This window comes from Toxorhynchites rutilus, chromosome 1 (genome assembly GCF_029784135.1).
Source record: "Toxorhynchites rutilus septentrionalis strain SRP chromosome 1, ASM2978413v1, whole genome shotgun sequence".
Taxonomy (NCBI): Eukaryota; Metazoa; Arthropoda; class Insecta; order Diptera; family Culicidae; genus Toxorhynchites; species Toxorhynchites rutilus.
The window spans coordinates 5,659,360-5,898,604 of NC_073744.1; the positions used below are offsets into that span (position 1 = coordinate 5,659,360).

The 239,245-nt window shown below is 38.2% G+C and overlaps 6 protein-coding genes across 9 annotated transcripts; 3 read left to right on the top strand and 3 right to left on the bottom strand.

Annotated features, from left to right (window-relative positions):
• Positions 1–9,877: 9,877 nt before the first annotated feature.
• LOC129762150 (uncharacterized) lies at positions 9,878–207,865 on the top strand. Of its 3 annotated transcripts, XM_055760153.1 has the most exons (10): positions 9,878–10,247; positions 18,297–18,820; positions 70,969–71,003; positions 140,486–140,828; positions 189,797–190,225; positions 190,290–191,177; positions 199,874–200,077; positions 200,146–201,690; positions 205,491–206,018; positions 206,084–207,865. In XM_055760153.1, exons 4-10 carry the CDS (start codon positions 140,603–140,605, stop codon positions 207,127–207,129), a joined length of 4,866 nt encoding a protein of 1,621 aa, XP_055616128.1. In that variant the 5' UTR covers positions 9,878–10,247; positions 18,297–18,820; positions 70,969–71,003; positions 140,486–140,602; the 3' UTR covers positions 207,130–207,865. The 3 variants fall into 3 exon arrangements, with proteins under 3 accessions (XP_055616128.1, XP_055616127.1, XP_055616129.1); XM_055760152.1 differs by lacking the exon at positions 70,969–71,003; XM_055760154.1 differs by lacking the exons at positions 9,878–10,247; positions 18,297–18,820; positions 70,969–71,003; positions 140,486–140,828 and adding an exon at positions 169,152–169,377.
• Positions 149,487–150,408, top strand: LOC129762152 (uncharacterized). 2 transcript variants are annotated; one of them, XR_008740554.1, is made up of 2 exons: positions 149,487–149,935; positions 150,008–150,096. XR_008740554.1 is itself a non-coding variant. In XM_055760155.1 (2 exons), exons 1-2 carry the CDS (start codon positions 149,650–149,652, stop codon positions 150,244–150,246), a joined length of 534 nt encoding a protein of 177 aa, XP_055616130.1. In that variant the 5' UTR covers positions 149,487–149,649; the 3' UTR covers positions 150,247–150,408. The 2 variants fall into 2 exon arrangements, 1 of the variants encoding a protein (XP_055616130.1); XM_055760155.1 differs by having other exon boundaries at positions 149,487–149,944; positions 150,008–150,408.
• An 8,310-nt stretch (positions 207,866–216,175) lies between the features above and the next one.
• LOC129762459 (uncharacterized protein K02A2.6-like) lies at positions 216,176–217,759 on the bottom strand. Its single transcript, XM_055760726.1, has one exon. It carries the CDS (start codon positions 217,757–217,759, stop codon positions 216,176–216,178), a length of 1,584 nt encoding a protein of 527 aa, XP_055616701.1.
• Positions 217,760–217,939: 180 nt separating this feature from the next.
• LOC129762484 (uncharacterized protein K02A2.6-like) lies at positions 217,940–219,112 on the bottom strand. Its single transcript, XM_055760791.1, has one exon. It carries the CDS (start codon positions 219,110–219,112, stop codon positions 217,940–217,942), a length of 1,173 nt encoding a protein of 390 aa, XP_055616766.1.
• A 3,340-nt stretch (positions 219,113–222,452) lies between these two features.
• Positions 222,453–223,589, bottom strand: LOC129762493 (uncharacterized). The gene has a single exon (XM_055760801.1). It carries the CDS (start codon positions 223,587–223,589, stop codon positions 222,453–222,455), a length of 1,137 nt encoding a protein of 378 aa, XP_055616776.1.
• Positions 223,590–233,350: 9,761 nt separating this feature from the next.
• LOC129762034 (39S ribosomal protein L43, mitochondrial) lies at positions 233,351–234,059 on the top strand. Its single transcript, XM_055760002.1, has one exon. The coding sequence runs from the start codon at positions 233,414–233,416 to the stop codon at positions 233,966–233,968; it is 555 nt and encodes a 184-aa protein (XP_055615977.1). The 5' UTR covers positions 233,351–233,413; the 3' UTR covers positions 233,969–234,059.
• Positions 234,060–239,245: the final 5,186 nt, after the last annotated feature.

The window sequence follows — 239,245 nt, forward strand, 5'->3', positions numbered from 1 at the left end:
CCATTTATAATAATTTATCTGCATTGTTCGAAAAAAATTATAACATCTGTGCTTTTTAAGCATACTTAACATCTAAAATGACGTGACGAAAATTCCATAACAGAAAAAATTAGTACCTACTCCGACTCCTGCTAAAAAAATAAAATGATTCGGTACCAGGTTTTTCATTAGAGCGTTTAATTTACGAATTTCTTACTAAGGCGGAAAATTCTTCTTCTTTCCAACATCAACTTTCTAGGTGTTAGTTTTCCAAACTGAAGTGTTTTTGTTAGGTTGAACGGTTGAAACAGGAGCTTCTCCAGATTGATCACTTTATTCCACTGATTCTCGATTAGGGAGGTATTCATTATCCAGATCATTGATATAATTTCTATGTTCCACCAGTCCAGCTAATCGTGAGATATGTACTCTTTTGGCGAGTGGCCTGATCTTAAATTGCTTTTTCCCCTGCTCTTCTTTTAAGAATTGCATCCGTTTTTGGGGCTCTAGCAGCTATAATAATTTCCAAGTCCACTTTTTTTAGTATTTGCTTCTTCAATCACCATGCAACTCTCCCTCTCTCTTATCTATGATGCTTTGGCTTTGAAAATAAATTCCAAGTTTTCTTGCCACTTTCCCGTTAAAAACCATAAAAGCTGGTTGTGCCAAAAAAAATTAGCGGGATGCTGTTTTTGACGATCTTATCCACAATGCTCTTCTCGAGCATTTCGGCAGTCATGCTAACCGTTATCTTGTCGCTTATTAAAAAAGTAGAGAGCTGTGGTTGACCACAATACAAGCAAACGATTCGTACGTGGATAGGATAAGATCATGAAATAAAATTTTGTTTAATAAGCTAGATATTTTGATTTTATTGGGTCATTGACCTGGAAGTCCGAGTCGGAGTCGGTAAAATTTTTCCGTCTCCGACTCCGACTCCGACTCCGACTCCGACTCTGACTCCATAGCCCTGGTTATTGAAGCGGATCTTAGAAAGCTCAGATCGATTGCTGAAAATCATCATGCTGACGTTTTTCCGTCTTATCACATAATTCTTGAGACACGGGGCTCAAAATTAACTTCGGATGGAGCTAGCCCTGTTGGTGGATGTCGTTATACAGGGTTCAGGCTGCACAAATAACAGTAATACAGCGAGAAAGTTTTAAAAAAAAAACCCTGAAACGAAATCGTTAAACAGGTTCCGACCGGGGTTTGATTGAGCGGTTCTTCAGTAATTCTTACAGAACTGGTATCTGGCTGTGAGATAGATCTCATTAGGTTCAAGTCGTATGCATTGGATATGGCGAAAATAATCGAAACCAAGCATGGTTTTACCTGCCTGCCGTTTTAGTCTGTTTCACAAAATGGTGTCTATTCCGAGAGTCGCTCCACGACGTGACAGTCAATTTGCACACGTGTTTGTATTCTGAGAATCGGCGTAATTACAAAAATGCCAGGTGCAATAAACTCTTTTCATTTTTCGAGTCGCCCGACTCTTAGAATTGGGTGAGAATTGTCATATAACTCCGAAGGGAGTCACTTATATATATTGTCACTTATACCGACTTGACTCTCAGAATAACCTCCAATGTCATCACTAAAACTATCTATGGGGATATATTCCGAAGAAGCATTGGAGGCGCCCAATAAAAATATACGCTCACTCCGTCAATACAGGAGTCAAAAACCCTCCAGAATTGCACCAATGACGGACTTATTCAATAGGTTGATGTGGTTTTCTCCACAAACAGAGCAACTATACGGAAGAATCCCAAGGAATTTCCCGAATCAGTATTGAAAATTTTGAAATAATCTTTTGTTGATTTTAATATTAATTCAATCAGTAAATAGAAATAAATGACTCAGAAAATATTCCTCCTATTTCACTTTATATATATTTTAACGCTATTTAAATGCAATAAAACTGACCAAAATAACGGATTTAAAGTGATTTTTTGAACTAAACTATTGTCAACCCGTTATGGCCAGGAATCATAGGATCAACTTTTTAGAAGATACAATGTTTCTGAATGCATTACTGTGAAGTTTAATTTTCTGCATTTTGATTGTGTTCTGACCACTGTGCGCCCTAGCTGTGATATTATGAACTAAACTTAGGTTTCCCCCTTTTTGGCCAGGAATCATAAGACATTCTTTTTAGAAGACACCATGTTTCGAAAAAATATACCTGAGGAATTATCACTCTTACCTCGATTTGATTATTTTTTGACCAGTGTGCCCCCTAGCGGTTGAATTGTTAATTTAATTATTGTCATTGTCAGGCCAGCGATCATAGGATCAACTATGGATAACACTCAATGGGCCTGATTCTCGAATACACTTCACGGTGTAAACGAAATAAACGGCACGCCACTGAACTATGTTTTACGAGTTAGTGAAGTGTCGAAGATAATAATGAGTTTTCAGGCAGAATGAGCACTTTTCAAATGAAAATCATTAATGAAAATTAACTTCTTCGTATCAAACTGGTATTTAATGTGAGTGGAAAACTTTGTTTTCTTCATGTGGTATAATAATCTCATATAAAAATTTCATCTGAGTATAATTTGATATTGACAACGGTACGGTGTCGACATCTGGATACGAGTTACCACTATACTTATCATTATAATATCAAATTATCTTCAGATGAAATTTTTGTATGAGATTATTATATCACACGAAGAAAACAAAGTTTTCCACTCACATTGAATACCAGTTTGATACGAAGAAGTTAATTTTCATTAATGATTTTTTATTTGAGAAGTGCTCATTCTGTCTGAAAACTCATTATTATCTTCGACACTTCACTAACTCGTAAAACGTAGTTCAATGGCGTTCCGTTTATTTCGTTTTCACCGTGAAGTGTATTCGAGAATCAGGCCCAATGTTTCCAGAAAGCATTTCTGAGAAGATATGATTTTTTTTCCGTTTTGATTTTTCTCGACCACTGCGCGCCCTAGTGAGGATATTGTGAACTAAACCATTGTCTCCCCATGATGACCGGGAATCCTAAGATCAACTTTGCTGAAGACATCATGCTTCTAGGAGCCACCTCATAGGAGCTATTAATTTCCTCTCGATTTGAGGGCTTTCGGAGCAATGTGCCACTACACAAGCGAATTGGTTCGAATTTTCTGTTACCTTTCTGCGAAAGGTTCTGTGTAGTATAGTTTGACACATTTTTTTCATAGTGCTTTTACCACTTTACCTTTATTCAGTATCGGATTGTTTTTAATGTTATTTTTGTTTGTTTTCCTAAATAGCGGAAAAAAAACACAAATTCAGATGATTTTCTTGTGTACTAGAACAAGACAGTAAAGCAAAGAAAGCTTGTCACGACAACGTTTCGTTTTGTTCTTTGTTTTTAACATATTGAGCCCCGAATTGTTCTTGCCACGCTTCCCATTCAGCATGCATCAAGAGCTTTTGCAAAATAACAGTGTCGGTCCCCGCTTCCACAGATATTTACTGTATAAAAAAAAATTGACTGGGAAGGTATCGTAAAACATCCGAAAACAAACCATTTGTTTGATATTTCCTTTTTTTTGTAACTATCAGTCCAAGTGATCAACGTTTTTCTAACGAAAAGCTCAACGCCAGTCCCCTTGGACCGACACGTGTCTCACATTGACGTGAAATTATCAAATCGTCAAATGTATAATAAAAATTTCGAATAAAAATTTCAATACAGCTTGAACCGTATTCACTGAAACTAATGAAAATAACGATGTGAAAGAATATGCAGTATGCCAACAGGCGTAATCAGTGACTAGCGCTGCCTTTGTGACTTTATATGCCCTCATATGCCACTTTTGATTCCACTTTTGACGAAGAACTATGTCTTTCATTAAGGGTGCCAAATCAGGAAACAGGTCACGTTTTTATGAAATAAAGTTAACGTTGATAACTATTTTTGCCGCGACCGGATGTTGACGATTTACCTACCAAACGAATCGGAAATTCCCTAGGATTTGTTTGTTATGCTATATATTGCGATTCTCTGGTGTGTAAACGGTTTAAATGGAAACTGGAAGCATTTCCAGTTTCCCATACATTTGTTCTGCTCATTTATGAGCTGATTCTCATTCCTGACATTCTTCCGAAATGGAAGTAAAAGTGACGAACCAGCCAAAAGTGTCACTATAATATAGAAAGAAGAAGAAGGCAAACTTACAGTATCGTTCTAAATACGAAGCAATGAACATCGCTTGTTCTTCCTTGTTTTGCGTCATCACATGTCTTCGTTTCGGATTGAGCTGTGGACGCGACCAAATTACTTATTCGCATTGCAATCATTATATCTGACGCCATCCCATTAAGGTGCTGAACTACACAAAAGTGTGGGAAATCATCAAACTAGGCTATCATCGGCTCACCAAGGCAATAATTGTTCAGTAATTTTGTGTGTGATTTGGTTTCGCATGACAGTAGCAAAACTATCTCCACCAAGGATGAAGGCAAAGCTAATCGAGACCGGAAATATGACCAGAAAGGGCTTCTGTTGAGAAAAGCGCATATTTAGTTGCTTCAAGCCATCGATTTATAGCTTTGTGTGCGAACGTGAGTGCTTTTCTACCCGTATGTACAAATAGCACATCTTCGCTACGCTGAATCCCCATTTGTATCTGCTCCCGTGTGCGTTGGCCCTTTCGCGATGCAACAATCAACTAATATTTCGATGCTATGATGGACGATTGTTTGGTGGTGCAAATTGTGCAGTCGCGATAATGATCATAAACATAGATGGAGGTAGCTGAAGAGGAATATTTGCGCTAGGGTATGAATAACGGATCTTTGCTGAAGCAAATATTGAGACTTTTTCTTTTTTGTGTCTAATTGTTCAATTCTTCATACCCGATGACGTAGGTTATCCATAAGAAACCTAAGAAGGTCACCGGAAAAACCTATGTACTAAAGCAAACATCGCATACCTTCTGATTCTTCAAATTTTTCATACTAGAAGACGAAGAATCCATGAGAAACCTGAGAAGGTCTCTGGGAAACTTCTCTACAATAATGCTAACAATATATTTCGTGAACGCTCACGTCGCATACTTTCTAATTTTTGACATATTTTTATAGGCAATGACGGAGGATCCAAGAGAAACCTGAGAAGGTCAACTGGAAATACCACTGCACTAAAGCAAACATAGCATACTTTCTGATTCTTCGAATTTGCTTACTAGACACCGACAAATCAATGTGAAACTTGAGAAGGTCACCGGAAAACTCCTCTGTAATAAAAGCGAATCTGCAATATTCCTATAGTTTATAATTATGAAATATTTTTATAACCGACGATGAAGGGTCCACGAGAAACCTGAGAAGGTCACCGGGCATATTTCGTGGACGCTCAGGTCGCATACTTTCTAATTTTTATAATATTTTTATACCTAACAAAAGAAGTCCACTAAAACTTGGAAAGTGAAATAACTCTACGCCAAAGCAAACGTTGTTACTTTTTGAATTTTAGAATTTTTTATATCCGACGACGGAGGATCCATGAGAAACCTGAGAAGGTCACCAGGAAATACTTCCACAAAAACTATGGATGGGTCATACCTATGATATAACCGCAAGGTTGACGTAGGACTACAGTTGGCTGTGTTAGGAAAGATTGTGTCACATTTACCCGAAACCCACACACCCGAATGACAGTTACCCGAAAGACATTCACTCGAATTCCACTCACCCGAATGTAACAAATACCCGAAAGCGACAGATACCCGAATATAACATCTACCCGAATTGACACTTACCCGAATGCCACATCTACCCGAATTGACACTTACCCGAATGCGACAGTTTCCCTAATGTAACAATTACCCGAATGTAACATCTACCCAAAAGCGACACTTACCCAAAAGAAGGATAGATTCAAATAATACACAAATTTTACTATATTTGTATTTGTATTTGTATATTTAATTCTGATCAGTGTTATATAAAGATCATATTTGTCTTATACTTTCATTTCCATTCAAAAAGTATTTTTCGTGGGAAGTACAATTCGAGAAATACTGGCATTGAATAGAATCCTTTTCAAAATAATGAAAACAGAAAGAATGCAGTTTTATAACGTATTATTAAGTCCATAATAAAAAAAATTAAACTCATGATAAAAATTGCGCTGCGGTGGCAAATACGTAAGTACCATTTTTTCTTATCTATTCTTTTCACATTTTCAATGAAAAAATTTATGTTAAAGTTACCTGTTTAATTTTCGGAATATTTCATAACCCATGCTCATTTCTGAATGATCTCTTGGTCTTAAAGAGCAATATGGAAAGGAAAGAAGACAGCAGGTCAATTGTGCCTACACTAATTTCTGAAAATGACACAGCGTAGTCTTCAACATCTTTTTCGAATTCCCTCATTACAATTTCTCAATTTACTTCGTAACTTCCTAACAGCAGATTCGGCAAAACTCATAAACTGATTCATCGGAATTTTTCCTTCTTCATTCGGGTAAACATCCTATTCGGGTAAATGTCGCATTCGGGTAAACGTTGCATTCGGGTAAATGTGCATTCAGGTAAATGTCCATTCGGGTATATGTAGCATTCGGGTATTTGTTACATTCGGGTGAATGTCATTCGGGTATGCGTTACATTCGGGTAAATGTGCTTCGGGTAAACGTGTTTCGGGTGAATGGGACACAACCGTTGGGGAAACACATTCCGGTTTGCAAAAATGCAAGCGAGTACAAAAGTACTCGCAGCTTACATCTCATTTGCAATGACAATTTCCCACGCTCCATGGTTTTGAAATCCGTGTTAGGGAAACATTCCAATTTGCAAAAATGCAAACGAGTACAAAAGTACCCGCTGATTGCATCTTATTTGCAATGCCGATTTCCCCAGGCTCCATGGTTTTGAAGTTTGTGTTAGGGAAACATCCATTAATTCCAGCGATGGTACCTCAATCGTTGCGCAATCATAACTGAGTGGATTTCCGAGCGACACTCGCTATTATACCGATTGGTGTGATTTCAATAGCTGTTTTGAAAGAAATTTTAAGGCTATTGAAACGAATTTTTGGATCAAAAAGTGACAAGCATAGCACGCGTAGAATTTTTATCTTTCGAATGAAGTGTATATCATACCGTTTCGTTCAGTTGTTTTGGAGCTATTAACGCTCAAAATCTCGTTCTCCGGCGTAACGCTTTCATTTTCGAAACTTTGAACCTTGACCCCAGTATAGAAATGAAAGACCTAGTCCTACGTCAAAAACAGAAAGTGGGTTATATCTATGGTATAACCGCAATGGTGACGTAGGACTATCTTGATTCAGTGACCCTTTGTTTGAAGTTGAATCTGAATCCATTCTGAATGAATGAATAAATGAATATTTGGGGGACTTCGAAAACGAGAGCGTTACGTTGGAGGTACAAGGTTTTATGCATCCAATATTGGATACGAAAATATCCTACTGATGGGGAAGAATAATCTTCAAAAGCTATCCTGTTAATTGCGATTAATTGAAAAATCACAAAACCAAATGTATTTGGTCACAGTGGTACATGGATAGAAAACATTCAAATAAACTCTTTCACATGAATGTAATTTTAGATTATTTTCAGTAACGATTAGATATTTGCACATTTTCCTCGATACTGGAAGCCCACAAGTGGTTAATGCTAACTCGTAAACCATCTGTTAATAGCACTTGATTGAAACATATTTGGTCAGTGTTACATGGATAGAAAACATTCAAATAAACTCTTTCACATGAATGTATTTTTAAATTCCCAGAGGAACTGGCAGATTATTTTCCGGATCTTTCTCGATGCTGAATGGCATTCAAACGGAAAGAATTCCGCGCGTGTATGTGTGTGTGTGTGTAGCGGCTGCTTCGATGGTCACCTTCTCTTCCTGAAGGATCGGCTTCTCTGTGCTCCCTCACAGTTTCAAACAAAACTGCTTGCGTTTCAGGGCAGATCTCGATCCTTCGCCGTCCAGCATCCTCAGCAACGATGTTGTCTTGTCGATGTCCTCACGAAAAAAGAATGCGTCTCGCCACCAGAATATCGCTTAAGTATGCTTTTTGTGCGTGATTGAATCGAGAGAAGGCATGGTTTACGATGGCAATTTGGAAGGCAAACTAGAGGGGAATGAACTCTCTGAGCTCGGAAATTTCGGCGACTGAGCAATAATCGATTGCGGGCGCATACAATATTGGATACGGAAATATCCTACTGATGGGGAAGAATAATCTTCAGAAGCTATCCTGTTAATTGCGATTGATTGAAAAATCACAAAACCAAATGTATTTGGTCACAGTGTTACATGGATAGAAAACATTCAAATAAACTCTTTCACATGAATGTATTTTTAAATTCCCAGAGGAACTGGCAGATTATTTTCCGGATCTTTCTCGATGCTGAATGGCATCCAAACGGAAAGAATTCCGCGCGTGTATGTGTGTGTATGTGTAGCGGCTGCTTCGAGATCTTCCCGGGGACCCGTTTGTGGCATCACTCTCCTCCTGGTGGATTCATGTCTGGCCTAAGGTGCACAAACAGGCTCTTGGTGACACCGTTCATCCGCGCTTTCATGATAAACGAAGACCTTCACCACAACAGCGACAACATGCTCCAATCGCTGTTTAATTAGAACTGAGTGGATTTCCGAGCGGCGCTCGCTTATATACCGATTGGTGATTTCAATAGCCTGTTTTGAAAGCAATTTTAAGACTATTGAAACAAGTTTTTGGTTCAAAATGTAACAAGTGTAGAACGCGTAGACATTTTATCTTTCGAATGAAGTGTTTATCATACCATTTCGTTCAGTTGCTTAGGAGCTATCAACGCTCAAAATCTCGGTCTCCGGCGTAACGCTTTCGTTTTCGAAACTTTGATTTTACACCCCGGTATAGAAATGAAAGACGTAGTCCTACGTCAAAACGGCAATTGGATCGACGATGCACTCCGTCATTCATTGCACTTGGCAATCTTTATCGCCTTAACAGACAGAATTTATTTCGTTTATTTAGTCACCAAGAAAGTAAATGTCGTTCTAGAATTTCGTATGTGATTGGGTTTCACTTGCCAATAGCAAAACTTTCTCCACCAAGGATAACAGCTGCGCTTATTTCGAGAATGAGAGAGAGTAATGCAACTTTTTTGAGGCCAGTAACAGAAGCGTTTCTTTTGAGAATAGCGCAAATTGATGAGTTGTGTTTATATTCTTAGCCGCTTCATGCCACCAATGTATGTCTCTGTATGCATGCTATGCTGAACGCTTGTTTGGTGCTGGTTGGTTTTCGCTGTACGACTTGAACAAAATAACAGTGTACGTCAACAATGTGGTCGTGTCTTGGACACAACTCCCCATAATTTTTTTAAGAGTCGAAAACCGCAAGAATTCCATTCATAAACAAACTATGATAAAAGTTCGTATTAGCACCACTCCATCATCATCAGACGAGATCGCACACATCCTGTTGTGTGTGCAGCGAGCTCTCAAAATATGCTAAAATTCCCAAACGCCTTAAGCGGACAAAGAAAAGCAAAAATAATAAACCGATGCAAAACATGCACCAGTAGATATTACGCACGGCTCGCCCATTGTAGTCACGCATCGAGCCGACGACGGCAACGAGCTGTTTGATGCACCACCACCACCACCCCATCCCGTCCACCTCAACCACCCATCCCAACTTCAGCACGAAAGCCCGGACAGTATGCATGTAACGGCATCGGCAGACTACCGTCGGATCGCGCTCGGCGAAAGCGAAGAGCCGAGAGAGAGAGAGAGAGAGAGAGAGAGAGAGAGAGAGAGAGAGAGCATAGATGAGCTTTCGGCGCTCGTCGCTACACGCGGATGTTGTGCTGTGGTGTTATTATTGGTAGCAGCTGGCGCTGTGTGTGACATAGTAGGCTCCCCAAGTTCGTCGCTTCAATCAGTTGATACTGGGACGTGGTGCGAGCAACATTGGTTCGGTTTTCGGTCGACCAAGTGGACGACCAAACAACACACACGATTACACGATACGAACCGTAAGAAACTCTCGGTGAGGGTAAAAAAAATCAACCGAAAGCAAAATAAATAAACATAAAAAAACAGTGAGGATAATTTTCGAGTGCGATCGAGTGAAACTTTGCGCGGACGACTGTTCAAAGTCTTGGCGCGATTGTGGATTGTGGCGGTGGTGTTTGGAACCGCACGGAGTGGAGTGCAAGCGAAAACATAGGTGAAAGTTGCCAAGAGAAGAGTGGCCGTTGGGTCCGGCTATCGACTCGCACAGGAAGAAATTTGTGGAAAGTAAGTGCGAAATGAATGAGATGGAGCGAAAGGGTTTTTTTGGGGTTATTTTATTTGCCGTTTGCCGATTTCTGTGTGCGTGTGGAAGAGGATATGAGGAAAAATGGTTGTCATGCTGGGTGGAGGCCAAGGGAACGGTTTCCTGTTGAATATCTGTGAAAAGTGACAGAAGGTGGATATCGATTGCGCAGAAGACTCAAACGGAAAGGATACGTTTTGTGAGAATATAAAATATGCGAACGCATGGAAGTGTTAGAAGCGATTGAACAAAATAAAGTGATGGTGAAAAGGCAACTTTAAAAATGCATGCTTGTTTGGAAAGTTAAGCTAAAGTTGGAAGAAACAAGACAACAAGAGCAGAGCAGCAGTGAGAGTTGCCTGTCGTGTTTTGTGGTGACTAAAAACTCAGAAACCGACAGCTTTGTGGCAACGGAATGTTTGATGCTAATGATGTTTTTTTTATCTGCATGCTACTGCTGCTGGACACACCGAATGGATTGGGACGGCATAACTAATGTGAACTGTTTTTGCGATGCTAGTTCTGCACATGATATATTGCATGTGGTTTGTGGAATATGAAAATCAACTAATCCGATTAACTATTTCGAAACAAGCTCTTTGTGTGTCTGTTGAAATTTGCCTCGACAATGTATCATTCTAGAATTATACACATGGAGTTAATTAATTCATATAACGTGGTGGGACTCGTTAAGATGGGTACTTTGAAAACTATGAGATAAGTATGTCTAACGTAGATATTGCTTTGAAATTTATTGCAAGGAAGTTTGATCGACTTGCGAAGAGAATAAAATCGAAAATATTGGTTATGTTTGACTCAAAGACTCACAACTCACAAAAACAGCTGATCTAAATGTAGTTCAATTTCGCTTGAATCCGGAATCACCGCTTATTCCATTCAAAGCTTCAGCCACTTAATATCTGGAATCATTTTCTATTTTATAGCAGTGCCTCTAGCGGTCGCTTCTGTAATGTTTTGACATCTGTTTGTTTTGAAAGCGTTTCCTACGATCCGTATTACAGTAACGTCTCGATTATATCACTGAGCGTATTTACACGACTCGTTTTCATCACTCTCGAATTTAACACTGAAAATGTTTCGTTTTTATCACGTTTTTTTTCCGAAAAATGTGAAATTATATGAAAAGTTCAATCTGCTGTTAAATTATTGAACAAAAAATTAAATTTAAGCACAAAAAAATATTTTTGAGCATTCATGCCGCCTATCGTGATTATAATAATGGAAAAAAATCTTGCTGTTGGGTTTGTAGCGTATACAACATATTTCTTTGAAAGCTTGAAAGCATATTATTTTCATAAGCTCAGAATAAAAAACCATGAATAATTCTGAGCGACTTTCTCTCCGATTGCGTGAAATGAGATTCACGACCTATGCCGTTTCCCAGTTTAAGCCGCGGAAGAAACAGTCGTAAAGTATATTATCTAATCAATTGTTGAAATTCTTTTTCGAGATAATCGGTAATACAGTCAACTTTATCCAAGGGACCATCGAGTTAGGGAGGTATCGAGATACAGAACATTTTTTCATATTTTTTTTATGCCACAAATTGCAAATATATGATGTTAGGGTAAGTGTCCCAATATTAGGGCTTAAAAATATGACCCAATTAGGAATAAACCAATTATGGTACATGGGGTTTACTATAATTGGTACCATTGCGTATACAGGATATTACTATAATTGATTTGTTTTTGTGCATTAGTACATTTACCCTATATGTACTAATGCGCATGTACTATTATACATTCTTTTCTCAAATTTTAATATAAATTTAAAATACATAGGATGTTTGTTTAGTAGGCCAATTTTATTGTAAAATGGAATTGGAAATGGAAAAGGAACTAGGTTAACAAAGAAAATATTAATTATGTATGTAATTCAAACTAAATTGAAACGATCACGCAGGAACTGTTCATTCGCAAAGAAATGTTCAAATAGTTTCACGGGAACATTTTCAGTTGATTGCAATATTTCAGACATATTCTTTATGTTCGATTTAACGTTCGAAGGTGTAATTTCAAAACAATCAGCTGAAACTTCCTGAACCTCCTCTAACTCCATAGGACTACTATTTTCAACGTTTTTTTCAGCTTCTTCAACACTTTCCAGTATATCGGTATCAGTCATTAGATCACAGCAAATCACGTTTTGATCCATTTCGCAATATTCATCAAATGACGATGAACAATCGAATGGTACTGCACTGTCGACAGCAGCAAACTCACGACGCATTAATTCTGCCAGCGGAATATCATCATCATCATTTATGGAAAATCCGGCTTTCCTGAAGCAATTTTGAACAGTCTCAGATTTAACCTTGTTTATCCAAGAGCGTGAAAGTAATTCAATTGCATCCAATACCGATATATCTGAAGGGTCCTAGAGTATATTTGAATACAGTATGAGTGCTGAATAACATGAATGTAAAAAGGAAAAAAATACCGTTGTATCCTCCATTTCTAGCAGTCTTCGTTTTACTAATTCATGGCGATAGTAATGTTTCAGGTTCTTGATTATGCCCAAGTCCAGCGGCTGAACTACTGAAGTAGAGTTTGGTGGAAAAAACTGCAAATTTATCGATTTAAGCTTTGGTTGGAGAGATTTTGGGTGCGCTGTACAATTATCAACGAACATGACCACCTTTGAGGAGAAAGAGATATAAGTATGATACATTCCCATTACACATAATTCCCGAATCAATACCTTTCATCAAGTTGCATAATCCATTTCTCAAAAAGAATAGAGGTCATCCAGGCCTTGGTGTTACTCTCGTATATCACTGGTAATGATTTCTTCTTTTTGAAACACCGTGGGTTTTTACTCTTTCCAATGACCAGCAATGGTAGTTTATCGCTTCCGTCCATGTTGGTTGCACACATGACTGTCAGACGTTGTTTCGAATATTTTCCTCCGTGGCAAGTTTCTGATCGAAATGCAAATGTTTTGTCTGGCAAACATTTGTAGAAAAGTCCTGTTTCGCCTGCATTGTAGATTACGTGCATCATACTCGGCGATTATACTGGGTAGGGTTTGCGAAATCCAGTTGTCCGTTACACTGAGATCTACACTGGCACTCTCGCCACATAGCTTCCGAAATGTCATCTTTTGCCGTTTTAAAAATTTACTTAGCCATCCAGAACTTCCTCTAAAATTGGGAATTCCCAGTTTCTGGGCAAATTCGCAAGCCTTCTCCCGAAGAATAGAACCTGAGAGAGGTAAATTATTCTCTCTGGCTTGATTGACAAAAATTTCCATTGACCGTTCCAGCTTCTCGTTCCCAACCAACCTTATACGCTTTTTGTCCACATTAAATTTTCCCATCCGATGCCATTTTTCCTTTTGCTTGAATAGTGTTGACACCGTACTTTGTGCAATACTGAAATCTTTTGCAACTTCAGACACCTTTCGCCCATACTTTTCGACCTGCTCGATGATGCTCAAACGTTGCGCTATGGTTAGCGTTTTAATCGTTCGCTTGAAAGGTTTTCCCTGGTTTTCCATACTTGAAAAAAAAATCCTTGATAATACGAACACTTCGTCTTCACTTTCAAGAGCAATTGAAATGACAGCTAGAAACGCACAAAAACAAGTACGCGAAAATCAATCGAGTTAGCGAGGTAAAAATCCATGGAAAAATGAAACAAAGCCCATCGAGTAAGAGAGGCATCGAGTAAGGGAGGTATCGAATTAGGGAGAGAAGAATGCATGTAAAATCAAAGGTGCCATGAAATCCATCGAGTTAGGGAAAATATCGAGTTACAGAACATCGAGTAAGGGAGAGTTGACTGTACTTTTTTTTACTTTTTTTTAATAGATTTATTCTTGTGTAGTGATAACTAAGCAATATAAACTAATGAAAAAAAAAACAAATCAAAAATTGCTAACAATTCGGTATACACCGTACGACAATCACAAGAATGCTAAAGGAGCAGGACTAATTTGTGAAACTGTCTGGACTGATGGACTGATTAAAGATTGTCCGGTGCCAACAGAATGAGGAATCATGGACTAATTCAAAATATTAAAGTAATATATCGAGAAAAATTAGAAATGTCAATCATGCTAAATTCAGAAATACTGGGCAAGGCACTGAAAAAAAGTAACATTGAAATATATAGCTATTTGAATATTGACAGCACGTCAACCACAGTCACCTCGAAGAAGGATTGATATTTCATACACATCTTTTCGACAGCTAAATTACCGGAATAGTGAAAAGGATGAAGATGCCGATGTTGAGAAAAATGAAGATAAAGAAAAAATTTATAGGAGGTTGTGTTCAAGGCACGACCGCTTTGTTGACGTAGAACTACGCTGTAGTTTAATTCGAGTCGTTTGTTTAAAACTGTGGATATTATTTTAAAATGCTACGAATGTTTTGAAATAACCATTCTACCAATTTGGTCGCCCTGAAATGTTTTTTTTTTATTGTAGAATCATTTGACGATAATTGTTTGATGATTCATCCTTGTGCTCGCCGAACAATACATGCTCGAGATAAGCGCAGCTGTCATCCTTAGTGGAGAAAGTTTCGTTACTGGCAAGCGAAACCAAACCACATACAGAATTCCAGAACGACATTACCTTTCTTGGTGACTAAATAAGCGAAATAAACTCTATCTGCTCGCGAATAAATTAATGACTTATTATAACTTATTGAATAAGTTGGTATTCCCCAAATAATTTTTTGGTGCACAACCTTAACACTTGCTTCACCATAGCGTCAGTTCAATACATTGATGCAATGTCAAAGGCACCAACGAAGCCTTTATGATGACAGAAAACAAACAATGTTAACTGCTTGGCAAAAGGCTGAATAGTTGCATCAGCAGGGTGTAAAGATTCATTACTAATACCCTAGCGTAAATAATTCCCTTCCGCTATCTCCCCTCCTTATTTATATTTATCATTACGGCTGCATAATCTGCACCACCAATGCACACGGGAGCAGATACAAATGGGGTTTCAGCTTAGCGAAGATGCACTATTTTTACGTACGGGTTATGAAGCATGTACTTACGCACAGAAATATCCATATATCGATGACTTGAAGCATATAAATATACACACGCTTGTCTCCGTTTTGCGATCTTCTCAACCTTGACCTTCTTGGTTTTAAAGAGGCTTTAAACTTTCCAGTTCATTCGCCTCTAAACGCGCTTAACAGAAGCCCTTTCTATTAATATATCCTGTCTAGATTAGCTTAGCTGTTATCCTTGGTGGAAAGAGTTTTGCTACCGCCATGCGAAACCAAATCACAGACAGAATTGCAAATCATGAGAATTAGTTCACAGTGAAAATAGTTATTAACGTTAAATTTATTTCATTAGAACGTGACCTGTTTTCTGATTTGGCACCCTTCCTAAAAGACGTAGTTCTACGTCAAAAGGATGGGTTATTGTCGAATCAATAGGCGTTATCGCAGCAAATGGTTATCAACATTTTGCCTAATCATAAAATGATATGCGTAGGAGTTCAGTGAGCAGAAGATATGAGGGCATATCCTACAATGCAACCTTGAATAACCGAACCGACTTGCATGAATCAACAACTTCTACTTTTTATACTATAGAGGCTTCAAACTTGAAAGTACATTCGCCTTTAGTGTCTGCACGATTTTTCCAGGTTCCTATGTTTAGTTGATCGTGTTAGGGGAACATATTCCAGTCTGCACAAAGATAAGCAAGTACAAAAGTACTCGCAGTTTGCATTTATTTGCAAAGCCGACTCCCCGAGACACCTTGGTTTAGAAGTCTCTGTTAGGGAAACACATTTCAGTCGGAACAAAAAGGTTCCCTACTTTCATGTATTTACAATGCCGATTTCCCAAAGGCTGCTTGGTTTTGAAGTCTATGTTGGGGAAACCGTTATTCGGGCCAATCAAAACGAGGCAGTATGGGCGTTTAGATAACGTTTAACATTTTACAGTTATTCGATTGTTTATCTAACGAAAAATAATATTTTATTGATTGCGATAGATGCGTAGAAATATTCCCTATCAATTGATGCAAACATCTTTCCGATTCAGTTAGATATGTTCGAGTTTAAAGCATTCGAAATCTTTCAGTTTTTCCTGCATGTTCTGTGTTTAGGTCTTCATTTTACCCTTCATATATTCCGGTTAGACGTCGTCCCACGTCAAATAAACATTTTCATCTTTTAGTTTCGAAATTGTAAAGCACTGCTGCCGATATTCTTCTTCCGGAATAAAGTCGTGGTTCGAATGACGAATCAGCCAAAAGTGTTCTGCTCGCTGTGGGGTGTGTTTTGAAAATTGAAGCCAGTAATGGCAAAAAAAAGGAAAGTGACTGTCCAAAATTGTCCAAAACGTACTTTTTATCGTGCATAAATCAGAAACCGATTTGTTTGTTTCGTGATGAAACTACTGCTGTCATGTAGGTTCAAATCTGAAAGTGTGAGTCGAAACATGCGTCCAAAATGGACATTGGTGATGCCACATCATGTAATGTTAAATTTTCTGAGTTAAGAAAAAGAATTGATTGTTTGAATGAAGGGCTATTGTTCATTTTTAAAAACAACCAAAAGTTTCAAAGCAGCTCATGCAGTATCATAGCATCATACAACAGGAGAATCTCTGCACCAAAAATATAGGATTCGAGAGTATCGTTCAAATCATCAATCAACTTTCACGCAAGGTAGAGTTTAAAAAAACTAGAGAGCCAGCTCAAGTTCAAGAATCCAATTGGCGTGACTACTCTCAGCAGAGAAATTTTAAGCGAAAAAAGAGGTGATATAAAGTAGCATGGTTAGATGTCCCTGCTTCACTTTTACCAAAAACATACTTGACACTGATTTTTTTGATAATAATATTATGCCAAAAATGTTACTGTCCAAATTTGACAGAACATCAAACATTAACTATTGATTCAAAACCAAACAAACACTCTAGATTTGATTGGTTACCGGTTAACTGGATTTGTTTGATTTTGGCTATCGAGATGTATTATTATCCGATATGGACACGAACCATTGAAACCGCTCACTGAAGCGGACAAAGGGGGTCATTGTGGCAGTTTCTAGGACATCCCCGGTCGATATCGAGTATCACAATCCCCGCCGCTGCACATAATAGCCATTCCTTTCCACTATCTATCGACGATTGGTCAATAAATATTTATGTATACCCACTGTAACCCTTGTCTTCGTATATTACTCCACTCCATGACCGGTTTTTTTTTCACATAATTCGAGCAAAGCAGCGAACCCATAAGCAGCTTACCGAACGCGTCGATTCGCCATCATCAGGGGTTTGCAATCAAATCATGATGTTCACCTAGATTTCATCGAGAAGTAGCAGCGGCAGCAGCACTCGTAGAGCTTCTACTTGGCATGGAAGATTACCGGTAATTGTCCAACCGCTCGTTGACCAAGTAAATTGTCCGCTGCTGATGAATAATCGCACAAACTTTCTCCATTTGTCTCCTTGTCTCTCGAGCAGCTACTCTGACCGATCCGCAGCAAGTGCCATTGTATTCCGCGGCGGACGCGGCTCTCCCATCGTTACGCTTGCCAATCTTTGCTGCAATGGCGGTAATCGCTTTTAATTCCATAAATTCGCAACCGCCAAGCAATTTTATCTCTACCAACATGAATGGGCGAAAAATGCAACCCGGGATAAAGGAAAGAAACGCCATCGCTCCGCGAGAAGCACCACTCCCTCCCATGACGGGGAAGGGTGGTGGCGCTGGCCCACTTTTAACGGTTCCCTTTTTTCCGAAGCGCAACGGGGCCCAAAGGGGGGAGAACTATCACTTTCAATTAACACAAAGCATAATCCCACACACACACACACACACGCGGAGTTACAAAGAGACCCGTTTGGCGGATCTCTGGATTTCCCTTTCGTTTCGTTCGGGTTCGTTCGCCCCGTCCACTCTAGGAGGAACCTGTTTCACATTACTTTATGTTTTGCTTTGCTGATTTTCTATTTTAATCTTTTCCTTCCCTCATTTTTCTCTCTATTTTCCCCTTCTTCTTTTTTCTTCCAGCAAATGCTAAGTGCAGAATCCGCCGACGATAAATGTGTGAATGACTCTGAGTGAGAGCCATCCTCGCAAAACAGCATCGCAGCTACAGTCGATTGGAATGCGATCCTAAGATACACGGAGCTGCTGGATGAAAAGTGAAACGCGCGAATAAACATCGCTAGAAAGAAAGAAAAAAATATGTGTGAATAATCGAAAGTGGGTGGAAAGAGAATTTTGCCAATGTTTTGCACACGCTGGTGTTAATCAAGTTGTTGCAGTTGATGGTGCTATTGTTATTGTCGATCAAGCGCGCATAAAACCGGAAACTGCTGTGTGAAAAGCTTAGCGTGGAAGAAGAAAGGGAAGAGAGAAGGAAGATAAATTATCGTTGCGCAAAGTAGTGAAGTGAAGTGGCGCTTGCCGCGAACGAAATCCGGTGTCAAACAGACGTGATAATTCGGAGAAAACTTTCTCCGCTACGGGCGGCGATTGATTCCAATCGTCAACCTTGGATTAGTTCACCATATTTCTTCCCTATTGACAAGGTAAGTGTTACTTTATGATGGATTTTTTTGCAATTGGCATCGGCTGAAATGAGCGAATAAAAGCATCTGTTCCAAAAGCTTTTTTAATGTTTGTATGTGTGGGAGCAGGCATTTCTTTCTTTTGACGTAGGACTACGTCTAACCGGAAGATATAGGGGGTGAAATGGAAATCTAGGCACTGAACAAGTAGGAAAAAATGCAAGATTTGGAACGCTTATAACTCGAGCATTTCTCAATAGATCGCAAAGGTTTTTGCATCAATTGATAGGAAATATATCTACGCATCTATCATAACGAATAACATTTCATTTTTCTTGAGATAAATAATTGAATAATTGTGAAATATCAAGCATTGTTAAAATGCACTATGTGCCCAATATTGATTGGTCCATTTTGTGCTCCTCAAATCGTACCGACCAAAACGGGCAACCAGAGCAGCAGCGAAATAGAATGAAGCACGATTGGAAAGGAAAAAGAAAAAAATGAACGAAACATTGGTCGCAGTCTCACACATGCGTAATTCTCGAGCCAGCCAGTCAGCTTAAAAATCCCCGCTCCGCTGCCGTAACGATCATTCTCATTCAAACCGTACACCACATCGGTTCGCATAACAACACATCAACAAACCAACCCAAGCAGCCATGTCTGGACATGGTAAAGGAGGAAAAGTGAAGGGAAAGGCAAAATCCCGCTCGAACCGTGTTGATCTGGAGTTCCCCGCAAGGGTAGCTAGGCCGAGCGCGTTAGTACCAGTGCACCAGTCCACCTAGCCGGCGTTATATAGTTTCGGCCGCCGAAGTGATCGAGTTAGCTGGCAAAGCTGCTCGCGACGATAAGAAAACCCGCATTCAGAACAGAACACATTCGGTTCGATGGACAACAAGACAACAGGCAGTTGCAGCGAGTGGCGAGTGGCAAACGCAATCGCAAAACGGCAGCTGGTAGCAGAAAAAAAAGTTTGTTCTGTATACAATCTGCTTTGGTGGCAAATCCAGAACAAGGCGGCATCGAGGGCGTTCGAAATGGTTTTTTTCAAAACCACGAGTATAAAAATTTTTCTAAATTGGAACCATTCCATAAAACAAGGCGCTTGTCACGGCCATTAAACCTTTCAAAAAAGAGTTTACGAAATACAGTTCAATGCTTTCTAAAATAATATCCAAAATAATAATAAAACACAAATTGATTTTTTCATAATTTGTTTGCCAGGATCTGATGAGTATGTGAATTTGGCAGTTGTTCTGAGCTTATTGATAGTTGGGGACTTTCCTGATTATTCAATTTTCACCAATTCTTAAATTGTTTCCAGATTGAAAGTACAGAAATTTACAATTAGTTCGACATTTAGCTAATTGGACGGACATGTAATGCGACATATTAGTCGACACTGTACCACTGTCATCGCAAATGTTCAATTACAGGTTAAAATCGCCTCCAATGCGACACTGAGTGGTGCTCCGGCACGTCGCATTGAATGTAATTTACTGTACAACATGTCACAAAGCTTGATGGAAAAAAAAATTCCAACTGTGAAAGCTGTGGCGAGTGGCAACAAATCGCTAAACAGGAAGGTTTAGCCGAACAAGATGGGGATATCGAGTGATAACAAAACAATAAACTCTTTAGATTGAAGATAATTTTGTGATCCTGAAAAGGACCCTTTTTAGCCTGCATGTGAATCCAACGAGCGAACAAATCGTAATGAATGTATTTTTCTTCTTCTTCTTCTTTGTTTTTAAGAGGCTTTAAACTTTGCAGTTCATTCGCCTCTAGATGTATTTTTTTGCCATCGTTGCCTTTTAACGCTCATTCGTTCGTCTCGTTGGACTCGCCCCTTTGGCTGAGTCTGCCGATTTGTCTCTATCCTGTGAGCGTGTACTGTTAGTGTATAAAACGCGCGGATCCCAAAAAAATATCTCATTTTCTTTCAAACCGTAAACCAGTGTGGTTGTACGGCATCGTTTAAAATCGCATCGCATCAACGGATTGGTGCCGGAGCACCAGTATACCTAATAGCGGTTATAGAATTTTGGCCGCCGGAGTGCTCGAGTTGGCTTGCAAAGCTGCTCACGACAATAAGAAAACCCGCCTGCAGAACAGAGCCCATTTGGTTCGGTGGCATTAACTAGTTTCAGCGAGTGGCAAACGCAATCGCAAAACGGCAGCAGGTAGAAGAAAGAAAAAGTTTGTTTATACAGACTGCTTTGGTGGCAAAACCAGCCACCGTAAAACACGGCGCTTTTCAGGGCCATTAAACCATTCAAAGATGAGTTATTAGAAGTTTTTCACAATACCAATGCATTATAAAGTGACATAATATGACATATAATTGGTGGTGGTTGGTGGTTGGGGTTTTTTAAATTGATCTTTCAGTTTTCACAAACCCATGTATGGTTTCCGAATTAAAAGTGGCTTTAAATTACAACACATTGTATGCAGGATGGCATTAACGAATTTTCTCGGTAGCAAGAACTGCTTTCTTTAGTTGATAACTGATGTTGAAAATTGACTGACGTTACATCTGCATTGCATAGAGAAATAACTAAGGAGCAACACGATGAGCTATGTATTTCCTGCTGCTCTGTTCTTATTTTAAAGGTCTTTAATCCGAATGTCATCCGTCCCTGTATTTACTGTTGGTTTTTCAGAACGCTTATAGCTTGTTTATTTCTCGACAGATCGTAGAGTTCGTCTCAGTTCAACCTCAGTTCTTTTTCATTTTTAATTACTTTGTTTGCGGAGACTACACATCTTACAATTCATTCGTCTCCGAAACCACAGCTTAAGGTACGGTAATGTGCTCAATAGTGAAATATATGATAGTGAACGAGCTGATGACCACCTGTGCATTCCCTATCACAGCCATCATTTTGATTGTACGATATGTGTATACGCCGAAAGATGCCCGACATTGAACATTTAATAAGTACAAAGCCTTCAGAAAAAAATCAAGAATCAAGTTTGTAAAAAAAAAACGCAAAAACACAACACCAAAGGTTCTTTTCAGAACCCCCAACATGTTCATAAAGAGTAAACAGTAAACTAATCCATTTTTCAGGTAGATAGGTAGGAATTCACGTAGGAGAAGAAAATAGAACAATATATTTAAAATATATATTTAGCAAAAGCTGTCCCCTTTGTATAGTCCTACGTCACTCCGGTTATGTCACCGACATTACCCACCCGTCTTTTTTCCATCTCTTTTGTGATTTTACTAAAAGTCCAAACGATGTCAACGGGGATCGAACCAAGGCCGGCTCGAATGCAAGGATGTTTTACACGACCACGCTATCACCATAGCTTCTGATGATGTTGCATAAATGCGTGATAATATAACACCTCATTATAAAATGAAGTTAGAAAGTGTTTTCTGAGAGTAAAAAGGAGAGAATCAACGTGAATCTACATCTATCTCGGTCTGGGCTTTATATGTGGCAAAATGTGTGAAAAGCTTTAATGCGTGCTTATTTGCAATGTGTCTCTTGTTTCGCTCGCTCATATTGATCTTATATTGCTATACCATATATCTTTTACGAATGCTATACCAGTATTTGAGAGTCATGACATTTTCCGTTATTTTCAGGCCCGTTGATTATACATCAGGATGACAAAACATCTGCTAAAAAATAATTCTGGGTGTAGACATCCATGATCTCCATGTTTAGAGGCTCTCCCCTCTGCGAGCTCGCCAATCTACACGCAGGAAAATATGTGGTAGTTTTTATATTGAACTAGCTGACCCGGCGAACTTCGTCCCGAATACTTTGAATACTTTCAAACATTCACGTTTTCTTACTCGCTTTTGCTTTTGATAACGACCCCCAAACGCTTCTCGAAATTATCACGACTTCGATCGGTATTTCATCCAAGATATTCACCAAACGGTTCTTGAAAGTGTCCAGTGTCATATGTTTTACTTCACCCAGATTTCCTAGCATGTATCCCCAAATGCTAAAGTCCAACGAATTCAAACCGGGAGAAGATGCGATCCATTCAGAGGTGCTGAATATGTAGGCGAGATAATCCGTGAATCTTCTCTTTCTTGAAAGCTCTATCAGCAAGGTCCTTCTTGATGATTTCATGCATTTTTGCTCGAATTGTTTGATGGTCCTGTACACGAATAATCTGCTCAAATTCAGATGGACAGCTTCATTCTGATCTGTATGTTGCTCATTTCAGCAAGACGCAAGATCTTGATTTGTTCTCTACTCGAATCCATTGCAAAGTTCCTCTGAATGAAAGTGAAACACTGGCTGTATCACTTATAAGTGCACTATAAACATGTGTCGCAATCAAAACAAATACAGCTGATTAACAGGGCAGGGCAGAGTTTACATCGGGAGGCACTCAAATGTGTTTATCACTTTCACGGTGACACCCTGTATATAGAGCAGGGGTGTCCAAACTTTTGGTCATTGCGGGCGACTAATTTTTCAAATGTCAGGTTGCGGTCTACCCTCGCTGACTGCATTAACAAATTTATAGGAAATGAGTTTAATACTTAACTAGAAAACAAAGTTTCAACTAAAGGTATAAACTACATAATACTAATATAAATTCAATGATAAGTGAAAGTGAAAACAATTATCGGTTATTTAATGATGATTAGTGTGAAACATTATTTTTTTAAGGTCTCTTTCAAATAACGGAGAATGTTTGAAGGAAATTGATATTTTATATGTTCGCATTTATTTTTCATGAAAAATGCACCCAAGTAGAGTATTATGTTCCTCAATTACCACGGGGTATGAGAAGTATCATTAGAAGAAGTGAAATGGCGATGTTGGAACGATTGAAGATTAAATAAATAAAATCTCATTTTTCATCGAGATAATGTACTTCCCTACGGGTCGATTGCAATAATGCTTAATTACACGTAAAGCCGTTTGAATCACCTCCCTTGATACCATATCATCTGGATCTGGAAACCAGCGACAGCACCTATTTCCAGTGAAGTTATTGAAATATATAAGAAATATAAATAAATATGTCAGTTGTGAAGCAAATATAATGATGTTCAAACTCGATAGTTACTCCAGAGTTATTTTAAAGGGTGTGTCACATCAAATTGCATCACGGAAAAAACGCTGTAGAAATTGGCCCAGTAGACCGATCCTGTTGAAAATTTTAGACAGTAAAATAAAAACTATTAAACAACTTTTGGCATTTTCTTTTTATTCATACTTCGAGCCCAAGCCCGTATGCTCGCACCTTCCTCTTTACCCCGTCCATAAGGTTCTGTACAACGTCAGGTTGTAGTTTTTTTTTAACAGAAATCCATTTTCTCTTGAAGTCCGCCTCCGATTTGACAACTTTTGGGTTCTTCCGGAGGGCCTGCTTCATAAAATATTTCTCTATTGGGCGAAGCTCCGGCGCGTTGGGCGGGTTCATTTCCTTTGGCACGAAGGTGACCCCGTTGGCTTCGTACCACTCCAACACGTCCTTTGAATAGTGGCACGAAGCGAGATCCGGCCAGAAGATGGTCGGACCCTCGTGCTGCTTCAATAGTGGTAGTAAGCGCTTCTGTAGGCACTCCTTAAGGTAAACCTGCCCGTTTACCGTGCCGGTCATCACGAAGGGGGCGCTCCGCTTTCCGCAAGAGCAGATCGCTTGCCACACCATGTACTTTTTGGCAAACTTGGATAGTTTCTGCTTGCGAATCTCCTCCGGAACGCTGAATTTGTCCTCTGCGGAGAAGAACATAGGTTTCGTCGTGCATTACCAGGCAATGCGGCTTCGTCAGCATTTCGGTGTACAGCTTCCGGACTCGCGTCTTCCCCATCATGTTTTGCCTTTCGACGCGGTTAGGAGCTTTCTGAACCTTGTATGTGCGCAGGCCCTCCCGCTGCTTGGTCCGCTGGACGAATGAACTTGACAAATTCAGCTTATTGGCGACATCCCGGACCGAACTTCTCGGATCACGTCTAAACTGCTTAACTACGCGCTTGTGATCTTTTTCACTGACGGAGCATCCATTTTTGCCGTTCTTCACCTTCCGGTCGATGGTTAGGTTCTCGAAGTATCGTTTTAGTACTCTTCTGACCGTGGATTGGACGATTCCCAGCATCTTACCGATGTCCCGATGTGACAACTCCGGATTCTCGAAATGAGTGCACAGGATTAATTCACGACGCTCTTTTTCGTTCGACGACATTTTTCCAAATTTACGAAAAATTGACAGTGAAGCATGGCCAACGTGATCTATACACTCTTATCTGATTATAAGCGAAAGCTGAAGAAATAATTCCTAAAAATTAAATTTCTACAGCGTTTTTTCCGTGATGCAATTTGATGGGACACACCCTTTATTAACCATCATACGGATTTATTAAGTTCTGTGTTATCCTACAAACAATCGTTAGCTGTTATTAAGCTAGTCAGTAGAATAATGGTCGAATAGTAGCATTTAGTGCTTAATAAAACGATATGCTGAGCTATGCGTCATGTAGCTGATTATTATTTAGACCACATTGAAGCTTTTGTTCAACCATTAATATTTACTTTGATAATATGCCAGAAAAACGTATTAAAATGTTTCTTCAACTGCAAAGCAGCTTTTGTACAGGGTCTTTCAGATTAAACGCTCACGCAAAAAAAAATCGAATAGCTCCTTTTGAATTTTTTTTTTCGCTCCCTCGATGGTAACACTGCATTCCCCACTTCGAGACGATAATATTCGGCTACTCGTTCAGTCTGATCGGATGGTTTTTAGTGTCAAGATGTACAATTTACAAGGACGTGTATTTTTAGTGAAATCGTATTACTCGATCAACTGAAGCCTTTATGAAACTTTGTCCTTTTATGGAAAGAATTTCAATATTTCTCGTCGTCGATTACTTCCTCTGGGGGTACGTGTGGGACCGTTGCTATGTTAATAAGCCACAAAATTTGGAGGAACTTAAAGACGAAATAACTTGGATTTTCAACAGCATCGAAGTCGCAATGCTAGAGTTGTGCATGAAGAATGTTGTTCACCGTTTAAGCGCGTTATCGGAAAAAGGGGTGGTCACATCGAAAATGTCCTAAAATAAGCTCGATTTTCGTTTTTTTTTTTAAATAAAAATCGGTTCACTTTTGTAGAAATTATTAAAATTTGTTGCGTGAGCGTTTAATCTGAAAGACCCTGTACAACACATGACGATCTACTGAAATGACCATTTGGTGCAAGCGTTTTTAAGCTTAGGTTTAACTGCTTAGCATTACATTTTTAATTGTTTAACGAAGTAAATGGTTTGATGGAGAATCATCGATGCAAAGGTTGGAGTCTCAGCCATTTTATTGAGTTTTATCTAGCAGTTGTAAACAAGGTACACACGCTTGACGAACAAAACAAAAACTAATAGCAAGATTGGTATTTATTTTGCAACATAGTCATCGTTAAACATTACACAGATTTCCCAACTTGTTACAAGTTTTTTCATATCATCACTGAAAAATTCATTCGATGTTCCTCGAACCAAGGCAGCTATCGCCTTCACCTCATTGTCCGAGCTGTAATGATTACTCTTGAGGTTTCTCTTGAATAGAGGAAAAAAATGTTCACAACATTCCAATCGACGCTATTTATTAACGTCAATTAGACGGAGTGTACAGATTTTACGGTATACCAATATTTGAATAATGAAGCCAACGCGTTCCTTAGATATTATATTTGGTTTGCGATACGCTGTTGAGTGATTCACTGGTCATTTTGAATCAAATCTTCGACGAGTTTGCGACTATTATCGTCTGAAGTAGTTATTGGACATCCGCTGCGTGTTTTGTCAATAATTTCCAGATTGGCAATAACGAAATTTTGTTACCCATCGATTCACAGTAGACCTATCAACAGTATCGTTGAAATAAACATCTCGTAAACGTAAGCGACGATTAACATAGGATTCATTTTCTCAAGAGTTAAAAATTCGATAACAACGCGATGTTTAGTTGGCGTTGACATAGCACCAGAAAACGACGCCATACTTCAACTACTTAAAACAAACTGAATGGAAGCAACGCGTTCCGCTGCCGTTTAGAGGAGAAATAGTATTTCCACATACGACCAAGTGCGCTTCTAAAGTTCCTTCAGTTTGTCTTCTGAAAGCATGTATGCATTAATTATCAGCCTACCATCGTATTTATAGAAATTTGGTAAAAGAAAATAATACAATACTTCTTCTATACTTCTTTGGCAGCGCGGTCTAAGTAGAACTGAACAAATCAAAATATGGTAGCCACATCTTTGAGTTGGACAAAGGATTTTTATTGGCTTCAAACCACATTTAACGAACAATATTTTCTATAGCTGAATATTTTTTCGAAATTTGTGTGAAAAGGATTGAATAAAAGTTTTTTTTGACAAATAGTTCTGGTATTATTGAGCATGGAGCTGAACAAAACTATCATAAAAACGTCACGCTGATGGGGAATTGTTAGTTGGGTATATCTCAAATTTGCGATCGAACCGTTATGGGTAAAATTTTGTATAAATCTTCTCCACGGCATATTTTAAAAATACATTCAAATAAGTATGCGCTATCACTAACATACATTCAAATATGTTTGTTGTTAGAAGATTCGTCTAGTGCAAATTAGGATCAACAATCGTTGCAAGAAGAATAAATTCCGATGCAGCTACGTTTAACCGACCAATAAAATGTATAAATATCTTACTCAGTACTACAAAAATTAGAAGAAAAAAAAAATTCAAAATCTTCAAGATATTCATTATACAGTTACTAACCTTTCCAGAGGCGACGCGTGACCAAGTGAGCTACCTGTTGAATTAAAAATAGTGTGCGTTTTCCATCGTTTCCATCGGTTTCGTTTGGGAGAAGACCTCAAACCTCAAATGTCATTTCTACGCAAGACGGCGCATTAGTAGTAGTGATCGCTTCATGCTAGCTGACTGCGTTTGCCCTGTCGCACTTGAAAACGCAGAAAAGTGTTTGAATGACGGCGGGTTCAGATGAAACGTTTGAAGTCGTTAGTCATTACTGCTTTTTTCGTAGAGTTGTGTTGTTTACGTGCGGATTGTGCGGTGTAGTCAAATGTAGCCATCAGATTATATTCGTCACGGTGGAGAAACTTCACCCAAACAGAAAAGAAATCCTTATTTAATTACAAATAAATTACCTTCGATAATTCCTAATCCATGCTACAAATGTGAAACATAAAAAAAAATTATTGTTTTCTGAGATTGTCTACCTGTCCTATGAACAGTTTGAACAGGCGGACGAGACGCCACTGAGCCTTTCCGCAACATATCCTAATTTTATTTAATATAGCTCCAGGATTGTACAAATCAATCACGTTCCTTGGATCCGGCACCCATGTTGGGTAATTTTTCCATTTTTTTCCACGTTCGTTTTTCTTGAAAATTAGATTTATTCTATGGCCTACTCTGATTATTTGAGGACATCAACATTTCACGCTTAACATTTCAATTGGACCTTTATCGATTCTTGATCGATTCTCTTCATCGACCTTCTGTACTTCTGATAACTCAGCGGTAAAAGCATTTCCAGACGTGTTCGACGATCTGGATTCTAGAAGAAAACCTCGTTTATCAAACTATCCGACAAAAATACCGCAAAATCCGTCAAAGTTAAGCGTGACATATTCATGTGAGGGGCTCAGAAGTAAAGTGGTGTAAGTTTTTCTAAAAAAATTCTTGTAAATACGCAATATGCATTTCATTCATGTTCACCTGGTTATTGGGAAAGAAATTGCACAAACAAGGAGAATGTATAAAAATAAAAATGAAAAATTGCGTATGCGAAAACACGAAAACCGTGTTTGAGAAAAAGATGGGAAACCTGCGTTTCACAAAAACAAATGTTTTCACTGTGCTCTCTGCAAGCTATTATTCGCATTCATCGCCTCCTCCGCTCAGGTGGAAGTTGTGCTCGATTAGATATCTCGCAATAGATAATTTATATTGCAACGCGATGGCAATGTACAATGACGCAACGGATGTTGGACCATACGTAACCAAAAAAAAAAAAATCAGCTCGATACCACCGCAAAACAAAAATAAATCCAAGTTTCGACTGGGCCGCTGCAAACATAACAATTGCGCCCCTCAAAATGAAAAAACTTCATAGCCTCACTCGAAAGCCCACGCAAACATTGCTATCAGCGCGCTGTGTATTATTGTTGCAGAGGGCGAAACATTCGCGAAATAAAAAATAATAATCCCAAAATATCTCCGCCATGAAATGGCGTAAAAACAATGACGCGTGATAACGTGGGGAAAGGTACCTACTAGGCTTCAAAGCCGTGGCCTCGCGGCCGATTGTTCCCTTCGATGGCAGCGACCTCGCCGTGGGACTCAATGGGAAAGTTAATTGTTCAAGTTTAATAATTCAACGCTTGACTCGGTTCGGGAAACGGTGCAGGTGCTGCCACCACCGGTCTCAGCCACGTTTTGGATGCAAATTTTGGCGAGTGAATAAAACGGCACAAAAACACACAGACTCACGAAATGGAAACGGAATAAAAGCTAAAAGTACTGTCCGCGACCTTGGTGCCCTGCGGGCTGTGAACTGTTGGGAAGTTATTAGCGTGTGAAGTCATTGAAAATTCAACAAGCGAATCGCTGGGAAAAGTGCATCCATTTGAATATTTTATTTATTCGTTTCGAGCTAAAACTAAGCGCAGAATGCAGATACATGTTTTAAAGGGTGGAAATAATTGTTCAGGGATCCGAACTGTCCCTTATCGGCTTACACAAACCAATCAACAACGGTGTCAATAGCTTACAGGCCCTCCCCTAATCTATATGTAGATAGCTATTCTCATAATAAAATCTCATTGTGTGCGTAATCACATTGGACCCTGCCATTTGATATTGGCTCAGAGCTGCCCGTTGGGCCGGAAGGAAGGTCAATTTTCTTGTTCTCATTCTGATAAAGTGACCAACGGCTGTCATCTGACATGCGGATAACTGTGTAGGCATTCTCTGATTCCTAGAAGAATGATACATTATTGTAAGGCAGTCACAATGGGCGACAACACAAGCTTTGCTATCCTGCTGCCAGTGAAAGTGTGTGGCAAAGGGAGCTTCTATGAAAGGTATTTCCACACAATACTGGCGGCAGTATTGTTACCCCAAAATTGCTGCTCAAGCTTGTCAGGAACGGCTGTCCGAGTCTATAAACCACTATATCAAAAGTTAGCACTGGACGTGACTGCGGAGATTTAGTCACATCCCAAAGTTTGGCCTTCCCCATCGAACCGATGGCCAAACTCGTTCAGGGCAATCAAATAAGTGTCCTTTCCATGTCCGAGAATATTACCGAGCATCGTCTGGGTGGGTGAGGGGGTGAGAGATAAAGTTCGTCTGAAATTTCGATCCCAGTCGCATCGGAGCTCCCCCGGCAGGTTGGACACGACTGTCGACAACTGGCAAAAAGTTTTCGGCTAGAAATATGTGTGAATTGGTGGTTGGATCAGAAAGTGTTGAAAAAGGGATTTCCCAAGGGACATTGACCCGGATGTTTTGTGAAATTAAAACTATGATACGGATCGATGTGATACACAATGGATAGTGTAATAAATTAGGCAGTGGGGGTGGTTATTTATCAAACGCAGAGAATACGTTATCGATTAAACAGGAAAGCGATGTTATTTTTAAAGTAATCAAAGGGTCGAGTCGTACGAATAATCTTTCAGTCCAATTTCCTCGAGAATGGGTAGTTCCATTTCATAATTATTATGTGTTCTAAAACGCAGATATCTGATCCAAGAAAACCTAAATATTATCTACCACATCGTGGAGGTTTTTCATCATAAATGCTTGTATGTTCCTAAAATATCCTGAACAAGCGAAATGTTTTGTGATTAGTATTAAAAAAGGTTTTAACCGAACGCCAGTATCAAATCTGCTTTGCAAGATTATAGAAACACTGGACGGTTAGTTTGAAGGAAAAATAGCTTCATTTTGGGTAGTTTGCACAAAAATAAAGGTCGAACACGAAAAAAATCGACCACGAAAATATTGATAGAGTAAAATTAACTGTTTTACATTCTAAAAGAACGGGGATCCTTTTTTTGTTTGTTATGTTTTTCAGGTTTTTCTGTTCATCCGTAATTTTTTCGTGGCCGGATTTTTTAAAATTCTTGTTCTATGTCCTGATTAACCACATTCCATTCCTTACGATGTTTGTCTTTTTGATAATTTTCCTGACCCATGCTTTCAGAAGTTAACTTCCAGGGCACTCCGCTGATCGAAAGAGCTATGAAATCGTCATCCAAAAATTTGTCCAAAAACAGCCGCTTTCCAGAGCGTTTCGTTGCCTCCAGGTTTTGCTTCATGTCTCTCGATGACAAATTCGAGTTCCGTTCCGAGCCACCACTTTCAGATAAGTTTGATGCATCAGCTGCCCTTTGGTTTTGTGCCTTCATCGAATTATCTGTCGAATGTCAGAATACTTTGAAAGTAATTCAATTAAAATTTAAGAAAAAAAAACATTTTCGTTAGTCCACTTTTTGTTTTCCTCATTTTTCGTTTGTCGGGATTTTTTTCCGCATGTCTGGAATACGTTTTATCGTTCGTTCGGATTTTTATCGTGTGCTCCAGATTTATTTATCTGTTCGTTTTTTTTATCATCAGTCCAGATTTTCTTCACCTGTCCAGATTTTTTCATCTGCACGGAATATTTTATCTGTCCGTTTGTTAATCTGTTCAGATTTTTGTTTTTGTGTCCGAATATTTTCTTGTATCCGCATTTTTTTTTTTGCGTTTCTGGATTTTTGTTTTTCTTTGCCGGATTTGATTTGTGCGTATGATGTTTATTTCCGTTTCCTTCCTTATTTTTGTCATTTGCTCCCGTGGCCGATTGGTTAGCGTCAAACCTAACATGCCGGGGGTTCGGGTTCGATTCCCTTCCTGGTCGGGGGAATTTTTCGTCAAAGAAATTTTCTCCTTCTTGCACTGTGGTCACGCGTATTCTAGAGCTTGCCACTCAGAATGCATTCAAGGCGTGCTAATTGGCAAACAAATCTCAACTAAGTATTAGTAAAAATGACGCAAGTTATACTACGTTGAAACGGCGTTGCTCTAGGGACGTTAGTGCCATATAAGAAGAAGAAGAAGAAGAACCCTTTATAAGGCCGTGGTAACTATATTATAACCCACGAAAAATTATTTTTCGCACTTTTTGCACTTGGAATACTTTTATAAAATTTTGCCTTACCAAAAACTTCTAAAGATATCTGGCAATACTCCAACTTTTTTTTTGGCTGCTAAAAATGTACGGTATTAATTTGGGAGTCATCTTCATGTAACAAAACCACGAACTGTAGTATGTTCTTGGTTCTTTCGTTTGGGAGCGCGTCTAACCGTAGAAGTTAAGTTACATAAGAAGAGTTAGGAAAACAGGAAACTGAAGTTTGAAGAAAAACTACGCGCCGGGCCCATCACGGCTCAGTTGGTTGAAGTAAATCAAATGACGAACACGTCATTTTCCCTATCACAAGATATCACATCCAATTGTATATTTAAATACCGTACAGATTCACGAGATAAGTTTATATGGTTCACCGTTTAGGTTTATAGAAAGCCGGCAGCAAATTTTGTTTAAATTCATTGCAAATGCAACAAGTTCATAAGTTTTCAACTGCAAACCTACTATTTAGAATCTACTGTTTAGCCGCATGTAGTTTCATGTGTAACTTTGTAGAACAAAACATATTTTTCCGCTGCACTACTAATATTGCTTTGATTTTTGCATAACCAAAGACGCAATAAAGTGAGTTTTCAAAGAAGCGACGAACAGTGTTTTTGGGGTAAACGGGCAGTGGCAATTATATTGCCATTAATTTTTTCAACTGTTTCAATAGTTATGTTTTTATCAATGGTAAATAAAGGGTGTGTCACATCAAATTGCATCACGGAAAAAACGCTGTAGAAATTCGCCCAGTAGACCGATCCTTTTGAAAATTTTAGACAGTAAAATAAAAACTATTAAACAACTTTTGGCATTTTCTTTTTATTCATACTTCGAGCCCGAGCCCGTATGCTCGCACCTTCCTCTTTACCCCGTCCATAAGGTTCTGTACAACGTCAGGTTGTAGTTTTTTTGAACAGAAATCCATTTTCTCTTGAAGTCCGCCTCCGATTTGACAACTTTTGGGTTCTTCCGGAGGGCCTGCTTCATAATCGCCCAATATTTCTCTATTGGGCGAAGCTCCGGCGCGTTGGGCGGGTTCATTTCCTTTGGCACGAAGGTGACCCCGTTGGCTTCGTACCACTCCAACACGTCCTTTGAATAGTGGCACGAAGCGAGATCCGGCCAGAAGATGGTCGGGCCCTCGTGCTGCTTCAATAGTGGTAGTAAGCGCTTCTGTAGGCACTCCTTAAGGTAAACCTGCCCGTTTACCGTGCCGGTCATCACGCTTTCCGCAAGAGCAGATCGCTTGCCACACCATGTACTTTTTGGCAAACTTGAATAGTTTCTGCTTGCGAATCTCCTCCGGAACGTTGAATTTGTCCTCTGCGGAGAAGAACAACAGGCCCGGCAGTTGAAGAAAGTCCGCTTTGACGTAGGTTTCGTCGTCCATTACCAGGCAATGCGGCTTCGTCAGCATTTCGGTGTACAGCTTCCGGGCTCGCGTCTTCCCCACCATGTTTTGCCTTTCGTCGCGGTTAGGAGCCTTCTGAACCTTGTATGTACGCAGGCCCTCCCGCTGCTTGGTCCGCTGGACGAATGAACTTGACAAATTCAGCTTATTGGCGACATCCCGGACCGAACTTCTCGGATCACGTCTAAAATGCTTAACTACGCGCTTGTGATCTTTTTCACTGACGGAGCATCCATTTTTGCCGTTCTTCACCTTCCGGTCGATGGTTCGGTTCTCGAAGTATCGTTTTAGTACTCTGCTGACCGTGGATTGGACGATTCCCAGCATCTTACCGACGTCCCGATGTGACAACTCCGGATTCTCGAAATGAGTGCACAGGATTAATTCACGACGCTCTTTTTCGTTCGACGACATTTTTCCAAATTTACGAAAAATTGACAGTGAAGCATGGCCAACGTGATCTATACACTCTTATCTGATTATAAGCGAAAGCTGAAATATAATTCCTAAAGCTGAATATAATTCCTAAAAATTAAATTTCTACAGCGTTTTTTCCGTGATGCAATTTGATGTGACACACCCTTTATGTGTGAGGAATAAGGATTATATTCTCTGAAGTTGGAGTTGCCTAGTTTCCACGGCTTTATAAAAGGATACTCTAATTTTCGGATCTTTTTGTTTGTCCAAGTGTTTGTGTTTGGATTTTTTTTTATTTCGTTTGTCCGGATATTTTGGTTCGTCTGGACTTTTCTTCGTTTGTCTATATTATTTTGTATCTCAGTTTTTTTCTCATTTCTCTAGTATGTCCAGATTATTTTCCGCGTATCCACACATTTTTTTAGTGTGTCTGAAATTTTTTCGTTTCTATTTTTTCATCCTATGTCCAGATTGTTTTTTATCCGTTTGTCCGTTTTTTCGTTTATCCGGATCTTTCGTTTGTTTGGATAGTTTGTGTGCCTGGATTATTTTCGTGCACCCAGTTTTTTTTGTTTCCCCGTATTTCGTGTGTCCGATTTTTTTTCGCATGCCAGATATTTTTTCTTTTGGGAAGTCTTTTTTTTCAATGACTCTATTCTTTTCGTTTGTTTGAATTTTTGTTTAGTTTATTTTAATTTTTTGTTTCCTATGTTTGCATTTGTTTCAGTTTTTTTGTGTATTCGGATGCTTTTGTGTTTGTGGGTCAATTTTTTTTTTGGTTTGACCGTAGTTTTTCCGCGTGTCCGACCTTTTTTTTCGTTCATCTGATGTTTTTTTTCGTTTATCCGATATTTGGTTTTGTTTCGCGTGGATAATTTTTTTTTTCGTTTCTTTGTTATTATTCTTGGTTGTTGATTGGAACTTTTGTTACCTTTATACGGTTATTTTTGAGTATTCAAACTTTTTTGGTTGTTCAAATTTGTTTTCCGTCCGTCCGGATTTCTTTTCCTTTATCCGAGTTCTTTACGTTTGTCCGATTTTGTTTTATCGATTGTCCGTATTTTTTCCTGTGTCCCGTTTTTTTTAACGTGTTCGAAGTTTTCCGTATGTCCAATATTTTTCGATGGTTGGATTTTTTTTCGTGTGTCTGTATTTGATTTTCGTTTGTTGGTTTTTTTTCGTTTGACTTTTTTTTTGTTTGTACGTTTTGTGTCTAAATTATTTTCGATTATCCGATTTTTTTCGTTTTCCGTACTTTTTACGTTCATCTTGATATGTTACCATAGTCCGTGTTTATTGTCCGAATTCGTTTTTTTTTTAGTTCTTCGTATTTCGTTTTTTTTTTCCTGCATTCGGATTTTTTCTTGTATGTCCGGATTTTTTGTGAGTCAAGTTTTTTGTTTCGTTTATCTGAATATTCTTTTCGTTTCACCGGACTGTTGTTTCGGTTGTTCGAGTTTTTCGTTTATTTGATTTTTTTATTTGTTTTTTTCCGTTTGTCTGATTTTTTTCTTGTGTTTAAAATGTTTTCGTATTTAACCTTTAAGAATTCCAAGTTCAGAATACCGCGATGATCAATGTAAACAGTGCTTTGTTTTTCTATCGGCTTTGGTTGGTGGTTTCAAGCGGTTGAAAATTTGAAGAAAATTTAGATCTGTTGAAACTAGTCGAGCAGTAAATTTCCCCCAAATTTCGAAATACCCCTTGACTCCGATTTGGAATTTAGCCCATTACCTATATTCGTGATAACCGAGTGATTTACAATCAATCCCACTTTACAAAAATTCCAACAACGGTTTTCCCATGCGGGCGCTCTTTAGTCCAGGTCCAGTCCAGCTCTCGAGACAGTTGGGCAGAAGGAGCACGACTTGGGAAAAATTGTTGAATCACGAGGTTGAAAAACTGCAACCATGAAGCGAGGATATTGACGAAAGAAATGTTATTAAGATATAATCTCATAACTGATGTGTGTTACGGATACGAAACAGGTTTGGCAGCAGTATTTTTAGGATCAGCTCAAAATGAAATATATCTCAATATAAATTGTGTAATATTAATATTTAATGTACAATATAAATTTTCGTTTCACTGAGAAAGTAGTTTCTTTTTTAAATCTCGGGCTCACACCTTTTTTCCTTCCTTGCTGCTCTCTTACGCTCCGATGATACACAGCCCTGCTTCCCCTCAATTTTCGCCTAATTTCTCAATTTTTCCAAACACCTATGTAAAACAAATACATTAATGACATTTATTTCTTTTCCTTTTCAGGTATGCTTGATATTTACTCACAGGTGAAAGACCTATGTGAATGCGTAATTTAAGCTTCGATTATTGATATTTATTTTAAATTCAAATAAAATTCTTCAACTTTGATAGAAACCATATTTTGACTTCACTTTTTGGGGAATGTGGAAGAAGAAGGGAAGTAGGAGAGAGTAAAGAGAAGAGAGTGAGAGAGGGAGAGAAATGGCAGAGTGAGGCGAAGAAAGAGAGAGGGGAGAGAGAATGAGAGAGAGTGGAAATGAGAGAGGAATGTGATGGATGTGGGAAAGAAAAGATACTGATAGGGACTGCGAAAGATATCACTTTATGGAGGAAAGGAAATAATAGAAATAATGAAATAAAATTGCAAGTAAAATGGTGTTATTTCGATTTTTATTGAAATTGAATTCCAGTTGAACACGTTGCAACGATCGCACCGGGTAAAGTTGTAAACAAAAATGAATGTCTATTGGAATTCACAATCTGATCCGCCAAAATTCTGAAAAATCTGGCCTGACTATGGCCTTTAACCCTTTCTCTACGGCAGTGTGCTCCGTCGGAGTGCTACCACTGAACGGAGCATTGCGCCGAAAAGTATGCACATCGCGCTGGTGTGATCGATGTGCAGTATTACTCACATGTCGTCTTAAGACGACGCTCGTAGCGAAAGGGTTAAATCTATCAAATTTAGGAGTATTCCGGATGGGCTTGACTCCAGTTTCCAAATAAGAGCCTCTAAATGATGTTTTTTTTTCATACTTAAACCGCCACATAACCTGAAGTACAAACGTGTCCATTGGCGCTTGCAGTCAGATCTGTCAAAACCCAGAAAAAAATCGTTATAACCATCTATTCCCATGGTATCTCCAGCTTTATTTCAATTTCCACTTCAGACCGCTTGAAATGAAGCTCATATCATTTTGGAAGCATTAATCATTGCTAAATTCGCGGAATGAAATTTTCTTTGGACTGACTGAAAGCAAACGCAGCACTCAAACCCGTCAATGAAAGTTAAGACAACAAACAGAGTGCATTCTTCCCATACAGTTCAATCACCATGACTGAAACATCAACGTCATAGGCACTTCTGTTCCAGAAGATCGGCCCTATTCCCCCTCGCAAACCTACACCATTCACCAGAAGTCAATTTCCCGAAATCCAGCGAAACGTGAAATACACACAATTCCAAGTACCGGGCCATCAATTTCCTCGTTGTGGCGGAGTTTTGTCTGCAACACCACAACCACCCATTCTCCTCCGCCCGATCGTCGGAGGCGCGTTTTTCGGTCGAGGAAATTATGCGGGAAAGCTCTCCTTTGATCTAGTATTTGGTTTGCCGGCTAATGCTCTTCTGGCTTTAGTCTGCTATTAACATCTATGGCCCAGATGACCGGTAGATGTGGCTTCGATGGGGGTGTCGGAAGTTGGGGTGGAGGAAGTCTACTTCCGCGGTAGCTAATAAAACGACGGTACTTCGAGCGTAAACAAGACACGAGGAGGCGGGAGGCGGGGGAAGACGTAAATCAATGACAGCATGACATCTTTTCTGACGGCGGTTTACGCAGTCACAAAGCCCCTTGGACGGGGGTGATGGAGCGAGTGGAGCGCGACGAAGGCCAAGCACGGGAAAAAGATGTGAAAGCTTCAATAAACATTGGCTCTTATCGCTGTCAGGATGATGGAAAATGTTGGTTTGCTCGCGTGTGATGGGAGTGTGGGAGTTTCGAAAAGAAATTCATACCCGAACGCACGCAGAGTTTTTCTCCGAGGAGGCTGCCGTCTTCAGCTATTCATGAGACTGATTTACAGCGCTTGCGAAATGGGAATGAAAAATGATGCACAAATCCACCTTAACAACCGATAGTAAAACAGGATTTGCTGTATTCCAGTCATAAAAAAGGATCTTTTTGTCATCCCCTAATAAATAGAAGCTAGCGTTCGCGAGACCATTTTTTGTTGTTGTTGCTGTTGTGCCAAATGTAACCAAAGTTTTCCCATATGGGTTCCACACTTGGAAATGTTCGTCATAGTCCCACAAAAAAAACAGAGGAGTAAAGGTCGGGGGGGAGGACATGGGAAAATTTACGGCTGTCTACAGTTTCACTAACGATGGGAATTTATTTGGATGTTCCTCCCCATCCCACCTTCCAGCCTCACAGGAGGACGAAAGTCGTCTTTCGCACGCTTTTTCATATTACAAACGTCGCGGGAGTTCGAGGCTTTTCGTAGGCGGATACAGTAAACAAGGCTCAAATTTAATACCCCCGGTGTTGATGCAGGATGCCTGGCCTGGCGCCCGGCGCGATAAATCAGACAAATCTTGGCCCGGCTTCGTAACAGTTAATTATTTCCAAAAGTGACGCTGGAGTAATGTGTCAGACGGCAGGGGGGGGGGGTGAATATTTTGTGATGAGTGTTTATTGTTTTCCGCAGTGGGGGCAATGTCAGAAACACACAGGTGCAAAGTGAGCGCGAGGTTATTTTTGCCGGCGATAGACCGGCTGCGAACAGCACGCCCCGCGTTTAATGTGTGGCTCCGTAAACACTTTGGAGGGTTCACGCTCTGGTTACGAGTAACCAGGGCGTGAATCCGGTGCAAAACGGTGTGGTGTGCCTTTCGACGTGTCCTCGAAGAATACTCGTGTCTAACCTGTGTCTGTGTTTTTTTCTGTGGCTGATTGTAATGAGTTGTTCGACCGACATAATTCGTTCTATACACGAGAAACTGTTCAAAAGCTCGCAAGGAACTGTGCTCAGTTGGTTTTCTGATTAATATACACAGTATTCAAGAACATAACCACCGAAGTTAGTAGCTATGAATCAGTAATGAGATATTATGAGACGGCATTGTTTTAGTGGTGTTTCCTGCTGTCGATACGTTGACCCAAAATAAATCAAAACAGACGATTGATGTGAACAAAATTCTAGGGGCAATGTTATATGCCGGTATATTTCTTATCCTGAATCTTAAACATCGATTCTATGTCCCTAAAATCCTTTTTTAATTTCATATTTTTATTTTTTGAGCTTTTTGATTGAAGAAAATTAAAGTTGTTTTTCATCTATATTTTCAAATCCTATATTATCAAAACCCTGATGATTACATGATTTTCTTATTCTTAAAAATTATTAATTTTTCGATTTAACGTTTTGACGTAGGACTACGTCTTTCATTTCTGTACCGGGGTCTAAGTTTAAATTTTCGAAAATGAGAGAGTGACGCTGAAGTGAAAGGTTTTGAACATTAATACCTCTTTACCGGCTGACGGGAGCGGTTTAATAATTACTTCATCTGAAAGATAGTAATTAGTGCTTGCGATGGGACTTATGAGCGCTTATGACGAAAATTAGTGCCGCACTCCATCACGATGCTTACGTAGGTTTTAGGTGATCTGGTATTTTTACGCGCATTTTTCAATCAACGCGGTTTTTTTGCGCGAATTTTCGGATTAATGCGGTTTTTTCACGCGGATTTTTCAGGCGAATTTTCCAATTAACGCGATTTTTTCACGTGAATTTTCGAATTAACGCGGTTTTTTTTACGAGATACGTATCCCCCGCGTAAAAAAAAACCTGGGTGTATATTGCATTAGTTTTTATTCTGCTTTCACATGGAATGGTCATGAACAATCTCGTGTATTCTCACGAATAATAAAAAAACGAATCATGTATCAAATATCTTCAGTTGCTTTTACAAAGGCACTCAAACGCATCGGTTCTTTTCAGAACCACTAACAAGTTCGAAAGAGTTGAATTTTATGTTAATAACAATTCCATACTTGTACTCATCCACCCACACACTAGAAAGTAAAACTCAGCAATCTTTCAAAAGATTCATTCATTCATTCATTGAGAATTGATTCAGATGCGATTTCAAATAAATGATTACTGAGACAGTGGTAGTCCTACGTCTACCTTGCGGTTATATCACAGAAAATTAAACCTTCTATTGTCTCATTTTAGCATGAAAATGCTTCGGACTCCAAATGTATCAAAATTTAAAATTTCTTAATTTTTCAATTACCAAAGATTCAAATTAATTTTTTTCTATGTTTAGCCCGTCAAATGTTAAGTTATTTTTGACGTAGGACTACGTCTTTCATTTCTATACCGGGGTGTAAAACCAAAGTTTCGAGAACGAAAGCGTTACGCTGGAGACCGAGATTTTGAGCGTTAATAGCTCTTAAACAACTGAACGAAATGGTATGATAAACACTTCATTTGAAAGATAAAATGTCTACGCGTCATATACTTGTTACTTTTTCATCCAAAAATTTGTTTCAATAGTCTTAAAATTGCTTTCAAAACAGGCTATTGAAATCACCAATCGGTATATAAACGAGCGCCGCTCGTAAACCCACTCAGTTATGATTGAACAGCGATTGGAGCATGTTGTCGCTGTTGTTGTGAAGCTAATTTCGTTTATCATGAAAACGCTGATGAACGGTGTCACCAAGAGCCTGTTTGTGCACCTAAGGCCAAAAGGGAATCCATCAGGAGGAGAGTGATGCCACGGTTCCGCTTGAAACATCGGAGCAGCCGCCACACACACACACACACATACACGCGCGGAATTCTCGTTGCTATCATCGTTGCTGAAAAATAATCTGCCAGTTCCCCTGGGAATTGAAAAATACATTCATGCGAAATAGTTTATTTTAATGTTTTCTATCCATATAACACTGCAACCAAATACATTTGGTTTTGTTATTTTTCAATCAATCGCAATTAACAGGAAAGCTTCTGAATATTTTTTTCCCCATCAGTGGAAATTTTCGTATCCAATATTGGATGCATAATATGAAAAACGGAAAATGTTTCACATCGCGAAAATCAAATCATTTTCGAGCGATTATTTGCTTTCTACTCATATAATGCTGCGACCAAATACATTTCGTTTTGGATTTTTTCAATCAAGTGCGATCAACGTAAGACCACGTCTTTCGGCAATTTATTAGAGGTGCAATGAATCTTTAGGAATTCCCGCTCTACGCGCACTGGCAAACAATGTTTACTCAACAATTTCTCAAACGAGAAACGGGTGTTGTGAGAAAGGATTAGCGAACGCGAAAACGACAAACGGGAGAAAGATACGTTTGGAGGTTGAAGGAAATTGGCAGAAAACTTCTTCATTCTATCATTCAAATAATGTGATTCATACCACATCGTTTTGCCAGAAAGAGATTATTAATGCTCAAAGGAGGAATCGAGTCCTCCGAGGAAATTACCCAGCGCAAATTAGAGTCGACTATCGATTGCGGCATTCGTACACAAATAATTTTATAATGCAGTTTCACCAAAGTGATTTCTTCGGATATATTCACTACATCATGTCATGTATTTCATATTCTTCATTAAGAAATCCATATCCATGGCACCTATCGGTAACGATTTATTATCGAAACCACGATTTTCGCTAAATGCTCCTTTCAGTTCGGCCTGTAAAAAACGTTTCTGTACTCTAATCCATCAAATTTGGAGCCCTGAAAAGGGCCGTTGATTATATGCTAAGCTAATATAGCACGCTCTCCTCGGATACGATGGGCCAGCTGGATGTCCTTGGGCATGATGTGACGCGTTTTGCATGGATAGCACACAAATTGGTATCTTCGAATAAGCCTCCTGCAGCGTCATAGCCGCGGAACTTTGGAAGCGCAAGTCGGTTTTGAAGTCCTGAGCAATTCCACGATCCAAATGCTGCAAAGGTAGCTGCGGATCAGCAATTCGGTCGACTTCTGATAGCGATGAATTTCACGCAAAGTTCCCGGTCGATAGCGATGTGGCTTCTCCACCTATCCTGCTACTGGTGCGCTTATCCGAGCTGACTTCGTGTGCCTTACCACCGAATGACTAACGAGCTGTCTGCGAAAGACTAACGAGCTCGAGTCCTCACGGTGCGAGAGTAGAGTAAGAAATGAACGAAAGCAAAGGAAGCGTCATTTTATAAACCATAAAAGTATAGAATCTAAATCCCACCCTTATTATATTCGTGAGTATACAGTAAGCTTATATAATAAAGAGGGTGGGGTTTACATTCGATTCTGTTATGTTTTATAAAATGACACTTCTCTTGCTTTCGTTCATTTCTTACTCTACTCTCGCACCGTGAGGACTCGTTTCATCGGGACTAAGCAGACAGCTCGTTAGTCCTTCGGTGGTAAGGCACCACGAAAGCAGCTCGGATAAGCGCACCAGCCGCAGGAAGCGTGAAGAAGCCACATTGCTATCGACCGGGAAATTCGCATGAAATTCGTCGCTATCAGAAGTCGACCGAATTGCTGATCCGCAAGATACCTTTGCAGCATTTGGTTCGTGGAATTGCTCAGGACTTCAAAACCGACTTGCGCTTCCAAAGTTCCGCGGTTATGACGCTGCAGGAGGCTTATTCGAAGATACCAATTTGTGTGCTATCCATGCAAAACGCGTCACATCATGCCCAAGGACATCCAGCTGGCCCATCGTATCCGAGGAGAGCGTGCTATATTAGCTTAGCATATAATCAACAGCCCTTTTCAGGGCTCCAAATTTGATGGATTAGAGTTCAGAAAAGTTTTTTACAGACCGAACTGAAAGGAGCATTTAGCGAAAATCGTGGTGTCGATGATAATTCGGTACCGATAGGTGCCATGGATATGGATTTCATAATGAAGAATATGAAATACATGATATGATGTAGTGAATATATCCCCATATCGAAGAAATCACTTTGATGAAACTGTTTACCGTTTGTCGTTTTTAAGTGTTGGGAAAGGGCATTATTTTTGCTGAGTAAATTCCAAGAAAAAATCCATTCCTTCTTTAAGCGTGATTCATTCTGCTTCGGATCAACGGAACAGTGATAATCATTTCATACAAAAGATAAAATGTCCAAGAGTTATATGATTGCTATTTATTGAGTTGGAAAATTGTTTCAATAGCTTAATGATAGCTTCGAAAGCAGGTTATAAAATGACGCTTCCTTTGCTTTCGTTCATTTCTTACTCTACTCTCGCACCGTGACGACTCGTTTGTTTGGGACCAAGCAGATAGCAGGTTAGTCTTTCAGTGGTAAGGCACACGAAAGCAGCTCGGATAAGCGCACCAGCCGCAGGATAGGTGAAGAAGCCACATCGCTATCGACCGGGAACTTTGCGTGAAATTCATCGCTATCGGAAGTCGACCGAATTGCTGATCCGCAAGCTACCTTTGCAGCTTTTGGATCGTGGAATTGCTCAGGACTTCAAAACCGACTTGCGCTTCCAAAGTTCCGCGGTTATGACGCTGCAGGAGGCTTATTCGAAGATACAAATTTGTGTGCTATCCACGTAAAACGCGTCACATCATACCCAAGGACATTCAGCTGGCCCGTCGAATCCAAGGAGAGGGTGCTATATTAGCTTAGCATATAATCAACGGCCCTTTTCAGGGCTCCAAATTTGATGGATTAGAGTTCAGAAAAGTTTTTTGCAGGCCAAACTGAAATGAGAATTTTCGTTTGGATGCCATACAGCATCGAGAAAATTCCGGAAAGATCTAATCGTTGCTGAAAAATAATCTGCCAGTTCCCTGGGAATTGAAGAATACATCCATGCGAAAGAGTTTATTTTAATGTTTTCTAATTATATGGCGAACACAGCGATCAAATACATTTGATTTCGTAATTTTTCAATCAAGTGTAATTAGCTGGAAAGCTTCTGAAGATTATTCTTTCCCATCAGTAGGATATTTTCGTATCCAATAATGGATGCATAACATGAAAAACGGAAAATGTTTCGTATCGCCAAAATTATATAATTTTCAATCGATTATTGCTCAGTCGCCGAAATTTTCATACTCAGAGAGTTCATTCTCCTCTAGTTTGCCTTCCAAATTGCCATCGTAAACCACACCTTCTCTCGATTCAATCACGCACGAAAAGCATACTGAAATGATATTCTGGTGGTGAAACCCATTCATTTTTCGTGAGGCGTCGTGCACAAATTACGTTACGCGATAAGGGGGGAGGGGTTAGATGTTGCGTTACTTTCTGTTTATTAGAGATAGGAAATTGCGTTACGAAAGGGGGGGAGGTTCAAAATCCGGATTTTTGCGTTACGTAATTTGTGCACGACGCCTGAGGACATCGACAAGACAACATCGTTACTGAACAAGCTGAACGGCGAGGGATCGAGGTATTCATTACCTGGCTTGACTTGACCTGAAATGCAATCAGTTTGTTTTAACTGTGAGGGAGCGCAGAAAAGCCGATCGATCAGAAGGAGAAGAGAATGTGACCAACAGAGTATCAGCAATACGGTTCCTCGGGAAGACATAGAAGCAGCCGCCACACACACATACACGCGCGCAACTCTTTTCGTTGGCTGGTTATCGAGAAGAAACCTGGAAAGAAATGATCGTTGCTGAAAAATAATCTGCCAGTTCCCCTTGGAATTGAAAATTACATTCAAGCGAGTTTATTTTAATGTTTTCTATCCATATAATACTGCGACCACATACATTTGGTTTTGTGATTTGTCAATCAAGTGCAGTTAACAGGAAAGCTTCTGAAGATTATTCTTCAGAACAAGGTTTTTTGTATCCAATATTGGATGCATAAAACCTTGAGTCTTCAAAGTAACACTCTCATTTTTGAAGTCACCCAAATATTTATTTATTCATTCATTCAGGATGGATTTAGATTCAACTTCAAACAAATGATCTCTAAATCAACGATAGTCCTACGTCACCCTTGCGGTTATACCATAGATATAACCCACTTCCTGTTTTTGAATTCTGAAACATTGATTTTTTTGGTAAATTTTCTATGTTTTAGAATGTTTTAGAATTTTCATTCTTTTTATTTTTCAAATTTTGGAAAGGGCCTGGCCAGGTAAGGGAGTAAAAAGTGCCCCAAACTAAATCACCAGCTGTATGGCAAATATTGTATAGGATATTAAGTAAGAAATTTTGGCGGTTTATTTGAACCCCTATGTGGCTTAACATATGATCTATAGTGAAAAACGTACTTTTTCGTTTATTTCACGCCATCCTCAAAAGCTTCGGGATAAAAATTTGGAAAAAAAATACTGAATGTGCATCTCACTAAGGTGTATCAAGAAAAATTATCAAACAAAACTTTCATCAAAAATTGAAGTTCTAAAAAAAATATAAATTTTGAAAATTTTCTTTTTGGGGTTTAGAGATTCAGTGCTACTCTAATTCATATTTAAATTTGATCCTACGGCTTTTCTTGATATGTGTGATTTTTTTTCAGTGTTGCGCGGTACAAAAAAAAATTTTTTTTTTATTTCCAAATGGCTTGGCTGGGTACGGGAGTAAAAAGTGCCCCCAAACCAAATCACCAGCTGTATGAAAAATGTTGTATAGGGTACTAAATATGAAATTTTGACAGTAGTATCATATATTTGAGTTCTTATATGGTACAACATAGGATCTATGGTAAAAAACGTACTTTTTCGTTTATTTTACGCCATCCCCAAAAGCTTCGAGATAAAAATTTGAAAAAAAATACTGAATGTGCATCTTACTACGGTGTATCAAGAAAAATTATCAAAAAAAATGTTTATAAAAAATTTAAATTCTAACAAAAATATAGAAAATAAAAAAAATTTTTTTTTTGATTTAGAGATTCGGTACTACTCTAACTCTACTCTAAATTAAACATGTTGGCAGTAGTACCATATACTTGAGTCCTTATATGGTACAACATAGGATCTATGATGAAAAATGCACATCTTCGTTGTTTTTGTTTACATGTGGCGTAATTGTTTCCTAATTTTTTTAGAGCATTGCGAGACCCAAAAATTATTTTCTTCATCGTCTGCATTATTATTTTTATTTTCTTGAAATCAATAATTATGTTTTATTCGTGGTTTTAAATTGTAAGATTAAAATAAAAAAATTATAATAATTTTGATTTTTTTATGTGTTCTTCTCATTAATCCGAATGAGGAGAAGGACTTTATTTTATCACACGGAGCTCTATCGTATTGCTGACTTCTATGAATTTGGTAAACCATCTAATTCCAATGTAAAGATAATCTCATATATTTTAAGATACGAGAAAAAATATCTTTGTCGGTGACGAATTTCATGCCAACTCGTCTTAGGAGGTGACAGCACCATCTCAGATAGTAGTGAAACGTTGTGGGTGTAAAGACATGGGTCATTTAAGCAACTTTGCGTACTTGAAATATTCGAAAAACAATTAGACTACTATTTGGAAAAAAAACTATTTTTTTTCTTAATTTTTTACAAAAATTTATAACTTAAAAACTATGATACATACAAAATTCTTGTCAAAGGATGAAATGTAGGAAATTATTTAAATTTTCACAAAAAAATGAAAAAAAAATCGCTAACAAAAAAGTTATTTTAAAAATTAAAATTCATTTTTAATTTTTTTTAATTCCCTAAAATATATATATGAATAACCTTTAAAATTTCCAAGTCGTCCATACATTGGAAGATGGGCACTTCTACAGGAAAAAATTTTTCAAACAACAACTTTTTCACGTTTTCTTTGAAAAAAATACAACTAATCCTAATTTTGTTCAAAGTCAATATAGCGATATAGTGTATTGGACAAAGTTTTAGATCTTGTTAAAATATAAGCTTTTGTTGAAGACATCAACTTTCTATTTTTTATAGTTCTTGGAATATATGTCATTTTTGTATGAAACTTGTTGAAAATTCTAAGGGCTGTTTATGTCTATTTTTTAAAATTCTGAAAGCATATGTTTTCGGGAAAAATGAATTTAAATTTTCAAAATATTTTTTTTCAATGAAATTAGTTTCCAAAAAAAATGTTGATAATTTTTTATGATAACCTAAGTAATTTCCTACATTTCATTCTCTGATCATCTTGTTGTAGATGTTGTTTTTAAATTGAGATGTTTCGAAAAAAAAAGTTGAAAAAACTCAAAATTAAAAAAAAACTACAAAAAAAAATATCAGACCTACAAAATTTTAGTCAAAGAATGAAATGTAGGAAATTATTTTGGTTTACATTAAAAATTATCATAAAAATTTTTGGGAAAAAATTTGATTGAAAAACAAATAATTCGAAAATCAAAATTCATTTTTCTCGAAAACATATGCTTTCAAAATTCTGCAGAAAATAAATATAAATTGTCCTTAAAATTTCCAACAAGTTTTCCATACATCGGACGATGGGCACATTTACATGGAAAAAGTTTTTCGAACAACAACTTTTTTATGTTTTTATTTGAAAAAATACTATTAATGTTTGATTCGTAACATTTTTATGTAAAAATTTTCGCAATTTACATGCTCTGCTAACTTTTCTCTATTTGGAAACATGTCAAGAACATGTCAAACGTGAGAATTTACACACAAAAATGTTACGAGCAAAACATTATTTTTTTCAGGAGTCTTCATACAAAAATGACATATATTCCAAAAACTATAGAAGATAGAAAGTTGATGTCTTCAACAAAAGTTTATATTTTAACAAGATCTAAAAGTTTGTCGAATATACTATATCGCTATCTTGACTTTAAACAAAATTAGGATAAGCTGTATTTTTTTTCAAAGAAAACATAAAAAAGTTGTTGTTCGATAAGCTTTTTCCCTCTAAAAGTGACCATCTTCCGATGTATGGACGACTTATTGGAAATTGTAAAGGCTATTATATATATATTATATATATATTATATATATATATATATTATATATATATTATATATATATATATATATATATATATATATATATATATATATATTTTAAATTTTAAAATTTATACGTTTTTGAGAAAAATGAATCTAAATTTTTGAGATAACTTTTTGTCAGCAAAACTTTTTTGGTAATTTTTTGTGAAACATTTTACATGCTCTGCTAACTTTTCTCTATTTGGAAACATGTCAAGAACATGTCAAACGTGAGAATTTACACACAAAAATGTTACGAGCAAAACATTATTTTTTTCAGGAGTCTTCATACAAAAATGACATATATTCCAAAAACTATAGAAGATAGAAAGTTGATGTCTTCAACAAAAGTTTATATTTTAACAAGATCTAAAAGTTTGTCGAATATACTATATCGCTATCTTGACTTTAAACAAAATTAGGATAAGCTGTATTTTTTTTCAAAGAAAACATAAAAAAGTTGTTGTTCGATAAGCTTTTTCCCTCTAAAAGTGACCATCTTCCGATGTATGGACGACTTATTGGAAATTGTAAAGGCTATTATATATATATTATATATATATATATTATATATATATATATTATATATATATTATATATATATATATATATATATTTTAAATTTTAAAATTTATACGTTTTTGAGAAAAATGAATCTAAATTTTTGAGATAACTTTTTGTCAGCAAAACTTTTTTGGTAATTTTTTGTGAAACATTTTTTGAAACAATTTCCTATATTTCATCCAAGAATTTTGTAGGTATCATAGTTTTTAAGTTATAAATTTTTGTAAAAATTTGAGAAAAAATTTTGGCTTTTATAAATATTTATCGAATATTTCAAGTACGCAAAGTTGCTTAAATGACCCATGTCTTTACACCCACAACGTTTCACTGCTATTTGAGATGGTGCTGCCAACGGCCAGTCGAGTTGGCATGAAATTCGTTCAGTACTGGGCCTCTAAATTCAAAATAAATTAAAAATGTCCAAAGACCAAAAAAGTATTTTTTTTCGCGCAATCCTCTTCAAATTTAAAGAAAAAATTACGCTACATGAGGAAAAAACAACACATACGGGCACTTTAAAATAAAATTAGAGCAAAAGTGGGTCTCAAAGTAAAATTTTTTTTCAAAATTTCGAAATGTTTGAAAATATATATAATTTTCTTGTACCGCGAAAAACACTCTTAAAATTCTTATTGAAAAAAATGTTTGAAAATATTGATCGATACACCTTAACAAGATGTACTTTCAGTATTTTTTTCCATATTTTTGTCTCAAAGTTATCGAGAATGGCGTGAAAAAAATCGAAAAGGTGCATTTTTTACCATAGATCCTAAGTTGTACCATATAAGAACTCAAATATATGGTACTACTGTCAAAATTTCATGTTTAGTACCCTATACGATATTTTCCATACAGCTGCTGATTTGGTTTGGGGGCACTTTTTACTCCCTTACCCAGCCAGGCCCTTTTTTCATTTTTGAATTTTCAAATCATTTTAACTTGATGTCGATCTCGATTTTCGATTTCAGCTTTAGCATTTAGTTTTAAAGTGGCAGATTCGAGATTGAAGTTGCGTTTTCTTTTGAATTTAGATTCTATATCCCGAGAAGATATCTGCTAAACTCCACAATCTGTATTCATCCTCTAGGATCTGATCTCCAAATACGGATGTCTCATCTAGATTCCAGCCACTCTCCGGGAAATGCGTGTCAGCGTGCGCATCTTTGGGTGACGAATTCAAAATTATCGTACCGAAACGGAACCATCCCAAACACAAACAAATTATGGCAAAAACGTTCATTAGAATAGGTTCGGCCTAAGTCTTCCATCTTCTCCCCCCTCGAAAAGAAGGGTCCTCACTTTGAACTTCCTTTAATCTGGGTGCTCTCTCGAGCGAATCCAATCGACTAAAGCGATTTGCTGTGAGGGCAACAAGCAAACAAAAGCCGGTAGCAGAAATAGAAAAAAATCTCAAGGAAAATGGTCCTCGAACACAAATAGGCAACAATCTCGTTAATGACGAACTTTTCGGACCGTATCCAGGTTTGATCCTGCCGCCATCAAAGAAAATGGAAAATGGCTTCCGTCCGCGCGCTAAGCACTTCATTATCTGACGGGTTTCTTCATTTTTTCGCCGTCTTTCCAAAGGAAGTAATGGGGAATAATAGCACTAAAAGTTACCCACCGATGAGAGGCTTCGATAAATGGCGAGCGAGGGTTAATGGTAACATCAATATTCTCGATTTAATCACGATTGAGGTCAATTCGCAGAAAGCGGGTGCCCGCTGTCATTCGGTCAAACATTTCGCTCCCCGAAATATGTTGGTCCCTCTTACCAGGAAAGCAATTAATTTTACCTCGCCGAAGCTCGCCTCTATTGCGCTCTAACCAGCATCATTCTATCGAGCTGCGGTAATCTTTTCCATCAGACGTATTAAATGTCGAGAGGAACATGATGGTCGACCTTCTGGCAACGTAACGCAAAAAGCAGAAATAGCTCTATCCTGAGCAGCATCAGAAGATGGAGAGCTGGTCGTTATATCGTTCATCGAGATAGAAGCAATATGACGAAACTATGGAAACCGTTATTATGCTCGACAACAATTCGTGAAGAGTCCGAATGGGACTCTCGATACGAAAAAGATATGATTTGATGCGTGCCAAAATGGGAACCGTTCCGTGTGGGAGGGGGACTTGTTTGTTTTTAATTTTCCCAACCGTGCCACATTGTTTCTACGGTACAAACCTCTTTTCCTGCGCCGCCCTTTTGCATCCCTTTTCTCAGCACCAAAACCGAAACAACTGTACTCTGCAATGGACAAGTGTAATAAATTTTCAACGAGATTACTTTGCACTCTCGTTTCGTTCGGTCAAAAGCAGGGCAAACGTTATGGCCCCTTGTCTGCCCGAGGGGAGGCCCCGAAACTGCGTGAAATATGAACCAATTTGGAGGATCTATATAAATTCATGAGCCCTTCGACAAAGAGTTTTCCACGAGCAGAAGATAGATGTGATGGAAATTTATGACCGGTTCAGACGAGGGGAGCACTGCTGGTCGGAAGCTGTCTTAATTTTCCCTGCAGATAATGATGATGACGATGACTGCAATAAGAGGACAGGTTGTATTTGCGTACAATTTAGTTATTTGGAGCATTTTTGTGCTGCAGGAAAATGGCAAATGTTTGGCATCCACTTTCTCGCTGAATTCCTGGAGTATGGAATGGTGAAATGAAATTCAGATGAAAAAGGCACGCAGTAATAAAACAAAAACAGAACCTTGGGACGGAGCGGAATTCGTTCTTTTTGAACGCTCGCCAGAACCGCCGTCAAGGAGCAACGTCAAAGTGTGCAAGCAGTGTTTCAATATGGACACTACTGGGGCGCTGAAAGAGGATAAATCGATTGTGATTACTTATTCATTTGCAATGATTCAACCGACCGCATGGTGCGGTTTCTTTCGTTCTTGTCACATCGATAGAAAGCGTTCCCATTACCGCCATAAGTTGCTCTACATTATGCATTTCCGCATGTCGGCCAACTTCGCCGGTGTATTCGATAAAGAGACTCCCTGCGAATGACAAACTTTCGACTGAAACATCCGTAGCGGCAAAGCACTTAAGATATGCGGCCTTATCGGGCCCAGGATGGTTCACATTTGCAAGTGAAATCAGATCTTCTCACTGTGAAAGGTTAAACCAGCAGCACCAGAAGCAGAATAGACCCTCGTCACAAACTGCTAGGCCTTCACGCGTCCATCAATGGAAAGTTTTCAAACATTTTCCCCGCAGATGTAGCTCTAATTACACGCCACCCTAACTCATTAGCAGACTCACAGGAGCGCGAGGTGGGGTGGTAATCGGAATTTCGGAACACCGGAAGCATCAGCTGCGAAGGTAAATTCGTGAAAATTTGCCAGATCTCCCAATAGATAGGTATGAGCTGTGGGGGGAATCGTTTATCGAGTTAATTGAGCAGCAGAGTAATTTTCCGCATAGTATTTTGGGTCGTGCATAATTTAATGAGACGTTTCCGACAAATTTTGCGGCATTAAATACAAATCCCTGTGGGATGTGTGGATATTGCCATGGGTGGGAGAACCCGCCCGACTGATTCAAATTGGGGGAAGTTTATACTGTAGCATATTTGCTTCCGACAGCGCACTCAGAGTTGAAAATTGAAAATCGAAAACTGATAAATTAACAAAGTAACAAAGTAACAAAGTAACAAAGTAACAAAGTAACAAAGTAACAAAGTAACAAAGTAACAAAGTAACAAAGTAACAAAGTAACAAAGTAACAAAGTAACAAAGTAACAAAGTAACAAAGTAACAAAGTAACAAAGTAACAAAGTAACAAAGTAACAAAGTAACAAAGTAACAAAGTAACAAAGTATAAAAAAAACAAAAAATTGAAAAATAAGAAAATAAGGAAAGGAGGAAATTATGAGTTTAGAAATTTAGATAAATCTTTAATTTTCTGAATAACAAAAGCTCAAAAATCAAATTTGAAAAAAATAATAAAATTATCAAATTCAAAACAACTTTCAAGTAACAAAGTAACAAATTAACAAATTGTCAAATTTAAAAAAAAAACTTTAAAAAATGTAAATCGAGAGCATCAACATTTAGAAAATAAAAAAAAACTATTGAATTCAAATTTAATAAATTTTAAGAGAAAAATTGAATCGAAACCGGAAAATTAAATAAAAAAGGTAATTGCAAAATTTTGAACCAAGGTGTATTAGAGCAACGAAAATGAATAAAACAGATATAATTAAAAAATTTATATTTTCGGATAATTTTTTTCTAAAATTTAAGAGATCGAACATTAAAACAATTGATTTAAAAAAAAATAAAAAGTGTAAAATTTTACAGTTTTGAAATTTATGAAATTCAACAATCTAAGAACAATCAAAATTCGGACATTTTAAATTTATTAAATCGTTCTAAACTTAAAATTTGCAACAAAGTTAAGAAGAGAACATGATTCTATAAATTAGAAGATTATTGAATTCAAAAATTGATAAGCAAAATTAGAAATTCAAAAATTTATATAGTTATAATTCCAACCATCTTAACTTCAAAAGCCCAAAAACTCAAAAATAATGAATAGAAAATAAGAAAAGTGAAACAGTGAAAAAAACTAAATTGAGGAATTCAAAAATATTGAAATTCAACAAATCAAAAACAGACGAAATTTTGATACTTCCAAACCTTAATAATTAAAATATGATATGTAATTTCAAAAAAAAAATATATTTTCAAAAAACAACAGGTCAATCGAAAACATGAGAAATAAAAAAAAATGAATAATTCAAAAACAACAAATCGAAATATTGGAAAATTGAGATAACTGCAAAAATTTAAAAGTAAAAAAAAAAAATTAAAAAATACATATAGGTTGGACTTGATTATACACTTATCATTCCTCATTACTAAATACTATAATTCTATAATTCCTGTTGAAGATTCAATAGTAATTGCTAAAAATGATATTGCAGTGAAATTAAAAAAGATAGCAGTTGGGTTTCATAGAACGAATAGTAGAGCGTTTAGAGAGTGGTTGATAGAAACATTCAAGTTTATGATGTATTAATTAACACTAATTGATAAAATTAAGAATAATACCTTAAAAACTTTGAAGCTTTTCACTTCTAAAATGTTACTTAAACCCACTAATTTAGAAGTAAAACTTAAAAAACGAAAACATTAAATTTTTTAAAACATGAAAATAAGATGATTGAATAATTGTAAATCCATAAATCAAAAGATTAGCAAAATCAAGCAACAGAATTGTCGTACGTAGCATAATTCGCAATTCATGAAATTCTAAAACCCAAATGAAAATTTAAAATAGATCAATATAAGAAAATTTAAAAATAAAAATCAAGATGAAAAAATTAAGAATTGACAATTTCAGAATTTTTACATAGAGCAAACTGAAAACAATCTAAATTTGATATTTCAAAATATAAAACCTTAAAACATAAAATTTAAAAAAAATGTATCGAAAACATGAAAATTTGAAAAACTCCCACTCCCTCCTTGGGTGATTTTACGGTTTGCGTAAGACTCAAACTTTGGCGTCTTTGCGACAATGTTTCAATCAATTATGATAATAACTATGTAAATCTACTGCGGATAATCGAAACTAGTTGTATGGAATAACCCCTATGCTAACCCCTCTCCTCTACCACGTTCAATTTGATTCAAATAATCATATTTCTAAAGTATATTAACTAATTATTCAAAATGTTTAATAAAAATAAAAACAAAACCAAAATACTCCGGATAATCGAGTCTAAAATTTCGGATAATCAAGTTCCAGATTATCGAGTCCGAACTGTATTTCTAAATATCGAAATCTTAATACTTTTAAGATTATAACAAATAAACCTTTAAACTAAAAAAAAGTAAATAAATAAATAGAAAACATGAAAATTCAAAAATTTGAAAAATAAAAGATTGAGTTATATAAAAGCCACAATATAACAAAATTTGAAGAAAAGGCAAAATTGAAACTTAGAAATTGAGTTACTTAGAATTTAAAATTTAAAAACAATCGATTTTTCGAATCCTCGAAACTGTAATACTTGAAAATATTAAAAACATATTAAAATATAAGAAATTAGAAAACTATTGATAAACATAATTGATAAACAAGAAAATTATAATATTGTAAAATCAAAAGTCAAGATAATTTAGAAGAGTAAAAAAATGGATTATCTGAAATTTAAAAAAAATTATATTGAAAAACTCTATTTTCCAATCCAAAAGCTCAAAAATTCAGGAAGCATCAAATCAAACATAGAATAATAACGTTATGTAGTTTAATAACTCAAAATCGATTTTTTATATTTTCAAAATCTCGAAACTGTAATATGTACATACGACTAGAAAAACTATTATATAAAAATTTAATAATATAAAAATTACAAGACTGCATACATGAAAAACAATAGATTATGATATGGAAAATCAAAAATCTGAAAAAAATAGAAGAGTAAAAAATTGGTTTATTCCAGATTTGACAATTTTGATATTAAAAAACTCTATTTTTCAATCCAAAAGCTGAAAAATTCAGAAAGCATCAAATCGAAAATAAATTCATCACGTTATATTGTTCAATAACTTAAAATTTTAAATTTTATATAAGAAAACTCAAAAGCTCAGAAATTTAAAATTGTTTGTTTTTTTATTTAATACAAAAGAACCAAAAAGTCAAAACATTATAGAATTTAATTATTATTTCATTTAAAAATTTTAAATTCTTTAAATTCCCAAATTCTAATGAAAAAAGAGTGAAAAAAAATTAAATCAACAATTATAAAATTCATAGGAACAAAAAAATATGAAACACGTAATTTGAAATTAAGAAATTAAAACATTTGAAAAATTAAAAAAAAATAAAAACAATTAAAATTTTAGTTTTCCTTAATTTAAAGATAAAATTTAGGTTAAGAAGAACCTAAAATTTAAAAAACTATATATTCAAAGAAATGAAAATTTTAAAAACTAATAGATTCGAAGAATTAATAATTAAAATGTGATAAATCAAAATATGAGAGAATTAAAAAAAAATTAAACAGAAAACTTGAAAATTTTTAGTATCGAAATATATAGAAAGGGAAAGTATAAAATTAAAAAAATTCAAATATCTAATATTGAATAATTTAATTGCTTAAAATTTGAAAAATTTGAAATTTCAAAAATTAGGAGACTCGAACTTAACGATTTATAAACAATGAATATTTTCAAATAAATTTTAAATTACAAGAATTGAAAAAATTGAAAGAAGACAAATTAAAAAAAAATAACCTTCGATATTTTAGAATTAAAATCTTTTGGACATTAATTTTGATTAAATTTTAATCGAAATCATGAATACAAAAAAAAATTAGAAGGGGGAATAATTTGAAGAGAGCAAATTCGAATATTGGGAAATGAGAACATTAATAAACAAAAGAATGGAAATTAAAAAAAAAACAAAATTTAAACATTCAAAACTTTTAGACTTGAAATTTAAATAAATTTGAATAGAAAGCATGAAAACAGAAAAAATAATTAGAATAGTGAGTAATTTAAGGACAAATTCAAATATTTGGAAATGAAAACATAAATAAATACAAGAATTGGACATTTCAAATTTTAAAAAATCGAAATTCAACTATCAAATTCTTAATAGTTTTAAGCTTAAAAACATTACACCTTTAAATTAAAACAAAAATAAAATAAATCGAGAACATAAAAATTCAAAAAAATTGAAATAAGACAAATAAAAAAAAACTAAATTTCAATATTCAAAACTAGACTTGAAACTTAAATAGACTTGACTTTAGACTTTAAATTTGAATAAATTTAAATAGAAAGCATGAAAACAGAAAAAATAGTTAGAAGAGTGAATAATTGAAGAACAAATTCAAATACTGGGAAATGAGAACAATCCAAGAATTGAACATCTTAAAAGCAAAATTTGAAATTTTCAAAAACTTGAAACTCATACTTTTAAGCTTAAAAACATTAAACATTCAAATTACAAAAAAAAAATGAAATAAATCGGAAACACGAAAATTTAAAAAGCTGAAAAATTCGAAAATTGAATGATTAAAATCCTCAAATATTTGAAAATTTGAAGAAAAGGAAAAATTGAAATTAAGAAAATTAGTTGCTCAAAATTCAAAAATTTTGATGTTTTGAATTGTAAAAACAGAAAGATCAAAAATTTAACGATTCATAAAATCAAAAACGATAGACATTCAGTGATAATGTGTGATGCCAACCACTCGGCGACGGGAGCATATGAAGGAGGTGGTTAGGGGTTAACTAATTTTTTTTTAATTCCAATAATGCAAATCCAGCTGAATGAGTTGAAAATGAGAATAAACGGTGATATGAGAATATGAGAATAATAAACTAGTGATGCATTTCCTGATAAACCGTCGGCAACAAATGCATGATATTATTTTATATTTATGAACAAGGCGGCAGAATAATAGCAACATAGAATCATCCGATGTAAGGATTTGTTGCCCTTATTCATCACAATCTGAAAATTCATTTGACCTCAATGTGCCCTGTTAGTTTTAAAATGCTCTCAAATTGAATCAATTAAAAAAATATGAACGGAAACACACAATGCATTATCTGAAATAGCTGCATTCGCTATCCAATAAATCCGATCTCCGGAAGAATCACAAAATGGTGCAATACTGTACCACTGTCATCAATCCACGTATAAAACGAAATAAGAACCAGACCTACTGATTAATATTTCAATATTCCGGCTATGCGTATGCACTTCCCACGCGTATTCTCCGTATGCCTATCCGAATTTTCATAAAAACGAAAAATCCCTCTTCGACAGTATCACAACCAACCAACGTTCGGCAGGGTGGGCACAATTGCTACTTTTGGATCACGGACTATGTGGGATATGAAGGTTGTTATTCCTTTTTCTTTCGTTGGTTCGTTTAACTTGAATTGGCAAATTTATGAATCGAACAATTTTGCGCTCCGTTGGAATTATATTCCCGGGGAGCCCATCGGAGGTGCCATCGGTCGGTCGTTGGTGAAGCCTCCTATCATAACTTCGAAAAGACACCGGGCTCGGCACAGAACGAAATGAACGTTCTCAAAATAGGTTTCATCCTTCCTGTCTGTGGTGTGGTAGCTAAGCGAGAACGGAATTCTTATACCCCTTCCGGTCGGAGTGCGCACGGGATGAGACGGCCGGGAAAACATTCATTAGGAACCTTATCGACGTCATTGTTTCTGGTTGGCCCGAGAGCCCTTAAAAAAATGAAAAAGGCGCGCCACTCAAGTGCGCTGCAAATGGGGTGTGCTTCGTAGAGCCATTCGGATGCAAATGTAAGAGAGTAGCACTCATTCTTGAATTTGGTGCAAACAAGAACCGCCATCCGTTCGATGAAGGGTTCGAATATCGAAAGAGAGCAACAGAAAAAACACGATCCATTGGACCAGGCGTGCGTCTCTAGCTCGTGCAAATATATACGACCCTTTTCCATCACTGCTCGAACGATTTCCGGAGCGTAATCCAATTTGAGCGAGATGCCATTTTTGTTCAATCAGATCTTAATTAAATCCAATTTGGCTAAACATATAACCAAGATTTCATCGTCTCCACGGTGAAATGGACGTGTTTTTGGGGGGAAGAAAATGGGGAAATAATCCCAAAAACCTTTTGCAAGAATTTGGTTCGTGAGCGCGAATGGAAAGAAACAAGCCACCAAAGACAATTTTCCTAACCTGTTTGGAAGGGCTGTTCTCGAGAAAATCCGGTTCTTGCCACGAGACAAAAATGAATACAGACTTTTACATTTTTTTTTTCAGAGATGTGAGGAAAATTGACGCTACTTTTTAGCAAAGGGTTGGAAGGATACAACAGCTTGGCAAAAAAAAACATATGCTACCACACGTTCCCAGCGTAAGCAAATTTCAAATTCCAATAGGGCGGTAAAACGAATGTAGCATTTTTTTCCCCTACCCCTTGAATCCTCGAAACAAGCAGGAGCTGATGGATAGAAACATGAGTCTGCATTTCGCTCCACTTTGATGTTTCGCTTTTGGCGCAGATGGAATAACTTTTTTTTGTTCGTTCTCCGACTCGCAATCCTAATGGGAATGTTTCGCATTGCGAAAAATGACCCGTTGCCTTGTGGAAACGAGATCTCATGCATCCGAAAGTATCTTGTGTAGTTCTGGATTGTATCTTGTTTCTGGAAAATATTTCCTTTTGTTATCGTATTTTTTTTTCTTCATTAGACTAGTAAGGAATTAAAATTAACAGAGGACAATGCGTCTCCATGAACGCGAAAATTCGATGTTTGTCGCTTGTCATCGCTTAAGTCGATTCGTGGAAAAACCAACATTTATCGTCAAGCACGATATTTTTATAATCCAAATATTAGAACAAAAACACCCGTTTCTACATCTCGCCGAAGGAACAGATAATCGCACTCCCGATTCCGAGCGCGTCGTCGGATGCTTAGTCTCGTCCCCCGGGGTGCGTGCCTTATCTTCTTTGCTCTGGCCCCAATTTGGATACGAGGCGGAGAACCGAAACCCCAGAAATAAACATTGAACGTTTTGTGGCTCTTGTTGTTTCCTTGCTTTCAGTCCCCCATAAATTTCAAATTTGAAAGCTATTATCCTCAAGCTTGAGTTGGAGCCTCCCCCACTTGCCTCGTCCTTCCGCTCGCTGACAGCCGGATAAAGCCGAGTTCGAGTACTTCTTGGAATGTGGAGAACTTTTTTGCTCTCGATTAATTTGCTGCCTCTACGTAAATGAAAAGCTAGAAGGTGGAAGCCCATTGAGAGCAAATTGATCACAATATATGGCAACCGTGGCAACGCCGATAATGTCATAACGAACGGAGAAAAAGTGTTGTTTCAGTTTCAATAATTGAAACGTATGGAACGGGTAATTGGATTTTTGAAAGTGTTATTAGTTCCATTTAGCCCGTATGATAAATTGACACTGAAATAGTTGCAAAGATTTTCTTAATCAGAAAACATATTCGTTCCTATTCCTATTCCTATTCCTGACAACAAATTGACAACAAATTGACAACAAATTGACAACAAATTGACAACAAATTGACAACAAATTGACAACAAATTGACAACAAATTGATAACAAATTGACAACAAATTAACAAATTGACAAATTGTTGAATTGACAAATTGACAAATTGACAAATTGACAAATTGACAAATTGACAAATTGACAAATTGACAAATTGACAAATTGACAAATTGACAAATTGTTGAATTGACAAATTGACAAATTGACAAATTGACAAATTGACAAATTGACAAATTGACAAATTGACAAATTGACAAAGTGACAAAGTGACAAAGTGACAAAGTGACAAATTGACAAAGTGACAAATTGGCAAACTGTCAACTTATATTTAGTTTGTATTTTAGATATTTCGTGTATTTGTTTTTTTTTTATTTTTTTGGATTTTTTAGTTTTTATGTTTTGTCGATTTTTTTCCCCATTTTTCGATTTCCGATTTTCGATCCTAATATTTTCATATTTTGGTATTTTGGTATTTTGGTATTTTGGTATTTTGGTATTGTGGTATTTTGGTTTTTTGGATTTTCCCATTTACAGTTTTATCAATTTTTCGTTTTTATGATTTTCGATTCTTTGGATTTTTAGTTTTTTTTAGATTTTATGTTTTGTCGGTTTTTTTCCGTTTTTTCGATTTTAGAATCTAAAAAAAAAAAAAGGGGAATCAGAACAAGAAAAAAAGCTAAAAAAAAAATCTATGAAACAAAAATTAAAAATAAAAAAAAATGGAAGAATCGAGAAATCGAATAAATGATGAATTTAAAAAAAATCAAAACAAAAAAAAAAAGAATAAAAAAATCAACAACTCCAAAAAATTAAAATCCAAAATACAAAAATAGAAAAATGGTGAATTGAAGAATCATAATGTCGAAATACTAAGAAAACGAATAGGAAAATCTGATAACTTGAATAAACAAAGAACATCCAAAAATAAAAAATTACGTATCGAACAAACGAAATGCAAAAAAATAAAAATCGAAAATAAAAACAAAATATAAGTTCAAACAAAAAAAAATTTAAAAAAAACATGAACATCGAAAACTAAAAAAAAAATGGAAGAATGAAAAAAATGGATAAAAATGGATAAACAAAAATGTAAAATTCAATGAAACGAACAATTAAAAAACGACATATTGAAAAATCACAAAATCGAAGAATCCAAGAATCGATGAATCGAGAAACCGAACAAACGAAGAATCGAAAAAAAGAAAAATCACAACACAAAAAGCGGGAAAAAAGGATCGAAAAATCAAAAATCTCCATAGAACAAAAATAAAAAAAACGAGAAAATTAAAAAACAGAAAGAAGGTAAATTGAAGAATCATTAAGTCGAGAAATAAAACGGGAAAATAAAGACAATGGAAGAAAAAAAAATTAGAAAAGGACAAGTCGGAAAACCAAGAAAACGTAAGAACAAAAAGTTGAAAAATTTAAAAAACTATGAACCAGATTCGTAAACAAAAAAAAAAGAAAAATTTAAAACAAATTAAAATGAAATAAAAAGACAAATCGAGAAATTGGAAAATCGAGAAATCGAATAAGCGAAGAATCGAGAGAAAAGAAAAATAAAAAAACGGAAAAAAGGAAAAAACGAAGAATCAAAAAAAATCGAAACAAGAAAACAAGCTGAAAAACAAAAAAATCAAAAACACTAAGAAAACAAAAATACAAAAAATGAAAAAAAGCTAAAGTTTTCGAAAAAAAATTGAGAAAGAAATACAAAAAAAATAAATCGAGAAATTAAGAAAACTAAGAATCGAAAAAAAAAATCAAAACAAGAAAAACGGGAAAAAAGGATCGAAAAATCAAGAAAATTCCATGAAACAAAAATAAAAAATGCAGAAAAACCAAAAATAGAAGAAAGTGAAATTGAAGAATCATCTTCTTCTTCTTCTTCAATGGCACTAACGTTCCTAGAGGAACTTCGCCGTCTCAACGTAGTATTACTTGCGTCATTTTTATTAGTACTTAGTTGAAATTTCTATGCCAAATAACACGCCTTGAATGCATTCTGAGTGGCAAGCTCTAGAATACGCGTGATCACAGTGCAAGTCGGAGGAAATTTCTTTGACGAAAAATTCCCCCGACCAGAACGGGAATCGAACCCGAACACCCGGCATGTTAGTTATGACGCTAACCACTCGGCCAAGGGAGCACTGAAGAATCATAAACTCGAGAAATAAAGGCAAAAAAAAAATTAAAAAATAATAAACCAGAGAATAAAAAAACAGAAGTCGTAAAATCAGGAAAACGAAAAAAACAAAAGTTGAAAAATTGAGTAAACAATGAATCGGAATATCAAAGAATCAAAAGTATTTCAAAATAGAAAAAAAAATTAAAAATCGATAACAAATATAAATTTAGAATACAAAAACCAAAATATCTAAAAATCGAGAACCAAAAACACAGAAAGATAAAAAAAAACAAAAAACAAATTAAATAGACGAGATACCGATGATAAGAAAAACAAAAAAAAATCTTTTAGTCGGGAAATCATTTTTCAATCAAAATTTAAAAAATTAAAAATCGAGGTATCAGAAAAAGAAAATGCAGAAAATACTTGAAAATTTGAGAAAATAGAAAAAAAAACAAATGTCGAGAAATCAAATTGAAAATGGAAAAGCTCTCTTTCTTTTTCTGGCTAGTCTTCTTAGATACTTTTTTAAGTATTTTCTTCTCGATTTTGACGAAAGACTTGTTGAACGTAGTCGTATGCTTATGCGAATGCAAATGCATGGATGTTGTGGTCACTTTTGTTCTTAGATGCATATATGGAGAGCGGAATGTGTTCCCCATGTGACCCCAAGCTATAGAGGAATATAAAACACAGCTAGCATTCACTCAATGTTCTGTTTGTTAATATAGTATTGATTCAGGACTATCACTGAGTACTAACTGATTACTTGTGTACTTATACACAAGTGTATGAATAATTTCCAATCTCTGGACCATTCAATTAAATCACAACGAGATACCATTGTGAGCCCCAGAAGCACACATGTGCTAATCGTATTTCTACTTAAATCTTTAGGAAGATTGAAGAATAAAAAATACTAGCAAAATTATATTAAAATATTCTCAGCCGCAACATCCATTAATCGTATCGGCGCGCTTGTTAACGAATTTTGCCCGGGCATGATCCACCGTAATTGAAACTCGCTGATCCACCCCCGGGGGCTTGAAAATACGTGTCTTATCTTGGAGGGGGACTTTCGTCAGCGATTCCCTCTGTGTGCTGCACACAGGAAGAAACCAGTAAAATAAACACTGAACAGCAGCAGCAGCGCGCGCCTTATTCCACTTTTTTTTTTACTTTCTTGGCTTTTTTTTTCGTTGTTTAGCACGCCATCATGAATTTCAAATTCGAGCTGACATCTGGTGTGCGTTCTGCTTGCGTTCCGTTGCCTTCCAAGCCTTGGGAATTTATTTTTACTTCAGCGTTGGAGAGGGAGAGCAATGACACGATGAAGCCGCTGAAAATGATTTAGATGTTTGTGTTTTTTTCAGCGAGTGAGCTTTAATTGTTTTACCACCAGGACTTTTTTTTCAACAACTTTAAATTGCGATAGCCGAGCGTGGAACCAAACTGATTCGAATCAGCAATAATCCTTTTTCGATTACATTTTACGAGCGGGTCAATGCCAGCCATATTGCAACCAGAACGTAATCATATTTAAGCTCCAAAAATGCATTCTGTTCGCCCGTCCAGAATTATAAGAATTTATTTCGCTTAACTCCGAGTGTCCTCAGCTCGAAGGGTTCGGTTCAGCTGGGAACCATTGTAATCCAATTTATTCTCCCGAGATTTATATTTTATATGGATTTATTCTCTTCCTCAATCGCGTTTGTTCAGCAGTTTCATTTTCTGGGCGCTGTCAGAGATACAACCCCTGATGATGTCGTGAGTCAAAAAAAGGGCGATTTTCGGTGCTTGAGCAGTCCGTTCGTCGGTTGGTCGATCGGTCGACAATTGATCATTCCACACAAATTGATCACCCTCCCCCTCAACGCTATTCATTATGCCACCCACCAGCACCTTTCCATCTTGCGGACGGAGAGAGAAACAGGAATATTTCCACAGCTGCTGGCAGGAAGGATGCCCTCCACTTATAAATAAACGAAATCATCAATCCACCAAAACGAATGGGGCCAGGTCTTCTAGGGTTTGCGAGAGAGTGAAAAAAAATGACATAAAGCTGTTGTTCAGAGTGTTATAGTATAACGATGCGCTGTTTTTAACGGCACATAAAATTATGGAAACAATTTATTTTTTCGCTTGTTTTGCCCTTTTTCCCCTCTTCACTCATCCACTCCCACGATCGGAAAGTCAATGTTTGCAAATTAATGTTCTGTTGCGTTTTTCTTCCCAGTTGGAGTTGGATAAATCCCCGGAAGTTACACGAGCGAAAGGATAAAAAATGAATGAAGGATGGGAGTGGAAACAGTAGTTGTTAGGGAATCAGCAAAGTGGCATGCTGAAGATGACGGAGAACGAGGAAGAGATGCTGAAACGTCCAATTTTGTTTTGGGAAATTACGATTTTTCCGCGTTCGCATTCGAGCGTTCACATTTGCGTAATCTGTTGTGAATTCTTTGGAGGAAGTACGCTTATGATTGATTTGTTGAATGGAATGATTTTGGTCGTTTTTTTTTCATACCATTAGCCAATATTTAATATCCCTTTTGGCTCTATCGAGGACTGTATGTTGATAAAACAACTGTTTTTTGAATAAAGAAATATCCATAATCATTGAACTTTTTCCAAGAAAAACATAGCTAGAAAACCAACTGTCCGATTGGAAAATGATCGGACAGTTGGACAGATGTTCTTGGAAAGTTCACAAACGTTTTGGTATCCCAAACAATTTTCTTTTTTTTGACGTGGGACTACGTCTAACCGGAGTATATGGGGGGGTAAAATGAAAACCTAAACACAGAACATGCGGGAAAACATGAAAGATTCAGAATGCTTATAACTCGAATATTTCCTACTGGATCGGAAAAATGTTTGCATCAATTGACAGGGAATATTTCTACGCATCTATCGCAATTAATAAAATGTTATTTTTCATTAGATAAACAATTGAAAAACTGTAAAATGTTAAGCGTTATCTAAACGCCCTAACTGCCTCGTTTTGATTGGCCCGATATACGGTTTCCCCAACACAGCCATCATAACCAAGCAGCCTTGGGGAAATCGGCAATGCAAATACATGAAAGTGTGGGGATTTTTGTTCTCACCAAAATGTGTTCCCTAACACAGACTTCAAAACCAAGCAGTGTTGGAGAAATCGACATTGCAAATACATGAAAATCGGGGGTATTTTTGTTCCGTCTGAAATGTGTTTCCCTAACACAGACTTCAAATCCATGGGGCGTGGGGAAATTGGCATTGCAAATAAATTCAAACTGCGAGTACATTCGAGCTCGCTTGCCTTTGTGCAGACTAGAATATGTTTCCTTAACATTGTTTTCTGAACTTAGGAACCTGGGAAAATCTTGCAAACATTAGAGGCGAATGAACCTTCAAGTTTAAATATAAAAAGTATAAGTTGAAGTTGTTGCTTCATGCAAGCCGGGAGTACTTTTGCACCCGTATGTTTTTTTTTTGCACTCCGAAAAGTGTTTTCCTAACACGGATTACAAAAACGGGTACGAACACAACGCTTTGGTTCGCTTTGGATTCAAGATTGCATTAAAGGATATGCCTTCATATCTTCTGCTCACTGAATTTATGGCAATGAATACTGAAGTTCATCAAATCAAGCAATTTCGCGGTTCGAGAAGTACGTAAACTTGAGAGATGCAAACTTGAGATGGAAATGTAAAATAAAATAATCGTTTGATAATTCTTCCGTTCACATATTTTGTCCTAGGCATCATATCAAATGAAAAAGGACTGTCATTGAATTTATTTGTAACGAAGAACATAATCTATCACAATGCATGAATTGACCTTACATGGCATTTATTCAATCTCTTTACTCACAATGAATATATATTGAATTCTATTGAATCCGAAAATTGTTTCATTCAATCAAAAATTTAACCAATACAAACAAATGATTGCTAAGCTAAGCTAGTCCCACGTCAACTTTGCGGTTATATCATAGATATAACCCACCCATTTTTTCCCCCTTTTTTTCTTTTTCTCGTTTTCTCTTTTTTCTCCTCTGCTTTTCTTCTTTCTTCTTTCTTCTTTCTTCTTTTTCTTTCTTCTTTCTTCTTCTTCTTCTTCTTCTTCTTTCTTCTTTCTTCTTTTTTCTTTCTTCTTTCTTCTTTCTTCTTTCTTCTTTTTTATTTCTTCTTTCTTCTTTCTTCTTTCTTCTTTCTTCTTTCTTCTTTCTTCTTTCTTCTTTCTTCTTTCTTCTTTCTTCTTTCTTCTTTCTTCTTTCTTCTTTCTTCTTTCTTCTTTCTTCTTTCTTCTTTCTTCTTTCTTTCTTCTTCTTCTTTCTTCTTTCTTCTTTCTTCTTTCTTCTTTCTTCTTTCTTCTTTCTTCTTTCTTCTTTCTTCTTTCTTCTTTCTTCTTTCTTCTTTCTTCTTTCTTCTTTCTTCTTTCTTCTTTCTTCTTTCTTCTTTCTTCTTTCTTCTTTCTTCTTTCTTCTTTCTTCTTTCTTCTTTCTTCTTTCTTCTTTCTTCTTTCTTCTTTCTTCTTTCTTCTTTCTTCTTTCTTCTTTCTTCTTTCTTCTTTCTTCTTTCTTCTTTCTTCTTTCTTCTTTCTTCTTTCTTCTTTTCTTCTTTCTTCTTTCTTCTTTCTTCTTTCTTCTTCTTCTCTTCTTTCTTCTTTCTTCTTTCTTCTTTCTTCTTTCTTCTTTCTTCTTTCTTCTTCTCTTCTTTCTTCTTTCTTCTTACTTCTTTCTTTCTTCTTTCTTCTTTCTTCTTTCTTCTTTCTTCTTTCTTCTTTCTTCTTTTCTGTTCTTCTGTTCTTCTATTCTTCTGTACTTCTGTTCTTATGTTCTTATGTATCTTCTGTTATTCTGTTCTTCTGTTCTTCTGTTCTTATGTTCTTATGTTCTTATGTTCTTATGTTCTTATGTTCTTATGTTCTTATGTTCTTATGTTCATCTGTGCTTCTGTTCTTATGTTCTTATGTTCTTCTGTTCTTCTGTTCTTCTGTTCTTCTGTTCTTCTGTTCTTCTGTTCTTCTGTTCTTCTATTCTTCTATTCTTCTGTTCTTATGTTCATCTGTGCTTCTGTTCTTATGTTCTTATGTTCTTATGTTCTTATGTTCTTATGTTCTTATGTTCTTATGTTCTTATGTTCTTTTGTTCTTATGTTCTTATGTTCTTATGTTCTTATGTTCTTATGTTCTTATGTTCTTATGTTCTTATGTTCTTATGTTCTTATGTTCTTATGTTCTTATGTTCTTATGTTCTTATGTTCTTATGTTCTTATGTTCTTATGTTCTTATGTTCTTATGTTCTTATGTTCTTATGTTCTTATGTTCTTATGTTCTTATGTTCTTATGTTCTTATGTTCTTATGTTCTTATGTTCTTATGTTCTTATGTTCTTATGTTCATCTGTGCTTCTGTTCTTATGTTCTTATGTTCTTCTGTTCTTCTGTTCTTCTGTTCTTCTGTTCTTCTGTTCTTCTGTTCTTCTGTTCTTCTATTCTTCTATTCTTCTGTTCTTATGTTCATCTGTGCTTCTGTTCTTATGTTCTTATGTTCTTATGTTCTTATGTTCTTATGTTCTTTTGTTCTTATGTTCTTATGTTCTTATGTTCTTATGTTCTTATGTTCTTATGTTCTTATGTTCTTATGTTCTTATGTTCTTATGTTCTTATGTTCTTATGTTCTTATGTTCTTATGTTCTTATGTTCTTATGTTCTTATGTTCTTATGTTCTTATGTTCTTATGTTCTTATGTTCTTATGTTCTTATGTTCTTATGTTCTTATGTTCTTATGTTCTTATGTTCTTATGTTCTTATGTTCTTATGTTCTTATGTTCTTATGTTCTTATGTTCTTATGTTCTTATGTTCTTATGTTCTTATGTTCTTATGTTCTTATGTTCTTATGTTCTTATGTTCTTATGTTCTTATGTTCTTATGTTCTTATGTTCTTATGTTCTTATGTTCTTATGTTCTTATGTTCTTATGTTCTTATGTTCTTATGTTCTTATGTTCTTATGTTCTTATGTTCTTATGTTCTTATGTTCTTATGTTCTTATGTTCTTATGTTCTTATGTTCTTATGTTCTTATGTTCTTATGTTCTTATGTTCTTATGTTCTTATGTTCTTATGTTCTTATGTTCTTATGTTCTTATGTTCTTATGTTCTTATGTTCTTATGTTCTTATGTTCTTATGTTCTTATGTTCTTATGTTCTTATGTTCTTATGTTCTTATGTTCTTCTGTTCTTCTGTTCTTCTGTTCTTATGTTCTTATGTTCTTATGTTCTTATGTTCTTATGTTCTTATGTTCTTATGTTCTTCTGTTGATCTGTTCTTATGTTCTTATGTTCATCTGTGCTTCTGTTCTTCTGTTCTTCTGTTCTTCTGTTCTTCTGTTCTTATGTTCTTCTGTTCTTCTGTTCTTCTGTTCTTATGTTCTTCTGTTCTTCTGTTCTTCTGTTCTTCTGTTCTTCTGTTCTTATGTTCATCTGTGCTTCTGTTCTTCTGTTCTTATGTTCTTATGTTCACCTCTTTTACTTTCCTCCATTTCTGCTTTTGCTTATGCTTTGCTTCTTCTTGTTTTGTTTTTTTTATCGTTTAATCATTATCCACTTATCAAGCAGTTTGAACAGGAGGTTCTTTTTACTGATGCCACTTGGGCCAGAGGTTCATGAAAAGAATTTCAAACAATCCATTTGTACTTTTGTATTCCTCCTAGATTAGCTTTCCATGTTTCGGTGTGCGTTTTTCAACAATTTTCAATGCTCAGCATTGAATTTTTTTTCAACAGATCAAAGATATTTAGCCTTCTGTATTTCACCTTAATCAACCAGACTTTTAGAAACATTGATAAAATCATCAAGATTAATAGTAAAAAAAAGCAACGATAGTTTGCAACGGAATTGTTTTTTGGGTTGTGTTTTCAAGTAAACGAGTTAGTACAAGAGGATATTTTTCTTGTGAAACAAAATAGGAGCGCAATCTGTCAAATATACTAAGCAGCCTTTCGTTAGAAGATCCAAGAGAAAGGAATCCTAATCGGAAAGTAATCGGTTACCATGCTTAAGCAATTTAGCATGCTTTTCTTGTGCTATAGCGTCAAACATACAAATGAAACTTTTTTTAAGGAGGTTAAATTGATTGAATGTATGGAGCAGATCTCTTATCTCAGACTGAATGTCAACTTGGAATTGTAGCCAAAAAAAATCCCAAACGATGCCAAGCAGGGATCGAATCAAGGTCGGCTGAAATGTTCAACATAACTCCGCTATCGACATAACCACTGGTGCTGTCATACCAATACTCGAGAATATTAAACCACATTATGAAACGAAGTTGGATATAATAAATATACAAGGAAGAAAGATTTTTTTCTGCGTGTAAAACGGAGAGCGTAAACAATATTTTCTACCATTGATGCATGCTCTTATATAGCATATATATTATACACAAACTCGCCTCGATTGAGTAAATGCTGTACCAGTATGGGTGGATATAACATTTTCTGAAACTTTAAAGCACATTTGAAGTGATTTATAAGGATGTTAAAAAATGTACTAAAATTAATTTCGAGTTCTCAGATTTTCATGAAAAGTGGTAGTTTTGTTACTTACCACAAAGTATTAGACCCGTTTTTTTTATTAGGGTTCTCATTTCCATTTTAGGGTGACCCGAAAACTAGATTTTTTCCCCTTTTTTCTAACATGACTTTTTTCAAAAATTCATAACTTTTGAACTACTGAACCGATTCAGATGATCGACACATCAAATTAAAGCCAATTAGCTATTCTTTTTTGGAAACGATACTTGGATAAAATTGGATCTGGATTTTGTAATTATTGACTATATTTGGTTTTTTACAGTTTACATGGTCTCGGAGACAAGGGCGCTAAATTTTTTTTATATTTTTTCTTGAAAACTGAAGATTTTTAACATACCATATCCAAAAACCGAAGAAGCGTTATTTTTTGTTCTTGAATTATGATTTTTCAAAATCACCGATTGTCCGAAAAATCATTTTTCCTCCTTTTTCCAAAAATGACTTTTTCAAAAATTCCTAAATTTTGAACTACTGGGCCTAAATCGGCCCAGTTTGAAGCTAATGGTCTTCTTTGAAAAAATACTAAACTTACGTAAAAAACTGTTTTTGTGTATCAATATTGTGTGTAAAATTTTTGTGTGTAAAAAAATTTGTTTTTGGCTTCGAGGTGTGAGATTAGGGAGACCCTAGTTATATTACTACACGGTGGTCGGACGAATCTCCCCCAAAAACTCGATTTCTTGTCTGAGCCTCGGGAACCTTTGAGGTTGGGCTTTCAAGGCAAGCTCGAGTTTGAGGCCGATCGTTCTCAGGGTCGGCAGAAGGGCTGCTCAAGGCTCGCATCTCTTTCGCAACTTATACGATTTTGGATATACACGATGCATACTTTGATTGCTATTACATAAAATTTTTATTTGATCCGATTTCAAATACGACTTGGCACATGCAAAGTCATATGATTTCATGTTCTATGAGTTCTCTCCGTGTAATACAATCGTAAAAAAAACTATTACACTCGAGAAATTTCACACATTTACGCTACATAAGGCACACAGATATATGCAATTATGCTATAAACTCACGCTTCAACCGGCACAATCAATACAATCTCATACGACTTCTGGTTGTCTAGCAAAACATCACACTCGAACGCAGACAATCGTATTCACGCGCACTCCAATCCGTTCCTCTCCGAAGCCAAAGTACGCGTCAAATCCTCGAAAGCGAGGCAGGCAGCAGATATGTGTCAACACGAATTTCAAGCTTCCATAAGCACGCAATCACGAACTACTTTTTCCTTCTTGCCTTGGGGAAGCGTAACGAATTGTTATTTGAGAGCATCTTTCCCGGCATCATCTCAAGCGAATGTGAACGGGAGATCATCGCATTCCAGAACGGCGCTTCCACCAGAACGAAAGCTTCAAATGTATCCGTTTATATCCCTTTGTTTTTTTTTGTTTGAAATCGTGTTTTTTTTTCACTCGTCGTCGTAATTCGCTTGATTTCTTCATCATCGCTCAAATGACGTTTCGCCATCTCGAGGGCCTCTTATCATCTTGGTCTTGAGGTCTCGAGGAGAAAAAAAATTAACAATTGGTGGTGAATCCTCCCTCCCCATTGTCATTCGAGGAAACAAGAAAAAGAAGTTCATTTAGTGTGGAAAAAGTTTTCAGAGTGTGTGCTTGTGGTTTGCGATTTGTGTTGTCTGATTCGGATCACGAAGCCGGGGCCGGAGGATGACAGCAGCCCCCCAAAATGGTCTCGTCTGTCGAGTGTTTTACACTGGAATCATTAGAAACGGTTGAGTGCTTCGGGTTGAATGGAAAGATAACGACTCTTTTGCTGTTTTTTTTTCCTTTTTGCCTCACCGTATCCGAAGTGAATTAGGATCGCCACGGCTTGGGAGGAGCGAGATTTTTGTGCGGAATTATGATTTTTTTAAAGGACTTATCTTTTCGACTCTGTAAGCTAACTTTTCGTTTTTGTTCTTCTCATTCCAGGTTGGTGGACGCAAATTTCCCAGGCTGAGGTCTAGGTAGGAAATTCTTTTATCTTTTCCTATATTTGATAATGAAACCATAATTTAGAATTATTTTTTAGAGCCGACATATGAAGAAATACAGGGAATCTTCGATATAACGTACCCTCGTTATAACGTACCCTCGTTATAACGTACCCTCGATATACCGTCCCTCGATATAACGTACATTTTACCTCGATATAACATACACATTTTCAAAGTCCAAAGGAATAATTTTTTGGATATTGTTTTTCTGAAAGAACAATAAATTATCTGTATTTTGATACTAAAGCTTGATTTGTACTATTAACCAATCTCGAAGTACAACTGTTTTGTGATTTCGGATTCTAAATGAATCAAATTTTAGTAACAGTATTAAGGGAAACATCATGAGAAAGGTTGGCTTCGTCTTCTAGTTGAATTTATTCATTAACCTTACTCAAACAACAACACAATAAAGTAATATAAGCTACATTTCTGAGTCATTTATCATGCTTCGATATAACGTACAATTCGATACAACGTACAATTTTGAAAGTAAAATGTACGTTATATCGAAGTTACCCTGTACAGGGAAATTCTTATACTCGTTACGTTTAGATTGTTCCTAGTAACAAAACTGTCTCTGAAGCCTATTTTTTCTAAACGATTTCAACTGAAGTATCTGATTTTTAATATTTGACCACTGTACTTCTCACCCTTTTCAAAGAAAAAATAAATTTAAAAAAATATGATCTATGAATTTTACGCAGTTCCAACAATCGAACCAATATTTTGGATAAATAACTCTGACTTAATTTTTATTTCATTTTTTGATATTTTATGAACAAAATTCGTTACCACAAATGACACGGAACACTCTAACCTTGAGATGACTTTATCTTAATTTTGTTCCCACATTACAATCCTATATTGGCACCAAGTCGATTGATTGCGAAGCACTCCGCTTCTTCCTGAATTTAATTGTTGGAATAATATTAGAGACAATTTTTTTTAAAATCTCTATCACAAATTCAATCTCATCGACAAATTGTCAATCAAAAGTGATCCTACTGCTTTTCAAGTTGCATCTGATTCACGCTGGCTTAATACACCCGAAAAAAAAATTGGGGGAACAGAGCACGAAGTCGTACTTTTTAAGTGATTTTTGAAACGTCGAGAAATCACCGCATGAAGATGGAATGTACATAATTTACACATCATGTTTTGGAATATTCTACGAACACATTTTTATCTCGGTGTGTGTAGATGTAGTGGACAACAGTATCAGCAAGAAATACTGTTCTTCTGTTCCTCTGTTTCTCTGTTCCTCTGTTTCTATATTCCTCTCTTCCTATATTCACCTGTTCCTCTGTTCTTCTGTTCTTCTGTTTCTCTCTTCCTCTCTCTCTCTCTTTCTTTCTCTCTTCCTCTTTTTTCTCTCGACCCTTTTTTAATTTTCTTTCTCTTCTGATTTTACTTATTTTGCTTCTTGTTTTGTTCTTGTTGTTTAGTTTTTTATTGTATTACCTCTTTTTTCTGCTTCGTTTGCTTTTTTTTTGCTTTTTCTGTTTCGTCTTCTTTTCTCCTTTTTGTTTTCTGCTATTATTCTCCTGCTTCTCCTTTTGCTACTATCTATTCTATTTCTTCTTCCTCTAGAAATTCTGTTCCCAACCCATCTAGTTTTAGATTTTTGATTCTCCTGATTTGTTTTTATGTTTCTGATTTTTTATTTTTCTCTCTGATTTTGCTGTTTTTTCTATTTTTTAAATATCTCAATTGAAAGCTGCGAACCTTATTTTCGCATGCGCAATAAAACACTTTGACTATGATAATGAATAGAGCCCATTACAGACAAGTTCAAATTTCGGTCTGTGACACGTGTGCGAGTATAGCAGTTATGATTTTGCGCGCAAGTACAGGAGGGTTAAACTGGATCAATGTCAAGCTCCGCTTGCTGGTGTGTAAACAATTCATATTCCAAACTCCTGATTGCAGATTTAGATTTCAAATTTCAGATGCAAGATTTCAGATAACGGTTATCAGTTAACACATAGACCAAATTTTGTTTCCACGTTCAGGGTCAAGTCCCAGAATTCAAGATTTCAGACAACGGTTATCAGTTAACACATAGACCAAATTTTGTTTCCACGTTCAGGATCAAGTCCCAGAATTCATGTTCTGACCCTAATTTGAATTCAGATTCAGTTAGAAATCTGGAATCAAATTCCAGATTCCAGTTCCAGATTTATGATTTTCCTGATTTTTTTATGTTTCTGTTTTTTGACGTAGGATTACGTCTTTCGGGAACATATTGGGGTACAAATTGAAAATTGAAAATCGAGCACATCGTGAAAATTGTCCAATTTCAAATGCTTATTACTCAGTCATTTTATGATGGATTGATGAAATTGTTGCGTCAATGCATTTCGGCACTCCATAACAATTTTTTATATTGAAGAAAATAATATATGTCCAGAAACTAACTAGCGAACAATTGAAACATCTCAACCCCTATCCTAACGGAAATACCGACTTCTAATTGACCGAAATTGACGACACATGCGGCGGGTCCCTAACAGAGACATCAAAACCAAGCTGCCTGGGGGAAATCGACATTGCAAAAACATGAAAGTAGGGGGAACATTTGTTGAGATTGCTCTACATATAGTAATAGGTGTTGTTAGTCCAATTAAAATTCGCATTGAGTTGAATAAACACTCAGAAAGTAAAAATTATAAAAGAAAATTACCTTTTCCATTTGAATATGTTTTCTCTATATTAAAGTAACATGTTTTTATTGATGAGAAAAATTGATAATTGTGTTTGGTATTGGTAATTATCTTAAATTACATTGGTGAGTTTTTTTTCTCTTTATTTCAACCATAAATAACACAGGAGGCATCTCGTTTAGGAGCGCGGTTTTTACACAGAGCGCGGTTTTTATCATATCTCGTTCCACCTCGGTATCTTTCATCTGATACGCACCATCCAACGACTATTTACCATCCGTCTGTCATCATCACTCGGTAGACGCTGGTGGAGTGAACAAACAATACCCAACAACCAAACAAAACAGCCCTTCCCAGGAGGCTACCAAATCATTATCAAAGAGTTTAACGATGTAATTCTTCAAACATATCCAAAACCAACAGATAGCCTAACGGAATCCTACGTCAACTATGCGGTCGTGTCTCGGACACAACCCTCCTGTGACTTTTTTCTATTTTTCTCTGAATTGATTTTCTCTGAAAATGAAATCAGAAATTTAATTTTTTTTCAGATTTTGAAATTTTGTCAGGTTTTTCTTTTTTTTTTCTTCTGATTTTGATTTTGCAAATTTTCCTGATTTTTCTAATTTTGTTAGTCTTTTCTAATTTTTTATTATGATTTTTTTAATTTTCCAATTCTTTATGATTTATCTATTATTTAAAGTTTTTCTAATATTTCTGCTTTTCTAATTTGTTCATTCTAATTTGGATTTTCTGATTTTTCAGAATTTTTCAGAATTTTTCATATTATTTTGGTTTTTTTTCGTTTGTTCCTTTTTCAAGATTTTTTAGAATTTTTCATATTTTTCATATTTTTCACATTCTTCAAATTTTTCAGAATTTTTTTGATTTTTATAATTTTTATGTATATATACATATATATTATATTTTAGTTTTATTATGAAAGCGCGTATATTTGCTCATCGGAACGGGTGTTTACGGATTTTCTGTTCTGAGGGAGCTATTTGTGAGCGCGATCTGTTGTGAGACATAGTTGTAAAATTTGAAAAATAGAACATATTTAGTACGAGTGTGTCTGATCCACAGTGGATTCGTATAAAATTTATCTAATAATTAATAGCTAATGTTTGAAATCTGAAATTCTAAAAATATTAAATTTAAAAAATTCTAAAATCATGAAATTCAAAACTATAAAATTATAGAATTACATAATTATAAAATTTTGACAACTAAATTAATTAATTCTTTAGTTTTTCAGTTTTTTAAAATTCTCAAATTCTTTTGCGGCAATTCAAGTTCGATAAAGAGTACGATCGATGAAAAACGATTAAAACCATTCGTACCAGCAATATATTTTATTAGAGAAGTTCTCTTGTTTACCCCTCTCAGGTTTCCTGAATATAACTCACCACCGTCGTAATTGGAGACGATTGATTTTAAATAAGTGCTCTCGGTCAACTTCTCAGGTTCCCCACAGATAACAAAATGTATGTGAGTTAAATAATAGAACATATACCCGGTCCAATTAATTTTACAGGTCTACCTTCTCAGGGTACCTAAAAATAATCTATGGTGTGCAATATGACGCAACAGATCTTCGGAGTTTTGTTTCGTCGAGTGGCCGATATTTCGCGTTTATATGATCACATCACTTACCTCAGTGAATCCTGATTCATACCTCTCCCCACTAACAACTATCCCTTCCATGATAAACGCTAGGGAACCACGTATAGAGGTGACTCTTCTGGCATTCGGGCGGCGAATATCATACTAACATTCCTTCCCTTCCCCTGGTGACTGTAAGGACGTGGCCGGCGTCGTTATTGACTATTTAAAGCTCGATTCACCGAAACTTGCACAATGAGAATGGTTTGCTACTCCGAGGCGTCATTCAAAGTGTTCTTTGTGCACTTTCGCTGATTCTGGTCAATCACGGAGAGCAACTACGAATTGTGCAGTCGACCCAAGCTCAAGCTCAAGCTCAACCAACCGCAATGTTTTTGAATTGGTAAGTATTTTGTATGAATAAGATAAAGATCAAATTTTTAAAGAATTTTGGCTATAGACGGATTTCGCGCCAACTCGACCAGATGTTGGCATGACCCTCTCAGAACTTAATGAAACTTTCTGGTTGTGAAGACCTTACCTAATTAAGCAACTTGGCATACTTAGTTTACCGAAAATTTATCTAGACTGACATATGGAAAGTGCCAAATAATTTTGACCATGTTTTTATAATTTTTTTTCTTTTACTCGAAAATGTTAAGTCCTACAAAAAAGTGATCATTGGAAGAATTTTAGGAAAAAAAATGAATTTTCCGTAAAAAGCTACTGAAAAAATATTTTTTGAAATCCTACACTGAAAAAAAAAAGATTTCTTAAAACTAAAAGTCGGTTTTCTCAAAATGGTCATCTCAGATTTCGATGAAATGGTAGATAAACGGTAGATAAATATGTGCCCTACAACTCTTCCATACATTGCAACTTGTGCAAATTTAAATTTACAATCATCATATCTTTCCTATTTTTTTTTATCTAACATTTTGAAGATTTCGGGATCATCTACTGAATTTGAAAATTTTTAGCTTTTTTTTTTATTTTCATCTACAGGAATAAAGCAATCAAGTTTTTGTGTTCCCGATATTGCTTTCGCGTGATTGAATGTTTCCCCAAGCTCACTTGCCTTTTTCGTATGCTGTGGGATACGTAACAGAAATTTATTTGTCATTTTGTTTAACTGTCCAATCATATAGCTCTAGTGCTGTTTGGATTGTGTTTCCAAATCATCAATTCATCAATTTTAAAACCAATCGATGAACTTGTGCCGTATTTTGTTGATAAAGTAGACAAACTCATAGAACATAATTTTATATTTTATATTCCAGAATTGCAGTTCTGAGCTCAAATTCTGGATCAGTACTTGTACTCTCTATTGTTTATTTTAAGGCGTCGTTGGTATTTACTTAGAGAAAAATTTATAATTGAACGACAAAACTCTTGAAATTAATTTTTTCTTAAACTTCATTCAGTTTCGATGGCCCTGTAATTCAGCCTCCTCAAAACAAATTTATTGATTTCAGACTGTGGGATCGTATTATCGGATATAGGATTAATTTGGGATTAATTTTAACCCTCCTATATCCGACTATACGATCCCACAGTCTGTGAAATATAATAGTTCGGTAGTGTAGAACATAAATTCAAGCAGAGATTCAAGATAGAAGGTATTGGAGTTTGTGTTTGAAAATTTATTGAGTTTGCATAGCACACGGGCACAATGATTTTTTTGGGTAAGATTCCTTGCTATGAACATTGCACCAGTCATGGTTGAAATGGTAGATCAATTGGTTTGAACTTCAACATATTTTGGAGGACCTAGAACATCTGATATTTCCGTGAAAACAAACGTAGTTTTTCTTAGCCAGTATACTTTTTTCATCATAATGTTCCCAAGCCTGTTTATACTCCTCGTTTTGTTGATGTTATATGTAGAAGAAGTTCTTTCCACAGTTTTCACAGAGATAGGAAGGGTGAGGTATTTATTTGAAATAAAATGAATAAAGCTTCAGCACAAATACAAAAAAAACTGGATAATATTTCAAAAAAACTGGAATATTTTAAGATTTAACTGTTTGACTGGATTGAGCTTGAGCTTGAGCTTGGGTAGACTGTACAATTCGTAGTTGCTCTCCGTGATTGACCTGAACCAACCAAATTTCACAAAGAACACACAGAATGACGCTTGGAACTAGCAAATCATTCCCGTTGTGCAATTTTCGGTGATTCGAGCTTTGAATGGTCAATAACGACGCCGGCCACGTCCTTACAGTCACCAGGGGAAGGGAAGGAATGTTACTATGATATTCGCCGCCCGAAGGCCAGAAGGATCGTCTCTATAGCGTGGTTCCCTAGCGTTTATCATGGAAGGGATAGTTGTTAGTGCGAATGGTTAAAATCAGGATTCACTGCGGTAAGTGAGGTGATTCTAAATTCTTAAATTTGAAATTTTTTAAATTTTTAAATATTAAAATTTTTAAATTTTAATTTTTTGAATTTAAATTTTAAGTTTTAAATTTTAGAATTTTTAAATATTTAAATTTTGAAGTTTTCAGATTTTCAGATTATTTTTTTTATTTATTTATTTATTTATTTACACCGTCTTCGACTAGTCGTACAGACTGTAATTTGCTTATACCTATGATAGACATTTTATCCTATTTCTAAAAGCGTTCTTAGTCAAGTTTAAATCATACACATCACAAATAAGATTGAATTGGCGGAGGCAAGAATCGAACGGATTGTTGTAGCCGTAGTTTGTTCTGTGGTATGGTATTGCAAAGAAAGGCGAGTTCCGGAAACGTCTGGGAGGTATGTTGAGCGGGATCTGTGCAAGCAATTCAGGGCAGTCAATAGAACCTCCAAGAATATCGAATATAAGTAACCGCTGCATCGTAATTCATCTGGCTGATAATGCTTCCAATCCTATGAGCTTGCATCTGTCAGGGTATGGCGGTAGGTTGCTCGCATCATTCCATGGAAGTAGTCTAAGAGCGAAGCGCAAAAACTTTCTTTGCACCCGCTCGATCGACAAGGTGTGGACAGCGTGGTAAGGGGACCAGACTGGCGCAGCGTACTCCAGCGTACTGCGAACTAGTGAACAGTATAGTACTTTCAGTGCATGGATATCTGTGAATTCAGCTGCGTGACGTCGAATAAAGCCCATAACGGAAAATGCTTTCGCGGTCGTAACCGCCACATGCTCACCGAATCTAAGCTTGGAATCAATAGTAACTCCAAGGTCGTTGATGCACGATACACGTTCCAACTCTGTCGATTCCATCCAGTAATGATGCATAACAAGACTATTGCAACGGCCGAAAGAAATAATTTTGCACTTATTGCCGTTGACACGCATTCCGTTCTCTCTACACCACACCAACATAGTGATAATATCTGCCTGGAGTGCATCACAATCTGAGGAAGTCTCGATAGTACGGTAGAATTTTAGGTCGTCAGCGAAAGAGAGTTTAGATGAGGAAAGTAACATGTGCAAGTCATTGATAAATATGAGGAATAGCATCGGTCCTAATACGCTACCCTGCGGTACTCCAGATGTAATATTAAAGACTCGGGATCGAGTTGAGTTGAGCGCCACATATGCGGTTCTGTAACGCAAGTACGAGGAAGTCCAATTTGTGATTGAATCTGGAAATCCCATGTGCTTCATTTTCTCGATGAGCATAGTATGCGGAACCGTATCGAACGCTTTCGCGAAGTCAACGTATACTGCGTCAACTTGTCGTCTATCTTCTACTTCGCGAGACAGGGCAGTGACGTAGCACATAAGATTCGTAGTAGTAGAGCGATGCTTCATGAACCCGTGTTGTCCTTCAAAAATAATGGGGGACATCACGTTGTACAAAACTTTGTGCACCAACCTTTCAAATACTTTACTAATACAACACAGTATAGTAACGCCACGATAATTCTCCACTTTTTTGTAGTTGCCAGACTTGTGAATGGGAACGATGTAGGCAGCTTTCCAGGCTTCCGGAAAGGTCATTTCACGAAGTGACTGGTTAAACAAGAGGGTAATTGGTGCCGCTAATTCCCTCGAGCAGTTCTTCAGCAGTAGGGGAGGTATACCATCCGTCCCGCATCCCTTTCTGATGTCCAGGGCATCGATAGTTTCCACAATTTCATTTTCGGTGAACTGGATCACTGGCAGGTCGATGTTGTATGCAGGAATGTGAGCAAAACAACCGCGTCTTGGTACCGGTGACTCTTTGCTAAACACGCTCCCGAAGAACATAGCGAAGAGGTTCGCGGCTTCTGCGATTGTGTTGGCTTGGATACCATTGAAGTTGACGCTACGAGGGATTCGAGTGGATGCTTGCCTTTTTTTCACAAAATCCCAGAAGCACGATGGGTTTTGTTTTACGCTAGTCTGAATCCTGGCAATGTAGTTGCTGTAACTGTCGAACAGCACTGTCTTGTATTGCAGTTCGACATTTCGAAGATAGTTCCGATCGCTTACAGACTTCGAATTGAAGAAGCGGTGACGAGCTTTCCTAAGAATGTTGCGCAGGTTTCGGAGTTCGGGGGTCCACCACGGTTTGCTAGACATTGATCTGAATGAACGTCTTCTGCGAGGCACATTGTCATTAAGCACTGCATAGAGCTTGTCATAGAATGCTGATAACAGTTGTTCTATTGGTCCGGTTTGCTGTAAGAAGTCCCAATTGATAGCGCTCAGAACCGTTTTTAACTGCGCGAAATTGCATAGGTTGAAGTCATAGGAAGGATTATCGTCTAACTCGGTGTGCATAATTAGATCGTCGCTGTCCTCGTCGAGTAGTATAACAAAGGGTGCATGGTGATTGTCCACTGACAACAGAGGCGAGCCGGGTTCGATTACGTCCAACTGCTCTGGAAGGCTCACAAATGCTAGATCAAGAAGCCTGCCGTTCGCGTTCAGGTATTGGTTGACTTGTTGCAGTCCAATAGCAAACATTGTTTCGATGAGTGCCTGTTCATGTTCAAGGTTAACGTTTGTGGGTATAAAACCGTTCACATCATCATCAAATTGCCAAAGAAGATGGTGACTGGTGATGAAAAGTGATGAAAACACGTAAAAATAATAACAAAAACGCTTGTAATGATAATGTCGATCACTATATAACTCTCTTGATCAAGTATATTCGGTACAAATCTCGATATTGAACTAACACTTGCGATCGTGCGAAGAAGCTTTCATGATATGTCACGCTTTGAAAACAGCGGAAAAATATCTAGATCTTCCAAGAAGACGAGCCGTGTATTCAATTGAATGGCAATGTTAGCTGATCAATTGAATGAATAAATTTTGATATCCTATCTCCGACGTAATATTTATGATTTTATGATTTCACAGCTAAAATCAAATAATTAAGCTAAATAGAACTCGTGAAAACCAGAAAAACAATTGATTTGGATTTTATTTATCGTGATTCGTTATTTAACGTCTGGAATTTTGGATCGTAAGGGCATCATTTCGACATACACATTCGCACGATAAAAAAAAAAGTAGCGACACGAAACTGAGCTTATGAAGAACTCAAGCATAATTTAAGAGAAAGAGAGGGAAAAGAATAGATGCACTTAGCGTTGTAGAATCCATCTTCATTGCCGTAAAGCTGATTCTCATTCTCCGCTCTCCGCTCCCGCTCCGATTTTCGCTCGGGAAACTGCTCCGCACTATACACACATACAATCTTTAACTGTTTGACTGGATTGAGAAAAAAAAAACTGGAGCTTAAACTGGAACATTGGCAACGCTGCTTACACCCCTTTTCTTTTGAGTCTCTCACCTGTAAATGATGTTAAAATGAACTCTATGCTACAAAGAATGTTTTGGTTTTATTCTTAGATTTTTAGAATTTTAATTATTTTTGTTTTTGTTTTTTTAATTTTTATCAATTAGATTTTAGCACGTCAACCTCGACTTATATTTGGGAAACCTGAGAAGGTAACCGAGAGCTCGTAAAAAAAACAATCGACCCGGTGATGTGCTCCGCTATTTATCACGCGTACGCTTTGTAGAACTTCAATCACGACAACGGAGAGTTATCTTTAGGAAACCTGAGAAGGTAACCGAGACAACTTCCCCAACAACTGGGAGAACTGCTATTCTAAACGATATCTAAAAAACACGTAAAAATAATAACAAAAACGCTTGTAATGATAATGTCGATCACTATATAACTCTCTTGATCAAGTATATTCGGTACAAATCTCGATATTGAACTAACACTTGCGATCGTGCGAAGAAGCTTTCATGATATGTCACGCTTTGAAAACAGCGGAAAAATATCTAGATCTTCCAAGAAGACGAGCCGTGTATTCAATTGAATGGCAATGTTAGCTGATCAATTGAATGAATAAATTTTGATATCCTATCTCCGACGTAATATTTATGATTTTATGATTTCACAGCTAAAATCAAATAATTAAGCTAAATAGAACTCGTGAAAACCAGAAAAACAATTGATTTGGATTTTATTTATCGTGATTCGTTATTTAACGTCTGGAATTTTGGATCGTAAGGGCATCATTTCGACATACACATTCGCACGATAAAAAAAAAAGTAGCGACACGAAACTGAGCTTATGAAGAACTCAAGCATAATTTAAGAGAAAGAGAGGGGAAAGAATAGATGCACTTAGCGTTGTAGAATCCATCTTCATTGCCGTAAAGCTGATTCTCATTCTCCGCTCTCCGCTCCCGCTCCGATTTTCGCTCGGAAAACTGCTCCGCACTATACACACATACAATCTTTAACTGTTTGACTGGATTGAGAAAAAAAACTGGAGCTTAAACTGGAACATTGGCGACGCTGCTTACACCCCTTTTCTTTTGAGTCTCTCACCTGTAAATGATGTTAAAATGAACTCTATGCTACAAAGAATGTTTTGGTTTTCATTATTGAATTATTTATAAGATTAAAGTTCAGTGAATTTTCATTTAAAAATTCGTTTTCGAAATGTCGTTCTTTTATCATTCTTTACAGTTTCGACAATGAAAAGCAGTCACAGTGGGCCATACCGGACGAATACGGTGGTTATGATATCAGAATGATATTGATCGTTGACAAAAAAAGGGGGAGAGAGAGAGTTTGAGAATTTCTGCGGTTCCCATCCCTCAAAACAGTTCACAGCACACTTAATGTGCCAAACAAATTGAAAACGCAATGATGACATAATTTTGTTTCATCGTCGTTCAATCACATTTTCGTCACACTTCACCAGACTCGATTCTAGCCCAGCAGAGTTTGGTGTAATCGAGCCGATTCGTAGAAAATACCATATCAGCATCGTAAACAGTTTTACGTGCATCGTAAAGCACTCATCTGGCTATCGAAAAATGGAATCTTCCTTCTGGGCTCCCTCTTTCCCGTCCAAACATAAACATTGCCTAATGGCTTCAACAAAGTAAACTTCGTAATATGGAAGCGAGTGGGAAACACTCACCAGGACATAAATTTTTATGTTGGACATGAGCAGCTTCGTCATCGTCGCCATATTCGAGATGCCATTGCTCGTCCCGTCTCGTGTCGTTGTGGGTAAGAATGATGACAGCTCGTAGTGTCATTACGGAAAACCCCTCACATACGCGTAAAGGGTATTTCTTTCCATACATGGCAAGAAATAAATAATGGCCTCGTTCTGATTTGGCAAATATAATTCCATGATACAGCAGACAGTTCCTGCGGAAGATATTTTACCACCTTAAGGGGGGACCGTTCATCATTTCGCCATCGTCATGGTGGCGTGGGATGCTAAAAAAAAGCTGAAACGCCATTCGTCCTTCCAAAGGCGAGATTCAGATGATCTGAATCGCGAACAATTTTCCAAGTTTTATCACGCGCGCACTCTTCCACGGCTCGACTGACAAGAGGAGAAATAAACGGTGGAATCAATATACTACTCGACCGCGAAAAGGGGGAGCGTGTAAAAAGCGTGGCACTTCGGGAAAACTTTTCCAATCAAAAATTAATTCGATTCAATTACGCAAATTAACTGCGCTGTGTAAGATCGAATGGTGAAAAATGAAGTTCTTGATTCGCTTGGCGGTTATGTGCCCAAGTTAATGAGCTGGAGATGAGAAATAGCAAATTGTTTGTCTCGACAGGCTCGATCGCACTCTTGAGCTGTAACGAATTTAATCTTGAAATTGATAATTAATCAACATACGCTGGGGATAACATAAATTCTAGAGAAAATCCACTTTCATTGCCATGCGGATTATGTTGATTACCCGCCTCTGCCTGCCTACTCGTGTCACTCCGATTATCGACCGGGGCCTCCGCGTGAGGGAGGCGTTACAACAATTATGAATGTCGCTCGGACACGCGATTCCCATATTTCAATCTATCGAAATCCACTTATACCACAGTTGTATTCACCGTGGGTGAGAATATGCTGACGACGGGAAGAAATGTTAACCTTCCGTTTACACTTGCTCGCACGCAACCCATCAATCCCGACGGAAGTCACGAGACCCCCACCCCTCCCCTTTTTTTACTATCTGGGTAGGAATCTTCATACACTACGAGCGATGGGCGAAGATGAGGGCCTATTGTGTCAATGTCAGTTGATAGAAATGATGTTCATTTGGGGAGAAAAATCCGTTCGGTCCCTTTTCCCGGTGTTGTCTTCCACACACACAGTGTTTTATCAATTACTAGCTGGATGTGGAAATAAATGAAGGCATGTGAATTGATAGACTTGATATCGATAGACGACCCATTCCGTAGCTGTTCTAAGTGGTTGAGTCAAAATGTTTTTCTCATTTGTTTATTATTCAGGTTAAACATATTTTCGATGTTAGCGAAATATAATTGATTCCGCACCAAAAGCGATCATGACGTTCTAGTTCGTATGATTGCTAACCGAAGCAGATCTCTCTCGTTCTCGTTTGTGTCATAATTCGTAGCATGTAACAACAAACGAATGCCACTGGGGGAAGCCAAATGCCCTACACTGTTAATTTTCAAGCAATAAAAAAAGCAAGTTGTCGTCATTAATTCAAACATTTTATACAAACCCTCTGAATACGGCTTTTTTTTTGCTTTCTCTACATTATCTTGCTGGAAGATGTAATTATTCTCCAGCCCCATTTTCAGCATGGATTCTTCCAGGTTCTCGCACAGAGTGTCGATGTAACCATTGACAGTCATACTACCATTGACCTGCGCTAAGTTTCCCACCCCAATCCACGAGAAACAGCCCCACACCATTATGCTTCCACCACCGTGCTTCATAGTCGGTTGTATATGTCCGTCCTGGAGGCCCTCGTCGATCTTCTGCGCCACACTCGGGGTCACCTTTTCTTGTTAAACAGCACGTTCGATCAAATAACTCGCTTCCAGAACTCGCGCTGCTTGTTGACATGAGCCCTCGCAGCCTAAAATCTTTATTTTTGTTCGTGTTGCTGATCATCGGTCGCTTTTTGGCGAAGTAGCTCTTCAGGTCCCGTTCCACCAAGCTTTCGTTAATCGCCCGAATGGTCGTTCGTGGGTTTTACTTTACATCCCGGATGATTAGTGGGTCCGTTCTTGCATCAGTCTTTCGGATTTCGGCCCTCTTCCCGGTAGATCAGCCACGCTACCGAGCATCTGATGCTTCCGAATGACCTGCTGGATTGCTCCGCGGCGTACCCGAATACTTCTCAGCAATGTTTCGTTGAGACTTCTCACTTCTCACTTCTCATGCACAATCAAACTTCGGACCTGTGTTGAAACCGGTGGGCACAAATTTCAAATTGACACCCGAAAACTTCAAAACCCCGAACAATATGAAGACTGACAGCTATTGTGAAGACAAAGCGACATAGAAAGAATAGGTCTGATTATTGATTGCTCTGATACTGCAGTCATGAAATTTATTATAAAAATATTTTTAGTGTTCAAATTAGTGCTTGAAAAACGAAAATTTATAAAAGTGGTAAGCCGCGAATATTTATATCAAAAAATATATTATCAATGACTGATTTTGTTCAAATATAGGACTCCAAAATTATTATCGGGAATAGCACACGCGGTTTGCAGTGCAAGAAAGTTGAAAAACTAGTTCTGTAATTCTTTTATGAATTGTAATTTCCTACGATGAATTTTCAGTTTGAGCTGGATTAAACGTGCTGCTACAAAAACTACGTTTTTACTAAACCGAATTTCCGAACAGACCTTGTTAAGATTTAGTTTCCAACCATTTTCAGGGAGCTTCCTCAGCGTCAAAAACAAGTGTAGTGATGAATGGAATACCGGAATGTTTGAATAAAACTTTCAATATTGGATTGATTATATACAGTTTAAAAAAAAAAAATTTTTTTTTACATTTCAAATATGACTTGTTTCAAGAAAAAATGTAACCTTTGAACGTTAAGGTGGAATTTGAGTGGCTATTATATGTACAGTGGGGTAAAAATCGTGGTTTTTGAAAATTTTGCTTGAATTTTCACGAGGAATTGTTGATATAGCAGCTAAATTAAGAAAGATAGAAGTTGGGTGTCAAAGAACAAATTGTAGAGTTGTTTGAGAACCTTATTTTTATAATTATTTAAGATTCATAGAAACAATCAAGTTCAATGTGAATTTTCCAGATAAAATTAATAGTCACGCGTTGAAAATTACTAACTTTGAAATTATTACTCCCAAAACAGTTATTCAAACCCACTAACTCAGATGTAACTCGATTATATACAGGATTCTATCATATACAGTGAAAAGAAATCTGAGACTGTATATAAACGAGTCCGCGCTGTAATACTTGTACAAATACAAATCTTGGTTTCTGAACAGTTAACGGACATATGGGTTCAGTTTCAAATTTAAATTATTGAAGTCAACAGACGTTCTCGTAATTGGTCATAGTTAGCTGCAAATGTTTAGCTTTCGGAAAGAAATATGTCTGAGATAGTTTTTACTTGCAAGTTTATCTGAATACAAATATCTTTCATTTTCGGGAAAAAGTTTTGTTTCAAATGATCTTTTTTTTTTTATTTTTTATGGGTTATTCTTAAACATTGGGTTCTTACATTACTTCAATGTTAAATAGAGGTATGAGAAAAATTAAAACAAAGTATTTTTTTTTTCATAACACAGTTGCACAAAGGATCTGTGGAAACAAAAAAAAAATAATTCCTGGCGAAATAATATGACGCTTTCTCGTAATTTATCTTCCAGTCTGTATTGGACTATTCAACCATTCTCCCCCAAGTTTTCTTTATCTTGGCTCACTTACATTTCAAGGTTACATTTTGTCTGTCGCTCTGGGAAACTGTTATTTCGCTTGAATCCAGCGCTTTGTTTTCCATAACAGCCCCCACCCCCCATGAAGGCATGTGAATTGATAGACTTGATATCTATAGACGACCCATTCCGTAGCTGTTCTAAGTGGTTGAGTTACGAAATCTTTAATCCTCGACCTTCAAAATGATTATAGCGCACAGGAAGGTAAGTTCGTTTAAACTATTTCGGTATCCCTGCGATTTTCTCGCTCCACACCTGCTTGATTTAAGGGGCCTGGAAGCTCGGAAAATAATGAATTTTCGTGGATTTTTTTTCGGTTACGAAGAAAGTGAGGTGTTCGTATATTTTTGTTATTGTTCAAGGCATACTTGAAGATGTATTTTCCTTTTTTTAAGTGCACGAATAATGATTATAACGCTGTTGACAGCTGGATGCGGAGATGCTGTCTGAAAATCGCTGGAGGTATCGATTCTGAAGCAACGGGGTATCGTAGAACAAATTTATTCGAATATTTTGAAACGTTAGGACAATACCTAAAGCGTTACATAGGGGTTTTTGAAAATTCGAAAAATTGCCAAAAAAGGGCGGCCATTTTTGTTAAAAATGAGATATTTTTCATGAAAAATTAAAATTTAAATTAGAAAAAATTAGATATCAAAAAACCGCTATGTAACGCCTTAGATAATTTATTTTTACATGGTGATAAAAAAATATCAGCCAAATCGGTCGAGTAGATTCTAAGATATCGATACCACCAGTTGAAATAACATAGTTTCAAGAAAAAACGTGTTTTAAATTTCTTACAGCAATACTATATCCCATGAGGTGACTTCATACTTTTGGCTGTAACTTCCCAACGAAATTAAATATCGATAAATTCTTCTTAGGACAACATTTCTGAGGGCATAAGCTTCCCAAAAATGCAAAAAACAAAAATTCAATTTTTTCGATTTTTCAGATCTGGGTCCCCCCTTAATGCTAGTCAATCTAATTAAAAATAAAATCTATGTACGATTTCAAATTATTTCTTTGTTTTATTTCTTAACGAATACTCTAGTGTTTATTTTGCTAGTATGAATACTACGCATATTTTTTCCAAAACTACTTTCTCGAGCAGGAGCAGGGATGGTAAAAAATCACATTCAACGATCAATGAATAAGTATATCACTCTAGTCGGATGTTTTTAAATCACCCCCAGCAGGCGAGGCTCTTTTATTCTTCATATGTACACAGAGAGAATACTTGGAACGGTGAGCTACCAAGATCTCAAAAAAGCAATATGAGAGCGGAATCCCCGCTGCTTGCACTCTCGAAGCATTACTTCTACTACTCAAGTTTTATCGTGAGTGCAAGCCACAAACGATTAATCCCATTCCATAGAGCGGATGATGAGTTCTTGATCGGAAAGTGTAACAAGAGACGATCAACTGAAATCTTACGACACTCATCGAGGGATTTTTAATTCTCTATTGCACAGACCGCAGTGAGTGGCTGACTCAGTCTCGTGTCGATTTTATTTTGCTGTCGTCTCCCGCCCGATAAACAGCAGATGGGTAATGGATGCAATTGATTAATTTTATTACCAGCTGATTTGGGCGAATCTCATCCCGCCCAAAATCGTTTTAGGATTCCAATAATTCTGAACATTCACATTTCTCTCCAAATAATTTTTCCAATAGTAATTCAATTAGTGACTTCACGAAACACCTTTCGAATTCGATTGAATTTCAGACCCTTTTTTATTTTGTAGATAAAACGGTTCACATATTTGATTAATTCAATTCTGTGTGGTTACGTTCTTCGTTGCGAATAAATGAACGACTAATGTTTTTTTTATATCCCTTCAAACTTGTTGCATCTCTCAAGTGTACATACTGCTTTGACCGCAGATTTGCATGGTTGAATCTGGTTAATTTCAGGTATTCAGTCTTCATATTGTCGAATGAATACTGTTGGAACAATAGGTATCGCAGCAAATGATTATCAACATCCTACCTATCATCAAACGGTATGCGAATAATTTCAGTGAACTGACGGCATTGAAATATATGCTTTGTGAGGACCACACAATTACTATCAGAGCGAATAAACGTCCGACTGGAAGTCATGAACATCAATTCAATGTGCCCAAGATAAATTTATCCTTTGAAGGTCATTAACCTTTCTCAAGATGATCAGATGGAATATATTCCAATGTCGTCTGGAATAACCTGTCCAACACCTTATGATCGTAATATTGTTTTTGCTATTATTCTGATGTTTCATAACACGGCACTCTATTGCTTATTCGCCGAAAATGAATAAAAAATATCCTTGAAGTTAGCCTACGGTTTTAGTAGCAGTGCTATATGGTGAGCCAGTCTCAGGATAAGAAAACATTTAAAAATAAACCTTTTTTTTTAATGAATCAATAGTAAAACAAAACGTCAAAAAATTTCTCAGCTTTGTGATAGCAGATAATCATTATCCATTTGAGTTGTATGAGTATTCCATCCCCCCACAAATTGTGGATAATCTATCTGCATACAAATTATGTAGAGTGCCACAATCCAAAAAAAATTAAGAGCAAATATTTACGTGCTTAAACAAAAAAACACATGTTGACATATTTGCGCTAATTTATGTTTTTTGATTAATTCAAGGTAATCAAGGTCTTTTCTAGACATCAGTTTACTCGGCCCCGAAAAAAGTGGTCTGTATTTGGGCAGGCGGAAAAATATATCTCGCAAGACCACGTGTTCGATGTCGTAATAGCCTTGGCCAATAACGCATTTACATTAACTCATAAAATTAGTGATTTGAGGGGGATTATTGTTTGTAGTCTCTTGATTAATTTAAACACCATCTGAGAAATCCTCTGTGAAACATGAAACATTAAAGTAGTCCTATCTGCTGTAGCGCATTTTTTATTTTACCCAGTTTCATAGAAGTAAACGCGCTCGGAAAGGAAAATTGAACGCCCGGACGAGAGAGCGAGAATCGTACGTCATAGAGACACTCATTCCCATGGAGCAAATTCTTGTTAGGAGTTGAAAACAAAACGAGGAAGGAGAGTAACTCAATTATTCGAACTAGTTTCAGTCTAGCAATGCTTTGGTCAACTCAGAGTTACCAAGAGAAAATCATTTGGTTATGATGGGTGAGGATTAATAGTTAGTCGCAGTTTGCACAGATTGCGATCTGTGCAGTTTGCGATTAATCGTAAATCACATCATGCTCCCTTGTTTTCCATCCTTCAGCAGGAGGGTACATCATTTTTATGTTGATACCAAAATTCGATTTGGACAAACCTAATATACAGCCATTCCATGCCAAACAGATATAGTGGTTCTTAGATTTCCAAAAAAAGTGGTAGTTTTGTTCTTTATCGCAAAACATTAGACCCGTATCTTTTTATTTTTTTATTAGGGCGACCATTTCCATTTTAGGGTGGTTCGAAAAATCAATTATTTCCACTTTTTCTCAAAAATAACTTGTTTTTTAAATTCATAACTTTTGAACCACTGAACCGTTTTAGATGACATATCAAATTGAAGCCTATGAGCTAGTCTTTTATTAAAAAAATATTGAATTTGCATAAAAAACGGATTTCATTTTCGTGATTATTGATTAAAGTCGTTTTTTATTGTTTGATGGCTTTGGACTATGAGGCGCCATAATTTTTATATATTTTTTTCGAAAGCTGATGATTTTTTACATAACATATCTCGATATCAGAGATTCTATTTTTTTCTTACACGACCACGTTTTAAAATATTTTCCAAAATTAACCGATAGTTCGAAAAAAAAAATTTTCACCTTTTTTCCATCACAAAAATTCATAAATTCTGAACTACTGGACTGATTCAGATGATCGAAATATCAAACTAAAGCTTATGAGTTTTCTTTGAAAAAATATCACTTTTAGGAAATTTTAATTTTAATTTTCGTTTTTGTAATTATTGATTGAGTTAGTTTTTCATAGTTTTCTAGGTTAAAGATAGAGGGTGCTATATTTTTTTAAATTTTTTTCTCGAAAGCTGATTTTTTACATAACATATCTAGATATCAGAGATACTATTTCTCTCGTTTTTTAGATATGATTTTTCAAATTAAACATGTTTAAGTCTTCGTTCAATATTCCTGATTGACTAGACTACACCTATGCGACTAGAATCCAGTCTTCTCACACGTGTGAAGGTTAGCTTATTGGCTTCAATTTAGTATGTCGATCATCTAAAACGGTTCAGTTGTTCAAAAGTTACGAATTTCTGGAAAAAAAAATTTTTTTGGGAAAAAGTTCAAAAAAATTATTTTTTAGACCACTCTCAAATGGAAATGGTCACCCTAACGAAAAAAATAAAAAAAAACACGGGTCTGATATTCTGCAATAAAGAACAAAACTACCACTTTTCATGGAAATTTGACAACCACTATATCGGTTTGGCATGGAATGGCTGTACAAGAAGTAAAATATCAAAGAATATAACCAAAAAATTGGAGAGAAATATCTTTTCAATACCAATACAGGTCGGAATCCATTATATACAGACTCGATTATATATGATTCGATTATATACAACTTTGGACTCGATTATATATAGTTTGGAAAACAACCTATTTTTTTATATTTCAAATATGACTTATTTCAAGCAAAATTGTAACCTTTCAACGTTAAAGTAAAAATTTAAGTGACTATTACATGTGCAGTGGGGTAAAAATATGATTTTTTTTGATTTTTCACCAGTAGTTGTTTATATCGATATTGTAGCTAAATTAAGAAAGATGAAAGTTGGGAGCCGAAGAACAAATTGTAGAGCGGTTAAAGAGCTTTAATTTAATTGATAGAAACAATCTAGTTTGATATATATTTCTAGGATAAATTTCTTTCTGCCATACAAATGAAACACAAATTTCTGCATAACTCAAAAACTAATGAAGCAAATGGAGTTAAATTTGGCATGTGAAGATTTTAGGGGGCAAGAATTGTTTCTATGGAGAATATACACTCCTCCCCCTTTCTAATGAGAGGCTTCTTCTTCTTGAATGGCGTCAACGTTCCCTGTGGAACTTTTGCCGTCTCATCGTAGCATTAACTAGCGTCATTTATTAATACTTATTTAAGATTTCTTTGGGCAAGGTTTACGAAGGGCAAGCTCTAGAATACGCATGACCACAGTGCAAGTCGAAGGAACATTTCTCTGACGAAAAATCCCCCGGCCAGAACGGGAATCGAACTCGGACATACGGCATGATAATGTGAGACGCTAACCACTCGGCCACGGGTGCACTCATGGGCTGCCATACAAATTAAACATAAATTTCTGCATAACTCAATAACTAATCAAACGAACGGGACCAAATTTGGAACATAGAGGTTTTGGGGATCGATAAACGATTCCATGGTAGTTCGACACTCTTCCCCCTCTCTAAGGGGAGGCTGCCATACAAAGGAAACACAAATTTCTGCATAACTCGAGAACTACTCAAGCAAATCGAGCCAAATTTGGCATGTGGATGTTTAAGGGGGCCCAAAACGTTTCTTTGGTGGTTTGTAACTCCTCCCCCCTCTCTAGGGGCAAGGGGACTGCCATAAAAATAAATCACAAATTTCCGCATAACTCGAGAACTAATCAAGCAAATGGAGCCAAATTTAGGATGTGAGGTTTTTATGGGTACGAGAAATGTTTCTATGATGGTATGACACCCCTCCCTCCTCTGAAATGGAGATGGGCTTCCGTAAAAATTTTACACATATTTTAACTAAACATATTCCAACCAAGCATGACAATAGAAAATATTCGGAAAACTCTGAAGGAAAATGGGAAAATTCGGAAAATTCAATTCACATATGTTCTACAATTACATAGTGATAAACGTTGTTAATCCATTTGATGTCTGCGCTATCGAAGCTGATCTTTGTTCGAAAGTGGAAATGGATTGTAATATCTTCTTCTATCTATACCCAAACTAGCGTTGGCAGAAAACATGCCATCTTTGGCAGAACAGATGCCATTTCCTGGTCAAATGCGCAAAAAATGAGCTATTTTTAAGCTTAAAAATGGTTTGTATGTATGCGTGCAGACACCTCTTTCTGTTTTCTTTTCTCTTTTCATTTGGGATTGTGCAAAATACAAAGTCCATACGACGTCAATGGGGATCGAACCAAGGCCGCCTGGAATGCGAAGTTACTTTACACGACCACGTTATCCATATAGCTGCCAGCGCTATTATAAAGGAGCGTGATAATATTACCCCTCATCATAAAATGAAGTTGGAAGGTGTTTTCTAAGACGATAAAGAAGAACATGAACGAGAATATATCTTTCTCTGTCTGGGACATGTATTTGGCAAACTATACGAAAAGCTTTCATTTAAATGTGTCTCCTGTTTCGCTCATTTAAATGTGTCTCCTGTTTCGCTCCCTCATATTGGCTCTAGCATTTATATCATCAGATGATATACATGTATTGGGGAGTAGAACATTTTATGTTATCTTTCAGCTCATTTAATGTAATAAATCGGGATGCCAGAAAATGTGCTAAAAAATTAACTTTGGGTGTATATAAATGAAAATGGATCGTCGAATGTGTTGATAAGAGCAAAACTCGAGAAAGGAATTGTCTGATTTAGAGCTGTCTTTTTTTTATCATGTTTTCTGTATAAAAAATTTATTCCATGTAACGGAGAAACAAGTTATTTGCAAGTGGTCGAAAAATCTTGAACGAGAATTGTGTCTAAAAACAATCTGATATGATGTCTGATATCTGATATGACGAGTTTTGGTAGAAATACTAGAAATTTTTTAGTAAAAGGTAATTTTAAAGGGCAGATTGGAAATTCAATCAATAACATATGATAACAAAAAATGAATTTTGGGCAGGACGAAGTTTGCCGGGTCAGATAGTCGATTATATATTCGCCGCAGTTCAATTAACGACTGTTTTGGCGACCGTTCTTCTTCAAAAGTGATTTGAACCGTTCTTCATCGGATTCAGAAGGGGCGTGTCATCGACGCAAAGTCGCCATTTTTCAACTTTGCGAACCATTTCCGTGCTACTGTACACCTTCTCCATGCTCGTCGCAAATGTCCCGGGCAGCTTTTTGATCTCGATGAAGAGCAAAGAAGAGCAGGTGTAGAAAACAGTCTTCAGAATGCAACGCGGTGCTGATGTGTAACAAGTTTTTTGCACTAAGTTGAGCTCTCACTCATTGTATACACATGCGCTCTGGCGAATGAACACGCTCCGAAACACAGATCAAATGTTTCGTTGTCAGCACAGTTTTTGCACCGAGTTTTGCTCCGTGGTTTGAGCCGTAATTTGCGCCGTAATTCTATACCTGTATAATACCGCGCTTGAATCTGGTTGAGTTATTTTTCTTCACACAAGCACATACGGTTGGTATGGAGGCGCGCTGTTGTTTTTATGCTTTGCTTAGAACGAGCAAAGGCAAAGCGGATCCTAGAATTTGATGTGTGTAAATAAAATGAGGCGCGCATCACACAAATGAGAGCGATGAGCGATGTTTAGTATCTGAATTCTGCGCTGTGTTCATTCAGCGCTCTCTTGTGTATGAATTTTGTACACTCCGTACCAATCAGAGAATACGTGTTTGTTATGAACGCGCACTGATGAAAATTGAACTCAAGCGCAGCGCAGCGTATGTTTTCTGAGGGCTGCTAGAAAATGTTGATTTTTGCATACTGGGTATTGCCTCAAAACTAATTAAATATTAGATTACTCAAAAATACAATTAACATAGTTTTGTAGAGCCGAAAGAGTTCCATCGAATGAATACTTACCCTTTGTCACGCAGCAAACTAATTGTTTTAAAATAAATGAAGTGTAAAAACGTTATGAACTTATTCTCCAACCCAATGTTTGTAAATCAATTTTATTGTAGTCAAGTCGAAAAAGGTACCATTATGAGTAATGAGACTCTGTGAAATGACCACAAGTGTTCGGAATTTGAGGCAAAACGGTACTTGTACTCGTCTTGTCCCTGTTGTTGACTATAGATTAATGGACCAATGAAACGACATAATTTAAGTGGAATAATTCAAATCCATGACCGAAACTCCCGACGTTACATTGTCCTTTGCTAATGGTTTGACCGCAAATCATTCATGTAATCGTAACAAGGACACACAGCTGATGAGAAATGGATGAGAATGAGCCTAACGAATAGTTAGTTCAATTGCAATCATCTCGAGAAGAGTGTCCATCTCGGCCGATCGAATAGATGCAGCCACACAGAGAAGAGAACAACACAAGTTGCATCGAGGCTCAGTTGTGCATGGAAGCATCAATTCTTATCAATTTTCTGTGTGTGTGTGTATACGTTGATGCTTAATAGCATTCAACCCGCCTCCGGGCCATCTTTGGCAGCTCCATCCACCGTGCAAGCAACGGTATCCAACCGTAACAATGTTCTATAAAATCTAGGTATCCGGGTAATGCATTTTCATTACCATCCTTCGTTCGTTCGTTCGGTGCTCTGCCCCGCGGCTCACCTTTGCTGTAGTGCAACAAATCGGAGGCAAGCAACGAGATACGAGATGAATCACGGTGACCGGTCGACCTGCCAACCCACTTCGAGCCAAGCTGTTGCTGCGGGCGATGGCAGCGCTTATTAAAAGTGAAAATATCACGCTTGATGACTTTCCTGCAGAGACGACCTCGACGGAGTGCCTCGTGATTGGTTCCCTCGAGAGCAGTGGGAGGCTGCGCGTAATTAGAAAAGAAAATGAAGGTGGAAAGATTAGATTTTCACCGGAGATTACTTTGCCGTTTTTCTGATTTTTTTTTTCCAAAATATATATTTTATTAAGGCTCATATAGCGTCAGCCTAACGGGGCCGGGAGTTCAATATTTTGACAATGTTTGCTTAGACTATGTTAGTAATATTAGTTTTTCTGATTAGTCGTGAATAATAAAGTGATGGACGCATATCATGGGCTGATGTTGGTCTTGCATTCCAAACCTTCCAACGGGCGTCGGCTCATGCACCTGTTTTATCAGGTTATCTAAGCATAATTCGAATGTCCCCACGGGGGATACACGCCGGATATACACGTAACATTTACCACATACACACATGTGATTACGACTTCAGCCGACTCCATGCGTCAAGTTGTGCTCCCTAGGCTTCTAAATTAATCCAATCTGCGGTAGGTTATATGTCATGCCCTTTTTGTTTCGGCACTGCTCCCAAGCCGGGGCACACGACTCGCATATCAAATAACAACGATAACATCAGCCGGTGCCAGTAATGGAGCCAACACATGGAACGAGCTACGGCTCTATCAGACATCTCTGCGAGTAAGGAAGCGCACTTAGAATTCTTATTTCGTATGCTGGAGAGCCGTGCCGCTTTCATCATTTGGTTATGATTAAGGATATTTTTTGTTTCACCGGTGTTGTGGTTTGCAAACAGATTTTTTCGGGGATTGTATACGAATAAAGGTTGTTCGAAGCGCTTTTTTGAGAGGACATTCTAACGCCAGCAAGCAGCATTTTATCGTGCTCATTTCAAGCACTAATGAAACGCCGTAAGCTGGAGGATTTCCACTTTGTACCGTAATTAAAACATGTACACAATCCTAATCCCGGCGCCTCATACGCCTCAGGCACTTAGGCACGTGTGAGTGCACCCGAACTAACTAGCATGAACGCCACATCGGGTTGTGACAATTAAAACAGAGCGGTTATGACAGTTCCACAAATATTCTGCCTGTCACATACGAGCCCCACGTCTGACGGGAATCCGATTGTGTCACGTGTAATATTGCCTCAGCTTGTCACTCACAGAAGATGATGTGCCACCGTTCCCAAAGGGCTATAAAATACGAAGAAAAATGATAGCTTCAAGCAGGGCGAGCTTCTCGTCTTTTAAGTCATTCCAAATAAAAATATAAATAAAACCCGTAAAGCACACTTCTTTGCACTCGAAGGTGTATATTTCGGTGGGGTCCCCAGCGTCATGATATCATTTCCCACCTTCCCACGCGTTCGCTTTTTCGAAATCCGATGGCAGAAAGAACGACCGGAAGAAACGAATCTATTTTAGTCCTACCTACCTTTGGCACGGCAAAATTTCCACGAAAAACACGACCTTTCGTTAATGTTGAAGCGCAACCAGTCAGTGTCAAATTGTGGACCTTGAGTTAACACAACGCGTATAATTTGTTCTCAGAAAATTTTACTTGAAAAGGGACGCAAAAAAAAAAGCTTCGACCCTGGCATCAGCCTTGCCGAAGCGCGGAAGTGGAGCAAACTCAATTACAGCTTCACGAGACTTTGTGTCTGCCCGGGAACTGGACTTTCTATGGAAAGCGGGAGACGGGACAAAGTTTAACAACCTCTTTCTTCTGCACGAAACAGAAACCAGCGAACAGCGATGAAAACTTTGCCCTTCTCTTCTCTGTCTGAGCTTTTGCACTTTCCAAACGGACACTTTGATTTGACCCTTTGTCTCGCGGGGAAAGGGAAACAAAAATCCCCGGCTGATTCTTTCGTCTTTGATTCTGATTGGCGAGCGGAAAGTTTGAAAGCGTTCGGAGAAATTGAATGTCGAAATGCGACGGGGAGATCCGCTGGATTCTTTAACATCGATCCTGTGCTGTGAATAATTTGAGATGAACACAGTATTTTCGTAGAGTTCACTTCTTGTATACTTTGCACGTAGATTGCGTTAAATGCCGGTACAAAACGTTGCGTTATGCGTCAACCCAAAATTAATTTTTAGCACATGTTTTGTCACCTCGAATCCAAAAATTAAATGAGCCTAAAAATAACAGAAAATGTCATGACTCTCAAATACTGGCATAGCATTTGTATAGCAATATGAGCGAGCGAAACAAGATACACATTGCAAATAAGCACGCATTAAAGCTTTTCGCATGCTTTGCCACATACACGGCCCAGATCGGCCCAAGATGTAGAATCACGTTTATGTTCTCCTTTTTACGCTTAGAAAACACTTTCCAATTTCATTTTATAATAAGTTGCAATATTATCACGCATTTACGCAACAGCACTAGTAGCTAACAGTTCGGCTGAAAAGTTTATAAGGTAACACAGTAAAACTTTTTTTTTTTTTGCAAAATTCAATTTTATTATTCAACATAATTGCCTTCGAGGGCGATGCAGCGATTATAACGATCTTGCAACTTTTCGATACCATTTTTATAGTACTCTTTCGGTTTTTCCAAAATAGGCCTCAGTTTCGGTAATCACTTCATCATCGGTCTTAAATTTCTTGCCAGCGAGTATCTCTTCAGGTCTGCGAACAGAAAATAGTCGCTGGGGGACAGATCTGGAGAATACGGTGGATGCGGAAGCAACTCGAACCCCATTTCATGCAATTTTGCCATCGTTTTCATTGATTTGTGATTTTTCCTTTTTTTTCACAATAACAAAAGTTGCTTCACTCTCAATGCTGTAGCTCACGAACCAATCGACCGATTGCTGCCAAATTTTGACACGTATCCAATAAAAGATGGTACTTTGTTAAAGTCAAGTAGATTTTTTGCAAGAGGCATCATCTAGACGTCAACCTTATGAACTTTTCAGCCGAACTGTTACCATATGATCAGAAATTATCGGAAATTTTTAAATAAAACAAAATAGGCAAAAATTTCAGGCAAGGGCCTGGCCGGGTATGGAAGTGAAAAGTGTCCCAATCCAAATCACCCGTTTTATGTAAAATATTGTATAGGGTACTAAATAAAAAAAATATTTTTTATAGAAAATAAATATTTTAAAATTAAAGTTTTTTTTTGGTATTTGGAAATTTTCGATTTTTTTTTATCCATTAATACATAATTTTCATTTAAATGTACCCGTTTTTGATATGTTTCCAAACTTAATCAGCCGCTTTATGGAAAATATTGTATAGGGTACTAAATAAGAAATTTTGACTTTTTTTTTTGAACCCCTATGAGGCTCAACATAGGATTTTTGGTAAAAAACGAACTTTTCATTGTTTTTCACGCTATTTGGAAAAAATACTGAAAGTGCATCTTACTATGTTGTATCGATAAATATTGTTAAAAATAATTTGCATCAAAAATTTGGAAACTAAAAAAAATCTTGCAATATTGAAAAGTTTTTTGGAAGATTTAGAGATTCACTACTACTCTAATTCGTATTTAAATTGGTTCCTACGTCTTTTTTAGATGTGTGTGATTTTTTTCAACAGTGCTGCGCGATACAAAAAATCTATATTTATAGAATTTTGATATTTTTCTTAGAATTTTGAGACTTAGTTTGGTTTAATTTATATTTCAATATGTTAGTATGTGATTTTTGATATTTGTTATTTTTTTCAGAGAATTTCGAGTGCAATAATACAATAATTAAAATACAACAAACAATAATCCAAACAAAATCTATTTTGTTCATTTTCTGATATTTTTGCTATTATTCTAAAACCTACAATTGTATTGTATTCATGTGTTCGTGGAAAGTGCCTCCAAATATTATCACCAGCGGTATGGAAAATGTTGTATAAGGTATCAAATTAGAAAAATTAGGGAATACTTTTGAATCCCTATAAGGTTCATAAGAGCTGTAGTGAAAATCGTAGTTTTTCTTTTTTTCACACCATACTCAATAGGGTTGGAAATTAAAATTCGAGAAAATACTCAAAATACGTATAACGGTGTACCACGACAAATTTTTAATTTTTTATCTATAAATAAAAATGAAAGGCAAAATCTGTTGGTAAGCGGAAAACCCGATGAAGGGATGGTCCGATTTAAGCCTTCCTTATTTTGTTGCATTCGTCTCTTCCCGTAGTTCAATATAGTGAAGAGAAAAATCGAAAAATTGTCGGAAAATCCTGAAGGAAGGTCGGAAAATTCGGAAAATTGAATTCCCACATGTTCGAAAATTATATCATAATAAGCGTTGTTAGTCCATTCGATGTTTGCGCTATCGAAATTGACCTTTGTACGTAAGTGGAAATGGATTTTCAGGCGAAATAACGCATTTGCATATCTTATATCTATATAAATAAAAATGGAAGGCCAAATGTGTTGGTAAGCGCAAAACCCGAGGAAGGAATGGTTCAACTTGAGTCATCTATATTTCGTTGTATTCGTCTCTTCCCGTAGATCAATATAGCGGAGAGAAAAATCGGAAAATTAGGAAAATTGAATTCCCATATGTTCTACAATTAGCTAAGCGTTGTTAGCCCATTTGATGTTGGCGCTAACGAAATTGGTTTTTGTTCGAAAGTGGAAAATGATTTTCAGAAGGAATAACGCATTCCTATATCTTCTATCTATATAAATAAAAATGGAAGGCCAAATGTGTTGGTGTGCCCTAAACCCGAGAAAGGAATGGTCCGATTTGAGCTGTCTTTATTTTGTAATATTCTCTGTATCAAACATGTATTCCATGCAACGGAGAAACATGTTATTTCCAAATGCTTGAAAAATCTTAAACGTGAATTGTGTCTGAAAATTTTTTTATATTATAAGGACGAATTTTTGTAGAAGTACTAGACAATTTATAGTAAGAGGAAATTGTAAAGGGTCAAAAGGCAATCAATCAATGAAGAGTTCAGTGATTGGACTCACTAACGTTCACTTAGTAAGAAAACGTGGATGTTTGAAAGTATTCAAATCAATAAATCTATTTTGGGCGGGACGAGGTTCGTCGGGTCAGCTAGTAGAAAATAAATATTTTAAAATTAAAGTATTTTTTGGTATTTTGAAATTTCCGATTTTTTTTCTAGATCCATTAATACATAATTTTCATTAAAATGTACCTGTTTTTGATGTGTTTTTTTCAGAATTTTAGAGGGTTTTGCGGTAACTTTTTTTAATAATTTGAAATTTTGGAATTATTAAATTAAGTTTCGAGACACAGTACTGCTGTGTTCGTACTTGTTTTTTTTTCTATTCATGATTTTTTCATAATGTATCGAGTATTGAACGACAAATAAAGGCAATCCTTGAATACAGCTATAACAATGGATTTTACGTTGGAAAAAGTATATTGACTCAGAAGGAACATATTTTGAAGGTGATAATATAAATTTAGATGATAAATAAAATATTTTCATTAAAAACACAAATTCCCGGTATAAATTTGACAGAATGTATTACATATTCAGTGAACATAGAGTTGTGAAATCCAAACTAGAAACATAGAGTATTTCTAATTGTGATAGTAGAGCGGTGAAAATTGTGTGACAATAAACATTTTAAATACCAAATGTCATATAACACTTAAAAAAGTATTCTAGTCTAGGAATTTGAAAAAAATCAAAAAAAAAATCCATCATATAGTTTAGGCTTTCAAAGATATACCCTAGAAGGGACTTATCGAAAATCCTATTATTAAATGGCTAGTGATGCGGTATCTAACCTGCTACGGCCATAACAATGAACTTCAAACGCGTTTTTCTCGAAACTGGCTCAAACTGGCGTACACGATATCTCAAGTTCTACTGAACCGATTCATGTCGAATTTATATGGATATGGATACATCTCTGAAAAATTACATTTTTTAAATTTTACTATTTTTTAAAAATCGAAAAACGTAAGAAAAAACGTTTTCAACCGCATTTTGTTTTTCAAACGGCCCCCATTTTATCAAAAGAGATGTTTTTGACTTGTCCGAGGTTCATGCGATAGCGGCATCTTTACTGATTCAGAATCTGTTCGATTTTTTTGTTTCAGATAACTAGAAGGGCTGGAATCGTGTACGCCATGGCACAACTTTTTTCTGAACCCTCTCACTTCATCAGCTTTTAACTCTTCTAGTTATATTTTCTCCGTTCAATTTTTGTTTTGTTGTTAAAAGATAGATGAACAAATAGTGATATAATGGATAGTAACATTATTCTTTGTTTTATTTTTATGGAACTCGGAAAAACGTCCGAATTTCGTGTCTCTACACATGAATACCCCCTTAAACACGGACGAATGTAACAAAATTAGTAAAAAATAATGCTTAATTGATTCCTACAATATAACCAAAAAAGTCACTGATAGAGGGTATTTACTTGAAATCAGGCCCGGACTGCATGAGCATCTCCCAACAAAGCTTCCGAATCTTTGCCAAAAGACTGAGGAGAAGTAACAGCAGCTTGCAGTAAATCAATTATTTTAGAATGTTTTCCTAATTTTCACCGTCTGCATTTTTTTTATGAAATCGATTATTAATAAAATCGTAAATTTTAATTCATAAGACTAAACATATTAACATATATCTGTTCTATTTAAAGAATTATCCAATTTCGTATAAAAAAAATTTCGGAATGCCAAGAAAAAATAAACTTAATCATAGTAAAATACTATGACTATGCTATGATACACTATGAATATTTTTATCTATATTTTATTTCCCAAGCTATTGAGAGAGTCGTGGAATGATTCACTCTTGCCCTCGCGAGAACAGTACACAAGCTGGTCATATGTCGCAAATTTTTTTCCCCTAATGCGAACATTCTTCACAAGTATATGTAAGATACCCAAGGCAGGGTATCTTTAAGTCCAATTAGAAGATTAGAATCAATTCTCTTGAACCTTTTAGGATGTTCTTACATACAGCTATTTATATTATAATTATAATGTACAGCATCAAACAAATCTTTGCGACGAGTCACAGTAAGGAAAAAAAAAGAGAAATACTTCACTACAGCTTGATGCGTACTGAGCGTAGGAATGTTTCGACACCAAGATGATGAGTCTAGCTCCGCCCACTTACTTAAAGTGTCCGTCTTCAGTGTCCCTAACAGTAGGTAAAAGGCACAATACAAACAAATCCTGATCCACGCAAACAGTGATGCCATAGTTTGGCATGAGAAATTCTCTTTTTCTCTATCTGTTTCACCACACATTTGCTCATTACTTCTGACAATGGCAAGTTTGGTAATGGACTTAATTGAGTGGAAGAGCACACATCCGGATAACTATTTCGCGGTGACTGCCACTGATTCACCATGGGCAAACTGTTTAATTTTATTACGAAGCAGACGCCTATGTCGCTGGCAAACGTGAACAATCTAGGATAGCGAAAAACTCGAGTTGAATACAAACATCACGTGAACGGAAGGCTACTGCAATCATCAGGAATCGAAACCATAAAACTTTAATTTTCGATTAAGAATTTTAACGCAAAAAAACATCACAGATTCCGTTTGATCCCACCCTCGCACGCCACGGAACAGCGCACGGTTTCCGTACCCGAGAAGCCCGACACAAAATCAAGTTTCAACACTCTTGACAGCTTTTTTTGTTTGGTGGCCACCCACCCACACGTATGGGAGGGAGGTAGAGAGTGGAGAGAAAACAAAAGAAAACAAACAAACCAAACCATTGGCCCTTTTCCTGTCGGTTACACCGACAATGACAAATGACACAGCGCGCGGTTAAATGATTCATCGCACCCACGAGATAGACTGGATTTCTTGCACTCCATTTTTTCTCCATCCGCCCAAAGAAAAATGTCGCTCCCATCGCATCCTCCGGGGCATAAGGGTCCGGGAGAGAAAGGAGAAAGGAGAAGTTACACTCACAGAATACATATTAGCTTTGGACGAAGAAATCCGAAAGCGAAATGGAATTGTGGACGGCAGCGAGGATGATGCTCGAGGTCTCGGAAAGATACAAAAAAACAGAAAGTGCCCTCTCCCACCCCAAGAGTGTGGTACCCACCATCGGAGAGCTTTTGGAGGGAGGGAACAGTAATGAGCAAACAGAATCTGCGAATGGGTGTTATAACGATTATTATAAAATCCGCTAACCGATCTGAATTCTCTCGGGGGAGCAATAAATTTGATTGTTGGGTTTGGGAGGTCAGCTTTTTGGTATTTTTGATTCAAGGAACAATCGTTCGTTTCCCTGAGGAATACTCAAGAAATAATGTCAAGATAAGTTATCGAGACAGTTCGTTGAAAAATTTTTTTTTTTTTTTATAAATTCGTTTATTTTTACAGGCTCAGTTACATAAGTTTAAAGGAGCCGAAATCTTAAATATATTTTTAAAACTATATATATGAACAATTTTCTTAAATCTATGGTTAGTAATGTGGGAAACCGATTACTCGTGGTGGACTCGAGATTGAAAGGGTGACATTTTCTCAGGAAAAGGATGGGGTATAAGGAAATTATTACAATGTTGATAATCACACACACTCAATTCTTAAATCTATTCGTACATCAGTTGTGAATTTACATTTCATTCTTCTGTTTATAGCAAGCGGACCAATTACTCACAAAGGAAGAAATGGAGGGTATAAGGATATATGGATAATCACACACGAACATCGATAGATTTAAGGAAAACATATATTTGGGACATGTAATCAAGGTCTAACCGAGCCAACACATCTCTCACCGGCACATTGGGCTGCCTTCCTCTAGCCCGAAGGGAGTCCTCTAAATTCGATCTGGCAACAAGATACACCTCACACGACCAAACAACGTGTTCGATGTCGTGGTAACCTCGGCCACAAACGCAGATATTGCTGCCGGCCAGATTGAAACGAAAGAGTAGCGCGTCTAACGAACAGTGATTGGACATGAGTCGGGAGAAGGTGCGAATAAAGTCCCGACTCAAGTCCAGACTTTTGAACCATGGTTTGAGGCTAACCTTAGGGATAATCGAGTGAAGCCACCGGCCCAATTCATCTTCGTTCCATTTGCGTTGCCAGTTAGCGATGGTATTTTTACGGACTAAAGAGTAAAATTCATTGAAGGCGATTTGACGCTGATAAATATCGCCTTCAATCGCACCTACCTTTGCTAATGAGTCAGCCCTCTCATTACCCGGAATTGAGCAATGAGAAGGGACCCACACAAAGGTAATGACATAACAGCGTCTGGATAAAGCACTCAAAATTTTTCGTATTCTCTCAAGGAAGTACGGCGAGTGCTTTTCCGGCCTCACTGAACGGATAGCTTCGACAGAGCTAAGACTATCCGTTACAATGTATAGTGTTCAACAGGTCGTGAGGCGACGCTGTCCAGCGCCCAATGAATTGCTGCCAATTCAGCAATATACACTGAGCAAGGATTCTGAAGACTGTGTGAGGTGCTAAAAAATTCGTTGAACACTCCAAATCCTGTGGACTCATTTATAGTGGACCCATCAGTAAAGTACATATTATCACAATTGATACCCCTATATTTTTCATCGAAGATCGTTGGAGCGATCCTCGATCGTTGGTAATCTGAATATCCATGGATATCTTGCTTCATGGACAGATCAAAATGCACAGAGGAATTGATGTAGTCAGGGAAACAAACACGGTTGGGAATATACGAAGAAGAATCAACCTGCATGGAGATGAATTCATGATATGAACTCATGAATCCGGAGTGAAAATTTAGCTCGATCAGCCGCTCAAAATTTCCGATCACCAATAGGTTCATGACCTTACACCGGATGAAGAACCGAAGAGATAATAAATTGAAGCGATCTTTTAGTGGGAGTAGGCCTGCCAAAACCTCGAGACTCATGGTATGCGTTGAGGGCATACATCCCAACGCAATACGGAGACAAAGATACTGAATTCGCTCGAGTTTAATGAGGTGTGTTTTGGCAGCTGATTGAAAACAGAAACTGCCATACTCCATCACTGAGAGAATAGTTGTTCTATACAACATTATAAGATCTTCGGGATGGGCTCCCCACCAGGTGCCGGTAATTGTACGGAGAAAATTTATTCTTTGTTGGCATTTTTTACTCAGATACCTAATATGGGCCCCCCAAGTACATTTGGAGTCGAACCAGACCCCAAGATACTTGAATGACATAGCATGAGTGATCGGTTTACCCAAAAGTTGAAGCTTTGGTTTTGCTGGTCTATGCTTCCTAGAAAAAACCACCATCTCTGATTTCTCCGTGGAGAATTCGATCCCTAGCCCAATGGCCCAGGTTGAAAAATTGTTCAAAGTATCTTGTAAGGGTTCTTGTAGGTCGGATTCTGTTGATCCTACGACAGAGACCACTCCATCATCTGCAAGTTGTCTTAGGCTGCAATTTTGTGTAAGGCAATTGTCGATGTCGCTTACATAGAAGTTGTACAAAAGGGGGCTTAAACATGAGCCCTGGGGGAGGCCCATGTAAGAGACCCGACTTACTGCCGAATCTCCGTGAGAAAAGTTCAAATGCTTCTCACAAAGCAAGTTATATAACATATTATTCAATAGAGGCGGCAGACCCCGAGAGTGTAATTTGTCTGTCAAAACCTCTATTGAAACAGAATCAAAGGCCCCCTTTATGTCCAAGAATACTGAAGCCATTTGTTTTTTTCCGGCGTAAGCCATTTGAATTTCTGAAGAAAGCAACGCAAGACAATCATTCGTCCCCTTGCCCCTGCGGAACCCATATTGTGTATCTGAGAGTAGGCCATTCGTTTCAACCCATCGATCAAGGCGAAACAAGATCATTTTCTCCAACAATTTCCGTATACAAGACAGCATTGCTATTGGGCGGTACGAATTGAAGTCGGACGCGGGTTTTCCGGGTTTTTGAATAGCTATAACTCGTACTTGTCTCCAATCATCTGGAACAATATTATTCTCCAGAAACCGATTGAATAAATTCAACAAGCGATGTTTCGCCTCATCAGGGAGGTTTTTCAGCAAGTTGAACTTAATTCTATCCGATCCCGGAGCAGAATTGTTACATGAAAGCAGAGCAAGAGAGAATTCTACCATCGAAAACTCGGAATCAAGATCGCACCTATCTTGTGGTATATCTCGAACAATTTTTTGCACAGGAGCGGAATCAGGACAAACCTTCCGTGCAAAATTAAAAATCCATCGATGTGAATATTCCTCGCTTTCATTGGATGAAGAGCGATTTCTCATGTTTCGAGCCACTTTCCATAATTTTTTCATTGACGTTTCTCGTGACAAACCTCCCACGAAATTTCGCCAATAAGCACGTTTTTTCCCTTTGATCAAGTTTTTAAATTGATTTTCAAGGTCCAAATACGATTGAAAATTTTCAATGGTTCCACGTTTCCGAAAAGCTTTGAATGCGTTCGATTTATCCTGATAAAGCTTGAAACATTGGCTATCCCACCATGGATTGGGAGGCCTTCGACGAATAGTGGAGCCTGGGATGGGTTTCGTTTGAGCGCGAACCGCGCTGTCATAGATCAAACGAGAAAGGAAGTTATACTCCTCCAATGGAGGTAAACCATCTCTGGAATTGATGGCTAGAGCAATCGCGTCCGCATATTTTTTCCAGTCAATGTGTCTTGTGAGGTCATATTCCATGTTTATAGATTCAGAAAAATTCGACCCAATGGTGATGGAAATTTTGATTGGCAAGTGATCACTACCGTTGGGGTCCTGGATTACATTCCACTTGCAATCTAACGATAGTGAATTCGAGCAAAGCGAGAGGTCAAGAGCACTTGGGTTAGCAGGAGGTTTAGGTACACGTGTTGTTTCCCCAGTGTTCAAAAGTGTCATATTGAAGCTGTTACAAAGATCATATATCAACAGTGAACGATTGTCGTCGTACTGTTCCCCCCAGGCAGTTCCGTGAGAATTGAAGTCTCCCAAGATCAATCGTGGCTCAGGAAGGAGTGAGCACATGTCAACAAGTTGCTTGCGGCTAACCGCAGCTCTCGGAGGCCAATACAAGCTGACAATACAGAGGTCTTTTCTTCTGATGTTTGCATGACAAGCAACAGCTTCAATCCCTCCAATAGGTGGAAGGTCAATTCGAAAAAATGAGTGGCACTTATTGATCCCCAATAGCACCCCTCCGTATCTGTCATCACGGTCCAAGCGTATAATATTAAAATCGTGGAAAGAGAGATCATCTCGCGAAGAAAGCCAAGTTTCGGACAGAGCAAAAACATCACAATTGAAGTTATGAATTAAAAATTTGAATGTATCCAATTTAGGGATAAGACTACGACAATTCCACTGTAAAACAGTGATATCTCCGACCTCTCTATTTGAATTAGACATCAAGAGAGATAATCATTGCAAGGAGGGGCCATGTTTGCATCAGTTGTTGCAAAATTGTCTTTAATACTGGAAGCATTGATATGACAATGGTTCTGATGGAGTCGGAAACATTAAAGCATGTGAAGATTTGAGCCACAAGGTCAGTCAACTTTATAAATCCCGATTGGGAAGTTGAACTGGACGGTAAAATAGGGACAGTTGGGGTTTTTGATGTCCCTTCGAGTGCTGGGTCGTTCGAAGGTGAATTATTCCCACGGAAGCCAGGAGGAACCTGATTTTGCTTGTCCGCTGCACTCGATTTTTTAGGCATTCTAACAGAGGGTATAACCGGAGGGGCTTGTCCTTGAACTTTGGGAGTGGTCACATTTTTGCGCCGGGGATTCCCTTGGAAGATGTACGGTGTGCCCTCGTTAGCTGTATCCGCTTCCATTTCGTCAACTGGCAGCGAAGCGAAGACATTGTTTGCGGTTAAAGGTTGTTGCTGTTGGGCCAATGGAGAAGCGCCCTTCAAAATTTCCGCAAAAGTGCGCTTCGAGCGTTCCTTTAAAGAGCGCTTCTGCTTCTCCCAGCGACTCTTGTAAATTTCACAAGCCGAGAGCACGTGCGGATTTCCTCCGCAATATGGACACTTTTGCTCAATCGCACTGCAGGATTTGTCCACATGTTGCTCTCCGCAAGTGGCACAGCGCTCCTTGTTGGCGCAGTAAGCTGCTGTGTGACCAACTGACTTGCATTTCAGGCAAGTCATGGGCTTTGGCACGAAGAGTCGCAGCGGTAGCCTCAATTTGTCCACCATAACGTAGTCAGGGAGGGCGGAGCCAGCAAAAGTGACTCTAAACGAGTCGGACGGCGTAAATTTCGATTCTTTCCCTTCCTGGGAGACTTTGCCGAGTTGTCGGCATTCTAAGATTTTAACCTTAATCAAAGGCAGCTTTTTAAATCTGCCATCTCCTTCCATAATTGATTTGCACGTCAGACCCGTTTCGGTTATCACCCCCGAGATTTCTACGTCATGGGAAGGCACGTAGACACGATATTCCAGGGTAAACCTCTGGTCGACGACAATACCGTTTGCGTCTTTCCGATCAGCCACGACAACACGCAGTTTGGTCGGTCTAACCTTCGTAATTTCTGTCACGGAGGAGTATCTTGCCAGATCTTTCATGATCTGAATAACATTAAGTGCTTTTCCGTTTGACTTAGGCCTGAAGAAAACAACCCACGGACCAGTTCCAGGTGCATCTTCAGGATAGACCTTGACACGTGGAGAGAAGACAACAGGAGGAGAAGGAGATGACGAGGATTGAAGGGGATCGGGGACAACAGGATGGGGAGGCGAAATCTGAGCTGGGGTAGGAGCGAGGGGGGTTGGAGAGGAGATATTTGCAGGTTTTTTAGAGGGGGGCTTGCTAGAGTTAGCAGACTCGTCCCCGGACGAAACATCCTCTGATGTAGGAACGCGTTTAAGTGTCTTCGCTGTTCCTTTATTTGTTTTTTCAACCAGAGGGGAGTCATCATCAGAGATCTCCATATCTGGAGATCCTCCCCCTCCTTCTGCCATTCTGTAATTGGTACTTATAATCTAATATTTTGTTTCAATAATAATAATAATTAAAAAAAAAAAAATAAAAATAAAAAAAAATCTTATATCTTATTTATTTCTATTCACCACAATGCACCCAGTGCTGATGAACTGGCAACCGCTGCTTGCTTCTCAATCGGAGCGCTTGAGCGCTCGGCACTATCACACACCACTAAGAAGTGATGCTCTCCTTCACACTGCTGTAAGTGAACAGCGAATCGCGCTGGTATTGTGTGCGTGCAACTGAGCACCGATGTCCGACTTCGATTGCGATGGCGACAAATCGGCGAAAACTGAAAGCCGGCTGGCCTTGCCAGGCTTTGATGATTCTGCTTTTCTCACTAATTCCGAGTTCACACTGCGTTTTACGATATCTCGAACAGTTCGAAAACGCGCGAAAAAAGCACACCCGGGCGATAAAAAAAAAATAACAGCCAACGGTAACCGAAAACAATGCTTTAACGGAGACGCTCACAGCACATGAAAAATTTATTATCCGAAATATTTTTACGAATGAATCATGAAAATATAAATTGCGCTTTACGTTCACGATTTCGACTGTTGTTTGTTTGCCAATTAGGTTCGGTCATGAAAAGATTATAATGAGAATTCTGTTTAGCTTCATGCTCATGTTAAACATGTTATTCTAATATAGTTTATTCTTCTATCCAAAGTAGTTTGCTCCCGTTTCAATTTACTTCATACGTCAATTGTGTCTGTGTTGAAATGTATGTTCTAGTCCTTTTTGAGAAAAGGCTTCCAACGCTTCGATTGAATGAATATCATGTCGAAAAACTCTATTTTTTTTGTGATTCGGTGCATTATCACGCAGAGGAGCCTAACTTTCTGGCTTGTTATAGTCGGGTTAAACTCGACGGATTCTGACCATCGAAATGCTTTCAAATTCTGTGTTAGTATTCTCCAGTAAAACCAGGTGGAACAAATTCCGTAAACGAGAGCTGTCCAGAAAGCAGCAGACGTTTTTGGTTAGCGCGACAGTAGGCGGGGCTAGACTCACCACCTTGGTGTCGAAAAATTCCTACGCCCAATACGCATCAAACTGTAGTGGAGTATCTTTCTTTTTTTCCTTACTGTGACTCGTTAATATGTGCGCTGCAATAGAAAATCCCGACACTTGTGAATTATATTCAGTGATTAGGCAGTCTCAATTGGTGGAGGACTTCAATTAGGCCTTAAAAATGATTGAACAAAAAGGCTTAACTGAAACCCTCTTGTATTTTTTCTAATGTTTTCAAGTCTAAAATAGTTGCCGGCTTCCGAAATGATGGATTCTGATTACGGTTTTAAAAACCGCTAAGCTAGTCATCTGAGTTGATTTATTGAACGAATGCTTAAGTTTTTTTTTCGCCAGTTCGAAAGCCAACTTTCTGACTTCCTTCATGGACTTCTCATAGAATCTAGGTCGATGATATGTCGCGCTAGCTCTTGTTCCTACATCCAAAGTTAATTTTTAGCACATGTTATGGCATCCCAATTTATTACATTAAATAAGCTAAAAAATAACAGAAAATGTTCTACTCCCCAATACATGTATATTATTTGTATAATATATATGCTAGAGTCAATATGAGCGAGCGAAACGAATTTCATGCCAACTCGACTGGCCGTTGGCAGCACCATTTCAGATGACAGTGAAACGTTGTGGGTGTAAAGAAATGGCTTAAGCAACTTTGCATACTTGAAATATTCGAAAAATAATTAGACTACTTTTGAGAAAAAGCCAATTTTTTTTCTTAATTTAAAAAAAATTAACTTAAGAACTATGATTCCTACACAATTCTTGTCAAAGGATGAAATGTAGGAAATTATTTAATTTTTTTCAAAAAATACCAAAAAAAAGTTTTTTTTTAAATTTAAATTCATTTTTCTCAAAAGTGTTTTTTTTAATTCTCAAAAATATATATCTAAATAGCACTTAAAATTTCTAAAAAAAAGGTCGTCCATACATCGAAAGATGGGTACTTTTACAGAGAAAAAGTTTTTCGAACAACAACCTTTTCATGTTTTCTTTGAGCTATTTATATCTATTTTTCAGAATTTAAAAAGCATATGTTTTCGAGAAAAATGAATTTTAATTTTTTTTACAATAAATTTTTCCTAAAAATTCTTTGATAATTTTTAATGAAAACCTAAGTAGATTCCTACATTTCATTCTCCGGCCAACTTTTTGTAGATCTTATTGTTTTTAAATTAAGTTTTTTCGAAAAAAAAGTTGAAAAAACTCAAAATAAAAAAAAAATACAAAAAAACTATCAGACCTTCGAAATTTTAGTCAAAGAATGAAATGTAGGAAATTATTTTGGTTTTCGTTAAAAATTACCAAAGAATTTTTTGGAAAAAAAATCACTAAAAAAAATATTTCAAAAATTAAAATTCACTTTTCTCATAAACATATACTTTTAAAATTCTGAATAAAATAGATATGAATTGCCCTTGAAATTTCCAACAAGTTTTCCATATATCGGACGATGGCCACATTTACACAGAAAAAGTTTTTCGAACAACAACTTTTTCATTTTTTTCTTTGAAAAAAACCATTAATGTTTAATTCGTAACATTTTTATGTATAAATTATCGCAGTTTACATGCTCTGCTAACTTTTCTCTATTTAGAAACATGTCAAACGTGAGAATTTCAACACAAAAATGTTACGAGTAAAACATTGTTTTTTTCAGGAGTTTTCATACAAAAATGACTTATATTCCAAAAACTATGAAAGATAGAAAGATTTAGATTTTTTTTTCAAAGAAAACATGAAAAAGTTTTTGTTCGAAAAACTTTTTCCCTGTAAAAGTGCCAATCTTCCGATGTATGGACGACTTGTTGGAAATTTTAAGGGCTATTCATATATATATTTTTGGGAATTCAAAAAAAATAAGTTTTGAGAAACATGAATTTAAATTTTTTAAATAACTTTTTTGTAGGCGAAATTTTATTCCAAAATTTTTGGAATTTTTGGTAAAAACTTGTAATTTCCTACATTTCATTCTTAGACAAGAATTTTGTAGGTATCAGGTAGGTAGGTATAGTTTTTACATTATGATTTTTTGTAAAATAATTAAGAAAAAGAAATTTGGCTTTTTTCCAAAAAGTGGTCTAATTATTTTTCGAACGTTTCACCTATGCAAAGTTGCTTAAATGACCCATGTCTTTACACCCACAACGTTTCACTGCTCTCTGAGATGGTGCTGCCAACTCCTGAGACGAGTTGGCATGAAATTCGTCATATGAAAGCTTTTCGTATAGTTTGCCAAATACACGGCCCAGACAGAGAAAGATATATTTTTGTTCATGTTCTTCTTTATCCTCTTAGAAAACACTTTCCAACTTCATTTTATGATGAGGTGTAATATTATCACGCTTCTATATAACAGCGCTGGCAGCTATATGGATAGCGTGGTCGTGTGAAATAGCTTTGCATTCCAGCCGGCCTTGGTTCAATCCCCATTGACGTCGTATGGACTTTTTTTTCTGGCACAATCCCAAATAAAATAAGAAAAGAAAACAGAAAGAGATGTCTGTTGTATGCGAAAAGTGCGGGGAGCGCGATAGCGCTCTTCTTGTTCTATGTTATTATTTTTGGCTTAACACCTCTTAACGTAGGATTTCGTCTTTCGGGGACATTTTTAAAGAAGATTTCACGCGCTTTGTGCAACAAACCATAATTTTGAATGAAATTGTTTAAATATTATTTTTCATTATTTAAAAAAAAAAATATGTACAGATAAGGGAGTTCATGTTAGTAAATTTTATTAACTTCTCTTTTTATGTGTTTTTTTTCCTATTAATACAACTTTTGTGACCGAATCAGTTATCTAAGCTCTTTAGTATTTTTTTTAAATATACCCAAACTCATCTGCATTTTTGGCATATGCTAACAAAATTTTGCTCCGCTCTCAAACGGTTAACCTATTAACGACAAAACTGTAAAATTTATTTTTTTTAACAAAAGCCATTGGTGTAATGTTGATTATTGGCGTTACAGAAATCTCAATCTTCAAGAATTATTTTTTTCCGTTCTTCCGTTTCCCAGAAAATGACAAAAAATCAAAAAAGCGCCAAATAAAAACATTTGCCAAAACTTACATTTTTGGTTCTGTAGGAGGTTCAGTCCAATGGTTTTTTCCTACATCACAATGTGTGTTCTTTTATCAAAGTAATACTGTAGAAAAGTTACATATTTTTACATTTTATGTAGTTTTTTTTTTGTTGTTAGGTTATGTACATAACCTATGCTTTCCGCACATAAAGTCTGCTTCATTTAATATTGGAACAAATTCTTTTGCTCATTGTGGCGCTCCTAGTGGACGGATTTGGAAACTTTTTTCACCCACGTGTCGGGCAATTCATTACCTTTCACCATGTATTTATGTCATAACACCAAACGATAGCATTTTGTAAACAACCGCCATGGAAGCCGAACGGAGAGATAAAATTGTGCACAGTTTTCTTGAAAATCCATTGTTGTCGGCATCTAAGCTAGCTAAACAGCTTAAAATGCCCGGAAATACCGTATGGCGTGTTATCAAGCAGTACAAGGAAACATTGACGACGGCTCGGAAGCCGCATTCGAAGCGTCGGAGTGGAACTGTCGACCGGAAACTGCGTGGGAAAGTCATCAAGGCCGTCAAGAGGAATCCCAATATTTCAGACCGCGATTTGGCCATTTGGTTCCAGGCCGCTCACAGTACGGTGCGACGAATTCGTCTCCGGGAAGGAATAAGGTCATTCCGAGCCAGCAAACAGCCAAATCGGACGCTGAAGCAGAACAATGTGGCCAGAATCCGTGCTCGAAAGCTGTACGACCAAGTGCTGACCAAGTTCGACGGATGTATTCTGATGGACGATGAGACCTACGTGAAGGCGGACTTTGGGCAAATCCCAGGTGAAAAATTTTTTTTGGCGACGGCTCGGGGGGATGTACCTGCAAAATTTAAGTTCGTGTTTGCGGATAAATTCGCCCGCAAGTACATGATTTGGCAGGGGATATGCAGTTGTGGACAGAAAACCAAAGTCTTTCTCACTGACAAGACAATGACATCAGAAGTCTACAAAAAAGAGTGCCTACAGAAACGGATTCTGCCGTTTATTCGTGCCCACGACCGTCCAGTAATGTTTTGGCCGGACCTCGCAAGCTGCCATTACAGCAAAACGGTTATGGAATGGTATGCAACGAACGGGGTCAGCGTAATACCGAAGGACCTCAACCCCCCAAACTGCCCCCAGTTCCGGCCGATAGAGAAATACTGGGCAATCACGAAGCGGAGGCTTAAGGCAAAGGGAAAACTTGTTAGGAACATGACTCAAATGAAGAACTGGTGGAATCAAATCGCCAAAACGGTGGACGAAAAGGGTGTGCGCCGCCTAATGTGCCGTATTACGGGAAAAGTACGAGAATTTCTTCGAAACAGCAATGAATTGTATGAAAAACAAATTATGAATTCGTTAATAAATGACTGAACTACACGCAATTGTTTGTGTTCCAATATTAAATGAAGCAGACTTTAGTTGCTTTAAACCGAATGTGTTGTCTCATACAGTTATACAAAATTGAATGAAATCGATGGTAAGTGATAACTAATAAACTGAACTATCATTTGATGCCAAACCTTACCATATAGAAGCTTTCCAAAGCCATGAAAAATGATCAAAGTTGCTATTCGATTTTTCGAACGCTTGGCCCAAAATGGGTTAACAGCTTTTACAGCCTCTTCCATTCGATGGTTCGTTCATAACTTCCGGTTGCTCTTGCAAACGCAGTTAGTGGGCATCTGTTGTGATAAGGAAGGATGAGGTAATCAATTTGTTTTTAAAAACAAAATGTTTGTCTTTCCGTTCGATGGAGTGTCCGCCTTACCCGACTTGATTAGCATTTTTTTCGTCAATATTTCTGGAGTAAAGATGAAAAACTCACCGCCGATTCGATAAAATTGAAGGAAAGTGATGCTAAAACATTCACGTAACGGAAAATACCCAAAAAAAAAATTCCTCGATAACAATGAGAACATTATTTTCTGCAGACTAAAATTTGCATCGAGCAAATATTTTCAAAATGGAAAACAAATTTCTGGTTTGTAAGGAATTCGTGAACTTACTGATTATATTTTTGGATTGCCTGGTAGTATCGAATATGTTGAAGGGTTTTTCTTAATTATCAATATTTAACACAATGTTGTCACGGCTCAGTGTTTAAATTATATGCTAAACTGAAGTTTGACCTGGATTGAGACAAATTTTATGATGAAATCTCCAAAAATCTTTCACATCTTTCACAAAGTCTTGTCATCATCAAAACATACCTTCGTTGTGAATATCATAACAGGTACATCTAAGAATGTTTGATTGATTGATTTTATTGTTGGTTTAATTCACTCAAAAAAAATGACTTTTTGATTCTTTTTTTTTTTTGAGCTTACGTGTCCCGTTTGCATCCCTGGACTATTTGATCAGCCCTAGAAAACGTTAATGATTATGAGCGTTCGCTGCTGCATGGTGGAGAGGATTTAATTTCGAAGTGCTGAAGCGGATGTGAACTAGGAATTCCAGCAACTAAAAATTGAAAAGCATCAAATACTGAAATGAAACAATGGAAAAGTATAAAATATGGGAAATAATGGAAATGGTTGCATTCTACGGTAAAAAACAAAGAAAAATAGTCGCACCACTAGGCCCACTCGTGATATTTCAGCTCTTTCAGAATAGTATAATGAAAACCGCCACCGCCGTAATTTGCATTCCAACACACGAGAGAGCTGATTTGTTTGTACTCATCGAATTCACTCGAAGCGTCACAACTAATTTGTATAATTGCAAAACTTCCAACCGAGTCAATTGAATGCATGCTTCCTGTTTTGAGCTCACTGAACTGTGTGATGAAATTGCTATTTTCCACAATGAATATAACCCCACTCGCACTTCATTCCATTCCCTGCTTCTGCTTCTGGCGGCTACTTTGTGTACACGTTTTAAGTGCAGTTAGCAGAAACACTCATACACGTTATTACACTACACGGAGGGGAATGGTACATTTATGAAAGGTTCTAGTATTTTTTCTAACCACCAGCAGGGTTACCATATCTACATAATAATCTGTATTTATACAGATTTTTCAGACTTTTTAAAACCAAGATTCTGTAGATACAGATTACAGATTTTTGAGATTTCATACAGAATTTGAAGATTTTTTAAAATAAGGTTCCAATTTTATACAATAATTTTTTTTTTTAATGTTTATTCAATCAATTTCTATATTTTTGTCCTCACCTCACCTATACCATGAAATGAATCTCCATTTTTTTACATTCATTGGTAGCGTAATGTCCTGCTTTCTCATGTTCGATCTGAGGTGAAATAATGCAAAAGTTTGCGTCGTACATGAATCGGTTAGCCTTACAATAATAAAATATATAAAAAATATAATATATATAAATATATAATATAAAAATAAAATAATACAAAAAAAATCAATACGCGCTCATACTCATTCCATTTTTTATCGAAATTTATCGTAGTAAGGATTATGAAGATCTAAAAGAACCATTGATACTGTTTGACGTTGGATTACGTCTTTCGGGAGCATATTGAGAGTACAAATTGAAAAAGTGAACATCGATCACATTACGAAAATTATCCATTTCAAGCGCTTATTTCTCAGCCTTTTCTTGATGAATGTAACTCGCTGTTAATCTTATACAATATAGATAATTATAAAATTTCCAATAGTTCATGTTTTAAATGGCAGTGAGAACTTCTAATTTCCCATGCATTTGTGTAGATCGCAAGGCATTCTTCAAACACGGAATAATCGGTATAGTCCATGTTAGGAACAGGCATTGCGGTCTACACAAAAGGGACAGCCGACCAGGTTAAGAATACGGACAATCCGAATCTTTGAACACAATTTTTTTGGGGACCAGAGCTATCATATCTACATAAAAATCTGTATTTATACAGATTTTTCTGATTTTTTGAAACCAAGAATCTGTAGATACAGATTACATTTTTTTTGGGTTTCATACAGATTTTACAGATTTTTTGAAATAACGTTATTTGTTATGGATTGATGACAATAATAATTTTTCCCATCATACCAATTTTGTTATAACATACGTGTTCAGGAAGGTATAGATAATACAAATTAAAAAACTAGAAACCGGTCACGCCACGAAAATTATCCAATTTTAGGTGCTTAAACATCATATTTTGTACCAATCGATTTGGACACTCCCTAACAACATATCACAATGTAATGATACAATTTTCTATAGTTATATATTCAAATGCGTTGAAAAGAGAGAAAATTTTAACTCAATTAACTCAATTCAGGAAATATTGAAGGCAAGTCATTGAAAATACTGATAATGACTGATGGTATTCAGTATGGCTCTTACTGAAATCTGTCTTTCAACGTAATTTAGAGAAGTTCAACTCAACCTATAGAAGCCACACTATATGTACTTCGATGATGGAGCTGTATAAACGGAAACTGCTGAACTGGGCGAGAGCAGAAAAATATAAATTAAAATAAAAACATACCAAATTAAATTATTTAGAACTAGCTAACCCGGCAAACTTCGTCCCGCCCATTTACTTGATTAATTCTCGAGTAATGCAGAAATTTGTGTTTTATTTGTATGGCAGCCACCCCTAAGAGAGGGGGGAGGGGTATCTAACCACCATAGAAACATTCATTGCACCCTAAAGTTTCCATATGCCTAATTTGGTTTAATTTGCTTGATTAATTCTCGGGTAATGCAAAAATTTGTGTTTCATTTGTACGGCAGCCCCCTCTAAGAGAGGGGGAAGGAGTATCTTAACACCATAGAAACATTTATTGCATCCTAAAACCTCCACATGCCAAATTTGGTTTCATTTGCTTGATTAATTCTCGAGTAATGCAGAAATTTGTGTTTCATTTGTATGGCAGCCCCCCCTTTGAGTGGGGGAAGGACTGTCGTTACATCATAGAAACATTTATTGCACCCTAAAACTTTCACATGCCAACTTTGGTTTCGTTTGCTTGGTTAATTTCCGAGTAATGCAGAAATTTGTGATTCATTTGTATGGCAGGCCCCCCTTAGAGAGGGGGAGGGGTCTCAAAATATCACGAAAACCTTCCCCGGCCCCAAAAACCCCTACATACCAATTTTCATGTCGATCGGTTCAGTAGTTTCCGAGTCTATAAGAATCAGACAGACAGACAGACATCACTCCATTTTTATATATATAGATGAGAAAATCCTACCAGAACGGATTCTAATCCTGAACAGCTTCAAAGCAACTTCATGAACATTCAAGCGAAGAAAGTTCTCCAATTTTTTGAAATGTTACCGCATTATGTTACATTTTAGTTCATTACAACAACTACATTTTTGTTTGCATCAGAAATGTATTATAGCAAAGCTACTCGCGTAGCGCAATGTAAAATTATACCTCAATAAAGCATTGTATTTTACTACAGTTCTGACTCTACGTGGATACCATCAATATCATCGAAATTCATAATAACTATGCAAATTAATGATACTGAGGCTAAGATTGTCTTTCAAAATTTAATACAGAATAATTAATAAATTCAATACAAATATCAGTACAGACTTTCTGAGAAAAAAACTAAGATAAAAAGATTTTTTTAGAACAAAAACACAAATTTTATTATGGTAACCCTGTTGGGGACAAAGCGTATTTCATATTTCATATTCATATTTCATATTTATTCTTATTTTGCAACGTAAGACCAAGTCTTTTTTATGTTACATTGAGTTGTTCCTAGTAGAAAGTGCCATTTATCAATTTGGATTTACGAGTTTTAAGTTATACAAAATATTAAAAATTTCTTATCAAAAAATGCTCTTTACAATACACAAATATACTAACTAACTGAAATACTCTTTACATCCTCGTTTGAAAGCTAAGAATGATTTTTGATTGGAAAGATATACAGGTAATGAATTCCAATGTACGACACCTCGAACAAAAAATGAGTTCCCGTACTTGGTTGTACGATACCGCGGTAATATGTATTTTTTGTAACGATTGCTCCTCATAATTTGAAGTTTACTGTGCAAATAATTCAGTTGTTTTGTACTCGCGATGTTATGCAAAAGAAAGCAACAACGAAGTTTGCTGAAATGTATTAATCGACATCCAATAAGTATATGCTGCAGATGTGAAACGCTAGAATACCGACTTAAATTAAAAACGTAGCGTATACATGAGTTTAAGGCGACCTTTAATTTATTGAAGGTAGCCACATAAATAGAGTCAAGTAAAAAATCGCATGCTATAAAATACGGGAGAATTAAACTTTTAAATAGCATCAGTTTTGTAGCAGTGGATAAGAATGAAGAAGTTCTGGAAAGAGTTCGCAAACAGGCATATATTTTTCCACATTGTGACATTACATGATTGTCCCATTCGAAGTTTGATTCGATACGTATACCTAAACTGATTGCGCTGTCGACGAATTGAACAATCTCATTGTTCAACAACAAAACCGGTTTCAGTGAATCGTTTAAAGAACCACCAATAAAAATTGCATTTGTTTTATTAGCATTCAGTGCTAGTTTATTTTTGCACGCCCATTCATAAATTCTCACTATGTCTTCATTAATTTCCTGAGATATTTTAATTGCACATTTTCCTAAACAATTGTAATATATTTGCGCATCATCGGCGAAGAGGTGGATTTCGCAATTTTGAATTACACAAGGGAGGTCATTTATGTATAAGGAGAATAAAATGGGTCCTAATATTGAGCCCTGAGGAACTCCTGATGTTATGGAAAGAAATGACGAAAAAACTCCATTATTGAAAACCACCTGCGATCTTGAACACAGATACGATTTAATTAGGTTAACTGCATGATCTGAAAATGTAAATTTCGTTTTTAATTTTTGGCACAGTATTTCATGAGAAACGGTGTCAAACGCTTTGGAAAAATCTAAAAGAACTAGGACTACTGGCCTTCCGTTGTCAATCACGACTCCAATATCATCAAATACTTTGAGCATTGCTGTTTTTGTACTGTGTTTCGCTCGATAGCCGGACTGAAATGGACTTAACAGGTCGTATCTTTTTATATAATTACTTATATTAATTTTGATTATTTTTTCGAACACCTTTGATAATGCACAAAGGATACTGATAGGTCTCAAGTTGTCCAATGAGCTCAAATGGGTTTTTTTCTTTATGGGTATAACTTTGGTTTTTTTCCAAGCATCTGGAAAAACGCTCGTAGTAACTATGTGGTTGAATAGGTGCGTTATTGGTTCAATTAATATCGGACAAATAACCTTCAAAAATTTTAATGGCAACATATCTAGCCCAAGAGCATTTGATTTGATTGCATTCATGGCATAAATAACGTCTTCTTGGTTGATACTATCAAAGTAAAAAGATTCACGCTCCACATACGTTGATTCATTAGAATTATGAATTATTGTGTGATTATCAGTAAAATTTCTGCAAAAAGAGTGATTGATTTCATCAGCAGTGAACTTAATGACAGTTTTTGTCTCCGGTGTTTTAATTCCTAGCTTCTTGACATTTTTCCATAATTCTTTTGTTTGCAAACTCGTGTTTAGCCTGGCTGAAAAATAGTTTCGTTTGGCAGATCGTATGAGCTCATTTACGTTGTTTCGTGCTCTTTTAAAATCAAGAAGAGCATTGGGGTTTTTAAGATGTTTCCATCTCTTATATAACAAATCACGATTAACAATTTCTCTACTTATGGTAGAATTGAACCAAGGATTGACCTTCTTCTTAGAGTAGATTGTACGAATAGGGACGAACATATCGTGTAAATCCGTTAACAAATTATTGAAAAACTCCAATTTTTGGTTGGAGTTATATGTGTTGTAAAAATAACTCCATTCTGCTGAGTGAAAAACATCTATCAATGAGTCAAACTGTATGGCATTATATTCACGGAACTGAATGTTCCTTGGACATAAATTATGATTAAAATCAAGAGATGCAAATACAAGATCGTGGTTGGACAGCACAGGAACTTCTATCTGGTTGAATCTCAAAACTTTAGAAGCATCGTTGGTCAAAATCAAGTCCAACAGTGATGCACCGTTCCTATGAAAAAACGTTGGCTCGCTTCCCAAGCATTGTACCGAATGAGTAGATAGCACGTTACGTAACCTATCCGACTTCGGTGAGTTTACTAAGAGATTAGTGTTAAAATCACCAAGGAAATAAATAAAGTTGTATAAACTTCCATTTGTCAATAACAAATGTTCAAGTGATTCATTGCATTCTATTTCTGGTGGGTTGTAAAGCGCAGTCAGTAGTATTTTTTCGTTTTCCAGAAGTACTTCAATTGTGATAAATTCAGTATTAGTCACTCTGAATTGATTATTGGACTTCATGATCAAATTGCAGGTTATACCATTTTTTATGTAAATTAATACACCACCTCCCAAACGACCTACTCTGTCATGTCGAACAATATTATATCCATCAATGGATATAATAGAATTGTCAATATTCTCATTCAACCACGTTTCACTAACACACAGTATATCAACATTACTTATTTTAACAATCAGACGCAATTCCTCAATCTTGCAAAGCGCACGAGCACAAATACTTTGACAATTCACACAGCATACAGAGAGCTTATTTTTAATTAACGCAGATTTCATCACAGTACCTGGAATGCACCAGTTTGTCGAGGTGTTAGAATTGGAATTATTAGCCATTGGATAAATAGAAGGACTTAGCTATCAAAGGAGGATAATAAAAGAGCATTTCGTAAAAATCTACATTCTTCATTACAACAAACATCCTAGAAAAAGCATCAACATCATATTTTTTTGGCACAAACAGAAACAAGAAATATATGGATCGCCGTATACAGGAACAGTCAACAGATCTCACACAGCAGCAGAATATCATTTGGCAGCAACAGCAGCAACGCGAACCGACTTTCAGGAGGGGAATCATGGAAGAGAGGGAAAGAAAGAAGGATAAACAATAATTCATTAGGAAGGGTTTCACGATAGATGAAAATCATCGTCCGTAGATATGACGATCTCTTTCTCATCGCCAGTTCTCTTCACAAATAGGATACCATTCCGTGTAAATACTCCTCGCAGCCTCCCATCCTTCTTCAGTTGTAGTGCCTTGGATCGTAGTTTTCTGACGTTGGGTCCCAAATTTTCGTTGATATATATTCGTTTGGCAACCGAAAAACCGATATCAGAGAGCGACAGTGAACGTGAGCGAAGATACCGAGAGTAGAAGTCGTTACGCTGGACAGTGATGGCAAATTGTATCAGGATCGTATACACGCTTCCAGCCGTTAGCATTCCCTTGGAGAGTCTACGGATATCGACGAGCGGATAATTTGTCTCAGTATAGCCGAACGTTTTGCACCATGTGTGAAAATATGATAACAGGTTTTCTCCGTCCACATACGGGACTCCGCTCACCACAAGATCGTTTATTCGAGCAGATCTATCCAATGCCAGCGATGTTTCCTTCTTTGCGGCATCGATTGACGAAGTTAACTTGTCAAATGTGCGGTTGTTCTCATCTCGCAGCTTCTCAATATCCGAAGTAATTTCTTTTCGCAATTTGCTCATCTGTGTTGTAAGCGACGACAGGGAATCTCCGAGCTTTTTGAAGTCTTCCTTCACTGTACGTTGATAACTGGCTAGTTGTGATTGCATAAGATTGGCAAGGTCTGCTACAGTCATATCGGCTTCAGTACTCCTACCACCAGATCGTGCTAGGTCACTCCGTAAACGCATTTGACTATCTTTTTCAGTCATGTTGGTATCGATGGCGCACACAACTTAGATAACTGTTCGAATCTTTGTCTCTTTGTACCCCACACAATTGTCGTTCTGGAGGCGATCTGGCGTAGTGGTAACATCCATGCCTCTCACGCTCAAGGTCACGAGTTCAATTCTCACTCCCGACATTCTTCCAAAAATGGAAATAGAAGTGACGAACCAGCCAAATGAGTTGAAAGTCACTATAATACAGATAAAAAAAAAAAAAAAATGAAGAAAATGATCTTTTACACGGTAACTACCGTATATATTTGCATGAAACGACACGACACGAATTGGTACACTAAATCGGTGAATTGGTCAGCATTCGGCGATTTTACAGTTGGGAAAAATAGCTTGTTTCACTGTTTGTACCGAGACGGAATATTTTTACGTGCACTTCATTCTACTACGCACTACGCAATCTTATTTGACAAATTTTGAGCGATAGAAAACATCCCATTCGCAGGGTTAGCCCCTTGAATTTTAGTTAGTCTTGAATTTTGGTTAGTTTTTGAATCGCGCAATATTGATCAAAACCAATAATAGGACCACGGGGTGCTAATCGAGAAAATAGACTTTTCAATCATAATTGATGAGCCTACCGAGCTTGGAATTTTCAGCTATTGTCGTTTGAATGTTCGATGAAAATAAGTTTCAGGGGAAAGATACATTCTATAGATCTATCGAGTTGCACAATGCGGATCACAAAATACTTACGATGCGATTGTTTGTGAATTTTGTTAAAAACAAATATGTTTAACTCAGTTCAGTAAATAGTGGAGCTCAAACAATTAAATATTCTTAATTCATCTGCAACAAGATTGCTCTCACTGAACTCCAGTGAAAATCAGTGAACTGCACCTGTTCTTGAATGTTCAAGGTAAATACGAAACCAAACAGCGAAACGAAAATTACATTGAACTACGTTTTGCTATTGAATTCACTCAGATCAACTAGGAAACCAGAACTATTTATCTTACTCTTTTTTTGGATAATGTATGCCTAGAACAATAAATAAAATCAGACTTGAGCAGCATCTGAAGAGCCCACGAAATATTTAATGGAGTTGAAGCTGTTGAAACAGGTATTGAACTGGACGAGAGCGGACAAATAACCATTTGCTGCAATGAGTTGGTGAACGAATGAACAATAAAAAGTTCAATAAATATAAATATAAATGAAAACATACCGATTAATTTATTCAGCATAGAAAAAAATCTATCAAAACCTGTCCTTATCCTAAGCACATGCCTTCATGCCAATCTAATGTCCCCTTTTCATTCGTTGACAGCTATCCCGTTTTTGAATCTACGTTTTCATTCGTTGGCGGTTATCCAGTATGCTGTCATTGCAAGCCTTAAATTTTTGTGTGTGTTCAAGAGGGTATTTAGGTAGCGCAATGCAACAAAGCATCAAAAAACGCAACTGTTTAAAACTTCATTACACCTCAATGAAGCATTTACTACAATGTATAGGTTTACTAGCGCTACTTGCGTACCTTCTACATCGTATAATAACTATGCCAAACAATGATAATAAAGCTCAAATTATGACTAAAAATTAGACTTATAAATTCAGTACATATTTTCAGGAAAAGAACTAAGAGAAAAAGGTCTAAGATTTGAACACAGCGCAGAATTCAAATACTAAACAGCGCTTCTCACTTGTGTGATGTAATCATTTTATACACACGCGCACATCAAATTCTAGCACCCGTTTTGTCTTCGCTTGTTTTAAGGACAGCATAAAAACAACAGCGCGCCTCCAAACAAAAAAAATAACCTCCATGAAGAAAATTAACTCAACAGAGAAAGCAAACCAGATTCAAGCGCGGTGTAAAACAGGTATAGAAATACGGTGCAAATCACGGCGCAAAACTCGGTGCAAAAACGCCAGAGCGCATGTGTATAGGAGTGAGAGTTCAACTGAATACAAAAAAAAAATTTTACACATCAGCACCGCGTCTTCAGAATACTGGTTTTCTGTTCGAAATTCGATTTTCTCAAAACGGTCATTTCTGCAAATAGTCATAAATCTAGAACGAAAATCGTGTTCAATGCTTGTTTTTCGTCAAAGCAAGGTTGCCATATTTGCACAGATTGCTTGGATTAAGGTCGAACGAAATGTAGAATGCAAAATTGCATCCCGTTTGGATAATTCTTATTCAATCAGATTCCAGAATGAGAGTGGGATTCTAGAATAAGGGAGAGTGTGAATTACGAACCATTTGCCAGTTCCAGCGAGTTGGCTAAATTGCCAAATGACCACGAATCTCCTCAGCAACTCCGACGGAAACGAAAAAAAATGTTAAAAATAATAGTTTGGACTTTAGAAACGTGCATCATATACATGAGATAAAAAGAGCAAAATGAACAGTCCCTTTGGACTCATTTTTCCATTTTCATTATTACAGGATTTATTAGAAAGAGTAGATAAATCAAACAGACAAACCGAAAGATTGTTTCCCTCCTCAGTATCGATCAGCCTATCGATACGACGGGTGGGAAGCTAGCAGGTTACAGGAATCTTCCTACCACAAAGCAAAACTCTTGATTCTTCTGCTTTGTGGCTTCGGAAAAGCTACGGAGCTTTTCTTTTTTTTCTCTCTCTCTCTCTCTCGCTTATAAAATGCCGGTAATGTCGGTTGCGTGCAATACTCCGAAGCTGAATCGATCCGGCCGTTTCGTTTTCAGGAGACAGGAAGTACGTACGGGGGTCTTACACAATACCTACACACATCTCCTACGGCCTACATTATGCAAAATACCCACAATTCACATTCATACTTCGAGCCCGTCGCACCCGTCCCCGCCCCTCGGTGGCAAAGAGGAAGCCTCACGCAGAAGGATTACCTTTATTATTATGGTTCCTCCTGGTGCTACACCTCGCCTCGTGCGCTTACCCGTCGTCGTTTTGGGTTCAAATTTTCCTCGTTATCTAAGCCGGTAGCTCCGGAGATACGATTGCTGCTGCTGCCATCGGAAATGAGGGGAAGGCTTCTGACGGGCTTCGGTATAACAAGCAGCAATATAAGTAATGTCGCTGAATCACCCATAAGGGGTGAATAGGAGTTTCCTCTTCATGTGTGGATGGGACGTACAATAGGAGAGCGTTGGTGTGTATAGAATATTTTTCCGTTTCTGCCGATGATGGTTTGGTTTAAAAATTTTACCCTACTCCGTCGATGTTTTGTAGAGGGTAAACTGGAAGCTTCTATATTCTTTAGGTTTCGTCCCGTCTAATGGAACGCGATGCAGCCACGGGATGCATCCCATATCAAGCTTGTTTAGTCAACTGATTTACTCGCAGAAAACGTGCACATCAACATTCCCCGACATGTCATATTAGCTTCACTCCCCCGCATCGCTAGAGTTTGTAACTGTTCGTCGGTGCATGCGAGATGCCATAGATGCTGCCACTGGAAAAGTTGATAAATTTCCTTAGGGAACGAATTTGCTCCGCAAAATCGCATCCGCCAGTGTTTGTTTTTCCTCTTGAATGGCAGCATATTTGCGAAAATGTTCGGTCCAGTGGGTGAGGTTAGCGACGAGAGGGAAGTCTGCCATGAATAATGGACTAATTGAGGGTTCTTTGTTGACTCATTATTCTAGAGACAAATAAAAATTGTGAATGGCTTAAAATTGAATGATCGTAATTTCTGTAAGCGCCCATCACTGAATCAAACTAACCGATATTGATATTATGCTTTGTCATAAAAAATCCTAATAATAATTTTGCAATGTCATAATAATTTTGTTGGAACAACATTTGCATTTTTTTACATTTTAGTGTGACATTCTTATAAACTTGAATATATTTTTGAATACTTACCCCACCTACTTTTCGCACACCATGACTATTTGCCGTTGAATTGAAGATTAAAAATTGATGAAATTTCTTTTCGAGAATGGAACAGCTGAATTTGTTGTCCTAATGTTGTGTTCGATTTATTCAAACCACCATAGAAAAATTTACTGCTCCCTAAAACTCCTAAATATGCCAAATTTGGTACTGTTTGCTTGATTGGTTCTCGAGTTATGCAGAAATGTACTATCATTTGTATGGCTACACCCCCTTAGAGAGGGGAAATGAAATGAGTCTATTCGTGCCTCCTAAAACCTTCAAGTGTAAAATTTGTCTTCATTTGCTCGATTAGTTTTCGAGTTATGCAGAAATCTGTGTTTAATTTGTATGGCAGCCCCCCTTAGAGAAGGGGAGGAGTGTCTAACTACCATAGAAACATTTACTGTACCCTTAAACCTCCACATGCCAGATTTGGTTTCGTTTGCTTGATTAATTCTTGAGTTTTGTAGAAATTTGTGTTTCATTTGTGTGGCAGATCCCCACCTCCACCTCATAGAGGGGGGAAAGGTCTGAAACTATCTTAACAATCTTCCCCGGCCCCAGAAACCTCTACATACAAATTTTCACATTGATCGGTTCAGTAATTTTCGAGTCCATAAGAATTCGGAAAGACAGACAGAGAAACTGAAATCCATTTCTATATGTATAGATATTCTCCAAAATATTCTATCATTCTAATTTGGGTGAAGACAACCTCAACGATATATAACAACTCAAATTTGATCAGCCGTTCTCCTGTGGTGATGATGGGAAAATCCTTGTTGGCACGGTTGCCAACTATAATTTTCAAAAATAAGGAAGAATGAAAATAAAAATCAGGAAAAAATCAAGATAGCTTATATTGGGTTGTCCGGAAAATTCGTGTCGGAAAGTTTCAATAAGTAACAAATATACAACTCATAAATATTTTATCCTTCGAATGAAGTTCGTGTCGATTTTTGAAAAAAAAAAACAAAAGCATAATTCATATTACATATAATCAAAATTATTCTACACTCTTATTATTTTGTTCTAGAATCTTTTACCATCTTTCACGAAACTTAAAAGTTCTTTCCTCTCAGGAAATGTTTGTTTTCTCGTATTTTTTATGCTGGCCATAGAGTTGCAGTTTTTGCCATTGATATAATTTTGCAGGAATCTTTTCATATTTGTTTTCCCAAAAATCTACAATATCTTTAAAGTGATTGGAGAGAAATCATTATTCCGATGTTCCCTGAATTCTTCGTCCATATTTTGGAATGAATCTTTACTGACCAAATAAGGAAAGCATATCAGCAGTGGATGATTTTTTATATATAATTGTTTTAAATTTGATGTTGTTTGATTCGATTATAGATATATTTTCTATTTTTTCACCATCAAAATTGGTTCTACTAGGAATCTAACGAGCAAATGTTATACAAAATCTTATCATATTGTCTTCGAATTCAAAAAATTAGCTGCAAAATTGATCCGAGCAAAACGTGGGATTTACCGCAGCAAAAAATCAAGCCAAACGCATAATTCATCGCACTCTCCCGTATACGTATTGAATGAGGAACTGGGAGAGACAGATTGTTGGTGCCAATTGACCAATCAGAACGCGAGATTTTCGTGTAGATAATGCTTGACATTTTTGAATTGTTCGATGGTTAGCTTCATGAAATATATAATTTTTATCGTTATATTAAATAATTAGGGAATGCCTAAATCGATCGATGCAAATGACTCGAAAATCCATCAGCAAATGACTGAGCAAAAAGCGCTTGAAATTGGACAATTTTCGTGGTGCGGCAGATTTTTCGTTTTTCAATTTATACCCCAATATGTTCCAGATAGATGTAATCCTACGTCAAAAAGTTTTACTCAAAAACAAAATACAAAAACAAACTGCATGAATTATGATCAGGGCTTAACAATTTCGAACAAAAAGATGAAAATTATTTTTTCTATTTCATTCTTCCTCTTCACCCAAAATCATTTTCGATTGTGAGTATTCTCTGCTTCATTAAAACATCAATTCTTCAATTTCGTTCCCTTTCTGCTGTCGTTTTTTTTAATTTTAAGGAAAACACTTTCACTTGAAGATTGAAATAGCTCGAATTAATTATCATTTGTATGGGTTATATGCCAGTTTCAATTTCACATGTGAAACGACGATCGACGGACGGATTTTCCTGGCATCATTTCCGAAAAAAAGGTGGAATAAACCCTTTATAAGGTCGTAGAAACTAGGCAAGCAATCCACTCTACCTTCAGGAAACTTAATCCTTACATGAGGATGAACACCTTTGATAAAAAATGAACTATTGAAACAGTTGAAAAAATTGGTCCAAAAACAGGAAGTGTGTTATATCTGTGGTATAACCGCAAGGGTGACGTAGGACTATCGTTGATTCAGTGATCATTTGTTTTTAGTTGCATCTGAATCAATTCTGAACGAATGATTAAATGAATATTTGGGGGACGAGAGCATTACGTTATAATATTCAGCAAAAGAAGCAATCACACGAAAGTTGTATAATACATAATATATTGCTTGTATTGTAATATGATTTGTATTCCATTTCCAATAGACAAAATATCTGTTGCATCAAATCAGTTTACATAATTTTGCGTTCGCTCATCCTTTCTCACAACACCCATTTCACGTTTGAGAAATTGTTGAGTAAACATCCCGAAAGACGTGGTCTTACGTTGATCGCACTTGATCGCAAAAATCACAAAACCAAATGTATTTGGTCGCAGTGTTATATGGATAGAAAACATAAAAAGGTCAGGTCAGGTCATGTCAGGTCAGGTCAGGTCAGGTCAGGTCAGGTAATAAGCGCATCAGCGCTTTCATGATGAACGAAGTCAGCTTCACCAGAACAGCGACAGCATGCTCCAATCGCTGTTCAATTATAATTGAGTGGATTTCCGAGCGGCGCTCGCTTATATACCGATTGGTGCTTTCAATAGCCTGTTTTGAAAGCAATTTTAAGGCTATTGAAACAAGGTTTTGGAGCAAAAAGTAACTAGTATATAACGCGTAGACATTTTATCCTTCGAATGAACTGTATGTCATACCATTTCGTTCAGTTGTTTAGGATCTATTAACGCTCAAAATCTCGGTATCCGGCGTAACGCATTCGTTTTCGAAACTTTGATTTTACACCCCGATATAGAAATGAAAGACGTAGTCCTACGTCAAAAAGTTGCTACTGCCAACCTCATAAACACTGTTTTCCGCAGCCTTGCAAACTCACTTTATGGCGCCTTTGGTTATGCAAAAATTAAAACAATATTTCTAGTGCAACAATTTTTTTTTTTCATACAAAGACTTGCAATGAAAAAATTAAAAATTTGAATTTTTCATCAAATACATTATTTATGTTATTGAAAAAACTGCATGATCTTATACAGTAGATCCTAAATGAAGTCGTTTACAGCGAAAAACTTGTTAACCTGTTGCAATTTAAACGAATTTAAAAAGAATTTTCCGCCAACGATAAGATTGTGGTTTTTCTACATAAAAATGACTCCCAAATGTGTCAATTTAAGCAAAAGGCTCTGATTGTGATTCGCCAATAAAATTGAATTCCTTATAAAAATCAGGACAAATGCTAGAATATGAAAAATATATCAGGACGCCCCAAAAGCATCTCAAAATCCTCAAAGAACAGATTGTATCCTTAGTTTTAGTTGAAATATCAGAAAATTTTAAGAAAAATTGTTAAGTGAGGGTCAGTACCACGTGATTCAAGCAGTCAAACAACATAAAGTTTTTCATTCAAATTTTAACAATTTGAAACTGCTTTCGAGCATACTAATCTAGAGAGAAATTTGCATCACAAACACTTGTCGCCGCGAACATTCTGCCTTTGATGAGGCGAATCAGGGATGATAGGTATCTATTTCAAATATCCTCACACGGCACATGGAATTGTCTTCTCATTTCTTCACCCATGGATGACATATGTTTTTGTTCTCATGAAAACTATCTCAAAAAGAATGTGTGTCGTGCAAGTATGCAAAACAAAATAATCCCTATTTCGTTTAGAAACTATGATGGTTTTATATTTTTTATAGTCTTTGCATATTTTTAAATATCTCCACAATCTTTACATCTGGCATCCCTGATGCGAGTGCGAGTAGAATAAAAAAAAACAGAAAGTGAGTTATATCTGTGGTATAACCGCAAGGTTGACATAGGACTATCGTTGGTTTATTGATCATTTGTTTGAAGTTAAATTTGAATCAATTCTCAATGAATGGATGAATGAATATTTCGGGGAATTTGAAAACGAGAGGGTTACGTTGGAGGCACAATGTTTTGAGCTTCAATATCTCATTGTCGACTAAACGAAGTGACATGATTATCACTTAATTGATAGGATAAAATATCTACGAGTTATATGCCTTGCAAGCAAACTATTGATAGAGTCGAATGAACTGAAGAAGTTTTAAGTCTCTATGATTCAAAACAATAACAACTAATTATTGAATTCACAGAAATCTATAAAATTATTAAAAAAGCAATCACGCAAAATTGGTGCACAATTTGTTCTCCGCTTTCTCATGATTGCCCTATACATAATACATAATACATTGCTTGTCACTCATTCTCAAACAAAAAATACAGAACAAAATGTATTTGCTAGCAGCATTATATTTTAAATAGAAAACAAAATAAACCCTTTCGCTTCAACGTTATTCAAAGTTCTGAACAGAACTGGCAGATTATTTGTCAGGAACGATGACATCTTTTCGATTTCTTTTCCTCAATGCTCGAAGTCTTCTCGATGCTGGTGTTGTCTTGGTCGCCTTCTTAGTAGTACCATTCTTTTCTCCGGTGGATTCCTTTTTGAGCTAAGGGGGAATCTTTAACGAACCCGACGCACCAATGTCATTTGTGTGCACAAACAGACCATTCATCAGCGCTTTCATGATGAACGAAGTTAGCTTCCATTCGCTGAACAATTATAACTGAGTGGATTTTCAAGCGGGCGCTCGATTATATACAGATTTGTAGGATCTCAATAGCCTGTTTTGAAAGCAATTTTAAAACCATTGAAACAAGTTTTAGGATCAATAAGTAACAAGAATATAACGAGTAGAAATTTTTATCTTTAGAATGAACTAGTTGAACCATTTCTTCCAGTTGTTTAAGAGGTATTAACGCTCAAAATATTGTTGCTCCAGCGTAACGCTCTCGTTTTCACACACCTACACGTATAGCAATTTTTACCACTGCAGATACTGCAATGTGATGTCCGTGTTGGAGAAGTGTTTCAGCTTAAAATTCGTGTGCTGAAAGACAGACTGCTATTTGGATACGATGACACAAAACAATTTGCTATCGAACCCCATATCTTCTGGTAAATTCCTTTCGAGCATTAATATTCTTCCAGCAACGAAATTCGCACGATCCCTGCGAATACCAATAAATGTCTGACATATTTCCTCACCCTTATCAAACTACCCTTTTCTTGTCTCAATTGACTTCCTATAATTAGGGAAAAAATCGATCCATCTCCTCAATAACGTTCCCAAAACAGAGACAGAGAGAGAGAGAGTGTTAGAGGGTATTGCTAATATGTACCTTGTTTTTGTTGTGGTCCAATCTTATTAAACATTCAAGAAACGAACCCATTTTCCCATTAAATATTTCCAATAAACCGGTACCCGCGCCACACCTAGCCCCTGGCCACCTCCCCAAAATCTTTACTGCTTGCTCAACCAAGCGATGCTTGAGTTCCAATACAAACGATGCAACAACTGAATAAACCTGAAAACACAGAGAAAACCAACTGTAAACTGTCAATCAAACAAGAAACTTTCGACAGACAGAGGGTTTCGGGTCGGTCCGGATCGGATCGTTTCTGCAATCGAGCAAATAGTGAAATAAACGTAGTTAAGAGAAAAAAAAGCCAGCCGTTGACCACGTTGACCATTGTGGGGGAGGGTGAGGGGTTGCATAACGATCGATTGGCTGTAATTCTTTCTTCTCTTCTTTTGCGCCGCGCGCTTCTCGCCGCTCGATTTGTTCGAAATCAAATCCAGCACATGTTGTTATGCTCTGCGATTCAATTTAATGAACTAAACGCGCTCAATGTTTTCTTCTGTCGATGATAGCAAATCGAAGATGTAATCGAATCGAAGACAGATATAATAATAACACCATTTCGGCGGCCGCCATGATGGAATGCTTTCGCCGCACGTTTGACAGATTTGTGTGGTTTAGCAGCTTCATAGGCGCAGTAGACATTGCTTTCATTTCGCAGGGAGCCAATTGTTTTTTTGACGTAGGACTACGTCTAATCGGAAGATATAGGGGGTAAAATGAAAATCGAGGCACTGAACAAGTGGGAAAAATGAAAGGTTTCGAGCGTTTATAACCCGAGCATTTCTTAATAGATCGCAAAGATGTTGTAATCAATTGATAGGAAATATTTCCACGCATCTTTCACATTTCAATTCTCTTAAGATAAACAATTGAATAGTTGTGAAATGTCAATCATTATCCAAATGCACTATGTACCACTTTTTGATTGACTTAATTTATGCTCCTCAAATGATCCCGACCAAAAGGAGGCAACAGCGGAATATAATTTGAATACAAGCAAAGAATTGTATTGTGAGCCACTCCCCTTGTGGTTCTACCGCCAGTCGAATCAAATAAATTTGGCTGTTGCTTTTCGAAAACATCATTCATTTTCTACTTGTAAAGTAGAACTCATATGCTAAGACCATAGTTCTTGCATGTAGCAACAGTAGAAGTGGCAGTGGCATACACTGAGTTCCTCCGTGGACTGCAAACTTTTTATCGGTTGGCATTTTTAATTTTAGGTTGTGATTTGTATGCTTAAGATTTTCTGTGCTGGACGCAAAAAAAAATGGCGGTTTCGCAGCCCCCTGTAATTCGAAGAGAAGTGTGTATTACAGAACGAAACGAATTTCAAGCCAGTGCAGCGCATAGCAACGATGCAACTCCAGTGAAAGTGGCACACTGCGGCGTCGGAAATGAAAAACTTATTAATTTCCCCTGCTGCTGATGGTTTTCCTGGCTAGTGAGCGTTCGTCCAACTGGGGGTTAAATTTGTGGCATGAGCTTATTGGAACTTTTCCACACAGTTTGATCGCAATTTCTCATGTCGGGGAATGCAAGGAAGGCATGCGTGGTCCACCCGAAGAATTCCATTGCATTCCAGTTAAATTTTGGCTTGCTGGATGCAAAGAATCATAATGCGATTAGGGGAACACCTTACGCGCCTCGAAGTTGGTAGAATTATCCACTTGCAACAATATTCGGAAATGTTCGCTACTAGGGATGAATCGGTTAACTCAATAACTCAAAAAAAAACACCTCTCCGATTTATGGATAAGTCATGTGAAAAAACCTTAGCTTTCAAGAAAAAATATCAAAAAATATAACGTCCTTGGTCCCGAGACCATGAAAACCATGAAAAACAAATACAATCAATAATAACAAACAAAGTTGAAATCTTCTGCAACTGTAGTATTTTTTTCAAAAAAAAAACAGCCAATTAGATTCAATTTGATATATCAATCATCTGAATCGGTCCAGTAGTTCAATAGTTATGAATTTTGAAAAAAAGTCATTTTTGGAAAAATGAGAAATAAAAAAAATATGGTTTAAAAAAATATGATTTTAATAGTTTGCGATAAAGAACAAAACTACCACTTTTCACTAAAATGTGAAAACCAATATATCGGTTTGGCATAGAATGGCTGTATATAAAGCCATATATAACGATATTAATATGCTTGTTACACTGATATGCGATTTGACCCGACAATGTAGTATAAAATGAAAAGAGTGTAGGTGTACAATGTTGCATTTAGTGATATTACGATGCTCGTTATAACGATCTACGACTTAATTCAGAACACTCAGGGTTTTTTACGCGGTGGATACGTATCTCGTAAAAGACCGCGTAAATTAGAAAATCCACGTAAAAAACCGCGTTAATTCGAAAATCCGCGTAAAAAACCGAGTTCATTGGAAAATCCGCGTAGAAAACCTCGTAAAACCACCGCGGAAAAATAACCTTGGTGTAATGATATGTATAATCATGTTTTTGCATTTTATACGATTTTAGATACACATGACGCATACTTTGATTGATATTTTATACGATTGTGATTTGATACAAATTCATTTGCGACCTAGCATGTGCAAAAGTAATACGATTTATTGTTTGCCAGGAATGGATATTGCTCTTGGACATTGTATCGAGCAAAACCGTTGTGGGTAACATCAGCGTGAGACAAAAATGTTGACTGCTCGCTAGCTGGGGCCGGACTGTGTATTTGGAATCGCGAAAGGCTTAAATAATAATAAGTTGTCGCTACGTTTTGTATTAACCCACATTATCGCTACGTTTTTTATTAACCCACATGTCTTCAAAATTTTTTCAACGTATTTGGAAAAGTTGTTGAGAATTATAAGCAAATTCATAAAATTTCAGGAACATGATGGTACAACACGATAAACATATTAAAAGAGCCTATAAAAAAACTATAAAAAAAACTATAAAACAACATAAAACAAAAAAGACAACAAATTAGAAATATGTTTTTAAATATCTCTAGAATTGCTGCATTTAAAAGGAGATTGATAAAGAGCTTTTTTATTTTAAATCACATCAGTATTCATAATTTGTGGCCAAAAATAATTGTTAACATACAAAAATTCGAAGTTTCGAAAATTCATAAAAATTCGATGTTTTACAAAGTTCGTCAATAATAGTTCTTCCATCTAGGACTCATTCTTTAAATTTTCTACATCACTCCTATTTTATATAAAAGCAATAAAAAAAATACTTTAGATATTGAAAATTAGAGTATTTTTTTTAAATAAAAAAAAAGTACTAATTTTTTTCTCATTGTATATTTTTTCACGTTTTAACATCAATATTCCATAACTCTCTCTAGGACACTATTTCGGTACGACTCCTGGTTTTTGAGATATAAATTATCAAATATTTTCCAAAAATTACTAAAATCGATACGCCGTTTTCAAAAGTTACACTTACGTCAAAAAATTCCCAATTGCTGTGGAAAACTTATATTTCCTCCAATCCTAACGGAATACAAACTTTTGTTCGAATCAAAAATACAATGCATTTTCAGTTCGATTTCATTTGGAATTGCACAACATTAACATTACGGGATAAAGCTCAGTATATTTCCTTTTCAAAAAGAAGTGTTCAGAATTTGAGTATGTTCGAAATAAGAGTCACAACGGCATTTGATGTTCGTTTCAATTATTAATTCGTATAAGTTTCTCCGAGTAATAAACCACTTTTACCCTTTGTTAGACATTAACTAAGTTCCTCGATATTTATTCTGCTAGGAAAATGTTCCCCGTCCCCATTGCGATCTGGTGCCAGAACCTCGAATGATCTAACTTTTGATAATTAGATAATTTCCTCCGAAACAAACAACTTTTCCGCCGTCGAGCCATCCATCCTCAGAACGTCTAATTTTCCTTAGAATAACATAATTTTCCGGCTGAGAAATTCTTCACCCACTCGAGCAAGAAAAACGCACCCAACTTTCGACCCTCGCATTCCCGTTTTTCCCTGTTGATGTTAACGCGTTTAGCCCGGGTCGAGAGGCAAAATAAAATTAGCAAAATTACGACGACAGAACGGATTGAAGGCGGGGTAGACAGAAACCATTCTTGAAAAGAATGTGTCCCCGGTTTTTGTTTGCTTGCATCAAACGTTCTCCGCGTATCCTTTGGCGACCAACGACCTGAGACCTGACAATTAAGCCTTATACATACTTTTATCGAGCGCGTTTATTGGTAGCGAGCGCGATAAACAGGTTTGACAAATTAACAGCCACCGAAAAGAAGTTTTGTTGCTGGTCGTTAAGTTTTGCCACTCATCCATGGTGAGCCCCTCGTTCTCGTGTCAGCGACATTTTACTTTCGTTTTTTTGCATTGCTTGTTGTTTTAAGTTTCAGCTTCGCCGCCGTCAGCCTTGATTTTTTTTCAATTCTCTTTAGTATGAGTCGTTCAAAGCGTTGTAAGGAAAAGTAAAAGTTTAATTAGGGGATATTCAACGCTAAAAACAGGAAGTGGGTTATATCTATGGTATAACCGCAAGGGTGACGTAGGACTATCGTTGATTTAGAGATCATTTGTTTGAAGTTGAATCTAAATCCATCCTGAATGAATGAATAAATAAATATTTGGGTGACTTCAAAAACGAGAATGTTACTTTGAAGACTCAAGGTTTTATGCATCCAATATTGGATACAAAAAACCTTGTTCTGAAGAATAATCTTCAGAAGCTTTCCTGTTAACTGCACTTGATTGACAAATCACAAAACCAAATGTATGTGGTCGCAGTATTATATGGATAGAAAACATTAAAATAAACTCGCTTGAATGTAATTTTCAATTCCAAGGGGAACTGGCAGATTATTTTTCAGCAACGATCATTTTTTTCCAGGTTTCCTCTCGATAACCAGCAAACGAAAAGAGTTGCGCGCGTGTATGTGTGTGTGTGGCGGCTGCTTCTATGTCTTCCCGAGGAACCGTATTTCGATGCTGATACTCTCTTGGTCACGAGAGTATCAGCATCGGCTTTTCTGCGCTCCCTCACAGTTAAAACAAACTGATTGCATTTCAGGTCAGGTCAGGCCAGGTAATGAATCCCTCGATCCCTCGCCGTTCAGCTCGTTCAGTAACGATGTTGTCTTGTCGATGTCCTCAGGTGTAGTGCACAAATTACGTAACGCTAAAAATCCGAATTTTGAATGAATCACGCTTAAAGAAGGAATGGATTTTTTCTTGGAATTTAGTCAGCAGAAATAATGCCCTTTCCCAACAATTAAAAACGACAAACGGTAAACAGTTTCATCAAAGTGATTTCTTCGATATGGGGATATATTCACTACATCATGTCATATTTTTCATATTTTTCATTATGAAATCCATATCCATGGCACCTATCGGTATCGAATTATCATCGACACCACGATTTTCGCTAAATGCTCCTTTCAGTTCGGCCTGTAAAAAACTTTTCTGAACTCTAATCCATCAAATTTGGAGCCCTGAAAAGGGCTGTTGATTATATGCTAAGCTAATATAGCACGCTCTCCTCGGATACGATGGGCCAGCTGGATGTCCTTGGGCATGATGTGACGCGTTTTGCATGGATAGCACACAAATTGGTATCTTCTAATAAGCCTCCTGCAGCGTCATAACCGCGGAACTTTGGAAGCGCAAGTCGGTTTTGAAGTCCTGAGCAATTCCACGAACCAAATGCTGCAAAGGTAGCTTGCGGATCAGCAATTCGGTCGACTTCTGATAGCGACGAATTTCATGCGCAGTTCCCGGTCGATAGCGATGTGGCTTCTTCACGCTTCCTGCGGCTGATGCGCTTATCCGAGCTGCTTTCGTGGTGCCTTACCACCGAAAGACTAACGAGCTGTCTGCTTAGTCCCGATGAAACGAGTCCTCACGGTGCGAGAGTAGAGTAAGAAATGAACGAAAGCAAGGGAAGTGTCATTTTATAAAACATAAAAGAATCTAATGTGAACCCCACCCTCTTTATTGTATAAGCTTCATGTATACTCACGAATATAATAATGGTGGGATTTAGATTCTATACTTTTATGGTTTATAAAATGACGCTTCCTTTGCTTTCGTTCATTTCTTACTCTACTCTCGCACCGTGAGGACTCGTTTCATCGGGACTAAGCAGACAGCTCGTTAGTCTTTCGCAGACAGCTCGCTAGTCATTCGGTGGTAAGGCACACGAAGTCAGCTCGGATAAGCGCACCAGTAGCAGGATAAATGGAGAAGCCACATCGCTATCGACCGGGAACTTTGCGTGAAATTCGTCGCTATCAGAAGTCGACCGAATTGCTGATCCGCAAGCTACCTTTGCAGCATTTGGTTCGTGGAATTGCTCAGGACTTCAAAACCGACTTGCGCTTCCAAAGTTCCGCGGTTATGACGCTGCAGGAGGCTTATTCGAAGATACCAATTTGTGTGCTATCCATGCAAAACGCGTCACATCATGCCCAAGGACATCCAGCTGGCCCATCGTATCCGAGGAGAGCGTGCTATATTAGCTTAGCATATAATCAACGGCCCTTTTCAGGGCTCCAAATTTGATGGATTAGAGTACAGAAAAGTTTTTTACAGGCCGAACTGAAAGGAGCATTTAGCGAAAATCGTGGTTTCGATAATAATTCGTTACCGATTTGTGCCATGGATATGGATTTCCTTATGAAGAATATGAAATACATGACATGATGTAGTGAATATATCCGAAGAAATCACTTTGGTGAAACTGCATTATAAAATTATTTGTGTACGAATGCCGCAATCGATAGTCGACTCTAATTTGCGCTGGGTAATTTCCTCGGAGGACTCGATTCCTCCTTTGAGCATTAATAATCTCTTTCTGGCAAAACGATGTGGTATGAATCACATTATTTGAATGATAGAATGAAGAGAAGTTTTCTGCCAATTTCCTTCAACCTCCAAACGTATCTTTCTCCCGTTTGTCGTTTTCGCGTTCGCTAATCCTCTCTCACAACACCCATTTCTAGTTTGAGAAATTGTTGAGTAAACATTGTTTGCCAGTGCGCGTAGAGCGGGAATTCCTAAAGATTCATTGCACCTCTAATAAATTGCCGAAAGACGTGGTCTTACGTTGATCGCACTTGATTGAAAAAATCCAAAACGAAATGTATTTGGTCGAAGCATTATATGAGTAGAAAGCAAATAATCGCTCGAAAATGACTTGATTTTCGCGATGTGAAACATTTTCCGTTTTTCATGTTATGCATCCAATATTGGATACGAAAATTTCCACTGATGGGGAAAAAAATATTCAGAAGCTTTCCTGTTAATTGCGATTGATTGAAAAATAACAAAACCAAATGTATTTGGTTGCAGTGTTATATGGATAGAAAACATTAAAATAAACTATTTCGCATGAATGTATTTTTCAATTCCCAGGGGAACTGGCAGATTATTTTTCAGCAACGATGATAGCAACGAGAATTCCGCGCGTGTATGTGTGTGTGTGTGTGTGTGTGGCGGCTGCTCCGATGTTTCAAGCGGAACCGTGGCATCACTCTCCTCCTGATGGATTCCCTTTTGGCCTTAGGTGCACAAACAGGCTCTTGGTGACACCGTTCATCAGCGCATTCATGAGCTCCACAACAACAGCGACAACATGCTCCAATCGCTGTTCAATCATAACTGAGTGGGTTTACGAGCGGCGCTCGCTTATATACCGATTTTTGATTTCAATAGCCTGTTTTGACAAGTTTTTGGATGAAAAAGTAACAAGTATATGACGCGTAGACATTTTATCTTTCAAATGAAGTGTTTATCATACCATTTCGTTCAGTTGTTTAAGAGCTATTAACGCTCAAAATCTCGGTCTCCAGCGTAACGCTTTCGTTCTCGAAACTTTGGTTTTACACCCCGGTATAGAAATGAAAGACGTAGTCCTACGTCAAAAAATCTCCGCCCGTCAAAAAACCAGCGAGACTTTTATTATTGTTATGGTATTATGATGCACATCGGCAAAATTGGGTGATTTACCGTGAGAGCTCACACGCGTGTAATTCAATTATGTAGATGCAAGTGGATTATCCGCGTAATCACACCAAGCTGATCTCACTTTTTGGTCACCAACAACACTGGTGTTCGAAGTGCGTCACCCTGCACCAAATAGCGCCTCGTCCTGTGTACGATGATATCATCACCGGTGATTGTAATAACACTCGATCCATCGCTAATTTGTGATTTGTTATTTTTCCTTCTTGTTTTTCCTACAGTTAAATCATCGACAGTCAACGAACCCTGTGGGACGGAACCGAGAGGGAGAACCCAGCGGTGGTGAAGTGTTGAACTCCACCCTATCAAAAACAAACCGACGGATCCTATGAAAGAGAATGCGAGAAATGGACCACATTCCGGACGAATCCAGTAGAAAGCTGGCCCCCAGCAGGTGCTTGGGGGAAACCAATACCCCCAACAACATCAACAACAACAATCGCAGTAATAGTAGAGCAACCAACCCAAAACGGTTCGACGCGCTTTTGATAGTGGCAGGACTTCTGTGTACGCAGGTCGTCATCGGTAGCAGCACCCCATTAGGCGATAGTAATAGTAGTAGTGGTGAGTACGATTATTATTCTACACAAGGTATTCTTCATATCTGTCACGAGAATCGCAATCGCAATACCCCTCTATAACGTCCAAGTAGGCCACGGCTGCACTCAAATCGATCCCCACTGACCACACTGCTCTCAAGCAATGCATACTTTGATTTGTACACACCTTCGAAAACAATTAAAATATCAATTATTGACCACTCGCCACCTCTCGCAATCCGCGTTGACCTCGGAAAGACAATTGACACGACTCTGTCTTCTAGAAAAAGCGGGATAACTAAGCAATTATCACTACACAACGGCAGTAATTAAAACGAGAAACGAATTGCAAATAAAACAATAGCCCATAACGACGACGACGACGCTCTGTTGCTTGCAGTCGAACCAAATTACGAAGCCATCGCAATCGCCATGTTTCATAGAGAGTGAGTCGTCCGTGGTACTTTGCGGCACATGCCATCGAAACCCAAACCCATGATGCATGGTTGGAATGTGAATGAGATGTCCGAATTGTTGCTGGTGGGGCCGTATGAAAATGACACGATGACGTGCGGTCGGCTCCATATTTCCATCACACAACATAGCACACACACACACCCACACATTCTTCGCTGCTGCTGTCTCATTTCGGAAAGAGGGTGTTGTGTGTGTGTGGAATTCGCTCCATTGTGTCTCGAAGCGACAGCGGACATGTTTCACACGCCGATTTCCCAAATTTTGCATTCGCGAGGAATTGAAAGTGGATGCACGCAATCGGCAAAAAAACCTCCCGCAAACATGAACAATCCCCCCCCCCCACACTTCGTGTCTCCGTCGTCGACGACACAACGGTTCATTACGGGCAAATGTTGGGAAATGCCCCCTTTGTAGTACCCCTCGTGTTCTGATTGCTGTGCGCGTAAACCATTTTCGGGTTTATTCAACCGTGACGAAAGTGAAAACATCATCACCATCAGCGATTATTTTGTCGTTAATCATTTCGGGCGGTTCAATGGTAAATGCTGTTTGTTTGGGTGACATTAGTGCGAAAGGCAAATACGGATTGAAAGATGAATTTGATTTCGTTTGTTTAGCGTTGATATCGAGAGGTTATGAATGAGACCAACTTTTATCGGTGCCATTATCTGATATAACGTGAGGAAGAACGCATTTGTTAACATGATAAGACAGTATCGGACATAACATATATTATTGTACATAATATACCGTACACTCCTTACTTATCCAAAATAATCATGCTCATTGGTTAAATATAATGTTTTTTTAAATAGGGTAATAATTTTGAATAGTGATAAATTATTTTCAGTGTGCATCTGAAAATGCTGTCAGAATATAGGTGCACAAAAAAACTACACCAAAGCAGTCAGTGTTTATTTTCCTGTCGTAATCAATCCATAATGTTGCAAAAAGCAAAAAGTTGCTATAAAAAATCATAATTACCAGTGATGAAGAAGTCATTGAGTGTTTTCTGACTTTAAGGTAATGAATTAAGAATTAAATCATTCCTAAAAATTAAAAAAAAAATCTATATACAGGTCGGACTCGATTATATATAATCGCAATTTCACTTTCAACGTTAATTTTCGAATCCAATACATAATCGAATCACAAAAAAGCTATTTTCCTATTAACGTTTGACATTCATACATTAAGGAAAAAATTGTTTTCTTGAGATTCGATTATGTATACGATTTGAAAAAAAATGGTCGACTATATATAATCGAATCCGACCTGTATATATATATATATATATATATATATATATATATATATATATATATATATATATATATATATATATATATATATATATATATATACAGGTTATATATATATATATATATATATATATATATATATATATATAAAAATGGAGTGATGTCTGTCTGTCTTTCTGTCTTTCTGTCTTTCTGTCTTTCTGTCTTTCTGTCTCTCTGTCTCTCTGTCTTTCTGTGTCTGATTCCTATGGACTCTGAAACTACTGAACCGATCGACATAAAAATTGGTATGTTAGGGCCGGGGAAGGTTTTCATGACAGTTTGAGACCCATCCCCCTCTCTAAGGGGGGGGGGCTGCCATACAAATGAATCACAAATTTCTAAATTTCTCGAGAATTAATCAAGCAAATGAAACGAAATTTGCCGTGTGGAGGTTTTAGGGTGCAATAAATGATTCTATGGTGGTTAGATACCTCCCAACCCCTCTCTAAGGGGGGGGGGGGCTGCCATACAAATGAAACACAAATTTCTGCATTACTCGAGAATTAATCAAGCAAAAGAAACCAAATTAGGCATATGGAGGTTTAAGGGTGCAATAAATGAATCTATGGTGGTTAGATACTTCTCCCCCCTCTCTTAAGGGGAAGGTGGGGTGCTGGTTCTGCCATACAAATGCAACACAAATTTCTGCATTACTCGAGAATTAATCAAGCAAATTAAAACCAAATTTAGCTTCTAAAGTAACGGAGAAACATGTTATTTGCAAGTGGTTGAAAAATCTTGAACGAGAATTGTGTCTGAAAATAATCTGATATTATAATGTCGAGTTTTGGTAGAAGTACTAGGAATTTTATAGTAAAAGGTAATTTTAAAGGGTAGATTAGAAGATCAATCAATGAATAATTCCGCGATTGAACACATGAACAGCGCTTAGTAAGAAAACGTGGATGTGATAACGAAAAATAAATTTTGGGCGGGACGAAGTTTTCCGGGTCAGCTAGTGTATGTATAGAAAATAAATCCAAAAAAATTACTCGATTATATACAGGGTTTGATTATATACAGTGAAAAGGAATCGGAAACTGTAGATAATCGAGTCCGCCCTGTATATCGCCATTTTATGATGGGGCCATTTTGGGTTTGCATTTTTTCACAAATAACTGTGTCAAAACTAGTCAAACTAGTCAAATCCTTCGATTGGTACCCATATTGATGAAATTTTGAGAAAATTTGACTTCAATCATTTTGTATCTTGGATTTTCAAGGTAATATGCAGTTTTATGATGACAGCAGAAATAAAGGTGTGTTCAAAATTTCAGACCAATCGGTCAACAGGAAGTGGGTTGAATTTCTACTATTGTGGGCCAAACTTAATAAATAAAACAGCTTAAGAAACAGCATGTCCCAAACCGTGACCGGAAAAAAAATTGAAATCAGTGAAACACAGGTTTGCGTGCGAGAGGACGCCGCTTCCGGCTTGGGCCGCCTCGATTCCGCCTTATCCTCGTTGAATGGGGACTTCGCCCCAATAACATTGTCCTCAAAATAAATTTCGAAAAACGAAAACGAAAAAAATACGTTTTTTTGAGACAATTATACCCGTGATGTTTTTTCAGAATATTTATAGCCTACTTGTGACCTCACTTTTTCTGAGCGGTTGTTCCTGTTGTAGTTGTTTTCTGGAACGATTTTTCCGGGAACCGTCCCAAACATAGAAATAAATATTGTGATGAGTAATTTAGAGTGAGGACGTTAAATATAATGTCCAAATGTGGGAGAACACATAGTTCTTGACAAATAAGCTGCGACTCTTTGAAGAACCACGGTTCTTTGATGTTTTTTTTTTCACGGCGATCGATCGTGAGTTCATAACTCAGAGCCCTCAATTGACCGTCTTTGCGTTGTTGTAGAATAACTATGCCTACGCAACAGTAATCGGTGATAGAGATCGGTTCACGGTCGGAGTCCTGACCTTTCTCCAGTCATACAAGTTCTGCTTGCAACAGGAACATATCAGGCTGTTGTGCTATGAATAACACAAAAATGATCATATCAACTGTCTCCGCTGTCCGGTCTAATTGAACAACGGAAGAAAAGGAATACTAAGTTTGGCGAGAGTATGTGTAAGTATCATCATCGAACGGATGAATACATTGAGGCCTCAGTAATAAATTTTATGCAAATAAAACAGCTTTTTCTTCGCAACAAACATTTTAATGGTACAGATGGTACAGAATTTTAATTACGATCAATTTTTTATAAGGGTGTATCAAAAATCATTAATCTTTTCTGCAGAAAATCATAACTCGACATTCAGATGTCTATTGTATGTAGATGTAGTTGTTGTAAAATCAACGAACTATTTAGTAAAATAGCATTTTGAATACACCGTTGAAAAATAAAACTCAATAATTTAATTTAATATTAACCCTTTGCGGTCGTATTAAATTTGGGCATGGGTGTCGTACTGGCCGGAATTATTTTTCCTTGAAAAAGCAGTGATAAATACAAGATTATGAAAAATAAACATTGTTTTTATTTTTTTCTAAACTATGTATATGTGTTTTAATGTGGTGTTTTTATATAAAAATTATATTTTATTATTCGTGTTCGTGTGAAATCTTCTGAAACCCTATCCAAGAGTAAATCATATGAAGTATAATCAACACATGATTTTAGTTTTATTATCCGTTGAATATGAGACACTTTTGCCATTGATGTAATAAATGTGTAATTAATACCAGCAATGTGTATCCGAAAAGATCAGTACTTTTCTCTTTTAGCAAACAAAGGTTTTTTACATGATATTATTCAGATCACATAATACACTTATGCAAACAATTATTTTGCTCTTTAAAAACAACTACTTTAACATAATTTGAACCAGTAGTTGCTCAAATAATGATTTCTGTGGTCCGAGATTATCAGAACTTTTCGTTTTAGAAGAACAAAGATTTAGTCGTTTGAGACACTTATGCGATTATTCAAATAACATGAGACACTTATGCAAACAGTAGTTCTGATACTTATGAACAATCTTTTCCATCACAACGAAGTGTTACGATGGCTAAATTCTGCTGTTATGATTTTTTTCCCACATGCCTATGCAATCAACACACTGTGCGTTGTCTTGTGTGGGTGACTACTTTTTTTGATACTGCGTACCGTTATATAGTACTCATAGAAGCACCATATTGATCCGTGAACAGGTTCACTAGACATCAAGCTGCGTTTAGGAAAAGCATAAACTGATACTTTTTTGAGTAAAATATAAGATTAGCATGGTTTCTTGCTGTGGTGGCTGAGAGCAGACAAACGACCACAAAGAGTTAAAATTGTTTTCACCTCAAACATGTCCCTATTGATATTTTTCTGTGAACTAGCGGCCCAATTCTATGTTTTAATAAGTTTACCGCAAAGTCATTGGAATAGCTTTGCTGTTGCACTCAAACAGACTCTCGCACCTTTTTTTCTGTTATTCAATGTTTCTGTTTTAGTCCAAATGTCTCTATGTCTCAAACTTCTACTCTTTCTCTGCGATCAATTGTTGCTCTTTCAATTTTGATTTTGATATTCAACTCTCTACTCTTCATTTCCTACTATCTACTCTATACTTTGTTCTCTCTTCTCTCTATTCTCTGCTGTTTATTTTAAACTCTCTACTCTTCACCCTCTGCTTTCTACTCTCTACTCTCCACTTTCTCTACTCTCTAATCTCTCTACTCTCTACTGCCTCTACTATATACTAGAGATGGGCAAACCGTTCATAAACTGTTCAAAAGAACTAGAAAAGAGTGAACGAACGGTCGTTCTTTTTTACTGGGCAACAGTTCACATGAACTGCTTACCCAGTTCAGAACGAACTGTGTACGAAGACCGCTGGCTGAACTGTGTATACAGTTCAGTTCAGAACGAACTGAACGGTGAACGATGAACTGTGTATGCAGTTCAGAACGAACTGTATACGATGACCGCTGGCGGAACTGTGTATACAGTTCAGAACGAACTGACCGCTGGCTGAACTGTGCGTACAGTTCAGAACGAACTGTGTATGGTGATCGGTGTATAAGAGGAAGGCGAGCGAACGAGTGATAGACGAATGCTGCTGCAAGGTAAATAGTCCTCAAATTAACGAATGGAAACAAACGATAGCCCCATGAAATAACAAAAATAAGATGTCGGTATTGTCGTTTTCATAATAAAACGCAATATTTCAGGATTCGATGCTTCTTAAATTGGATTGTTCGATTATTTATCAAATAAAGTTTTAATTTCATATTTTCAAGTTGAGGGTAAATATTTCAGTAAGATATGCAATCACAAGAAAAAAAAAACAAGTGAAAGCGAAACGATTCAAACAGTATTTTTCAACAGTAAATAAAAATTTGTGTCGCTGATATGAAACGTTTTTATATTATATCATATTGTGCTTCATAATTTCGAGAAAGTCTTTCGCGTTTTGGTACAGTTTTGCTATAGCAGTTTTTGCAAAACATTGTAGAAAAGCAAGCGCAACGCTAGTTTGTGCTGAAAATAATAAATCACGGCTCAAAATAAATCAAAATTTCAAAATCATAGTTTTATTTTCTATTCTGCTAAGATATTTTAAACAAAATTCGGACACAGAGTTAATGCTAACAAACAGCATTTTATGAATGAAAAGAACAGTCCTACATAACATTTCACACTTTTTTATACATGATTTGGCATATCCCTCTAATGTACGAAAGAGTGAGTGAACTGCTCAAAAGAACTAGTTCACTCAAGTGAACGGTTGGTCACTGAACGGTTCATTAAAGTGAACTGTTTTGCCCATCTCTACTATCTACTCTCTCTACTCTCTGCTTTCTCTTGTCTCTCTACTCTCGACTCTACTCTCTACCCTCTCTACTCTCTTCTCTCTCTATTATCTACTCTCTACTCTCTCTATTATCTACTCTCTACTCTCTCTACTCTATCTACTCTCTACTCTCTCTACTCTCCATTCTGTACTATCTCTACTCTCTACTCTGTCTACTCTCTCTACTCTCTACTCTCTCTACTTTCTCTACTCTCTACTCTCTCTACTCTCTACTCTCTCTACTCTCCCTACTCTCTCTACTCTCTACTCTCTATCCACTCTACTCTCCCTACTCTCTACTCTCTCTACTCTCTTTACTCTCTCTACTCTCTACTCTCTCTACTCTCTTCTCTCTCTACTCTTCCTACTCTCTACTCTTCCTACTCTCTACTCTCTACTCTCTCTACTCTTCCTACTCTCTACTCTTCCTACTCTCTACTCTCTACTCTCCCTACTCTCTACTACCTCTATTCTCTACACTGTACTCTCTCTACTCTATTTACTCTCTACTCTCTCTACTCTCTACTCGCTATTCTAAAAAAAAACGCACACACAAACACATACACGCACAAACGAACTCATGCACACACGCAGACGCGCACATTCTCACACACAAAAAACGCAACGCAGCTGCCCACTGCTCACTCTCTCACTCTGTTTGTGTTTGCGTCAAGAATACGACCATTTACGACCGTTTACGACTGTTCACGACGACCGCGCTTTATTTTCTAGCTATTTCATTTATAGTAAGATATTTTCATTAGAAAACCCTCTTTATTTAACAAAAAGTTTACCCACCTACACGTTCATTTTGACGTTCATGAGTAGTCTGCTCTTATTGTTCTGAATGCCCACAGCTGCCAATCGTAAGTTTCCCCACGACGCGTACATTGATCGGCTCTTGCGGCAGTTTTTAGTTCACGAAAAGGACATCGTACACGGAAATTTTAGCGAATCTGAATGATTTTTCCATTTTTGGATCTGACCAAACCGGATTCTGCGTCGTGGATGTCCAAAATGATTTTTCTTTGCTCGGCTTTCATCACAAACGAATTTTAAAGAACAGAACGAGTCGTAACGCATCCGGGAGAGAACCAGCGTTGCCAATGTTCCACTTCAAACTTCAAACCTCAAATCTTACAGTTTTCGGAATATTGTCCAGTTTTATCCAGTTTTTTATATGTGTGCTTCAGTTTTACTCATTTTAGGTGAAATAAATTTACAACGATAAATGTTATCCCTCCCTCAACTTTCCTACCCCTTGACCAATTGAATTTTTCACATTTATCGTTCGATTGATCCAAGGTGCATTCCCTTTGGATCGATCTTTCTTTTTCTTACACATTCAACACAGTGTTATCTTCCGAAGTCAATACGGTTAGCGCGCATATAGACATCAGATGTTCTCCGAATCATTCTAATGGTCTGGATGTCATTAGAGTAAATGATCTCCATTGAATTAAATTGATATGAATATAAAACCTAAGTAACCTTGCTTCCTTTTACATCATTTAAATATTAGTTTCTCGTGGTCACTCAAACAATTTTTATTTCTAAATAGCATTAATTTTACGTATAATCAAAACTCTCCTAAAGAGCTATTGCACATACACCATAGTGTTCATTTTGCGAGTATACATACTATGCATACTTTTTTCAAAAATACTCTTTCTCGAGCAGGAGGAAATATTGGGGGTACAAATAAGTTACCAGCGTTTTTTTTTTGATAAGTTCAACATTTTATTATAAGAAGAAGAGAAGTCACAGATTATTGAAAGTACTGTCCATCGCTAGCATACGGATTCCACGCTGAAAGAAAAACTGGTCTTTTGAGGCAATCCAGTCATCGACCCATTTTTTGGTATCATCATTCGCGTCATCGAAGGTACGGTGTCGCCACCTATGAAAGTTTCGCGTGTGAGTGAAAAATATGTAAACAAACCGTTGCATATTTTCTCTGTAATTAATATATTGATTTTTCGACTTGTACCGTGATTATCTTACAATTAGTGGAAATTGTTGAGAAATAGTTTTTCTTAGCTGTTTCGATGCTCCGAGCCAAAATTTATTGTCATTTAGTAGTGAAAAAAAGCCGTTGAAGTACACCCTCTGTCAATCTACCTGCGAGAGAGGTAAACCGAATTAATGAAATTTAATATAAAAATATCCGCTTAGTGTTCATAAAATACCTAAAATACAAAGATCTGGCTTCTATTCAATCAGTGCTCTAATATTTTTCAAAATATTTTCCTTAGAACGTGTGAAATATGGACGTCAAAAGCTGCGCAAATTGCCCGGAGAACATGCAAGTCGGACGAAATTTGCTTGAAGCTGACTCAGAACAATCTGCAAAATTCAAAAGCCGTATTGTTTGTGTCGTCCCCGGATATAAGCAGAGATATCGCCCCGGAATTTCTTTTCATGCCTTCCCTCCGAAAACGGACAAATCGCGGTATCTAGACTGGATCCAACGACTACGGCTAAAGATAGAACCTACAAAAACCTCCCGTATTAGTAGCCTCCATTTCACCGTGTCGAACTTCTACTCTCCAAGTATGAAGTGTAATACACGCCTTGAAGCAATAATATTATAAATTTTTATTATTATTATTTTACTTTTTATAGCAACAAGCCGTGCCACTGATCGCTTAATTCTTAGGCCATCAGCAGTTCCCGACTTGAATTTGCCACAACCTCCCATCAGCGAAGCCAGGAAAAGACTTATGAGGGCAGTGCTGAACGTGCTGCAAACCGTGCCAAAGTTGGGGCAGCGATGGACCAGAGACATGATACACCAAACCTTTCAGATCTTGCCATCGATGCTGAATGTGCAGATCATCCCGAAGTCTGTGTTTCTACAGTAGAGAAAGCAGTTCAGGTAGACACTACGGATTTGGATAAACTTAAAGTCAAGCGTATCTCAGCGATCTCCTTTGGATGCGATGACGATCTTGTATCATGGACTGGACTTAAATCAAGAGAAATGCTCGAATCTATTGTCAAAGCAGTGACTCTCGTGAAGCAGTATCGTCAAAAGCCTAAATCTACAGTGAAGCTAGAAGAGGAAATACCGGATTCCTGCACAATAGACATGTTAAGAATATATTTTTTTAAATAAATAGGCCTTTACTAAAGTGTTTCTTCCCTGAAACTACCTTTTTTAAACAAGTCGTTTATTAGTAGCCTCTTGATGAGTTCAAAGTAATTCCTTAAGCACAGAGGCGAATTAATTACTTATGATTCAAAACACGTTATTGTGCATTTTGCACCAAGTTGGACTGTTTCGGCCTTTTCCATAAGTGCGAAAATACGAATAAAAGTGCGCTCTAACATCGAATCATGTTGGCGTCTTCAGCGCACTTATTCTTCGATTGATAACGAATAAGTGCGCCGAAGACAGCAAATCGATTTGATGCAAGGTCGCACTTTTATTCACATTTTCGCACTTTTGAAAAAGTGTGAAACAGTCCAACTTGGTGCAAAATGTGCAATAATAAAGAAATAAAATAAAACATACTTAAGCAAATGATACAAAACAACCATTTGAAGATTTTCGTACGAATTTTTATTGTATGGGGTTCCGAGCTTGGAGATGATGACTGGAGGCAGGACGAGAAAATACTGAAGCCTTCATCGTGAACTTCTTCAACACCAACTATTTAAAAGATGTTCAGCTTTGAATACTCTTTCGCCTTCGACGACTAAACGGCTTCCACCCGCAGCGTAATCGAACACATCCGCAAACTCCACAGCCACGTAGCAGGTTTCATTTTCTCCGACTGATGGCTCCTGATAATGCATGAAACAAGGTCACAGAAAAACACTTATAAGTTAAATTCAGCTTAAGCTACGGCAAAGTTTTTTTCACTGCATAAGGAAAACTCATTTTCCAACCGTTTGGAAGATAAATTTTGCACACAATTATTAATTTTTATTAAAATTTAGTATCCTGAAAGTTTGTTTACTTTTTCACAAGTAAAGACAGTGTCCTTTGGATGCGGTAAGAAAACGTTTTCCCCTGCAGTAAATTTATGTGATTTAACTAAATAGACGGCGCCAGTGGTTGTATGGTTAGCGTAACAGCCTCACAATCCGATCGGCCTGGGTTCAATCCCAGCTGGCGTCGTTGGGATTTTCTGAGGCGAAAAATCTCTGGTTACGTCTTCCTTCGGAGCGGAAGTAAAAGAAGTTGGCCCGGCTCATGAGTTGTTGAGTCTGATAGGTAGGAACAGGTGGAGTCGCCTCCCTGATGTCGGTGATTGGCACTAAAGTGGCGGAAATAGGCCGACGAAAAATAAGCGAAGATAAAAAAAAATAAAAAAAAAAAACTAAATAAGCATCCTAGAGGATAGTTCTTTCGATACATACTCACCATTACGAAAATTTCTGCGAAAAACGTTAAAAACGGTGCGTTTAAAAATCATATTCTTTTTGCAATTCTTTGTTGACATTCGCTTCACGCACACAAGCTGTCAAATTCAGCTTCGTAGTCGCGAATAGGAGGAAAACGGCTGCTCGGCCAGGCCGTGTGTTATCGACCGGAACAAATGGTGATCGAGAGGGAGCGATGTTTGGCGAATACGGCGGGTGGAGTAAGAATTCCCATTTGATGTTCTCCAGGTAATTTTTGACACCAATTGCAACATAGGGCCGAGTTATGTTGCTGAATCACCTTGTCGTGTCTATCGGCGTATTGCGTCCTCTCGTCCTTCAGGGCTCGGCTCATAACGGCTGATAATAGAGGACTCCGAGCTGCTCCCACCACATACACAGCATAAGCTTGAAACCATGAATAGCTTTTTATGCTTAGGATTGTCGTACCGTGTCCACCTTTCGTCACCAGTCACGCATGGATCTTCATCGAGTAACTTCTCCAATTACCATTTTTGAATCGGTGAAACCAATCTCTGCATGTTGGTTCCGACAGAGCATGCTTGCCGTAACTTCCCACAAGAATCCGATGTGTCTCAGCTGCTGTCTTCTTTTGTTTGCAGTAATGCAAAAGAATTTCTCGCAATTTTACATTTTTGAAGTGATGGAAATAATGTTGTTTTGACTTTGAGGTTTTAATAAAGTTGTTCTCAGTGTTATCCGATGTGTATGTTTGAAATGGCAAACCTATTGAGTCAAGCGATTGGGACTTATTTGTACATCCAATAATTGAAGATACCTCATTTTTATCTTGATATCGAAATTTAGTTTGGACAAGCCTGATATAAGAAGTAAAATACTGATAAATAATACAAAAAATTAACGAAATAACTTTTCAATAGAAAAATTTTATAATTCCAATACCAAAGTAATACTTGAGCACCGTTGTTTTAGCATTGAATGTGCTTAATTGAGTATTGGAATAATATTGTAGTTAGATGTGTATGAATTTTTTTTTGGTATTTTACCTCGTATCTCATGCCAATCCATACCATCTTGATGTATCGAATCATTAGAACGCTCAGCTCAGAAATATTTTTTTAGCTGCTATGTTATAACATGATACGATCTAATTGAACATTGTTCCAGAATTCTATAATAAAGCTATGAATTTTTATCATGACGATATTAATGACTTTAACATTGGATTGAGTACTCTTAACGGTGAACACCTGAGAATTCTCCAATGGAATCTACGAGGAATAAATGACTTATCAAAATTTGACAATATTAAGCTGTTTCTTGACCAATGTAATGTGTCCATAGATGTAATTGTAATTGGTGAGACATGGCTCAAAGCTGAATACTCTTCGATTTATAACATTGTTGGGTATACAGCTGTATTTTCGTGTCGAGAAGTCTCTGCTGGTGGGTTGGCTGTTTTTGTGAACAATTCAATAAGAAATAGAATTATTGACAATCAGACTGTGAATGGATTTCATTTTATACACATCGAGCTGTCTATAAATGGTCAGTTATTTGAAATACTAAGTGTATACCGTCCTCCTTCTTTTGACTTCAACAAATTTCATGACATTTTAGAAAATAAACTAAGTGCCTCAAAGTCTAGACCCCTATTCGTTGTTGGTGTTATCAATGTTCCTGTGAATCTGTCACATAATAACATTGTGTTACGGTACACTAGCCTCCTACAATCACTGGGATTCGTGTGTTCGAATACCTATGTAACACGTACAGTAAGCAATAATATTTTAGACCATGTTGTATGTAGACTTGACGATGTGCCATATCTTCGTAACGACACGGTTTTTTCAGACTTGAGTGATCATTCGTTGATAATCTCCTCATTAAAATTATATGGATGTAAAGAAAAAACTAAATTGACTAAGACTATTGTAGATCGCAGAAGTCTTAACGCCTGCTTCAAAGATTTCCTGAACACGGTTGTTTGCGGAGAGAGCGTCGAGTTGTGTTTGAGTAATCTTACGTCAACGTACAACTCAATGTTGTCCCAATGCTCCAAAACTATTTCTGTGGAGATAAAAACCAAAGGAAAAAACTGTCCTTGGATGTCTTTTGACCTTTGGAAATTGATAAAAATGAAAAACAAAATTCTGAAGAAGGTTAAGACTCGACCAAATGACTCGCACTTGAAAGAGATGTTAATACACATAACAAGCAAAGTTCTCTCTGAAAAACGTAAATGTAAAAGAGTATATTTCCAACAAGTGTTGAACTACTCAAGTCAAGCCAAAATGTGGAAAACAATTAATTGTTTACTTGGACGCTCTACCCAGAAATCAGAAATTACACTAACCCACAACGGTGCGAAAATTTCTAACGATGAGGAAGTGTGCGAAATTTTCAATAACTATTTCTCGAAAATTGGGCAGGAATTATCGAACAAAATTCCCAGAAATAACGACCACTCACCGCTTACTCATTCTCGATATGTCCAAAACTCGATCTTTCTGCACCCATCAACACCAAATGAAGTTTTAAGAATAATAAATGAACTGAACAGTAAAAAAACTTGCGGCCCTGATAACGTCCCGGCACAATTAATTAAAGAGAACTCGTCAGCTTTCGCTAGAATCTGCTCAGACATGTTCAACAGAATACTAACCACAGGTAGTTATCCTAAATGCCTCAAAGTAGCTAGAGTAGTGCCAGTCTTCAAATCTGGTGAAGCCTCGAATCCATGCAATTATCGACCAATTTCAACGCTTTCTGTATTCAACAAGATTTTTGAAAGAATGCTTGTGAACAGATTATGCGAATTCTTCGACATAAATAAAGTCTTCTACAATTTTCAATACGGTTTCAGGCGAGGTTGTAGTACGACAACAGCAGTCACTGAGCTTGTAGATGAAATTATTAATGGAATTGATCGAAAAATGATGGTTGGTGCACTCTTCCTAGACCTTAAAAAGGCTTTTGACACTATCGATCATAGTATATTATTGAAAAAACTGAACACGTACGGAATCCGAGGAATAGCCAATGATATAGTGCGAAGTTATTTAACTGATAGGCAACAATATGTAGCAGTAAATAATGCCAAAAGCACATTGTGTTCTATAAATATTGGGGTACCTCAAGGCAGCAATATTGGACCTCTGTTATTTTTGTTGTATGTGAACGATATTGGCAATCTACCTTTGAAGGGAACTGCAAAACTGTTTGCTGATGATACAGCTCTATTTTACCCAAGTCCCGACTCGGGAACTATAGTGTCACATATCGAGTATGATCTGGTTCTTCTTGGGGATTACTTTCAGTCCAATCTACTGTCACTCAACCTGACGAAGACTAAATACATGTTCTTCCATTCTCCTAGGAAGAAAATAACGATAGGTGCTGATCCATATATTTTAAATGTACCTATTAAAAAGGTGCATAGCTTCAAATACCTGGGTGTCATTTTAGACTCAACCTTGTCGTGGAGCTTCCATGTAAATTTCGTCGTAAAAAAACTCGCATCCCTTTGTGGTATCTTGAAGAGAGTATCACCTTTCCTGCCTCACAAAGCTCTGATTAACTTCTATTTTGCATGCATCCATTCTCAACTCCAATACGGGCTACTGGTTTGGGGCTATGCATGCAAAACAAGACTTAAAAAAATACAAACATTGCAGAACAGGTGTCTTAAAATAATTTATAGGCTACCGAGTTTGTACTCAACTCTAGACCTGTATCAAAATGAGACTCACAGTATCTTGCCTCTTATTGGATTGCGGGAACTTCAGTCTTTGAAACTTATACATAACATATTACACAATAACAACATACACCATAACATGACAATCCCCACCGCGAGTCATCATTACGTTACACGACAAGCACAACACTTATTACGAACTCGAGCAACATCTAGCATTGGTCAACAGCGTTTTCTTTTTAATGGACCGTCGCTATTCAACAGTTTACCTTCGCATATCAGGTCGATAACCAGTATAGACTTGTTCAGGGCAAAGCTGCGATTGCTCCTGAAGACGAAAATTAACTCTTTTTTAATATAGATATTTCAATTTTTTATGTAGACAGACTGACAGACAGACATAATTGTAGACATACAGTAGTCTGATCTTAATAATTAGTTTAATTGTGCACTCTTTTTGGATCCCTTAAAAGAATATCACTTCACTGGGATCCAACAGGTACTAATTGTTATGTATTGTACTCTTACCTCTAAGTGTTGTAGCGTCCTGTGAAAAAAAAAGGAGACCAACTCTAGGAAGCTCGAGTATGAGTTTCTTAGAGATGGGGGTGAGAGGAGGGAGAAAAAAATTAAAAAAAAAATAAGAAAAAAAAAATAAAATTAACCGATACCGGGCTGTCTGCGCCGCCGACAGAGGATACAGCGCTCTGCACTTGGCGCAAGCGGAGTACCAACTCAACTGCAATCTGCAGACAGTGGAGGAGAAGATTGCAGCTTGGAAGCAGAAGGCAGTGCATGGTGCCCACCCCCATCAACTGGACCGGCCACACGTCGACAAGGCCGCATCTAATCTGTGGCTAACGCGTGGTGAACTCTCTTCAGTAGTAGAAGCCGACATGATAGCCATCCAGGACAGGATAATGCCGACGAGAAACTGCAGGCGGTACGTCTGGCATCAAGACGTTGATGACATTTGCCGGATGTGCCATCAACCAGGTGAAAACATAGAGCACATTATGGGAGGCTGTCCCGTTTTGGCCAACGCAGCCTACACCGAGCGCCACAACAACGTGGCCCGTATTGTTCATCGACAACTGGCGCTCCAATGTGCTCTACTGGAAGACAACGTACCAAACTACCGGTACCTGCCTGCACCTGTTCTGGAAAATGACCGTTTCAAGCTGTACTGGGATCGCACTGTTCTGACCGACCTCTCGATCCACCACAACCGCCCAGATATAATGGTTTACGACAAGAGCGACCGCAAAGTCACCATCATCGATGTCGCTATTCCACTGAACCAGAATCTGGAGGAGACCCACGGTCGCAAAATCTGCAAGTACCGACCATTGGCCGTGGAGCTCAAGGAACTGTGGGGGCTAAGGGAGGTCCCAAGAATTGTTCCAGTCGTTCTCTCTGGAACTGGAATTATCCCGAAGACACTTCTGGAAGCGCTAAAGGTGTTGAACATCGAGAAGGAATTGGCCGGCATCCAAAAGTCGGTCATCCTTAGCACCTGCGCGATTGTCCGACAATTCCTCGGTCAGGACTAAAACAGCACGAGCATGCAGATACGTGCATTCCGCAGAGCCTAGTCCCCCTTTGGCATTCAGAAGCCCGGGGGCAGGTGAAAATTCTGGCTAGGTTCGCCTAGTTAAGAAGTGAGATAAGTCTGCCAAAAATTCTAATACATATCAAGACGCGGAGAAGAATATCCTAAGGTGGGCCAACTTGCTAAAACCACTCTTCAGCCATCTCGGAAGTCTACTGTGTTTTGTTTGTAAACAAAACACAATACGCTAGTGTCGGAGCTCGTTCCTGATCAGTCTGTCTCTTTCACGCTTCAAGCTAATAATTCCCCTTCTGCTTTCTTCCGTACTGTTTTCATATACCGCTCCCCTAATCAACTTAGTGACGAAACGGCCTCACCTAGTACCATAGACCCGTCTTGATACATATATCACTGAATAAATCAGTTTACGGAGACGTCAGTTTGACAGTTTTGCGTGGTTTGTTTCAGTTCCCATTCATTGCCATTTCCATATATCCCTATTCAAATGTAAACGGATAGGAACTAAACAAATCACGAAGAAACGTCAAACCGAAGGTAAGGTTAGGCATCGTTAAATTTATCCAGTTTAGTTTAGTCAAAAAATCTTTTTGAGTAATATTTTTTCAAAATATGCCAACTAATTGTCTTTAATTTGATATATCGATCATCCGAATCGGTCCAGTAGTTCGAATGTTATGAATTTTCGAAAGAAGTAATTTTTGGAAAAAAAGGCGAAAAAATGAATTTTTCAGACTACCTTAAAATGGAAATGAGCACCCTAATGAAAAAATGGATAAAAACAGGTCTGATATTTGGCGATAAAGAACAAAACTATCACTTTCCACGGAAATCTGAGAACCATTATATTGGTTTGACATGGAATGGCTGAAGAAATACTTCACGAATCTTGAAAAGAAATTCTATTTCTTACATATTGGAAAATCGCTTTAGATAAATCATAGCCGATCTTCTTAAAATAGAACGGTTTTACAGGATCCAGTTTTTTTAAGAGCATGTAACCGTTGGTTCCAAGCGCCATTTGAGCTCCACCCAAATCCGGAATACAGGAAATAATTTACTTTGAGTCCTAATTGCCGGTTACTTGTGAGTATTCAACCCTTTCACAAATGGTTTGCCTGGCAGTGGTGTAGCGAAGGTAAACAGCGCCCCCGGCAAACGATGAAAATGGCGCCCCAAAAAGTATCACTTTTTCCGATTTTTTCACTAGTTTTGAGATTGTGATATTTTGTATAAATATGAGGAAAACTACTCATTTATACTTAGCTTATTCTCTAGCCAAATCTTTGCCTTACATGTTTAGTCTTAGCGATTCTTTCTCGTTAGAATGAATTGGCAAGCCATTGAGTCGACCTTGGCTTATTTTAGAACGCAAATAATTTTCAATCATTTTAAGCTTGCTGAAACTGCGTTCGCTCATAGATGTTAGTCCGTCTCTTTTTTGAAAAGTTCAACGTTTTATTTTAAAAAGAAGAGAAGTCACAGATTATTGAAAGTACTGTACATCGCTAGCATATGGATTTCACGCTGCAAGAAGGACTGGTCTTTTGACGCAATCCAGTCATCGACCCACTTTTTGGTATCATCATAGGATACTCGTTATAAATGAAAAGTAGGGGCCAAACTTCTCACCACCCCTTCCTACCAATACAATGTTTTTTAATTCACCGTTATACTACTAATTAACTTATTATTTTACGTTTGATTGTAAAATGCGAGGTAGGTAGCGAGAATAATTTTTATTCTAAAAACTAGTTATTTTTTATGTTTTTATTTTTATTGCAAACAATTTTAGCACAACACATTAATTCTGATCGTTTTTTTTTTGTATCTGATAAAGCGCTGGAAACATAAGGTTGTATATTTTCGAAATGTTTTTCATATTTTTGCTCAAATGTGCATGTGCAAATGTGCAATTTATTTGCAAACAGGTAATAGTAATCTGTCAGAGGAGAGCGATGTTTCGTTTCGATTGTTTTCATAGTAGAAAATATTGAATTCGGGTATAAAGGGTGTGTCACATCAAATTGCATCACGGAAAAAAACGCTGTAGAAATTCGCCTAGTAGACCGATCCTTTTGAAAATTTTAGACAGTAAAATAAAAACTATTAAACAACTTTTGGCATTTTCTTTTTATTCATACTTCGAGCCCAAGCCCGTATGCTCGCACCTTCCTCTTTACCCCGTCCATAAGGTTCTGTACAACGTCAGGTTGTAGTTTTTTTTTTGAACAGAAATCCATTTTCTCTTGAAGTCCGCCTCCGATTTGACAACTTTTCGGTTTTTCCGGAGGGCCTGCTTCATAATCGCCCAATATTTCTCTATTGGGCGAAGCTCCGGCGCGTTGGGCGGGTTCATTTCCTTTGGCACGAAGGTGACCCCGTTGGATTCGTACCACTCCAACACGTCCTTTGAATAGTGGCACGAAGCGAGATCCGGCTGCGAGAAGATGGTCGGGCCCTCGTGCTGCTTCAATAGTGGTAGTAAGCGCTTCTGTAGGCACTCCTTAAGGTAAATCTGCCCGTTTACCGTGCCGGTCATCACGAAGGGGGCGCTCCGCTTTCCGCAAGAGCACATCGCTTGCCACACCATGTATTTTTTGGCAAACTTGGATAGTTTCTGCTTACGAATCTCCTTCGGAACGCTGAATTTTTCCTCTGCGGAGAAGAACAACAGGCCCGGCAGCTGACGAAAGTCCGCTTTGACGTTGGTTTCGTCGTCCATTACCAGGCAATGCGGCTTCGTCAGCATTTCGGTGTACAGCTTCCGGGCTCGCGTCTTCCCTACCATGTTTTGCCTTTCGTCGCGGTTAGGAGCCTTCTGAACCTTGTATGTACGCAGGCCCTCCCGTTGCTTGGTCCGCTGGACGAATGAACTTGACAAATTCAGCTTATTGGCGACATCCCGGACCGAACTTCTCGGATCACGTCTAAACTGCTTAACTACGCGCTTGTGATCTTTTTCACTGACGGAGCATCCATTTTTGCCGTTCTTCACCTTCCGGTCGATGGTTAGGTTCTCGAAGTATCGTTTTAGTACTCTGCTGACCGTGGATTGGACGATTCCCAGCATCTTACCGATGTCCCGATGTGACAACTCCGGATTCTCGAAATGAGTGCACAGGATTAATTCACGACGCTCTTTTTCGTTCGACGACATTTTTCCAAATTTACGAAAAATTGACAGTGAAGCATGGCCAACGTGATCTATACACTCTTATCTGATTATAAGCGAAAGCTGAAGATATAATTCCTAAAAATTAAATTTCTACAGCGTTTTTTCCGTGATGCAATTGGATGTGACACACCCTTTAAGTATATCTGATTGTTTTTTTTTTCTTTTTTATAGTGACTCTCAGCACATTTCGGCTGGTTCGTCACTTTTAATTCCATTTTTGGAAGAATGTCGGGAGTGAGAATTGAACTCGTGATCTCTGCGTGAGAGGCATGGATGTTACCACTACGCCAGATCGCCTCCAATATATCGAAAAAAGTTATCAACAACACATTTCCTCGCAACTTTTTTGCTATTGTGCTATTGGTACGAGTGAATCGTGTACGAGTGAAGGTCATTGCTGTCCGCTTTCGACCTGACCTTTTGTTAAGTGGAACGAAGGAACAAAGGAACCAGCGCTCTTGCAGCGAGCCGGATTGCGGCTGTTGAACTGATTCGGCATAACGGGATCGACATCGCGTGACTGTCGCAAACGGGATTCATCACCACGTGGCTCCGTAAGCTATTCTTGCGCTATTGTGTTGTCTCCGTAGCGCGTAGCCTCTGTCTCTCCCTGATTAGGGCAGTAGAGCGCATTATTGGAACATCTTTTATATTAAGGTACACATATTTATTATTAATATTATTATTCAATTCATTTGTTCATTGTTTAATATTATTATCAATTATTATCATATTTTTTTTGCTATTTTTTTTTGAGATTATTGTTAAAATCAATAATAAATTAAAAATAAGACAGAAATCTTTGTAAAATGGAGTATAGTGGAGGATCTCCAGAGATGGAGATCTCCGATAATGAATCTCATACAAGATCTGGGAAAAAACATAAACGAGTCCCTCATAAGGAAGATAATTCTTCTGGGGACGAATCCGCTCATCCTACCAAGCCCCCCTCTAAGAAAATTGCAAGCCTCCCTTCTCAACCCACTGTTACTTCCACTCCCCCTCTCCCATCATCGATTTCGCTTCCCCCTTCTGATGCTTCCGATCCAACCCAATCCTCGTCCTCGTCCTCATCCTCATCCTCGTCCTCGTCCTCGTCTTCCCCCTCTGTTGTCTCCGCTCCACGTGTCAGAGTTTATCCAGAAGATGCACCTGGAACTGGCCCGTGGGTTGTTTTCCTCCGGCCAAAACCGAAAGGAAAAAACCTTAACGTGATTCAGATCATGAAAGATCTGGCCAGATACACTTCTGTATCTGAAATTCGCAGGGTTAGACCGAACAAATTGCGAGTTGTCGTGAATGACCGGAAACACGCAAACGAGATTGTTGCTGATCAACATTTCACTCTCGAATATCGAACATTTATACCCTCCCATAACGTAGAAATTGAGGGGGTGATAACTGAAACGGGTCTGACGAGCGAACAAATAAAAGCAGAAGGAAAAGGCAAGTTCAAGAAGCTCCCCTCAATGGAAGTGAAAATCTTGGACTGTCGCCAACTCGGGAAAATTTCCCATGATGGGGACCAAACTAAATTTACGCCGTCCGACTCGTTTCGAGTTACCTTTGCTGGTGCCGCCCTCCCTGACTACGTTATGGTGGACAAATTGAGACTACCTGTGCGACTCTTCGTGCCAAAGCCCATGACTTGCAACAAATGCAAGTCAGTTGGTCACACTTCGGATTATTGTGCCAACAAGGAGCGTTGTGCCACTTGCGGAGAGCAACATGAGGGGAAATCCTGCAGTGCGACTGAGCATAAATGTCCATATTGCGGGGGATCCCCACACGAGCTCTCAGTTTGTGAAAATTACAAGAGTCGCTGGGAGAAACAGAAGCGCTCTTTAAAGGAACGCTCGAAGCGCACATTTGCGGAAATTTTGAAGGGCGCTTCGCCACTGACCCAACAACAACAACAACCAATCTCAACACACAATACCTTTTCCACGTTGCCAGTTGATGAAATGGAAGCGGACACAGCTAGCGGGGGCACACCGTTTATTTTCAAAGGGAATCCCCGGCGCAAAAATGTGACCACTCCCAAAGTTCAAGAACAAGGCCTCACGGTTATATCCTCTGTTAGCTTGCCTAAAAAATCGAGTGCAGCGGACAAGCAAAACCAGGTTCCTCCTGGCTTCCGTGGGAATATTTCTATTATCTTCGAACGACCCAGCACTCGAGGGGACATCAAAAACCCCAACTGTCCCTATTTTTCCGTCCAGTTCAACTTCCCAATCGGGATTTATAAAGTTGTCTGACCTTTTGGATCAAATCTTCAAGTGTTTTAATGTTTCCGACTCCATCAGAACCATTGTCAATGATTCCAGTATTAAAGACAATTTTGCAACAATTGATGCAAACATGGCCCCTCCTTGCAATGATTATCTCTCTTGATGTCTAATTCAAATAGAGAGGTCGGAGATATCACTGTTTTACAGTGGAATTGTCGTAGTCTTATCCCTAAATTGGATACATTCAAATTTTTAATTCATAACTTCAATTGTGATGTTTTTGCTCTGTCCGAAACTTGGCTTTCTTCGCAAGATGATATCTCTTTCCACGATTTTAATATTATACGCTTGGACCGTGATGATAGATACGGAGGGGTGCTTTTGGGGATCAATAAGTGCCACTCATTTTTTAGAATTGACCTTCCACCTATTGGAGGGATCGAAGCTGTTGCTTGTCATGCAAACATCAGAGGCAAAGACCTCTGTATTGTCAGCTTGTATTGGCCTCCGAGAGCTGCGGTTAGCCGCAAACAACTTGATGACATGTGCTCACTCCTTCCTGAGCCACGATTGATCTTGGGAGACTTCAACTCTCACGGAACTGCCTGGGGGGAACAGTACGACGACAATCGTTCATTGTTGATATATGACCTTTGTAACAGCTTCAATATGACCGTTTTGAACACTGGGGAAACAACACGTGTACCTAAACCTCCTGCTAACCCAAGTGCTCTTGACCTCTCGCTTTGCTCGAATTCACTATCGTTAGATTGCAAGTGGAATGTAATCCAGGACCCCAACGGTAGTGATCACTTGCCAATAAAAATTTCCATCACCATTGGGTCGAATTCTTCTGAATCTATAAACATGGCATATGACCTCACAAGACACATTGACTGGAAAAAATATGCGGACGCGATTGCTCTAGCCATCAATTCCAGAGATGGTTTACCTCCATTGGAGGAGTATAACTTCCTTTCTCGTTTGATCTATGACAGCGCGGTTCGCGCTCAAACGAAACCCATCCCAGGTTCCACCATTTCCCGAAGGCCTCCCAATCTATGGTGGGATAGCCAATGTTCCAAGCTTTATGTAGAAAAATCGAATGCATTTAAAGCTTTTCGGAAACGTGGAACCCCTGAAAATTTTCAAACGTATTTAGCCCTTGAAGATCAATTTAAAAACTTAATCAAAGGGAAAAAACGTGCTTATTGGCGAAATTTCGTGGGAGGTTTGTCACGAGAAACGTCAATGAAAAAATTATGGAAAGTGGCTCGAAACATGAGAAGTCGCTCTTCAACGAATGAAAGCGAAGAATATTCACATCGATGGATTTTGAATTTTGCACGGAAGGTTTGTCCTGATTCCGCTCCTGTGCGAAAAATTGTTCGAGATATACCACAAGATAGGTGCGATCTTGATTCCGAGTTTTCGATGGTAGAATTCTCTCTTGCTCTCCTTTCATGTAACAATTCTGCTCCGGGATCGGATAGAATTAAGTTCAACTTGCTGAAAAATCTCCCTGATGTGGCGAAACATCGCTTGTTGAATTTATTCAATCGGTTTCTGGAGAATAATATTGTTCCAGATGATTGGAGACAAGTACGAGTTATAGCTATTCAAAAACCCGGAAAACCCGCGTCCGACTTCAATTCGTACCGCCCAATAGCAATGCTGTCTAGTATACGGAAATTGTTGGAGAAAATCATCTTGTTTCGCCTTGATCGATGGGTTGAAACGAATGGCATACTCTCAGATACACAATATGGGTTCCGTAGGGGCAAGGGGACGAATGATTGTCTTGCGTTGCTTTCTTCAGAAATTCAAATGGCTTACGCCGAAAAAAAACAAATGGCCAGTATTCTTGGACATAAAGGGGGCCTTTGATTCTGTTTCAATAGAGGTTTTGTCAGACAAATTACACTCTCGGGGTCTGCCGCCTCTATTGAATAATATGTTATATAACTTGCTTTGTGAGAAACATTTGAACTTTTCTCACGGAGATTCGGCAGTAAGTCGGGTCTCTTACATGGGCCTCCCCCAGGGCTCATGTTTAAGCCCCCTTTTGTACAACTTCTATGTAAGCGACATCGACAATTGCCTTACACAAAATTGCAGCCTAAGACAACTTGCAGATGATGGAGTGGTGTCTGTCGTAGGATCAAACGAATCCGACCTGCAAGGACCCTTACAAGATACTTTGAACAATTTTTCAACCTGGGCCATTGGGCTAGGGATCGAATTCTCCACGGAGAAAACAGAGATGGTGGTTTTTTCTAGGAAGCATAGACCAGCAAAACCAAAGCTTCAACTTTTGGGTAAACCGATCACTCATGCTATGTCATTCAAGTATCTTGGGGTCTGGTTCGACTCCAAATGTACTTGGGGGGCCCATATTAGGTATCTGAGTAAAAAATGTCAACAAAGAATAAACTTTCTCCGTACTATTACCGGCACCTGGTGGGGAGCCCATCCCGAAGATCTTATAATGTTGTATCGAACAACTATTCTCTCAGTGATGGAGTATGGCAGTTTCTGTTTTCAATCAGCTGCCAAAACACACCTCATTAAACTCGAGCGAATTCAGTATCTTTGTCTCCGTATCGCGTTGGGATATATGCCCTCAACGCATACCATGAGTCTCGAGGTTTTGGCAGGCCTACTCCCACTAAAAGATCGCTTCAATTTATTATCTCTTCGGTTCTTCATCCGGTGTAAGGTTATGAACACATTGGTGATCGGAAATTTTGAGCAGCTGACCGAGCTAAATTTTCACTCCGGATTCATGAGTTCATATCATGAATTCATCTCCATGCAGGTTGATCCTTCTTCGTATATTCCCAACCGTGTTTGTTTCCCTGACTACATCAATTCCTCTGTGAATTTTGATCTGTCCATGAAGCAAGATATCCATGGATATTCAGATTACCAACGATCGAGGATCGCTCCAACGATCTTCGATGAAAAGTATGAGGGTATCAATTGCGATAATATGTACTTTACTGATGGGTCCACTATAAACGAGTCCACAGGATTTGGAGTGTTCAACGAATTTTTTAGCACCTCACACAGTCTTCAGAATCCTTGCTCAGTGTATATTGCTGAATTGGCAGCAATTCATTGGGCGCTGGACAGCGTCGCCTCACGACCTGTTGAACACTATTACATTGTAACGGATAGTCTTAGCTCTGTCGAAGCTATCCGTTCAGTGAGGCCGGAAAAGCACTCGCCGTACTTCCTTGAGAGAATACGAAAAATTTTGAGTGCTTTATCCAGACGCTGTTATGTCATTACCTTTGTCTGGGTCCCTTCACATTGCTCAATTCCGGGTAATGAGAGGGCTGACTCATTGGCAAAGGTAGGTGCAATTGAAGGCGATATTTATCAGCGTCAAATCGCCTTCAATGAATTTTATTCTTTAGTCCGCAAAAATACCATCGCAACGCAAGTGGAATGAAGATGAATTGGGCCGGTGGTTTCACTCGATTATCCCAAAGGTTAGCCTCAAACCGTGGTTCAAAAGTCTGGACTTGAGTCGGGACTTTATTCGCACCTTCTCCCGACTCATGTCCAATCACTGTTCGTTAGATGCACTACTCTTCCGTTTCAATCTTGCCAGCAGCAATCTCTGCGTTTGTGGCCAAGGTTATCACGACATCGAGCACGTTGTTTGGTCGTGCGAGGTGTATCTGGTCGCCAGATCGAATTTAGAAAACTCCCTTCGGGCCCGAGGAAGACAGCCCAATGTGCCGGTGAGAGATGTGTTGGCTCGGTTAGACCTTGATTACATGTCCCATATATATGTTTTCCTTAAAGCTATAGATCTTCGTGTGTGATTGTCCCTACATCCTTATACCCTCCTTTCCTTCCTTTGCGGATAATTCGTCCCCTTGCTATAAATAGTAGAATAAGTTGAAATGTAAATACACTATAGATATACGAATAGATTTATGAAATGAGTGTTCATCAACATTGTTACAATTTCCTTATATCCCATCCTTCTCCTAAAAATATGTCACCCTCCTAAACTCGAGTACACCGCGAGTAATCGGTTTTCCACCTTACTAACCATAGATGTAAGAAAATTGTTTATATATATATATATATATATATATATATATATATATATATATATATATATATATATATATATATATATATATAGTTTTAAAATTATATTTAAGAATTCGGCTCCTTTAAACTTAAGTAACTGAGCCTGTAAAAATAATCGAATTAATAAAAAAAAAAACATTTCCTCGCAAAGTAAATTCCAATAAGTACAGTAAATATATTTTTGAAATTAATATTTTGAAAATCAAGAGCTTCATCTCTCTTGATTTTAAAAATATATCGCCATGAAAAATGAAGATTTCATTTTCAATCTATGCTTTTTAATTTCATTGAAATTTCTTCTATGTTGATTCCATCATTGAATGGAAATGACATGAATTATATTATGAATTATATTATTTTTGAAATATTATCAAACCTTCTGTCGAACTCATTTCGTAACAAAGAAATTTAATATGCATAACGATCGTATTCATGTGTTTTAATCTGCTGATTTAGTCGCAATATTTTCGAATGCTTTAAATCTCGTCTCCTAAATTGGTCGGGGTTCTGCCAAAAAGAACCAAGCGCCAAAAACATTATTTTGGGATATTTCAATTTGAAGTTTTGGCTCCCACTAATTGACTGTGTCGGATCAAATCTAATTTTACCGTTCACGTGTTATAAACAGGATATCAAACATAATACTCCCTTTCATGCTGCACGCACATCGTCGTCAATTTCTGATTCAGAACCTTTAGAAATATGAAAAAAACAAAATTATGTTGCTGTTTGACACGCAAAACTTCGTTCTCTTTGTTAGTTATTAACATAATATCATTACACAACACATTAGAGTTTTGTAACGGCTCTTGACTAATTTCATGAATGGTATATACATTGACTCACTTTTGCTGTTTTCGACAAAATAATATCTTGATAATTGGAATAACAAATGATTGAGGAATGCATTACACTTAGTTCGTTGTGGTTGAACACAATTTTGAAAAATGCAGATCAGCGCATCTACACATTCATGGCAGCTCTTAGGCTGTCTTACTTACCTGATCCCGACGGCATCTGATTCCAGGAGCTGTCCGAGACAGAAAAATCTGTTAAAGATTCGGATCTGCCTTTTTGAAGAAAACGATTACGCCCGATGCCATATCATGGGTTTATGGTCGCTTTGGTTGAATGCAATTTCGTTTTTTTTTACAGTCTGCTACTGCTCTGTTGTCAATTGTCCGAATTGATGTTTCAAATTTAATTCAAGGTATTTACCAGCAATCGGCTAAGGAACAAGCGACCCTGAGTGCCCTATCCCAAATCCTCAGAGTTGCAAGCAATATTCCAGTTTTTGAAAAATAAAATATTGGCAACCATGCCCGGAACAAACTGAATGTCAAAACATTATGGAGCCGACCGCTAGGGGCGCTGCTGTAGAATGTAGAACATATGCTTTCAAACCTTTCAAACCAAAAGTATCCAGGTAAATATTCATGAGATCAGTTTACATGCTATTCGTTTTTCTCTATGTCTTTTAACGGAAAACTATTCCAGGAGGTGATTTACCACAAATAAACCATTTCCGTGCCATTTTCTACCGTATCATCGTTACACTCTTTGGAGAAAATTGAAAGAAAATGGGATTTACGCTTGCTCGATTCGCTTCCAATAAAAAACTCGAAAGTAGAAGTGAAAAATCAAAAGTTTCACGTCTAAATCGGTTACCTTTGCACTTGTTCTAGATTTTACCGGTGGCCTGTTAAAGACGCCCACAAACACAGCTGAGGAGAGCTCTTTTATCTTTTCTCCTCGCGCGTTCGTTCCAGCATCTCAAGCAGACTCAATCTCCTTCGGAGCTTCGGAACGACACCAAGAACAAAGCGAATTTTTGAACAAAGATTCTAAAGAAATCGGCAACGAGAAGAAAAAACGTAAAAAAAATGAAAAATGCATGCTGCATAAATGGAACACATAACTTATTTTTACGACACGAAAGACAATTTCGAACGGAGTGAATAACCGTTTACAATGGAGAGAGGACTTTATCCTCAGCCAGCAAAATGTGTGGCGCGGAAGGGAGGGGTTTAAAATTCATCTCAAAGTTTTACCAAGATGGAGTAACTTTTATTCGTTCCACTTTTTTTTCTACCTCGAATCCATTATGGCAGACCACGTCGTTCGTTTTGACAGTCTCCGCTTTCGGTAAGACGCATTTATAATTTATTCATAATGCAAAATTTCGTAATCAACATGCATGCATCAACTGTATGTGCATTCACCGCCAGCATCGAAACATGGACGCAAGCAGGGCTGCGTGAAAATTGGTGCACGCATTTTTTTTTTTTTGTTCGCCAATTATTTCAGCTTTCGAGCGGACTGACACATGACCGAGCGCGGGGTTTATGTTGCGCTGGTGGTTACACAACAACCCCACGGTTGACCACCGTGATTTTGACTCACCACTCCGCGCCACGACCACTGATTTCGTAACACAAAATCAAAGCTCTGACGGCTCCGACTGAATGGCAAGTGGCAAACGCTGGAGAAACCTGTTCAGAGACTGGTGATGTATTATGAATCACTCCACAAGCACTTTTCCAGTTTCCACAACCGAACATCAAGCGAGCGCTTCTTCGTCGTCATAAGGCCGACTCAAAAGTGGTGTTGATTGTTTGTCGATGTCAAGTTAATTTGCTATGCAAATTGAATACAACGCTTCGGCAGGGGAAGTGTCATACGCTCAGGCGCGAATCATTCCACGCGAGACGATGGGAACAATTCAAGGAAAAGCTGCTACGGGATTCGTCGTCATCGTCGTCGTGTGCGCTCAGTTTTGTTCAATTCCTCCAACTTCGGAGCGGAAAACCGGTTTGTCGTGTTTGAGTTGTGTCGAAAATTACCAGGCAAGTGAGTGAGAAAAGCGAATCACATTTATCACATTTCCATTACCTAAACGGCTTCAAATTTTCGCATACTCGCTCGACGAAACGCGTTTATCCACGAAAGCACTAATGCAAATTGCGATCCGCAGCTCTGAAGCCGGAGCACTCTCGAGAAAGCGAAAGTTTAAACCACCACCATTTAGTCGAGTTTATGAGGTGTATTTCGATTTCGTCGACGGGAAGGGGCTAGGCGCTCAGATAACCTGCTAAATGTTTGCCAATTCAGTTTTCAATGATCTAGCCATTTATGATGGATTTGAAGTCTTTTTTTTTTATCTGTATTATAGTGACTTTCAACTCATTTGGCTGGTTCGTCACTTCTACTTCCATTTTTGGAAGAATGTCGGGAGTGAGAATTGAACTCGTGACCTTGAGCGTGAGAGGCATGAATGTTACCACTACGCCAGATCGCCTCCACAGGATTTGAAGTCGCGACAGGCGTGTTTTGGTTGGATTGTGTGCTTTATGGTTGGTGAGCAAAACGTGACGTGACGTTGATAAAGCAATGCATTTCGGTCGATTAGAGGTGGGTAGCTCCTGCGGTCAGTAGCTCCATTAAATTATCGCAAAATGTGAACTAACGTAGTTTTGTGCCACTTGTCGGGTACCTATGAATGCACGCAACGCATCTAGTTATCAACATGTTCTGCCAAGTATGCGAAAAATTGCAACCATCAACCGTTGCGAACCTTATGGTGGTGCAACATTATCGTCATACATGGTGGCGTGCGTGATCAAACAACTCAAACAAGAATTTGGCAGTAGCTGATGTTTTTTTGTTGGGATTTTAAAGTATTTTTCTCAATTTTGTTGTGATATTTTTGTTTGACTAGCGGCCCAGTACCATGTTTAAATAAGTTTCCCGCAAAGTCATTGGAATAGCTTTGCTGTTGCACTCGAACAGAATCTCGCCACTTTTTTTTCTTTTCTTTTCTTTAATGTTTCATTTTCAGTCCAAATGTCTCTATGTCTCATTTGTTCTACTCTTTCTTTGCTATCAATTATTGCTCTTTCAACTTTGACTTCAACTGTTAGCTCTCTACTCTTCATTTCCTACTCTCTACTTTATACTTTATTCTCTCTTTTCTCTACTCTCTTTTACTACTCTTCATTTTAAAATCTCTACTCTCTTCCCTCTGCTTTCTGCTCTCCACTCTCTCTCTATTCTACTCTCTATTCTACTCTCTATTCTACTCTCTATTCTACTCTCTATTCTCTACTCTCTACTCTCTACCAGTATTGCCAGACACATACAGATTCATCTGAAATGGTACAGATTTTTTTGTTATGTTTAGTACAGATTCTGTACGGTACTGAGTACAGATTTTTGTCAAAAGGTACAGATTGGTACAATTTTTTTTCTACGTGTGAAAATTCTTACATTTGAACAAAGCAACATCAAGGTACATGATGACTTTTACGCCGCAGTGTCGCTTGGTGCTGCTGATCATAAAAAGCATTTACAATGCAATGATTGATCAGTTCCATAAGGACGGAATTCTTAACAAGGTCCGTCTGACAGGATTCGCGTCGGACGGTGCGACGTATGTTTTGCCCCAGATCAATAGATTGAATCGTTTGTACCAGGCTAAAAAACCTGAATTCACAATGCTACATGAAGAGCTGAAAGATTTTTATTTGATCATTCTCACTAATATCTGCGAGGAATCATACGTTGTTTCAATGGCCAATTCTATAAAATATGAAGATCATTTGCAAAGTGGCAAGAATTTTCAGGTCGGAATAGCAGCAGAAGAAATTATCAGCTCAGTATCAGAAAATGATACGATGGACGCTATTTTGAGATCAAAAGATTTGATCAATTTTTATAAAAACTATATATTAGGCTGTCAAAAAAGTCCTGCGGTATTTTTTTTTAATTTTCATTTGTTCATAAAATTAGTTACAATCATCTGTTTTAAGTCAAATATGCGCCGTTTTGTTCGATGACTTGTTCCCAACGAGATGCCAACTTCATAATACCCCTGTTATAGAAGCTCGCTTCCTTATTGGCAAAAAACTCGGATAGCCAATTTTCACAGGCCTCTTTTGTGGCTAACTTCTGACTACCTAGCTCGTTCGCCATGGACAAAAACAGGTGGTAATCACTTGGTGCAAGGTCCGGACTATACGGCGGATGCAAAATAACCTCCCATCCGAGCTCCCGGAGCTTCTGGCGCGTCACCAAAGAAGTGTGTGGCCTGGCGTTGTCCTGATGGAAGACAATGCGGCCTCTGCTTATCAAAGATGGCCTCTTCTTCATGAGTGCTACCTTCAAGCGGTCCAGTTGTTGGCAGTACAGGTCCGAATTGAGCGTTTGGCCATAGGGAAGCAGCTCACCATAGGGCCACAGGGAAGCAGGCCACCGTCAGAGCCGCTTCAGCGGGCTTCGACCACGACCGTTTGCGCTTCACGTTGTCGTAATTGACCCACTTTTCATCGCCAGTCACCATCCGCTTCAGAAACGGGTCGATTTTGTTGCGATTCAGCAGCGATTCACATGCGTCGATACGGTCAAAGATGTTTTTTGCGTCAACGTGTGTGGCACCCATACATCGAGCTTCTTTGTGAATCCAAGCTTCTTCAAATGGTTTATAACGGTTTGATGATTTATCCCCAGCTCTTGGCCGATGCTACGGCTGCTACTATGCCGGTCTTTCTCGGCTAATTCAGCGATTTTGTCGCAATTTTCGACGACAGGCCTTCCGGAGCGTGGCGCATCTTCGACGACCTCTACACCAGAACGAAAACGTTGAAACCATCGTTGTGCGGTGGAAATGGAAACTGTATCGGGTCCATAAACTGCACAAATTTTATTGGCAGCTTGAGATGCATTTTTGCCTTTGTCATAGTAGTACTGTAAAATATGTCGGATTTTCTCTTTATTTTGCTCCATATTTGCGACACTATAACTCACGAACGACTTAACCAAACAAAACACTGTCAAGGACTATATTATAGCGCGCAAAAATACCTTTCCAACAAGCTATAGTATGGCTCGTAATGTAAATGTAAATGTAGTATTTGTAACGAATGAATGAGTATTTTTTTCATGCTAATAAATTAGTTTTTTCTCTACAACAAATACTTTCGATGGTACAGATTTTTGGTACATATTTTTAGAAAAAAAGTACAGATGAGAAAGATTTTTAACCCCTCTGGTACAGATTAAAATGCGACAACACTGCTCTCTACTCTTAATTCTCTACTCTCTACTCTCTACCCTCTACTCTCTACTCTTAATTCTCTACTCTCTACTCTCTACTCTCTACTCTCTACTCTCTACTCTCTACTCTCTACTCTCTACTCTCTATTCTCTACTCTTTACTCTCTGCTCTATACTCCCTCCTCTCTTCGTTTTCTACTACACCCATACCTCGCTTCATGGCTTAGATGCGTTCCACGAAACTTGGCCGCAAAGAGAAAAGCAGTATAAGGAATCAATTATTCTAATACAAATTCATATAAATTCAATCGGATCGGTTCTAAATACGGACAATATGTATAATGGTTTATCATTCAAAACACATATTATCTTTTTATTTTATTTGTACATAAATAACAGACTCCAAAAACCAATAATAATCTATAAACAAAAATGAAACAACTTTATGTTCCATGAATTATGTATTAATATCGACATCGAAAAATTTTTTTTTCCCGTTATAGCGAAACATTTTAGGCCATAATTCGAAAACGTGCCTTAATTGGAAAGGGCCGTTAAGGCGAAATGCCGTATAAAGTCTTCATCTAAGAAGGGATTAAGCTCCAACGATTACGTAATAGAGTTCAAACCGTTCTTTGGTCTTTACATATAGTTAATCTTTTTCAATCCAATACATGTTCTTGACCGAAAAGTGTTTTAAATGGTGCGCTTCATTTTTACATTTACCAATCTCACAATAAATAAATGCGCTAAAAAGATTTGTGTCCAATAGCGCGGTGTAAATAATCAAAGAGAATGTAAACAGAAACGGAGAAAAATTCATTTCCTTTGGCACGAAGGTGACCCCGTTGGCTTCGTACCACTCCAACACGTCCTTTGAATAGTGGCACGAAGCGAGATCCGGCTGCGAGAAGATGGTCGGGCCCTCGTGCTGCTTCAATAGTGGTAGTAAGCGCTTCTGTAGGCACTCCTTAAGGTAAACCTGCCCGTTTACCGTGCCGGTCATCACGAAGGGGGCGCTCCGCTTTCCGCAAGAGCAGATCGCTTGCCACACCATGTACTTTTTGGCAAACTTGGAAAGTTTCTGCTTGCGAATCTCCTCCGGAACGCTGAATTTGTCCTCTGCGGAGAAGAACAACAGGCCCGGCAGCTGACGAAAGTCCGCTTTGACGTTGGTTTCGTCGTCCATTACCAGGCAATGCGGTTTCGTCAGCATTTCGGTGTACAGCTTCCGGGCTCGCGTCTTCCCCACCATGTTTTGCCTTTCGTCGCGGTTAGGAGCCTTCTGAACTGAATGTACGCAGGCCCTCCCGCTGCTTGGTCCGCTGGACGAATGAACTTGACAAATTCAGCTTATTGGCGACCTCCCGGACCGAACTTCTCGGATCACGTCTAAACTGCTTAACTACGCGCTTGTGATCTTTTTCACTGACGGAGCATCCATTTTTGCCGTTCTTCACCTTCCGGTCGATGGTTAGGTTCTCGAAGTATCGTTTTAGTACTCTGCTGACCGATGTCCCGATGTGACAACTCCGGATTCTCGAAATGAGTGCGCAGGATTAATTCACGACGCTCTTTTTCGTTCGACGACATTTTTCCCAATTTACGAAAAATTGACAGTGAAGCATGGCCAACGTGATCTATACACTCTTATCTGATTATAAGCGAAAGCTGAAGATATAATTCCTAAAAATTAAATTTCTACAGCGTTTTTTCCGTGATGCAATTTGATGTGACACACCCTTTATGTTCTATTATGATTAGGGATATTACACGTTCCTTCTTGGACAACCTCCCAAAGTTCGGTCATATTTTTTGTTTTTTTTTAAGAATGATATGTTCCTCAACGTCGTTCTATGAGTTCTCAATGGGATTGAGATCAGGACTTTGAGGTGACCAAGCTGAAACATCAATATGCTTATCCAAAAGCTATTGCTTCACAAGTTTGGAAGTATGCTTTCGATCATTGTCGTGCATGAAAATCCATCTCAAGGTTGTCCTCAGCGTATGGTTCCATATGCTGCTGGAGAATACGTTTGTAGAGATTTTGATCCATTCTATCATCAATCTTCGCAATAGGGCCTACGCCATGCCAAGAGAACGCTGCCCACACCATCCATGCTTCACAGTTCTAACGGTGTATTTAGAATTAAATTTTTGCTTAGGTGGACGCCACACGTAACGTTTTCCATCAGATTCAAATCTGTTGAATTTAGATTCGCCAAAATGTAGCCGGTTTGTTCTGATGTTTTTTGCAACTGAGCAACAGAACCTCGCTGACCACTATCATTCAGTCTCTTTCTGATTGTTCCGCTACTTAGTATAATATCATAATTCATGGCGATCCTGTCACAAATTTCCGCGGAAGTAATAGACGAACTTCAAGCCAACTCGTCTTAGGAGTTGGCAGCACCATCTCAGATAGCAGTGAAACGTTATGGGTGTAAAGACATGGGTCATTTAAGTAACTTTGCATACTTGAAATATTCGAAAAAGAATTAGACAACTTTTTGGAAAAAGCCAAATTTTTTTTCTTAATTTTTTACAAAAATTTATAACATAAAAACTATGATACCCCTCAAAATTCTTGTCAAATGATGAAATGTAGGAAATTATTTAAATTTTTACAAAAAAACTTTGTTGGAAAAAAATTTCGCTAACAAAAAAGTTATTTAAAAAATTAAAATTCATTTTTCTCAAAAACGTATTTTTTTTAAATTCCCAAAAATATATATATGAAAGGCCCTTACAATTTCCAACAAGTCGTCCATACATCGGAAAAAAATAATGTTTTGCTCGTAACATTTTTGTGTGTAAATTCTCACGTTTGACATGTTCTTGACATGTTTCTAAATAGAGAAAAGTTGGCAGAGCATTTAAAATGCGATAATTTCTACATAAAAATGTAACGAATTGAACATTAATAGTATTTTTTCAAAGAAAAACATGAAAAAGTTGTTGTTCGAAAAACTTTTTTCATGTAAATGTGTACATCGTCCGATGTATGGAAAACTTGTAGGAAATTTTAAGGGCTATTTATATCTATTTTTTTCAGAATTTTAAAAGCTTATGTTTTCGAGAAAAATGAATTTTAATTTTCAAAATATTTTTTTTTCAATGAAATTTATTTCCAAAAAATTCTTTGGTAATTTTTAATCAAAACTAAAATAAATGTTTGTAAAAATTTAAGAAAAAAAATTGTCTTTTTCCAAAAAGTAGTCTAATTATTTTTCGAATATTTCAAGTATGCAAAGTTGCTTAAATGAAACATGTTTTTACACCCACAACGTTTCACTGCTATCTGAAATGGTGCTGCCAACGGCCCGTCGAGTTGGCATGAAATTCGTCAATAGGTGGATTATTCTTGGCGATGCATGTGATAATCCGTCTGTCTCTGTTGTCTTTCTTGGACGAGCCTTTCGCTTTATTTTTGAAACAGTTTGATATTTCCGGATATATTCAATTGCGTTGTAGATTAGCTTCCTCGACCGGCCGATGAGATTTGCTATCTCTTCCGGTGATTTTCCTTTGTTTCTAAGATTCATAATGACAACCCTGAGCTACGGGGTAGAAGATGCTCCTCGGGCCATTTTGCTTACCTACTCAATAATAAAAACAATGCTTTTAATTGATGGAGCAAATGTTAATAGCACATTTTCCAAAATTTAGCCGACATTTAAGATAATTGCCATATTTTTGGAATGAATATAAGAAGAAAAACTGTTTGTGCTAATCACTACTTATAGCCTTAAAACAGCAAATGGCATCCAACACGCAGCTGTTAATCACTTGCTCGCCAAGCAAACCCACGCATCAAAATATTATGCTTCAGAAATACAGTGAAGTAGATGAATTATAAACAACAACCTGTATGTATAGCAAAATAAATGATTGGATAGATACATTGTGCTAATTAGAAGGCCACCACTGTATTTGTTATAGGAGCACAGAAGTGATAATGCTGATAAACTAAGCAAAATCCGTCATGACCGGTAAATTATATCTTATCCTTCCGTCGCATTTGGGTCATATGATTTAACGAACCAACAAAAACACCACACAGAACATGTTTATTACGTGTAGTGGGCGAATTTCAAGCGCAAATGACAAGAAAACACATCTGCCTACTTGCCGTCCATTCGCACCGATGCTATCCTTTCAATGGAAGCAAAAGAAAAAGGGTTCAAGCTAAACCGAGCGAACTCTGAGTGGTAATGAGCTCTTTGAAGTGTTTTTCACGTGAGCAAACTTTCCCCGCTGAAGTGCATCATCATCCTTAGTGCTTTCGTAAAGTGGAATTTCACTCACCGTCGGTGGAGTGAAACTCTCCCTTCAACCCTCCTCCTCGGTGAAGAAGTTAAAAACGAGAAACATGCACGTGAGAAGTGAAGTTTTTCGCCTGCTTTCCAATTAGCGCGCGCTTCAAGCAACCTGTTGAGTCTCAGTCGGTTGCAAATGGTAGTGGCTGCTGTTGCTGCACTTTTTGACAATTTGCTCGCATCAAACGCCGAGACGACGAGAAGAGCTAATCACGGGGATCGTATTTTTTTGATGATAACCGTAATTTCGATTGCAGTTGCTTCGCAGCGCGCGGAAGACAACGAGCACTTCCGCTAATGACCACTTTGCTGTTCGCTTTGGCATCGCTGTTTTTAGGTCGTCAACTTTCCCCATAGTGGAGGCGCCCCATCTCGTGTACAGCTGTGCAAAGACTGGGAATGGTCTCGTTCGGATCGATTGTATGCTAATGAAAGTAGCCACTAAAAATAACTGAAATGAAAATGAAATCTTTCCCATTTTCACAATTTGGAGAATCACGGCTACGGGGCAGCTGCAGGAGTATGACAGGAAACCCGGATAACGGCGGAGATTTGTATGGGTTGGACCAGTTGTCGGAAGCTAGTGCACCGAACAAAAACGAATTGATTACCGACCACACGTTACATCTTTATCGTGTCCCAGCTTGGTGTCGGTTGGCCTTCCGGCGGCGTCAACTCGTCTGAGGAACAGAGAAAAAGGAATCACAAAGTTCAGAAATGATGCAGCACTTCTTCCGTCCTACTTGCGCTGCTTTGATGTTGTTCCTGCGTAGGATTGTGGACATTCGAGATACGACTTGCATTGGCTGAAGTCGTGTGAAACCATGAGGTTGCTGGTTGATTACTTGTGAGTTTGTCACGATTCTTTACTCTGGCACTGTTTTTTTTTTGCTTTCTTCTGACGGTTTTTAGATGAGAAAAGTTTTTCTCTGCACTTGTGCAAGTGTGCCGACGTTTCCAAGCGGTGCTTTAACAATCCGTTCTCATTCGAGGGCCACCCACAAGCGCATGGTGCTACTACATCCATGCACAAGTGCTCAATTAATGCCGTTATCAAAGAAGTGAGAATATCCTGAGTATACGAGCGTTTGCTCGCAAACAGCAGCACTTGTTTTTGGCGAGGAACAAAGTCCAGCGGTTCTGAATGAAGGCAATACACTGCTTAGCAAGCTTCAATCAGCCAATACAAACAACAGGCTCCACCGTCCCCAATTATTCACCAACATGGTATAAATTTTAATTCGTTCTCGGTACTCTCGAAAGTGGAATGTCATAGAATATGAAGCACTGCGTTTTGTTCCGAAGTGTAGAACACAATGTACACCAAAGGATTGTGTACCAAAAAGCGTCTCGCGCACTGACATGGGGTAAGGACAGGGTGTCGATTACCTGGAAACCCCATGAAAATCAGGGAATATCAGAATACAATATCAATTCAAACAACGTCAGGAAAATTCAGGGAATTTCATTATTAACACTAGATTGCCCAAGGAAGTCATTTTGACTGCTTCTAAATTTCAATTAGAAAAACAACTATTTTCAGAAAAACAACTATTTATTCAACTTTTTTTAGAATGTTGTGACTTTTTATACAACATATAAACGCGTTTATTCACAATTTTAGTTACCTCCCCTCTCTTTCGTTTCCTGTACCAGGGTTGCCAAATATACAGAATATTCTGTATTTTACAGATTTTTCGTCAAAGGGCCTGGCCGGGTAAGGGAGTAAAAAGTGCCCCCAAACCAAATCACTAGCTGTATGGCAAATATTGTAAAGGATATTAAATAAGAAATTTTGGTGATTTATTTGAACCCCTATGTGGTTTGACGTAGGATCTATAGTGAAAAACGTACTTTTTCGATTATTTCACGCCATCCTCAAAAGATCCGAGATAAAAATTTGAAAAAAATACTGAATGTGCATCTTACTACGGTGTATCAAAAAAAATTATCAAAAAAAAATTTCATGAAAAATTTTAGTACTAAAAATAATATTGAAATTTTGACATTTTTTTTTTTGGGATTTAGAGATTCAGTACTACTCTAGTTCATATTTTAATGTGTTTCCACGGCTTTTCTAGATATGTGTGATTTTTTTCAGATTGTTTTCAGTGTTGCGCGGTATCAAAAAAATTTTTTTTTATATTTCCAAAGAGTGGTTAGGTAAGGGAGTAAAAAGTGCCCCCAAACCAAATCACTAGCTGTATGGCAAATATTGTAAAAGATATTAAATAAGAAATTTTGGCGGTTTATTTGAACCCCTATGTGGTTTGACGTAGGATCCATAGTGAAAAACGTACTTTTTCGTTTATTTCACGCCATCCTCAATAGATCCGAGATAAAAATTTGAAAAAAATACTGAATGTGCATCTTACCGCGGTGTATCAAGAAAAATTATCAAAAAAATATTTCATCAAAAGTTTAGTACTAAAAAAAATATTTAAATTTTGAATTTTTTTTTTGGGATCTAGAGATTCAGTACTACTCTAATTCATATTTAAATGTGCTCTTACGGATTTTCTAGATTGATAAATATTTTCAAGCTGTTTTTTTTTCAAATATCTAATAATAAAAATAAAATAATAAAAAAAATAATACACAGTACAAAAAAATGTTATAGATTTTCTGGCATTTCGAAATATTGAAAAAAAAATATAACTTTGAGACCACAAATCCGATTTTTTTTTTTATTTTAATCTTTCAATTGAAAACCACGAATACAATAAAATAATCGTTTACAAAAAAAAAAATAAAAATAATAATGCAGACGATGAAGAAAATTATTTTTGTGTCACACAATGCTCTTAAAAATTCAGGAAAAATTACGCCACATGTAGAAAAAAGACACATACGAACGCATTTAAATAAAAATTTGAGCAGGAGTGGGTCTCAAAGTTATATTTTTTTTTCAAAATTTCGAAATGCCAGAAAATCTATAACATTTTTTTTGTACTGTGTATTTTTTTTTAATTTTTTTTTTATTATTAGATATTTGAAAAAAAAACAGTTCGAAGATATTTATCAATCTAAAAAAGCCGTAAGAGCACATTTTAATATGAATTAGAGTAGTACTAAATCTCTAAATCCCAAAAAAAAATTCAGAATTTAAATATTTTTTTAGTACTAACATTTTTGATGAATTTTTTTTTGATATTTTTTCTTGATACACCGTAGTAAGATGCACATTCAGTATTTTTTTCAAATTTTTATCTCGGATCTTTTGAGGATGGCGTGAAATAATCGAAAAAGTACGTTTTTCACTATAGATCCTACGTCAAACCACATAGGGGTTCAAATAAACCACCAAAATTTCTTATTTAATATCCTTTACAATATTTGCCATACAGCTAGTGATTTGGTTTGGGGGCACTTTTTACTCCCTTACCCGGCCAGGCCCTTTAAAATACAGAATCTGTATATACAAAATTACAGATTTTCAGCCAAAAAAAACAGAATTTACAGATTTTTTTGAAATTCTATTTTAAATATTAAATTTAGTACAGTGCATGCATAGATACCTTGACTTATAAAAATGTTGAACGCAACGCAACGAGATGGTTTTTGTTGGGAGCAATTGTTTAGCGAAATCTTAAGCGTTTTGAAGAGCTACAATAATTCTTTTCGTTCCATGTAAGATATGACTATAATCAATCTGCCAATCGTACAATGATTAGCAAAAATTGTCACAAAAACTTTATTGGATACGCTAAAATTTGCGATTCTCAGCAAACATTTCTAATTTTGAAATGCAATGTTCAATTGAACAACTTCGCAATGTTTGAAGAACTTTCGTCAGTGAATGATGATGGAACAGACGACGAAACATTACAGAAGACCATGTAAAAGGAAATTGTACAGCACTTTCAAGACTTTTTACAACAAGTTAAACTTGAAATATATTTTCCTTATATCAAAGAACAAATTTGGACATGGTTTGAAACGCTTTCCGTCTCGCAGTGACGAAAGTTTCGGATCAATTTCAGAACAAACTCATCGATCTACAAATGATCGAGTTTTATCCTGATATGCGGAATAAGCGTTACGAGTGTTGTTGTCTTGCGTAGAATTTATGTGAATTTGCGGATGTGAAATGCGGATTTCCTACAATGCTGCTTATGGGAACAAAACACCGTAACAGAGTGGGTATCGAAGACATGAGGTGTGCTTTTCGACAACGTTCTCAAGATTTACGATTTTGGCGGAAATCGTTCAGGCTCAGGTGTCATACTGACTTGACAAGCTTTATATACCTTTTTTTGTAGTCAGATACAAGTATAACATCAAATGTGTTGTGAATATAACTTGAAAACCGTTTGTATTCTTACATTACTTTACTGACATGCTACATACTTTCTGACAAATTACTGGCAGGGGTGAAGCACTGAGAATAATTTTCGTAAAAGGAGGAATCAAACAAAAAAGGTTGAAAACCACTGGGTTAAACGATCCTATGACTAAATAAAAAGAAAGTTCTAAATTTTTCGAAATCTATAATGAGACAAGAATGTTATTGTTTGATTTGATGCATCAATTTCCTTAATTATATACAAAACCAATAAAACAAAGTCCGGAAATCGGTTGGAGATCATTTATTTTCATTTTTTCCCTTAATATTTCGATATAGATTTTTTATACAGAATTTTTTGCTCAAAATAATTTTAAATTTTACAGAAATAAATGAGGTAACCCTATCCGGTACATACATATGTCTTATACCTATATTGTCCAAGAGCAGTCATTTTGACTGCTTGCGAATTTTAGATAATACAAAGCAGCAAGCCAGAAAAAATCATCTGAATACGAAAACGCACAAAGATTAACTGCAAAATTATCAGATGTAAACCAAAAAAATACGGCTTTGCTGCAACTATAAAATAAAAATACGAATAATAATGATAAAAAATGTCAAAAGTATGCTTGCGGAAGCTTTACACATAAAAAGATTTCCAAAAAATGTACAAATAATAATGCATCATTTTTTTCCTAAGCGATTTTTTTTTTTCATTGTTGATATCTACTAATAACTCGTCATATAACTGTAAACAATATAAAAAGTGTCATTCGACTGCTTTTGGACAATCGAGGTATATATAAAGTTTCAGTCTTTCTAGTGTTTATCAGAAAAAAATTTGAAAATTTTCGATTACCACTGTATATAATTTGTTTATATTTTCGATTATTGCGGTAATTGGAATGTTAACCCCTTGAACTACAATTTATTTTCAGTCAGCACTGCTCTAACAGACGATTTATTTTTCTCTGTTTTAAGAAAAGGGATTGATATACTTACGGTTCATATTCATTCAATTCAACACTGTCATTATCACTTTCGCATAAAATATACACCATTCTTTTAGCCATATCTCTCATTAAACGTCATAATGTCAGTTTGTCCAGGAAAGTTCATGACGAGCTGGACTCGTCATTTCCGTTCAACGGGTTAATGATGCAAGAGCTCTATTTAAATAGGTTTTTTTTGTATACATTCACTTCAGAGCATGTTAATGCTTTTTCTATGAGTGCAGTTAGACCGAGGTGACATTGGATCGGAGTACGCACGAAAATTTGACTGAACGATAACTGACGGAGGGAAACAAACAATTCTCTTCGCTAGAAGCTGGCATTTGGAGCAATGTGCCAAGGGAATATCCTAAGTAAACAAACTCTGAGACGAGACTAGACAATAGAGGGGTCCATTCCGGACCAGTTCTCAGACCAGCTGCTGATTGGTCAATTTTAAGGGTTGCCAATAATATTTAAAAATACACTTCCACATAATAGTAAACACTCTCGAACTAGTCTTCATGATAAAGCATAACTAAAAAAATACCATGGCCCCTCCTTGCAATGATTATCTCTCTTGATGTCTAATTTAAATAGAGAGGTCGGAGATATCACTGTTTTACAGTGGAATTGTCGTAGTCTTATCCCTAAATTGGATACATTCAAATTTCTAATTCATAAACTCAATTGTGATGTTTTTGCTCTATCCGAAACCTGGCTCTCTTCTCAAAATGATCTCTCTTTCCACGATTTTAATATAATACGCTTGGACCGTGATGACAGATACGGAGGGGTACTATTGGGGATCAATAAGTGTCACTCATTTTTTAGAATTGACCTTCCACCTATTGGAGGGATCGAAGCTGTTGCTTGTCATGCAAACATCAGAGGTAAAGACCTCTGTATAGTCAGCTTGTATTGGCCTCCGAGAGCTGCGGTTAGCCGCAAGCAACTTGTTGACATGTGCTCACTCCTTCCTGAGCCACGATTAATCTTGGGAGACTTCAACTCTCACGGAACTGCCTGGGGGGAACAGTACGACGACAATCGTTCATCGTTGATATATGACCTTTGTAACAGCTTCAATATGACCGTTTTGAACACTGGGGAAACAACACGTGTACCTAAACCTCCTGCTAACCCAAGTGCTCTTGACCTCTCGCTTTGCTCGAATTCACTATCGTTAGATTGCAAGTGGAATGTAATCCAGGATCCCAACGGTAGTGACCACTTGCCAATCAAAATTTCTATCACCAATGGGTTGAATTCTTCTGAATCAATAAACATGGCATACGACCTCACAAGACACATTGACTGGAAAAAATATGCGGACGCGATTGCTCTAGCCATCAATTCCAGAGATGGTTTGCCTCCATTGGAGGAGTATAACTTCATTTCTCGTTTGATATATGACAGCGCGGTTCGCGCTCAAACGAAACCCATCCCAGGTTCCACTATTCGTCGAAGGCCTCCCAATCCATGGTGGGATGGCCAGTGTTCCAAGCTTTATGTAGAAAAATCGAATGCATTTAAAGCTTTTCGGAAACGTGGAACCCCTGAAAATTTTCAGACGTATTTGGACCTTGAAAATCAATTTAAAAACTTGATCCAAGGGAAAAAACGTGCTTATTGGCGAAATTTCGTGGGAGGTTTATCACGAGAAACGTCAATGAAAAAATTATGGAAAGTGGCTCGAAACATGAGAAATCGCTCTTCATCCAATGAAAGCGAGGAATATTCACATCGATGGATTTTTAATTTTGCACGAAAGGTTTGTCCCGATTCCGCTCCAGTGCAAAGAATTATTCGAGATATACCACAAGATAGGTGCGATCTTGATTCCGAGTTTTCGATGGTAGAATTCTCTCTTGCTCTCCTTTCATGTAACAATTCTGCTCCGGGATCGGATAGAATTAAGTTCAACTTGCTGAAAAATCTCCCTGATGTGGCGAAACATCGCTTGTTGAACTTATTCAATCGGTTTCTGGAGCATAATATTGTTCCAGATGATTGGAGACAAGTACGAGTTATAGCTATTCAAAAACCCGGAAAACCCGCGTCCGACTTCAATTCGTACCGCCCAAGAGCAATGCTGTCTTGTATACGGAAATTGTTGGAGAAAATTATCTTGTTTCGCCTTGATCGATGGGTTGAAACGAATGGCCTACTCTCATATACACAATATGGGTTCCGCAGGGGCAAGGGGACGAATGATTGTCTTGCGTTGCTTTCTTCCGAAATTCAAATGGCTTACGCCGAAAAAAAACAAATGGCTTCAGTATTCTTGGACATAAAGGGGGCCTTTGATTCTGTTTCAATAGAGGTTTTGTCAGACAAATTACAATCTCGGGGTCTGCCGCCTCTATTGAATAATATGTTATATAACTTGCTTTGTGAGAAACATTTGAACTTTTCTCACGGAGATTCGGCAGTAAGTCGGGTCTCTTACATGGGACTCCCTCAGGGCTCATGTTTAAGCCCCCTTTTGTACAACTTCTACGTAAGCGACATTGACAATTGCCTTACACAAAATTGCAGCCTAAGACAACTTGCAGATGATGGAGTGGTGTCTGTCGTAGGATCAAACGAATCCGACCTGCAAGAATCCTTACAAGATACTTTGAACAATTTTTCAACCTGGGCCATTGGGCTAGGGATCGAATTCTCCACGGAGAAAACAGAGATGGTGGTTTTTTCTAGGAAGCATAAACCAGCAAAACCAAAGCTTCAACTTTTGGGTAAACCGATCACTCATGCTATGTCATTCAAGTATCTTGGGGTCTGGTTCGACTCCAAATGTACTTGGGGGGCCCATATTAGGTATCTGAGTAAAAAATGTCAACAAAGAATAAACTTTCTCCGTACAATTACCGGCACCTGGTGGGGAGCCCATCCCGAAGATCTTATAATGTTGTATCGAACAACTATTCTCTCAGTGATGGAGTATGGCAGTTTCTGTTTTCAATCAGCTGCCAAAACACACCTCATTAAACTCGAGCGAATTCAGTATCTTTGTCTCCGTATTGCGATGGGATGTATGCCCTCAACGCATACCATGAGTCTCGAGGTTTTGGCAGGCCTACTCCCACTAAAAGATCGCTTCAATTTATTATCTCTTCGGTTCCTCATCCGGTGTAAGGTTATGAACCCATTGGTGATCGGAAATTTTGAGCAGCTGATCGAGCTAAATTTTCATTCTGGATTCATGAGCTCATATCATGAATTCGTCTCCATGCAGGTTGATCCTTCTTCGTATATTCCCAACCGTGTTTGTTTTCCTGACTACATCAATTCCTCTGTGCATTTTGATCTGTCCATGAAGCAGGATATCCATGGAACATCAGATTATCTTCGATCGAGGATCGTTCCAACGATCTTCGATGCAAAGTATGGGGATATCAATTGTGATAATATGTACTTTACTGATGGGTCCTCTATGAATGAGTCCACAGGATTTGGAGTGTTCAACGAATTTTTTAGCACCTCACACAGTCTTCAGAATCCTTGCTCAGTGTATATTGCTGAATTGGCAGCGATACACTGGGCGCTGGACAGCGTCGCCTCACGACCTGTTGAACACTATTACATTGTAACGGATAGTCTTAGCTCTGTCGAAGCTATCCGTTCACTGAGGCCGGAAAAGCACTCGCCGTACTTCCTTGAGAGAATACGAGAAATTTTGAGTGCTTTATCCAGACGCTGTTATGTCATTACCTTTGTCTGGGTCCCTTCACATTGCTCAATTCTGGGCAATGAGAGGGCTGACTCATTAGCAAAGGTAGGTGCAATTGAAGGCGATATTTATCAGCGTCAAATCGCCTTCAATGAATTTTATTCTTTAGTCCGCAAAAATACCATAGTTAACTGGCAACGCAAATGGAACGAAGATGAATTGGGCCGGTGGCTTCACTCGATTATCCCTAAGGTTAGCCTCAAACCATGGTTCAAAAGTCTGGACTTGAGTCGGGACTTTATTCGCACCTTCTCCCGACTCATGTCCAATCACTGTTCGTTAGATGCGCTACTCTTTCGTATTAATCTTGCCGACAACAATCTTTGTGTTTGTGGCCAAGGTTACCACGACATCGAGCACGTTGTTTGGTCGTGCGAGCTGTATCTTGTCGCCAGATCGAATTTAGTAGTCACCCTTCGGGCCCGAGGAAGGCAGCCCAATGTGCCGGTGAGAGACGTGTTGGCTCGGTTAGACCTTGATTACATGTCCCAAATATATGTATTCCTTAAAGCTATCGATCTTCGTGTGTGATTGTCCTTATACCCTTAGTTTTTCCTTTTCCTTTGTGAGAGATCGGATCCCTTCTTAAAAATAAGATGAAATGTAAATACATATTAGATATAAGATAGGTTTAAGAATTGAGTGTGATGAGTGTGATTGAGAGTGTGAGTGTGATCATTGTCAACATATCCTCATATCCCCTCCTTTTCCTGAAGAAAATATGTCACCCTTCTAAACTCGAGTTGACCGCGAGTAATCGGTTTCCTATATTATTAACATTAGAATTAAGGAAAAATGTATATATACTAGTAACAATACAGTAAGGAGTTCGGCTCCTTTAAACCTATGTAACTGAGCCTGTAAAAATAAACGATTTAAATAAAAAAAAAAAAATAAAAAAATACATTTTTTGCAAAATATGCAACAATTTTGCTCTACATCATCCAAATGTAAATATTTATAGAATATAGTAGAAAAATAATCTTCAGAAACCTCATCTTATTTGGAAACTCGGCATCTCGCGTGGTTCGGCATCCCTGTTTGTTCGCGCTTGGTCGAAGAAAAAAACAAAAAGAAGAGTAAGAAGCCAGTTGTTATGTCAGCACAAACCGATCGCCATTAGCAAAATGATGCTGGAGTGAGCAGTTTCAATTTCCAAATTATATTAGGATAAATGATCTTGGTTTGTCCAATTTGGGGTGTTTTTACGCAACTAGTACAAATCGATTTTTCTTCATGAAAATCACACATAATCGATACGAGTTTGGGTTTGTTGAAAAGCCTCAAGTCTCTAGTTGCTAATACTACCATAAGGTGTTGAAATTATTCAAATTTTTATGTTTTTTAACGATTTTCCTTAAAGAAGAATTATGATCATGGTTTGACCACCTCTGATCATGGTTTGCCCAAAAAAATTATCATGGTTTGTCCGTTTTTAGAAATCTTCATTTTTGAATGAAAACATTCGAATTCACAATTAGATGTTGCATTTATCATTGCTTGAGTTTACTGTCATCATATTGATTCATTCATAATTTAGGCTTTCTTCAGAATATTGCCTTTTCTTGGGCATTTTAGAAGTGTTCACCTCAACACAATCAACACAGAAAAACCATACTTCTGCTATGCGCGAAGCACACCATAAACAAACATAAACAAACTGCAGCGCGCCAAGCGGTTGCCATAGAAATCATGTGGACAAAACAACATTATTGAATTGGACAACTCATGATTAGAATTGAGTTCATCAAAATGCGTTAATTTAATGGTTTAGCTATGTAAATCCGATACAAATGGTGAGCAAGCATGATGTTTACAATATTTATAAGTGTTGTAATCCAGAAAAGGTCTGAATACGTGCCAAATAATCATCTGGTGATCGATTAAAAGTTAGCTCGAATGAGGGGCGCATTGACACAAAAAGAAGGTGTATTTTATAATCCTTTAAAACATGTGATTTCGTAAAAATATACTATCAAACTACTATAAATCATGTAAAAGGCAATTTCATTTATATGTTTCGAAACATTCGAAGGCCTTATTTGACACAGGAGCGCTGAATTAGAGCATTCAAAAAAGTGAGCAAACCATGATCATATTTTCGACTGGACAAACCAAGATCATTTACCCTATATTATACATTACTAAAATTAACTAGAAAAGGAGCGAAAAAAGTGACAGGAAACTCTTTGATAATTTTTTGGTTTTTATGTCTCTGTTAGGGACCCGCCGCATGTGTCGTCAATTCCGTCCAATCAAAAGTGGGTATTTCCGTTAGGATAGGGGTTGAAATTTTTCAATTGTTCGATAGTTATTTTCATGACATATATTATTTTCTTCAATATGAAAAATTGTTATGGAGTGCCGAAATCGATTGACGTAAAAATTTCATCAATCCATCATGAAACGACTGAGCAATACAGGTTTGAAATTGGACAATTTTCACGATGTGCTCGATTTTCGATTTTCAATTTGTACCCCAATATGTTCCCGAAAGACGTAATCCTACGTCAAAAGACTGCTGATTTGAGGAATGATCCTTCATCAACAGAAGAGTAACGATTGAAATGTAAAACACACTGGTATACAAATTAAATAACGGATAACTTATTTTCGCGGTACTTCACATACATAAATTGGATGTGGAATGAATAATACACTCCATGAATAAATTAGAGGAACAGAGTTCGAAGTCAAAATTTTTAAGCGATTTTTGAAATGCTGTAAACTTCGTGAAAAATCAACGCATGAAGAAGGGATGTACATCATTTTATAGCTTAATCTTTCAAGTTTAGGAATAGCCTAGGGACGAAAGTAGTGAATCGTTCATTTCGAGGGTACATGTATTTCTGTTCCTCTAATTGATTTGCCAAGTGTAGAATGGGGATTGTGGGACCTCCAAGGAACGCTTCCAAATTTTGAAGTTAATTTGAAGCTGTTCCTAACCGTTTGCGTTTTTGTGGTATTTTCTGAAAGAGACTCGAAATCCAAACACTGATTGTGAGTGAATGTACTAATGTCTATTGGTATTTTCTGAACAAAATTTTTTTGCTGTTAGGTCGAGACGCGTGGACACGCGTATTCTTTTCATCTAATATTAGAATAAATAAGTTTCTGAGTTCGACAAATTTGATTTTCCATTAAAAACCGCAACAAAGACGTGTTAACAAGGCTCGAACAATTTTCAGAGAAAAAGCTCACAAATCAATGATTCGATAACGATCGCGATATTCTATTCGAGTCAATGATTTGGTTCTCCCCGCTGCATGGCGTGGAACATTTTGCACCTTTGTTTTCTATTCAAGCCTCACAATCCATATAATCCCAGTTCGAGTTCGATAACATAGTTTGGTCTCAACCATGCCATTCAAATCGCACCATCGTTTCTAGACCGTTAACCAGAATACATTTAGTTCCGAAAGAACAAATCCGAAACTTATGGGTATCAGAACAGAACACTTTCCAAACAAAAGCCGCCATCTCCGTTCGATCTTCTTTTCGCTTTACGATAGAAATATGCAAATTTCGCACCCGCCGAGAGGACCGAACCGACGGGGGCTCTTTATCATCAGCTGCTAAATCCCCGGCCCCGTCTCGTAGAAAAGATACATTCTATTTTTCTCGAGTCGATAATAAGCCACGAAGGCCAATCTCGCTCGTTTCCCACTAAAAATGTAAATCAGAGGGGAGTGAGCTCAGTTCTATTGCACGGTACGCCTCGAGAAGAGCCGATAACAATCTCCGAGGACAATAGGTAGCAAGTGGTTGGACAAATAAACGGGAGGTGAATTTGTCTTGACGTCAGATTACATCAAATAAAGAAAAAAAAAATGTTGACAATGAACACACTTTAATTTTGGTTTCTTCGTACTCCCATTCACAGAAGCATCAGAATTGACCGCATGCCAGCACCTGCGGCGGGCAGAATCACGACGGGCCAAAGCGCTGGGCGATAACTTGTTGCACACGGTACGGATACCCCGCTGCACGGCCCTCGGGGATTTCGAACCGGTGCAGTGCTCGAACGAACTGAACGGAACCGAGTGCTGGTGCGTGGATGAGTACGGCGTCGAGCTGGCCGACAGTCGGCGGCAGGATGCCGACGAAGTTAATTGTACCACGATCCGAACCAAATGTCAGGCCTCCAGCTGTCGGATGTTTTGCCCGGCTGGCTTCGCCCGGGACCTGCGGAGCGGTTGTCCGGTTTGCCGCTGTCGGGATCCGTGCGATGGCGTGCAGTGTCCCCACGGGCAGCAGTGTGAACCACAGGAGGTCAGCTGTAAGAACGAACCATGCCCACCGGTGCCGACGTGTGCGTGTTTGATGTCTTCCGCACAATTGTGTCTGTCTATACTAACGGTTCCAATTTTTTACAGGTCGCAAAGCTCGCTCTCTCGCAGATCTCTGCCCAGCGGGTTTACCCCTTGCGATCAGCGGCACCCCTCGACCATTCCTGTGTGGTAACGACCCGGGTAAACCCTCCTGCCCACCGATGTATCGCTGTCTGGTCCAATCCGGCAACGACTACGGTGTGTGCTGTCCATCATCGATGCACCTCGAGAAACCCGGCAGCTGTCCGAAGCCGGATGAAATCATCTCAACCGATAGCACCGGGTTTCTCTGTGGAACCCCTTGCGGCCATGATCTCGAGTGTCCTCAGATGCAGAAGTGTTGCACCTCGAACGGCTGCGGACGCAACTGTCAGCAACCGCACAACGTTACCGTCTGTCACCAGGCAAGAATGCTCTCGGAGTTGTTGTCGGTGAATGAACGCGAAGGAAGGGGTTATGTTCCCCAGTGTGACGGACCCGGAGGAAGTTTCTCCAGTCGACAGTGCTCGCGCAACGGATTGGTTTGTTGGTGCGTGGATCCGAAAACGGGCAACAAAATCAAGGGAACAATGGGAGCCGCCCAGATGGTGAATTGCGATGGGGTGGAGAATATGATTGGCCGAAGTGGTGGCCGGAGCGTGGATGGTTCGCAGGGTCTATGCGATCACAACATCTGCGCTGCGGTTTGTGAGTACGGGTTCAAGAACGACCACAACGGGTGTCCCACGTGCGAGTGTTCCGAACCTTGCGAAGGATTTGTTTGCCCATCGGGATCGCACTGCGAGGTGGCAAAAGACCCAAAGTGTGCCTCCTTTTCCGGACTGTGTTCCTCCGAGCCGATCTGCAAGCTGGACCTGGTCTACTCGAACCCCTGTGAGTTGGGCACACCGCTGGCGGATAATGCCACAGATGAGTTGCTGTACTGTCATCTAGGTGAGTCCTGTCGAAAGTGCGTGTTTCGCGTGAGTTCTGATTTCATACTAATTTTATTTTCCCTTCTATATATTATATACACGCTTCGTTTACATGTTTTTAAGAGGCTTTGAATTTGTCAGTTCATTCGTCTCTAACAATCTACACGTTTTTTCGAGCAGATTTTGGCATCAAACGATAGCTTAGTCTATTAGCTACCTCGATCATTACTATCAATTTCATTCAAATTTGTATCACTTTATTGGGCATAAAAATCGGTTTAAAGTAACTATGTGCGGAAAGTACATAACCCAACAGAAAACGGAATCATATAAAATGCAAAAATCCGTAAACTTTTCTACAGGATTTCTTTGATAAAAGAAGACACATCGCGATGTAGCAGAAAAACCACCGGATTGAACCTCCTATAGGAACAAAAATGTAGGTTTTGGCCAATGTTTTTGTTTCGCTATTTTTCGATTTTTTGTCATTTTCCGGAAAACGGAAGAACGGAAAAATATAATTCTTGAAGATAGAGGTTTCTGTAACACCAATAATCAAAATTACACCAATGGATTTCGTTAAAAAAATCATTTTTACAGCTTGGTCGTTAGGGGGTTAAACCTGAAATGATGATGAGTAGAGGAAATCAGGATAATACTGACACCCTAAGGATTTGCCAAAAGTTTCTTTGACTCCAAATCGTTACAGAATCTCTCTTTACTTCTCATAAATCATTCTACAGATCTCTGTTGATCATTCATTGAATAAACTCGAATTTTAATAGAATACAAAAATGTGTGTTTTTAGTGAAAATAAATGGTAGTGCAGGAAAAATCGACACCCTATTAGAGTGAAACCGACACCTCATAAATATCAAGAAAACCTTCAATTTCCTTGAATACTTTATCATGCTTATGGATCGTTCATTGAGGGAAATTCAACATCTCCTTCACCCACCTTTTCATCCCTTTACCTACATATTGAACCATACACAACTACGATGTTATTGGCTGTTTTGGACGGCAAAAATACGTTTTTCAAAAAAGTGCCAGTACAAGTTACTTTTTGTAGCCTGAATTCTTAAAGATTCCTGTCCTCTACATGGGGTGAGACACACTGAATGGTTGGCGCCTTATTGTGTCTGATCACATGAAAGAGTATTATACATTACTAGCTGACCCGGCAAACTTCGTCCCGCCCAAAATTTATTTATCGTTATCACATTCACGTTTTCTTACTTAGCGCACGTTCATGGGTCCAATCGCAGAACTGTTCATTGATTGATCTTCTAATCTACCCTTTAAAATTATCTCTCACTATAAAATTCCGAGTACTTCTACCAAAACTCGTCATTATAATATCAGATTATTTTCAGACATAATTCTTGTTCAAGATTTTTCAACCACTTGCAAATAACACGTTTCTCCGTTCCATGGAATAAATGTTTGATACAGAAAATAATAGAATAAAGACAGCCCTAAATCGGACAATTCCTTCCTCGAGTTTTGCTCTTATCAACACATTCGGTGATACATTTTTATTTATATAGATAGAAGAAGACACAGGACTGCGATTTAACACATTAAAATTGTCCGGACTATCCTGTTTAAAAGTATTCCTGATGAAGTTGTAATTTGGAGTGCAAATTGACTGTTAAGATTGTTTTGTATCACTTCAATTGTATCGTGCTGTTGTGGTTCATTCCAAGGCGCCTAGAAGCATATCCTAAGGTGGGCCATCTTGCTAAAACTACTCTTCAGCCATCTTGGAAGTCTACTGTGTTTTGTTTGTAAACAAAACACAATACGCTTGTGCCCAAGCTCGCTCGTGATCAGTTTGTCTCTTTCACGCTTCAAGCAAATAATTTTTCTTCTGCCTTCTTCCGTACTGTTTCCATATACCGCTGACCAACTTAGTGACGAAACAGCCTTACCATAGGATATACTTCTAGGCGCCTTGGTTCATTCATCATCTTCGTGTCATTGCCGGAGCGATCAAATTCGTGCTTGTTTTCATTATCGACCGGCTGGGACCCGCCCGAAACATGTTTTAAGGCGTTACAACTGCTCAACTGCCAGCATAGATGAAACTTGTACCAAGTGCTTGTCGGGAATGACTGGCATTGATACCGTGTTGGTTTGCCGTGGATATTATGGCAAATCATTTCACATCCTCCCTGACGGAAGCTCTCAGTAACCTGCAGACGGAAATCAAGCAGTTATCATCGAAGCCTGTTTAATCAATCCGGTCACCTGTTGTAAACCTTTGGCCAAGAAGTGAACCAAGTCATCTTTCGAACCGATTCCGGGGATCCGACTCTCCGGTGCCTAAAACATCTGAGTGTCAGACTGGTTCGAAACTGCTCGGTCAGAATGTTGTTTCGGTGCCTATCTGTGTACAACCGGAGACCAAATTCTGGCTCTACTTATCACGCATCCGTCCAGATGTGACAAACGATAAATTCTCTGCAATGGTCAAAGCAAACCTGGAAATCGAAACAGAACCTGAAGTCGTGAAATTGGTTGCCAAAGGGACTGACACCAACCACTTGCGCTTCGTCTCCTTCAAAGTTGGTCTTGATCCAGCTTTGAAGACGAATGCCGTTGACCGTCATCATGGCCGGAAGGAGCACTTTTTGGTGAATTCGAAGAACACTCGGCTCAAAAATTTCGGAGGCCAACTGCTGTGAACCAAACTCCCAAGCCAGCAGCAACCACCTCAGCCACAACATAGCCGATCAATGGACACCGGGGCGCGCTCAAATAAGCATTTTGGAAGCCTCCTTCTCAGCACAGTCGAGCCCATTAGCCATGTGTGCAGCCGTAGTCGCCCCGGTTCTGTGTCTGATGTGAGATAAGAGATCTTCCGACATGCTTGTCTGGCCAAGTATGAATGTAATTTTCAATCTATCCTGCCCGATGATATTTCGCCCTTCGGATTTTCAAACTCTCCCAGTCAACATGAGCAACGCTTCGAACCATCTCGTGTCAACAGACGTGTGACCACCAGCATAAACGATGTCTGGATGTACTTACAGAATGTACGTGGTCTGAAAACGAAAATCGATGACCTCATCGTAGCGATTTGTGATTGTAATTACGAGGTCATTATCCTGATCAAAACCGGTCTTGATGACAGCGTCAACTCGCTACAACTTTTTGGAACCGACTTCAATGTTTTTCATTGCGACCGTAGTCCACGCAATAGTCGCAACACTACATTAGGAGAAGTGCTTATTGTAGTGTCAAGTCATCATAAATCTGTTGAGGTACGCACAATGCATGGCAATAATCTTGAACAAGTTTGTGTGTCTGCCTGTATTCGTGGAAAGCTGTTAATGCTTTGCGCCGTTTGTGTACCTCCTGATCGAAGTCAGAATGTAGGTGTTATTGATACCCATCTATCTACGCTGCATGAGCTACGTAACATCGCATCGCATGGGATTTGCTTCACGACGAAACCTTAAATTGGGAAGCTTCCACGATGTCTGCTGCCAGCGCTGCTCTAGTTGATGGTTTGAATTTCCTGCACTTTTGACAATACAACTCAGTTCGCAACTATCGGAGCCGGATCCTGGATTTGGTTGTATGTGATGCTGATTGCAATATTGTTGTGAACGAAGCGGTATGCCCATTGTTACCTATTGATCTGTTTCATCCTCCGCTACTATTCTACTTACCAACTCTAGCAGTGAGGACCGTGCTAACTGTGAATCAGCTGACCCTGTTCAACAGCCGCTAGACTACTCCAAAATCGATTTTGACATGCTCAACGATTATCTGCAGAATTGTGACTGGAACAGTAGGCTGGCAACAAATGACGTTAATGATATGGCTGCAACATTTTGCTACATTATTTGCAATTGGCTTAATGACAACACTCCGAAACGAAAGCCTGCTGCCTCTTCTGTTTGGAGCTCTCCTCTCCTGCGACTTTTGAGACGCGACAAAAATTTCTGTCAGCGTAAATTCCGTCAATATCGAACCACTGAAACTAAACGCAACTTTCATCGTGCTTGCAACGCCTATAGAAAGCTCAATTCAGCCCTCTACAAGTCGTACACTGCGTTTCACAACTATAGAACCACTCATTTTTTCTGAGTTTCCAGAGATATGTAAGAAGTCGGTTGAATTGAAGTATTTAGTGTAGGATATAACAACTATCTTCATTTAGAAGACTGGCCATTTCAACTTTATTGTTGTGTTCAGGCGCGATACATTAAAAAACAAGAATTCCAGTGTTTCATAACTATAGAACCAGATGAAAAAACTCTCACTCCTTTACAAAATTAACGTCAATTTCACATGAATTACAATAAGTTTCTAATTCGTAGGTCATCTTTAGTTCTCAATCAGTTCAAATAACCCATTCGGGGTGGTTTTGACCAAGCTGCGCCATGTTGTAGTGTGTATCTCGTTCTACGCAGAGGATACTGATAAAGGCTCTTCAAATCACTCATATTGCTTGTAAGCTGCATCTTATATTCATACGATCACTACTCAGAAGTTCTCGATAGGGTTTTGATCTGGTAAACAAGCTGGCCAGTCCAGAATATGAAGCCCTTATTCATCAAACCCTGCCATGACTTTCCGGATTTTATGAATTGATGCCAAATTACCCAATTATCACGGTGTTTTGATGCAAGAACAAAAGTAAATGATTCTGAAGTACTTCATTGCACTTTTGACTGTTCATTCGTGTTGGTGGTAAGCTACCTAAACCAGGCCTTTTTGAGAAAATTCTCAGTCGTTTCAAAGAAGATAGTTGTTATATCCTACACTGAATACTTCGATTCAACCGACTTCTTACATATCTCTGGAAACTCAGAAAAAATGAGTGGTTCAATAGTTGTGAAACGCAGTGTATGTCTTGCGTGTTCAGACCAATTTGCGTCGAAATCCCAAAAGTTTCTGAAAATCATCATCGACTATTCCAAAGTCCGTGTTTCTGGGCAATTTGGAGTCAACATCTGTGCTCGAATCATGCAACCTTTTTTCGAATGCGACTGCGAATGCGGATGAAATTGTAAAAGCTGCTAGCAATGTTCCAGAGAATCTCATTGATCTGCGCTTATTTGGGATTAGCTCTACGGATGTCATTAAAGCCGTTAAGAAATTAAAGAAAACGATCCTCCGGGTCCCGACGGCGTACCTGCAATATTTTTTGTCGCTGTGTTGGTGCTTTAGCCAGGCCCTTAGCCTGTATCTTCACTGCATCGTTTTTTTTCCAAAATATATATTTTATTAAGGCACATATGGTGTTAGCCTGACGGGGCCGGGAGTTCTATATTTTGACAATTTTTGTCTTACGACTATGTTAGTAATATGTAACCGATTACTCGCAGTTGGCTCGAGGTTAGTTTTACAAAGATTCTCATAATTGGGAGGTTGCAGTCTCCAGTGCTCTGTATGGGTGGTCGACACGGGATACTTCCTATTGGGGTACAACTGACCATTAATCAGCGACGCCCCCCTAGTCTGTACCTCATATCAATCGTGGTTCATCTCTCTTGACTCGAGGAATCCAGGGTAGAATGGTCACTGAGCGGTACAATCTTCAGCTCGTGTAGAGTTGTCATGAGCGATACAACTTTTGGCTCTTGTTGAATGATCAGTAGCCTGCACAACCTTCGACCTGTGTATCTGTAAAGCGTATGTGTATGTATTGCATCGTTGGATCAAGGATTTTTTTCCCGAGATATGGAAGCATTCCTTTATGTTTCCTGTTCATAAGAAGGGCGACAAACGAGACGTAACAAACTATCGGGGCATAACAAGTCTTTCTGCTGCTTCATAAATGTTTGAGATAATTGTGAAAGATGCTATCTTCTTTCATTTCAAAAGCTACAACTCTCCATCGCTACACGGTTTTATGCCAGGGCACTCTGTTTCATCGAGTTGGTTGGAATTTACGTCAACTTGTATTGCACATTTTGTATACATTTGGATACCGTTTAAGCAGACCTGAAGGCAGCCTTCGATCGCATCGATCATGGTATCCTTCTACGGAAAATGTCTCGATTGGGAGTTTCTGATGGTCTAGTGAATTCGCTCGAATCATACCTGCTCAAACGGAACTCTCCGCGTTAAGCTGATATCGTGCACCTCTGCGTCATTCATCGCAACGTCAGGCGTTCCTCAGGGCAGCAATTTAGGACCATTGCTGTTCATAAAATTCTTCAACGACATGACGTTCATCCTTCTGAGTGGTTGTGTGCTCATATATGCCGATGACCTAAAAATCTACATCGTCGTCAAGAACATCGAAGATTGTCTTCGGCTTCAAGAAATGTTGAATCTCTTTGTTAACTAGTGCCTCTTGTACAAACTTTCTGTCAGTATATCTAAATGCGTACTAATGACTTTTCATCGAACATGGACAACGATCACACTCGACTACTCGATTGATGAAGTTGTACTCGAGAGAGTTGAACAAGTACTCGGAAGTGACTTGGGGATAACGTTGGACCCAAAGCTTGCGTTTAATTTTCATCGATTAATGGTTGTCACTAAGGTGAATCGGCAGCTAGGATTTATATCTAGGATTGCGTTTGTCGTTTGGATTCCGTACCAACTGTCCTGTAGCATCAGAATTGAACGTATCCAAAAAACCTTCATTCGTCGAGCCCTAAGGCAACTTCCTTGGAGAGATCCTTTAAATTTGCTTCGGTATGCTGAAAGATGTCGTTTGCTGAGTATGGATACATTAGAATTAGGACTAGAATTTTGGCTAATTATATCGACTCCTTTTACCTACTCTCGCACCGAGGAGATCTCTCCGATCAACGTACCTGTTGCGGCATGACCCACATCGCACTTCTTATGGACAACACGAGCCTGTAACGAGTACGATCCACACATTTTCTTCAGTTGAGGAGCTTTTCGAGTTTGGAGAACCTGCTGCTCGTTTCCAGCAACGTAACCAGTAATACGGCTCATATAATATTAAACCCTCTAGTTCATTATAATAAAATAAAATGAAAATGCAGAATGAATTATCTGTGAGAACATTATTGATGGATAGTTTGATGCTTTTGTCCCAGAGATCCTTTGAGGTATTATCAGAGCTAATGGCGGAGATGAATTTCTTCCAGCTATCCTGTTTGGCTTGACGAATTATACTTCTGGCTGCATTTTTGGCAGTTTTAAACTTTGAATGAGCTGTTGAGTTTTTGCGATTCTCTTGTGTCAATCTCTGAAGAGCTCGGAGTTTTACGCGACGCAGTTTTATAGCTGACCGTACTTCGGGACCCCACCAAGGAACCGGTTTTTTTACCAGGCAAACCGCTAGTTCGAGGAATGTGATTCTTACCGAAAGTGACTTGACGAAATTCTCATGAGTGGAGAGGGTGGTGTACCTGTAAAATATTCGAACACTTCATTTTGGTAATCATGCCAGATCATAATTCCATCCGTGAAGGCAAGTGTTGGCTGGAGTTGCTCGGTTCAGAGAAATGGTAACCGGCATGTGAGCACTCGCTCGATTGACCAGGAACTGGGTATAGAACATAAAACCGTTTGGAGCCATTTGCAGAAGATTGAATTCCAAAAAAAAGCTGGATGTATGGGTGCCACACGAGTTGACGCAAAAAAAAATCTTTTAGACCGAATCAACGCCTGCGATGCACTGCTGAAACGGAACGAACTCGACCCATTTTTGAAGAAGATGGTGACTGGTGATGAAAAGTGGATCACGTACGACAACCTAAAGCGAAAAAAGTTGTGGTCGAAGCGCGGTGAGCCGGCCCAAACCATCGCCAAGCCCGGATTGACGGCCAGGAAGGTTTTGCTGTGTGTTTGGTGGGATTGGAAGGGAATCATCCACTATGAGCTGCTCAACTATGGCCAGACCCTCAACTCGGTTCTCTACTGTGAGCAGCTTGACCGTTTGAAGCAGGCGATTGACCAGAAGCGGCCAGAAATGATCAATAGGAATGGTGTTGTTTTTCACGAGGACAACGCTCGGCCTCACACATCTTTGATGACCCGCCGGCCTCACACATCTTTGATGACCCGCCAGAAGCTACGGGAGCTCGGATGGGATGTCCTATTGCACCCACCGTATAGTCCGGACCTGGCTCCAAGTGATTATCATCTCTTCCGGTCCATGCAAAACGCTCTTGGTGATACTAAGTAGGCCTCAAAAGAGGCTTGCGAAAACTGGCTGTCTGAGTTTTTTGCAAATAAGGTGGGGGGGTTTTATAAGAGGGGGATAATGAAGTTGCCTTCTAAATGGCACCAAGTTTGCGAACAAAACGGCGCATATTTGACTTAAATTGGATAGTTTTAAGTATGTTAAATAAAGCGTCAAATTTCGATCAGAAATACGACATTTCTTTTTCGCCAACCGTATACCACGATGGTCAGTGGAAGAATCACCCCAAAGAATTGAATGACTCATGACCCATAAGTAGAACAGGCGATGCGAATCTACTTGAAATCTGATTGAGGCTGGATTTTAGTGTGGAATATGGTTGTGAATGAGGAATATAAATGGATAGAAATTGATAGTGAAATCGATTTCTATAGCTACCTTGAGAAAAGCAGTTGTAACGCAGTAATTTGAGCCGACTAATAGTTGCTATCTCGACGGCGGTCAAAAGACGAATCGGTGTTTTCAAATGTAATCTATACAATGAAAACAATCCCTCGCTCTGCCGGAATCTTATTCAAATATGATTTTTAACATTTTCTTATCGTCTGTCCGTAACACAGATCGTCCCAAGAGTCGCGAGTACCAAAGCCGAAGCTTCTTCGACGACGAGGACGAGGATACGCTGGGACGCAAACGCTCGCTGTCCAACACGATCGTCTGTCCGGAGACCCACGTGTGCGTGAAATTGCACGGTGAAAAGAAAAATGTCTGCTGCCCGGTGGAGGATGAAACCGATGCCACTCCGGAAGCTCGCCAGCAATCCAGTAGGTTTCCATAGCTTTACAAAAATCAAGATCGACTCTAACCATAGTTTCTATTTGCTCTCTTTTAGTGTGTGAATATCTGCGTGACTTCTCGGATCGCATGGAGGGTACGGTTGAGGGTATGCAGCTGGCACTGCCTCCCCCTTCCTGCGGTATAGACGGCGGGTATGAGGCGATGCAGTGCACCACCAAAAAGCTGCGGGTCAACCGGTCCGAGCAGCGACGCTATCTAGAACAGAACAATATTCGTCAGATGAGAAAACTGCTCGAGGAGGCGAAGCGTGCCAAGCGAGATACGACGGTATCGGTGCCTGCGCAAGGCCACAATTTGAAGCTAGTTAAAGTCGACGACACATACGAGAACAACAATCGCGTACAGTCGGGAGACAATGGTTCCGATGCACTGATGTCGTATCTTCGGCAGCGAATGCTGGTATCGGTCGAAAGTGTTGGCGATTTCGGTGTCCAGGGAAGATCCGCGAAGATCATCGATTTCAACCGGTTGGATTCGAAGCATTCCAACAACCTAGACAGTATTGATGTCAAACCTTCAGCGGCGCTGAAGAAACCCCTAGCAATCGAGGACGACTTGACGGAAATCGAACTGGAAGAGTGCTGGTGCGTGGATAACTTTGGCACGGAAATCCCGAGAACTCGGGGAATGAACGCCACTCGGAAATCATGCCAAGATCTTCGCGAATCGCTCGGATGTCTCGATCTGACCTGTCGAATGGGTTGCGATTATGGCTTTCTGCTCGATCCGGAAACCCAATGTCCTTCCTGTGAGTGTCGTGACCCATGTGATAGCGTGGCCTGTCCGGACGGACAGGAATGTCGATCGGTTGAGGTGTCATGCGAAGGAGAATACTGTCCACCGGTGCCTGCATGTTTTCCCAAGAAACCTGGCCAGTGTCCTTTCCTGGTACCGCCAGGAAGTGAAAACTCCGAGTCCGATTCGTGTGAATACGAATGCCGAACGGATGCCCACTGCGATGGTTCCAAACGGTGCTGCTCCAATGGCTGCGGAACTCAGTGCGTTGAGCCGCAGCTGAAAACCGCTTGCCAACATTTGCAAACCATCCAGCTGCATCAGGCAAGTGAACTCGGCGTTCCGCCGAAGCAGAAATACATCACACAGTGCGATGCGGATGGAAGCTTCCGCACCATCCAGTGTGGTCCCGGAAACGTTTGCTGGTGTGTCGATGAGTACGGAAACGAGAAGAGTGGAACGCGAACCTCCAACGGTGAGCCAAACTGCGCAATCTATCCGAAGATCGAGTGCCCGCTGAGGAAATGTTCACCCTGCGAGTACGGCTACAAGATCGACGCCGACGGCTGCAAGACTTGCGAGTGCCGCGATCCGTGCAGCGAAATCTCCTGCCCTCGGGGCGAGGAATGCCAACTCATCCAGGTTGAGTGCATCTCCGTGCCGTGCCCGAAAATGCCTATTTGTGTGCCGATCCGTGATTCCGTTTGTCCGGAGGGACTCCCGTTGAAATCCGGTGGGCGTGAGATTGTCTGCGGACCGCAGGCCGAGGCCGAGAGCTGCCCGTCGACACACATCTGCCAGCTCAATCCGATCAGCAAACGTGGGTCTTGTTGTGCCAAGACAAGTGAGTAGCACCATTCTTTCAGTTCTAGAAACGTCATTATGTTGAGGTTTCAATGGCGTGCAAATAAGTATCCGAAATTAGTTAAATTTATCAACAAAAATGAATTTGTTCAATCCAGATGCCACATCCATTTGCTTGATTAGTTCTCCAGCGATGCAGAAATTTGTGTTTCATTTGTATGACATTTTTTTTATTCGTTTTTAATTCATTTATTTTTCGTTTAATGAAAATAAAAGAAGAATTTAATATTTAATTCATCCCCTTAAAGTCAGAATACACCTTTCGTACATGAAAAAAACTTTTTTTCCAGAATCTCTCAGAAGGTGATAGATGCTCATATTTGATGAAAAAATCCTTCTACGCATATGTTCGAATTTCAACAGTGATAGAGTAATAGAACTTTTTTTTTGTTTCGGACTCTGTTGCCTTAAACTGGCTTCACATTAAAAAGTACGCTACGGAAGACGATTCCGTTGCTTTCATTTGAAAGACGAGGAAATGTAGTACAGGATATAGTAGTGGAACATCTAAATTAGTTGATTTAAATAACATTTTGGAAATGAAAACTTCAAAGTTAGTATTTTTTAATGTGCAGTTATTAATTGTATCCCAAAAAATCACATTGAACTTGATTATTTCTATAAATCAAATTAAAGTTCTCAAACCACTCTACGATTTGTTGTTTGACACCCAACTTCTATCTTTCTCAATTTCGCTGCAATATCAATATACCATAGAATTGATCACTTGTAACAATAATTTTGTAATGTCTGACGATAGAGAAGTATTTAAGCCAGTAATTAATTTTTCCGATCCAAGCGCCAGCCATTGTATCACCTGGAATAAACATCTCTACTTCAAATACTATTTAATTATTTTCCTACACAACAGATTCTGTTTTCGGGTTGAAATTGATCACTCGAAAGTAAAGACAACAATATTGAAAAACTATGGACTCCCTAAAATTGCAGTAGGGTAAGGTTACAAATATTTGATTCAGCACATGTTCTCGACGTTTCTGCAAGTTTCAAATTATTCACACAAAGAATCATGTGAGAGGAAGATTTAGGGCTCAATTTTGGGTACAGAGTGCTTGGTTTGATTTCATTTCATTTAGGTATAAAGAATTGAAAACTAAATTCAAATTTGCTATATTAAGTTTTGGGGAAACTCAACGTTTTATTCAAAAAATCAGTAATAATCAAATAACAGTCAAAATCCTAATTAAATAACAATCAGTTCAGTATATAAAAATTTATGCAAACTTGATCGCACTTGATCGAGTAAGGCATTTTCAACAATTTAGACCCCTTTTCCATGTAGATATTGCAAGCTTTCTTCAACAATTGTCCCATTTAGGTACTATATCTAACACAACCCAGCGAAAGACTTTAATATCATCGAAGTGATCAGTCCATTTGTCTAAATAATCTAGATAGTTTTTATACACCTCAATAAACGACTTTTTGCTTCTATCTGAGCGCTTCGAGCGCCCGGCAGCGATCCGGAATCTTCTTTGACGTATGTTTCGTCATCCATGAGAATGCACCGGTTGGGATTGCTCAAAATACACTCATAAAGCTTTCGAGCTCGTGTTTTAGTGCGATCTTGCTGTTCCGATGTTTGTTTGGCCACTTTTTACTTTTCATAGGTCTTTAGACCATGTCTCTGTTTAATCCGCTGAATCATCCCAACACTGGTTTTGAACTTATTTGCCAAATCACGAATAGATGCAGACCTGTTCTTCTGAATATAATTTACAACTTACTTGGTCCGGGTTTTCATCCACTTCTGCTGAGATTCTCGAAAGAACACTCATTACCGAACTCTGCGACGATTCGTTTAACACTTTCTGGAAAAACTTTGTTTTTTTTTGCTATTTGGTGGTATGTAGCACCCTATTCGGTGCAGAATTTTCTGTTTAGTTTCCAAATCAATCCGCGACATTTCGAAGACAACTTTATGACCGCGACTAAATGACAAGTATTTCTATTTTTGACACGTAAACAAAGCGTGCTCTGGTTACACGACAAAAAAAGTTCACCCGTTTGTGTGTAATAACGTGTTAAATGTTTAAGGTTACTTTTCGATACACTCTCTGAATCAGGAAACACCTTCTTGAACAGATTGCTTCCGCAGTAACAGCTCAGGTAGCTATAGTTGTGCTGAACGGCATGGAATGCCATTGTGGCTTCAGCAGCCAATATTTTCAACTCGAGCGGAGACTTCTATACCATCAGCATTTATTTGCGAATGTTTTCGAAATGAACCTGCCGCTCTGATGTTAAACTGGTGCTTTTCCGATGCTAAATGTTGAGTTAGATCAGTTCGTCCTTTGTTTGCGATGGATATTTTCTTCTGGCGAACCTCACAAGACATCAGATTCGTCTGAAGTTGGTTTGAATGGCGGGAATTCCTTTTGTAGAGCATCAGAAAATTCCTTCTTCCGGCGGGGCATGGTGAAGCTAAAATAGGCACTCAAATTTGATTTCACAACGATTATGATCCAACAGAATGCTTACCGATTAAACGATTGTACAACAATAGTATAAGAAAATAGTTTCGGATACATTTCAATTATTTCACTTCGGTATTCAGCGAAGAAGAAAGCAGTCAGTCGAACGATAGCAAAAAACACAAATAAACACCAGAACAAATTCCGTAGAAGCACAATCATGAACTGTCAAATTGGGGGCGCGAGAATGGTTTTTATTACACGTTCGGGTGAAAGGGGGCAAGTGAATGCTTGTTTTGGGATGAAATGTACTACTGCAAAATGTTTATTTACAGTTCGAATCAAACACAATTCGTTTATTGTTTATAAGATTTTTTTCTTATTTTTGAAACTTGACGACGACAAAAAAGTTTTTTTTTTGGGTCTTATTTTGCATAAAGAAGAGTACACTCATTTTTTAACTGGAAAAGAGTACGGATGGTATCCCTACCCGGGCTTACCCGTCATTTACGAGCCATGCAGACTGCTCTGCCACTGCTTCCGGTTGCTCCGACTACGTTATGCTAGACACTCATTCCTTTTTCCAATTTCACTTTTTTTTATCCCTTTTGTTTATTTTAGGCTCATTAGCATTTTAGCTGTAACAGAGCCGAATTTAAATCGTGTACATGTCACATGTTTATCATATCTATAATTGGCACATTCCACAGTTGCCACTTTTCGGCGTTAGAGTATTCCCTTCTATACCATTGCATATGGTACACATTTACACAGTACCCATTTATGGGTAAGAGTTTTCCTTCTGTTCTTCCATTATCCAGTTAGACCAGACAGCGGAGACAGTTGATTGATCATTGTTGAGTTATTTATAGAACAGCAGTCCGATGCAGAAGCAGAGCAGTTGTATGGATGAATCGATCTTATTTCGACCGTGGATCGATCTCCATCGCTGATGATTGTTGCGTGGACGTAGTTATTCTGTAACTACACAAAGATGGTCAATGAGGGCCCTGAGTTTTGAACTCACGATCGATCGCTTACTAACCAATTTCACTTTCGCCTCTGTCATTTTGCTATCCGCACTCGCGACGCAAGTTCAAAATGCAAAGTTTCACCTAAAAATTTGCAACGAAATTTACAACTTTCAACTACTCAATTAATCAAGAAAGAATGAATTTATTCAACGATCAAAGTACTTTCGAACACGTCTTTGTCGCTACGTTTTTTTTGAATGTTAGGATTAGCTAGAGTAATGTTAGTGACCTCTCACACACTCGCGTTCGGCGAGTGCAACAATAGTTGTCATATCTATACATCAAACCAATTGTTTCCCCCTTATTCACAGGAGATGTTTGCTTCGAATCGATTGAATCCAGCTGTCTAGCATCGGAGGCGCACTTGTCGAGCAATAGTAACGATCTGGAGACCACAACAACCACCAAGTGGCGGTTCAGTCCGCGGCTGAACAAATGCGTACCGGTCAACCTGCCAATGGTAGGCGTTTGTCCCTCGAAGAACCTGTTCCACAGCGAACAAGCTTGCAACGGCGTCTGTCCGGTGCTATCCCAGTGCGAACGACTACGACTGAAGAATGCGATGGCGGCTAAAAGGGCTGGCCAACCGAGCACTTGGTTCCAGCCACGCTGTGACCCGGAAACCGGCTTCTGGAGTCCGGTTCAGTGCCTTGGATCGATGAGCTCCAGCAACGCGACGACGACGCAGGAAACTCCCAGTCTGGGAGTTTGCTGGTGTGCGGATAAGAAGGGTGCTCCGGTCAAAGGTTCCCTCACCAAGGGTTCCGAACCGAAGTGCAGTAGTCGACAGGCGAGGAAACGATTGCCCAACAGTAGCGGGGAGGTATCGAGTGATCCAGGTAAATTTGTAAATCAATTTCCACAAAAAATGTTGATCTTATGAAATCCCTACCTTCTTCAACAGTTATGGAAGAACTCATCCGACAGATTACCTTCCTGGTAGACGAAAACAACTACATCGATGAAGATTTGGAGCCTACGGTTCCATCGGGCAGCGGTTCGGCTGCTGCTGCAGCCAACTATGCCCCGGAACCACGATACATCGGCTCCATCTCGGCCGTGACGGAGAAAATCATCGAAATGGCACGGATCGACGATGGCAGCAACTTCATCGATGATACGGGCAAAAAACTAAGCGCATCCACAACTCGCTGTCAGGCGCTGCAGTTGGCCGCTTCCTTCCCAGTTGCCTGCGACGAAAACGGATCCTTCGAATCAACCCAGTGTAACGGAGACACCTGCTGGTGTGTGGATGCGGCCGGAAATCAGCTGCCACTGTCAAGCACCTTCAAACGAGCCACCCGAACCTGTCTTTTCACCCCGATCGATGCCGTCGAGATTGAGCTGCATCTCAACAACCCCCACCACAGGGTCCTTCTGAACCTCTACGAAGTCCTCCGTAACGATCTAACCGCGCTGATCGGCAGTATCTTCGACAACTACCGGGTGCACGAGAACACCGACGGAAGTGTGATGCTCCGATTCGACCTGATCGAACACAACAAAGTGGATGACGCTTTCGCGATCGAAGAAATGGTACGCAACCACGAGTTCATCGTTTACCATGGTTCCCTCATAGCGGACGTTACGCAGTCCCGCTTCTCGCACGAAGTCTCCACAAATCTTCCCGTCCCACAGCAATCCTCTGGCATCCCGGAGAACACCTTCCAGACGATTGTGTTCGTACTGGCCACGGCTTCCGCCTTTCTCGTCAGCATTCTGGTCGTGTTCGTGATGTTGAAGCGTGGCAAGAACAAAATGAAGCACTACAGCAACAGCAACCGAATGATGAGCATCGGAGCGGACAAATATCTCGACTACAGTTCGCCCATTTTTGTGCTCAGTGCCAACGATACCAAATCACTGCCGGATCATTACCGATCGACGACGGCGGCGGCAACAGTTGCAACAGTGACCACTTCATCAACGGATAAATCCACGTCCGAATAAGCTCGATTCGCTACGCCGGAAAATGGAACAAGCTGACTCTTGCTGGACCAGACCGAAAAAAATGGTTGAACTCAGCTCGGATTGACCCATTTTCCGCCGGTAAAAAAAAAACTTTTCGTTTTTGTGTTTTCTGATTGAAAGAAAATAGTAAAATGAAAAATTTGAAAACTTTTGACCACTTTCGGGCCCAACAAATCTTTTCTCTCGTTAGTATTGTATATACTGTTTTTCGGTAACTTCTATAGTTAAAATTCACGCCTAGGCTCTACCCTACATATTTTAAATTCCTCGTTGAAATAATACCTATTAAATGTAATAACGATTAGATCTGATGATAGAATTCTGAAAGTGGGTGGAGGAGCGCAATATCAAATGTATATAGTTTTTTGGAAAGCCAAGTGAACTGTTGTTTGGAACTCTGTGTTTTCGTTTTTGTTTTCTCCGAACAGAAACGGTGCATCCGCGCCGGAACATGTGTAGCGTGTTAGTAGGTTAGTTGTGTTGTGTAGGACAGGATGCTTTTATTTATTTATTTCTCCGCTTTGTTATGACATAAGAGCTGCTAAATTAGATGCATCGATTTTCCTTTTTCCGTGGAAGTGAGATGAAACGACATCGTGAAAATTGTGCGCTCCAAACTTTAACCCAATTGACCCTGTAAATATATTGTGGCATCCAGATTATATCATCGTGAGAATATGTTTACGCTCTGTTTGAATAAAATGACAATGAAATAGTTGTAACTGGAGAGACGATTCGCCTGTAAAGAAAGCCCTTGACAGAGCGTGAATGGAACCTTAATATTCATCCCACAAATATCCCCTTCCTTAAGGTTGGTGTCTTTACTAAAAATCACCGACTCATATAGGGGAAGGGTGGTAAAGACAGACACCTTGAGTGAAAGTTGATTTTTTTCCGTGAATTTCACAAAAAAATATATTTCTATCTCAGGGGCTGTCCACATACCACGTGAACAACTTTAGGGGAGGTAGGGGTTACGACAATGCCCACGGTGAGGCGGGAGGGGCTACGAATAATATCCACGTAAATTTTCAAAAAGAATGCATTCACAATGCATCAAAAATAAATTAAATCTGTTCTGGTTTTGCAAGAAGTTTCACACTTTCGCTCACCCAATGTATTTTTGATTGATCAATGAAAGAGTTTAGCTGTCTAAGGGCGAGGACATAGTGAAAGCGGTGCGAACGCGATTTCAATGCGGCGAAACTGTGTGTGGAATGTTTTTTACGCGAGCGAACGCAAGTGGTGATTGCCAGACAATTTTCATAAATATCTTCACAATAGAACTCATCGAACGAAAATAAAGATTGAGTTCTTAAATTATTATTTTCGTTTTGTTCGATGTATTATATAACTTTATTCTAACTTACATAATACATAAACTGACCAGACGTCCCGTTACGGCGTTACGCGGGACAGTCCCGCATTTCAACAAAATGTCCCGCGTAAGATTCCGTCCCGTGAAACGTCCCGCATTTGGCAAAAGAAACGAAAATGTCCCGCGATATCAATATATTGCAAAAACTTTTATTTGGCAGACTGTTCAAAAGCGCTTCTAATGCATCCAAAGATTAATACGTTGAGCTGGTTTCATCGCACCGACATTGGGCGTTTTGTTTAGAGAGTGTCAACTGGAAGCGACAGCAACAAAATTGGAAAATGATTTTTATAAAAGTCCCCTATTGATCCGCAGGGACCCACGTGAGTCAGACGAAAAGTTCATCTTTGGTCCCCTAGCTCGGTCAGGGCTTAACGTTTTAAATAATCCGGAAGAACTAGTGTATACTCGACAGGAAGAGGCAGAGTTGTTTGATGAAGTATCGTAAATGAAGCGCTGGGCGGTCTTACGGAAGTTGGCCGGAACCTGAACCATGGCCGATGAAAAGATGTACATCGGCGTGTTATTTTACCTTTTCGTGGCTTTGGTGGTAGTCTGTCTCTCTATTTTTGCCATCCGCCCAAAAGTTTTCTATCGGGCGCAGCTGGGAAATGTTGGGAAGGTTGGTGGTCTTCGCGACAATGTTTATCTCCAGCCGATCCATCCTCCAGTGATCTTTTGGCATAATGGGCTGATCCCAGGTTCGGCATAAAGACCACATAACCTTCCCGACTCCGGCAAGCATTTCGTACAATATATCTCCCCGTTCACCATATGACTCGAAAGAAGAGCGGCTTCGAGGACTTGATGTGAATGATATATTCGACATCATCGCTTACCTGGGGAACGTAAAGTACCCGGTCCCCTGCCATTCGTTGAGTTCTAGCATCAAGTACGTCTCGTCTTTCATTATGAGTACGAAAGAAGTTTTTCACTTCTTTCGCCGGAAAGAAGTTTTTCACCAGCATCTCAAGCTACTCCGTCTAGGTGATTGCCTGCTGCTCAGATACGGCCGGTCTCGTCTGACGCTTCCGCATAAAAATGTCCATTTTGGCCAAATTCTTCTCCACTGTTCGACCGGTTGCTTCGATCTCCCGGCTTAAGAAGCGGCAAAGAGATGATATTGTAAGTACCAGATCGGCTATATCTGGCTTACACAAAGTGCCTCAGAATGTCCAACTCTTTCGCTGTGGGGTGGAGCTTGCAGTATGGAAAAATCATCAAGTTGCTTGACAGTGCTGCTGCAGCGAATCAACAGCCTTGAATCATTTTTGTTGTAGACTTAATAAACGTAAGATTTAAAGAAAATTTGTTCCTATAAATTATCTTTCATCGCCATCCGAAATTAGTCCTTTTTTTTTTTTGAATGCATACGTTAACACTAAAATCGATGAAAAATGAATTGGAATATTCGAGCATTCCATTCGGTAATTTGAAGAAAATTGTACAATTTGAATCGTGCTTGCCAGGCGTAAATACTCAGATTGAACGAGTGATTTTCGGGCGTAAACGAAATCTAAACCACCGAAAAATCACAACTGAGTGCCGATACTCCGAAAGAAATAATACTGATCAGTTTAGACTCGCAAAACTACGGTTTATGTTCACAAAACGTATATACATAACGTTTTGTTTTTTGTGTCCCGCGTTAGACCTCTGACCATCTGGTCGCTTTAATAATGCATATAATGAAAACGTTACGTTAAGGCTTTCCATTTACCGTGTTCACAGATAAAAACGATCTCACAATTCAACTGTTTACAAAATAAAGAAATGTTATCATTTCTGGCATCCTTGTACATTCTTGTTGGGTTGTTTACATCTAGGTAGTGCGGACTGAATCAAAACGGCTGTCAAAAAAGATCCAATTGAAATGTCAAAAAAGATCCAACGATCAGGATTGTTATTTTTCTTATGATAATCAACACTATAAAAAAGGTATTGTTATCAAAGGCAAAAAAATTAAACTTATAAGATGAATGAACTACATTTTCCGTCAATTGTTCAATTGACCATTGCTTTCTGAAAGAGCATCTCACATTGCATGGTATCAGAACTTGACAGAACCTTCCTACACCTGCATAAACAAACTACGAATAACGCTTAGTTCACTCCAAGAATTTCGGTACGTACATACATATCAAAAGTGAAATTTTTGGGGACGTTTTATTTTCTAACGTCGGTGAAAACAACTTTGATAATGAAGCTGGCCAAATGAAATCCACGTAATTATGATCCGCTAGTGCTGGTGATAAATGTAATGGTAAAGCAATCTGCGCTTCGTGTGGACTACCGGCTTAATTGTGGAGAAGGCATTACGGTTTCTCACGAGGTTTCCTATCCGGTTGAAATGTAACGATATATTTCTATCAAAATAATCCTGAAAATGTGTATGAAAGGTTTGCTACACTTTTGGTTTTCAATAATTCAAACATCGTACTTACTCCACAGATACGGGAACCCTTATGTGCGATTCACATAGCACGTTACGGAGAAGAACGTCTACGTTCCGTCAACGTCTCCACCAATTCACACATGCAGTCAATGCTTCCACCAGCAGCGTCACGTCAATTGCCAAACGAATGCAATGCCCTCTTTCAAATCAGCATGCCTAGAATCAGTTCTAAATTTTGAAAAATTCAATGAGAATCATTGAATTCAATTATTTATATGCTTAAACCCCGTAGTCCGACACTTATGCAATAATAATAATAAATAGAATAATTCTTTCAACTAGTCGCGAATAATTTTCACTCCGAAATTTGGAGCTAAGAGATATGTTCGCATAAAAAGTACAGTAATCTACTTATAAAGCGATATGCTGAGGCACCACTCAGTGTCGCATTGAAGTCGGTTTTGACCAGTAATTGGACATTTGCGACTGGTGGCGACTTTCAATGTGGGGCCAGAATTTGGGCCCCGAACTCAATGTTTACAAAAATGTCCCACTAGAGGTAAAAATGTCTAATTAAACGTGTTGCATCACAGGTCTGTTCAATTAGCTTAATGTCGATGTTGATGTAAATTACTGTATAACCAAATCAAAACAAAAGCCGAGACACAAAGCCCAGACAAAAATCAAACGAGCCGTCCGTCTCCGTCAATTATTCTTTTCTACCCTGCCGGTCGTTTTCGTTGAACGTATGCTGACGGGTCGTTACGTTGCTGGTGTATGTGAATGTTTTCATGAGAATTGCATGGTAGAATCATTGACGTGTCGTGACGTGACGGGACGTGAACGTAACGTGTATGTTGTATCTGAATCGCACTTTATTCGGAACTAGTTTGTCGTTTCCGCAAAAATCGACCCAGTGTTTCAGAGGGTATACGATAAAAGCTTAGGCGAACATTTTCTCTCGTATTAAGGCAGCCTTTCACTGAGTAACGCTTTTTAATGTCCACTTTCCCTGATATAATATTTCTTCGAACGAAATAAAAACAAACGAAGTCACAGTCATGTAAATGTTTACTCCTGCGATTTGAAAACATTCGATGAAAAGTGGAACGAAGAGTTGCCAGATGATTTTTAAAAAATATCTGTAAAAATATGTGAAAGTATGTTAAAAATTTGGAAATATCTGTAAAAGTTACGGATCTATAGAAATGTCTTTTAACGTTGATTTTCACAGATTCATTAATACTTTGTACATCGCGATGCACGTAAGATTGTTTTTTGTATATTATTGTATATTTTGTTTATGTGTATTTTGCATATATACAGCCATTCCTTGCCAAACCGATATAGTGGTTCTCAGATTTCGATGAAAAGTGGTAGTTTTGTTCTTTATCGCAAAACATTAGACCCGTAGTTGTTAATTTTTCGTTAGGGTAACCATTTCCATTATAGTGTGGTCCGAAAAATCTTTTTTTTTCCACTTTTTCCCAAAACTGACTTTTTTCAAAAACTTTAGAACCACTGAACCGATTTAGGTTATCGACATATTTAATTGAAGCCAATTATCTAGCTCTTTATTAAAAAATATTGAACTTGCAAAAATGGATCTTATTTTAGAATTATCGATTGTAGTTGTTTTTTTTTTATTGTTTTCATGGCTTTGGACTAGATGGTGCTATATTTTTATATTTTTCTAGAAAGCTGAGGTTGTTTTACATGACATATCTCGATTTCAGAGATACTATTTTTTTCATTTTTGATTTTTCAAAGTTAACCGGTGGTCCGAAAAATCATTTTTTTCCATTGAGAACCACTTTATCGGTTTGGCATGGAATGGTTGTATATATACTAGCTGACCCGGCGAACTTCATCCCAAGTACTAGCATTGGCAAAACAAAATACATGCTAATTTCTTCAGCAAACTCCAGTATTGACGTAAATTTCGAAATAGATGGTGAGACATTAGAACGCGTGAATGAAATCAAATACCTAGGAGTTATCATTGATGACAATTTAACATTCATGTTTCACATTAATAATGTCATCAAGAAGATTGCCAAGAAGTACGGCGTTTTGTGTCGTTTGAAAAAACCCAAAAGTAAAACACAAAAGTACTGTTCACAAAAGTGAACAGTAAAATTAAATTGTATAAATCATTGATCTCACCGCACATAGACTTTTGCTCGTCGATCCTATTCCTTGCAAACAATACACAATTAACGAGATTGCAGCGTTTACAAAATAAAATTATGCGTTTGATTTTAAGATGTAGTAGATACACTTCCTCTAATTTGATGTTGGACGCGCTACAGTGGCTATCTGTGAAGCAAAGAATTTACTATTTGACAATGGTGTTCATCTTTAAAATTTTAAACGGTATGCTGCCTCGATATTTGTGTGATCGAATTGAAAGAGGAAGTGATGTTCATAGATACAATACTAGAAACGCGGATGATGCAAGAACACCTAACTTTATATTCAGTAGGTCGCAGAACTCGTTGCTATACAAAGGAAAACATTTTTTCAATTCGATGCCCAGGGAAATAAAACGAGCGGCAACAATGGCAGAGTTTAAGCGAATGTGTATTTCCCACGTTAAATCTGTTTTGTAAACAGGGTTTCGAAATTTTTTTGTAAATTAATTTATTTATGTTTACTAATTATTTAAATTTTAAAAAAAATTACAGGTATCTCTACCATCCCTTCTTCGGGTTTTCCGCTTACGAACAGATTTGGCCTCCATTTCTATTTATATAGATAGATATAGGCTAACAGTACGAGGTTGAAGGGATGCTTAAGGACTAAAATGAAACGGTCTCCGTTATCGCTTGGATGTAGTCAATCTTAATATTACTCAAAGATGTTCAGTTAGGGCTTTGAGAATTAACTCATTGCCGTTTGCTCAAAAGATACCCCTCTAGGAGTCTGTTTTGAGTAAATTAGCGACGCACATGTTGCCATCCGCACGTTTGCTAAAAAATGATTCACTTGGCGCCGGCAGCGCTCATTCGGTTTACTTGGTTTGTCGCCGGCCGTTCTTGACATTATCGGAAAATTACAATCTCTTCGATAGTTCTCATAGGCTCTCGACTCTGTTCCCTCACTGTCATGAAATTTCGAATTATAATATAGTAAATGTATAGTATTGTAGTAAATGAATGCAATTTTTCATTTATCGTGAAGAATCGTATCGTCTCTTTTATGTGCAATGATGTCAGGACAAAAGTAATTATGTAATGTAATGTCTAATGGTATATAACACAACATATGTCACAATAACGATTTTGAGTAATATGCGTTTGAAAACTCTTAATGAATCGTTATATTTTTCGTAGAGTGATCCCCCTATATAGAAATCAAAGACATAGTCCTATGTCAAAAGTATTTTACAGATATGTCTGTAAATTTACAAACATATATGTGAATCTGGCATCTCTGGTGGTCTGAGAATTTATTGCAAGAAATCGCTTGAAAACATACATGAATTTGCTTGAAAATGAAGTGGATTGAGTCCGTACCACTTAGGTTTACATGTAGAATGGAGTTGAATGAAATATCAAAAAACGCGTGATCTAGAGCGATCAGTATGTAATAGCACGCGACGAACTCCAATTAATCGCATCGCATCACATCGCATTCACTATGTCCTCGGCCTAAGAGTGATCGATCATCCATATTTTTCTCATATCGTTGAAATTATTTTCAATGGGGCTGTCCACATACCACGTGGACAACTTTAGGGGGGGGTAGGGGTTACGATAATGTCCACGCTTGTCCATGGTGAGGGGAGAAGGGGTTTAGATAATGTCCACGTGGACACCTTAAGTGTTTTTTAAAGTAAAACATTCATGTTAATAGTCAACATTGAATGAGATCTGTTTCGTATTTATAAAAATTTTTCAAACATCACGCCCACCCTGAGTACTCTGGATTCATCAATAAAAAGAATGATTGCCTGAGGGTGCTGCCCGATCGAACATCCATATTTATTCATATGACTGAACTTCTTCCCTGAGATGTATATTCTGAAAGTAACGCACATAAACTGGAATCGATCAATTTATGTCAATCGATAAACATGAATTCCGTCAGGATAAAAACACCCAAAGACACAAAGAATGTTGGATTTTTGAAGTAATCACAATCACGACTTAGGTGCAGGTAGGATTCATAATTTGCTCTTCATGACAAAACTGCTTTGTTTTTATTTTTCGAGAACTCCTAAGGCTCCATTGAAACGAACAACAAATTCTTCCATGGTTGCACAGGTCGTATCTCTTGAAATCTGTTTCTTGCACTGATGTTTTTCTTCATTGATATCTGCAAATTTTATGTAATACGCTTCTATTGAGTTGTCTGCAGAGTCCATGCTGCTACTACTGACAATCAAATCGAGACACTTATCAAAATTAATCCTCGATACACGACGAATTAATTAGTAGGTTCGCTACAGATGTCTAAAACCACTGTTCATTCGTTTCCGATCGAATTTGACATATCGCAATCCGAACGAGATTTTCCATTCTGCATTCCAAGGTTGCAACATTTGCACAACCCGATAGTATTTGACTCGATCAGATTAAAGAATGCCACATTCAAATTCGGCCGGATTCCGGAACAAGGGTTTATTCTACCGAAAAAGGTTTGAAGGAATATGTACCTTAATCTGCGATTCGCTTCTAAGATGAACGAAAATAGATGTTTGCAGCGAATTGTGAAGAACAAATCATTCACAAGAACATTGAGTTAAAAAAATCTTGGCAAGTGAATAACCCCGAAGCAGGTTTTCGCCTGAAGGAAGTCATGGCTGGATTTGGTGGGACTGGAAGAAAATCTGTATCATGAGCTTCTACTAAGCAACTAGTCTCGATGAATTTCAACAAGTACTGCTCGCAGTTGAACGTATTAAAATCAACGATCCAGAACGCTTCTAGCCTTACTCACCAGATATTGCGTCTTCAAATTGTTAGCTGTTAGGATCCCACGTAAGAACTTCAACTAATTGTATAGCATAATGTTGTAACGCTCGCGTTGCGAGGTGGTGAAATGAAAGAATATACTAACGTTACAATAACTTAAACTTTATTCGTGAGACAATTAAAATAGACTGACTTAAAGAACACGTTTTCGAGGAGACAACCTCATTCTGGGTGACACATCGATGACGTCAATCCGATGACAGTCGCCTGCCAACGGTGAGCCCTGTGATGCTTTTTGAGTTACGGTTGCCAGTGTTCCCAACATCTCCCTCCTTAATACCTGTGGTATGTCTGGAACCATTGAGGCGGCCTTCGATTGCGAGAAGAGCGCCTAGGTACCTTGATTGCAGGAGACGAGTCGTTTGCGGATTGGAAGTCCGCTGAGTTTGAAGACGAAGATGATGATGACTTTATTCTACAGAATGCTGGGAATGGCAAGGGCATATCCGCTGGTGACGTTGTTGATGACGGATTGACATGCTGTTCCAGCAGTGGTGATGTAGCTGCCAACCCAGCAGGTGATGCAGGACAAGACAACTTCCACTCATTCAACAGGATGTTGATTGGTAGCTGCTTCTTTAATTGAGTCATCTGCTCAGCATCCGGTTCTGATGCTGCTCGTGACCTCAGTTGATTGATGTGGGATCGAATTATCTTTTTGTTAAACCGGACATTGTACATCACCTTGCCTATCTTCTCGACTACCCAAGTCCACTTATTGTTCGCGTAGACCTTAGCGTATACAGGATCCTTTGCTGTGAAAGTTCTCGGTTGGCTTGAAGTAGCTTCGGTGCAAATTGCTGGCATCTGTTCACGCGGCGCTCGTAGCAGATCCATGGATGTCCGCAACGGTCGATTGTACATGGCTTCGGCGGGTGATCTCCCATCTGACACGTTTGCGTTTGGTGTAGTCCGGTACGTGAGAAGGAAAACATCCAGAGCCTGCTTTATGTTGCCTTCTCCCTCCTGAATTTTACGGACTGCACGTTTAAAAGTGTCGACGAATCTTTCGGCCTGGCCGTTAGATTGCGGATGGAAGGGCGCCGTAGTGACATGCTGTATTCCGTTTTCACGGCAATATTGGCTAAACTCCTCGCTTTTGAATTGGGTGCCGTTGTCTGTAACCAGAAGTTCCGGCATTCCCTTGTTGGCGAAGAGCGGACGCAGTAACTTGGTAGTTGCTTTCGTCGTAATGTGCCGGGTTGCAAAGATTTCCGGCCATTTGCTGTAAGCGTCGACGACAATGAGGTAGAATTCCCCATCAAGCGGACCCGCATAGTCAGCGTGAACACGCTGCCACGGAGCGGTGGGTAATGGCCACGGTACAGGATTCGCCTTCGGAGGAGACCGTGCTGCTGCTGCGCAGTGTGGACAAGATCTGACGAAACTGGCTATCTCCTCATCCAATCCCGGCCAGTACACATAGCTGCGTGCGACTGCCTTCATTCGATGCATCCCTGGATGGCCCTTGTGGAGTTGAGCCAAGCACCTTTTTCGGTAAATGGAGGGGATCACCAACCTGTCCCCGAACATGATGCACTCCTGGACGATCGATAATCCCTCTTGACGATCATGGAATCTCCACAGCTCAATGTCTTGCGTTTCAGACTTGGATGTTGGCCACCCGTCTCGGATGAAACGGTGAATCTTCCGCAGTACTGGATCGGTTTTGGTTGCTTGTTGTACCATACTGAAACTGAGAGGTAAACAACTGACGCTACTTATCGCTACTGACCTCAAATCATCTTCTAAGTTGGTGCACGCTACGACGAAATCCTCGTCCGGCTTGGCATGATGGTTGATGAGCCTGGACAACACGTCAGCATTTCCAAATTTGTCGGTCGGGACGTATTCCATGGAAAAGTCGTAATTAAGCAATGTTAAGGCCCAACGTTGGAGCCGGTTGGCCGTGTAAACCGGTATCCCCTTTTTGGACCCGAAAATACGTAGAAGCGGTGCATGGTCTGTTTGAAGCTGGAACCTCCTTCCAAATATGAACTTATGGAATTTGGTTACCGCAAACACTATCGCAAGACCTTAACGATCCGGCTGGGAGTATCGTTGTTCGGCAGCGTTGAGTGCCCGAGAAGCATGCTGGATAACCTTGACCTTGCCGTCAGGAAATTTATGGCTTATCGTTGCTCCTACTCCGACTGATGATGCGTCGGCTGATACTATAATTTCCTGTTCCGGGTTGTAATGGGTGAGCAGGAGTTCGGAGGACAATATTTCCTTGAATTTGTCGAACGTCTGCTGGCATTCCGGAGTCCAGATGAATGATGTGCTGCTCTTGAGAAGTTCATCCAACGGATAACGGATAGTTCTCATGCTTGGGACGAACTTCCCGTAATAGTTTATTGCCCCCAGGAAGGAACGCACTCCGGTCAAGTCCTGTGGTGGCGCCATATTCATGATGGCTGCAATTTTTGCTGGATCCGGGCGGATGCCATGACGATCTAACAGAAATCCCAAGTACCGAATCTGTGGCTTCGCAAATGAGCACTTCTCAGGACGTATGGTGAAACCGTACTCTTGAATCCGCTGTAAAACGGCGTGCAGATTTCGTTGGTGCTCTTCAGCATTCTTGCCTCCGACGATAACATCGTCCAAGTAGCCAGAGGTATCCGAAAGTCCGCCCAGCATGGTATCAATTATCTGCTGAAATGCCCCTGGTGCTGCCTTCACTCCGGGTGGTAATCTGTTGTATTCATACAACCCCCGGTGCGTGTTTATTGTGAGCATACGGCGTGAACTCTCATCGACTTCCATCTGCAGGAAAGCATCAGACAAATCGATTGTGCTGAACACGATGCAACCGGTCAGTTTGGAGAAAATGTCCTGTGGAAGCGGGAGCGGATATTGATGAGATTGGAGCCGCTCGTTGAGCCCAGTGGAGTAGTCCCCACAAATGCGTATGCTGCCGTTCGCCTTCCTAACAACCACTATTGGAGCCGCCCACTCGGAGTAATTTACAGGTGAAATAATATTCAACCGTTCCAGACGATCGAGCTCTTCGTCAACTGTTGGTAGCATAGCATAGGAAACTGGTCGACGAGGGCGGAAAACTGGTCGACAGGATTCCTTTAAAACTAGCTCGACTTTGGCCTTATTGCACAGCCCCAATGTATTGCTGAATAACTTCGGGTACGCCTTCTGCAATGAATTTACATCTACAGGTACACCACTGATATGGTTGCAGAAATTGTCCATCGGTAGTGACTAAAGATCGAATTTGTCGATGAAGTCAATGCCCAGTAGGTTGAGCGAACACTTGGAGACGAAAATCCTGCCCTGCTGCGCTGATCCGTTGAATGATACCTCACATGCAAACTCGTACTGCAGATCGAGTTGTTCACCCAACGCTGACTTTGCGATCTGTGTTGCCGGCACCGTTGTTGGCTGACCCAGCTGCTTCCAGACCTGCTCGGACACAATTGTGATATCCGATGCCGTATCCAATTGTAGGCGCACTGGAACACCATTGATTTCTACCTGCACGAACCGTCGCTTGCTCTGGACGTTGCCCACGGAAAGTGCGATGGTTTTGATAGAAACCTTCCTGTTGCGCTGCTTCACTGGTTTGGACGAACGTTTCGTTGTTCAACAGTAGCCCTCTTTGTGGCCAAACTGTCTACATTCTGAAATGTTTGGGCGGAGTAAAACGCGCACGATACTCGTTAGACAATATTTATTATATCAACCGTTTCTTTTTAAGTTTTACGAGACGTCTGCTCTGCTTGACGTTCGGGTACGAAAGAGGCCGATTACAAATCGGGATTGATTGACTAACCTAGATGCTATAAATTTTTATAGCGGTAACACACTGGTGTAAATACACTACAGCTCTCCTCGCTTTAAGTTTCATTTACAAACAAATTAACTAAATACTAACTTACTTAATCACTGTATGTGAATTACTGTTTTCAATTTAAACAAGACATAATCATAATTATCAAGCACTTATTTCGGGTACTTTACTCTCGGTTGTCCTCTTAAACGATTAGAGCGTCGTACAATCGGCGATTTCGACTGGTTACTGGGACATCCGTACGATTTGTTTTCATTTGATGATTCTCCGTTGTCCAACTCGGTTTGGTTCTCGTATGAAACTCCAGGTGACGCCTGCACTTGGTTGCGGTTTTCACTATTCTGTTCGACTGATTGTTGTCCAGGCTGAACGATCGGTAAAACTGGATGAAATACATCTGTCAAGTGTGATTTTCGAATTTGGTTTGCGTGAACTAAACGAACATTTCCTTCTAAGCTTATTAAATACGTGAGTGGACTAAGTTTTTGTAGGATTTTAGCGGGAATCCATCGCACTAATTCCTTGAAGTGATTTCGGTAAAACACATTATCACCAACGCAGTAGGTATTTTTAATCTCTGGTGGGGATTGGTCAATTTTTTTATCCAATCCAACTGCAGGTTTTGACTCGACGGATTCTAATTCAACTTTACGAGGATTTATGCTGTTTGTCAACGTACGTGGTGTATGTGCGAAAACAAAAGACGACGGTGTACGATTTGTAGCAGTAGACGGCGTATTTCGATAGTTAATAAGGAAACGATTAATCTTCCTACACAGCGAAAGCGACTGTTGTTCATCATCAAGTAGGAACTTTTTTAATACATCTTTTGCTGTCCTTACTCCTCTCTCGGCCAACCCGTTAGATTGGGGGTGGTACGGTGGAGATTTAGATACGGTTACACCATTTGCTTCCAGAAATCGCACGAAAAATTCAGAGTTGAAGGGTGGGCCATTATCAGTGACGATTTCTTCTGCTATTCCGAAACTAGCAAAAAACGATTCTAGCTGTTCCGTTAATTGTAGACTATTTGTACCATTCATTATTCTGACATCGATGTACTTCGAAAAACTATCAATGATTATCAATAGTGTGTGACAGACTTGACACTGAATGTTTTCCTCCATTCCGGGAATACCAAATCGAGCCCATCGCGTCCCAGTAACGGATTGACTTCTCTGTCCGTTCGAATGACGACCAATTCTAACCGGCCTTTGACACCAGACGGAGTTGTTACACTAACCTCCAGTGTTCCCTGCGGCTTGATTCGCTGACCTGAAACCGAGATAAATTCCAAAAACGTACCTTTCAGATTAGTTCCGGGGAAAAATTTTTTATGCGTATCCACGGAGATTACACTGCGACATGCGCCACAATCCGCTTCAAATTCAATTCGACGACCATTGCATTCCAGCGACACAAATTCTGGAGAATCCATCTTATTTAAAGATCCGACTGGAAATTTGTAGGTTTTAGGTTGTTCCAGGATGCTCAACTGCTTTCCTTCATTCGTTGTCTCGGCTTTCGCTGACGGCAAATTCGACCCTGATGGCGTGATAGGGGAATAAAACATATTTAGACGTAAGACCTCGACGGCTTCAGACATCTCGGCGACGCGATTATTTCCTCCAGACTTCACTGTTTGACAACATGTGGAAATGTGACCTGTCTTTCCACATGAATAACACGACCAGTTGCGTGCTGGGCACGAGTTCGGATCATGATGACGACTACACCGAAAGCACGGTTTTGATGCCTGTTTGACGGGACGACTCCTATTGTTGTCTGCCTTTTCTTGGTTCCATTTGGCGCTCGACTTCTGATGCACCTCCTTCTTGACCGTTCCGAGCGTTTGGTGTAACTGATACGACATCTCTCTATTCTGATGCAAGGCAGCTTCCCAACTTCGAGCTAGCGAACACGCTTTGTCGAAGGTTAGATCCTGCTCCGTAAGTAGCTTCTTCCGGAGACTTTGATCACAGATACCTGCTACGAACTGATCTCGTAGTGCATCCGATAGGTGTGCATCGAATTTACATGATTGAGCGGTGGCTTTCAGACTGATGATAAATTCCGAAATGGCTTGAGATGCGTGCTGCTCACACTTCCGGAACTTATATCTTTCGGCAACGACATTCGTGGTAGGGTCCAAATGTTGTTTGAGGAGACCAACCAGATCCTCATATGACTTCGTGCGTGGATCTTCTGGGGCACACAATCTGGCTGCGATTGTATACAGGCTGGGACCAGCGACAGTAAACAAGACGGGGACTTTTTTATTGTCCGGCATGTCGTTTACAAGGAAGAACATCTCCAGGCGGTTGATGTATTCTTCGAAGTTTTCTCCTATAACGAAATGCTCGATCTGGCCAAACATGCCAGCTCGAACGACAGGAACCACACCATTTGTCTCCTGCTTAACAGCAGCGCCCGAATTAGGATCGCGTCCTTCACCAACAACTGACATTTTCAGGTTATGTCCAACACATGTTTTATTTTTACACCACGACTTTTTATGACGACGAATACCTTACAGGTTATGAGCAACCCTTTTTTTTTACGACTGTAGAGTTTTATCCTCGTCGCCAACTTGAAATGTTTGGGCGGAGTAAAACGCGCACGATACTCGTTAGACAATATTTATTATATCAACCGTTTCTTTTTAAGTTTTACGAGACGTCTGCTCTGCTTGACGTTCGGGTACGAAAGAGGCCGATTACAAATCGGGATTGATTGACTAACCTAGATGCTATAAATTTTTATAGCGGTAACACACTGGTGTAAATACACTACACATTCGTTGCATCTGTGGTTGCGGAAACTGCAATGCTTCGAGTAGTGCATCGCACCACAGTTCCAGCACGGAGTCGCAGGAACCTTCTTCACCTCTTCCGGCACTGGAGAACCTTTCCATCGTTCTGTTGACCGCTTCTGGAACTTCCTCTGATGATGATGTGAACCTCCTTTGATTGCTTGCACCTGTCCGGATGGACCTTCAATCATCGCTGTATCGTTCTTTAGATTGATCAGCCGCTGACATTCATCAATCATCGCCTCTAGGGTGACATCATCGCTCTCAATCTTCACCAACAGCCTGGTACGTACATCGGCGTCACACTCACCCTTGAGACCACAAACGAACATTAGGCACTTAAATTGTTGCTCGGACATCTTCTTCAGCTCGAATTCTACGCACATTTTGTTTACCCGACACGCGAGAGTGACGTAATCTTCAGTCGGGGTTTTAGCGATGGTGAGCGTACTGTAGCGTTTCTTCACCATTGATTCTGTGGTCCCGAATAGTGCTGTAAGCTTCTGAACCGTTACGTCGAACGTGAAATCCTTCGGCGTACTTGGTAATATGTAGCTCACGTATCTGTAGTGCTCGTTGGTTCCCAGGCGGCGCAGAAGTAACCTCACTTTAGCATCGTCATCCAGTCTGTGTGCATCCTCGGCGAAGAGGTCCTCGTATCGAGCGTACCAGGCAGCGAAAGTACCGTGGTTCTCAGGATCAAACTGGAACTCTTTGATGTTCCCAGCTAGCGAATCCAAGATGGCTTCTGGATTAGGGGGAACGCTGACGTTGATTGATGACATCGCATTCCGGAAAAGCGCTTCCTGCTGTTGATGTGTGCCTTCACGCTGCTGCTGGAGAAGCTGGTTTGTTACTGCCTGTTGCTGCTGAAGGTGTTGCAAAATTTGTACGATGACACTATCCGCCGTCATTCCCTGGGTAAAAATCGGCTGCTGATGGTACTGCTGTTGATGACCGGGTGGACTGTTTCCCGGATTCAGACCTGGTGGCACCGCTTGGGAAGGAAGCTGCTGTTGACGAAACTGTGGGTGTCCATTCGGAGGCTGATTCTGTTGACCCTCCATTTTGCTGAAGGTACGCTTCCTTTTGTTCGGCGGCGGCGTCGTAGTTGAAATTCGATCGCGCTTCCTCTACGCGGATTTTCCGTCAAAATTCGTAAAACTCACGAAAAAAACCTCGCGTTCTCGTCGCCACTGTTGTAACGCTCGCGTTGCGAGGTGGTGAAATGAAAGAATATACTAACGTTACAATAACTTAAACTTTATTCGTGAGACAATTAAAATAGACTGACTTAAAGAACACGTTTTCGAGGAGACAACCTCATTCTCGGTGACACATCGATGACGTCAATCCGATGATAGTCGCCTGCCAACGGTGAGCCCTGTGATGCTTTTTGAGTTACGGTTGCCAGTGTTCCCAACACATAAAAAGTGCCTTACCCAGTTTTTTTGACGAGAAAACAAAGAAGTGCTGAGAGGATTGAATTCTCAAGTTGCGTGGAGAATGCAGAAATATTCAGGAAAAAAAAAACGATTATCTGTGTGCACCCGTGGTCGAGTGGTTAGCATCTCCCATTATCATGCCGGGTGTTCGGGTTCGATTCCCGTTCTGGCCGGAGGATTTTTCATCAAAGAAATTTCCTTCGACTTGCACTGTGGTCACGCGTATTTTAGAGCTTGCCCCTCGGAATACATTCAAGGCGTGTTATTTGGCTTAAGAAATCTCAACTAAGTATTAATGAATGACGCTAGTTAATGCATAACTTGAGACGGCAAAAGTTAACGCCATTCAAGAAGAAGAAGAATGTATGTTTATAAACATATGCTTTCGATTTCTTCCTTAGAATCAGCACGATTTTTTCCGCACAATATATTCAGCATGATTTAACAATTAAGGGTTGTAGATCAACGAAATCTTCGATCACGATAATACTGCAGATGTTTTGTTTTGACTAGCTCCATTATAGCCATCAGGCACTACCGAACCTGTAAAAGCGATAGTCATTGATGTTTAGACGAAAAATATTCCGCAATTCGAGATCACGATTGTGCAATGTCGACATCCGGATTTTGAGACAATCTTTGGGCCTTTCTCCCGAATACGCTACACGTGAAAACAATGTGAAATGAGTACAACCTTATTTCGGATTACACGCAACTATAAACATTTGTTAGAATTCATTCCCCCTTATTCCACGCAGCGAATGACAAGAGATGGCTCAAGTGACTGCATTCCCGTAGTCGAATGGGGTGACTATAGTTCGTCACTAGGTGAGATTTGAAGTCGTGTCCTCATTTGCGTCAAATATGAGCTGAAAAGTAAGGTGGCTTCACGTAAATAATAACGTAAATGGAATTGGGAAGAAAATAATGAGCTTCCGGACAATGTTGAAAAAAAATCGAAGATTTCAAAACGAATCTTTACCATTGATGAGGCTATTATTTTTATCAATAAAACATGGAATAAAAAAAAATAAACAAACTTAAAATAAAATTTAAGTGAAAAAAAAATTAGTTTTTTCGATTTTTTTTCCCAAAAATGGAAGAATGTACACGTGGACAACAGTGGGAGGGGTATGAAGAATTTCCACGCTTGCCCACGGAGGGGGAGGGGTGTCTAAAATCAAGCTTTTTATGTCCACGTGGTACGTGGACAGCCCAAATGTATTTTGAAACGAACTGTGGGCGATCGGGCTTTTTTTTATTAATAGCAGATCATGTGAAACGAAAGGTTCCGAAATTGTGTAAATATATTGATTAATTTGACGTAGACTTCTTCTATTACAGAACTCGCTGATTGGCCTTTTCTTTATTGTGGTGCAATGAAACATAATATACACAAGTTGACATTCCTAAACTGCTTCTGTTGCAAATTTCTTCAGCATTGATTACAGAACCATGGTGATTATAGAGGATCTCTCAGGATGAGACCTCTACATGTATCATGAAATGAACTATTACAAATTAAAAACAATTTTATAGTTGTAAACTTCGCTACTTGGTTGCTACTTAGCACAATTTCAATACTTCCATTCTAAGACAGAGATAATTCGCCACTTAACAGTGTCCTCACATTTACCCTGTCTGTAAATTTCAGGAATATTTCCGAAGTTTTTTTTTAAAGTTAGTGGTTTTTGGAAGTTTTTGTCATTTTCCCCCAAACACTTAATAAACATAAATGTTTTGATCCAGCAAAATAAAACTCTCATACTGCTGTAGTAGTCGTTCTTTGACACCAAACTCTTTTGCTATTGCATCAATTTTATTCCAAACACATTGTTTCGTGAGATCCTAAAAAGATACAAATTCTGAAAATAAAACGGAAGACCGAAAAAGTTATTTATCTAACTCAATTTTCTGTTTGGAATTCAATTCATACATTGTACTTATTTAATTATGGGTACATTTTTCATTACTAAGTTGAACAATTGCTTCAGAAGTTGATAAGAGATAAAGAGATACAAAAGGAATCTATTGTAAACTGCAATATTTTGCACGCAAATTGTTCGTGTCAGTTATTATTACGTTCCTTGGTACTTTTTGTAAACATGCGTAATGCTCCAAAAATGTATGCTTATTCACAATGGAGTAGATTTCGTGTTTTTTTTTAGATGCTTAGCAGTAAAAGTAAAAGAATTTGTTTGGTGCTTGGTGTCAAAAACAAATCACAGAGTAGTTTGAGAAGCTTGATAACGTGGAAGAAAACATTAAAGTTCGTTACGATTTTTTGGGAAATATAAAAATAAAACCTGCAAAACACCTCTAATGTTTGACTTTTTTTTATGTTTGATAAATTATTTATTTAAAAAGAAATGTGAGGTAAGTTTTGATTCCGAACGTGTATTAGACATACATAGCCCAAAACTATAAAAGTTCGGTGACAATAAAAATGACTACGATTGAAAATAAACAACTCTATAAAAGTTGAACCACAAGCATAGTTTGAATTGATACTCAATCCCAATTCAATAGTCTATCGCGCCCAAAAAGACTCTCAACACACAGTATATGATACCAGAGGAATTAATTATTTTTTTAGAATGCCGACTTACGCAAGCTTAGTTGCCTGACAGCTTTGGTGTCTGGAGATTATCTGAGAGAGAGGAGCCAGCTGAATGACAGATAGTTTGTTTTCTTCTTATTCTTTTTACTAATTCTCATCAAGAAAATTCAAATCGGACTATTTCAATCAAGCAAGTTGTTGTCATTCATTTATAAGAAATGTGTTGAAACTTGACGTGAACTTTTGTTTGTGAGATCATTTGTGCGTTTTTATCCGCGATTTTATTTTTGACTTAGGACTACGCCTAACAGGAATATATGGGGATAAAAATTTGAGCACTTACATGATCAGGAAATAATAAAATATGTACCAGGTCATTTTACTTTTGATAATTCCGATATAGTTGTCTAAAAGAACTATTTCGATGATTTCTAAAAAATATCCGAAATAAGAAGTAAACTGATTTTTATGATTTGCTTACCGGTGGAGTTCTTGTGTGAATTAATGGGTGTTTTGCGCTCATTTGTGACTTTTTCCGATCGTTCATTCAATTTTCGTGAATTCTTTCATTCTTTAACTGGTTCCAGTTTGATTTATTGCTGCAAGCTCGGTGAATCGATTTTTGCAATGTGAGCCATAATTGTATATTTTCCGATACAATTTGAATATGCAGCGTATGTGGAATATATAAAATAAGCGCTAATCTCCCAATGAAAAGAGTCAACATTGATTTCTCCCAGGTGCATTTTGAGGGAATTTTGTTTGTGTCCGATGGAAATAAGAATAGGTTGACTCAAAATGATGCTGTGTCTGCATTCTTAATAAGCACTCTGCCCTTCCTCACAATACCCACTTCCCGTTTGTTTTTCTCAAGATTCATTGTACCCCTTATAAGTTCTCGAAAGATGTAATTTTACGTTGATCGCACTTGATCGAAGAAATTACGAAAAGAATGTATTTGAGCGCAGTATTTGATATACTCTTTCTGAAAAGAACTGGATTTGATTTGCTGAAAACACTCTCGTGTTGTGCGTTATGTGTGGCGACGGTAGTTTTTAACGAAGCTGCTTCTGATTTCTATGGCTTCGGCTTGTATGCAGCGATGTTCGAGGATTTGTTTGACTTTTGCTTCCGGGCAGCCACACCAGCTCGATGCTGACGCTTTCTTGGTCGCCTTCTTAGCGATACTATTCTTCTCTTCGGTGGACTCCTTTTTGGCCATGCTTGAACGAACACGATGCTCCAGTGCCCTTCATTTGCACAAACATGCTCTTGGTGGTGACTCCATTCATCAGGATTTCGGAGCTGCTACCTGCTTATATACAGATTTTTGTGATTTCAATAGCTTGCTTTCAAAGCAATTTTTGAGCTTTGGAAACAAATTTTTGGATCAATAAGTAACACACACCCGAGAATTAATCAAGCAAATTAAACCAAATTAGGCATATGGAAACTTTAGGGTGCAATGAATGTTTCTATGGTGGTTAGATACCCCTCCCCCCTCTCTTAGGGGTGGCTGCCATACAAATAAAACACAAATTTCTGCATTACTCGAGAATTAATCAAGTAAATGGGCGGGACGAAGTTTGCCGGGTTAGCTAGTTTTCTTATAAAATGTTTTGCGAAGAAATATCATGTTAAAATTTTCTACATATTCCAATACTTCCCCTTGGTTCACCGTGACTGGTTCGCGCTGACATAAGGGCGATCACAACAAACGCGAGCTGGCTCCTCTCTCTCAGGAGATTATTTGTTCGTTGTATACAAATAAATAATTTAGAATACAAAGTGTAGCTGGATGTTAGGACTAAGGTGTCGAAATTGTGCAAAATTGCCAGAGCCATAACTTATAAAATATCACGAGAACGGCTAATCTTAAGATAATAATCTTCATACAGTTTTTCATATGGAGTCGATTACTTGTTACTCTCCTTGCAAAGCTTCCATTTTGCAAAGTATTGACTTTTGATAAATTTCTATAATATCTACATTCTCCTGAGATTGTCTATGCAACACTAGCCGTTAAATTCAATTTTTGAGTTGAATAGATAAGCCAATATTTCTTTTTTTTTAACTTTTCAAAAAGTTAATTTATTTTGCAAAGAAAAACATCGTCAAATATAATATTTTGAACAGACAGCTGGCTTTCGGTTTTCTAAAGAAAAAGGCCAAATGATTGTGGGTACGCCCTCCTAAAAAAATGTTAAGAGGTTGTATCTAGGACACGACCGCATATTTTCGACGTAGAACTACGCAATTATATTATGCAATCCACTTGTTAACCAATTCGAATATTATTTTACAATGCATCGACATTTTTGTAATAGATTATGTTCTTCGTTACAAATAAATTTTATGAACGTTCTTTTACATTTGATATGATGTCTACCCTTAGAAAAATCCTCGGTCGAAAACTACTAAATACATTTGGTAATGCAAAATTACATATTGTCAACAAACCCGCATCCCTACCAGAGATTAGTATATTTTACTCGATAACATTAGTAAGCTTGGATATTGAAAATCTGAAATTTGGTGAGAAAAGCGCGTATTAACCATTTTCATTGTTCCCATAAGGCAATACGGAGGTATAATAAGGATATAATTCTGATACGTGCATTTTCGGCGAGAAAATGTAGCCGATATTGGGCTTCCGAATCATGGTTCTGCTTGACATATGTGTTTATTAGTACGGTCGAAAATGACTATAGATTGGTAGTATTTACCAAAAAATTCGTTATATTTACTAATTATTTCTCTCAGTGTAGGACTGCCAAAATATGTGAACGGAAAAATTGTCAAACGATCATTGTATTTTACATTTCCCTCTGAAATTATTGCATCTCTCATGTTTACATAGTTCTCGAACCGCGGAAGTTCATTCACCTCTGGTATCTGAAATGACGATTTTCCCAGGCTTCTCAGTTTAAAAGTACGTTTTAGGGAAACATATTCCGGTCTGCACAACGCCAAGCGAGTACCAAAGTATTCAACACCAAAAAATACACCCGACTTGCATGTATTTGCAAAGCGGATTCCCCCAGGTACATTGACTTTGAAGTCCGTGTTAGGGAAACACAGCTCGGTGGGAACAAAAATACCCCCGATTTGCACGTATATTTGCAGAGCGGATTTCAACAGGTACATCGATTTTGAAGTCTGTGTTGGGGAAACCGTAAATTGGGCCAATCAAAACTTGGCAGTTATGGCGTATAAATAACGCTTGACATTTTACAGTTATTCAATTGTTCCTCACATGAAAAATAACATTTTATTAATTGTGATAGACGCGTATAAATATTTGCTATAAAATGATGCAAACATCTTTCCGATCTGTTAAAAAATGTTCGAGTTATAAGCATTCGAAATACGGGTAGGGTTAGCACACAAATCGGCAGAACAAATGTATGGGAAAAAAGGGAGTTCTTCCAGTTTTCATGAATTTAAACCGTTTAGATATTAGCGAATTGGAATGTATAGCATATCAAACAAATCTTAGAGAATTTCCGATTCGATTGGTATGTAAATCATGAGAATTCGTTCACAGTGAAAATAGTTATTAACGTTAACTTTATTTCATAAAAACGTGACCTGTTTTCTGACTTGGCACCCTTCCTGAAAGACGTAGTTCTACGTCAAAAATACAGTGAAACTGGTAGCTTACAACGTATGTACGAAATTTGGAACAAAATATCAGAATGGACCGAGGCGGCAACCAGTTCATTTAGCGTGGAATTGCTCTATAGTAAACTGTGCTTGAAAGTGATATTATAATCCAAGTGTTTGCGGTAGAAAACCAAGACAACACAAATGGAATCCGGAAAAAAATGGAGAGCAATACAAAACATTTCTTGGAAAATCACTACAGTTAATAAAGATCTATTAATTCAAAATTATAACTAAACAGGTTACAGGTTCTAAAAGCAAACCATGATTGCGTTACTTCTAAAGAATGATGGCTCCATTGAGTCTCTATTTATGAAACTTACAATGTATTCACTAGAATCACTTTATCAATCATTATTATTACTTAGGAAACATAAAATTTAGATCTAAAATGCAATATAGGCGCAATACAATTATTTCCTTGTTTTCGAAATGAAAAATTTCAAAATGTCCACGTGGTTAACAAGAGGAGGGGTATAGCAATTGTCCACGCTCGTCCCCTCCGTGGACAATGGGGGAGTCTAAAATCATGCTTTTTCTGTCCACGTGGTATGTGGACAACCCCTCATCACAAATTGATAGTCTAACAGCCCTATTCTGTATTCCGACGGATTTCCATTTCGTTCGAGTTATAATTTCGCACGTTCGTGGAGAAACAGATCGAAAGAAATGTAAAAACAAATCGAACGGAATACAGATCGAAATTTTATCGTTCGTTAAGTCATTCGAAATATTTCGAATCGAACGAAATACAGAATAGAGGTGTAAGTCTCTGTTAATAATAAAAATTGGTTTTGAGGCAGAAACTTCGCTAAATTAATGTATCTGGCATCTTCGAAAAAATAAGAAAGAGTCGGGAAAGACGCACACTTGAAGGGAAAGATGGACATCAACTGAAAAGTTATGTTTTGCGATTCAAGTTGATGTACTGAACAGATTTTGAGGTCTTCAAATAGGCCTTAAAATTATCGAATAAAAATGCTTGACTAAAAGCACCTAGAAGGGCCTTGTGATTTTTCTAATTTCTCATTTCTTAAATAGCCCCGGCATCCATAATGACAGATTCGGATTATGTTTTAGAAATCGCTAAACTAGACTTTTCCAGCCATCTGAATTGGAATTCAGTCCGTCATTTTTCGTCAGTTCGTAAGTCAATTTTTTGACTTCCGTCATGGGCTTCCCACAGAATCTCCTCTGTAGGTCAAGAAGATATCGATACTTACAAAGATTCTGTTACTTCCATTTGAATTTTCCTGTTCCTGCTGCTGACTGAAAACGGTTGGAAGGGGTCCTAGCTGTGGGAAAAATTGGGGAGGGGGCTTCCTTAACAGTTTCTTCCATCAGCTGGTTCGTCTATGATTTTCGGTTGCTCTTGCAAACCGGTAGTTAGTGATAACTGTTAAAAAAGGAGGGGATAATCAAATTGTTCAAAACAACATTTCCGTCTTTCCCTTAGGTGGAGTGTCCGTCTTTCCCAACATGATAAGTATTTTTAACATCAATATTTCTGGAATAAAAGGGAGAAAACTTACCGCTGAATCGATAAAAAGGAAGGGAAGTGATGGTGAAACACTGAAAAATACCCCAAAAAACTTCATGGGTCTGGGCCTAGGGGGCTCGGACGGGATTATGTCATAGGACTGCGATTGTGTGTAGTAATTGCATTAGAATTGAGTTTTTTCATTGCTCGAAATATGTTATTTTTTTCTCTTTTCGTACATCAAATGGAAGCCCCAAAAAAACCGTTTCCTGTATGAACTTGTATTTTTGAAATGGGTTAGATGAGATAACGTGGTAGAATATGGAACTACTTTCTGTTCAAAAATGTAGACAAAAATACCGTTTATGCCATTACTATCCTTTTCTTCTGTTTATTCAATTATGCAGAAGAAGACAAGGAGCCATCATTTAATTTTTTTAAACACAATTCTAAATGATTAAGATTTACATAAATATAAGCCAAATAAATCTATGACTACCGAAAAATATTAGAGATTAAAATATCACGTTGTCCGAAACATTGTTTGTAGTTTTTAGTGTTTGTTGTAATAATTTCATCGCCAGGTGATGTATATTCGCCACTACTCAAGCTATCATAATCTGATATTCGTGAATATACAATTTCGAACTTCTAAATCAGAAGCCGGGTTCGGGTTCGATTCCCGTTCTGGTCGGGGGAATTTTTCGTCAAGGAAATTTCCTCCGACTTGCACTGTGATCACGCGTATTCTAGAGCTTGCCACTCAGAATGCATTCAAGGCGTGTTATTTGGCATAGAAATCTCAACTAAGTACAAATAAAAATGACGCAAGTAATACTACGTTGAGACGGCGAAGTTCCTCTAGGAACGTTAGTGCCATTGAAGAAGAAGAAGAAATCAGAAGCCAGTTAAATTCATTAATTGCATTTTTACATAACCAAACAACATGTTCGATGTTATGACATCCTGGACCACATTTACATAAATTGGTAGTACCAAGACCGACACGAATGACGTGAATGAGCCCGAATTGATAGAACTTTAGGGATAATAGAGTAAAACCATCTTCCGAGATCATCTCTCCATTGATTCTGCCAACTGATTAATGCCTATTATCGGAAAATGGGGAATAATTCATAACACGTATCGACTCAAAATGTGAGCTTACGCCCGTATGTAGGCAACAAAATGGCTCGTTGCATCGTTTTTTTGTTTTTATTTACAATTTTCATAAAAGGCCAGCTAGATGTACACAAGGTAATGATACACTGTATTGCAAGTTTGTACATCATTAAAATTTAAAATAAAAATGTAATTTATCAATCATGCATAGGAAGACGGCGCCAGTGGTTGTATGGTTAACGTAACAGCCTCACGATCCGATCGGCCTGGGTTCAATCCCAGCTGGCATCGTTGGAATTTTCTGAGGCGAAAAATCTCTGGTTACGTCTTCCTTCGGAGGGGAAGTAAAAGAAGTTGGCCCGGCTCATGAGTTGTTGAGGTAGGAACAGGTGGAGTCGCCTCCCTGATGTCGGTGATTGGCACTAAAAGTGGCGGAAATAGGCCGACGAAAAATAAGCGAAGATAAAAAAAAATAAATCATGCATAGGTGTCCATCTTTCCCAACCTTCCCCTATGTCAAACGAAATGTTATGGATTGTGCGCTGTCACTTGATGCATGGTGTGTGCGATCCACAGATCAAAACACGCACCGATATCAGCAGAAAAACACCGCACGCAATGTCCAACTCGCATCTGTTCCTCAAATCCGGCTTCCCGCGGGCTCCGTTGGCAAACGGCATCGGCCGGTACGTGTGCCAGCTGCAGCGCATTACACTAAAGTACTGCAAAAACAACGGTTCCAGCAAAGGTATGCGTGAATTTCTCGAGAACGATCTGGTCGATTTCAGTCGCGCCAATCCGGGCACCGTGGTGTACGTGAAACCCCGACGGCATCGGACCGCCGTTATGTCGGCGGAATATCTGAACGGAGAGAAGCAGTGGATCAACTGTCGCAACATGACACGGGAGGAAATCGGCAAGTGGGTGGAGCTGCTTCGAACTCAGGCCGGAGCCGCGGGCGAGGTGCGATTACGTAAACTGTGGCACACCGATATACCCTCGATACAGGGAGCGTGGACGCCGTTCACCCATCAGCATCCGTCGGCCAATACTGTGAATCTCCCGAGTGAGGAATTGTCCAGGTTGCAGGTGAAGGATAAAACCGCCACCGAAAGGCTGTTGGAACTGTATCGGGCCCAGAAGGCAAGTTCGGGAGAGAAATCCGACTCGTGAATTCGTTTTTGTTTAGCATTAGATTAGAAATAAAATATATACTGAAAAAAGACAAACTTTTAATGTCCAAACAAAGATTCTAATTACAAGCGTAATCAAAGGAAACTAATCTGATCTGTTATCGTACCGTTCTGACTCAAATTCCGAACACTCAATTGGCGATCTAACGTACAAATTTACACCTAGGCGGCGCTGCGGTGAAAGTGATGATGGTTTTAAATTTTGCCATGTGAGCTTATGGAAGGTTTGTAGTTCTTTCCATAAATTACAATGTTATAATCATAAAAGATTATTTGATTGCGATGAGTTTGTAAGAAATTTAATTCTGCGCAATTTTATATATAACATGTTATTTATTTACCTCTTTCAGTAGTGAAAACTATAAAAATGTTGACAATGGTTGAATTAAAGAAGGAAATTCGAGAGCACAATCAAACACAAGTGGAAAAATGTACGATTTCTGCATGTGAGAACTACCTTGGAAAGCCCGGAAGTAAAATATACGTGATTTGTTTTTGAGTTTTAGGTTACCTTATCATCATTTTCTTAGTTCAAAAACAGAATCCAGATGTCTCACCAATCGTTTACGTTTTGCGTTAGATCGCCAATTGACGAATTTACGTTCGATTTACAACCAGATGACGCAGCGAGTAAACTGAGGATGTTTTGTTTTTTTTTGGTTTAAATTCGTTCAAATTTTCTAGAAAAATCAGAATTTATCTTCAAATTTTCCGGTTTCATGTATAATTTCCACGCTGAAAAGGTTAGAAAATCATCATTTTACAATGTGCTACGTATATTACGAGAAATGGCTTGTTATAACCCAGCAAACATTAAATCGCATAACAAGCGTATATATAACATCATATGCCCTAAAATTTGGTTGGCATATAATGCGCCTAACTGGCATATGCATGCAAAAGTGGAGGCCATATACATACATGGCAAATGCTTACCGAATTTGTTTGGATTAATATGCAACTTTGACCGGCTATAATAGGCTATAATATATTCATGAATTGTCAAAGCACCAAATACGACTTTTGCCATACTCATATACGATTTATTACAGACATAAAAAAACAAATGGCGCAAAATATTTTTGTGAAATGTTTATTATAGCCTCACGAATCTCCATTTTTATATATGAGTATTTATGTTAGTAGAAATAATAATTGTTTGATTGACTTGTGTTGGGAGTGGAATATGAATGTTTAAAATGGCACAGATTGATGTATGATGAAAACTGCTCCGATGTGGGTTCGAACTCTGGTCGTCTGGAATATCATCCACCAGCTATCTCGCGCGGCTATCTGAAATTCAATTCAACAGCGGTTAAAACTTTCGAGTGCTTCAGCATTTCATTGACATTTCAATATGATGTAATATGTTCTTCATTAGGATCTAATATGATTTACTGTTTCATGATTTTCTTCAGCATGCAACACGATTTACTACAGTACTGAATCGATTTAAATCATACGCTTATACGACACACAAACTGCATCAGCGTAATATACGCATATGATGCGGATTAAATATATTTTACGACAATGTACATCATCAAATTGATGTTCATTATACCGAATTGCGACTTAATTTGATAATGGTATATAAAATCGAGTTTTTACATTTTATGCGATTTCAAATATACACGATACATACTTTGATTGATATTATATGCGATTATGATTTATTCGGATTTCTTGTAAGACTTGGCACGTGCAAAATTATACGATTTAATGTTTGCTGGGAAGTATTGTAACTTTAATTTTTTTCAACTAAGTAAACGACGAATAGGGTGTTTTGCGCTAAAAATACTGCAAATCCTTTTCGTATCGGCCCCCTACATAATCAATGATAACAGCCAATTTGATATGATATCGATTTCATCGCAACTATCCATAGTATCAATAACCGGTATGCATCATCAAATCTAAAATTTCCGAAGATTATCTATGACTTTGGTAAAATCGCTTGTTGAAACCATCGGCAATATAGAAAACAATAATTTTCTAACCATATACTGACGACATTTAGTGGCTGAAATTAATCTAAATAAAAATAAAATTAATAATTACGACCGAATCGCGCTTTTCAGTGCGTAAAATAAACATACACCCTCACTTTTGTAGTTCTGAGCTCTAATGTAGGTGTCGCATGAGCTGATTCAGCTTTGCGTAAATTCGTCAATTACTCACTAACAAATTCCGGAAAGACCTATTAGCGATCTAACGTACAAATCTACACCTAGGCGGCGCTGCGGTGAAAGTGATGATGGTTTTAAATTCTGCCATGTGAGCTTATGGAAGGTTTGTAGTTATTTCCATAAATTACAATGTTATAATCATGAAAGATTATTTGAGTGCGATGAGTTTTTAAGAAATTTAATTCTGCGCATTTTTAATTATAACATGTTATTTTCTTATCTCTTTCAGTAGTGAAAATTGTATAAATATTGACAATGGTTGATTCAAAGACGGAAATACGAGAGCACCATCAAAAACGAGTAGAAAAATGCATGGTTCTTACATGTGAGAATTACCTTGGAAAGTCCGGAAGTAAAACATACGTGATTTGTTTTTCAATTTTAGGTTACCTTATCATCATTTTCTTAGTTCAAAAACAGAATCCAGATGTCTCACTGATCGTTTACGTTTTGCGTTAGGTCGCCAATTGGTTTACTATGGAACTCACAGTTGCGAATAATCCACACGGCGGATCACTCGCTAGCGAATAATCGGGGTTCTACTGTCATAGGTGAAAGGTGAAAGGTGAAGTCTGTATTTGTGAAGCGAGTATTATGATGTGTTTTTGAGAAGGAAAAACAGATTTTAAAGTGTAAATTATGAATGAAAATTAACTTTTCTAAATCAAATTAGTATTCTATGTGAATGCAAATCACTTTTTTATGTATGTGATGAGAAAAACCTATACAAAAATTGTGTCTGAAATTAACGTTATATTATAGTAATTAGTTTTAGTAGGAATATCTGAAAATTCAGAGGAAATAGGTTAAGTTAGTAATAATGGAAATAGGCTTCAAGTAATTAAATAATACCAAGTAGATATTTTCATTAAAATTTTACCAATTGAAAATTGTCTTTGAGCCTTCTAATCTGATGAAGAATAGCATGGATCCCAAACTCGAATGTCGCCACTAGCCATCGCGGATACTTCCGTTGTCTCGACATGAGGGCGATATTGACCGTGTAAGGTGGCAAAATATGGATTGAGATTAGATCGGATGTCGAAAGCCTAGCTGTCACCATATTGAAGACACTTATTGTCAATATTTTCAATCGTGTAAGGTGCCCAATACACCTTCATTTATTTTGATTTAATGTTTGAATAACATGTATATTTTGAATCGAAGTCAAAGTAGTAATAAGTAGACAATACAAACATACTCATCAGGGTACGTTTATGAGAAGGTATCTTGGACTCGAAGTGTGTCCGACACAACTCACTTATACAATCTCAACTATGACATCTTAGCTTTGACGGAAAGCAGCGATCGCAAAGCAATTCATAACAAGTGTTGTTTTTTTTTTGTTGCGAATATTACGTGTTTTGCTACATTTTATTTGAAAATATGTCAATAATACGTGAGATAGAGGAGTTAGTGAACCATTAAATTTAAAATAACGGAACTAGTACCCAGGATGTGTTGTTTCTGTGTTGTTTTTTAAAGTGGTCTTTTTACGGCGGTCCGACTGCGAAGGAATATATATAAAATATTCCTATTTTCAGATAACTCTATGGCTCGATGTGTGGCACACTGATGCGGAGTGTTTCGCCATTGATACCCTGGCTCGAGTCCAACTCGAATTATGAAAACATATCCCACAAATTATTATTCCATCGATCCCCAAGGGATGTGACTATTCGGAAGAAATGGCTTCGATTCTTTGGACAGGACCTAAACAGCAATACTAAACACATGCACATTTGCTCGCTTTACTTCAGTCCAGATTGTTTCATTCATATCGATGGCTTGGAAGTACAATATCGTCGAAAATTAATACAAACAGGTAAATCAACATCTCTAATGAAAAACATTGTGATTCTGCTAGTTCTGGAAGCTTAATTCAAGCACTGCAGTAGGAGGTATCGGAGAGATTCAGGAAGCTAAACTCTAAATTACGGAACCAAAATTTCCCCTAGGTTTTGATCTAAATAGATTATCTTTACGTAGCAATGAATAAATGTAATTTAGCTAAAATACAAAAGATGATACTTGCAAAGCTAACACGTCACAGCCTCACTGTTACTGATGCACTAGTCAGTCCAGACTACCTTTTCATAAACATACCCTGCATACTCATTGTGTTTTATTTGGATGGTTCTACCCTAAGGCGGCGGTGACACTGGATGCAGAAAAGTGGTCGTACGAATTGTATGCAATAGTGAAGCTAAACAACCACATTGAGTTGTATTGGTGTGGTTACATTGCTTCCCCCTTGCTTCGTTCGTATTCGTCAGCTTCTATCGAACAAAATTGTTTGTTTCTATTCGTACAATCAAATTTTCGTGCGTACTCCTATCCAAAGTAACCTTAGCCTAAGATAAGATCAGACAATAGGGGGTCTTTTACGGACCAAATTTCTGTCAGTAGTTCTGATTTCTGATTGGCTGATTTCGATAAATTTTGTAAACAAAGCCGATTTTTTCAGTGTTGTCAATAAAAATAAATAGCGTTGGATTTGTATTGAATTTAGAAATGGTGAATTTAATGAATATTACGATATTTAGTTTAAAGGAAATGTTATTAATTATATGCAAGTTTATGTATGTGTTTTTTCACAATGGAGTAAAGTGAACGGCAAAACACTCATTTGTCAATTTAGCTTCGTTAGGTCCCTAATGCGATTTCACATTTCGGTATATAATTTCCATTGCAAACAAGAAATGGAAAGTCTCATCATTCACTATGCAGACGGCAGAGTTGTTAGCTCTAGCTGAAATGAAAAAAGAGATGGTTGATACAATCCAGGTTGTGTTTTGCTGACTACCAATTGTTACACTGCTGACATGTTCTTTCCCGTTGACTTATTTTGATGATGTAAGGAGCTACGAATTTTGTTCTGTTCTGTTGAGGAAAGTTTTCGCTTCGTCGACGGTGTACTCATAGTCGAATTCAATATTCATGTCATCCACATTATCACTAAAATTAAATAAAAATGAAATTCGATACGATGTCGATGCTGCTTCACTGTCCATCATTTTCTGGGCTGAACTTCTCGCTGCTTTGATAGCAAGTCTATCAATCCAACA

What these genes read in the sequence shown, in the direction of transcription:
- LOC129762150 (XM_055760153.1), top strand. Translation starts at nt 140,603, where the DNA reads ATGCGAGAAATGGACCACATTCCGGACGAATCCAGTAGAAAGCTGGCC. An exon ending in GTTGCTGTACTGTCATCTAG is followed by an intron (nt 191,178 to 199,873) that starts GTGAGTCCTGTC and finishes TCCGTAACACAG; the next exon opens with ATCGTCCCAAGAGTCGCGAG. An exon ending in GGAGGTATCGAGTGATCCAG is followed by an intron (nt 206,019 to 206,083) that starts GTAAATTTGTAA and finishes CTTCTTCAACAG; the next exon opens with TTATGGAAGAACTCATCCGA.
- LOC129762493 (XM_055760801.1), bottom strand. Translation starts at nt 223,589, where the DNA reads ATGGAGGGTCAACAGAATCAGCCTCCGAATGGACACCCACAGTTTCGT.
- LOC129762484 (XM_055760791.1), bottom strand. Translation starts at nt 219,112, where the DNA reads ATGGACAATTTCTGCAACCATATCAGTGGTGTACCTGTAGATGTAAAT.
- LOC129762152 (XM_055760155.1), top strand. Translation starts at nt 149,650, where the DNA reads ATGGACGTCAAAAGCTGCGCAAATTGCCCGGAGAACATGCAAGTCGGA. An exon ending in CTACTCTCCAAGTATGAAGT is followed by an intron (nt 149,945 to 150,007) that starts GTAATACACGCC and finishes TACTTTTTATAG; the next exon opens with CAACAAGCCGTGCCACTGAT.
- LOC129762459 (XM_055760726.1), bottom strand. Translation starts at nt 217,759, where the DNA reads ATGGAATACGTCCCGACCGACAAATTTGGAAATGCTGACGTGTTGTCC.
- LOC129762034 (XM_055760002.1), top strand. Translation starts at nt 233,414, where the DNA reads ATGTCCAACTCGCATCTGTTCCTCAAATCCGGCTTCCCGCGGGCTCCG.